The following is a 288,358-nucleotide window of genomic DNA, read 5'->3' as shown; positions in this document are numbered from 1 at the left end:
CATGGCAGCATACAGGCAGATCTGCTGTAGAAGGAGCTGAGAGTTCTATATCTTTCTCTGAAGGCTGATAACAGAATATTGGCTTCCAGGTAGCTAGCACAAGGGTCTTAAAGCCCACACCCACAGTGACACACTTCCTTCAACAAGACTATACCTACTCCAACAAGGTCACACCTTCTAACAGTGCCATTTCTTGGGCCAAGCATATTCAAAACACTACATAAAATAATTTTATGGCTGGGAGTCACCATGAGGAACAACTATATTAAAGGGGGACAACATTTTGTCTTAGGGATTTTTTTTTTTGCTGTGAAGAAACACCATGAGCAAAGTAATTCTTAGTAAGGACATTTAATTAGGGCTGGTTTACAGGTTGGGAGGTTCATTCCAGAGGTGGGAAGCATGGAATTATACAGACTTGGTACTGGAAGAGCCAAGAGTTCTACATATTAATCTGAAGGCAGCCAGGAGGAAGCTCTGATTCCTGGGTAGAGCTTGAGCACTAGGGAGTTTGAGCACCAGGAGACCTTAAAGCCTACCTCCCCCCACCCCCACCGCAGTGATGTAAGTCCTCTAAAAGGCCTCCAATAAGGCCACACCTCCTAATAGTGCTTATTCTCATGAGACAAGCATATTCAATCCACCACATTCCACTCTGGCCCCCAGAGCCTCCCCATGGGAGCCATACCTAGCCATAGCATAATGAAAAATACACTTAGTCTAATTACAAAAGTCACCATAGTCTATCACAGTCTCAACAATGTTTAAAAGTCTAATGTTTAAAGTCTCTTCTAAGATTCATACAATCTCCCAACTGTAATCGCCTATAAAATCAAAATCAAAGGGCAGACCACATAGTTCCAACATAACAGGCTCTACATTACCATTCTAAAATGTTATAGTGAGGAAATACTAGATCAATGCAAGACCAAAATCCAGCTGGGAAAAGACCAAACTGCATCTCAGTGCCTGATGTCCAACTCCTACCAGCTTTGTTGACTGCAACACAATTCTTTTTCCTAGGCTGGTTCCACTCCCTGTTAGCAGCTTTCCTTGACAGGTATCACACCGCTCTGGCATCTCTCAGGGTCTCTAAGGCAACTGCAACCCCATAGCTTCTTCTTCCAGGCTCCCCCAAGGGATTTGGTTGCTTCTCCAGCTCTGCACTCCATAGTACTCTAGGCTCTGGTTGACTCCACTCTACTGCTGCTGCTGTTCTTGGTGATCATCTCATGGTACTGGCATCTCCAATACACTGAGGTCTTCTTCTGCAACTAGGTTTCACCAATAGCCTCTCATAGGCTCCTTTCATCGTGCCAAACCTCAACTCCTATGCATGACCCCTTCAGTCCTGGGTCTTCAACTGCAACTGAGGCTACACTGTCACAAGTGGCCTTCCATGGCCTCTAAGAATGCCAAACCTCATCTGCTCTTCATGACTCCTTCATGCCTTCAAAACTAGTCCCACCTGGATGACTCTTACATATTACCAAGTACAGGCACAGCACAAGCCTTGGCTATCTCTGGAACACAGCCTCTTTGTACTCTCAGAAAACACTTCCCAGGTTTCACCCCAGTGATGCTGGTCTCTTTATCACCACTAGTTTCTTAACTCCAGCTAACCAACATCAATTGTCCCAGTAACCTCTTCTACACTGGGCTTTAAAGCCAGAGCTGCAAGGTAGAAGCTGCTGAGTTCTGCTGCTTGCTGGAACTGGAGCATGACCCCCTTGTTCTATTATCTTAGAGATCTGCATGCCTCTATCTCCTAAGTACTAGAATTAAAGGCATATACCACCACTCCTTAACATGAGCTTTTCTTTAACTGGTATTTCCTTTGTACCAGGCTGGCCAGGAACTCACAGACTCTCTTGTCCCTGTCTGCTGGGATTAAAGGTGTGTGCCATCATTTCTGGACCTAAGCATTTCTTTAATTACTTTTCACAAGATCTTTATAAGCATGGCCACTATGCCTCAAGATCTGGATCACAGGTGTGTCCTCCATTTCTGTATTGTAGTTCATTTGAGAACAGAGAATCCATCCCTTGTCAATTTGTCAAATATCTCTTTATGTCCAAATGAAAACAATAACCAGGTCATAATAATACCTGTTATGATATAACTATCCTGCATAAACAATAAACTTAGTTGGATGGAATCTTACCCAGGTCACTACTCCCTTAGTCTGTTTATCTCCTTGAATATAGGATTTCACTCCATTTTACTTCCTGGTGCCCCTTTAATACTTTTTGTTCTTTCCTCTATTACAACTTTATTTTAAAAAAGAGGGATACATATACAGATTTTAAAAGGTATTTTGGCATAACATTATATGAATATCTTTGTCAGTACTTAATTCTTTGAGAGGTTTGATAGCATGCATTGAAATCCCACTAGTTACCATAAGCATAAAGTACATGTAGGACAGAATGTAACATGGAAACAGTTTTCTTGGTGAGTATAGATTAAGCATAATGATCTTTGAATACCAAAAATTCCCACAAGGCTATATTCTTAGCTCTTGGATTATTAGTGATTTAAGGTCTAGGTGTACCACTCTCTGAGAGGGTATTATACACTTATTTTTTTCCTAAGAAAGACTGAGGCTTTCAGTTTTTTTTTTTTTGGGCCTTTGTTTTTCTTGAGCTTCGTATGGCCTCTGAGTTGTTTCTGGGGTGTTCAAAGCTTTCTGGGGTTAGTATCCAATTATCAGTGACTGCATATTATGTCTGTTCTTTTGTGACTGGGTTATCTCACTCAGAATGATATTCTCTAGATGCATCCATTTTCTTAAGAATTTGGTTAAGTCATTGTTTCTGATAGCTGAGTAGTACTCCATTGTGTAAATGTACCATAATTTTTGTATCCATTCATTTACTAAAGGACATATGGGTTCTTTCCAGCTTCTGGCTATTATAAATAGGGCTGCTATGAACATTGTGGTGCCTGTGTCTTTATTGTATGTTGGAACATCTCTGGGGTATATGCCCAGAAGTCAAATAACTGGGTATTCAGGTAGGACTATGCCCAATTTTCTGAGGAATCGCCAGACTGATTTCCAGAGTGGTTGTACCAGTTTACAACCCTACCAACAGTGGGGGAGTGTTCCTCTTTCTCCCCATCCTCACCAGCATCTGCTGTCATCTGAGTTTTGGATCTTGGCCATTCTGATTGGTGTGAGGTGGAATCTCAGGGTTGTTTCGATTTGCATTTTCCTGATGACTAAGGATGTCGAGCACTTCCTTAGATGCTTATCAGCCATTCTTCAATTGAGAATTTTTTGTTTAGCTCTGTATCTCATTCTTTAATAGGATTGTTTGATTCTCTGGTGTCTAACTTCTTGAGTTCTTTGTATACATTGGATATTAGGCCTCTATTAGATGTGGGGTTGGTAAAGATCTTCTCCCAATCTGTTGGCTGCCATTTTGTTTTCTTGACAGTGTCCTTAGCCTTACAAAAACTTTGCAATCTCATTATGTCCCATTTCTTGATCTTTGACATTAGAGCACAAGCTATTGGTATTCTGTTCAGGAAAATTTCCCCTGTGCCTGTGTGTTCTAAGGTTTTCCCTACTTTCTCTTCTAATAGTTTCAGTGTAACTGGTTTAATGTGGAGATCTTTGATCCACTTGCACTTGAGCTTTGTACAAAGAGATAAGAAAGGGTCTATTTTCATTTTTCTACATGCTGACTGCCAGTTGGACCAACACCATTTGTTGAAGAGGCTGTCATTTTCCACTGAATATTTACAGCTCCTTTGTCAAAGATCAAGTGACCATAGGTGTGAGGTTTCATTTTTGTATCTTCTATTCTGTTCCATTGATCAATGTGCCTATCTCTATACCAGTACCATGCAGTTTTTTAACACAATTGCCTTGTAATATAGCCTGAGGTCAGGGATGGTGATTCCCACAGATGTTTTCTTGTCATTGAGGATGGATTTCGATATTTAATACTTGAACCATACATTTAATATGTTTCTATTCAAATGAACATGGTTAAGTCTATCACAGCAATACCAAGCAACTCTTGGTACCAACTTCTTTCTTATGGTTTTGTTGCAGTGAAGAAACATCATGACCAAGGCAACTCTTATAAGGTTAAACATTTAACTGGGTCTGGCTTACAGTTTCAGAGGTTCAGTCCATTATCATCATGGTGGGCACTGTATAGGTAGACTTGGTGCTGGAGCAGCCAAGAAGAGTTCTACAACTTGATCTGAAGTTAGCCAGAGGGAGACTTGAGTCTTTGATTCCACCTTGGGTCGAGATTGAGCACTAGGAGACCCTAAAGCCCAACTGCAGAGTAACAAGTTTTTTAAAAAGGCTACACTTCCTCCAATAAGGCCATACCTCTTACTAGTATTCTTTCTCATGGGACAAACATATTAAAGACACCATAATTTGAAAGGTTGAGAACCACTGATTTAGACCAAAATTTTTACTTTGGGAAACTAGGGGAATAGCAAAAATATGAGCAAAGGGGGGGGGATGATCTATTTAGATCAAAACAGCACGCTTAGACCCTGTGATAAATATTTTGTAGCTACTCATCCATATATTCTATCATTAATATTTTCTATATCCAGTTCTTCACAAGTACATATGGAAGTCATTAATGGTGGCACTTTTTCAAAAACTGAAAACACTGCTTTTTGTTTCATTTGTTTAAAGGGTTCAGTTAAGATGATATTTCTGTGACCTTTAAATTCTTATTTAAATCTTCTTGAAAGCTGGGTAAAATAGTGGTGGAGTTATGTTCAACTAGATCTTCGGGGATTATTTTTAATTAAATGTTTTAAAATGAATGATGAGCTTTGAATGAATAATGTTACAGTCTCTATTAAAATATCAAGTGTGCATACTTTAATCAATATTCTTATACTTCTCTGCATCTTATTTTAAAGAAATATTTCTTAAATTGTCCTGAAATATGAATGTTAATTTTTGGCATCATAGTTTGCAGTGAAAATTTAATAATTGGAAACATATTAAATGTCCATCAGTATTGAGCTAGTGATTGAAAAAAAGTCTTACAATTAAATCATGAAATGTTCTGTTCCCATTAAAAGTCAAAAGAGGAAATGAATAGAGATGAAAAATTACCCATGATATATTACAAAATAAGAAAATAGTACCCAGTAGAACACTGTTTATGGATGTTTTAAAAAGAGATGTCTACATGTTTATGTATAAAAAGAAACAGGTCTGAAAAGGATATAGACAAAAATAATCTAGCCTTTACTTCTGAGTAGGCTTATCTGGGGGTAAGAAAGACTACATAATATCTGAATTCCAGCCATAAACATTACTTAAAATGATAAAAATGAATATGGATCACTTAGTGTTACATTTTTATAACTTCTGAGATAGAAGTATCACAAGAAGAAATGATAAATTGTTATATTAACACGATGAAACTAAAACCTTCATTGGAACAAATCTACAGCCTTTAAAGAACTCTATCATCCCTCCCCCTTTACAGCTATCCCTACTTATAGAATGAATGATTTAATAAATTGAATGATATTCCTAGATTGTTATCGTAGTACCTTTTTCAGGGCTATTTCTTCCCGAATGTGTTTCTTTCTCCTCTGCAGGCTTTGAAACTAAAGGGAAAAGAGGGCAAGTGCACATTGTAAACTGTTTAACATGTATCTTTTAAAAGTAAAGTACTATTTTGTACTTATATGTGTCATTTGCTTCATTTGTAATAGTCTTACAGGGAGAATTTATGTGTGCATGTGTCTATTTGGGTGCTATATGTAAAGTGAGTATTCAAAAACCTCAAAAAGCATCTATTTAATTCTTACAATTCCATATATAAGGGCACTGAGTACAGGAACAAATGGCTTATAAGATTTATAAGCACTATTTTGTACAAAGATTTATAAGCACTTAAGTGTTTTATACCCACCAAAGCAATTATGTTACCTGACCTCCAAACATTAGAATGTAAAGTATTAGAAACATTCATAGTAAAAGAACACTATATACTAATATTAAAAATATCCTAGAGGACAATGCAGCAATACTTGCTTCTGAGTGATAGTTTCTTTATTTGACTACTTTTGAATTAAGTGGTATTATTCTTATTACTGGGAGGAAGGCTCCTCACATAATGGGAGTCTGAAGAGCAAGTCACAAGTCCTAAGGATGGTAACAACCCATTGTGAAATGCCATGCAAGCCATTTGTTCCTGTACTCAGTGCCCTTATATATGGAATTGTAAGAATTAAATAGATGCTTTTTGAGGTTTTTGAATACTCACTTTACATATAGCACCCAAATAGACACATGCACACATAAATTCTCCCTGTAAGACTATTACAAATGAAGCAAATGACACATATAAGTGTGTATTACTTCCAATTTATGTCAGAAAGCACACTCCTATAGCTTTCAATAAGAGCTATGACTTGTAAATCATCAAAGATCTGATTGGTGTCACTGTCTTTTTATCAAAGCATAAACATGATATGCTAGAGCACTAAGATTTAGTTTATAAAATTAAATACAACATATTATATATACTTTCTTTTAAATTTTTTCATAAGAAATTTCAAAACATAAAACTTGTTAACTACAGTCTGATCAGGCTAGTATTTAGAGGCTTTGCTAACTGTTATTGTGGTATCACAAGGTGAAAGTGCAGTGGCTCCAAGTCAGGAAGATCTTTACCAGTGAGCAGTCACCAAGATGTCCTTAGTCCCACCTGCCTGGGAGACTGAGGCAGAAGGATTATTGGAGCTCAATACAGCAAGATGCAACTCAAAAACAACCCAGATTTTGTTAAAAGATTAAAAAAATATTTACCCTGGAGCTGACTGAAATAAAATAATTCTTCTGTTGAAAGTTCATCGCCCTTTGAAGAAGTCTTAGACATCACTTCAGTATAAGCTGAAAACAAATAATCCAAATCACATTTACTATCAACAATGGGCAGAAAAGTAGTTCTTACTGTTCAGACAAGTTAAAGAGTAGAAATTAGATAACATGTGACACAATATAGCTGTGCTCTTTTGTACACCAAGTAAGCATTTGATCACTTCGAGTTCTCTGGTTTCCTTGTGCTGTCTCTCCTTTTTACTGCTTGAGGATATCATATATCCGCACACTCTATCAGATGAAACCCATCTCTTCACTTCCTCTCCTGCAATATTCCCTCTTTCACTACCACTATTCCTTTCTAACTTTATGGGCTCTTTTATTCCATTTGATGCTGAGGGTCATCATACTGGAGCAGGGGAAGCCTACTTTTTAAAAATTTTTAAGTGAATTTCTGAGAGTCATCACACACTGGAACAAAAAACAGAAATCTGCCATTTAGTTATATCCGAACAAAACCTCCGCATGTTTAAAACTCTCGCACTAAACACGAAGCTGGGTGCCTTACTTTGCCTACCAGCTCCTATTTAACAGAAACATAGTTCTTAGTTTATCTTTTTATTCGATTTAATAGTCCTTTTAATGCCTCTACAAAAATACATGAAATGGAAAAATTAAACCTTCAAATGGTAACCTGAACACAATAACAAAAATTATTCTTATTGTTCAGTTATTGTGTGGTTTATCAATTGTTTTTAACGTTGTATTTGTGATTTAATTGTTTGAAGGGGAAAGATGTTTTTAAGTTTTTTTGGTCTGCTAAATAATGATTCCTTGCTGACCTGAAAGACCTTTAAAATTTTTAAAAAGAATCCAGGAAGAGCATTAGACAAATTATGAGGTGCCATTTGATTTTATAAATTACTCAACCCAAGCTACTTTTTGCAATATTTCTTTTTCAGAGTACGAATATGTTGGAAGTAATTTTCTTAGGTCAGTGGAAAGAATTTTATGCGAACTGAAAGGACACAGCAACTCCGGGGAAGTATAGTAGAACAGAAGAAAGATCTGCGGACTCAGGTGGATCTCATATCACCTATGTGATATTTGCCACATACTTGAATCTTTCCAACCACCAGCTTCCTTTTTGTAGAAATTGGAAGGATAACATAATTTTTCAGAGATTGGGAGGCTAAAATATGTAAGTGCATATATTTTATAACATGTATGGTTATGCATGTGTTCATTCATGTGCCCTTGTATGCATGTCGAGCTAAGGTTGACATTGGGTATGAAGTTAATAAGATGACATAGCATATGCTCAACTCCATAGCTTTTGTTCTGCTTCTTTTGTGAGTATTTACTAGACCTGCCATCTGCTCCTATACTTTGAACAATTTGCACCATCTGCAAGTTTGGTAATCTGCCTACAGTGAATCTCTATCCTAATGACAATGATAGCAGAAATTCAACACTGTCATAATATTTCAGTGATACATTAATTTCTTTTACCATTTAAGACACAGCTAGCATGATGACACATGCCTGTTATTCTTGCACTTCTGAGGCTGAGGTCAGCTTAGGATACATATTGAGATGCTATATCAAAACACATATACTGATATATACATATATACATATATGTGTGTATATATAAGAGCCTAATAGGAAACTGAGGATCCACCTGTTACACACAATCTCTCCCATAGATTTTATTTCATCTATAGCTAGATACACACCAGCAAAAATACTTATGATACTACTTGAGGGTTACAATGAAACAATAACTTTGTGTTAAGTGGGTAATTACTTTTTAAGATAGAGTTATCTGTGCAAGATATCTGTTCCAACGGAATGAGCTCTTACTCTACACCCTTACAGGCACTTAAGTTCTTACCTGGAGGAATATGCAGCTTAAAAAGCAGCTTGAGCTTCTCAGTAAAACTTCCATTGTACATTATATCTGTCCAATAAAATTCAAGTAGAAAAATCATGTTATCTAAACATTCAACTGATTTCAACCAAATGATTAAATATCTCTGGTGTGGAAAAGCAGCCAGGAATTAGGATCCAAGACATTATGTTTCTTAAGATAACAATTAAACAAACTGCTCATTCAGTTAGATTCTTTTCTTTCTAACACATAAACAAAACCAGTCCACCAGGGACAGAACATGCTCACTTCACTAGCTCTGGTCTCCCAACCTCACATTTGCCTTTTTCTTTGAACGAGGCTTTACAAGTCATTTGAGGAAAGAGCTGCTCTTCAAGATGACCAGTGAAAAGAAACCATTGCTAGGAGAATATGTCAACCAAAGCAACAAAACCTCCAATATGTCAGCTCTAGGCACAACTCATTAATTTGCTATTTCTGTATTACTTATCTAGGCTATATGGATAGACGTTTACCCCAGGAGAAACCCTTTCTTTGCATCTATATATCTGGTGTGGGGAAATCCTGGACCTTCTCTTCCTGCCTTTTAAATCATTAAAATAGTCACAATGAACAGCTTGCTTCTTTGAGAGGGTTTGGGCAAAAAGAGACCAATATGTGGGGCTGGAGAGAAGGCTCAGTAGCTAAAGGTTCAATTCTCAGCACCAACATCACAGCTCATAAATGTCTGTAGCTCCAGTTCTTAAGGATCTGACACTGTCATACAGACATATGCAGGCTAAACACCAATGAACATAAAATTAAAAAAAAAAACATAAAAAAGGTTTATGCATAGGTCTAGCAACAAACATATGAAAAAGCACCAAAATTACTAGTGAAACATCTGTCTATACTAGCAGTAATAGGCAGCAGTAGAAAACTGTTTTTGGAGGTAGGGAAGATATTTATGCTTTGATTTAGAAAGTTAAAGGACATTAGCCTACCAATTGCAGAGGAGAATTCTTTGAAGTTTATAAGGCAATCAGAGTTCTCATCCAACAATCTGAATGTCCATAAAGCTAGTGAGTCTCTGTTTGCAGAATGAGCCCAGGGACTCAACAAGTGATACAGCACTCTGAATTGCTGGCAGTCAATCTGATACTGTTCCAAATATGACAGGCTGGGGTCATGATGCTTCAATCCTGGACAACTCAAATACCAATAACAAGATATAAACAGCTCTTTCTATCAAAAACAAATAAAAAAGGAAGATCATTAAATCACAAAAGTAAAAGATTTCTTTTAAACATGTCCATTAAAACATAAAAACATTTAGGAGTAATTGTGATAAAATTCTGCTAAAAGATTGGTTTTCATTACAGAGGAACAACCATACCTTAAAAATGACATAAAGTTCATCCAATTCCTGAAGGCTCATTTTCACATCTTGTGATACAACACGCAGCTTTAAAAAAGATTAACAACAAATTAGACTTTAGCATTTCTCTTTAGAAACTCTCTCCATGAATTCATTCCAAGGTTCCCTCTCCTAGGAGAAAAAAATTTTTTTAAATCTACGCATCAATTTTTACTGCAGCTCTATTCATCATAGCCAAGTTAGCTCTTGATATTTTTAACTGTTGAATTAACATTGTGTTTCTGATATAAATACGATTTTACTTCATTGCAGACATTATATAGTGTTATTTATTATATAGTTTATTTATTATCACCTTGTTAATTAATTGAAAAGGTAAAATACATTTTAGTGTAATAAAAGTAACAAATAAACATCAATGAGAAAAAAGCATAATATATAGACTGGCAAAATGGCTGAGTGGATAGAGACTCATGACCTGTGCTCAACTGCAGGGACCCATGTTGAGAGAACCGGATGTCATAATTCGTACTCTTGCTTCCATATGGATGTTACACCCACAAACAAATAAGTATAATAAAAAAATAAAGAGGACAATATATAAAGATAGATATGGAAGTCACTGCGGTATTCATTATATAGAATGAGATAAATAGAGGCAAAATAGATAACTGTCTTGGGAAATATGTTACCAAAATAAACTCAAATGTGCAAAACAATTGAATAAACAAAACAGAAATGATAGGCAAAGAGCTAACCATCATCAGAAGCCAGCAGACCCAAAAGGATTTCTAGTCTTGTTTTCTCAAATTTTCTATGTAAGGAAAAGTACTCCAGAGCATAGAAAAATATGACTTTACTACAAAATCTATTATGTAACATAAGCAAAACTGATATAAAAATTTACATTCACGAAAAAGAAAATCTTATCTGTGTGTGGCAGCAGACACCAACGTTTGAGAGACAAGAATAGGTAGCTCGTTGTGAGCTTCAGGGCAGTCTGGTCTACATAGTAAGCTCCAGGCTAGCTAGGGCTATATAATGAGATGAAGCCTCTAAAAAAGCAAAAGAAATTCTGAAATCAATGTATTTTAACACAGCTGCAAAGAACCTTGCTAAACTATTTAAATTATCAAAACAGAACATGAATAAATATTTTAGCCAAATAAGATTCATTCGAAAATGCAATGGAATTCTAAAAATTTGTTAACAATATTTATAAATTAATAAAGTGAAAAGCCACACAATCTCAAGACATGAACATCATTCTCTCATAGTTAACATTATAAATTAAAAAAAATAATCGTTCTAAATTCCAAATTGTTCTAATTTTAAATTACAATTTTGTGTGTGCTTAGCAAACACTCTACTATTACCTTTCAATCTAGAAACTTAATAAAATGTCCTTAGTTTAATAAAGGACATCCTCCAAAAATCAATAGTAATAAAATATGAGAGTCATCTCTATTAAATTTAGAAATAAGACTAAAGGGCCTACTTCTGCTATTATTCAATTTATTCAATTTCTTCCTAAAAACAGAAAAAAGAGTACATGTATTAGGAAGGGTCAACACTCCTGGTACTGGAAATTACACACTCTTTGTTTGGGATACCAAAAAAAAAAAAAAAAGCTAAGTGAAAAATAGTACAATGAGTATGTCAGTGCTGTAGCTGCAACAAATGCAAGAGACCCAAATCAAGAGCTTTTGCATTTAAGCCAATAAATAATTAGAAAATGTAAAGAAACAAATCTCATTCATTTAAGACCTATGTGGTACTTAGCTTTATGTCAAATTGGCTCAAGCTAAAGTCATCAGAGAGGAGGAAAGCCCAATTGAGAAAATGTCTCCTTAAATCAGGCTGTAGGCAGCCAAGCCAGTAGGATATTTTCTTAACTAGTGATTGATAGGAGAGGGTTCAGCCCACTGTGGGTGGGGATATCCCTGAGCTGGTGGTCTCAGATTTCAGAAGAAAGCAGGCTGAGCAATCCACAAGCCAATCCAAGCCAGCACACAGTATTCCTCTATGGCCACTGTATCAGCTTCTTCCTGCCCTGACTTTCTTGGATGATAGACTGTGAAAGTGTTAATAGAAATAATCCCTTTCCTCCTCAAACTGCCTTTGTTCATGGTGTTCTGTCTCAGCAACAGAAACCCTCAGGAAGATAATGTACAGGATCAAAGCCATAAATGTTTGCTAAAGGACACGGGAAAAGTCAGATAACTACAGTGAACATTAAAAAGAAAAAACCCAACACTGGAGTGCTCTCACTCCCGCATTGTTGGTGAGTTTGCAGGCTGTACACCCACTCTGGAAATCAGCCTGGCGGTCCCTCAGAAAATTGGACATAGTCCTACCTGAGAACCCAGCTATACCACTTCAGTGCATATACGCAAAAGAAGTTCCAACATATAACAAGGACACCTGCCCCACCATGTTCATAGCAGCCTTATTTATAATAACGAGAAGCTGGAAAGAACCCAGATGTCCTTCAACAGAAGAATGGATACAGAAAATGTGGAAAATTTATACAATGGAATACTACTCAGCTATTGTAATGGCTGGTTTTGTGTCAACTTGACACAAGCTGGAGTTATCATAGAGAAAGGATCCTCAGTTGAGGAAATGCCTCCATGAGATCCAGCTGTAAGGCATTTTTCCCAACTAGTGATCAAGGGGGGAGGGCCCAGCCCATTGTGGGTGGTGCCATCCCTAGGCTGGTAGAACTGGGTTCTGTAAGAAAGCAGGCTGAGCAAGCCAGGGAAGCAAGCCAGTAAGTGACCTCCCTCCATGGCCTCTGCATCAGCTCCTGCTTCCTGACCTGCTTGAGTTCCAGTTCTGACTTCCTTTGGTGATAAACAGCAATGTGGAAGTGTAAACTGAATAAACCCTTTCCTCCCCAACTTGTTTCTCGGTCATGATGTTTTGTGCAGAAATAGAAACCCTGACTAAGACAGCTATTAAAAACTACGACTTCATAAAATTCTTTTGCAAATGGATGGAACTAGAAAATATCCTGAGTGAGGTAACCCAATCACAAAAAGACACGCATTGTATGCACTCACTCATTAGTGGATACTAGCCCAAAAGCTTGGATTACCCAAGATACAATTTACAGACCACATGAAGCTCAAAAAGAAGGAAGACCACAGTGCAGATGCTTCATTCCTTCTTAGAAGGGGAAACAAAAATATTCACAGGAAGAAATACTCAGATAAAGTTGGAAGCTGAGATTGAAGCAAAGGCCATCCAGAGACTGCCCCTCCTGAAGATCCAGCCCATATACAGCCACCAAATCAGACAATATTGCTGATTACAAAAAAAAAAAAGTTCATGCTGACAGGAGCCTGATATAGCTGTCTCCTGAGAGGCTCTGCCAGATCATGACAAATACAGAGACAGATGCTCTCAGCCAACCATTGAACTGAGAACAGGGTTCCCAATGGAGGAGTTAGAGAAAGGACTGAAAGAGCCAAAGGTGTTTGCAACCCCATAAGAACAACAATACCAAGCAACTAGGGACTAAACCACTATCCAAAGAGCATACCTGGAGGAACCATGGGTCCAACTGCATATGTAGCAGAGGATGGCCTTGTTTGTCATCAATGGGAATAGTAGCCCTTGTTCCTGCCAAGGCTGTATACCCCAGTGTAGGGGAATGTCAGGGCAGGGAGGTGGGAGGGGGGCACCCTCACAGAAGTAGGGGGTAGGGATAGGGAGTTTATGGAGGGGAAACCAGGAAAGGGGATAATATTTGAAATGTAAATAAAATATATCCAATAAGAAAAGGAAAAAAAAAAGAAAATAAAGTGAATCATAAAAGGAAAAAAAGAAAAAGAAACCAAAGAGTCAAGCAAAGTGTTTACTTGGGTAGTCCGGTAAGGCTGGGTTTGAACACTGACTTATTCATTGCCACGGACCTGTATCAGCATGTCTGGGTAGGCATTAAGATGGGATTAATAATGAAAGGTTCAGTTCTAGTAGATTTCTCAACTTACTCTTTCTTTTTCATTTGTTTATTTTTTTCTTACTTATGCTTTAACTTTCCATAATAAGCATTCTACTTTTGGGGGGCGGGGTTTTTCTGTGTAGCCTTGGCTGTCCTAGAACTTGCCTGGCCTCAAACTCAGAGATTCACCTGCCTCTGCCTGCTGAGTGCTGAGATTAAAGGTGTGCACCACCACTGCCAGGCTCCTTTTGTTACTTTTGAATCCTAATCTCCTGGGAGGTGAAGAAATGGCTCAGTGGTTAAGACTGCATACTACTCTGGCTAAGAATCCAAGTTTGATTTCAAACACCCATGCTGGGGGATTCACAACTTCCCATAACTCCAGCTCCAGAAAGCAATCCAATAACTCTGACTTTTAAAGTATGTACTCCATACTCACAGGAGCATGAGAACACACACATACACACACAGAATTAAAAAAAACACTTTTTAAGTGTCTGTAAGGCATATACGCATAGAACATATGTGTGCCATACCTATGTGCATACATGCAAACAGACTCATGTGTGTACACAGACATACCAACATACACACAGACTCTAAGCTGCATACTAGACTAGCTTAAGCATTAAATGGAAGACCATCAGAATAGATGAAAAGGTCTTCCTTTAATAATCTTGGGCTGGAACAAGGTCTGAAGAGGTTTTTTGCTTGAATCTGATACATCTATGGGTATACTTTCACACTAGGGGCTTTTCTTTGCTACTTGTTTGTTTGCTGAGACAAAATCTCAGTATGTAGTTGGTCTGGAACTTTCTGTATAGACCAGGATGCCTAGAATTCCCAGAGATCCACCTGCCTCTGCCTCCTGAGTGCTGGGATTAAAGGTGACTACCAAGATGAATTTTGTTTTTAACAGAGTCCTTTGCTTCCCGAGTGCTGGGATTCAGACCTGCTATAGAGCACCTGGCTTCTTAGTGGCTATTGATCATGCCACTCCTTCTGTCTCCATAGCCTCAATATTTTGATATTGGTTAAACCCTTTAGAAACTATGTGAAAATAAAAAAATTGAACATTAAATAAAAGAAAAGACAATTTAATAGTTTTCAGATAATAAATGGTTTTAGTTAAAAAATATTAATACTAGAGGCCAAGCCGGGTCTCCACCATCAGACTCAGGGCCTGCCCACAGAGACCTGAGCACCCAGAAGAGCCTCACAAGCACTCTCCCACCTGAGCCCACAGGTGAGCCTCCCACTCCCCCCCACACTGGGGAGAAACTGCTCAGAACTCTCAGGGTACAGGTAGCATGGTGCTCTCTGGGAGCAGGTATATTCCTGCCCAGAAACAGAGCCAGGTCACCACCATCAGGTTTGCCGACAGACTGCTAAGCAACCAGAAGAGCCACAGAAGCTTCTCCCACCCGAGACCATTAACATAGACCATGGTCACCACAATCAGAACTCACTGCTTTCCCCCAAAGAGCAGAGCAATCTCCCTCCTGAGCCCATGGGCCCTCAGACCCACAGGAGAGACAAACTCCAGTCAGAGACAACAAGATCACCTAACATCACAGACAACAAGATGGCAAGAGGCAAGTGCAAGAACCTAAGCAATGGAAACCAAGACAAATATCAGAACTGAGTTCTCCCATCAGAGCAAGTAGTGGATTTCCCAACACACCAGAAAAACAAGACAAGGACTTAAAATCATACTTCATGACAATGAGGAAGGTCCTCAAGAAGCACATGCATAACTCTCTTAAGTAATTACAGAAGAACACACATAAACAAGTAAAAGCCCTTAAAGAGGAATCACAAAAATCACTTAAAGAGCTACAAGAATACAAAACCAAACAGGAGAAGGAATTGAAAATGGAAATAGAAACAATAAAGAAATCACAAAAAGAGACAACCCTGAAGATAGAAAACCTAGGAAAGAAACCAGGAGTCATAGATGCAAGCATCAAAAACAGACTACAAGAGATGGAAGAGAGGATCTCAGGGGCCGAAGACAACATAGAAAATATTGACACAACATTTCAAAGAAAATTAAAAAATCAAAAAGCTCCTAACCCAAACCATCCACAATATCCAGGACACAATGAGAAGATCAAACCTAAGGATATTAGGTGTAGAATAGACTCCCAAATAAAAGTCCCAGTAAATATCTTCAAAAAAATCATAGAAGAAAACTTCTCTAACCTTATGAACGAGATGACCATGAACATACAAGAAGCCTACAGAACTCCAAATAGATTAGGCAATAAAAAAAATGCAAAAAACATCATCCCGACACATAATAGTCAAAATGCTGAATGCTCAAAAAACAAAAAAAGAGAAAAAATACTAAAAGCAGTAAGGGAAAAAGGACAAGTAACATGTAAAGGTAGACAGATGAGAATTATATCAGACTTCTCAACAGAGACTATGAAAGCTAGAAGATCCTGGACAGACATCTTACAGACCATAAGAGAACACAAGTGTCAACCCAGACAATTATATCCAGCAAAACTCTCAATTACCATAGATGGAGCAACCAAGATATTCCAGGAAAAGAACAAATTTACACAATCTCTGTCCAAAAATCAAGCTCTACAAAGGATAATAGATGGAAAGCTCCAACACAAGGAGGGAAACTACACCCTAGGAAAAGCAAGAAAATAATCTTGCAAGAAAACCAAAAGAAGAAAAGCACACAAACATAATTCTCCCACTAACAACAAAAATAACAGAAACAACATTCCTATTCCTTAATATCTCTTAACATCAATGGACTTAATTCTCCAATAAAAAGACATAGACTATAAGACTGGATATGTAAACAGGATCCAGCATTTTGCTGCATACAGGAAACTCATCTCAGTGAAAAAGACAGACACTACCTCAGAGTAATAGGCTAAGGAAAATCTTCCATGCAAATGGTCCCAAAAAACAAGCTGGAGTAGCTATTCTAATATCAAATAAAATATATTTTCAACCAAAAGTTATCAAAAAGATAAGGAAGGACACTTTTTACTCATTGAAAGAAAAAATCTATCAAGATGACCTCTCAATCCTGAACATCTATGCTCCAAATACAAGAGCAACCACATTCATAAAAGAAACCTTACTAAAGCTTAAATCATATACTGTACCACACACAATAATAGTGGGAGACTTCAACACCCCATTCTCATCAATGGACAGATCATGGAGACAGAAACTGAACAGAGACACAGTCAACCCAGCAGATGTTATGAACCAATAGGATTTAACAGACATATATAGAACATTTCATCCTAAAACAAAAGAATACACCTTCTTCTCAGCACCTCAAGGTACCTTCTCCAAAATTGGCCATATCATTGGTTACAAAACAGGCCTCAACAGATATAAGAAGATTGAGATACTCCCATGCATCCTATCAGATCACCATGGACTAAGGCTGGTCTTTAATAACAACAAAAACAACAAAAATCCCATATATGAACAATGCTCTATTCAATGATAGCATGGTCAAAGAAGAAATAAAGAAAGAAATTAAGGATTTTCTAGAATTTAACAAAAATGAAGACATAACATACACAAACTTATGGGATGCAATGAAAGCAGTACTAAGAGGAAAACTCATAGCTCTGAGCGCCTCCAAAAGGAAACTGGAGAGAGCATACACTAGCAACTTGACAGCACAGCTGAAAGCTCTAGAACAAAAAGAAGCAGATACACCCAAGAGGAGTAAACAGCAGGAAATAATCAAACTCAGAGCAGAAATCAACCAAATAGAAACAAAGAGAACCATATAAAGAATCAACAAAACCAGGAGCTGGTTCTTTGAAAAAAAATCAAGATTGATAAACCCTTAGCCAGACTAACTAGAGGGCACAGAGCGAGTATCCAAATTAACAAAATCAGAAATGAAAGGGGAGACATAACAACTGAAACTGAGAACCTCAAGAAGTCATCAGATCCTACTACAAAAGCCTATACCCAACAAAATTGGAAAATCTACAGGAAATGGGCAATTTTCTAGACAGATACCAGGTACCAAAGTTAAATCAGTCACATAATCCCTAAAAAATAGAAGCAGCCAGCAGGCCCATCAAAAGACTCCCAAGCAAAAACAAACAAACAAACAAACAAACAAACAACCCCCCCCCCACAAAACCAGATGGGTTCAGTGCAGAATTCTATCAGACCTTCATAGAAGATCTACTCCAAACTATTCCACAAAATAGAAACAGAAGGAACACTACCCAACTCATTCTTCAAAGTCACAATCGTTCTCATACCTAAACCATACAAAGATCCTACAACAAAAGAGAACTTCAGACCAATTTCCCTCATGAACATTGATGCAAAATACTCAGTAAACTTGCAAACCGAATCCAAGCACACATCAAAACAATCATTCACCATGATCAAGTAGGCTTCATCCCAGGGATGCAGGGATGATTCAATATATGGAAATCCATCAATGTCATCCACTCAAAGAAACTCAAACTCAAAGAAAAAAAAACACACAATCATCTCACTAGATGCTGAGAAAACATTTGACAAAATCCAACACACCATCATGTTAAAAGCCTTAGAAATATCAGGAATTCAAGGTCCGTACCTAAACATAATAAAAGCAATATACAGCAAACCAATAGCCAACATCAAACTTAATGGTGAGAAACTTGAAGCAATGCCACTAAAATCAGGGGCTAGACAGGGCTGCCCCCTTTCTCCCTACCTATAGTACTAGAAGTCCTGGCCAGAGCAATTAGACAGCAAAAGGAAATCAAAGGGATACAGGTTAGAAAGGAAGAAGTCAAAATATCACTATATGCTGATGATACAATAGCATACATATGTTGAATGAGTTAAAATTTAAGTTGGACCCACTAACCCTGCCTTGAGGACAAGTATGTCTCAAGGCTAAGAATAAAATAACATGTTAAAAGAAATGGCCCAACCCCAGACCATCTGGACTCGATAAGGTCTGGCTCTGCAGTCCTGAGAAAAACAAGTTCAAGGTCAGTGTGCCCCAAAATAGAGTGGCCTAGAGTTGAATTGTGTCCAAATGGACAGAGTGTGCCAATTTGAATGAACCAATGAAATTGTTATGTGCCTGTTGCTAACTGCTTATGTAATTTTCCCTATAAATATTTCTCCCCATTTGAGTTCGGGGTTGACTCCTCTATCTCCTGTGTGAGATGTGGAGTCATCCACAGAGCTCTGATCTCCTGAATAAACCTCTTGCCTGATGGCAGCAATATAGGCTCTTTGTGAGTTCTTGGGTTCGAGTTTCCTGGTACTTGAATGAGGGGCTTCCCCAATTTGGGGGTCTTTCAATGTGACCCCAAAAATTCCACCAGAGAACTACTACAGCTAATAAACAACATCAGCAAACTGGCAGGATAGAAAATTAACTCAAACAAATCAGTAGCCTTCCTCTACTCAAAGGATAAACAGGCTGAAAAAGAAGTTAGAAAATCAACACCCTTCACAATAGTCACAAAGAATATAAAATACCTTGGTGTAACATTAAGCAAGAAAAGGATCTGTATGACAAGAACTTCAAATCTCTGAAGAAGGAAATTAAAGAAGATCTCAGAAGATGAAAAGATCTCCCATGTTCATGGACTGGAAGGATCAACATTGTAAATATGGCCATCTTACCAAAAGCAATCTACATATTCAATGCAATCCCCATCAAAATTCCAACTCAATTTTTCATAGAGTTGGAAAGAGCAATTTTCAAATTCATCTGGAATAACAAAAAATCTGGGATAGCAAAAATATATTCTCAACAATAAAAGAAATTCCAGGGGAATTACCATTCCTGACCTCAAGCTATATTACAGATCAATTGTGATAAAAACCACATGGCATTGGTACAGAGATAGGCACGTAGATCAATGGAAAAGAATTGAAGACCCAGTAATAAACCCACACACCTATGGTCACTTGATCTTTGACAAAGGAGCTGTAAACATTCAATGGAAAAAGGACAGCCTATTTAACAAATGGTGCTGGTCCAACTGGCACTCAGCCTGCAGAAGAATGAAAATAGACCCTTTCTTATCTCCTTGTACAAAGCTCAGGTGCAAGTGGATCAAAGATCTCCACATAAAATCAGGTACACTGCAAATATTAGAAGAGATATGGGGAAGAGTTTAGAACACATAGACACAGGGGAAAATTTATGTTCTAAGATCAAGAATCGACAAATAGGACCTCATGATACTGCAAAGTTTCTGTAAGGCTAAGGACACTGTCAAGAAGACAAAACGGCTGCCCACAAACTGGGAAAGGATCTTTATCAATCCTACATCTGATAGAGGTCTAATATCTAATATATACAAAGAACTCAAGAAGTTAGACCTCAGAAAATCAAATAATTCTATTAAAAAATGGCTTACAGAGCTAAACAAAGAATTCTCAACTGAGGAATACCGAATGGCCGGTCCAGAAGCACCCCCAAAAATGTTCAACATTCCTATTCATCAGGGAAATGCAAATCAAAACAACCCTGAGATTCTATCTCATACCAGTCAGAATGGCCAAGATCAAAAACTCAGGTGACAGCAGATGCTGGACAGGATGTGGAGAAAGAGGAACACTCCTCCACTGTTGGTGGGGTTGTAAACTGATACAACTACTCTGGAAATCTGTCTCGAGGTTCCTCAGAAAACTGGACATAGTACTATCTGAGGACCTAGCTATACAACTCCTGGGCATATACCCAAAAGAAGCTCCAAAATCTAACAAGGACACATGCTCCACCACGTTCATAGCAGCCCTATTTATAATAGCCAGAAGCTAGAAATAACCCAGATGTCCTTCAACAGAGGAATGAATAAAAATTGTGGTACATTTAAACAACGGAATACTACTTATCTATTAAAAACAATGACTTCATGAAATTCCTAGGCAAATGGATGGAGCTTGAAGCTGTCATTCTGAGTGAGGTAACATAGTCATAAGAGAACACTCATGGTATGCACTCACTGATAAGCAGATACTAGCCCAAAAAGCTCGGAATAACCAAGAAACAATTCACAGAAATTATGAAGCTCAAAGAGAAATAAGGCCAGAAGTGGATGCCTCAGTCCTTCTTAGAAGGGAGAACAAAATACTCATGGAAGGAAATAATGGGACAAATAGAGGAGCAGGGCTTGGAGAAAAGATCATCCAGAGACTGCCTCACCTGGGGATCCATTCCATATGCAGCCACTAAACCCAAGCTGATGCCAATTTGTGCTTACTGGCAGAAGTCTGATATGGATGCCTCCTCAGAGGCTCTGCCAGAGCCATACTGATACAGAGGAGGATGCTTGCAGCTAACCATCAAACTGAACACAGGGACCCCAATGGAGGAGCTAGAGAAAAAACTGAAGGAGTTGAAAGGGTTTGCAACCCCATGGGAAGAACAAAATTATCAACTAAGCAAACCTGCACATCTCCCAGGGACTAAAACACGAAATAATGAGTTTGCATGGAGAGGCCCATGGCTCCAGGTACATATATGTAGCAGAGGATAGCATTCTCTGGTATTAATGGGAGGAGTGGTCCAGTGACGGTGCGTTTTCCCAGTGCAGGGGAATGCCAAGGCACTGAGGTGGAGAGGGTGAATGGGATAAGGAGGACCTTCATGGAAACAAGTGGAAGGAGGGTGGGAGGGTATAGGGAAGGGGAAGGGGATAACATTTGAAATATAAATACATAGAATATCCAATAAAATAATTAAACAAACAAAAATATTAATACTATGTATAAAACAACGTCCTCCAGCTATATTAGCCTGTATGTTAAATGTTAAAATATGAAATATTGAAATAGAAACAAACAAAAGTACTTTTATAATTTGGGTAGAGAAAGCTCAAGTTTTACACTACAAACAGGCATTTTGTAAGAAAAAGGAAAGACTTGACTAACATAAAAATCTGTGATTTGTATTCTCTGACAGATATAAAAACATGACAGAAAAATGTTAGGTCATAAATATAGCTTTAAATGAATTCATACTACTAATATTCAATGAAATCTTACACACCAACAATAAAAGATAATGTCATAGAAAATGGGCAAAGGCTACAACTAATCAATTAAGTAATAAGAAACACTAATAAACCTACAAGTGGTAAAATATTAAAAACATTACATCGTCTATACTCCAGAACTTGATACTAAGACCCTATTGTTGAACTCACCTGAGTCACAGAACATGGATAAATCTGGCTCGTGTTGGAGAGTACGATGCGTCTGCAGTCTAATCCAGTTTTGAAAACTTTGTAAGCTATAGAAATGCCTGCCTGGTAAGATGTGCCCATTGGTGCAATAGTGGCTAACTGCTTTTTGGTTAGATTTAGAGCCTTCCACAAGATAGAACCCATAGCTTCCTAATGACTTATTGCTATACCCATAGAACAGTACATCTCTCATGCATCATTAGAGAAGCTGCTTCTTGCAGTAAACAGCAATTGGGATAGAAAGCAGTATCTGGGTAATGGAAAGAGAATAAGAGAGTGTCCAACCCTAAATTGGATGTCTATATCACACCTTGCCTCACAAGGCTCAGAGATCCATGCAAATGGGAACAGAAAGTTTGTTAAGAGTCAAAAAGGTTTCAGATAACTTCATGGAAACAGTTTCCCAGACCCAAGAGGGAAGATGCCCATATTAACTCACAGTGCTTATGATAATACGCATATCATCTCAAACCAGAAAAAAATTCCAGCATGTAGGATGGGAGGCAGTCACAAAATGTTCTTCCCAGCCGAGGCATTTGATGTCTACTGGGAGAGGTAATATTAGTTTTCTAATGTACTGACTGGACCTCAGGACAAACCCTCTTCCCAGGAGAACACAGCCAAGAGAAACTTGACTCAATGAATTTAAAAGGACAGAATGTGAAGTTGAGTGGATAGGGAGGTGAGAAAGAATCCGGGTGGAGTTTGTGGAAGCAGAGAAATGTGATTAAAATATAGTGTATAAAAATGCAAAGGATTAATTAAGCCATGCTCTACTACCTCGTGCACTAAAAAGAATGAATTTGACTTAATTGTACTGATATGCAATGATAATTATATATTTGAGTGACTGATATTACAATAATATGTGGTTTCATTTTTAAAATGTATATGCTCTTCTCCTAACAACATGCATATATTTTTATCATATTACATGGTAAAAAGAAACATAAGGATACTTCCAAATAATTTTAAGACTGTGGGGTAAGAAAAGTTCCTTTAAAAAATATTTCCATAATGATATAATTACTGTAATAAATGTATGTAAGTATATTTGATTTAATATTTAGAAAGAAGCGCTAAGGTCCTCTGTCTTATGTCACAGTAGCATTCCTGAATTATTTAATTGGAACCCAGACCTAACATCTTCAGAAATGGTAAGCCTCCTAGATTGTATTGACTCAGTTTTTAAGTGAGGAGGTTTATAAAACAATAAACCATAATGATAAAAAAATCAAACAGTATATGTCAATATAAACAGCACAGTAAACCTTTTCCCTGTGGAATCAGTGATCTGTTCATCTCACTGACCAGAGGAAAACGATATTAGCAGCCACCTATGGAACCATAGAAATACTTTAAGAATTGATTCTGTTTTATACCCTTTAAAATTTCCATTAGGCATTACAGAGAAGTGATATTTACTAGAAGGACTGACTATTATGAGGGTTAGCTATTATTTTTCATTTTAGGTTTAATGTGTAATTATGTGTATATGTGCCTGTGCAGATTTGTGCATTTGAGTGCAATGCCTGTGGAGGTCAGATGAAGGTGATGGATTCACTGTAGCTGGAGTCAGAGGTGGTTGTGAAGGGCTGGATATGAATTTTTCAAACCAAATGCACCCTCCAAAAGAGCATGTTCTTAACCACCGAGGTCTCCAGCCCAAGCTATCCTTACTGAAGCAGTGTGCCACAAATGTGTGTTAGTAAAGGTTAGTAAATGAATCAAAGCACTCAGTACTGCTTCACAGTAATGTTGAAGGCCAAGTTATACAAAACATGTTGAGGTAAACACAATCATTCATCCAGAAGACAACAATGCTGCTCCTCTAAAAACTTAAAATGAGTCAAGCTAAGGCTAGAACTTAACTCTAAAGTTTAGCACTTTTCATTTTATTCACATGGAATTTAAAACAAAGTAAAAGAAAAGTTACTTCAGTGTTTCCCCCCCCCCCCACAGAGTAGATAGACACTTACCACATTCTGCTTTGTTGTTTCCTCCAGGGTCTGTATCACGTACAACCTATTTCGACAGCGCATGCTGTGTATATCTTCATAGAGAATACTACCATATTTCTGCAAGACATGATTTCAGTGGATGCTCATTCATAATAAATATCCACTTCTCTTACAACTGCATTTCATCAGACTCAGTTCTCTGAGGCCTTGATTCAATTTCTAGCTATTTTCATGATCTGTTCAGTGACTTTGCACCTTTTCATCCCAGTTTGTTTGTGTTTATCTACTATGTGTCTTGACTGAGAATATTAGTAAAACTCTTAATCTCCAAAAGAGACTCGTTTTAACTTTTTATACATTAATACATATTTAAAGATGGTGACCATTTGTGAAAGCAAGTGAATTTAATATCATTTAATGAAAAATAAATTGAGAAAGAGGTAGTTATACAACCTAGGATCAATTCACAGAACTCAATTTCATAGTGAAGTTAGATTTTAAGTTGTTTGTTTGAACAGTTATCTTACTCTTAATATATAAGTATACCATGCAATTATTTATAAATATTTAAATATGCTAAGTCATGATATTTATGATATAAAAACCTTACCTCATTGGACTCTCTAATCAAATCTGTAATATCCACTTTAGTATGATTGCTTTTTTCATCATGGATATTTGAACCCTGCTGAACATTTGAAGGCAATGGACTATCCTTATTAATGACATTGTCAAAGAACCTATTGAAAAGTGACAAGAATAGAAGAGTCAGTGGAAGTCAAACAGTTGTAGCAGAGAAAACCACAGCTAATGTTTCCTGAGTTAGTCAGGGATCAATTTTGGAGCTGAGAACTTTTGGGAAGCAGTATGAAGAAGAAGAATCTGAAGACGGTTGAGAGTTAGGAAAATAAGGGGAAAGAATTAGATGCAAACATTTCTTTGGGAGAAAGAACATGAGAGAAGGAAACAGGTGTAGCAAATGTTTTGAGAATTCTGGTCTCATTAAAAAACACAGAAATATTATAAGAAACTGCTTTTGTTTTAATTCCAGATGTAGAGATGTGGGGCTGCTTCACACTGTCCACAGCAGCTGACTGTGATTTGCTTCGTGCTCTAGCTGAAGTGTAGTTTTGTCAGCTGCAGATAGTTTCTGCAAATTTGTGATGTTTAAAATTCTGGGAGCTTTTCAGATGATATAGAAGTACTAGGTCCCTGAGAGGTGGGTAGTTGGTCATTCAGGGAGGTTGGTTGTGATTTATTAGTGTCTATGGTCAAAGAAGAAACCAAAGAAAAGAAATTAGATTCGGGAATTTTCCTAATAACTCCATCCTTGTTTCTTTCCTATCTAGTGTTAGTGGGTAGAAATATGGGGATCAAGGATGGGAAATAGAACCCACAAATTAGCAAAGACCAGCTACAAAATACGTTCAGACTCATTCAGAATGCAGTGAATATCAGGTCTGCAGAGAAATAAAATGGAAAATCAGTTTTATAAAGGAAAACTGGGGGCTGGAGAGGTGGTTCAGTGGTTAAGAGTACTGACTGCTCTTCCAGAGGTCCTGAGTTCAATTCCCAGCAACCACATGGTGGCTCACAAGCATCTGTAATGGGATCCAATGCCCTCTTCTGGTGTGTCTGAAGACAGCTACAGTGTGCTCACATGCATAACATAAATAATTCATTTTAGAAAAGGAAAACCGAGGCTTTAAGAGTTCTGAAAGCCAATGGGAGGTGTCTATATTATTCTGTACCAAATGGAGTTTAATAAAGCATGGCAACAGTTGTCAATTAATTTTCATTTGCTTAACTCATACAAATGCATGTATATACACAAAATCTCATGTGCTCCAATACAAAATAGCATTCATATAAAATCAAGCAGGAAAATAAAGTTCGACCTACCTGACTGATACCACCTAGAAACTAAGATTATTTTCTCTACTAGATACTGTAATGTTACTAACTAGCTCTTTGCCCCTCAGACTACTTTCTATAGAAACACGTTCTAGCTTAAACTAGAATTTATTGTTATGATTTACTAAATTAATGATATTAGCAGAAATGTTTAAGAACCCTAAGTGTCCATATCAAAGTGATTTACTTTCACTGCATTCTATTTACAAACAAATGGGAGGACTTTGGGCCTGACCTTTTCTTTCAATGAGCTATGTGACTTAAAGAGCATCATTTGAAGTTTCTAAGGCTCGGTTTCCTTACTGGTAAACCAAGCAGACAGAATAAAGTAATTACTTAACTCTCCACTGGATTTAAAGACTTAAACATTTTACTTGTGTGTATGTGTGTCTACATACCAGACATGTTGAGGGGTCTACGGAGGCCAGAAAATGCTATCAGGTCCCCTGGAGCAAGACAGCAGCTTGACACGGGTGCTGAAACTGAACTCATTTGGGATAGCAGCAAACATCCTTCATTGCTAATCCATCTCCCCAGCCCCACCTCCAGATTTAAACACTATAGTTCTTACAGTACCTGTTTAGTGCCGTCACAGCTTCTGCATCATCTTTACATGTCAGAAGTTTGTCTAAATTATAGTCAAGTATTGCCAATCCCAGCTGCAAAATGGCTTTTATTCCATCATAGAAGAAACAGTCCACCACATTCACTGCACTTTCAATAGGTAGCACACTAATGAAAAGTGTGAGGAACCATGAGAGAGAAACTGAGGAAAAGAAAGTCATGTCGGTCATGTGGTCTGTCAGCTGAGGAAGGTGATCCCTGATAAGTTCTTCAAACACTGCCTGATCCACCAAGGCACCTGGAAGACATCAAAGCGAATTCCTTTCAAAAGGCTTCATTTGTGATTCCTCTCCATTTTCACTAGCTTCAGGACACAGCTCATCTTACTGCCTCCAAATAGGAGCCCATTAGTAGCTTTTCTATAATGTGCACATCTCTGCAACTGATAATTCAGTGTCCTGAACCCAAAAACCCCTGAGAAGCTCACTTTTAATTCATTTGAAGAGTCTGTGAGTCCTTCATACAGTCAGAGACATCTAGATACTATAGACAGTACTAGATACCATAACTAATGGTGTGAGCTCTTCTTCAAAGAACTAAATATCTTTTGGGGGTGGTAAGATGTAATCCAGGACTTGTGCACACTAGGCAAATGTGCTATCGCTGAGCTACAGCCTTCCACCTAAAAAACTCCAATGGTGAGTAGAGGTAAAGATAAATGCACACATGACTATATTAAAGGCAATGTAATCAAAACCTAGGCACAATACTGAAAACTTATGAAGGTATTAAGGACATATTATAGGTGTTAAAATGGACTATCTTTATATAGTTGATAAGTAAAAATAATATCAGAAATTAACAAAGAAAACCACCATTACCTTTATATGTAAACTTTAATAAATATGGAGGCTTTAAGTTGGTTAAAATCTTTTTCTTGTCAAGAAACTATTAACAATTTTCCTTAGTAGTTCTAGATGTCTCAAATCATTATTTAAACAAAATAGTGTTGATAAACTTAACTTTCCCTTCCATTATGGAGCAAACCATGTCCTTCATTTTTAAAAAGTCTCATATAAAAACATTTCCCAACTATACATTCAGTATCAGAAGCTCCTTTCTAAAAAGCATCAGCCAACGTAACATTCTGATATTGATTACTGTTTTCTGTCTTTCTCAATTTAATTTATCAACATTTCAATTAGACTTATAATTCATTAGGTAAGAAGCCAGGCATGGTGGCACATATCTGTAATCTCAGCACTTGGAAGGCCGAGGCAGGAAGACTGCTAGTTGAAGCTACATACTCTGAGTTACACAATCAGACCTTGTCTCAACAAACACTCCCGCTCCCCAATTCACAAACAAACCCACTCTTATACCAAATTGACAATAGACATTAAAATTGTTTTGAAAATATTAAGACTTCTGTGGTTGAAAAAAAATTCGTATGTTAAACTAAACCACTCCTTGATTCATATATTAATAGTATTTGGAGTTAGGACCTTTGGAAAATGATTTGGCTTCTGCCTTAATGAAGGAACAAGAATATTAATAAATAGATTGGTTAATTCATGAATTAGTAAGTTATAATGGAAGTGGTATTGTTATTTTTTAAAACAAGCTAATTCTAGAGTACTTGCTCTGTCTGGCCATATGATACCTTATGGCCATATTACTGTGAAGCAGCAAGACCCTGACACCATACTGAAAAGATGCTGGCACCATGCTCTTGGACCTTCCAGCCTCTAGAACCACTAGTTAAAGTAAATGACTATTCTTTATAAATTATTGTCTGTGGTATTTGGTGATAGCAGAAAAATAGATTAAGCTGGAAATCATGTGTAGATATATGCATGTATTTTTTGTATTTGTTTTTTACCAATGATTCGACGATTAAAGTAATCTGGCAACATTCGTTCACATACTGCAACCAGAAGCCAAAAAGCTTCTTCTTCTTTTGCATATAGGAGCAATACTGAAGTCAAAATGTTCATTGCCTGAATTTCATAAGAAAGAAATGAAAAAAAGTGAATATTGCTGAGGTAATATCTGCATTTCTTCCTCAAGTATAGAATTCCTCAACAGCAGTAATGACAAGTGAATAAATACTGGCATCATAAAGACTTAAAGCTAGTTCAAAACAGTAGTGGATAATCAGGTATTTTATAATGCAATATTAAAGGCAAATGAAGCAGGAGCATCATGGACCCAATCTAATTAGGGTGAGATAAATGGGTTAAAAGTCTTAATTATTACGAGCCTTTAAAACAGTACATATAACTGAGAATGATATCCTAATATTGCAGAAAACAAACTTTATAACTATCTAGTGGAGAATTTCCCTTGGACATGAAATCACCCTTCACTATGCACAAACTGAAACATCACTCCCTAGCAAATGCTTTGTCTTCTTAGTTATTTCATTTTCCATCATTGTAGAATCTCATTATCTGGTACATTTAATTTTGAGTCAAATCCTAGAGTTTCTACTAACAAAATAGGTTTTTATAGACATATTTTTTCTTCTCCATTTCCATTCTTACTTAACTTTCTGCCTCTACTGGAGGGAAGAGAAAAGGCATTGGAGCCTGTTCAAAGTACCATTTGAAGAGGACTGTCGATAGTCAATCTGTCTGATAGTCTTCTGAAGACTCCATTTACAAAGCTGACTTTACTTGACCTGATACCGAGTTTATCTAGCACAGAAGTTTTTCTCAGGTGTGTTTGTTGAATAATCAGAGGTATCTATTGAGCTTGTGGCTGCCTGAGGTACTGGGTAGCAGCTGGGCCAAACAAGAAATTAGAAATAAAAAGAAAAACATTTGAAAACAAATCTGGGGCCTTTGAAAAACTTGCACAGCCTTAAGAATCTAGAAGTCTATGTCCATGTATATTCATAGTTTTATTTTTTTTCCTGAGGTGCTTGGTATGAAAGTTATGGCAGCTTTGATGCTTGGCAAGCACTGTATTACTGTGCTATATCCTAGCCTGTATGTATGCTAGGACAGAAAAAGGCCAAGCTCTTGCCATTGGGTAAGGTATGGACTTTTGGCAGGCATAAAGTAGGAGAAAATGGAAAAAGATAAGAAAACTCAACATCATCAGTCTTTCTCAGCTATGAACTACATTAGAGTCAACTTTGAAAGACATCTATCTCTCAGTGCAACAGTGGTACAAATGTTATGTTCATAGCCAACCACTTTCTTATTATCTTTATGTCCACATAATGAAACCCATATATGGACCATTATCAGGTCAAGAAATTATAGCTAGAGAGAATGTCGATCCTAGGAAAGAACCTACTACTGTCATTTTGCTAAATGAGCATAGTATTAAGCCAACTCCTAATGACAGCATCGTAGCCACACATTAAGAAACTGTTCTCAGTAGATGACAAGTGTGGCAACAAGCCACAACTAGCAAAAGGGCAAAGAATAAGAGACTACATAATGATCGAGCTTAACCTGAACTCCTCCTACTCTAGATGCTCAGAGGTCCCTGCAGAAGATCACTGAAAAGAACAAGTTTAAGAGCCAGATGTGGTGAACAGCTACAAGGAAACAGTGCCTTCTGAATACTGAATACTGCGAATTTGAACTCACAGTGGTTCTGACAGCATGTATAATACCTATGCAAGTATAAGCCAGAGCCAATACAGCATGGAAAAGATAGTTGGGTACAAAGTTCCATTCCTAGGTGAGGAGTTATTGGTCTTAGCTGCTTGGAGAGAAAGGGTCCATTTTCTCTATGCATACAGGCCTTGATATGTCTACCATGTAAGAGTGGACAGTGACATATCCAAAAATATTTAGGTAGCACAAATTGGCTTTAATGGGACAGGGAAGGAAAAAGAACATAAAGCTGGTGGAAAGGGGAAGAGGGTAAGTCTGGGAAGAGTTGGAACAGGGAGAGTAAATGTGACTAAAACATGTACAAACTTCTCAAGGGACTAATGAAAATATGTATTTTAAAAGGAATTACAATGAATAAGTCAGGTAGGCTCACCGAAATATTTTAAAACAGTACTCTTAAAAACGACCTATCTTTTTAGGTAATTTAACCAAAAACAATTAAAAGAAAACAAAACAACAACAACAACAAAACAAAATAAAAAAAACACAAGAGGCTGAACTACATTTACCATAGGAAAGCAGTAACATACAAAGAGAATTACAGAAACAATGTGGTGAACAACTACTGTTTGTTACAAATCAGATACAATGGGCAAGTTTCTTAAAAATCCTCATTACCAAAAACAGCTATAGAGGAAAGAAAACTCAGAATTGATGCAATAGGAGACTGAGTTAGTCATAGACAATAAAGAACGGATGGCTTTACTGGCACATTCTGCTAAACATTTAAAGAAGCACTAGTCCTTCATAAACCATGTAAACCCGAAGAGGAAGAAACATAACCCAACTCGTTCTAAGAAATCCTGACACAAAAATTAAACAAAGATATTACAAGATAACTAATAGCAATGTGTTTTATGAATATGAATGGAAAATCCTTAACAAAATAATAAGAAACCAAGCTCAATATCATATAAAAATATCTACTAAAAACAACTGGGATTTATAATGGGAAAGCAAGAACAGTACAAAATATGAAAACCAAATAATAAAACATGTCACTTTAACCAAAAAAGAAAAAACATGATGATCTCAATGGACAAAAAAAAAAAAAAAAAAAATTTAGGAGGCCTCAACCTTACACAGAGAAGAACTACAGGCACCTGAGGAAACTGGGAACAGGAGAGGTGGCCTTCCCCAGGAAAGAGCTCATCAAGTGCTTGTCTAGTGCCAATCGGCCTGCCCTGAGAACATACATACGAGTAGCATTATATGACCAAACAGGTTATATTTAGAAATATATGTATGTATATATACATACATCTAAGCAATAACAAGTAGTGAATACACAGGCCATATATTTAAAGGAGAGTAGAAAGAAGTTTATGTGAGGGGTCCAGAGAGAGAACAGGGAAGGGGGAAATGTTGTGAATAAAAATTAATCTCAGAAAAGGTTAAAAAATTGAATAATGGTTTTTATCATGGTTTGATTTTTAACACAGAGCCCATTATATAGCCCAACCTGGACTTAAACTTGAGATCCCCCTGCCTTAGCCCCTAACTAGGAGTTATACATAACCAAACTAGAAATATAAAGCAAATTCTTCAACCAATGATCTCCACAAAATTAACTCCACAGTTAACTGTATACTTTATCAAAAGACTAGTTGTAAGACAAATAACAAGACTAGAAAATTCATTTTCAATATACCTATCAAGCCAGCTGTGCTGGAATATACTGTAGCCCCAGCTGCCCAAGAGGCAGGTGAGAGAAGATCACTGAAGCCCGGGAGAACTGGAAAAGTCTGAACAATGAGATGGCATCTAAAAACTAAAATAGGGGCTGGAGAGATGCCTCAGTGGTTAAGAGCACTGACTGCTCTTCCAGAGGTCCTGAGTTCAAATCCCAGCAACCACATGATAGCTCACAACCATCTGTAATGGGATCTTATGCCCTCTTCTGGTGTGTCTGAAGACAGTGAAAGTGTACTCACATAAATAAATAAAAACTAAAATAATAATATTAACAATTCTACCTAGCATTATATTGAAGGTTATCCATTTAGGCAAGAAAAAAGGAAGAACAGCATTCAGACTGAAATGGAGCAAAAGCATGTCATTCAGTATTCAGGTCTCGTGACTATTTCTTAGGACCAACAACAAGCTCAGCAAGGGTAAAGAAGACAAAATAGGTATATAAAAATTAATTGTGTTTAATGTACTATCAAAAATAATAAAAAGAAAAAATCCATTTACTATGCTTTCAAAAAGGATTACAACACTTGGAGATAAAAACTATCCAAAGAAATTCTAAGATCTGTACATTGAAATATCTTTTTTCAGAAAAAAGAAACTAGAGTCCTAAATAAAGAGGAAGACACGCTATGTTCATAGTTTGGAAGATTTAATGTTGTCAACATGTACTATTCTCCAAGTTGATCTGCAGAATCTATGCAATGGATATCAAACTCTTAGTTTTTTTTTTTTTTTCCTAAGATGACATTTTAAACCCATACCCGAAGTCCCTTAATAATCAGATGAAGAATACACCTTCTTCTCAGCACCCCATGGCACCTTCTCGAAAATTGAACACATAATTGGACACAGAACGAGCCTCAATTGATATAAGAAGATTGAAATACTCCCATGCATCCTCTCAGATCACCATGGTCTAAGGCTGGTCTTTAACAACAACAAAGATAACAAAAAGCCCACATACACATGGAAACTAAACAACACTCTGTTAAACGATAGCAGGGTCAAAGAAGAAATAAAGAAAGAAATGAAGGATTTTCTAGAATTCAATGAAAACGAAAACACAACATACCCAAACCTATGGGATGCAATGAAAGCAGTACTGAGAGGAAAACTCATAGCTCTGAGCGCTTCCAAGAAGAAACTGGAGAGAGCTCACATCAGCAACTTGACAGCACAGCTAAAAGCCCTAGAACAAAAGGAATCAGATACACCCAAGAGGAGTAAACAGCAGGAAATAATCAAAATTAGGGCAGAAATAGACCAAATACAAACAAAAAGAACCATTGAAAGAATCAACAAAACCAAGAGCTAGTTCTTTGAGAAAATCAACTAGACTGATATACCCCTAGCCAGACTAATTAGAGGGCAAAGAGAGAGTATACAAATTAACAAAATCTGAAAGGAAAGTGGAGACATAACAACTGAAACTGAGGAAATTCAAGAAATCATCAGGTCTTACTACAAAAACCCATACTCCACAAAGTTGGAAAATTTGGAGGAAATGGATGAATTCCTAGACAGAAACAAGATCCCAAAGTTAAACCATGACCAAGTAAACCATCTAAATAATCCCTATAACACCTAAAGAAATAGAAGAAGTCATCAAAAGACTCACAACCAAATAAAGGCCAGGTCCAGATGGGTTGAGTGCAGAATTTTATCAGACATTTATTGCAGACATAACACCAATACTCTCCAAACTATTCCAAAAGATAGAATCAGATGGAATACTACCTAACTCATTTTTTGAGGCTACAATAACCCTCGTACCTAAACCACACAATGATCTTACAAGGAAAGAGAACTTCAGACCAATCTCACTTATGAACATTGATGCAAAAATACTCCACAAAATCCTTGATAACCGAATCCAGGAACACATCAAAACGAATATTCACCATGATCAAGTAGGCTTCATCCCTGGGATGCAGGGATGGTTTAATATAAGGAAATCCATCAGTGTAATCCACCATATAAACAAACTCAAAGAACAAAATCACATGGTCATCTCACTAGATGCTGAGAAAGCATATGACAAAATCCAACACCCCTTCATGTTAAAAGTCCTGGAAAGAACAGGAATCTAAGGTCCATACTTAAACATAATAAAAGCAATATACAGCAAAACAACAGCCAACATCAAACTTAACGGTGGGAAACTTTAAGCAATCCCACTAAAATCAGGGACTCAACAAGGCTGCCCACACTCCCCCTACCTATTCAACATAGTACTGGAAGTCCTGGCTGGAGCTATTAGACAGCAAAAGGAGATCAAGGGGATACAAATCGGAAAGGAAGAGGTAAAAACATCACTCTTTGCAGATGACATGATAGTGTACTTAAGTGACCTCACAAATTCCACCAGAGAACTCCTACAGCTGATAAACAAGTTCAGCAAAGTGGCTGGATACAAAATTAACTCAAACAAATCAGTAGCCTTCCTATACTCAAAGGACAAACATGTGGAGAAAGAAATTAGGGAAAAGGTACCCTTCACAATCGTCACAAAAACTATGAAATACCTTGGTGTAACTCTAACTAAGCAAGTGAAGGACCTGTATGACAAGAACTTCAAACCTCTAAAGAAGGAAATAGAGGAAGATCTCAGAAAATGGAAAGATCTCCCATGCTCATGGATTGGAAGGATCAACATTTTAAAAATGGCCATCCTACCAAAAGCAATCTACAGATTCAATGCAATCCCCATCAAAATTCCAACCCATTTCTTCATTGAGTTGGAAAGATCAATGTGCAATTTCATATGGAATAACAAAAGACCTAGAATAGCGAAATCCATCCTCAACAAAAAGAAAATATCTGCGGGAATCACTATCCCTGACCTCAAGCTATATTACAAGGCAATTGTGCTGAAAACTGCATGGTACTGGTACAGAAATAGGCACGTGAATCAATGGAGGTACTGGTACAGAAATAGGCACGTGGATCAATGGAATAGAATAGAAGATCCAGAAATGAGCCCTCATGTATATGGTCACCTGATTTTTGACAAAGGAGCCATAAACATTCAATGGAAAAAGGACAGCCTATTCAACAAATGGTGCTGGTCCAACTGCCACTCAGCATGCAAAAAAATGAAAATAGACCCTTTATTATCTCCTTGTACAAAGCTCAAGTGTAAGTGGATCAAAGATCTCCACATTAAACCAGATACACTGAAATATTAGATGAGAAAGTAGGGAAAACCTTAGAACACATAGGCACAGGAGAAAATTTTCTGAACAAAACACCAATGGCTCAAGCTGTAAGGTCAAAGATTAACAAATGGGACTTAATGAGATTGCAAAGTGTCTGTAAGGCTAAGGACATTGTCAAGAAAACAAAACGGCAGCCAACAGAATGGGAAAAGATCTTTACCAACTCCACATCAGATAGAGGCCTAATATCCAACGTATACAGAGAACTCAAAAAGCTAGACACCAAAGAATCAAACAACCCTATTAAAAATGGGGTACAGAGCTAAACAAAACGTTCTCAATTGAGGAATATCAAATGGCTGAGAAACATCTAAGGAAGTGCTCAACATCCTTAGCTATCATGAAAATGCAAATCAAAACAACCCTGAGATTCCACCTCACACCAGTCAGATTGCCCAAGATCCAAAACTCAGATGACAGCAGATGCTGGCGAGGTTGCGGAGAAAGAGGACCACTTCTCCACTGTTGGTGGGGTTGTAAACTGATACAACCACTCTGGAAATCAGTCTGGCGATACCTCAGAAAATTGGACATAGTACTACCTGAAGACCCAGCTATTCCACTTCTGGGCATATACCCCAGAGACACTTTAATATACAACAAAGATACATGCACCACAATGTTCATAGCAGCTCTATTTATAATAGCCAGAAGCTGGAAGGAACCCAGATGTCCTTCAGTAGATGAATGGATACAAAAATTGTGGTACATTTACACAATGGAATACTACTCAGCCACCAGAAACAATGACTTAACCAAATTCTTAAGAAAATGGTTGCATCTAGAGAATATCATCCTGAGTGAGATAACCCAGTCGCAGAAGAACAGACATAATATGCAGTCACTGATAGTGGGATGCTAACCCCAGAGGCTCGCACTGCCCCAGAAACAACTCACAGACTGTATGAAGTCCAAGAAATAAAGAAAACAAAACAAAACAAAACAAAAAAAGTCATGCTCAATCCTTACACACCAAGAACACGTTGACAAATTCCGGGTTACACCCTGTTTTACATGTACTTTTTGCTCATTGTAAATAGTAAGACCTTAATGCAGAGTATCAAACCTTAAAAAAAAAGAAGAAAAAAGCCAAAAAAAAAAAGAAAAGAAAAGAATATATTTTAATTAAAATAGAACTGTATCACATCCCTTTTTCCTTTACAGCCCCTCCCGGTTTCTTTCCTATCTCCTCAAATCAATAACCTCTTTTCCTATATTATTGTTACATATATACATATGTGTATGTAGATGTACCCACAAATACTTAATTACAACCTTATAAAAATGTATTCGTATACTTTAATGCAAAAAATGCTTAAAAATCTGTACATTTATCTTTGTTTCTTTAAAACAAAGTTAAAAAAATAATTGGATGAAAGAGAACCGTCTATAAACCTAAATCATTGTTTCTATTTACTCCTTTAATTAAAGACTCTGTACTTCAGTTATGTTTTATTTGTGTCTAGTAGCAGCCAACTCACTAATGAACATAGTGCATCTCTAAAGTATTGTTACCAAGGGTTCCTCCACTCCCTACAAAATACATTTTAAATTCCTTTTTTTTTTTCTGAGACAGGATTTCTCTGTAGCCTTGGCTGACACGGAACTTGCTCTACAGACAAGGCTGTCCTCAAACTCACAGAGACCTGCCTGACTCTGCCTCCTAAGTGCTGGACTTAAAGCTGTGCACCACCACCACAGTGGTGGAACTGTAGTATGTTCTAGTGCGGAACTTGTCGGAATGACCAACTAATGACTGGTCTAACTTGAGGCCCACATCATGAGAGGGAGCCCTGGGAAACCAGGGATTGAATAGCTCAGAGACCTAGGGTAGAATTAAACATAACTGACCAAAAGAGAGGCAATAAATGATAAGATTATTGTCAGCAGAGAGGATCCAAATGGCAACTGATGAGAGCAGATGCAGAGATTTACCTCCAAATATTAGGTGGATCTGGAGACATCCTGCAGAAGTGCAGAAGGAAAGACTGTAGGAGCCAGAGGGGTCAAGGATACAAGAAACCCCACAGAATCAACTAATCTGGGCTCATAGGGGCTTACAGAGACCGAACAGTCAACCAGGGTACCTATATAGGGCTATGCAAGGTTCTCTGCATATATGTTATGGTCATGTAGCTTGGTGCTCTTATAGGGCTCCCAACAATGGGAGTGAGGGCATCTGTGATTCTTGCCTGCTCTTAGAACCTCTTTGCTCCTACTGGGTTGCCTTGTCCAGCCTTGAGATGAGGGTTTGTGTCTATTCTTATCGTAACTTGTAACTTGTTATGCCATGTTTGGTTGATGTTCTTGGGAGGCCTGCTCTTTTCTGAAAAGAAATGGAGACGAGGATCTGGGAGAGAGGAGATGTGGGGGAGAAACAGGGAAGAGTGGAGAGAAAGAAAACTGCAGTAGGGACATCTTGTATTAAGAGAAGAATACATTTAAAATATTAAACTAATCAACTCCAAACTACCCAGTGTTTTCTATAAATACATTGCTGCTTAGTCATTCTTTGCTTTATTAAACACTATATGACTTTATATATATATTCTTTACTTACCTCTATTTTTACCAACCTTTTCACTTAGGTTCTCAAATTCCATTTCTGTATGTTCAAAATTCACACTTGACCTACAAGTGCCTCCTCTTCCAAGAAGCCTTCTCTGATCCTCCCAGATCAACCTCATTTATTACGGATCTTGCACACTTTATAGTCATCTAATATTTTCTCTCCCTTTGTCTTTCAATTCCCCAATAAATATTCATTTAACTACTCATCCATTGTATGCATATGCATATATACAAAATATGGATATGCTCTCCTGTTGCATGTCCATGTAAAGGCCAAGGTTGTTGTTCTGGGTTCTTCCTCATTATTTCATCTCATCATTTCGGAGACACGCTTTTTGTTTTACTGAACCTGAAGCTTGCCATTTCAGCTAGACCAGCTGGAAAGCAGACCCCCAGCCCAGAACCCGCTGGTCCCCACCTCTCTCCAGCTCTAGGGTTACTGATACACAATGCCATAACTGGTTTTGGTACTTTTTAAATCATCAGTGCCAGAGATTCAAACTCAGGTGTTTATGTTTGCACTACAAGCATGTTACCCACTGAACTATACCTTCTTAGACCTGATCTTTATATTTTTAATGACAAGATCTTTATGTATCTTTATATAGCCATAAATATGCAACAGTGTCTTTTACAGAAATATACAAACACACATGCATATTTGTTAAATGAAAAAAAAATGACATGGCTCGGTGATTAAGAGTTCAGAAGTTTTGAGTTCAGTTTTGGGGCAGCTTACAGCCATCTGCAGCTCCAGCTGCAGGAGATATAATGTCCTCTTCCAGCTACCTAGGGTACCTATACAACATGTGGCAAATACCCTCACAGAGGCACACACATACAGGTGACTACAAACAAATGTTTAAAAAAGAAAATAATGAAACATTAATCCTTTAAAATTCTCCCACTATCAACCTCCTTACTTAAATAATATTCACTATCAATCTTAGCCTACCTCTGTTCTCATTATCTTATGTCCCAAAATTCTGGAGTGGAAGTTGATAATAGTATTTGAAATATGCACATAATATTTGGGAATCACAGTGATGCTATACCTGGCAGTATCCTATTTTGGGATTCCTATATGCATAAGCTGTCAGTACCCGCCTCAGAGCAGATATGCCAGTATCACTCTGAAATGCCGGGTGTTCAGGCAGAGAGCGACGTAAATCACGCTCAATTTCTTCAGTTGCCAGGTTGGAGGTCCCTAAGGATTGTTCAACCACTTCAGCATAGTAACCAGGGTTAGTTGCCATGTCATTAACAGCACCTGCAAAGACAATTGCATTGACATACAAATAGAATAATACACTAAAGCTAAGATTTGCATATTTATTACCTTGAAATTAAGCTTCATGCTTAAATAATATCAGAACACAAAAGAGAGATTGGAAGAAAAGGGAAGCATTATAGGAAGAGAGTCTACAGTATCAAGGTAATGTTACTTTCCAGAATAAGTTTTTTTTTTTTGATGCTACAGATGTGGACCGTATACTCACAGTTATGCGTGTTTTGCCTAATAAATTCACCTTGTCAGCTAGTCGATGTGTAGACAATTAGGTAAACACATGGAACTAAAGCTTCTTCTCTTTGAGTAGTCTGAACTCATGTCTCAGCCATCTTTGTGCTTAGAGCCTAACTACTAGTAGGGGAATATTTACTGTCTATGAACGAAATAAATCAAATAAATATTAATACCTGAGAAAAGCATCCAGAGCTCTCCTCTCAAAGTCTCTGGAATCCCTCTTACAACCAGATCTCGAGTCTTTTTTGTCCGGAACATGCTAACACCGCGCCCACATTCTGAAAATAAAATGTTCCATGATTGCTCCTTCATCTTTTCTTTCAACTGGAACAGAAAAAGCAAGACAACTAAACAGTGAAAAATTCATTTCTTTAAAATAACCTGTTCATTCTGTTTACCGTGAAACAGTGCAAGCTGACAAAAACTTACAAAATCAAAAATCATGTTCCCATTCTAAAGCACTGGACCCTTACTATATAAAATCTTAAACCCAGGCAAACAACAGTTTTAATGTTACCATCTTTACTGGCTAAACTCTTCAAAGTTGCCAAAGTATAACACCTAAGAGGTAAAAGCTTCGATCCATCATCCTTCCCTAATCAATTCCACTTTAGCACAGATTATTCGAAATTCATGCAAAGAAAACTTGATATCCAAGTTTCTTGATATGTTCACCATTGGTAATAGTCTGAGTGTTTCGGAACCAAGCAGGGCATGCCTCAAACCTCAAAAGTAACCCATTCTGTTCTGATACCATGTAGTCTAGTGGTTCTCAACCTGTGGGCCACAACTCCTTTTGAGATCAAATAACCCTTTCACAGGGGTCGATTAAGACCATCAGAAATGCAAAACAAAACAACCCTGAGATTCCACTTCACACCAGTCAGAATGGCTAAGATCAAAAACTCAGATGACAGCACATGCTGGGGAGGATGCAGAAAAAGAGGAACACTTCTCCACTGTTGGTGGGGTTGTAAACTGGTACAAACCACTCTCGGAATCAGTCTGGCGGTTCCTCAGAAAATTGGACATAGTACTACCTGAAAACCCAGTTATTTCACTTCTGGGCATGTACCCCAGAGATGCTCCAACATCTAACAAGAACCCATGCTCCACCATGTTCATAGCAGCCCTATTTATAATAGCCAGAAGCTGGAAAGAACCCAGATGTCCTTTAGTAGAAGAATGGATACAGAAATAGTGATACATTTACACAATGGAGTACTACTCAGCTATCAGAAACAATGACTTAACCAAATTCTTAAGAAAATGGATGCATCTAGAGAATATCATCCTGAGTGAGATAACCCAGTCACAAAAGAACAGACATAATATGCAGTAACTGATAATGGGATACTAACCCCAGAAAGCTCTGAACACCCCAGAAACAACTTACAGATCATATGAAGTTCAAGAAAAACAAAGGCCAAAAAGTGGAAACCTCAGTCCTTCTTAGGAAAAAAAATAAGCGTATAGCAGCCTTTCAGAGTGCGGTACACCTGGACCTTAAATCATTGGTAATTCCAGAGCTAAGAATGCAGCATGGTGGCAATCCTTGGTATTTAAAAATCATCACGTTTAATCTTTATACAGCAAGAAAACTTTGACTATTTCCATGTTTTGTTTTGTTTTATATGTACTTTGCATACTATCAAACCTTTAAAAAAAAATCAAGTACTGACTAAAAATATATTCATATAGTTTTGTGTAAATATTTTTTAAAAATATGTACATTTATGTTTTTAAAATAATTTTTTTTAATTAAAAAAGACCATCAGAAAACAGAAAAATTGTCATCATGCTTCATAATAGTGGCAGAATTACAGTTATGAAGGAGCAATGGAAATAACTGTATGGTTGGGGTCAGCACAACATGAGGATCTGTATTAAAGCATTGCAACATTGGGGGTGCTAAGAACCAACTATCTCACTGTTTTCAAATTGTTTTTCACCAACTTCTCTAATCCATAGATTTAATGATTTTGTTTCCTTACCATTTTAGAATCAAGATTTTCCAAATTTTGAGGGTGAAATACTGTCATTAAGGCCTCAGTGTTCACAGTTTTGCTGCATTCCTTTGGAAATGTCAGAGGTTGCTCCTCCAAATTCTCAGACGGGTCTGTAGAGTCAGAATTACTAGCAACCTGAAAAGAAAAATCAGAGTGTGACCGGCAAATGTTGTTCACATGTTTAAAAAAATATGATGAAATGGAGAAGTAGATCTGGAGAAAAGAGGAAATAGAGGGGTGGGACTTAGAGACAGGAAGGAAAGAATTATGGTCAGGAGGTAATATATGAGAGAATAAATTTTAAAAAGATAAAAATGTCTTAATGTCCTATCTGTCATTCTGTCAATATTTAAAAAAACATTGTTTTTTTTTTTTTTTTTTTTGTCAAAACTGAGTTTGTCAACAAGGTGAACTCTAGTAACAGAGCAAAGGGGAGATATGTACACTGTGTTCTTGGTGGTCTGGCTGTCTGCTAATATAACATTTCTCTCAATTTCTACACCTTGACCCAAGTGGAACCCTTGACGTTTAATCTCTCCCTCTTTAAATCCCTTCTTTGGGGATTTAGTGAGATGCCTGTTTGCTCCACTGAAAAAAAGAGATACCAGGCCCTTTTGGCAAGAGTACAAGTTTGTTCGTTTAATTCATTGGTATGTGGAGAATAAACGCAGGATCTCATCCTTGCAGGACAAACACTCTACCACAGGCTACATCACAAGCTCTCAAGGACAAACTTCAGGGGCAATGTAGGCATGGAGTCAAACCTGGTTCTCTAAGTAAGGGAAACTAAGAAAAAAACTATTAAAGACAAATGAGCCATAATATGTAGGTCTTAGAAATGTTTCATTCTCAGCTTCGATAGATGACAGGACAATTCTGAGAACAAGATAAAACTTCTAGGCAAAATAAAAGTCAGAGCCACTATTAGTAAAATAATAAAACCAGAGTTGTTCAGTAAAAACAACTGAAGAGCTGCTTGGTAAGATATCATAAAGATCAAGTTGGTGCTTCCTAGACCCTTTGTCTAAAAATACGCCAACAACCATTTCTGTAAAATATTACAAAAGAGTAACCTTGTTCAGGAGACCAAGAAAACAGAGACTTGGAGTATGATGTTGTTTTAATAGATACAGAATGTTATTTACAAGATTCATAAGAAGTCCACATCATTTTTAAAGGAATTATTTGTGGCTTGAATGGAAGGAACTGAGAGAGCACAAAAGGAAAAAAAAGTAGTAGGTAAAAGATAGGAAGAGACAGCAAATCAAAATGTGTGGCATCATTCGGCATTAGCTAAATACAATTTAAAAAACAATCTATACCCACTAAAATCAAAGCTGACAATACAAAGTTACTGTGAGGAAGTGAAGCAAGAACTCTTACTCATTTCAGGTAAAAAAATGAAGTAGCTACTTTGCAAAAATGGTTTGGCAGTTCTTACAGAGGTTACAGCTCAGTGATCTTCATCAGTATTGCATGGTTAAAGAAGTACAAATTTACACCAGTGTGAAATACCTATTACATGAATAAAAATGCCTAAACTAAAAATAAACATTAAAAAGCTGGATGATATGGCTCAGGTCTCTAACGAACTGCAAGTTCAAGGCCAGCCTGAAGTATACTGTATGCCCAAAGCCAGTCTGGAGTTAAAAGATTATTAAAACCAACAAAAGAAAGCCCATACCATTTGTAGTCATTCCCTATCATCGTCCCCATCCCATTCAGATTCTAGACAACTACCTATATTTGTCACCATAAACTGGCCTATTTCAGACTTTTATATAAATGAAATCTTATGATATATGTTGTGTTGTATTGGACTTATTTCATTTGGCAAAGTATTTTCAAAGTTTACATGTGTTATATAACAGCACATATCACCAGTTCTTTTTTTGTTCCTTCCCTATAATATGCCACTGTATGAATGAATATATTACATTAAATCATCATTTTGTGGACAATGATGTTTTTAAACATTTTCTGGTGATTACAAATAATCTCATTGGGCACATCCATTAAGGGTACTTGTGAGAACATTTTAGTCTTCATCAGTCAATATCTTTGGGTAGAATTACTGGGCACACAGTAAATCTATGTTCAACATTTGGACAAACTACCTAAATATACCCAGTGTACTACAACAGTTTACCTTCCCAGCAGCAATCTATGGGCTTCTCGAGCTCTTTCTTCTTCTTCACCTATTATCAAATTTTTAAATAATAGCTCTGCTAGGGGGTATGAATGAATAGTATTCTATTATGGTTTTGAGTTGAATTTCCCTAGCAACAAACAATAGATAGAGAAAATCTTTTCATGTGGTTGTTTGTCATTTCATTATCCTGTTTAGAGAAATACCTATTTGAATGTGTCCTCAATTTAAACGCATAAAGATTTATTGCTACATTTAGTCTAAGACTTATGAAGTTTCAGGCTTACAGTTTTCTTCTTTGATTTATTTTGACTTAATTTTATAAGTGCTCTAAAGAAAGAATCCAAATACACTCCTTGTATATGGTTATCTATCTCCTAGAACCAGTTGTTGAAAAGACTTCATCCCTTACTGAATTAACTTCATGTCCTTGTTGGAAATCAATGGATTATAAATGTTAAGGTTCCTTTCTATATTCTTTATTCAATTGTATTCATATACGTCCAGGTTAACGCTTTGTTCAGTATGGTGTGTACTATAGCTATATAGTATATTTTAAATGAGGAAGTTTTCGCTTTCTAATACTGTTTATTTGCTTTCTTTACTTTTGTTTTTGAGATAGAGTTTCACAGTTCAAACTGGCCTGGGACTAAAGATCCTCCTGCCCCAGCCTGTTGAGTCTTAGGAATACAAACATGAACCACCATGCCCAATTTTCAGTACTGATTTATCTATCCTAAGTTATTTGTATTTCCATGTGATTTTTATTACCTCTGTTTTTACTTTTATACTTTATACTTTTATACTATTTTACTTTATAACATATCATTTACCTAGCTTCTGAAAATTAACTATCCTGAAGAGCTTAAGTGATTTAAAAGGAAAATCATTTGACCCCTTAAATTTTATCAACTTAAGAAGGAAAAAGACAATGCCCATGACTGAGGAAGATGGAAAGTAACACCTTCTCTTGTAAGCACAGATAAAAAAGTTGATGTTTGCAGGCTGAATCTCGAGTAATGTACAATCATACGACCAAGGCATCAACTATCTATTGATAATATACTCAAACTACCAGAAAAAATATTTTAGAGGGAGGGAAAAAAAGCTCATGACAAAAACCTAAATATAAATTTACAAGAGCAATGGCAGGTATCCCAGTTGTATTTGTAATTACCTCTGAAGTGTTCATAAAATCACATGAGCCTACAGTGACAATTATATTGATTGTATTGATTGAAAGTGAATGATTGAAACAACTGACTGTTTCAATCATTAGAAGAGCACAGTGAAGTAGACTAAGCAACTAAGCTTAATTCTTATCAATCTGTTTCTTCTCCCCTGACTTTTACTTCATGGCTATAGCATTTCTATGTGACACTGATTTTGGTGCTCACAATTATGTAAGGAATAAACTTGACACTCAGACATTTTGTTGCCTGAGCAAAATCCACTCCCATCTAGAAAGCAACATAGGCTCTTTTGTGACAAGTACATTTAAACCTTTCTTATCCTTTTTTTCTTCCTTTTCTGTATCAAGCACTGATTTTAGAAATAGAATGTGTTTTTAACAGTGAAGGAAATATAAAGCAAAGGTTAATATTTCTTTGTGTATAATATTTCTATAAAGGAATAGACTTATAATATCTTACAAACAGCACAATCAATAGTGATTGGAAAATAGATTTGAGCTGTAAAATTTAAAAGAAGACAAAATGTATAAAGAACTACTTCTTTCAAATACAAAAAAGCTTATTGTAAATGGCATTCCATTCATATTCACAACTTAAAATAGGTTGTTAATTTTATTTCTAACAAAATTTCTGGTTCCCTAATAAGTCTGATCCTCTTGACCTAAGATACAATTACAAATAATTGTAGTCACAGAAAACACTCCTTCTTATTCTTTAAAAAATTACATTTATTTAGTGTATGTGTAGTGTGTGTGTGTGTGTGTGTGTAGATCAAAGGATAACTTGTTGGAGTCAGTTCTCCTTTTCCACCAGGGATCAAAATCAGGTTTTCAGGCTAGGTGGCAAATGCTTTTACCTGATAAAGGCTGTCTCTGGTTCATATTTCCTTATACTTAAGGCAAATAAAATCAAACTCTCTCTCTCTCTCTCTCTCTCTCTCTCTCTCTCTCTCTCTCTCACATACACACACACACACACATTTTGAGTCACTCAGTACTAGGAAAAGTGTTTATTTCAGAATGCATGATTTGCAAAATAAACAGCCCAGTGTTTGGGATACTTCCCTAAATTTACTGGTTATGGTCATCCAAGAGGCAACCTAAAAATATAGGCTATGCCCACTGCTCTACACCACATACTTTGGTCATAGGACTAGCAGAGTTAAATTGGCACTGCTCAGGGAACTCCCCCCTGATTGCTACATTTCAAAGTATCTGAAGGTGCCATTCAGGCTGCTGGGGAAGAAATATGTCAATGTTTTATCTAGCTGTGAACCCTGCAAGTGTCCATGGGGGCAGAAATATTACAGCGGTGACCAACTGCTTTCTAATGGGGTTTAAGGCCCACTCCACAAGAAGTAACATATGTCTAGTACTTGAAGTCTGACAAGAACCCACAGCTGGAGAAGCTCACAGGTCCCTACTACTATTACTTTGCTAAATGAATGACATGATATCAAGCTGCCCTCCAAACACATATTCTTGTAAGTCTAGATTAATACAGCTCTCAGTCCACATCAAAGAAGCTTCTTTATGCAGGGGACAGAGATAATATAGAAACTCACAACTGGTAAAAAATGCAGAGAACAAGTGTCTCCGCAGTTACCAGCTATAAATGAGACATAAATATCATATCCCTCCTCCCCATGGCTCAGAAGACATCTTAGAAGAGGGAGAAGAAAGGTTTAAAGAGCCAAAGGTCATGGGAGGATGCAGGTGAAACAGTGTCTTCAAGGCATGATAGAACCACTCAGTGCCATGGTAACTCACAGCACCTGTAGGTACTTGCACAAGGCTTGAGTAACATCAAACCAGTCAACATTCTAGCATGAAATCGGGGAGAGTGTCATGAGACCACCACCTCTAGCCGAGGAGCTATGGAATGTTGATGGTGTCTGAGGGAGGGAGAGTCAGCTTTTTTAAGAATGTGGCCACTAGTATGGATACCATGCACCAGCCAATGACTCCACATCCATGCACATATTAGCATCACAAATTGGATTAGAAAGCATGTTTTAAGAAAAGCAACCCTGAAGTTGGGAGATGATTTGGGAGATGTAAGAAGGCGAAGTAAGAGTAAATATATCAAATTATAGTATATGCATATGTGAAGTCCTCAAGTAATAAAATAGATTAATGATAAAATAAAAACGCAGAGAACTGAGCACCAAGAGTAGACACAGGAGCACTCTTCCTCCTAAGCCCACAGGTGAACTTACACTCTCTCTCCACTGACTATCTGGGAACTCTCGGGGCACAGATATCACGGTACCACTTGGTTCTGTAACCTTTAGGTCTCCATCTGCACATAGAGCTACAGCTGGCCCATCACCATTGGAACTCATGGACTTCCCATAGAGAACTGAACACACAGGAGAGATCTCCCTTTGGAGCCCACGGCCCACAGACTCCCAGGAGAGACAAGCTCCATTCAGAGAAAACAACATGAAGTAACATCAAAGATAAGAAGATGACAAGTGGCAAGCACAAGAATCTAAGCAACAGGAACCAAGACAACATGGCAACATCAGAACCCAGCTCCCCCACCAAAGCAAGTAGTGTAACACATGAGAAAAAACAAGATTTGGACTTAAAATTCTTCCTCATGCTGATGATAGAGGGCCTCGAGAAGCACATGAATAACTCCCATAAAGAAAATACAGGATAACACACACACACACACACACACACAACAACAACAACAACAACAACAACAACAACAACAAGTACAAGCCCTTAGAGAAACACAGGAAAACACAAGCAAATAGATAAAAGAATTGAAGAAAACCATCCAGGGTCTAAAAACAGAAATAGAAACAATAAAGAAAATACAAAGAGAGATAACTATGGCGATGTAAAAAAACAACCTAGAAAAGAGGTCAGGAGTCGTAGACACAAGCATCACCAACAGAATACAAGAGATGGAAGAGAGAATCTCAGGGACAGAAGACAACATAGAAAGCATCGAAACAACAGTCAGAAAAAATGTAAAACTTAAAAATCTCCTAACCCAAAATGTACAGGAGATCCAGTACAAAATGAGAAGATCAAATCTAAGGATAATAGGAATAGAAGAGGGTAAAGAATATCAACTAAGAGGCACAGTAAATATCTTCAACAAAATCATAGAAAAAAACTTACCTACCCTTAAGAATGAGATGACCATGAGCATAAAAGAAGATTAAAGAACACCAAATAGATTGGATCAGAAAAGAAATTCCTCCTGACACATAATAGTCAAAATGCCAAGTGCCCAAAGCAAAGAAAGAATACTAAAAGCAGTAAGGGAAAAAGGTCATGTAACATACAGTGGCAGACCAATCAGAATCATACCCAATTTCTCAACAGAGACTATGAAAGCTAGAAGATCCTGGACAGACATCATGCAGCCCCTAAGAGTACACAAGTGACAGCCCAAGCTGTATACCCAGCAAAACTCTCAATCACAATAGATGGAGAGACCAGGATATTCCAGGATAAAACTAAATTTACACAATATCTGACCACAAACCCAGAACTACAACGAATTATAGGTGGAAAAACCAATACAAGGAGGGAATCTACATCCTAGTAAAAACAAGAAAATATCTAAGCAAGAAAACCAAAAGAAAGACACAGAGGCACAATTATACCTGTAAAAGTAAAAATAGCAGGAAACAGCAACCACTATTCCTTAACATCTGTTAACATAAATGGACTCAATTCCCCAATAAAAAGACATAGGATATCAGACTGGGTACAAAAACAGAATCCAGCATTTTGCTGCATACAGGAAACTCATCTCAAAGACAAAGACAGACACTATCTCAGAGTAAAAGGGTGGGAAAAAACCTTCCAAGCAAATGGCCCCAAGAAGCAAGCTAGAGTGGCCATTCTAATATCCAATAAAGCAGATTTTCAACCAAAAGTTATCAAAAAAGACAAGGAAGGACACTTTTTACTCATTACAGGGAAAATTTGTTAGGAGGCATTCTCAATTAACATATATGCTCCAAACAAAAGAGAACATATACTCATAAAAGAAACCCAAAAATACATTGCACTCCACACAATCATAGTGGGAGACCTCAACACCCCACTTTCATCAATGGACAAATCACGGAAACAGAAACTGAACAAGAACACAGTGAAACTAGCAGAGGTTATGAACCAATTGGAATTGACAGACATCTACAGAACATTTCATCCTAAAACAAAGAATACACCTTCTTCTCAGCACCTCACGGCACCTTCTCCAAAATTGACCATATAATCAGTCACAGAACAAGCCTCAATAGATATAAGAAGATTGAAATGCCCCATGCATACTATCAGATCACATCGTCTAAGGCTGGTCTTTAATAACAACAAAGACAACAAAAAGCCCATATGCACATGGAAACTAAACAATGCTCTATTAAACGATACCATGGTCAAAGAATAAATAAATAAAGAAAGAAAGAAAGAAAGAAAGAAAGAAAGAAAGAAAGAAAGAAAGGATTTTCTAGAATTTAATGAAAATGAAAAGACAACCTACCCAAACCTATGGGATGCAATGAAAGCAGCACTGAGAGGAAAACTCATAGCTCTGGGTGCTTCCAAAAAGAAACTGGAGAGAGCATACACTAGCAACTTGACAGCATAGTTGAAAGCTCTAGAAAAAAAGGAAGCAGATTCACCTAAGAGGAGTAGATGGCAAGAAATACTCAAACTCAAGAACAGAAACTGACTAAAGAGAAACAAAAAGAGGTAAAAGAGATACAAATTGTAAAGGAAGAAGTCAAAATATTACTATTTGCAGATGACATGATAGTATACTTAAGTGACTCCAATATTCCACCAGAGAACTGATAGAGCTGATAAACAACTTCAGCAAAGTAGCTGGGTATAAAATTAAGTCCAGCAAATTAGTAGCCTTCCTCTACTCAAAGGATAAACAGGCTGAGAAAGAAATTAGAGAATCAACACCATTCACCATAGTCACATAGAATATACAATACCTTGGTGTGACCCTAACTAAAGAAGAGAAAGATCTGTATGACAACTTCAAATCTCTGAAGAAGGAAATTGAAGGGGACTCAGAAGAAGGAAAGAACTCCCATGCTCATGGATTGAAAGATCAACATAGTTCAAATGGCCATCTTGCCAAAAGCAATCTACATATTCAATGAATTCCCCATCAAAATTCCAACTCAATTCTTCATAGAGTTAGTAAAAGCAATTTGAAAATTTGGAATAATAAAAAAACCCCAAGGATAGCAAAAACTAGTCTCAAAAATAAAAAATAACTTCCAGGCAATCACCATCCCTGACCTCAAGTTGTATTACAGATCAATTGTGATAAACCTGCATGGTATTGATACAGAGACAGACAGGGACACAATGGAACAGAATTGAAGATCCAGAAATGAACCCACACACCTATGGTCACTTGATCTTTGACAAAGCATCTAAAAACATTCAATGGAAAATGATAGCCTTTTCAACAAATGGTGTTGGTTCAAATGGCAGTCAGCATGCAGAAGAATGCAAATCAATCCTTTCTTTTCTCCTTATACAAAGCTCAAGTACAAGTGGATTAATGATCTCCACATAAAACTAAGTACACTGAAACTAATAGAACTGAAAGTGTGGAAGGGCTTAGAACACATAGGCACAGGGGAAATTTTTCTGAATGAACACCAATGGCTTATACTCTAAGAGCAAGAATCAACAAATGGGACCTTATAAAATTGCAAACCTTCTGTAAGGCAAAAGACACTGTCAAAAGGACAAAACAGCAACCAACAGACTGGGAAAAGATCTTTACACATCCTACATCTGAAGGAGGACTAGTATCCAATATATACAAGTAACTCAAGAAGTTAGACTCTAGAGAATCAAATATTCCTATTACATACAAATGGGGTACAGAGCTAAACAAAGAATTGATTATAGACTATCAAATGGCTGAGAAGAACCCAAAAATGTTCAACATCCCTAGTCATCAGGGAAATGCAAATCAAAACAACCCGGAGATTTCACCTCACACCAGTCAGAATGGTTAAGATAAAAAACTCAGGTGACAGCAGATGCTGGAGAGGATGTGGAGAAAGAGAAACACCCCTCCACTGTTGGTGGCATTGTAAGCTGGTACAACCACTCTGGAAATCAGTCTGGTGGTTACTCAGAAAATTGGACATAGTACTATGTGAGGACTCCGCTAATCCACTTCTGTGCATATACCAAAATAAGCTCCAACATCTAACAAGGACACGTGTTTCACCATGTTCATGTCAGGTTTATTTATAATAGCCAGAAGCTGGGAAGAACCCAGATTCCTTCAACAGAGGAATACATACAGAAAATGTGGTACATATACACAATGGAGTACTACTCAGCTATTAAAAACAATGAGTCCATGAAATTCCTAGGCAAACGGGTGGAACTTGGAGCTATCATCCTAGTGAGCACCCCAGTCATAAAAGAACACTTATGGTATGTACTCACTGATAAGCAGATACTATCCCCAAAAGCTCGGAGTAACCAAGAAATAATTCACAGAAATTATGAAGCTCATAGAGAAGAATGTCCACAAGGTGGATGCCTCAGTCCTTAGAAGGGAGAACCAAACAGTCATGGGAGGAAATAAAGGGACCAATAGAGGAGCAGGGATTGAAGAATAGATCACCTTGAGACTGCCTCACCTGGGGATCCACCCCATATGCGGCCACTAAACAAATGTACTATTGTTGATGCCAAGTAGTACTTACTGGCAGGAACCTGATATAGATGCCTCCTCAGAAGCTCTGCCAGAGCCATACTGATACAGAGGAGGATGCTTGCAGCTAACCATCAGACTGAACATGGGGACCCTATTAAAGGAGCTAGAGAAAGGACTAAAGGAGCTGAAAGGGTTTGCAACCCCATGGAAAGTACAAAATATTCAACTAACCAAACCCACCACAGCTCCCAGGGGCTAGAACACCAACCAAGGGGTTCACTTGGAGACACCCATGGCTCCAGGTACATATGCAGCAGAGGATAGCATTCTCTGGCATCAGTGGGAGGAGAGGCCTTTGGTTCAGCGAAGGCCTATTTTCTCAGTGTAGGGGAACGCCAAGGTGCTGAGGGGGAGAGGGAGCAACTTCATGGAGGCAATGGGAGGGGGAAGGTGGATAGGATTAGGGGAAAGAGGATAACATTTGAAATATAAATACAGAGAATATGCAATAAATAATTTAAAAAGTAATAAAATAAAATAAAATAAAAATGTCCTCGACAGATCGAAACACCCTTTGCTTGTTCGGTTTAAATTTGGATTCAATCCAGGGATATAAGCATACTATATAAAAGCAGCAATATTGAGCCATATCTCCAGCCTGTTTTATTTTTTTGTTTTTAAAATTTTGAACTTTTAAAAAAAATTCCTATTATCTTAATTTAGTAATATTAACACCAACTCTATTAGTTTTGATAGTGTTTTTATCTTTTTTATTTATTTTTACTTTTTTTATATTTAACAAAAAATTTATTCATTTAATAATTTTAAAATGGACCACTTACAAGTAGCACATTTTATCCTTTTTACTTTTACACTAATTCCTTTAACACGTATATTATGTTTAAAGTGACAAGTTACCCCTGGCCCAATCATTTTAACGTGTGTTCTCTATGTGATGTGGAATGATCTGTAGAGCAGAGCAGAGCGCAATGCTTGTGCGGTGGTCTTCACAGAGGTCTGAGCACAGGAAGAAGCACATCAGTTGTAAGTGGCCTTTTCTGTATGCATTAGAGCATCTGTGTCAAGAAAACGATGTGAAAACCACTGCTTATTACGAGCAAAACAAGTGGGACACATTTATATAAAAGTAAATTGTTAATTGTAAAAAGTAAATACTTAATTGTGAAGTATATTTTGTAAAACTACCTGCTACAGCCTACATTTCAGTAGGTTTGACATCATCATGTAAGGAAAAATATTAGCACAAAAGTTTCCGTCTAAAGGATTTTTTTTTTGCAACCTCCATATGCAAAGAGCACAGCTTAATGATCTCCAAAGTTCTCAGGCTTAATCCTTGGTCAGTAGGTTTCCAAGTGCAAGTACAGTCATGCTGCCTCCAGGAACTCTACTATGATTCTAACATTTTCTTCACAGCATTTCTTTCTAGGGGGGAAATTCATGCCTGTGAGGGGGACTGGGAAAAGCTTAGGGAATTATAACAGAGTTCTTTAAAACTAAAATATAGCACAAAGTCAAATAAAATAAACTAATAGCAACCAAGTCAGCTTTTAAAGTAAAATCTATTAAAAATGGCAATATACCTGTGTGAAAAATACAAGAAATGATCACTGTGGTTAGTCACAGACGCAAGAGATTGAAGGATCCAAGGTTTTGTGAGCATAGTAATTAAGAGTAAAGTAATGTGCAAGTTCAAATTGTGTGCACAATTTTGATAAGCTGGCCAAGTACTACTGGAATACATCGTATTTTTGATACCTCTAAAATTTATATTATGCCTTTTCCTTTAACATTTTAGGTACATACTAATGAGAAAAGCAATTTATCTTTATGCATTAACAGGTCAACAGAATTTTTGTGTTCTAGACTACAAAATGTTACTATTTAATAAACTGTAACATTAACTTATAAAAAAGAAAGACAAAGCAACACATTATATAATTATTTTATGGTCTCCCAGTGGATCTGAGACCACAGAAGGCACTTAAGAAAGAATGTTAGGTAAACAGCAAAGATCAACACATGGGACTTATACTGTTTACAAATTTCATTTGCAGGAAAACGAGTTGCCTGGCTTCATTTTAAAGCTAATAACAAAACTTGCTTTTCTTAATGGTTCAGATACCTTGAGAATTCTTCCAAACTCAATAGAACTTCCACCGATTTCCACATCCATTCCAGGCAACAAATGTTGTCAATTGGTCATCAGCACTGAGTCTGCACCTGTGTGTAGTGTAGTTCTTTTTACATTTGCCACAAGTGAACAAGTCAGTCTGGGTCCCATCGGTCTTGGCCATCTGATGTTTCCTGATGGCTTCTTTGGTCGGGTTTTTCTCATCTCTTTGAGATCATCACTAGCCAGCTCCTCTGCTATTATTTTAGCAAATAGGTCAAGAGGAATATTCCTGCATAGGACACTTTTCCTTAAATTTGGATTGTTTGCATCTTTAAGATGTGATATCCTATTTTGTAATCCGTTTTTGTATTTCATGGCTGTATTCCTTATTTCTTGATATATAGCTTCCTCAACCCCAGTTCTTCCTCATCAGCTCCAATAGCAACAAAATCACCTCCTGTCTGGGGAGTGGCAGCAAGCATATCCCTACACTTCAACCACACAGAATCAGAAGTGTTTGGTGGGAGATCTTTCCATCTTCTGAGATCTTTTTCAATTTCTTTCTTCAGAGACCTGAAGTTTTTGTCGTACAGATTCTTTATTTATATTAGGACCCAGCTATTCCACTCCTGGGCATGTACCCAAAAGATGCTCGAACACATAACAAGGACACATGCTCCACCATGTTCATAGCAGGCTTATTTATAATAGCCAGAAGCTAGAAAGAACCCAGATGCCCTTTAACAGAGGAATGGATACAGAAATTGTGGTACATTTACACAATGGTGTACTACTCAGCTATTAGAAACAATGAGTTCATTAAATTCTTAGGCAAATGTATAGAACTAGAAAATATCATCCTGAGTGAGGTAATCCAGTCACATACACACATGGTATGTACTCACTGACAAGTGGATATTAGCCCAAAAGCTCACAATATCCAAGATACAATCCCCAGATTACATGAAGATCAAGAAGTTGTTAGACCAAAGAGTGGATACTTCAGTACTTAAAAGGGGGAACAAAATACTCAGAGGAGGAAATACAGAGATAAAGTGTAGAGCAGAGACTGAAAGAAGGGCCATCCAGAGACTTCCTAACCTGGAGACCCACCACATATCAGACACCAAACCCAAGCACTATTGCTGTTGCCAAGAAGTACTTAGTGGCAGGAGCCAGATATGGATGCCTCCTCAGAAGCTCTGCCAGAATCATACAGATACAGTTGAGGATGCTTGCAGCTAACCATCAGACTGAGCATGGGGACACCAATGAAAAGAGCTAGAGAAAGGACTGAGGGAGTTGAAAGAGTCTGCAGCCCCATGGGAAGAACAATATTATCAACCAACCAAACCTTCAGAACTCCCAGAAACTAAAACACCAATCAATGAGTTTGCAGGGAGAAACCCATGGCTCCAGGTGCTTATGCAGCAAGGGATGGCATTCTCTGGCATCAAAGGGAGGAGAGGCCTTTGGTCCAGGGAAGGTTCGTTTTCCCAGAGTAGGGGAATGTCAAAATGCTGAGGTAGGAGAGGGTGGTTGGGAGAGGGAGCACCTTCATGGAGGCAATGGAAGGGGGAGAAGGGAGGGGAATGGGAGAAAAGGGGATAACATTTTAAATGTAAATACAGAGAATATCCAATAAATACCAAAAAGTAGTGTTTGGTGACTGAGGAAAAGATGAAACATAAGTATCTTGAGCATTTGTCTCATTCTTTCTGCTGCTTACATTGCTGCTGGAACTACTTTCTTCTCTTGCTTCAGGGCTATTCTGTGATGAAATTGCAGGAACTTTTTTCTTTTCTTCAGGGTCTTTATCAGTTGATGTTCCATCTAATAATTATTCTTTCAGGATTTGATGAGAGATTTAGCTAAAGATGTGACTTCTTTATCTGTACTTTGCTTTCAAATAGCATTGACAGACATTCCAGTTCTCATAGACTGTAGTAATTCTAGGGTCATGGGAACATTCTTAAGCTCTTTCAGCAAATCCAACGTGCCAGCTTCATTCTTTTTCTGCACCATTTTGTCCAACTTCTTGGCAATGCGAGCCACCTCATCCTCCATAGGTCCAGAAGGCCTCCTCTAGCCTGGCCACAGAGGATGGGAAGAGAGAGAAGCTGTGCAGATTCTAGACAAGCATGGCTTAGGCCTTCCTCCCAGACCTGGCCTGCTGTGGCTGTGTTTGTTTGTTTGTTTGTTTTTTTATCTTTAATTTTTTTTTACAGACTAGTCATTAGCCCCCTCTGGTTCTGCCCTCCAACAATTCCTCATCCCATTCCTCCTCCCCCACCTCCAAGATACCCAACACGTAGCTGACTGAGATTCAGTTCCGATCAATGAACTGAAGTCAGAGGAACCCCTGTGGTTTAATTAGGGAAAAGCTGGAAGAAACTGAGGAGGAGGGTGACCCCATAGGAAGTATAGGAAGTCCAGCAGCCCTTTTTATTTTTTAATTCTTAAACAGGGTCTCCCTTCGTTACTTAGGCTGTGATTAAACATGTAATCTTTCTGCCTCAGCCTCCCAGGTAGCTGGGATTATAGGCACTGGCTCTATCAGCTTTTATTAGCAATTCTAGCATTAGGCAACATCATTATGTCAAATAGAACACATGTTCCCAGAACTCAGTACTTACAATTAAAAACTTACAAGTTCAGACAAAACCAAGAACTAATTACACATGCTTTGAAAATCTGTAGAAAATATTTGCCTATCTAAACATGTTAAGGCATAAATCCAATTCAGTGTTTCTTGACATTCTATATAAGCAGTGGTTTTCAACCTTCCTAATGCTGTGACCCTTTAATAGTTCCTCACATTGTGGTGACTGCTAACCATAAAATTATTTCCACTGCTACTTCATAACTGTAATGTTGCTACTGTTACGAACTGTAATGTAAACATCTGTGTTTTCCAATGGTCTTAGGAAACTGCTGTGAAAGGGCTATTTAATTCCCAAAAGGTGAAGAATCACTGTCTTATGATTCATTTGCAATGCAATTTAAAATGAAGGGATCTCTGATGGTGCTTTCTAATCTTCAGACCATTTTGCCTCATGCTAAGCTAAAAGAGCCCAGCTTTCCTATACTTAGTAGTTTCAAATTTTATCTAGTAACATTCCTTTATTGTACACATCAAAAACAGTTGGTCAGAATTTATAAAACCTGTCCGGTGCCCATGTTTTAGCGTAGCTTATTAAACTGTAGAACACTGTAATTGATACCTAGTTAAAATTTGGACAGAGCTGGTGCTTATGCATAATCCCAATTACTTCTGGAAGCGTTTGTCCTTTGTAACATGTTTTTATGTCCTCACAGGTCCTATGACATGGGGAAAACTTCCTGAAGTCCTTTCTGTGCTCAGATTTAGACATGTTGATTCAGACTCTAAGATTTAGATTTCAAAGGTTTTATAGTATGAAAGTCACTTGGTTTGTTCAAATTACATAATGCACTTTTCTCACTGTTTAGGTAAGTTGATTACAGCTATAAAAGAATGAAGCAGCAACTTCTGTTACTTAGAATTCAAATGCACTGGCTTTTTTTTTAATGGTAGGTATTTAATGCTGGACATTATCCATGCTGAATAAGTGCTCTACCATTGAGATATATCCCTAGCCCCTACCTCTTGTTTTAGAAAGCTTTCTCTTCACTAATTTATGTTGTCCTACAGATATAGCAAGGTATATACAGATAATACTAAAATGGGTCAAAATTCTTCAACATTGCTAAGATGAAAGCCTTCAATTATGGGTCAGTGAAATAGCTCAGCAGGTAAGGAAACCTGCTGCCAGGCTGAGTTCCATTCACCATATGGTAGAAGCAAAGAACTGACTCCTACAAGTTGTCCTATACTGACATCTACATGAAAATCTCTCTCTCTCTCTCTCTCTCTCTCTCTCTCTCTCTCTCTCTCTCTCTCTCTCTCTCTCTCTCTCTCTCTCACACACACACACACACACACACACACACACACACACACACGCTTTCCTCTTGATCTCTTTCTACTTTCCTCCTCCTACCCCTCTCCCTCCCTCTTGCCCTCTCCCCCACCCTCTTTCACAGACTCTCTCACACACTTAAAATCAGTGAAAATAAAACATGAGAATTCAAAAATATATTTCCATGCAAGCTCTTATACTGATTAGTATATTCATAACATCTCCATTTTAAAGCCTCTGAAATGAGAAAGAACAACTAGAAATCCTTAGCATTTTGATGCATCTAGAAGGTGAACATTTAAAACAAAATCTTTCCTTGACAATGGAGGACACTCATCCACCAGAGACATGTGAGGCTTCCAAGAAAATGTATAGTGGGACAAGAAAGGAAAGTGAAGGATACTAAGAATAAATACTGGATCTAACAAAGACTAAACCTGGGATTTAAAAAAAGGTAGGACAGATTTGATAAAAGCAAAATATGGAACTATTAAGAGAGTAATTATCAAGACTGGTTAAATTTTATTTGTGTTCTTGCATTACGCTAAGGAATGGTCTGGCTAAAAATATTCTAAAAAATATGTGACAGCAAATATGAGCAAGAAAAATTCCCCATGGCCTACATAAAGATTCTGAATCTGGGACTGAGATGACACACATATATTAAAACACTGAGGTTTATTGAATGGAAGACTTAGTTTAACAATACTGCATTGTAAATGAATTAGCATATCATTTAGTATCTGTTCTCCACTGATAAAGGGTCCTGTATGTCAATGTAAATAAAATAATGTAAGGAGCAATGTTGATTATTTACATGTGAATATTTAATTAAAAATAAATGGTTAAGTTTGACACATTTTATAAATATGTAAAAACAGAGAACTCCTGATTCAGAGTTGAAAAGTCATTGGAATTCAATCTGCCAATCTGTTTATATTTTCTTGAAAAATATACTAAAAATAAAAACCAGGTTTCTAACTACTCTTTGTTCAGAGTATTTATTATTTCTAGCATTTTATAACCTTGGTCTTTCAAAATCATTGTGTATACTTAAAGATGATAATTATCGTTGCTATACTTGTATGTATGTGTGCAGGTATGTATGTACAGAAATCACAGGTCAACTCTGTAGACTTATTTTCTTCTTTCACCCTTACTTGGCTCTAGGAATCAAATTTAGGTTGCAGGGCTTGTGTGGCAAGTGCCTTTACTTGCTAAGCCATCTCATCATCCCCTTCCCTAACACTGTCCTAATTAATGCCTTTGTCACTGTTTTACCTCAGAACAAATTATGTCAATAAAGCTGAACAATTAGGTATTAAAATATTTAATATTGTTTGAAACTGCTGTCTCTATAGCAATAAAAATAAGTAGTTTATTCCTTTTCATTTTATTTTGTGTTTAATATATGTGCATCATGTGCATGTAATAGCCACAAGGCTAGAAGTTCCATCAGATCCCCTGGAACTGGGGTTATAGGTGGTTGTGAGCTACCCAATACAGGTGCTGAGATCAAGAGCCACTGTAAGGGCAGACAGTACTTTTAACAACTGAACCTTGTCTCCAGCCCCAATAAGAGAATAATTAAGGTCTTGTTAAATTCTCAAATATCGATTAAAAGTCAAGTTGTATGAACATATAAGGTATGCTTATTGAAAAACAGAAAATAAAGTAGTAAGATTAAATTACAATATTTCTGAAAGTATTCGTTCCTAAGCACATTAAAGTCCTTAATTTTTACTTCTGCATATATGTAAAGTATATAATTTCTTTAGTCTTAGGCTTTTACAATAAGACAGATAGGTATAAACAGGAAAATGACCATAGATTCCCTTTGGAAGACCAGACTATTCTAAAACAAAGCTTTCTTTCAAAACTATGTGATTGCTGTAGAGATTACCTCCGTACTAACATCATCTTGAGTGGAAGCTGCCCGGCACTTGAGCCTGAGTTTTGCCACCAGTTGTTCATAGTCTTTAACCTCATTGAAACGAAAAGCTGTTTTTCCTTTGATGCTAATGATGACCGATCTGTTGGAGTCATCAGTTTTATCTATAGCTAAGACCTGGGGAGTAAAGAGATAAAGAAGTCATTCACATTTTCTCCTAGTGCTGACATTCAGATATGTGCTTGGTTTACTCTGTCCTGGCTGAAAGTTTTGGTCTGTGGTATGACTTACTAAGAGATTTGTGAAAAGGAATTGTGCTAATGATCCCCCACTCCTCAGTTCAAGTTACTTTACTTTTCAAGGAAAAAGATAATTGAACACAGCCTTTAGAGTCAAATAAAACACTCAGTGATGAATACTAATTTTTGACTGACATAAAAGTTACCAATTGCATTCCCGATGTTCAAATGCATGTGACAGTCTAAACTCTGGTAATCATATTTTAAGGGTCAGAATGATCAAGCTATTTTGTGTGACCCTAAATCATCACCTCTTAACCTATGAGTCATGATCCCTTTGAGGGCAAATGACCCTTTCATAGGGGTTGTATATTAGATATCCTGCATATCAGATATTTAAATTATAATTCACAAGAGTAGCAAAATTGTAGTTATGAAGCATCAATGAAATAATGTTATGATTGAAAGTCATAACAAGAGGAACTGTATTAAAGGGTGGGAGCATTAGGAAGGCCGAGAGCCACTGCCCTAAACCTTTATCTGCTTTTTAAAATTGCCCACTTTTTGCAAAGCTTTTCTAAAAGGAATTTTAAAATATCTCATAATCTAGTATTTTTAACTTAAAGAGTAATTTTGTACTTAAATTATTATTTAAATTGTTAAAAGGATACATTTCCTGAGCCTCGTACTAATTCACAGAATTATAGGGTGTTCTATAAATTAAAAGCTTATATGTACCCAAATTTATATTACCTCTCGTAATGGAATGATTACACTACATAGATTCCCATCCTGGCTAGCAAAGCAAATATAGTTTTCTGAAATGCACATTTTTCCATGAGTACTGAAGTGGCTGAATGGAACCCATAGGAAACATTCATGTACTTCTTTCAAAGTCTCTTCTTTGGGTAGCCGAAAAAAGGCTTTGAATTGCTCGCTGTGGGCTCGATATTCCAAACCTCTGTAGAAAAGAAAAAAAGGGGAAGAGAGGTGCTCAAGTGATAAATTCTAAAGTATGAATATACCAAAAGTGTTTAGCCTATATAATCTATAAAGCAGAAAGATTAAACTTTAAGCGGTATGCTCTTCAATGAATTCTTAAATGGAAAAAATAAAATAACACACAGATTCCTGATAAATTTCATTTATTTTTTCTCAATCTTATTTTATTTACAGATTAGGGTACACAAAACTTAGAGATAATATAGGTCTCAAAATGATGTGTCAGGGATGATTTTTCTGGAGGACTAGTATTATAATACATTAATAAGGCCTTATGGCTAAACCCAGTCTTAGAATATAATAATTACATATTTAGTTATTAGAACATCAAACAGCTATACAAATAAAATAAAATTTAATAATAAAAACTGGTGGCATTAAAGTTTAAGGAGGAAGAGCATATTATAAAACAGAACATCAAGATTCAGTTAAACAAAATTTTGCATGATTGCTTAAAAACATCTAAAACTGGAGCAGAACAAAACAACACTGCTTGCACCATGCTGGGCAGAGGGCTGGAGTTGATAAACAGATGAATCTTGTTAACTGACAGATAAATATATAAATACAAAGCTGTTGCTCTAAATAGCATGGTTTTTCTAAGGGCACTAAAATACCTTGTGCTAAGCAGCAACGCCATCTGGGATAGTAAGAAAATTATGCAAGTTATAACTCAAAGCCAAAAAAATTGAAACTAAATTCATCCTTCCTGCACCTACAGTTTGAAAATATAGTACTTCACCATGTCTGGCAATATAATACTGATGTATATATATAATTAGAACCCATGTACATTTTTATACTACTTAAGTTGTAATTTGGTAGGTTATTTCATTATTAAATGGATGGCTAATCGTGTGAACGTATGTTGTGTGAAGCCCTAATTTTGCCAACATTTAACTTTTTCTGGAATAAAACACATGAATGGATATACACTAAATGTCTGCAATAGGGTTTCCAGATTGTTTACATTATAAAGGACATATTTGTAAAGCAAACAGAGGCAATGAAAACACCCATTTAAAAATGTGATCTGAAGTCTTTCCTAAGTTATTCTTAACTTACTAGAAAAAATATTTCAACATATATGACTTTTAATATGCTGTCAAAATTTACTGTATCTCATGTAAATAAAGACCCACTAATGGATAAACATACTGATATATGATCTCTTAGATCCTATTTTAAGGGAAATAAAAATATTTTAATTTTTTAAATTTTGGATTTTTTCCTTTATTTTTTCTACTTTTATGTACATGGGTGCTTTGTACGTGGGTCAGCACATCATGTGCATGTAGTACCTGAAGAGGTCAGAAGAGGATGTTGGATTCCCTAGGACTGGAGTTCCAGATGGTTATGGGCCACTATGCAGGTGCTGGAAATTGAACCCAGGTCTTTTGTAAGAGTAGCCAGTGCCCTTAACCACTGAGCAATCTCTCCAGCCCACAAGTTTTATATTTAATTAAAATAGTATATCACCTCTCCCTCTAATCCCAAACCTTCCCTTCTTCATCACCCTCTCAAATTCATGGCCTCTTTCTCTTTAATTATTATGTATGTGTTTATATGAATGTATGAATACATGTATGGATAAATACATAAATACAACTTGCTGAGTCGGTCTAGTGTCTCTTGTATACACATGATTTTAGTGCTGGCCACTTGGTATTAGGCAACCAATTAGGGACTCAGCCCTGGAGAGGATTAATCCTCCCTTTCTTGGCAGTCATTATTTACTTGTAATTCAAGCAAATGCCAGCAATAATATAAAGTGATTTTTCAATTGCTTTTATTTACATGAATGTGAATGTACCTGTATGAGCTTTTGTGGACCATGTGCATGCAGGTGTTTGAGGAAGCCAGGGCATGTCAGATGCCCTGGAACAGGAGTTATAGGCAGCTGTTAACCACTGTATGGCTGCTAGGAATCTCATCCTGGTCCTCTGCAAGAGCAGACAGTGTTCTTACCTTCTGAGCCATCTCTGCGCTTTAAATTCTTAATGAAATAATCCCATTCATAAATCACACAGACATAATTTTGGTAATAAAGTGTAAAAACTCACTTCATGATTCTAATTTCTAGAAAAGCAGACTCTCAAAGTAATCTTTACACATCTGAATTTTAGGAATAGTTAAGAACCATGTGAGAAACGGTTACCTGATCAGGGCTAGGTAGTATCCCAAAAGCCTCCATATGTCTTGTTCTAGACTCTGGATTAGGTTTCTCTTAAGCTTTCCTAGTCTATATCCTCATCTTCCTTGCCAAAAGCAGCTTGCACTAGCTGTTTCTGGATCCTTTCCTTTCCTCCTCCCTCCTGGCAAGCTCCTTTCAGCCAACCGTTTAAGTGTTGAGCAAAATGAAAACCTCTGTTCAGTTTCAGCAAACTGAATATAATAACGAACTATCATCAGCCAGGCATTGTTTTTTTTTTTTTTTTTTTTTTTTTTGCTTCCCTGAAGGCAAGGTCTCCTTGTGTTGGCCAGGCTGGACTAGAACTAATTAATGATCCTCCAGCCTCAGCTTTCCATGACCCGGAATTATGTACAAATGTCCCCATTCCACCTAGTCAATTACTTCTGATGTTGGCATCAATAATGATTAGTACTTATGTAGTTCTTTTATATTTCACTCCTTCCTAATAAGGGTCCACAGAGGTAGAAACAATAGGAGAGGAAACAGAAGCCCCAAGTAATGATAACTTCAAGAGATTTCTCCAGTCTCAAACTAAGGCCTATGCTCCACTGGCTCTGTTAAACTATCTCTACATAAAAATTTGTTTTTAAAAAACAATGTTTAACTACTCTAGAATTAAAATTATCTAGACTACAAATAGACAAATTTAGAGTTACCTAACCACATTAAACTCTATGCATTTCTGAAACAAACTACTCTGTGTTGGTTACTTTTATGTCAACGTGACACAAGTTGAATCTTCAGAGAAGAGGGGCCCTCAACTGAAAAAATATCTCTTTAACACTGGGCTGTATGAGAGAGAACACATAGACCCATGGCTCCAAGTGCATATGTAACAGAAGATGGCCTTGTTGAGTATCAATGGGAGGGTAGGCCCTTGGTCCTGCCAAGGGTCAATGCCCCAATGTAGGGGAATGTCAGGGTACAGAGGCAGGAGTGGGTGGGTGGGTGGGGGAGCACCCTCACAGAAGAAGAGGGAATTGGGATAGGGGGTTTATGGAGCAGAAACAGGATGGGGATAATATTTGAAATATAAATTTTTAAAATCCAATAAAAAATGACTGGGCTATATGTAAGCAGGTAACGCATTTTCTTAACTGGTGGTTAATGGGAGGGATCCACTCATTGTGGGTGGTACCATACCTCAGCAGGTGGTCCTGGGTGCTGTGGGAAAGCAGGCTGAGCAAGGCTTGGGGAGTAAACCAGTAAGCATCACTCCTTAATGACCTCTACTTCAGCTCCTGTCTACAGGTTCCTGCCCTGTTGCCCTGTTGGAGAATTCTAGTCCTGACTTCCTTTGATAACCACCAGTGCTATGAAGTGTAAGTCAGAAAAACCCTTCTTCCCCAACTTGCTTTGATCATGGTGTGTCATTGCAGCGACAGAAATCCTAAGACATGTTCTAATGAAAATCCTACTTAATTTACAAAATAATTTCCAAACCTAAATTCTATTATCTCTTAGAATAAAATAAAATTTCATGGAGGAGGAACAGGTCTTTAGTATATTCAAATAAACTTACAAATATATACATCAATGACCAATCCCAGAGCAAAGTTACCATATAATAAAGAACAGTTAACTATTAATGTTAATCAGTGTTATATGATTCTTACAGCCCAAAATACTTTAAAATGTGAATACTGGGGTCAGTGAAATGGCTCAGAGGGTAAGGGTGCTTGCTTCGAAGCCTGAGGACCTGAGTTGCCAGAATCTACTTGGTGGAAGAAAAAAGGTGACTTCTGCAATCGATTCTCTGAATTCTGTGCCCATGCCTTGGAATGTATGACTCCCCTAACCCCCCTAAAATAATAAATGAAAAGAGAAGTAAAGATTAATAATTGAATACCTTTTGGTAATCTGTAGAGGATCATCAAGGACTGGGTCATTATCAAATGTTTCCTTATCAAAAAGTCTCTTTATGGCATAGTTTGCTAGTTGTTCCATAAGAAGGTATGTTTCATTAATGTGCAAAAACATTGAAAAATAGTGATTCTCTCCTTGAGAACATACGTGAATACTCTCTGTTAATATAACAGTTGAAGTCTTTTCAAGTTTTGAGATTTCATCCCAGGAGATAATGAGTTTAACTGCAAATAAGTAAGTGTGATTAAATTCTCAATATTGATTTATGTTTGTAATTCAGTTACTTTATCATGAACACTGGCAAAATGCCACAGTATTGTAGAGATCAAAGTTTAGTTAAAAATTTGAAGTGCTGTCATAAATATATAATAGTCAGTGATTCTAAAAATAGATATATGTTCTTGTTTTTTTGTTTTGTTTTTAATGTTATGGGATTGAACCCAAAGCCTTATGTATCCCATACATGTGCTCTTTTACTGAGCTATATATCCAATACTTGGAACAGATATCATTTGAAAGAATTAGAAAATGATTTTGATATGTTTACTTATCTAATACAACCATTGATATAAAAGCTATACATATGCTACAAGTAGTATCATTTGATTCTTTGTGGCTCCAAAATAAGATGTAGTTCATGAGGTACAATGGCTACTAGTTAATGTTGTATGTTTGAGACAAGATTTAAATACACATTAAAGCAAATAGGTAAGTTCTAACAAGATAATATATGCTTATCATTTACAATTTATCTGCTACTGTTAATGTCCAAGGTTTTTATATACACATTTTAATTGTTCCCTGTGTTACATAAAGAGTCTTAAATGGATTGTTTCCTTTAACATTTTAAAAGGCTGAACCCTTTTCGATATGTATATAATTTAATTACTTTTAATATCAATCCATTACTATATAAACAACCTAACACCACTGAGTTGAAAGTACAGTCAGAAAATCAAAATGCATGATAAACAATAAACACTTACTTTCTGATCCTAGCAAGAAAGAATAGAAGCTCAGAAAGTTGGTACTTAGATAGAGCCAACCCTGACAAGGAACCCGTCCTTTCCAATAACTACAGGAATAATAAGTTACTAGTTTTTCCTGCTCTGGTAAACCAAAAGATTTTTCAAATTTCAATAGGGCTTCTCGAAATTTCTCAGGATCATCTTCCTTAGCAAAAGAATGTTTTCCCTCTTCAGCAATTAGTCCCTAGAAGAGAAAAAATATCTTCTGAAAACTTATCATCACCTAGTAACAAAAATCTTTTTCATATTTAGTTTTAAGTATAGTTGATCAAATAGACTTATATGGATACGTAGGTTTTGTGTGTGTGTGTGTGTGTGTGTGTGTGTGTGTGTGTGTGTGTGTGTGTATCATACTTCTTTTAGGATAGAGATGAGCTTATTGTTAGTTTTGTACTAGTATTTTTTCTCTTCACAAGAAACTATCACGAATATAGGCATCAAATATCATCTGAAAGAACAAAAGTTTTGTACATAGTCCAATTTAAGAGAGAGTAAAATGAAAAGACCAACAGGAATATTCTTAAGAGTACCCAAACCAAACCACTGTACAATTTTCTAAAGCACTTATCCTGGCCTTCATGCACATGCTTCTGAAAGTCCTGAAAAAAATGCCATTAAACGAATGACCTTCCATGTCACTTCTGATCTTATATTAAGAGGGCTGAGGATTTTAGTACTCCATTTACAGAACACATCCATACACCTTTTTTGGAGTCATCAACATTTTATTTGGGGCCCTTTAAACTTATACCAACTGTCTAAGCAATGAGGAAACTGAAGGTGAGTTGATTTACATAATTTTTTTTTTCATTTTAGGACTTTAATAACATCCATCAAGGGAATCCATTAGAAACAGAATGAGCAAGGCACACCAAATTTTATCATTATTATGCTCAATCTATACACACCAAGAAAACTGACTTTCCATGTTACATTCTGTCCTACATGTACTTTATGCTCATGGTAACCAGTGGGATCCCAATGCACTCTATCAAACCTCCAAAAGAATCAAGCACTGACAAAAGTATATTCACACAGTGTTATGCCAAAATGCCTTTAAAAATCTGTACATGTATCCATCTTTTTTAAAATTTTTTTTTGTTTTTTTTAAACGACTTTGTTTTACAAAACAAAGATAAATGTACAGATTTTAAACATTTTTTGCTTAAAATTATACATTTTTGTCAGTACTGTTTTTTCAGATATTAAAATAATTATTACATAAAACTATGTGAATATATTTTTTAGTCTGTACTTGATTCTTTCAAGGGCTTGACAGCATGCATTGAAAACCCAATAGCCACCACGAGCGCAAAGTACATGCAAAACAAAACGCAACATGGAAATAGTCAAAGTCTTCTTGTTTTGTAAATATATATATATATATTTGTTTTCTTTATTTTCTTCTTTTTTTATTGTTTAAAAAGATATAATTTTTGGTTGTGAGCCTAGCCTTTAATAGCTAAAGCCATCTTTCCAGCCCCTGTAAAGGGCTGTTTTCCCCACTGTAGGGGAATGCCAGGGTAGTGAGGGAGGAGTGGATGGGTGGGAGGGGGAGCATCCTCATAGAAGCAGGGGAAGGGGAGAGGTAGAAACATGGAAAGGGGATAACATTTAAAATGCAAATACATAAACTATTTGATTAAAAAAAAGATATGAAATAGTATGTTTCATTATTACATTTCCATACATGTATATCACTGCACTTTGCTCATAATTCACCTCTATCACCCTCTCTTGCTCCCCAATACTCTACATAGACCCCCCTTCTTACTCTCAGTTTCAATGTTGTATGTGTGTACAATGTAAATTAATATTTGTGCACGAGGAACATGACAATTTCTCATCCTATAATCTAGATATTAACATACATCTAAATCTGTGCGTGAGAGAAACATGCACTATTTGTCTTTTTTTATTCCAATTTCTTCCTCTGTTCCCATTAGTTCCCTTCTTTCCTCCCTCCATGTAGTCTCATCCTTTAATTTCAGTGTGCATGTGTGTGCCTCTATGTGTGTGTAGAATTTAAATTCTGTAAGTGAAAGAAACATAGGATACTTGACTTTGAATCTAGCTTACTTTGCTTAACAAGGTTATATTCAATTCTATACATCTGCAAATGATATGATTTCTTTATGGAAGAATAAACTGTGAATATATACATCTTTATGTACTCATCCATTCCACTTACTCTTATTTTGCCCTGTACAAAATTAGTAATATCTTCATTTGAATCAAACACAGATAAAGTCTTCATGATATTTTGCTCCAACCAGTCCCAATGTTTTGTTATTTCTTCTCTGTTGGCTCCTGGTTTGTAATATAGAAAAGAAAGATTTAAGAAAAACTCCTTAATGAACTTCTTAATACTTAAATTTAGTTTAAGAAGAAATCTGTCACTTTTACAAATGATGGTTATATAAAAACAAAGATATTACATTAATTCTCTATTACATCTGAGTATATAAGCATGAACAGTAGAGCTATATTTATTATAAATGAAAATATACAATATTTAACGATATGGGAAAATTGAGTATATCTCATGAGAAAATATAAAAAGCTCTGAACAGTAATTAGTGCTTAGAAAGCAATCATTGTGGGTGAGTGGGAGTGGGAGCATCCTCATACAAGCAGGGGGAGGGGGAGAAGAGAGGAGGGAAGAGGGAGGAATCAGGAAAGGGGATAACATTTGAAATGGAAATACATAAAATATCCAATAAAATATATGTGCACATACATATATGCATATAACAGCAAAAACAATAAAAAGAAACATGTAAACACACAGGAGACACACACACACACACACACACACACAGAAACACACTTCACCCCTTGGTCCTCAAATACAACTACTAGCATTGTGTATAAATTCTTTATGGCTGAAAATAGCAAGCACGTGACAGTTCTTCATATTGCTTTACAAATGAGGACTTTTAACTATAGTCACAAAACATAAGAAACCTTTGGTATCAATCACACTATTCATTGAAACACCTAACAAACGCACAGAAATTTCACAATAGAAGTCAGGAACCTTGTGGCAATAGTAAACCATAAGACCTACTGCATCAGTACTAGCTGCCTTACTGAAGGTCACATTAAATATTATTACTTTAGGTTTGATTTCACTTATAGAAAGTTTCACTATCAAGACACACTCCACCCATTACCCAGTATCATTAAGAATCTTCCTAGAGATATGAGTTATACAGATCTCATTGAAACAAATAATTTTAACTGCATAGAATGTTCCCATGATATATATAGAAAGGACCACAGTAAAATTTTATTGACATTGAAAACTTGTTTATTTTCTATAATAGAGTTAGACTTTTATTTATGTTATGAATACAAGCTAAATTTATGTAATCAGCTTCATTTGCAAGAACAGTCAGCTTTAACTCTTTTAGAGTAGAAAGGACATTTCTTTCAAACAATTTTGACCAACCAGCTTTAGAACTAAAATTACAAAATTCTCTTAATCTTACCTGCATTTATTTCTGATGGAATCCAATTTAAAAGACCAAGAGAAAAGACTCAGCAGCAGGATTAAAGGAAATTTAGAGACTATCTTTTAAAGCCATATATCCTAATAATGTAATGGTATGCTCTAGCTGCACAAATATGAACCATCTACAAATTCATGTGCATTTTTTCAAAAACACATACTCTTTGGAAAAGAAGGAATCAGTCATCCAACATTTATAAGGCCTGATAGGGGCTGGAGAGATGACTCAGAGGTTAAGAGCGATAGTTGTCCTTCCAGAGGACTCAGGTTCAATTCCCAGTATACAAATGGAAGCTCACAATTGTCTATAACTCCTGTTCCAGGAGATCTGACGTCCTCAGACATGCATGTAAGCAAAACACCAATGTATACAAAGTAAAATACATACATACATACATACATACATACATACATACATACATACATACATACATATGTAAAGAAATAAAAGTTTTAAAAGACCAGAAATGATGAGATTTTACTTTGTTTAATATTACAAAGATACCAAACTGCCATTGTAAGTTTAAAAAAATAGTCTGATCTGTATTATTAAGAAGACTCATTTCTTTTCCACACTACTAATAGACACTGTGGAAAGATATGGATAATTTGGGCCTGAATGGTTATGTAGCACTACTTGTAAACCATTCCTTTGTATTTTAAGGTTACAATCCTTTTTGTAAAACAGCATGCATGGGAACAAAAATAAATTTCAAATATCCAGGCTTCCACTTTTTCAGGCTTTCCACTTTTTCCACCTTTAAGTTTAGCCTCACCATAAACTCCAAGTACTCCTCACCTCAGTTATTAGAAGAAAAAAATAATGCCAATATTTAATGTGGGAATATCCAATCTTCCCAGTAGTTTGATAAAGAATTAGAGTTGATAAAAGGAGTCAGATAGCAAAAACACCAACTAAAAAATGCTCAGAATCTGCACTGCTGGACCACATAATTCAGGTCTCTTACATCAATGGAGTTTTAATCACTCAACAACTTGTAATCATTCTTAAAGAGAGTTCCTATTATTCTCTCAAAGAATAGTTGCATTTAACTGGCTTCCAAATCTCAAAACAACTGCAAAGTAAAAGTAAGTTTAATATTCAGTTTTCCTATATACAAAGCACTTGCAACAGTGCTTAATGTACAGTGACATTCAATATTTGGTGATTTGGGTCTTATATAAGATACCTTATACATTTAAATATGATTAAAATCTTCATTAGTTAATATGTTTTAGTAAAAGCATTTTCATATTAATTCTGCAATTTGGAATGTGAAGCTTAATTAGTTATGATTATCTTAGTATCTTGATTCAATTTGAACTGTAGGGCTTCTAAAACAACCATACTTACCACATGCAATTGACAAGTACACTTGAGAATCTGGTGTCTGGTGTAGGATGCGAAATGGGGCCACTTTAGCAGTAGAGTCTAAGACAGAATCAAGAGTCCCAACCAAAAGACCTGTTGTAATAGAAAAAAATTTAAATAGTGACTTTACAATTCAGTCAATTTAATGAACTTATTTTTTATAAGTTTATATATAAACATATATACAAATACACACACACGCACACACACACATATATATGGAGGATAGGGAAATAGTTCAATCAGGGACCTGAGTTCAATCCCCAGAACCTAAACTAAAGATGCCAGTAGTGATGTTTTGCACATGTTTTGTAATCCCAGCACTGGAGAGGCAGAGACAAGTTGGGTCCTTGGAGCTCACTGTTTAGCCGGCTTGGTGAGTTCCAGACCAATGGAAGATCAAGATTCAAAAAGAAAAAAAGGTAGATGATGCCTAAGGAACAATGTCTACGGGTGTCCTCTGTACTCCAAGCACATGCACACATGTACGCATGCTCATAGCTACCCAAACATAACACAGACAAAAGGAATGCATATTTGAAATGGAAAAACCCAACATGTATTAATATAAGTGGTGTTTGGAAAAAATAATAAAAATATGTGAGACCCAATTGTCCATATGTCTTACTCGAGGTACTTTGAAAGTTTAATAAGGCTGTGCATTTATTAGACAAGGAAGTAGAACTAGTACCAGAGACGAACTAGATGAGCTGAACTGTGGCTTTGTCACTTATGCCAATTTCAACATGTTAAAGTAGTTTCCACTTCTATGTCCTCCTTTGTAAAAATAAGGGGGACAAAACAGAATCAACTGCAAAGGGAATCATAAAAAAGTGAGTTATTACTTAGAGTAATAATTCTCAACCTTCCTAGTGCTGTGAGCTGTCCATGTTGTGATGACCCCCGGTCATAAAATTATTTCACTGCTACTTCATAACTATAATTACTACTGTTATGAATTATAATACAAATATCTGATAAGCAGGATATCTGGTATGTGACCCTGTGAAAGGGTTGTTCAACTCCTAAAGGACTCGCAACCCACAGGTTGAAAGCTACAGACTTAGAGCAATGCTAAATACACAGAGAAATATTCAATATTAGTTATTTTGTATTGTATAAGAACGTTTTAAATATGTAAATAAGGGTGAAATTGACATTATTGAGAATACTTTGGTAAAATGGTTTTCTTTCAACAATTCTTAATTCTTCAGTTTTGAATTCAAATATCTTGTTCAATTAGTTCCATTGTAATTATCTGATTATATTTCCTACTACTTCCTGGAACAAAATTTTCCGTTCTCTTAAACAGCCAGCTAATTTTTCCCTTAGGGTCTTTGCGGAACAATTACCCTTTTGCTGAGAAACGTTAACAAACATTTTCTAGCCCAGTCCAGCTAATCCAAACTGCTTATTTCCTTTAAGACCCACTTCCCTATAAAATCTTTAGTAGCAATGCCAAGCAATAATATTTTCCCTCTTCTCTGGATACTTGTAATACTTAAGTTTTATACTGCATAACTGAGTATTTACTTAGTAGGTTGGTTATTACAAGTACTTTCTAAGTATTTCTCAGATACACACACACACACACACACACACACACTATTTCCCCATCCTTTTCCTCTTTCCATACCTTCCCATATAGCCCCTCTTTGCTTTTTTTCCAATCCATGGACTGTTTTTCTATATTCCTATATCTAACCTGCTCAGTTTGTATATGTCATATGTATGGATGTTTTCAGGGCCTGCCATTTGGCATCAGGGTGCACTGGTGTCATGTACACGTCCTTTTAAATTTATGTACAATATATTTGATCACAGTTTTTCTCCTCCAACACCTCCCAGATCCTCTTCACCACCCTACCCACCTAAGTCTGTGTGTGCTTCTCCCCCTCCTCCTCTCCCCCCTCTCTCCTCACCCCTCTAACACACACACACACACACACACACACACACACACACACACACACACAGTGTTACCTACCTCTGGGTTTGTATCTTAACTCCAAGCACAATGAGACATAGTGTGTGGCCTTAACTGTGTCTCAGAATGGCTCAACTATATGCATCTATTTTTAAAAGCATTGGTTGGCTGAGTGATGTTTTTGCTCTATGAACATTTCTTTTTAATTTAGCATACATAATTTCAAAAAATTAAAGAGAACTACAAACCAGGCTTTTGGTTCTTTTTCTATTTTTACCCATTTGAAATGAGTTCGGATTTCAAATTAGCTTTAAATGAAAATGTAAGTATGCTGGCATATATGGGATAAGAAATCATCAAAATCATAAGGGGAGGCAAAACAGAGAGTAAAAGATAGAAACATTGACTCAACGGAAAAGATAGGAGTGTGGATAGGGTCAGGAATGTAGTGTGATATTAGTAATATGACCAAGGATTTGGATAGTGCAAAAATCCCTTGATAAAGATTTCTGGGGTCTGGAGAGATGGCTTGGTGGTTAAAAGCACCCACATGGTTCTCAACTACCCATAGACAGGCAGGAAAAACACTCATGCACATAAAATGAAAATAATCTAAAAATCTAAAAATGTCTGTTTTGACCTTTGGGGTGTGTGTGTGTGTGTGTGTGTGTGTGTGTGTGTGTGTATGTAAGTGTTAGAGGGGTGAGGAGAGAGGGGGGAGAGGAGGAGGGGGAGAAGCACACACAGACTTAGGTGGGTAGGGTGGTGAAGAGGATCTGGGAGGTGTTGGAGGAGAAAAACTGTGATCAAATATATTGTACATAAATTTAAAAGGACGTGTACATGACACCAGTGCACCCTGATGCCAAATGGCAGGTCCTGAAAACATCCATGCATATGACATATACAAACTGAGCAGGTTAGATATAGGAATATAGAAAAACAGTCCATGGATTGGAAAAAAAGCAATGAGCGCTGAGGTATGGAAAGAGGAAAAAGAAGAGAAAATGATATAATTACAGTCTCAAAAATAAAGGAAAAATTCTTCAAATAAAGGAAGTAAAAAAAATAAAACAGGACAAAGTTTCACCTGTTGACATGCTTCAAGTTAGGGTATCACCCTGTAGTGGGCTTAAATTAAGCCTATTTAAAATTGTATAGTGGCATGCTTTTCTAGTCCATATGGCAGGTAGCTCATCCCTTACATAAGAAAATGAAGCAAGATTTTTAAAAAAGAGAAGAGCTCTGCAATGGCAGCATGTAGGTCATAAAGAAATAAATTCGATACAGTTAAAAGTTAGGGTGTGGGCTGGGGTATAGTTGATAGCAGAGTGGTTGCTAACCTTCATGAGATCCTGAAGTTTGACCTTCAGTATTGTAATAGAGAAACAAAAGTAAGGTATGAATTGAAGATTTTATCAAAGAATCAAGGATCAGAAAATCTAGACAGATACTATTTAAGAGGAGGTATCGGATAAGAGACAACTGGAATGAGACAGAGGAAGTGACTATACTTCAACTACTAAGGAAAGATCCAGAAGTTCGGTGTACAAAGAAAGACAATGAAACATCAAAATAGTAGCTGTAAGAAGTTGGGCATTTGGTCAAGGATAAAAGAAAGAGGAGCTGAACATATGCAGATAGTCTTCTAAGAGTAATTTGAGTGAAATTACCCAGGAAATGAAGAGATAGGACACATATCTCAAAGGGGAAAAAAATCAAGTTTTTTTTTTTTTTTTTTTTTTTTTTTTTTTTTTTTTAACAACAGGGCCATTTGGCTGCTAGTTTGCCTGATACTTATCTTCCAAAAATTTAATTTTAAACAAGGTTTGAGGAAAATAAAATTGCATAGTTGCAAGGAGAGCTATTTTATCTATGAGATTTTTAATAAAACTAGCTCAATTGTTATTTCTCCTTTTTGCACACATTATAAAAGATAATATCAGAAGAACTGGTGAAAAATAAATGGGTAACGTTTGGCAGAAAGAACACTGGCAGTATTGATGTCAGAGGAGGCAGAGAGGAGAGACAGGAAGAGGACAAAAATCATTTCTAAATGACACAACAGTCCTCTAATAGGATGTTACACTAGGCACAAAGTGGTCAAAATCCTACAAGAAAGGTTATTACTATAAGGGGACAACAGCGGTGTTGACAACATCATGTTTTACATAATATAAAAGGAAATTGCTAAGATTTTATAAGTGCATGAAATTAGGTAGTTAATATAAAACTATGCAATGAGTAATTTGGAGGCTAGCACTCGAATACATTTCTAGTCACTTGGGGGAACTCTTTCAGCTCATTAAGGTGTAATCATCATCAAGTCCCTGCAGGTCATGTAGGAATTAATGTGTGCCAATGTCTGCGTCCTAAAAGTACAAGAAAATAAGCAAGCAACAATGGGTTGCTTTTCCATATTACACAGAGGTTCATCATCTGACTGCCTGAACATTGAATGTCATGAATCAGCCTACTCATGGGAAACCTTATTTAACCCCATAGATTCAAAAGAGACTACACACTATCAGCTGCATAGTAGAATAAGAAATTTGAAAATAGAGATACTCAAATTATCCTTTGAGTGACTATAACTAAGACATCAATCAATGTTCCATAATGTCCATGGATTTTGGTAGCATTCTAGAAAAATAAGTTACACCCACCTACTTAAGGAAATAATAAGAACATTAATTAATGTGAAATATGCTTTTATTAAATGTCACACAGTAAGATCACAAAAATGCCAAGTTACATGATATTATTTTAAAAGGCAGATTTTTATGAACACTAATTACTATCCACAAGCCAATCTTTTTGGCTGGATAATGAACCAGACTTTGGAGATGAAAAATATCCTCACTAGTCATATAATCTAGCCTCTAGACCATTTACCCCCCCCCCCCACAGTATCCCTTGCCCTTACTTCTCTAAGGCTTCCTATTTCCAAAATAAAGAAGAGATTGTATTCCCAAGGTTAAAGTCAGGGCCAGGTATTTGGGTTAATGATCTGTAAACAGAGCTCTGTGAGTAAAATGACTCTGCTTTGTTTAAAGCTGTTGTCAGTACCCTAAAACCCTTAGGATTTCAAGGGTCATTTAGTTTTCATTTTGCATTAAGTTCTACCTACTACAGAGCCTATCCTGGTTATATTGGTAAAAAGTGTCATTCAAACTAGACTACTAAAATAAATATAGTGGTTCCTTTCTATAATCCCAACACTTTGGAGATAGAGCCAGGAAAGTCATAGGTTCAAAGTCATCCTCTGCTACACAACAAGTTTAAGACCAAGTTGGGCTACCTGAGACCCATCTACAAAACAAGTCAAAATAAAACCACCTCAATATCAGATAAGGTCTGAACCATTATATTATGGACTTCATAATTCTTTTTTATTATTTTTTTTCAGTATCCAGGGACTTGTTTTTTGCAGTCAAGAATTCTAACACTAACAAAATTTACAGTTAATCCTTATGGTTCTTTTAAGGTAGTCTAAGATGGCTAGATGTTTTAGATACCAAATCACTATTAAATTATGCTTATGATAAAATATATTGACCCTTTTTATAAATGTAAGTACTGACCTTGGTATTGTTTGTATAGCAGAGATTTTTTTTAAATATATATGTGAACAAAGCATAATGGCACATGCCGTTGATCCTGACATTCAGAAGGTAGAGGCGGGTGGATCTCTTGGAGATTGAGGCCTACATAGTGAATTCCAGGACATCCAGAACTATATAGTGAGACTCTGTCTAAAAATAAAAAAAAATAATCCCTCAAATATATATGTTTACACTTAAACAATTCAATTTTATGTTCAAAAATGAAAGCTTTGTTCTCTTCTTAATGACTTGTTAATTTTGAGACTATACCATTCCTCCTTCCCTTTTCTCCTTCCAACACCTCCCACATATACCCCCTTGCTCTCTTTCAAATTCATGGTCTTTTTTCTTTAGCTGCTGTTACCTTAGTATGTGTTACTAAATACATTGTGTATAATGTCATTTATGGTATGTTTTCATGGCTGACCATTTGGTATTCTATAACCAACTGGTACGGTTTTGTGCAGGAAAGACTGCTTCTCCCACTCTCAGTGGTTTTTAATTGCCCGTAGTTCTCCATGTAGAGTTAAAACTTTGTAAAGAACACAAAGATCCATCTATGCTGGCATGCCTACTGTTGTTCTTGTTCAGGTGAGGCTTAAGTAGTGTTGTTGGTGAGACTTCACAGGCTTCTGACATTTTTAGAAGACACAAATTCCCTGTTCCTCTGGCTCTTACAATCTTTCCACCTCCTCTTCTGCAATGATCTCAAAGGGTTCCACACTTTGCCGTTTTGATTGGTTGTATATCACTGCTTTTATCTAAGCACTCCAAACCATCCAGATCTTTCTGAATCTTGATTTCTTTTCCTTTTTATATTCTTAGATAATGATTCTCAACCCAAACAACAAATTTGAGTCACTTGAACAAGCTTTAAAACTTGAGTTTTGATACCACAGAAGTCCACAGATTATGATCTAATTGATCTGTCCTAAGATATTTTATTCTATTTTTCTTTACTTAAAATATAACAGAGCTGCTATGTATCCACAATATAGTTTCAATAATCATCAGTACTTTTATTTAGTCTTCTCTCCAGAAATACTGTAAGTTAAATCCAAGACACCAGTTTCTCTGTGAACACAGCAATATCATTTTGTAACTTTTAAAAGTTCCTCAGTCAAATGTCAAACAGGCAGCCAGTGTCAAGAACACAGATACATGATGGCTCAGTGGGTTAGTACACTTGCTGCCAAATCTGCCTATCTGAGTTTGGTGCCTAAGACCCATGTGGCGAAGCAGAGAGTTGACTTCCACTTGTTGTCTTGTCTAATGCATACACAGTATCAGAGTAAACACATAAAATCTTAGACAATTGCAAATTTGAAACGAATGCCCTTTTTTCCTGTATTGGAGCAATGCTTGTGATAAGCAAGGGATTATAAAGACTTGAATATTAAAGGAAAGGCCATTGAAACAGCTACAGGTTGAGGATGGTGCTTTTCATGGCTAATGCTGGCTGTCAATTTGACATATCTTGGAAGGAAGAACATCAATTGAAGAACGGCCTCCATCAAACCAGCCTGTAAGAACATCAATGGGGGCATTTTTGGGTTGCTATTTGATATACAAGTACCCAGCTCACTCTGGGTGGTACTATCCTCAGGCAGATGGACCAGCACTATCTAAGAAAGGTAAGAGTCTGGAAGCAAGCCAGTAAGCAGTGTTTCTTCTTAGTTTCTACTTCAAGCACCTGCCTTAGGTTCCTGCTTCGGCCTCCCCAGATAATGAGCTGTAACATATAAGATGAAATAAACCTTTTCCTACCCAAGATGTTTTTTATCAGAGTGTTCTATCAAAGCAACAGAAAAGCAAACTATGGTTTGTTCGTTACCAATATGTTAGTTTAGTACACAAAATTAGGTGTACATTTTGGCAAGGAGCTCTGTTTATAAAGTAGATTGAGGGCACTGTGTAAGACAACACCACTGGGATTCATTTCTAGTCGCTAAAAAAAGTTTGATTATAATTTTTGTTCATAGTAATGATTGTTGTAACCTTATAGCTGATTCTTTAATCATAAGCTGTTAGGCTTACATGGTCTAACCAGTACACCTTTACTGAATTTTTATAATGTCAGCCTCATTATAAATGTTAATGAGAAAACTAATTAGTAAATGGCCAATGCACTTAGTAAGAAACATATTCAAATAAGAAAAAAGTGTTTTCAACAGAGGTTATAGATTTTCCTGATTTTATTATTTTGCTACCAGATCTAAACCCTTCAAACAGAACTGTGAGTGCTTATTTTAGAATAACCCAATGGCCACATGGCATTTTGAAAGCTGCCAATTTTACACTAAGAGCTTTGGAAAACAGTTAATTTAAAAAAATCTTTTTTACATTCTAATTTTCATCCATGAACATTTTGAAAACATTTTGGTTCTTAAAAGAATTTTAATTTAATTTCTTCAAAAATTAAAAAGAAAACAAAGATAATAAAACCCAGAAATTGTTTTTATTTATTGCTTTAAACCTTTACTACTTTACTTTACTATAAGGAAGAGGAAAACCAGACCATATACTTTAAATTAAAATACCATCAAAGACAAATTAAATGTTAATTTTTATGTCTCTTTAAGTCACTATTTCAGTTTTTCCTCTAGTATATATGAAGATATTCTTTTCCAACAACCTTTATATAGTTATTAAAAGCATCATATATTGAGTCTCATGTGTCCAATTCCAAATAAATGCATCTGGAATATATACTCTGTCCCCAACAACTCCTATGCTTTGCTTTATAATACATTCCTCAGTTAGAATATCCTTTTTACTTTCCTCTAGCCAACAGCCTCCCAGATATTGATAGTGCTTATAGACAAATGAGTTCATTAAAAAGGATCCCAATTGGATTTTGGCAAAAAGCTCCACAGATGCCACACTGTAATTCTGCCACAAGTATTGCAGCTATTATTCATCACTGATTTTAGGAAAACACTGTTTCATTTTACAGTACCTCTACTAATCATAAATTATTGATATAATTGATGAGCTAGGTATAGAAAATTGGACGGGAGGTTTCCAATACGTATCGATTCATAAATTAAATAAGCCAACAACCTGAGCTACTGACTATCCTAGCAATACAATGTTTATTTGTTTTTCAACTGCTCTAGAAGACTGCAAACTTTGTAGGAACCATGCCTACTCTATTAACCAAAATCAGTAACAATGACCAGCTACCACCCCATTTCACTGTATCTGATCACAGCAAAATTATCCCAAGAGTTATTATAATTAATTCTGTTACTAGATACGATTGGATTATATGTTCTAAATCTCTCCAGTCTCTGCATAGATCAACTTATCTAAAATCTGAACCCTTTCCTTGTTTATCAGAACATCCTACTTTAGTCTTCATACTGTTTATCACTTCCACTCATCACACAAGATTTGACTATTTACCACTTTCAGTTAGAATGAGACCCCATGAAAAAGAATTTTGTTTTAGTTACTGCCTTATCTTCAGCAATTAAAAACAGTTCTTGGGGGCTGGAGAGATGGCTCAGTGGTTAAGAGCACTGGCTGCTTTTCCAGAGGACTTGGGCCTGATGCCCAGCACCAACACGAAGGATCACAACTGTCTGTAACTCTAGTTCCATGGGACCCAATGCCTTCTTCCGGCCTCGATGAGCACAATATACTCACACATGCATACATGCAGTCAAAACATACATACACATACATTTAAAAACGAGCAAACTAATTATTGATTGTTAGAAGGCATTTAGTAAATACTTGTTCAGCAAATACATCTATTTTGTATTATCTCTGTACTTACATAGCAGTGGCAAAAAAAAAAATGCAAACAGGGTAAATTTCCTAGCAAAAATACAACACAAAGCCCATGTAACCACCATTACAACATTATGGCAAATGTCAAAATGTTTTTATTATTTTCAGCTTACTTTATACCCATAGTCCTTCCTGAACTGTCCACAAGCAGCAAGAGATTTCATCAGCTGAATTGTTATTCCTTCTTCAAGAATTAGGGGAACCAAAATTGTGTGTGTGTGTGTGTGTGTGTGTGTGTGTGTGTGTATTTCAATAACGTTCTCCAGTACAAGTGATTCTTACTTCTGTATAGGTGCTATTTGGGGACTTCTGGGTTTCAAGCAATCATAGATCAAAGAACACTTGGTCATGATAAATGATTCTAATTCTTTTAAATTATTCTGATTACAAACAACAGAATGCATGATCAGCACTATAATATTATCTAGTGTTGATCTGTATTTTGCTCTTGCAATATTATCATTATGTTGGACATATCCAATATTATTCTTTCAAATTTATTTCTATATACAACATGGAGAATAATTATTATTAGGGAAAATTGTTAGGGGATATGGGGAAACGGGAAAGAGGAAGAGAGGGAAAAGACTGATTTCTTTGCTCTTTTGGGACCTAAGATAGAATTTAATACGAAATGTTTGTCACATTTGGGTACTGCCATGTGGGTATTGAGAATTGATTTCAAAACTCATTTGACCCCATTTGGACCAGCAGAGAATCTAAGGCACAGGCCTGGTAAGGTTGGGCCATGAGTACCCAGAGTGCAGAGAGTGCTTGGCGGTGTTTGTAGAAAAGGATCCTTTCCGGCCCACAGTAAGGGCCAGGGCTCTGTCAGAGGATCTGAGCTCTGTCAGAGGGAATCAGGATCTGCCCTGAAAGGCAGTGCTCAAAGATCAGCTCCACAGGTGCTTTTGCACCTGGACCAGAGGTGAGCCTGACACATAGGCCCAGGGAGGGCACACCGGGAGTTCTCAGAGAGCAGAGAAGGCTGTACTCTCTGGAAAAGGGTCTTTTTGGCCTAGAGAAAGAGACAGGTCACAGCCAGTAGTACTCAGGACCTGTGGGCAGAGGGCTGAGCTCCCATAACAACCTCATAAGAGCTCCCACACCTGATCCCACAAAGACAGAGCTGAGTCACTGCCACCAGAACTCACTGCTTGCTCACTAAAAGCCGAACACTCAGAAGCAATTTTATTCAGGAGCCCATGGGCTCTCAAATCCACAGGAGAGACAGGTGCCAGTCACTGACAACAAGACCACATACAATCACAGATAACAAGATGTCAAGAGGAAAGCGAAATAACTTACCCAGTGGAAACCAAGACAACCTGGCAACATCAGAACCCAGCTCTCCCACCAAAGCAAGTAGTGGATTGCCAAACACACCAGAAAAACAAGACTCAGACTTGAAATCATATTTCATGATGATGGTGATCATGGAGAAGCACATGAATAACTCCCTTAAACAATTACAGGATCACACATAAACAAATAGAAGTTCTTAAAGAGGAAACACAAAAATCACTCAAAGAAGTACAGGAAAACACAACCAAACAGGTGAAGGATTGAAAATGGAAATAGAAACAATAGAGAAATCACAAAAAGAGACAACCCTGGAAATAGAAAACCTAAAAAAGAAATCAGGAGTCACAGATGCAAGCATCTCTAACAGACTACAAGAGATGGAAGAGAGAATCTCAGGGGCCGAAGACAACATTGAAAACATAGACAAAACAGTCAGAGAAGATGCAAAAACCAAAATTCTCCTAACCCAAAATGTCCAGGAGATCCAGGACACAATGAGAAGACCAAACCTAGGGATAATAGAATAGAAGAGGGTGATAAATATCAACTAAAAGGCACAGTAAATATCTTCAACAAAATCATAGAAGAAAACTTCCCTACCCCTAAGAATGAGATGACCATGAGCATAAAAGAAGCCTATAGAACTCCAAATAGAGTGGACCAGAAAAGAAATTCTTCCCAACACAAAATAGTTAAAACACCAAGTGTTCAAAACAAAGAAAGAATACTAAAAGCAGTAAGGGAAAAAGGACATATAACATATAAAGTCAGAACAATCAGAATTACACCCGACTTCTCAACAGAGACAATGAAATCTAGAAGATCTTGGACAGACATCATACAGACTCTAAAAGAACACAAATGTCAGCCCAGGTTACTATATCCAGCAAAATTCTCAATTACCATAGATGGAAAGACAAAGAAATTCCAGGACAAAACTAAATTTGCACAATATCTGAACACAAATCCAGCCCTACAAAGAATAATAGATGGAAAACCCAACACAAGGAGAAAAACTACACCCTAGAAAAAGCAAAAAAATAACTAAGGAAGAAAACCAAAAGAAGAAAGGCACACAGACATAATTCAAACTCTGACAGCAAAAATAGCAGGAAACAGCAATCACTATTCCTTAATCTCCGTTAACATAAATGGACTCAACTCCCCAATAAAGAGACATAGACTATCAGACTGGATACATAAACAGAATCCAGCATTTTGCTGCACACAGGAAACTCATCTCAGAGACAAAGACAGACACTATCTAAGAGTAAAAGGCTGGGAAAAAACATTCCAAGCAAATGGCCCCATGATACAAGCTAGAGTAGCCATTCTAATATCAAATAAAGTAGATTTTCAACCAAAAGTTATCAAAAAAGATAAGGAAGGACATGTTTTACTCATTACGGGGAAAATTTGTCAGGATGAATTCACAATCCTAAACATATATGCTCCAAATACAAAAGCAAACATGTTCATAAAAGAAACCCTACTAAAGCTCAAAACATACATTACACTACACACAATAATAGTGGGAGACCTCAACACCCCACTTTCATCAATGGACAGATCATGGAGGCAGAAACTGAACAGAGATGCAGTGAAACTAGCAAAGGTTATGAACCAACTGGAATTAACTACATCTACAGAACATTTCATCCTAAAACAAAAGAATACACCTTTTTCTCAGCACTTCATGACACCTTCTCCAAAATTGACCATATAATCGGTCACAAAACAAGCCTCACTAGATATAAGAAGATTGAAATACTCCCATGCATCCTATCAGATCACCATGGACTAAGGCTGGTCTTTAATAACAACAAAAACAACAAAAAGCCCATATACACATGGAAACTAAACAATGCTCTACTCAACAATAGCATGGTCAAAGAAGAAATAAAGAAAAAAATTAAGGATTTTCTAGAATTTAATGAAAATGAAAACACAACATAACCAAACTTATGGGGTGAAATGAAAGCAGCACTGAGAGGAAGACTCATACACAGCTTTGAGTGCTTCCAAAAAGAAACTGGAGAGAGCATACACTAGCAACTTGACAGCACAGTTGAAAGCTCTAGAACAAAAGGAAGCAGATACACCCAAGAGAAGTAGATGGCAAGAAATAAACTCAGAGCAGAAATTGACCAAGTAGCAACAAAAAGAACTATACAAAGAATCAACAAAACCAGGAGCTGGTTCTTTGAGAAAATTAACAAGATCGATAAACCCTTAGCCAGACTAACTAGAGGAAAAGGAGAGAGTATCCAAATTAACAAAATCAGAAATGAAAGTGGAGACATAACAACAGAAACGGAGAAAATTGAAGAAATCATTAGATACTACTACAAAAGCCTCTACTCAACATAACTGGAAAATCTGGAGGAAATGGATACATTTCTAGACAGACACCAGATACCAAAGTTAAATCAGGACCAGATAAACCATCTGAACAATCTCATAACACCTAAAGAAATAGAAGTCATCAAAAGCCTCCCAAACCAAAAAAAAAAAAAAAAAAAAAAAAAAAAAAAAAAAAAAAACCAAACCAAACCAAACCAAAACAAAACAAAACAAACAAAAAAAAAACCCCAAACAATTAAACTCCAAATGGACCAAAAACATATTAAAGAATCAAAAAAGGTCAAAGAAGAAGCAGGGTAAATGAAAGAAGTGTGATTACTGGATGATGCATTTGCACACTATAAATGCTGTCTTAAATTTGGATTATTGAAGCCAAAATTCATTAGTGAAGAAAAAATTTATGTGTGTGTGCGCGCGCGCGCATACTTGTAAGTCTGATTTCTATATCTATATACATTCCAAAGGTATATACTATTTCTTTAAATGTAAAAGGCCAGGTAAAAGTTTTGAGAAATAAATATGGTCAGTTGAGTCACATTGTTTTCTTGATAAAAGGAAGGATTACTGAGCCTACCTATATGTCTTATGCTGTTTAAGTACTTGTTGATTATGTGTCTCACCATTTTCCTTCCCCTATCTGCTCCTTGGCTCCCTTCCTTTGCAGCACAGACTGGAAAGTTTGCTCCTATGCACCTTAGGGCCATGAACCTGTAGTCCTTAAGAGTTAGAATCATAATGATACAGATTATATGCAAAGGGTTTTGGGGTAGATATAGATTTATAGTGTTAAATAAAAAGTATATACATTTTAGTTTAATTTTAAAAGCTAGAAAAACGGATAACACTGATCATTTTAATTCTCAAAACCTATAAGGCTACTTTTTTTTCCTTGTCCCGAAATCTTTATAAATTTATTTATTTCTATGTTTATTAGTGTTTTTCCTGTGTGTATGTATTTGCATAGTGTGCATGTCTGGTGCCTGCGGAGTCAGAAGAGTTTGTTGGATCTTCTGGAACTAAAATCATAGACAGCTCTGAGCTGCCATGTGGTTACTGAGAATTGAATCTGCTCCTCCAGAGGACTAGTCACTGCTATTATTCATTAAGCCATTTCCCCAACTCTCAAGAGATCTTTAATGATATATTTTATTTGATTTTACAGGGATGAGATACTCCAAGTATTTGTCCTTCTTACTGTTTAAAATGTGGGATTTTACTAGGTTTTTTTTTTGTTGTTTGCTTTTTGTTTGTTTTGTTTTTGAGACAAGGTCTTTCTGTGTAGTCTTGGCTGTCCTGGAACTCACTCTGTAGATGAGGCTGGCCTCAGATATCCACCTGCCTCTGCCTTCTGAGTGTTGGGATTAAAGGTATTCACCACCAACACCTGGCTGGGATTTTATTTTTAATTATCCAATATGATACTTAATTCTGAGCATGAGTTGTATATGTATGGGGAGTAGGACTATCCAGACCTATCATAAAATGGCATGTTTACCCTCCGGGTACCAAACATTTTTCCAATGATTCCTTTGTGATCTTGGAACCAAACAGCATTTTGCTAACACATATGCAATATGAACAAAGTTTCAAAGTTAGACTTTTGAGTTGGGGGTTTATATAAAAGAAAAGCTTTGGGTTTCTGTGATATGGACAATAAAGCATTATAAATTCTCTTTATTACATACATGTTTAGAAGAAATCATTTACAGTCATTCAAAAGTCTATGTAAATGTAAAACGAAAACTTACTTCAAATATTTTAAAATAACATGCTTTTTTTCAAACGTAACCATGTCCTAATTACACAGATACTATAATTTCAAAAGGATAGTACCAAAGTAAAAGAGGTGGTAAGGAACGAGAACTATTTATAATATTTTGTTTTAGTGTTTATTTTCAAGCTTTGTTCTACATGAAATTTTAAAAAGTTCTGCTGATGGTAATTATAAATCCAGTGTCTAAGAACCTTGCTTACCACAATTCAGGTATGAAACATTGAAGAGTAAAAGTCTCTCAACAAACATCTAAGACTTCCTGATTGGCAGGTTTCCCTAAGCCTCCTTCAGGAGGGTACTAATGGGAGGCAGTCTGTGTAGTGACTCTCATCTGCCAAGCAGAGAAAATTGCTGATTTGTGCTTAATAAGCCAAGTATGCATAAATTATTTTAATTATATCAAACAAGAGGCTAAATTTAGCTGCAATAGTGAAGTCTTTAGCTTTATCAACCATGAGAAGTTAAGGGAAAAAGTGAGGCACCTACAAAAATCCAGGTTAAAAGCGTCACTAAATAAACAACAACAACAACAAAAAACAAAGTAACAATAACAACTTTAGGTACAACAAAAATTTTTTACAAAAGTTCCATTGTGCTATAACCTCGGATCACTAAGAAAGACAAAATTTGATAAATGATCAGTAATCTATCAGATGCCCATTAAAACATATCTTGTAATTTTAGAAGAGGAACCTTGTGATTCTAATGTGAAAATTCTCTTGAGAGAATCATCATTGTAAGAGAAAAATTAGTTCATCAAGCTTAGTGTGGTGGTAAATACCTAAGAATCCAGCACTTAGGAGGTTAAGGAAGGAAAACTGTGAGTTTGAAGCTGGCCTAAACTATATAAGTAGACCCCCCCCCAAAAAATGGAACCAAGTAACTTCATCAAATCCATATTCAAGATATAATATTACAGGGGGTTATATTCCCAATCATCACATATCAAAGAAAACATATGTTAAAGTACAATAATTACCATTTCCATAGTCACTATCATTTCTCCATTAAACAAAACATAGAAACTCATTTTATAAATGAGTAGTACATAACACAGCACCTCCAATAAATAAAATAAACAAAGGCAATTATTTTAGGGCTGGCATATACTAATGCTCTAATGAAAGCTCATGTAAATGAGAACAGCACAGCTCTTAGCATCACAAGCTTAAGTAAGAAGGCAGTAGTTAGGCAGCCATGAAAATCAGCATCCGATATGTACTTTTGTTCTGGACCAAAAGAAACCCTGCCCCCCAAAAACCCCTTTAAAACATCTCTTTGCTCTTTTTTGAGTTATTTTGTTGAATTTATATGACTTTGGTGGCAATTTCAGGCATCTTATCATTGTCACAAGTAAAAGAATCATGCAGGTATAAATTGACTATAAGTCACTAGTCACAACATAGGTATGCAAGTGATAGAAATTTTCACTCATTTCTTCAGGCAAATTTCTTTGTGTAGTAATGGGGAACTAATAAGAAGTGGGTGGGATAAAAAGAAAACCCATTTTTAATTGACTCTTTTGATACCACAGAGTAGGAGAATGTGGGGGAGAGGGGAATTGAAGAACTCTGGGAGGAGGGACAGGGAAAGGGATCAACATTTGGGATGTTAAATAAATAAAATAATTAATTTAAAAATTCTATTTACACGAAACTGCTATTTAAATGAAAATTTTTCTTCAAAACATGTAATTTTTAAAGATCAGAAGCATGTAAAATGTTAGGTTTATTATGGGACACGTTTTCTTTCTATACTGCCTAGAGGCCCTTTTTAAGAGGGTGGATAAGATAGATGTTACTTGTAAAGTTATATATCTTATAGGGCATATGAATTCTATTCACATTAGAGGAGGCTTGCCTTAACATAAATATACCTTTATGAGGGTTATCTTCCATTTTACACTCTTAGCTCCATAAAGTAGGTACCATTTTTTTTTTCAGCCAAAGAGAAAAATTAATGTCACTTAAGCCAAGAAGCTTCTTCCTTCAATCCTTAAGTAGTCATTAGATTTTTTTTTGTAGTAAACCAGCTAATCTTCCTAGTCTACTTCCACCCTCCTCCCTTAATCCAGCACTTTAAAGGCATAGAACAAAATTATAATTGTAGCACAGTGGTGCCCTAAGACTGCATCTATGAATTTAACCAATGTCATCCAACAGGAAAGAGATAAGGATAGGATCAAAATTCAGGTTGTCTGAATTTTGTTTCTTCCCCCTACATCCTCCCCAAATTAAGCCTGGTCCACCACTTCAAGGCCCTAATACCAACCCAGGAATTTTCATGAAAAACAGCTCTTGTCTCCCCAAGGTCCAAATTTTTGAAAGCCCCTATACAAGACTAAGGATCTAAAGATAGCCTTCTTTGGAATCTTCAGACATGAACCAGTTTTGAATTTTTGAGATTAACAACTGTGGGAGATTGGGTTAGAAGAGTAGAGTTTACTTCTTTAATTGGTTTGGTTTACACATCTTAGAAAGAAGGGGCAGCGCCAAACTCGCTGGAGAGAAATGTACACTTAAAAGAAACAGATCCCAAGGGCTGAACGTGTGCGTGTGTGTGTGTGTGTGTGTGTGTGTGTGTGTGTGTGTGTGTGTAAAGATGCAAAATTGGGAGGAGGTAATTCTGAGGGCTACTACTCCACCTCCCCAGCATCAAGCCCCGACCCAAATCTCATTTGCAGCCTCTCTCTCAAGGTGTGACTGGGGCACTTCATTCTCCTTAGAATTCCCATGTCCTAGCAAGGTCCCCAACCCACTCACATTCACTCCCCCAGGGTGGCGATTATTTGTATAGGTTTTGGAAAAAGTTAAGTCCACACCCGCGAACCCGCTCTCCTCGCCAGCCTTACTGGACTAGTCTAGCTAGCACACTGCCCATCAGCCACCTCCCCCATGGGAAGTGACCCACCAGGTACTGGATTACCCCCTAGCTTCTCCCATTCTGGTCAGACCCAAAGAGCAACTGGGAGTCCGGTGCAAGACAGTCGGGGACTCCGCGGTAGTAGCAGAAAGGTGTTGGCGGGAGCAGAATCCCCAGTCAGTAGCCCCGGGTTTAAGAGGAGGTGCGACGGACAGCGACGAGTAACTGTTTGCCTCGCCACCTTTTCAGCGACAGCGGACCCAGCCCTAACGCAGGTGTAGCTGGGCACAACAGCTGGCCACCGCTTACCTGTAAGTCCCCCTCCGCCTTCTTCCCCGTAGCCACGACGCCTTTGCAGGACAAAGTACTCGTTGGATCTTTCCATCAGCCACAGCTTCAGCGCATTTTTCAACAGCACTTCCTCGGGCTTCAGCCACATCTCGAAGAACTTTGTGCCGCCTCAGGAGCGGCGACCTATTTGTCTTCCTCACCTCTCACTCCCCTCCCTCTCAGCCTGTCTTAACCCCTCTACTTCTCCTCCCACCAAGTCTTCCGTTGGCGGCGGCGCCTCCGGAGGTTTTCCACACTTCCCCAACCGTGCCTTCTCTCCCACGTAGGCAAAGAGAGTGCCAACTCCCTCCCCCAGAGCTACTGCTAGACTGGGAAATAGTCCCGCTTCACCGCCTCTTGGGAGTCGTAGTTTTCTATCCATTTTCCTGCACTCGTTCTAATGTTGCGTCAGACTACATTTCCCACAATGCACTGGGTTACTAGTTGGGCGGGTTGGGGGCGCCTTTGAGGCGCTCCCGCCACCGGTTAAGTGAGTTTTGCTGGTGAAAGGTTAAAAAGGTTTTTCTCTTGTCTTTTTGCTTCAAATAAGCTAACCCCGCGTGTGACAGCAGTGCTCTTAGTTCTTTTGTAGTGAGAGGACTAGTTTGTTGAAAACAAAGTTTCCGGCATTTTTTGAGTAATGGCCCATCCAGGAAGCAGTAAGTAGCCTGCAGCAACTTCCATTTACTTTGCTCCAACTAGGTACTAGGTGATTTCTCAGGTAATCCTCACAGAAATCTTTAAAAGTGGATTCTCCTCTTTCTTTGCTTGCTAATAAGTGGAAAGCGCTAGCATGATAAGTTATTTACCCATGGTCTCACAGTTGGTAAAAAGATTCATTATTCAAAAGCCTTGCCTAAATTAAACTCTGTCCATTCATAAAAGAATATAAATTACAGAAACACTTCTTCACGCACACACATATTTTTTACTACATTCCACTATGCTGCCTCTGTTTATTTAACTACTTGCATAAATGGCTGAAAAAATCTCTACTCCAACTTTCTGGGTATTTTCTTTTCCTTAAGATGTTTTAAGAAAAACAAAATTCCTTGCAGGGCAGCCTTCCTCTCTTGATACCTTGGCAATTCTGTACAACTGCTTACACACTAAGATTAAAGATGTCAGCTGTGAGAAATTATTTGAGGGCTAGTTGTTGTTGTTAGGATAACTCTGGAAGGGAAAGAATAGAATGGGTGAAAACCAGCTTACAGAAGGAATTCAGATGAAGGGTCCTGACAAGTAGGCAAGGTATCCAAAATACAGTTTTAGGGCCATGTGGCTAAAACTAGGAGTCCCGGAGTCAGTGAACTCTGCCCTGAAGGAGTATCTCAAGGTTAAATCTTTCAAGACTTGGGCGGTTTCTGGCAAAGCAGGTATATGCCACATGGAAGTATTTATTTCTGTGGAAGGAAAAACACTACCACCCCCACCACCAACAAAATAAAATCCCAAGCCAGGATGTTTCCTAGTGCAGAGTCACCCTTTGAAAGTGTGTTAAGGCACACCATTTCTCCTTTTCTTTGAAGTGAAAGGTCAATAAATGCAGCAGATGTAGATACCGTTTGTCTTCCTTGATTTGTACAGTGAGAGCCTCCATTGTTCATCAGTATGCTTATGGTTCTAGTTATGGCAAGGAGCACCAGAGTTGGAAGGTTCCTCTTTCTTCTCTGAACCCAGCCAGGGCTACCCAGGTGCTCTGTCATAAGATCAGGCCCACTTTCAGGTCAAAGCCAGACATTTAGAACACTGTTGCACTTGTAAACAAATACTTCACTGATTGTATAAAGAATATAGTTTTCATATTGAATTATGTCTATTGTGTAAAAATTTGTCTTGATCACAATCTACTTCAAGTCTTTGCAAAACATGGTTTCTCTAAAAACACAATAAAAATACCATGGCATTCTATTCACTGTTCAATTATCCATGTTCCTGTAAAATACTTAGGAATTACAAACAATCTTAAATAGTGCTGCTGATATCGTCCTGGCACTTAATGTATAACATGTCATACTCATTAATGAGTGTCTTAGTTAGGGTTTTCATTGCTGTGAAAGATACCATGACCAAGGCAACTCTTTTTTAAATTACTTTATGTATTTACATTTCAGCCATTGCTCCCCATACTGATCCCCCTCCCGTAGTTCTTCATTCCATTCTTCCTCCCTCTTGCTTCTTAAAGGATGTCCCCCCATCAGGCATCCCCATTTGCTGGGGTCTCAAGTCTCTTAAGGACTAGGCACACCTTCTTCCACTGAGGCCAGACTAATCAGTCCTCTGCTACATATGTGCCAGGGGCCTCGGAGCAGCCCATGTATGCTGCCAGGGCAAATCATATCAAGGACTGAAAATTTAGTTTAATCAGGGCTGGATTACAGGTTCCGAAGTTTAATTAATTATCATTATGGTGGAAAGCATGACGGAATCCAGGCAAACATGGTGCTGAAGGAGCTGAGATTTCTACATCTTGTTCCAAGGGCAAACAGGATAAGACTGGCTTCCAGGCAGCTAGGAGGAGGGTTTCAAAGACCACCTCCACAATGACACACTTCCTCCAAAAAAGTTACATCTGCTCCAACAAAGCCACATCTCCTAATAGTGCCATTCCATGGGCAAAGAATTTTCAAATGACTCTACTCCCTGGCTCCATAGGCTTGTTCAAACATATGAGTCTAAAATTGGATCCATACCTAAACATAGCATAATGCAAAATACATTTCGTCCAACTTCCAAAGTCTCCATAGTGTATAGCAGTCTCAACAATGTTTAAAAGTCCAAAGTTCAAATTCTCTTCTGATGTTTATCCAACCAATTAACTGCAATCCTCTATAAAATCAAAATAAAAAAGCCGATCACATATCTCCCACGTCACAGGATATGCATTATCATTCCAAATGTCATGGTGAGGAAATACAGAATGAATGAAAGACCTAGAGGCAGCTGGGCAAATTCCAAATTCTGTATCTCCATGTCTTATGTCAAAGTGCTCTTCAAATCTCCAACTGTTGACCACAACAAACTTCTTTCTTCTGGTCTGTTTCCATTCCCTGTTAGAAGCTTTCCTCAGTAGGTTTCCCATGGCTCTGGCATCTCTAACATCTTGGGGTCTCTAAGTCAACATCAGCTTCACAGATTCTTGTTTCAGTGTCTGGGATCCACAATCTTCTGAGCTTCTTGAAAGGGCTTCGGTCACTTCTCCATCTCTGCCCCCTGTAGCACTCTAAGTTCTGGTTGACTCTACCCCACTGCTGCTGCTGTTCCTGGTAGCCATCCCATGACACTGGCATCTCTAATATGCTGGGATTTCTCATTTCAACTAGGCTTCACCAATAGACTCTCATAGCCTCCCTTTATAATGCCCCACCTCAACTTCTTTATGTGCCCCATTCAGTCCTAGGTTGTCAACTGCAACCATGGCTACAGTTTCACCAATGGCCTCACACACTGTCAAGCTCCAGCTGCTCTCCACGACTCTTTTGTACCTTTAAAAACCATTACCATCTGGGTGATTCTTACATATTACTAAGGCCAGATGCAACATGAAGTACAATCCTCGATATCTCTGGAACATAACTTTTTTATGTTCTCAGAAAATTCATCCTAGAAGATTTCTCCTCAGTGAAACTAGTCTCTTCTTAATCACCACTAATTTATAAGATACAGCTAACCAGCATCAATTTTCCTAGTAGTTCCTTCTATTCTGGACTCTAAAGCCAGAGCCATGTGGCTAAATCTGCCAAGTTCTGCTACTTGCTGGGACTGGAACATGGCCTCTTGTTCTGTTACACTATCACCAGCTTCCTGCTTTCCAACTCCTTCACCTCCTAAACTTGGCTGTCCTGGAACTTGCTCTGTAGATTAACCTTGAAATCAGAGATCTGCATGGCTCTGTCTCCTGAATGCTAGGATCAAAGGCATGTACCATCATGCCTAGCCTTAAACTTTTCTTCACCTAAAAATTTCTCTGCCCCAGCCTGGCCCTGAACCTAAGTTTTCATGACTGATATTCCTCAAGATCTAGATCAAAAGCGTGTATATTCCATTTCTGGACTTTAATTCATTTCAGATTAAGATTAACTAAATACTAATAACACATAAATACGACTCTCTCTTGTTTAACTGCAAAAGCATAAACAATAAGCTTAGCTGGGTGTGATCTTCCCCTGTAATCACAACTCCCTTAGTCTGTTTATCTCCTTGAATATAGGACTTAACTCCATTCTACTTCCTGGTGCCCCTTTAATACTTGATCCGTACATTTTATAATTTTAATTTTTCCCCTTGCTCCTTTTCATTAAAACACTCTTCATAAAATCCACCTTTAGTAGACAGACAGGGCCTCAAGAGAAGAGATGGTATTACTAACCCACAGTTAAAATTTATGACCCAGAAATATTCTTGTCTAAAAGAACTACAGGGACAAAAATGAAGAAAAGACTGAGGGAAAGGCAGTCCAGTGACCAGCCCAACTAGGGATCCACCTAATGGGGAGACACCAAGGCTTGACACAATTACTAATGCTATGCTGTACTTATAGACAGGAGCTTAGCATGACTGTCCTTTAAGAGGTCCAACCACCAGCTGACTGAGACAGACACAGATACTTACACCCAACCATTGAACTGAAGTCAGGACCCCTATGGTTGAATTAGGGAAATGATTGGCAGAAGAGCAAGGCAACCCCATAGGAGGATCAGCAGTCTCAACTAACCTGGACTCCTAGGAGCTCCCAGACACTGAGCCACCAACTAGGATGCATATGGGAGCTGGCCTGAGGTCCCTAACACATATAATCATAGGACTGTCTGTTCTGGCCTCAGTGGGAGAAGATGTGTCTAATCCTGGGGAGATTTGAGGCCCCAGGGAGAGGGGAGGCCTGGTGCTGGGGGAGCACCCTTTCATGGATGAGGGGATGGTGGGGATGGTGAGGAGGAGGAATGGGATGAGAAACTGTAGGAGGAGGTCTGGGGGGGGGAACGACAGTTAGATTATAAATAAATAAAAATAAAATGTCATGACTTTAAAAAATAAACTCTACCTACTGTAAAATATTTTCTTTATAATACTCATGGGAGGTAGAGGGTTGGAGAGACTTGTGAGGAAGAAAGGAGGGGAATGGGAAAAAAAGGGAGGCAGGATCAGGTATAAGAGGAGATAGGGATGATCTACAGAGGGTCAGGAATTTGAATATAGTGTGTAGCAGTAGGGGATGGGGAACTGGGGGCAGCCACCAGCAAGTCCCAGATGCCAGGAAAGAAAGAGGTTGCCAGGACCCAACATGGATGAAATTAGCTGAAATGCCCAACAAAGGAGAGGGAGAACCAATAGAGACAATAGCCAGAGGCTAGTCAAGGCCCCCAGTTGGGGGATGGGGCCAACCACGTTTTCAAAATTTTAACCCAGAATTTCTCCTGTCTAAAGGAAATACAGGGACAAATAGAGGAGCAGAGGCTGAAGGAAAGGTCATCCAGAGACTGCCCCACCTGGAGATCCATCCCATATGCAGCCACCAAACCCAGTGACTATTGCTGATGCCAAGAAGTATTTGCTGACAGGAACCTGGTATGGGTGTCTCCTGAGAGGCTTTGTCAGAGCCTTACTGATACAGATCAAGATGCTTACAGCCAACCATCAGACTGAGCACGGGGACCCCAACAGAGGAGTTAGAGAAAAGACTGAAGGGATTTGCAGTCCCATAGGAAGAACAAAAATAAAGTTGTAAAAAGAAAAAAAAAGAAAAGAAAAAGAAACCTATCTCAGCCTCCTGTGGTTTAGGGGAACCCCACTTCATATTATTGCTGTCTAATTTAATGGCTTCCTCATCCACATGTTTGCTTTCATTCATACCTTCTGAGCTATATATCAACCCATCCAGGAATGTGCCATGTGAGTATATTATCCTGAGGCCAGTCTTCCGGATGACTATCTTTTCTAAACAGCGGCCTCAAAACCAACCAGCAAGTGTACAGTGAAGAAACCACCCTCCCCCAAAACAATTCCAGAGATTCTGCTATGGAAAGGCACCAGCTGTCATTTAGTTTCTTGGATGATCTAAAGTGATGCTAAAGTTTATGGGGTGTTTTGATTTTTTTTTCTGATCTATAGTAGGTTTGGGTGCAGTATAACTCAAAACGTGTATATTACTGTTAGAAGAATATCATTTAAAGCTTTGTTACTCCAAGTGTAAATCCCAGACCATCATCAACCTGGCAGTGGGACACTCAGACTCTCTTACCTTACAGTAGACCTGCTCAACTAGAATACACATTTTAACAAGATCCCCAGGTAACTGGTAGGAAGATAAAGTCGTAGAGGCACTGATTTAAAGCAAATTGGATATTTGAAAACCAAACTACCACAAATTGCTGGCCATTATACAGGTTTCCATAAAGTCCCTCAGAGGCCTCATTATTGAAAATGTAAGATATGCCATCATAAGGTGGTTATCTTGCTCTTTTTTTTAAAAGATGCCATTAGTACATGTTCATTTACATTTTCTGGTAATTTCTGGTAATGGTAAAAAAAATAAGCCTGTGATGTCACTTGGAGTTATAGCTAAAAGGGAACTTGCTGTTAACCTGCCATAACCACTTCTATACTTTTCTCTTTAAACACCAAGTATAGAATGTATATCTTACTAAACTCATGAAATTGCTTCCATACTAAAAATTAAGGACTAGAGAGATTCCTCAGTGGTTAAGTACTTTCTGCATTAAGCAAGAGGATCCGAATAAAAAGTCTAGAGCAACTATTCACACCTATATTCCCAGGGCAGGGGTGGAGGAACAGAGAAAGGGTTTACTGGGCTTTGCTAGCTGCCACCTAGCTCTGGGTTCAATGACTTTGTCTCAAGGGAATATTAGAGCAAGACACCTGATGTCCTCCTCTAACTTTTGTGCCTTCATGGACATACAGCAGCAGCAGCAGTAACAACAACAACACACACATGCCCCTGAAAGTTGACGTGAGAACTTCTCAAACCTTTCACAGAAGTAGCTTCATTGATAGAGGATATCACCAGAGATCAAAGTGACCAGCACAACCCTTAATGTCTTTTATTCTCATGTAATGTTTTCATTAAATTTTATGTTAGTTACTGTGCTTAAGGTGTAAAAATTAAGTCCAAATAAAAACAGTGAGCAAATTAAATGGCTAAAAATTGTATGGTCTGGGTTAATAATTCTTTAACAAAATATTTTACAAATAAACAATCTCTATATACATGGAAGGGAGAAGACATGTTCCTAGCATTTCTGTTGTGTCTGCTTCTATTACATTTTCTGATCAGGTGTGGGATAAATGTAGATTTTTAATATAAAACCCAAATTCCACTAAATGTGAACCCATACATCCCCATTTCTTATACTTAAAACTTGCCTTACAAATATTATCTGCTGTCTCTATTAAAAGAATCAGCCTATGTTGTGACTATCACATGAGAGCATAATATTAAGTCTGATGCTTAAGCTAAAGTATATCAAATGGTAGTAGCAGGAAGTAATAAAATTCACAAGTGGTATGGAATCCCTCTCCTTGAGTTATACCAGGAGACTCCAAAATATATATCTAGAGAATGATGTATATATTCATATGGTAGTATTATCCATAATGGCCAGAGGGGTGAAATATCCTAAGAATTCAGTAACTAATGAAAGGATAAACAAACGCCAGATATTCGTATGGCAGAATATTACTCAACAATGAATAGGCATGAATTACTAAAATTATATACTATAATTTGAGTAAACCTTGAAAATATTATGTAAGGGGAATCCAGTCACAAAACCTTTATTGAATAATTCTGTTTGTATGATATATCTAAAATAGACAAGCCTACAGAGACAAAAAGACTGGTGAATGCAGGTGTGGGCTGGAAATGAGAACAGGAATTGACTATCAGTTGGCATGAGGGTCTGTTTTGGGTTAATTGAATAAGTTCAAATCCCAGCAACTATGTTAACAAGCTGAGCATCCCATTCACCAAACACCTACCTGTAGCTCCAGCTCCGGGAGGTCTAACAGCCTGTTCTGGCCACTATATAAGCCACCCCTCACTAGACATATGTATATACTCGGACACGTACATAAATATTCCTTTCTCACTGAAGCAACATGCACAGGGCCAACATGGGTCTGCACCATGTTCTCTGTACATATATTATAGCTTTCAGTATAGTACTTTAATGAGACTCCTGAATGTGGCAATTGTGCTTGTTCTTGGGGCTTTTATTTTTCTGTTGGATTGGCTTGTCCAACTTCAGTATGATTTTGTTTTATATTTTATTTTGTCATATATTTTATATTGTTAAGATCCAAATCCTTAGATGCAAAAATATGCCTCTCTAAAAATGAACCCCATAAAACTTAAACTCTTAGAAAAATACAGGGAATATTCACATTGCATGCATGTTATCACATAAAACGTGTTTATACTAAGTTTTTTAAAAAAAAGATTTATTTTATGTATGTGAGTACACTGTAGCTGTCTTCAGACACACCAGAAGAGGGCATCAGATCTCATTACAGATGGTTGTGAGTCACCATGTGGTTGCTGGGAATTGAACTCAGGACCTCCAGAAGAACAGTCCGCACTCTTTAACCACTGACCCATCCCTCCAGCCCATTTATACTGATTTTGATAATCATAGTCCTGAGGTGATCCAAGTATCTGTGTATTCTTTAAAATGTTTAACAAAAGAGAAGATATGTTCTGATTCATTAACAATATCCGACCAATCATACAGTCAAAAGAGAAAACGAGAAGAAAGCTTTAAAACACTGAACCAACACCAACACGTGTCATGAATGGTATAGATACAGGTTGGCATCCAGAACTTTTTTTTTTTTAGTTTTTTTTTATTCACTTTACATCCTGATCGCAGCCTGATTCCCTTCCTCAGACTTGGACTGCCTGGTTAGGCATAAAGAACCTTTAACCATGGATTTTATTACCAATCAGCTTCGTTATTCAAGTTGTTTGACACATATAACTAATTCACAGTCTGTTCAATGAGATTGGAATGGCAGCTCCTCCCTTTCTGGGTAAGGTCATATGTAAAGATCACATTAGAGGCTTAGTCTATACTGATCATATATTATCAATGACCATTTATACCAAATTCTTCTGCCCTCTCAGGAGTAGGTATATTATGTACAAAAGTTACTTAGCACGTGAGACCTAAATTGAACAGTAGATGCAATCTTTCATTGGAATATTTTATTTACATTTTATATTTAAAGAGAATCAGTACAAATTGGGGCATATTTACAGCATTTTCAAATCAGTGTACAAGAATGCAACGGTTTCATCCATTATATATTCAGCAAACAAAAATACACGTCTGTTCTATTTTTGTCTAAATTCTGTGGGAATTTGCACTGGGAAGAAAACTAATGGACAAGCCACACAAAGTAGAAATAAAGTGCATCTTTTCAATAGCTCTATTTAACTTTGGTGGTTGAAGCTTCAAACTTTATATTAAGGCACCTGGAATCCCTCTTCCCTTGATTCTTTTTCAAACACCAACAAAATGCCTTCACAAAATTATAGATATATGGACAGAATTTAAATTTAATGTAATTGAAGACCACAGGGCCAATTTGTAAACTCATTTTTCCAAGTCAATGTTGTTTGAAAACTATTTTCCACAAATCTTACAGAACACTGCCTGTAGATGAATTCTGCACAGTTACCAGTTACCAAGTTTCTACCATTTATTCAGCTACTACTATTTTCAAATCTGAGGGTAGTTTCTATCCTGTGCTTTTAAAAACTTCAAGTTTGAGAAATAGTTCACAATTTTTTATAAGAAACTTTTTATGTCTATAATCTTGTGTGGTGTCACTAATGTACTGATCAACCAATTCACTTCATATTTTTCTCACTAACTTGCTCAACACTCACGTGAAATACATACACAGCTTAATTTTAAAATGAAAAGGTTAAAATGAGTATTTTGCTTTAATCTTGTACTATCAACTTAATGCCTAAGTTTGCATTGCTTTTATACAAATTCCAGATCAATATAAGCACCTGGAGACAAACCCTGACACATAGAGCCCAAGCTAAAGTAGTATTGTTTAATTGTGATACTATCATAAAACAAAGTGATTACAGCTACTCCACAGCTTTAAAGCAACATATTTTTTATAAGAAAGTTGTTGTAAATGAAAAACCTGACTACTTGTAGACAGTTCTGAATGTTTAAAAATGTTGCTATCACTATCACCAAGAGGAAACTTGCCTATGAAAAAACGTTATAGTGAGTTTGTGGAAAACGGTACTGGGTTAAGTATGTTAAGCCATTTAACTATAGTATAACATTAGTCATCTGAGCATGTTCAGTATCATTCTTGTTTTGCATTTACCCAGTTCATTCATAGTAAACTAGGGCCTGATTGGCAGTCCTGTTGTTACTAACGGTTCAAGTTTTCTACTGACACAGATCTTTAGGATTTAATTTCTCGAACAGCTGTCTCTTGATCAGGAGTTTCATCTTCTTCAAAGGTTGGGTTGTCAACATGGGGAACGACATGCACGGCCACAGAATTTGCTTCATGGTTTACCAGCTGTAGGTTTTCATCTGGACAGAGAAGTGAGAATGTTAGGATAGTCCCTTTCTGTCATTTCAAGGCAGGAGTCTGCATTCATTTCCAAGAAGGCTTCATAACCTAATGACTAAGCTGATGATCTGGTCCTTAATACTATAAGACTGTTTTAAAAAGTGTGGGATACCCTCCTGTGTTCATAGCACCAAGAATTCTTGTGCCTTCCAAGCTAGCCTGAACTACACAGTACATTTTAGGCGGGCCTAGGCTATAGCAGTATGAGACCCTATCTCAAAAAAAATCATAATTTTGTTTCCTTTCAGGCACTTTTGGCATTATTGATTTATGATTCCTGGATTTTTATTTATGTGCATGTGCTTACTTTTACCTAAATTATAAACTCCTTAAGGGCAAAGTTACGTCTTTTGTGTGTGTGTGTGTGTGTGTGTTTCCTTTTCTAAATAGAGCAGTTCTTAAACCTGGCTGCACATTACTATCACTTGGGCTATTTGAACATAACTGTATAGTAAATAAAACAATAGTAATCCTATAAGAAAAAAAGGTGGAGGATGAGAAAACACCTAAGGAACTTCAAGGCATGTGACTAAAAGAAAATGGATTGTACAGTAGTTGCTGAAGTAGTTTACATTTCTTCTAGAATTGAAAGTTCAAGTAAATATATTTTGGATTTGAAAAGTCTTTCTCCTTTCACTATCACTAAAAGGAATACGGTCAGGAGGATAGTCTTGAATGAGCCCAGTGGTATGCAGCTGTAATGACATACATCCAGTAGTAGAAACTCCGTGTCTTCCAGACAAGAGGGAGAGGGACAAGGAGGGAGGAGGAGCTTGAGTCAATATACATCTCCTAGCCTTGTTCTTTGAAAGAATTGACTGTAATAACTACCCTGTGACAATAGGTGGGTGTGCACAGTGCCCATATCTTGCTTTTGATATAACAATCTTGAAGCAAAGAACTCTTGAAGAAGTGGCACATTCTGGGACAGAGAGTATATAAGATTAAACTAGATTCTAGCCTAAGTATTGAAAAAGCACATCTCACAGAGCCAAAGCCACAATTGAGAGTGCATTTCACCGAGCATACACGGGATGCTCCATGGCCCAGGCACATATCCAGCACCGGACTGTCTTGTCTGGCCTCACTGGGAGAGGATCGTCAGTGTAGGGCATAACGGGGCGGGGGGGGGGGAGGACCCTCTCAGAGGAGAAGGAGAAAGAGGTGAAGAACTCTGTGAGGGGGAATGGGGGCAGCATTTGGGATGTAAAAAATAAGATAGTTAATTAAAAAGAGTGCTTTTCACATTTTAAAACATGTTTTCAAAACCAAGCAACCCCTCCCTAAAGTGACACACAAACAGAATAAGCAACAGAAACATATGTGGTCTTCAATCCCTAAATATTTACTGCCTGGTCCCTGAGGAGGAGGGAAGCCAGCCTAAGACATACTATGGTAACAGAAAGTAAGGAAGTCAAAAGAAAAAAGAACCCAAGTTGAGCAAGATTCTGAAGCACTGGACAAATCATGAAACTAAAAAGGATTAAAGAAGTTCTGTGATCTCACTTTACTATAAATAACCGAATAAAATAGAAAAGGAATGGCTCCTCCTTACATTTGAAAATTAATAAAAAAAGAAAAAAAAGAAAATTAATAAACGTGGAAAGAATGACAGAATTAGCAAACCACTATTTGGTGAATAATTATATCAGAAAGTATAAATTATGGGGAAAGCTGGTCAGGAAAGGAACCATGAGACACAAGATATGTACACAGTTTCCAAGCATCTAGCAAAAAGATATTCAATAATTACAAATGGAAAATAGTAACTTTAAAAGGAAGAATTTGGCAGACAAAACCCTTAACCAAGTGAACAAAGTTAAAATCATTTGTAATGAGAACACTGTGTGCCTCATAATATGCGCTGCTGACTGGGGCAGAGCATCCGCTTCTCTGGCATTCTTACCAGAAATTGACAGTGATTTCATTATCATGAAGTAGCAGACAAGGCTAAGTAAAGGAACACTTTGTGAAGTAACAGAAAAGTAACATTCAATAGTAACAACATCATGGAAGGCAAATATTAAGAAATTGCCATAGACTGGAGATCAAGGAGATGTAAAAGGAAATGAAGTGTGAGAACTGGAGACAGAAAAGGGACATACATGGGCCAGCTGCTAAAGGTGAACAAGGTCTGTAGGAAATATTTCATCAGGTCATTACTTAGGTTCCATATAAGTATATGGGTATATAAGATATTCACATTTACAGAGGCTAGGAAACGGTAGATCTGTATTCTCTGTACTAGTACTGAAATTTCTCAGTCAACCTGAAGTTATTTAAAAATTAAAATTAAAAACTACATATAATTAATTAGGCAGCATCCATCATGAATTTTGATTTAATTTCTCTAAAGTGCTTTTTATGTGCCATGCTCTTTGCAATTTTAATTTAATTTATCTTTCACTTGTTCACTTTGTGTCCTACTCACTGTCCCCCCCCCTAGTCATGCCCTCCCGCAGTCTTTCCCTCTCTGCCCTCCCCTTCTCTTCCGAGTGGGTAAGCCATTATTTCTTTTAAAAGATTCTCTCCAAGTGATTATGATGGATAGCCAGGTTCACAAACAGGGGTCTTATTGGATGTATTCTCAGTGCGGCCCCATACCAGGAAATCTGTTAGAGATACAAATTTTCAGGCTCCAATCAAAACCCACTGAGTCAAAAAAATCCTCCAGGAAATTAGGTATATAGTTAACTTTGAAGACTAGTATACCAACAGAACTGGTCCCAATGATGTGCTACATAAATGAAGTAAATATGCATTTGCAAAGTTATAAATATCAACTTTCATTGTAATTTTCAGCAACAAATATGCAAGATTGCCAGACCAGCAATATACATAGACCAGACTGAATTATAATCTACGTGGTTATTTTTTTTCAAGACACATTTACATATCTCAGGCAGCAGGGTGTGCTGAGTAGAAAACAGGTTAATATAAGATGCTCTATGGGAACTAAAAGCTGTCTGAAACAATTTAGTTCCCTAAATGCATGAATAGAAATTTGTGGTTGTGGATACTCAAGTGAAATAAAGGCTTTTCCCAGAGGCAGAGGAGAGGCAAGTATTCAAAGGAAGAGCAGGTGTCAGACTGAGAAAGTGTACAATGGAACAGATATGCAGGGAGCTCACACTGCAGCTATGCATGGAAGATTAGAAACCAGGGGAACGGAAATGAAAAAATATACTGAACCAACATGAAAGTGGGAGTGAAGAATCCAGGGAAGGAGAATCCTTAAGGCCTTAAAGTGGGTACCACAGCCATTCATCCATGTAAGGATGCAGGCAGAGCATGGAACAGTATTTCATTGCTATTTAAATGATCTGTAGTCTATTCTGCTTCCCTACCCTAAGAAACCTACAAGAATTGAACACAATCAAGTGGGATGGATTTTTTATATAAAAAACTAGCACAAATTAAATTATCTTTTATCTTCACCGAATTCTATTATCATGCCATTATGGGAACACAAGATCATCAAGACAAAGAAACAATGACTCAGTATTACAGGTAGAACAATCCACAGATAATTAAGATTCCTATGAGTGTGCTCAAGGAAATGTCTGGAGATTAGGTTGCAAGAAATGCAAAGTTGGCTTTGACATAGTTGTGTGCCTCATGGCATCTTCATAAAGGATGTCTATGGCACTGATAAAGCCATAGAGGGCAAAGGTTTATGTCATGGGAAACTGAAATGTTCATAAGCGACTGTAGTAATTCATTTCCTCCACTTTTACACCAGCATTGGGCTACCTGAAAGGGAAGACTGAGGGAAAACTTTCAAACCAAGAAAAACACAGAGCTGCCAGGCAAGAGGATCAGGATCCAAGGCCAGCCTGGGCTACATGAGATCCTGCCTCAAAAAGACAAAAACTGAACACACATTCAAAAAAGCAGATCCACAGCTCCTTGGAATTGTTGAAGGTAGGCTGATCTGATTTTTTTTTTTTTTTTTTTTTTTTTTTTTTTTTTTTTTTGGTAATGGCTTAAAATGAAATATAGTTCAAATCCATAAAATTTATGTAATCTTTAACTGTATAATTCAACTCAACTGGGAGCAAAAAAGAAAGAAAAAGAAAGAAAGAAAGAAACAAACAAACAAAGAGAAAATACATACTTCAAAGGGTTTGTTATAACCACAAAATTTTGCACCTATCCCCACTACCTAATTTTATTTTTTTAAGTTAGAATTATTTAGTTTCTGTATAAGAATGTTTTGCCTGCATGCATGCATATGCACCATGTTACCCTCAGAGGTCAGAAGAACTGGAGTTAGAGATGGTTATGAACCATCATGTATCATGTGGATGCCAAGAAACAGACTCAGAATTAATATAAGAGCAAGGAGTGCTTCTAACCACCGAGCCATCTCGACGGCATCTACCTAATTTTAGAACATTTCTGTCTCTCCCAAAAGAAATCCCTTACCTATTGGCAGTCATTTCTCATCCTTATCCTCGGACTGTAGTAACCACAAATCTGCTACCTGTCTATAATGGTGCACCTATCCTGGATTCTTCATATACAAAAAGAATGTAAACAAGGTACAGTGGTGCAGGTTTGAATCTTAACACTTTGAAGGTGAAGGTTATCCTCAGCTATATATTAAGTTCAAGGGCAGTCTGGTTTCTATGAGACCCTGTCTCAAAAAACAAAAGGAAATAAGCAAAAATGGTATCCTACATCATACAATATTGACCCTTTGTATCTGAAAGCTTAGTAGAGTGTTTCCAAAACTCATGCCTGTGTAGTATTCATCAATTTTTTTTCAAGAAAAAAACTAAATTTATTGATGGTGTATATTTGCACATGCATGTGAGTGTGCACCCGTGTGTGTGTGGGGGGGGGAGGGTAAGTCAAAGAAGAACTGAAGAGAGTCAGTTCTCTCCTTCAACAAAGTAGATCCTGGGATTAAATTTAGGTTGCCAGAGTTGGGGACAAGCATCTTACCCCTTGAGGCATCTTGCTGCTTTTTACTTTATTTGTTGGCAGAGGTCTTCCTATATAAACCGAGCTAGCCTTAAACATGTGGCCTACCTTCTACTTCTGCCTCCTAAGTACTCTGATTAAAAGCAAGAGTTGCCATATTTTGCACACCAATCCTTTTGTTCTTGCTGGTTTTGTATATGTTTTTAGACAGGGGTCTCACTGGGTAGCCCTGGCTGTTCTGAAGCTTACAATGTAAACCAGGCTAGCCTTGAACTCACCAAGAACCGACTTGCTTCTGCCTGAGTGCTGGGATTAAAGCTATGTACCACCATGCCTGGCACCTTCTGTTATACACATACACCAGATTCTGTTCATTTGCTTATAAGTCAATAGACAAGTCCTTTCTGCTTTGGTGCTATAAGGAACAGCACTGTTGGGAATACTTATATACTAGTTTTTTGTGGGCATATGTTTTTACTTCTCTTGGCTAAATACTAAGCAATGAGGAAAGAAAGGAAAAACATTGACAGAGTAAGGTTAGAGAAAGGAAAAATAATTTACATTGAGATTTGATATCTTTAAAAGTAACAAACAACCTTCAAACATCCCAGTTCTTGTACAATTACTAAACTGTAATAATTTCACACCAATTCCAAATAATATGTTCAACTTAGTGTCTAGCAACTGACTCATGTCCTAGAAAAGTCAACAGGTGGCAGCACATACCATTGTTCAACCTAGTTTTCTATCTGCAAAATGAATTTCTAAGAAGATAGACATAAATCTAGCTTTTGTAAGTCAAATTCTTCTATTATATCTGGAGTCATTTCTTCTACATTGTGATTTATCGGTAATAAACAATGACTCCCAACGTTTAAAGTTGCTCTTTTGCCTCAGTAAGGAGTCAACTAGCCAACATTTAAATGGCCCAGAGATTTTCCAAAAAAAAATTCTCCTTTCGTGAATAGTCAGAATTCCTTCTGTATGTCATTTATTTTAGGAATACTTGAATATGTATGTACTCTTTGAATATTCATATACTTTATGGCACGAGTGCATCTTTTATTGTGCCATTTTAAATAGAAAAAAAACCCTTTAAATGGCATAAGGGATAAATAAAACAACTACTAAAAAGCAAGTATCCATGTCCAGATGTGAGGTCCACAGTATTACTTGTGATGAGCCCACTGCCCTTCAGTACGATGCTTACTTGCTGACTGTGCATGTTCCTCCAGAGGTGGCTCATCTGTTCCCTGTACTGAAGCATATCCAGATGAAGCAGTCTCACTGCGATTGTCCTCTTCATGGGGAGAGGCAGTATTGGATGCTTCATTAGAAACAGGAACTTGTAAAGACACTGATCCATCTTCAACATCCACCTTTGGAAAGCATTTGAACAAAATAAGACATTCAGAATGCATGCATTACATTGACATAAGATTATGACATTTTTTGTTGGTGATAACTTGCAGAAATATTTCTTAGCCTCATAAACCTCTAATCCATGTTCATGATTATAAAATCTCTTTCTGTCCCCAGTCACAGAAGCTGGGGTAAGAATCGGCTCTACCAATGGAATATATATCTTGATTTGACTGCTCCCTTCACCTCAAAATATAATGGCTGTACAAAGTAGGAACTCAGTATACATATATATGTTACTCTGTCACCAAACAGAACTGAGAATTGGTCTCATCTGCACATTTCTGTTAAGATTTTATTGAGTTGATATTTATCATATTTTGAAGGTAAAATTTTCATTTACGAAATACAAAATTATAATTCTATTATGCTTTTTCAAACTAACATGGTCATTAATGACAAAGTTGATAATCATACAATAATGACAAAGTTATAACAGCTTCGTAGGTTATATAGCTATCAGCACTACTTATGATCCAAGTAAAAATTACATTTGAGAAGAAAGAAAATAGATATGTCTGAGATGGTAAGAATCTCCCTGTGTCTATGAAAGAAATATACCCAATTTTAGGGATAAGCTGTGATTTGTACATTGCCTACCCAGAGAGAGAGGGATGCTATTTTCATGACTACTCAGGCATATGAACACCACACTGCTAAAGTTTCTTCATAGAAAGACTATAGGAAGGTTTACCTCAATTCCCAGAGCTTTGAGAATGTCACACTTGCACATGGGGCAAGTCCTGTGTTCTAAAAGCCACGGGTCCACACATGTCTTATGGAAAATGTGACTAATGAAGGAAAAAAGAGATAATTTAGTTATAAAATGTGAAACAGCAACAACACTTTCACACACACACACACACACAAACTCAGATCACACTTAGCCTTTGCATGAATATATTTCCCCCCTTTAAACATGCCATTAATAAAGGAGCCATAAGAATAGAGTTTTTGAGATTTCATAATACAGAGCTCTTAAATGCACCCCCATTACTGTAGCCTGACAAAGATAATTTTAGTATTCATAACTTGAAAATACTATCTGACTTAAGTCAAGTCTGTTGGTATTTCAAATGTTACAATATTAAAAGTATTTTGCAGTAAATATAATAAAAATGGCTTTTATCTATATCAGCCTGCGGTCTCACTCCATGGTGCTCAGTCCAACTGCCCCCAAGGTCTCACTCTGTCTGCACGACTCCCTTCCCTGGCAGTTTACTCCGCCTGCCCTACTGCCTCTGTCCTGAGGTATTTCTTTACCCCAACTCCCAACACAAACACAACTCTAAGGCTCAATAGCTTTTCATACAGTTTTATATATTCAATTCTCAATCCACAAACCCTCTACACAAGATTATATCAAATGGCTAAAGATACAAACTGCCCTTCTGTATGAAATAAAAAACCTATAAGATCCTTTAAATGTTTATAGCTACCTAATGCCAATTAAGTCGACATGGATCTAATTCAGCCTTCCCAATATCCATCTTGGAGTTTCTCTCTCAGTTCTCGCCTGTCCTTTGATCTCTGATCCTCCCTCTCCACCTCCCTTCCTTGCCCAATCACCAGCTCTTGCCTTTATTTTAATAATTAAAATGGGAAGGTTCAGATGAAGTCATCTTCATGAGTATGTGACTAGGCAGCCTTTCTTGGGGAGGTGAAATTAACATTAAAATACAAGCTACATGACAATCTACAAAAGCATAATTTCCCGACTCTAAAATGGAATCACCATTCTCAGTAACAGAATGCTCTAGTACTGAGTATAACACAGTACCAATGCTTTAGGCAATGAAATATGCTCCAAGAATACCACTATTAGTTGAGAAGAAACATATTAAGAATAACCTTCCAGAGGAATAATTTTTTAAAAATCTAACAAGTGAAGACTTCAAAATATGGCACCAAGATGATTTTATTTTTTTCTCAATATAAATATTAGAATGTATTTAAAATAATCAAGTACTATACACACACACACACACTCTCTCTCTCTCTCTCTCTCACACACACACACACATACACACACACACACACACATACACACACACACACACACACACACACACACACACACACAGTTTTTTAAACTTTCCTGCAGAGAAAACAAACTGTACTGGATTTTAGTGATATATCAATTTTAAAGCATTCAGAATGTTTTTCCTTCATCATGTTTGTTTGGGAGACATTATTTTTATAGCTATGAAAGAAGATAAAACTTACTTGCAGGTTAGGATGCGCACCAAATCATTTGGCTTATAGAGTTCGATACACACAGCGCAGCTATCTCCATCGGGGCCAATTTCCTACGAATAAAGAGTTAATGTGACTCAAAGAAGAAAAAGCTTCAATGGGGATTTAAATTTGACACTTTGAGGAGGTAAAATAAGAAAGTCGACAAAATAGAGAAAGAAGGAAGTAAATCATATAGTACTAACTTCAACCTTTTTTTTCTGACTCTAGCATTCATAGAAAGCCATTTTAAGTTTTATTGGTATGTTCTCTAAATAAAGGGTATAATTTACATATAATAAAATTCAGTCATTTAGTTGACAGTTCTACGTGTTCTGAAAAACATATGCAGTGATCTAATTCCCACCGCAATCAAGGTATAGTAGCATTATAGCAATAAACTCATCCACATCCCCTTAGTAACTAAGACTTCCTCTCATTCTCAACCTCTGCCCATAACTGATATATTTTCAATTTCTATTGCTTAGGCTTTTTATAATAATGCCATATAAATAGAATCAGGTGCTATATCTAGCTCTTGAGGCTCACTTCCTTTACAAAGCCTTTGATATTCACGTATGTTATTGTAGGTAGCAGTAGGACTCTCTTACCCCTTTATTAATAAATTTTATTCCATGATCTGAATATTCCACAGTTTATCTATGGATTTGGATTCTTTCTAGTTTAGACAATTTCTAATAACTGTGTTTAGAAATTAAATGGGAATATAGGGGTTTCCTTCCTTTACGGTGAATATCTAATATGCTAAGTGCATTTTTAACTTCATAAGGTATTACTTTGTTTTTCAGGGTGGTGATGATTATTTTGTATTGTCACCAGAAGATACATAAGAATTCCAGAGGCTGTACATATTCACCAGGTCTTGGTTTTTCCAGTTATTTTTACCTTTAGCCAGGTTAAGGAATGTGTATTGCTCTCACATGTGGTTCTAATTTTGTATTTCTTTAATGACAAGTGACCTTGAGTATCCTTTTGTATACTTCTAAGCCATATGTGTCTTTGATGAAGTATTTATTTAGCATACTTATTATACTGCTTAATTTTGAAGAAATGTTGCTATTGTTATGAGCGACCAAGTGGGAGCTTGGAATTGAACCTAGGACTTCTTTAAAAGCAGCAAGTGCCCTTAAACTCTGAACTGTCTCCTCAGTCCATGTTTATTCAAAGTAAAGCTCATATAATTTTAGGTTTCATTATGGAATTTTATTCTGTTATTTTTTAACAGAGAAAGATCTTTATTTTAGTTCACATTTCCAAGTTAGTCCATCATAGCAAAAGCATAGCTTTCTAGGTGGCAGTACCTTAGTCAAATCGACAGACAAAACCAGAGAGAAAATAAATACATGCATCCTGTGCTCAGTTAGCTTTCTCTATGCTTGTGCAGTACAGAATTTTCTGTCTAAGGAATTGTGCCACCCAGAGTAGGGAGGTCTTCACACCTCAACTAACTAATCAAGACAATCTCTTCCCCAGACATACCCACAGTTTAATATGATCTAGACAATCTTACATTGAGAGTCTAATTCTAATTCTAGATAATGTCAAGTTGATTAAAACTAATGAGTCACAGTGAGGGACTCTGGTCTGAACCCAAGATCATCCATTTACTTGGGTAACTTGGATGATTTCTTTTAATTGGATATTTTATGTATTTACATTTCGAATGTTATATCCCCTTTCCTGGTTTCCTCTCTGGAACTCCCCTACCCATCCTCCTATCCCTGCTTCTATGAGGGCACTCTCCCCCTCCCACCCACTCCCACCTCTCCACCCTAGAATTCCCCTACACTGGGACATCAAGCCTTCACAGGACAGAGGGCCTCTCCTCCCATTGAAATCAATAAGGCCATCCTCTCTATGTGCTATATGCTATATGCAGCTGGAGCCATGGGTCACTCCAGTGTGTACTCTTTGGTTGGTGCTTCAATCCCTGGGAAAATCTGGATGGTTGATATTGTTGTTCTTCCTATGGGGATACAAACCCCTTCAGCTCCTTCTGTCCTTTTTCTAATTCCTCCTTTGGGGTTCCCATGCTCAGCCCAATGGTTGGCTGCAAGCGTCCTCATCTGTATTTGTCAGGCTATGGCAGAGCCTCTCAGGAGACAGCTATACCAGGCTCCTGTCAGCAAGCACTTCTTGGCATCTGAAATAGTGTCAGGGTTTGGTGACTATGGGATAGATCTCCAGGTAGGGCAGTCTCTGGATGGCCTTTCTTTCAGTCTCTGATCCACACTTTGTCCCTGTATTTCCTTAGACAGGAGACATTCTGCTTTAAAAATGTGTAGGTTAGTAGCTGTCCCCATCTCTCAACCAGGGGCCTGGCCTAACCTCTGGCTATGGTCTCTACAGGTTCGCCATCTCCTTTGTTGGGCATTTCAGTTAATCTCACCCCTGTTGGATTCTGGGAGTCTCTTGCTTTCCTGACATCTGGGACTTGCTGGTGGCTACCCCAACTCTCCCATCTCCTACTGCTACACAACTCTGTTAAAATTCCTGACCCACTTTATATATACCATCCCTGTCTCCTTCTATAACTGATCCTGCTCATTGTCCCCACCCCAATCTCTCCCTCCCAGATTTTTCCCTCCCTCTACCTTCCATGATTATTTTGTTCCCCCTTCTAAGAAGAACTGAAGCATCCACACTTTGGTCTTCCTTTTTCTTAAATTTCATGTGGTCTGTGAATTGTATCTTAAGATATTTGGAGCTTTTGGGCCAGTATCCACTTAACAGTGAGTGCATACCATTTTATGTTCTTTTGTGACTGGGCTACGTCACTCAGGATGATATTTCCTATTTCCATCCATTTGCCTAATGTTTATGAGTGCTGAAGTATGAGTGTATGCCATGTGCATACAGTGCCCAATGAGGGCAGAAGGTGTTAGTTAGATCCTCTGGGACCAGAGTTACAGATGATTGTGAGGGTGATGGGGATTGAATGGGTCCTGAGAAAGAGCAGCCAGTTCTCTTAGCCACTGTCATCTTTACCTCCTCACTGCGAAATTTTAAATTTGTTTGGTTGTTGATATGTCCTCCCATCTCTACCATCTCCCCAACCCCTCTTGTACTGCTCTTCCTCTCCCCCATGACCTCCTTTCTTTTTGCTTTCATACCACAGGTTTGTATCTATATTTTTATTTGGTGACTCCTGTTGTTAAGGGTCAAAAGTTCCTTATATTCTTTCTAATTGTAGTCATTTAATAAATATGTGGTTTGAAAATGTTTTCTCTAAGACTGTACGCTGTGTTTTCCTTCTTTAAGAACCATCTTTCAAATAACAGAAAACACATTATTTTGTATTGTTTTGCTTCTTTGTTTGTTTAGTTGGTTCAGGGACTCACTATGTAGCCCTGGCTGTCTGGGAATTTGCTATGTAGAACTGTCTGGCTTTACATTTAGAGACTCCTATGCCTCCCAAGTTCCGGGGTTAAAGAATGTGCTCTCCTATGTCCACTGAGAAGATAAATTACTTTTATTTTCTTTCACTTTATATGTACGTAAGTTTTAACTTTTTGTATGTCTATATATCGTGTGTATGTCTGCTGGCTGCAGAAGCCAGGAGAGGGCATCAGCCCTCCTGGAACTGGAATTATAGATGGTTGTGAGCCAACCCATAAGTACTAGGAATTAGTATAAGAATTGGGAATGTGGGTCCTCTGAGTATCTTGTACCTTGGAGCCATCTTACAAGTCCCGTTAGACAGTCAAATTCCACATTTTCTCTGTGGATTTGTTTTTGGCGTCATACATAAAACACATCAATATAAAAATATTTGTGTATCCAATATAATGAATTATTTTTCTCCAAAGACATTATCAGCTGTACATTTTAGGCCTATAATCTTTATAATTTTATTTTTACACTGTATAGAAAATGGGAGTATTTTTATAACTGATACTGTGCTGTCTAGTTTTATATCAACTTGACACAAGCATCATTTCAGACGAAGTAATCTCAATTGAGAAAATTAAAACTGGCCAGTAGTGCACTTTCCTGATTGATGGTTTATATAGGGAGGGCATAGCTCTCCGTGGGTGGTGTCACCCTGGGCTGGTAGTCCTGGGTGTTATAAGAAAGCATGTCTAAGCTCCTCCAGGTTTCTGCCTCCAGGTTTCTGCCATGTTTGAGTTCCTGCATTGACTTCCCTCTGTGACGAACTGTGATATAGAACTAGAAAGTGAAATAAACCTTTTCCTCCTTAAAATGCTTCTGGTCATAGTGTTTATAATCTGCATAACATTCTGGTTTCATTATTCTTAAAAAAATAAACCTGCCAGGCATCTGCTGGTCCATTTCTGGACTCTATTCTATTCATTCATTTATTGGTCTAACACTTCCACACTCCCACAGATGCAGCCTTAAAATAATTCTACAAATTGGAAGGGGTGTGAATTACTATTTAAAGTTGTTCCTTTTATGAAAACCCCATCCCATATTTATACAAGGTCTTTCTATGTAGCCTAGGCTGACTTGAACCTGCAATCCTACCTCAGCTTGCTAGGAGCTGGAATTGAAGGCATGCACCACCAGCACTGTCCAGCACAGTCTAGGAATGCAGTCATGTGAGAATTCTTAGTGCTTGTGAGAACATTCCAAGAAAACAAGAGTCTTATAACCTTAGTATCTTCAAAACATAGACTTGTTCTTGGAATGTGGTTTCATGTTCCTCCTGGGTGTAGCTGACAGGACTGACTTTGCTTTGGATTCTCCATTATTCACAGCTTTTCTTATTCAATTAAATGTTCATATGCTTCTATGGAAAACGTGTTTACCATGTGTGGCTTGTCCTTTTAATTGCCTAACACTTAAAATCATGAGAACTTTACTGATCTGGCCATTCAGCACCTATTCAAAATGATTTTGATTACACTAATTCTTGAGCTTCTCCAATATTTTGTCGTGAAAAAATTTTTAGGAGCTGTATCTAACCCATAGGTTAATTTAAGATGACCTGACACTTTAATAATGAACTCTTTGATCCATAAATACAATATGTATCTTCATTTCTTTGGTTTTTTTTTCTTTGATTTTATTTTCCTCCACACTTACAATTAAACTCAAAGCCTCAAGGATGCAAAGCAAGAGCTCCAGCACTGAGCTGGAATGTCTGGCTTCTATCATTTCTTTCATTGGTGCTGTGCCAATTTTAACATGTAAACATTGTATATATTTTGAATATTTCTCGTCAAGCCCCTAGTGTAATGCTTCTGCTGGTGTTAGAAATGGTAGATCTTTATTTCACTAAGACATGCTGATTTTTTTTTTTTTTGCTTTTGTCTTTTCTCTTCAATGTCCAAACTGAACTCTCAAATAAAGTTGTCCTGAAGCACCCTACTAGTTTTCTATCATTATTGCCATCACAAATTATGATCACTTACATGCTTAGAGCAGTAGCATGGCTTAGTACCATTTGTGGAGGTCAAGACGTAACTGAGGTGTTAGAAGGTCTTCTTGAGGGTTTCAGGGACATATCTGTAATTACGTTTCCTAGCTTTGAAAGAATCCTGGCCTTCCCTGTTTCCTGACATTTTCCTTGAATCACTCTGCCTTTTTTATTCCATTACAACGCTGCTGTGTATGGTGGTCAGACCTCCTTCCTCTGGCTTCTATGGATTCTGATTATATTTACGACTTGTCAAAATAATCCTAGATGATCTCATTCTCAAACTTTCCAATGCTGCAATGTCACCTGCCAGATAATAATATTCACAGGTGCCAGTGATTAGTATGTACGGTACAGTTGGGGACCATTGTACAGTCTAATTGCAGTATTGAATAGAATTTTAATACTCAATGAGGTATTTAAATGGCAATGAAAAGACATTTGGACAATTGGTATTTAGCTTAAACAATGATTTGGTACTATTGCCTGAGAAGTAATAAAAGTACCTTGTCTCCTTGCTTCAAGGTGCGCAGCTGAAGCCTTCCAATAGCTTTTTTAGCATCTGCCTTTAACTGCCTCTGTAATTTAAAAAAACAGTCATTAGAAGACATTTTTAAAAGAAGCATGATTTAAAATAGTGAGTTAATTTCTATCCGTAAAAGTTACTATCTAAATCAAAATTTAGAGATTACAATCTGTGGCTGGGGAGATGGCTCAGTTGGAGAGGTGCTTATTATGCAAGCATTGAGGAACTAGGTTGGATGCCCAGCAGTCATGTAAAAGCAAGGCACCATAAGATGTGACTCTAATCCCAGCATTGAGGAGGCAGAGGCAGGAGGAGTCCTGAGCCTTGGCAGCCAGTCAGTCAGTCATGTTGATTCAGTGAAAGACTGTATCAGAGAGTAAGGTGGAGGGCCATTGGGGAATCACATGTCTTTTTACCATTGGCATCCATATGCATGAATGGTTGCATGCAGGCATAGCTTGTATGTGTACACAAATCTTTTTAATTTAAAAGTTTTTATACAATATATTTTGATAATATTCTTTGCTTTCCTCCAATTCTCAGATCCCCCCACCTGCCTACTCATGTTCTCTCTCCCTCCCCACTCAAAAGAAAACAGAACAATGACACAAAATATTCAGAACAATAAAACAATGGTAGTAGGGCAAAAATATCAAAACAAAAAGTACATAAAACAAAACAAAAAACTATGGAGTCTGTTTTATTTTAGCTATGTGTCCTGGATATAAGGGCTGCCCTTATCTACATAAGGTTGATATACCCAGTGACACTCTACTGGAGGAAACTGAATTTCTCTTTCCCAGCAAGTATCAACAAGTAGCTTTTTGACACATACAAGAGTTAGTCAAATATTTATCCCCTTTATCTGATATCAAAAACAAATCTTCCAAATTACCGAAACTTTTTTCTCTTATCCTTTTTTAAAAAATGTATTCACTTTACATTCCGATTACTGCCCCCCAACAGCACCCCCTCCTATCCCACAGTCTGCCTTCCCCTTCTCCTCTGAGAGGGTGTAGGGCTCCTGGGTAACCCCCTACTCTGGCACACCAAGTCTCTGAAGGGCTAGACATTTCTCCCACTGAGGAATGGATTCCTCAAACAGGCAATAGCTTTTGGGATGGGCCTATGCTCCAGCTGTTCAGGACCCACATGAAATCCAAGCTGCACATCTGCTACATATGTATAGGAAACTTTTTCTTATAGTCCACTGAGTCAATTTTATGCTGCCTATATATTCACAGCTGTGTGGAGCCATCCACTAGATCAGTGGTTCTCAACCTTCCTAATACTATGACCTCTGATAACAACAGTTCCTCATGTTGTGGTGACCCCAACCATAAAACTATTTCATTGCTACTTCACAACTGTAATCTTGCTACTATTATGAATCCTAATATAAATAAATATCTGATATGCCACTCCCACAGGGGTTGCTAACCACAGGTTGAGAGCCATTGCACTGGAGTATAGTGTATCTACCAGACGTAAACCCTTAAAGGAAACTGACAGTCCATTCCAAATACATATCAACTGTTAATAGTTCCACTAGGGGTGGGGTTTTCCAGCCCTTCCTCCTCCTTGACCTTTTTTCAGGTAATCAGTTGCTGTGAGCTTCAGTGCAGTAGTCCTACTATGTCCAGATGTTACCGTTTGCCCCAGGCTTCTGCGTCATCTGGCCCTTACAATGTTCCCTCTTCTAAGATATTTCCTGTGCCTTGGGGTTAGGTCCTGTGCTTCAGACATCCTATTTATGTCTGAGTGTACGAGAGACACTTTGTTCTCTATACTTTGACCTGTCAGCAGTAACTCCTGTCCACTGCACAAAGACACTCCTTTGATGAGGACTGAAAATAGCACTGATCAATGGTATAGATTTATGAATTTAGAAGACAATTTGATACTCTTGTCAATTTAGCAAAATATTAGTAATAGCTCCACGCCCTGTGTTCTTGGCCAGATTTATAGTACTAGACATTAGTTTCTCATGTAGAACGGACCTTAGATCCCCAAATTACTGAGACTTACTGTGTTTCTCTACTTTTAAAAACAGCATTCCTGGGACCCTAATGGTAAAAACAGTATGCTTCTCTTCCAAAAGAATTTAGAAGCTATGAATTTTTGAAGGACCTTAAAGTATACCTTCTCCAATTTCTTTTCTGAAATGGGTCTTATTCAAACAAAAGTGTACAGGATTTGAATTCAAATGGACCTGAATTAAAAATCTTATTTTGTCATTGACTAAAGAATAACACTAACAAGTCACTTAAGTATTGAGCTTACTTACTTTTCTAAAAAATGAGAAAAATAACCCTTATATATTTAATATTAGAAAAACCTGCTGCTTATAACCAATTTTGTCTAGGAAGGAGGATAGATTCTGAATTGTTTTACTGAGCACATATCTAAGACAAGTGTGGATATTCAAAGACTGTGTGGAACAAAGACTGAAATATTCTGCATAATTGAGTCAGAAGTCACATTGTGAAGCAGATGACCCTACAAGTTAAGAAAAGATTGCAAAGAATGGAATCATTGGCAGGCTGTCTTAATTTGGTATAATGTTGCAAGTAAATTCTTTTTTTTTTCAGAAACAACATTTTATATAAGAATGTCTCATGTATACTGTGTAAACAGAAGGACTCAAGAGTATTGCAGCAAGACAGATGATACACAATCATATTTTGAGTTCCAATCTTATTTTTAGTTGCAAAATGAATAAACTTAGCAGTAATTCATCAAACAATGGGTGTTGAGAATCAGAATTCATCATGAGAATGAAAGGAGCTTTCCTGCCCCTCCCCCCACGCAGGGTCTGTTCCCCAGCAAGGTTTCCAGCTCAGATAGAATCCAAATAAAACACCCAATATAATGCCTGACATAGCATAGATACCCAATAAAACATTTGGTAAGTGGAAATAAAAACTAGGGCTTGTAAATGAGTACCACTGGATACAGGTAAAATATCTGTGAATATTCCAGACAATAATATTTTGAAAGAAAATAATCCATAGTATGGGGTATTTGACTGAAAACTAACAAAATTACTAGTCAAATTCCTTTTCTTATGTCACAGGAAGAGGACAAACTTCACTCAGATTGCTTCTTGACCAGTAAATAGATTAGCAGAAATAACTAATGCTGCTGCAAATGAAAGCCCAAGTAAAGACTAAGATAATAATAAGAGAGCTCGGTCTTTCTATTCCTAGAGTCTAGTTCAATAAAGCCATCTGTAATTCAGCTGTTTTCTGATAGTTCTCTAGTTTCCTGAGCCCATATGCTGCTAAGCCATGTTCCTTTCACTGGGTGAACAACTAGGATCTACAGGCCTGGCTGTGGCTCAGATTTCTAAGCCTCAGTACTTTCTTATCACATAAATCAGGAGCTACTACAACATTGAGGGGAAAAAATGCAGTATAAAGGGAAACAGAACCAATGACAGGAAGGCATATAGTATAACCAGAAATATATTTTCCATATCTGTCTGTAAAGCATTTCTCATTGAGGTTTAAGCATCAAGCTCTATAGCCAAGTGGAGAACTGTGCTCGTCAGGAAGTATTATTTCCCTAGCATGTTTATTTGATCAAGAGTATATACACACTGAGCTGAAGGAGGGTCATCTGGCTTAACACCTGTCACACTACTACCTATCACCAAGGCTGACTCAGCTAATTTGGCTGGCTAGGTCAGTGTCTCCTTTCAACCTTACCACTCCATGTGCATCTCACCCAAAGCTTCATGCTTCGTTGAAGAGGACAACCTTCCCCTATAGAGGAGGAGAGTTCTTTTATCAAGGGTATACAAGTGGCTGTAGTCCCCTGATAGATCCTCCAAACAAGCTCTCAAGCCTGCACTTTCTGATTTTTCATTCCTGAATATTCAATTCAATATAGTATCAATCCCCAACTCTCCAAAGACATGTTTGGAGTAATTAATGTAATTATATGTTTGCTAGTAATTAATGCCACACATTTTCCGTCATTGCAGATATGAATGTCATACAAATTAATTTGAGGCTTGGGCTCAAAGGTAAATATATCATATGCATTATATATATATGTCAATTTCCAAGGGGAAAAAGCTGGTATTGATACCAAGCTAAAAATAGGTGATGGGGGTAAAACACGCCACACACACACACACACACACACACACACACACACACACACACACGACCTAATTGTGAATGCCAAGTTATTAAATAAGAAACTTGCCTCAGAGTAAGGGGATGCTAGAGGAGTGGGGTGGGAGTGGGTAGGTGGATGGACGGGTGAGTAACCTCATAGAGGCAAAAGGGGAGGGGCTGCTTGGAGGGGGGACAGGGATGGGGGACACCATTTGAAATGTAAATACACAAAATAATTAATTAAAAAGAAGCATGATTATAGAAGATTTCTTAAGACCTACAACATTTAAAGATAGCATATGGGGTCAAATGGCAGTTTGTAATTCATTTCATAAAAAAATAAGTACTTTGTGTAGTTTTCAGACCGCACTAGAGAAGTTTCTTTGTGCAGTGGACAGTGGTGAATGCAGAAACTCACAACTGGTCAGAATACAAAAAAATGAATGTCAGTGGAGTGCTCAGTCACAAATCTATAGCACACCCATCAAAGCTCAGGGACCTCTCTCAGGTAAGGGATGGCAAGCACAAATGTCTTCTGGGCATGAGATAATCACTGATGCTTTGAACTTGTAGCAGCTGTGGCTGACTGACTGCACAAGATCAAACTAGTCAACATTCCTACATAGAGGGAGGCCTGAAAGCCCCTATGCCTAGTTAGCTATTTATAGTTGATGGGGGAGGGAGAGTCCGCTGGTCGTTAAGGCTATGGCTCCTCATAGATGACTCATGCTCTCTTGCAGTGGTTATCAACCTTCCTAATTCTGTGACCCTCTAAAATAGTCCCTCATGTTATGGTAACACCCATCTATAAAATCATTTGCATTGTTATTTCAAAACGGTAATTTTGCTACTGTTATGAATCTTAATGTAAATATCTGTTTTTCAATAGCATTAAGCAATCTCAACCCAGAGATTGAGAATTGTTGCTCTAGTTGCTAGTCCTACATTCATGGTATGCATGTATGTATGTATGTATGTATGAGAGATAGATAGATAGATAGATAGATAGGCAGCACAAACTGGAGTCAGTGGGCTAAAAAAGAGAGGGTAGAGAGATTGGGATGTTGGGATAAAGTTAAGGAAAGGCTTGAAGGGTGAATATCTTTAAAATATGTTGTATGTATTCCCAAAGGATTAATAAAATAGGTTTAAAAGAGAACTCTAGGTCCTATTAAGTGTGTTATTTCCTTATCTTTCTCCTAAACTGCTAGTACCCAGAGGACTGGGGTTTAATTGTTTTTTAAAAATTCCCAAAGTGGTTACTCACTGCTCTGAGAATATTTAATTTAAAAATATAAAACCTTTCATGGTTTTTCAAATAAGCCATTTCTCAAATTTACTTACTAAAAGCCTCTTTTCCAGTACATCTGGGGAAAGTGATTTTTAAAGAGCATTTACCGGGCCCCAACTACATTACCAGGCTCATTCCTGAGCTTTTTACCTGTGTCATCAAGTATAATCATTAACATGTGAATGAAATCTGGATTTTAATATTCAAGTTTTCTAGTCAAGTCAAGTGGGTTCTGAAGCTTGACTAAAATCCAGGCAGGTGGCTAGGTGCAGAGCCGATTCAGTTCCACTGGAGTTTATATCTCTCCAGAGCAGTACGCTGCTTCAGCTGTGTGCTAGTGAAGAAACCTTTAAAAGGCTTTGTATTCCTTATGAAGAAGATTAAAAAAAAAAAAAAAAAAACAAGGGAAGGAACCCTCAAATTCAGCTATTACTCAGTCTTAAAATTTGTTTCTAAATTGGCTATACATGTGATGTGGGAAACATTTTAAATAGATATATTATACTAACAACCTCTCCTCCTCAGTGTTAAATTCTATCTGGCTTAAGAATATTTGACAATCGAGTTAAGAATTGAAGGGAAAGACATGGTGCATCTCTCTCTCTCTCTCTCTCTCTCTCTCTCTCTCTCTCTCTGTATGGGTGTAGGTGTGTGTGTGTGTGTGTGTGTGTGTGTGTGTGTGTGTGTGTGCGCGCGCGCGCGCGCGCATGCATCAGTTTTCTTAACAGAAGTCTAATGCCACCTCTCCAACCAATCAGAAGCTTTGTCAGTGGCAGTAACTGAAGCTCTCACCTATACACTTCTAGTTTGTTGTTGTCATTTTTGATTCTAAGAATTTTAAAATCGTGGTAAACACAAGCTGTTCTGTTTATTTCATCTGTACAGTCATACTACATTACACAAAACACAGGACAGCCTGCTGGCTGATCTACCTGCCTGGGATTTGGCCACAGGGCATTTAACAGTCAGTGTAACTGAACTATACACAAGCAACTTATAGAGTTAGACTAATTACTTAATGGAGCTAGAGTACACAAAAATCAAAAAGAGGGATAACGCAAAGAAACATTTTTCTGTGCTTGAGTCATTGCCTTTTAAAAAACAAACACGTCATTGAAAGCCAAAAATATAAAACATTGTCCAAGAATGAAGAAAAAAATCATAATCTTTGCTTAGACTTTATAAAAATGTTTAAATTTGTTTGAAAACATATAGTAAAGGGATTCTTTTTCCCAAGATGCCTATCTGTGTCTGTGCTGTGTGGCAGTTTTGGGGTGAGAAATGAAAGACACTGAAAACGAAAGTTCACAGCAAACCCATGCATCAATAAAAAGAGTTCCTACAATATGAATAAAAAGTTCCTACAATATGACTTTTCTTTAATTAAAAAAAATTAAGAAGCACCTTTTAAAAAGTGTTCCTTATCAGAAAGGAGAAGCAAGTGATTAAAGGAGTTCCCATATATCTAAAGTCCTGGAGACAGAGATAAAGAAGAATACACATATCATTCCCATAAAGATGGCCACCATTAGCAATCTATGGAACTATACTGCAAGGACGAATTGTGAAGAAAAGAAAATTGGGCAATAGATATGTTATAACTAAGATTATAGCCTTTTCTAACAAATATGATCAGCACCTTTAGAAATCATGGTGTGACTATAAATTTGCACTTCTAAATCAACTCTAGTCTCTAGCTAACGTTTCCCTTTCTCACAACCCTGGAAGCTGTTTTCTTGCTTTCTGCTTCTATGTGATTAACTATTTTTACAAAGAAGGAAATTATGGAATTCTGCTATTCAAAATCATTTACTTGAAATTTGCTAGGAAAGCAGTTCTTAAAATGGATGTTCCTAACCAGACACAGTGTTAACTCTATGTGGTGAAGGATACATTCAATAAATTGGCTATGGTAATCATTTCCCAATGCACAGCACATCAAATCACCATAGTGACCATTTTGGATACAAGTTTATTTGCCAGCCAAGTAGCATAAAGTTGGCTAAAGAATTAGTAATATCATCTGGGTATGGCTATACCCAGATGTAGCCCCAACCAGTCATGAAAGTATTGCTTATATCTAAAGTTCATCACCACCTCAGGTTAATTGTTATGATTTGACACTTAAATGTTTTCAAAGGGTCATATTCTAAGGGTGTTGTTGCCAGCCCATTGTACTACTATAAAATGATAAAACCTTTCAGAAGTGGATCCAAAAAATATTGAGGGTATATTCTTGAAAGAGATGTTGGAAGCTCACCCTTTCCTGTCTCCCTTTGTCTGCATAACTACAACTGGGCTAGTAATTACTCTATGCAGCTACATGGTCTTCCATGTTGCGTTCACCAGCCCAATGTGACTGAGCTAAATGATTTTGGAGCAATATTTCAACTCCACGAACCATAATAAACTTTACCTACTTTAGTTTTTCTCTAGTACTTTGTCACAGTGGCAAAACCAAACCAGACCAAACTAAAACATGCCAGCAACAGTAAAATCTAACATTAAAAAACAATACAATTGTAGATATGTTAAATTCTAAGACTCATAGTTTGAGCCTCCTTTCAGTCTGTGGGAAAGGCAGGAAACTATAAAGATTTAGACAAGTATTTGTTTAACTTACTCTGTATAAGAGGCAAAATTCTCATAGTTTTGTAAAAGGCCCTGAATAATTCTCAAATTTAGGCAAGTACCTACATGTAAACACACACACACACACACACACACACACACACATACTCACAGAGGGGTATGGGAGACAGACTGAGACAAATAATGGTACAAAATATAAGCAGCTAGTGACTTTTTTAGTTAATTTAGCTAATAGACCATAATTGGGAACATTCCAGATGACATTAATAATAGTTTATACCCAGAGACAGGGTCTCACACCATAGCTCAGACTTGTCTTTAACCCACTTGTATAACCAGGCTGGCCTCAGACATTCAGAGACCCACTTGCCTCATCCTCCCAAATGTTGAGATTATTAACATAAGCCGACACACCAGGTCCAAGGATTAATTATAAGATATTAATACAGCTTGGCCCTTCTTCATCTGACAGCACTCTATTACTATGTCTAACAGTAATATGTAGGGAGATATGTGCAATATCTCTATCTAGGAAACTAATTTGAATATCAGAGTTCCAGGCTCAAATGTTAGGAATGGGAAGGGCTGGTAGCTAGGATCATCTTGCGTCCAGCTGTTCATACTGTCTGAAAGGCATGGCCCAGACAATGAAACTAGGTGTATATCATCTAGCTCGATTGTTGTGCAAAGCCATCTTGAAAAACTGGTATAACATGGTTCATTTCTCCAGCCATATCGAACAATACATCAACCACTGATATAAAGGACACTTTGAGGGCCACATTCCCAGAGTTGGCTAATGTCCAATCATGGTTAACTTGGGAACATTCAAGGTATAAGCAACTAGTTCCACTCTGTTACCTCTTGTATTACAGTCTATTCACATTGTCTGTGGCCTTTTTTTTTTTTTTTACAAACCACCATGTGGTACCTTTACAAAAAGTATTTATATAGAAATATGCCATTTGGTTAAGTATTTACTATAGTATTTTCTAAGTATTTACATATGCAGTTATATCAATATTTTATGTTATAAAATGAACATATAATTACATATAAATAATATTTGGTTGATATTTATACTCAATTATACTTATAGTATTTATATTAGCATAGTATAGCATTTCTATATATACAACATACACACCCAAACAGACATGTATGTACACATAGACACACAATACACTCTGTAAGGACAACAAATACACATAATAGGTCCAGAAGCCAACAAGAGGTAGAAATGTGCTCAAAGAAACAATTCAATCATCTATAAGACCCTCACTAATATCTTTTATTGCTGTATTATTCCATTATCCATTTAATAGTCGATCTATGACCACTTGAACTTTGTAATAAGCTTATTCAGAGTGACTTAATACAGTAATAAATTAGGTAACTTAAATTCTTTCTCAGGAAAGTCACTATCTATTGACATTACATCTTGATGAAGTTTAGTTATATCTACCACTATATTTGATTACTATATGCTCCATTTACACATAGGAGTTGACTCTAATCAGCAAAACCTGTATTATACCATATTACAATATGATTTACTGTGTGTGTGTATATACCATAGGTTAATATCATGTATTTTTCTAAATTTCTCTCCACCTCATTTTTGCTTGTTTTTAAGTAATCACGTCATTTTCCAAGTTTCTTTTCCTCCTTCCAATCTCTTCCATGTTCCTACCTCATAACCCCTTAAAGTCATGGTCACTGTCTTTGTTAAAGAAATGTGTGTGTGTGTGTGCGCGCGCGTGTGTGTGTGTGTGTGTGTGTGTGTGTGTGTGTGTATATATATATATATATATATGCCTAAATATATAAATACACTGCTCTGTAATGTTAGTGTTAATTATATTCATATGATTTCAGGGCTGACCACTTGTTGTTGAATAAACAATTAGGGTGCTCATTCCTGAGGATGACAATTTTTCCTGATCTCAGAAATCCTTAGTTCCCTAAAACTCTTTCTAGGGCTTGGAGTCCAAGTCTATTGTTGTTCATCTTATTTTCTTTATTTTTAAACTTTTAAATATGTTTAAATGTATGTGAGTACATTTAAAGTACACTGTAGCTGTTTTCAAACACAGCAGAATAGGGTATCAGATTCCATTACAGATGGGTCATCTCATTTTCTCCCCAGAACCAAAAGTTCATAAATTTGGCTTGATTGTCTGGCCAGTAAATCCTGATCATCCCGTTTCCTCCTCCCCAGCACTGGAAATACAGTCAAGTCGTAGCATACCTGGCTTTTCTATGAGTGCTAGAGACCTAATTCAGGTCTTAAAGTTTGTGGAACAAGTACTTTTCTCAATGGAGACATATCCCCAGCCTTTTAGTGCGTGTGTGTGTGTGTATGTGTATGTGTGCGTGTATGCGTGTGCACGTGTGCCTGCATGTTCTATAAACACATGTTATAGAAGTGCTCTACTACTAATATGCATTCCAATAATTCAAAGTATGGTCATGATATATTTTGGTGCAGTTACCAAATAAATCAGGAGGTATCATAGAACTTTACATTTCCACAATTGGCCTTTCCCATGTATGAAATATTATTATGAAGAAATGTCAGTGCTGGCAATGACTGTCATGTTTAGGTTCCATGTTAGTTAGGATGAAGTGCATCACCTATCTCAACTCACATTGATATGTAGTTAAAGGTTCCCATCAACTCCTTCCATTATGGAAGTACATGGGTATCATTAGTATTTCTATCCTCACACCTAGTCTCATTTTTATTACTACATGTGACTTTTAAATGTTAATGTTTTGTTGTGACCCTTCCATTAATATGTTATCTTCTCAAAAAATAGTTATTTCTAAGCTACTGCTTATTAATTAACGTTGTCCTTTGATAATTTTAATCATGGATATAGCATATGCTGATTACTCTCTCCCTGTATTCCCTTAAATCCTTCCAAATCCATCAATCCATTTCCTGCCTTTCTTGCAAATGATTCCTTCCAATGTATTTTCAGTTCTATATCTTACTCTTCTTAAGAATCACTGTTAATTAAGAGTAAATTTATAAGCATGATACCAATACATGTGCTAATGTTGAAAGTGGAAAGTTCTCAAGGCCTCAACTCTACACAAAGAACTAAGAATGCTGAGACCAGGAGAAATAATCTTCCCCATAGAACACACGAACTGCTTATCCAATACTAAATTGTCAGAGCCCTGAAAACTTCATAAAAGCAACATCTTACAGACTGAGCAAATTGTATTTATATATTTAGGAAAATGCAAACACACACACACATACATACACACACACACACACACACACACACACACACACACACACACACACACACACCAATGAAAGAGGCCAATGAAAGAGGCCAACAATTTGAAGAAGAACAAGAACTAGGGAAACTACACGGGGGTGTTTGGAAGGAGGAAATGACACTAATTATAATAAAATTTATTTTTTCAAAAGTAAATGGAAATCAAGATTTTCTTGCTATACCTAGTCCATCTCCTATTTTACTGAGCACCCTCTTTTCTTTCATTTAACAGTATTTAATCCTGAGTATCAACTGCTTTAGATAATGTCAGAATACATACACTATGCTTCTCTCCAGATGTTGGGTACTCTATTCTATAGTGTTATAGTGGTCATAATCACAAGTAGTCTAGTATTTAGTGTAATTGTGCTATGAGGTTTCTTGTAATATTCTTTTCCTGTTATGGTTGTATCAAGTAGGAACAGCAATCCGATTTGCCATGTTCAGTATGTTATTTTTATTCAGAAACCATTGGTATTTTTTATGATATCTACAAGGTTATTTTTTCTTCACCAGCAAAACCAAGAAGGTGTATTCTTATACATCTTTTATGATTATGTAAAGGTATTATACTTGGGGGCTTATCGGAGTAATTATCAAAACTTAAAAGATACCATCATCAATTTATGTTATATTTGCTACTATGCCTCATAATCTTCAGAAGGAAGGAATCTCTGGGTACAAATCTTCCCTAATATTCTTTTGGTTTGCTTTTAAGTGATAGGGTTTCACTATGTAACCCTGGCTAGCCTAGAACTCATAAAGATTCACCTGCTTCTGCCGGGATTAAAAGCGTGAGTCATCATGCCGAGACTTCCCTAATAGTCTAATAATGGGGAAAGTTTCTGTAAACAGCTTCATCAACATTTATATCAGTACAAGACAAAAATGTGGCTAAATGTTCAGTTAAAGGTGTAAACATGTACACAAACAAATGTGAACTTATGAAAATCAAATATATAAGTAACATAATAGCACTCATATATTTATAAGCAAAAGTGACTACTGCCCATATATTTAATCGTTTTATCCTCAAAGGAAGAAGATAAAATCCAATAAACAGTAAAAATGCGTCTTCCAAAAGCCTTCTGTAATAGAGAAGAAACTTTAATGCTATTATACCAAGGTAAATTTTTATAAAATGTATTATAATCTATGAAAATTGCTTAATTGAAAGATGAGATTAGGCCTAAATGTGCAATGAAGCTTGGGCAACACCAGGCAAAGTTGTTTTTAAACCTTATTATTCCTGCCTCCAGAACTGTGAATAATATATTTCTGTTGTTTAAAATCCAGGAATAAACCTTATTACTTTGTAAAGGACTTTAGAGATTTCTTATAGCACTTAAAATACAGAAACACAGATCTCACTGTGGACATACACCAACCACTTTCATCCTTGTGACTAACCTTTGCCTAGTCAGTCAGCTAGTCATATGGGAGATCATTTTTTTCCAACCTCAGAGATAACAACCCCACATGATATACAAATGTCAAATATTAACACAGTGAATTTACTGAGCAGCCTGGCATTGGAATGCTGAACATCCTTCTGACCTTAGCTGGTAACAGGCTGAACCTGTCACCATTGTGATAAGCTTCTTCCCTGGAGAGGACAGAAGTCAATGCTAAACATTCTCATGTTCAGCATTTATTAATATATGGCAGTACCTAATCCTTATATAGGTTTTATAATAAAATTCAATTAATCTTCTTAATCTACAGAAATTTTGTTGCTATGGTCCTAAACAAAGATTTTTTTTTTTTTTTTTTTTTTTTTTTTTTTTTTTTGCTTTGTGGAAAATCAGTACATGACATCGCCAAAACTCACTGCCTTTGAGGAACTTTTCAGATTATATTAACGCATTCTGTCGCTTCTATCATCTGAAAGTGTTCACTACCAATATCATGGTGAAGTGGCCCAACATTGTGTTGTTAAAACTGACAAAGCTTGAAGAGAAGAGTAACTAATGATGGTGGCATGGGCCAGGGAAGAGGGCATAGAAGTAGTTAAATAATTATGCTCTGGAGGGATACTGCATTTGTCCATGAAGGCTATGTGGGCAATGAGAGAGACAGACAGAGAGAGGAAGGGAAGAGCAGCTCAATAGCTTCTGGCCTAGAGACAATAGAAATCCTGTAGAAAATGTGTGTAGTGCTGATATGTACTTGTGTTGCCTGGAAAAAACTAGAGGAAAGGGAGACATTGCTAAAGGAGAAAAATTGCTGGGATGACAAGCTGGAGTACACCAGAGAAAGCTGGCTGCTACAGAAAACATCGCATCTGTCAAAACAGAAGACAGAGAGGCGAGGAAGGATCTAAACGCACATACAGACAGAAGCAGATACAGACCATAAATTTAAAGTCAGTATAGCTAGAGATATTTTTCTGGCACTTCTGTAAGTCAAGGTGTAGACAGAGTGCGAGTTAAGGTTTAGCCAGGGTTGATTTTGCCAGTGAGTATGTCTACCCCTGCATTTGCATAGGTTCTACATGTATGGATCTAGCAAACACTGGATTGAAAATATTCAGAATAAAAAACTTCATCTCTCCTGGATATGTGTAGACTTTTTTCTCATAATCATTCCCTATGGAACATAGTATAAGACTTATTTACATACCATAAACATTGTATTAGTTATTATAAGCAATCTGGACAGGACGTAAGTGTTTATATATGCATACATTATATGAAAATTCTAATATTTTATATGAGACTTGAGAGCCATGGATGTTGAGTATGCAACAGGAGGTCCTAAAACCAAACCTCTCTGGACACCAAATGGACAACTCTACAACAAAAAGAGTGGTGATTCAAGATAACGTTTGAATGGCCACAGAATCTTAGCTAATTAATTAGAGAATTGAGAATACGGGAAAGGATGAAGGTGGCTTAAATATGACAAGATCAGAAATAGAGAATTATAGGTACTCTTCTGTTCTATCTGCCTTTGGGTATTTTGTGCCTCCATTTTCCGTACTTTGTAATTTTTAAAGCATTAATGTTAAAATATGAGTAAAATTATGAATATGCAATATATGTTTGTAGTTAACATTGTCACCATGAACAACTGAAATTTTAAAACCTTCCTTGTGTTGGCAAAAATGGCTTTGTGGGTAAAGCTCCTCGCAGCCAAGCCTATCATGAGTTCAATTCTTGGAAGCCACAAGGTGAGAGTATGGGGTTTGGCAAATTGTCTTCCGATCTTCATATGCACATGGTGCCATGGACACACCCCTCCCCACACAGGCACACATCAACTGAAAACACAGCCTACCTTTTCATGAAATTCAGCATTTCAACTTTTATAGTTCCACTGCCAAATAAATACAAATTCATTTTCTTTCCTCCTCCCCCTCCTCCTCCCTTCTCCTTTCCCCATCCCCCCCACACACATACACACATACACACACACACACACACACACACACACACACACACACACACACACACACATTTACCTTCAGGCAGTGACAAGTTATATTGCTTTTAAGATTTCTTCATCTGTACTTTCTAATTTCTTATTTTGAGTGTGAAATGCTTTTATAATTTAGGAAAACAGTTCATTTAAAGCAACATATGTATTTGCAGTCATTTATGAATAAATGTTGGCTGTGCATCCTTAGAGGTGTTAAAAAGACTTAATCAAATAGGATTAACTTTGACAAATGACAGAATATAAAACTTGAGATGATGAAAATTGATATGCTTTTTGAATGACTAAATTTCATAAAGCATATTTATAGATCTTTGTCTAGTAAGTATGATAATATCCATGAAACCAAACTGTAACTGAAACAGTAGGAATATTAGAAAAGTGGGGAAAGGGAGCAGTACAAACCTGTTTCCTGCTTTGAGCTCTTGCATTCCGTAATCTTCGAGCAGAATAAAAGATAAAATAGCCCACAGTTGCTGCCGTAATAATGAAAAAGGACACGGAAACGAAGAAAATTGAATAATGATTCACCCAAGGGCCATGTTTTTTTCCTACTTCGATGACCATTGTTACTTGTATGCCTTTCTGAATAGACTGCAGGATTTTTGTTCCTTTCAGATTGCCGATCATGATTGCAACAATGTCTCCTGCACCTGTAAAAGGAAATGAATTCAGTTTTAATTTGAGATTGTTAATACAAAAAGCCAATTTAATGGATGATTTAAAACATTTTAAATGAGACCTAATGACACAACAGGATGTATGTTCATTCAGTCAACATTATTAAGAACATATTCCATATTCAAAAGTCTTAGGGTTATAGCCATGTGTAAGAGTTAGTCGCTGATGTAAGCTCATGGTTTAAAGCAGTGGTTCTCAACCTTCCTAATGTTTTGATCCTTTAGAACAGCTCGTCGTGTTGTATTGACCCCAACCATAAAAATTATTCCGCTGCTACTTCATAACTGTAAGTTTGCTAATATTATGAGTTGTACTGTAAATATCTGATATACAGCACAAAACAGTGGCCATAATGCAACAGCATTCTTTGGGGACTAGTTTGCTTATCTCACTCTACATCCCAGGCAAGCCTGGAACTCAGGTCCTCCTGCCTGATCCTCCTGAGTAGCTAGGAGTACAGGCCTGAGAAATGATCCAAGATGCAAACTGTGTGAAGGCCTTCTAAATGACAAATAGTCCACTACTGGTAGACAATAGAACTTACCTCTTACCCAATAGAAATATATATAAAGATTTACATATCAAGATAGACATTTTTGACAAATAATCTCACCATATGTTTTACAGCCCATACACATGTTCACAATGTGGTATTTTTCTATGTCTTCAAAAACTATCACATTTGGAAAGGGGAAGCAGACTTGTGAAAGGCAAACATGGGACAAGAGAGGGCAATGGGTAGGCTAATATGGTCAAAGCTCATTCCATCCACATATGAAATAAGGCCTGTCCCCCTCCCTTTCTCTCTCTCCCCCCTCTCTCTTTTCCTCTTTCTCTCCTCTCTCCTTCCCTCCCTTCCTCCATCCCTCTCTCTTTCCCTCTCTCTCTCCTCTCTTCCTTCCTCCTTCTCTATGTTGAAGACAAGAATAATCTTCATCCATCTAACATTTATTACAAGCAAGCAAGCAGGCAGTCAGGCAGACATTTTCTTTCAAGAGCTCTAAGGTTTTATATGTAGACCTGTTCATGTTAGCAAAGAAAATAACACAAAGCAGTGATAGACGTATTTGTTTCTATTTAGTGCCAGTTGAGGACAAACCTGAACGTGCACTACTACTGTTAATAAAGGCCTCATGTCTTTAATAACCTCCTTTCTACTTCCAAACATGTTTGGTTAGAAAAGCAAGACAAACATTATCTTTCTCAATGTTCTGAGAATGTCATTGTTCAAGCCATTCCAATGCTTATCAAGGGTTATAATCCTCCTGGTTTTTATGATCCAAGAGGAATGATCCTAAGCAAAAGAAGGTTTCTTTGAATGTTAATGTATTGCCAACCAGAGAAACCCCCTATTGATACTAGGTTAAGCTATTACTCAAAGTTAATGATTAAACTACAGCCTGGAATAAACAACCACCCACAAATAAGACCTTTAGACTAGAATTTAAACACAAAAGTCTATACTAAGATAGTGTTGACATTTTCAATGAGGAAGAGTAAAAATCTTAAATGGTAGAATATATTGTGGATATCTTTTTAACCCAAATAAATAATCCTTGAAATGTACAGTTCTGAGTAGCAAAAGACAAAGGATTAGGCCACATAGATACACCTCACAGTACACAGGCTTGGATCCTTTCCTAATATATACAAAAGTTATCACCAACAATCCTTTTATCAGTTCATTTTATGTATATGAGGGTTTGCGTGAATGTCCTTATGAGCACTACAGTGAGAGGTGGTTGTCAGAGCCTGTGGACCTGCAGTTACAGATACTTAAACCACAATGTGTCTGGGAACCAAACCTGGGTCCTCTAGAAAAGCATTGGGTACTCTTAACCTCTAAATCATCTCTCCAACTCAGTACTTTAGATAGTTAAAGTTCCAAAAATTCTCTATTTTTACAGATGACAGTTAAACTCTTAGGGCTCCTACTGACTGATGTATGACAGACAATTCAGTCTGATAGAAGTTAATGCCTCACTATCCTATTTCCATGGAAGAAAACAGCAGATACAGAAAGTGAAGAGAGTATAAAATGCACACAGCATTTTCTGTATCTTTATTGAAAACAAACATGACTAAATTTCATCTGAAACATATAACCAAAATTTTCCTCATGGGTGAAATAATTTGTAAGTTAGGAGGAGAGAGGTCTTTTGTTGTTTTTAAATTTCTATCCATGAACTCAAAACCTAGAATTATGCTGTCTTTTTCCTATAAGGAAAACATCTGTCTCTAAAGTTTTCTTTAGTCACATGATGTGATATTGTGATGGATATGGTATTTGACAGCACAGCTACTTTTCTCAACTTCAGTAAACATTGCCATTTGAAAAAATTCTTTTTACACCATGGATATGACCTTCTAATAAGTGACTAGCAGAATTCTAGAGCATCTCCCCTTTAGAAGATACAAAGCAGCAGTAGTGGCCACTCAGACTAGCCACTGTATTCAAACTTCAATAAAAAGTCGAGAATGTACATTGTGTACATATCAGGAATTAATACCCACAATCTGTAGCTTCCATCTAGCTTTTCATTTTTTTTTTTTTTGACAACTTAAGCCAGCATACCCACTCCCTCTCTAAACTAAGAATCTTTTTTTTTTTCCTGGAGTAGAAAACATCATTTAATTCATTATAGCCAATGGTTTTCTTTTGGGGATATTTAAGAAGTTAGATATTTCACACAAGTAAAATCTACTGGAAAAATTGCTTTACACAAACAATAAAATTTATGTAAGTAGTTGTTTTTAAATTTTGTGTTATATGTATACACTGTATGTATATGAATAACGTGAACACAAGTATATAATGTTATGACATACTTGTGGGCTTCAGGACAACCTAGGGTATCAGTATTTACTTTCCACTTTGACTGAGACAGGGTTTCTTGTCACCTTTCTCCACTGCATATTCCATGCTAGCTAGTCTTTGAGCTTCTTGAAATTCTCCTGTCTCTTTCACCATTTCCCTCCAGGAGAGTTGGGCTTACAGATGCACATACTGCTCTGTATGGGTTTACCTAGATTCTGGAGATTTGAACTCACGTCTTTATGTTTACATGGCAAGTGCTTTCTGCATTGAGCCATCTTTCCAACTTTGTAGTATCAGATATAATACATTCAACATACTCAAATATATTTAGCTAAGTCCTTATCTTTAAAAAAAAAAAAGTATCACTGCAGAGTTAGGTGTGTGCTGAGGTGGGGAGATACAAGGGGAGGGAGGATTTCATCCTCTCAAAAGAGAAGGGAGGTTGGAGGTAGGGACTATGTGAGGGGTGAACTGGGAGGGGACAGCAATTGGGATATAAGATGAATAAATAAATTAATGGAAAAGTGATGATATGTTATAACAAAAATGTTTCTAGTACATGCAACTATACAATCAGCATTTTTCCATGAATGAACATAACATATATTTCAGCACAATATTAGAATATTACAATCTGTAAGCAGTGTTCTATTTCTGTAAAACCTATATGTTATATACTGATTAAATTTATACCAGTTTGGCAGCAAGATGACTCAGGGGATTAAAAAAACCTTGCCCCTCAAGTCTGACAACCCGAGTCAGTTCCCAGGACCCCTGTCAGTAAAAGAATGAAACCAAATCTACAATGTTATGGTATGTGCATGCTCATTGCTCTTAAAATAACTCAGTGAAAAACAATGCACAAAATATTAGGTTTATTTTATTACAGATTTAACACAGACCTTTTCTGCTCTAGTGGACTATGTGAAAACAATTGATAAAAAAATATCAATCCGTTCTATTCCTTTATTATTAAAAGCATCATCTTTAGTTGCACTTGCTTCTTATTCCACAGACAAAAATGTACACATATGTAATAGTACCCTATTTTCATAAGTAAGATATACTAATTAGGATTTTTTATTGACAGTGGATTAGTTTTATAAGCCATTATTTAATAAAGCAGCAATATTATCTGTCTCCAGACTCTTATAAATTGCACTGAAGTCGTATATTATTGAAGCTGAAATAGACCTCATGGATCAGCCTAATTCATTAAAAAAGTAATCTAACAGTGGACAGTTTTCCAGTAGGGAGGAAGAGTCTTGCTTAACTTGTTGCTAACTGCATCAGCTCTCTTCAGTTTTATGCTTCTCCAGTGGTGTACGCTTGGTTCTACAGGAAGAGAAAATGGGCCTCCAGATGGCACTTGAGGGCTTCAGAGCAAGTACCCCGCAGCATTTATATTTGTTGATCAGAGATACTTTTTTGTTTATCTTCTCAAGTGTACCTCTATTCTGGATAGTGCAAGTTACAAGACAAAAGTTACCTATAAACTATGGTCTTAATCTATGTAATACAAGGCAGGCCTTGCTACTGTTCCGATTACAAGGTCAAACTGACTTTCCAGAAGGGAGAGGAAGAGCAGAACACTTGACAGTGGCTCGGGCGCTCTGTTGTCCACTCTTCCATAGTAGTTCCCTATTTTTAATGACATCCAAAGTGATTTGACTTTAAAAATAAAAATTAAAGGGCATCAAGGGGTGCCCCCCCATATTCTTGCACACATACAAGTAAAGAAAATAAAGTAAAAAAATCAAGTAAAAAAAAAAAATCAAGTCAGTGTATATGCAATCCCCAAAGAAATTTGACTTTTTTCCCCCTATTTGTTACTCTATTGGAAACCACGAAATAAGATGTTGACTCTGATTTCCAAAGAACAGACTCATTTTTTAGTGGAATAACCAGAAAATCAAAGAAACAAAAAAACCCAAACAAACAAACAAAGAAAAAAACCCCGAGCTCTGTATTTCAGGGCTGGGAATTAAATGCAAGGCCTCCTGAATGCCACCATGACTGACAGGCAAGCACTTTACCACTAAGCCACACCCCAAGTTTCTAAAGAAAGCCTTTTATGACTCTCGGGTGTGTGTGTGTGTGTGTGTGTGTGTGTGTGTGAGTGTGTGTGAGTTTGTAACGCTAAAGCAAACCTAACTGAGCTTTACTTTCCTTTAAGCTCTCCTATGGCCTTCCAATATTGCACATGGTCATTATTATGGCTTTGACTGATTCCAAACCCTTCAGATCTTCAGATTAGCTTTAGTGACTTTTAAAATGATACTTTTTTGTGTTGTTGTGCTAAGAACTGAGCTCAGAGACTCAAGTATTAGAGGCAAATGTTCTGTCTCTGAGCTATTATTTCAGTTCAATAAGGGATCGTTCTAAAGGCTCACAAAACATTCATTACACCAACTTAGCCACTTATAATAAGCAGTACATATATGATCACAATTTATTGTAAACTGTTACTATCCCTAAAGTAGATAGTAAATGGGGGATAGAAAAGTGAAAGGAACATTGAAGACACATACATACAAGCTAGAACTCTTTTCTCTCATTTTGGTTTTTATATTCTTTTTGAAATTTTTTGTGCTTGTATTCACATACATGTGTAGGACACATGTGGATGTCATTTGTTTCCTAACATGCAGGGTCTACAGAATGAATTCTGTTGTCATAGCAATCACTTTTACTTGCTGAGATAAGTTTGCAGGCCCTAAGAGTCTCATGTAGCCCAGACTTGCCTCAAACACAGGATAGCCAAGGTTGACCCTAAGATGACCATCCTGTTATCACCTCCCAACTGCTGTGTGACACACCAGGCCAGATAATATTGTCACTTTTAACAAGATTTGGAAAGTATAATAGATATGATTTTTCAGGGGGGTGTGTAAAATACTACCCTTTGCCTATTAGGGATCCAGAAACACTCAAAGCAATTCTTCAAAGCTCATGAAATGGATCTTCTCTAAGGACTAGCACTCAAAGCCTCAGGAAGACAAATTCAGGAACAACCCTGTTTTGTTGAATCTGTGTCCCTAATGTGTCATCTTTCTCATTTGTTTTGCCTTGTTCTCTTATGCTACATATATTACAACATATCTGATGCAAACAGACTGGGCATATAAAATTATCCTTAATAATTGATATTGATATCAATGCACTAATTTATATAGTCTTTTAAGTTGTGGAGTTATCTAGTTTTCCTAGTTTTCTTTTTCTTTCCCTTTGTTTGTTTGTTTTGGCTGGTTTTGTTTTGTTTTCAGACAAGGTTTCTCTGGCTGTCCTAGAACTAGCTCTGTAAACCAGTCTGGCCTTAATCTTACAGAAATTTGCTTGCTGGGTTTCAAGACACAAGCCACCAGAGCCCAGATTGCTACCTAGTTATCTATCAAAAGTTCCACTGTATTAATTCTCGATTTTAGAAGCAGCAGAATGTGATATGAATAGTTCAGGTGATCAAATTAGTACCAATGAGTAAAACTATATATCACTTCCTTATGGGTAAGTTATACAAAATACAGACAGTTCTTCCAATTTTATTCTATTCTTTTTCCAGTATCTACACACAGTTCAGGCACTGTGTTAGGCTATGGGGCTACAGTAAATACTGAAAACACAGCCCCTGTCTTGGGAATAGTGATAATAAGACTGAATGTAGCAACTCTTTTATTAACTATTTATGTGTGTGGTGGTAGTGGTGAGTGCCTACAGAGGCCAAGAGAGAGTGTGTTAGATTCCCCAGGGGAAGACTGAGCTAAAAGGTGGTGGGAACCACCCAACATGCATGCTGGAAACCAAACTTAGGTCCTCCAGAAGAGCTAGTGCTCAAAATCACTGAGCCATCTCTCTAGCCTCTGTAACAATACTTATCACCATTACTGAATTTCATTCAACTGATAGATTAAATCACAATGGTCTCTAGCTTAAGCACTAATGAGGCATTTATTTTATTTTTTTTAGTATTCAAACTGCTGAACACAAATTAAATGCAGGTACATGTTGATAGCTGACCTCTTAACTTTATTTTTAAAAAAATGTAATGATATTATTATTTTAGTTTCATCTTATTTACTTATAAACACAAGCTCATTAAATGAGTATTTCTAGAGTATAAAGACACAGCAAGTTCTGCGTTTCTGGACCTTTTTAATTCACCTTTGATATTAATATGTCAAGATATGAAATAAGTTATAATAAGATTTTCATAGCATATAGAGTATTTTAAGAATAATGATAGCATATTTACAGGACCTGGACATTCTAACACAAAACCTAAAGAGATGAGTAAAAATGACATTCTTAATTTAATGTTAGGAAAGCAAAAGTATTCACTAAGATTGAATCACAAATAACAAGGCCACTGACATCCAGTGTGGTTGCTGTAAACAGAAGCTTACATTCAACACTGCCCAGGCATCTTGACACTGCAAGGGAGTCGGCACTTAGGAATTCACTGCTATCTAAAATGGACAAAGTCTATGCGTGAGGGGTTCAGGCACAGTAATAAACAACCCTCTAATTAAGAAAACCTGAAACCAATCCCCTGCACTTGGGGAAATTAACTTTTTCCATAGTGGTTTTTAAAGACTTGGGTTTTTTGTTTGTTTTTGTTTTTTGTTTTCCTTTATAGCACAAACTCTTTGGACAGTTAGGGAAGATAACTATTTCAGTCAGGAATACCAGAGCTCTTAGAAAGGAAGTCTAAGAAGTACTTCTGTAAGACAAAACACACTTAAGTGTGTATAGTATACAAAGTTTCTCTATTGGTTTGGATTCTCAAGTATTTCAGCTGTAGGTTTGGAGGGCACTGCTACACAAGAAAAATGGAAAAATGGATCACTTTGATAAAATACAAAACAATCTCTAATAGATGGAATCTTCAGAAAGCAGTGCATTAAAGATAGTAGTTAAATAGATGCAACTCTGTAGAAAAGGTCACAGATGAATAATTTGTGCAGGGCCTATCACATTTACAAGTAAACACTTCTCATAACTGTTTTAAAAGCATCTGGTCCTGTCTTAACTATTTTGTTTTCCACCAGTTGTTGTGTTTAGCATATCCTGAAGAACCCAAGAATTAGAATCACAGTTTTCCAATTTTCCAGTCTCAGGACATTTTTACATGTTTTAAAAGTTACTGATGACTTCAAAGAAACTTTGTTTATGTAGGTTATTTCTAGTGACATTTACCAGATTAAAAGTTAATACCAAGGAATTTAGAAAATGTTAATTCATTCATTTAAGGTCATCAAATATACATAACATTATTTTATTAAAATAACTATTATTTCTTCAAAATATAACAAGGAAGAGTGGTGTTATTTATATTTGAGTGGAGGCCCATGAAGTCAATTTTTACTCACAGAAATGATGCAACTGGAGAAGTGTTGCTTTAGTAGTATTTCAGATAATTGTATACACTGAGCTTTGATACTGAATCCAAATTGAATTTTTAGTTAGTTAAAAGGTATAGTTTGAAACCATGTCAATGGACCCTTCCTACTTGGTTAGATGGAAATCCAGTGGTTTGCCTTACATATTGAATGAATATTTTATTTATCCACACCTCCTCCTGGCTGTGTGTGTGTGTGTGTGTGTGTGTGTGTGTGTGTGTGTGTGTGTGTTTCTGCGGAGAGCTCCTACATAGGTATGTGGGTACATATCCATGTTTACAAGTCCATGGAGTCCAGAGGTCAAACTGAGATGTCATTCCCTAGAAGCCATCTACCCTGGTTTTTCAGACCATGTCTTTCATTGGTCTAGATCTTACTAAGAAGCTAGAATAGCTAGAAAGCAAGCCCCAGAGTTCCACATGTCTCAGCCTCCTAGGTACCTGTATTCTAAACATGCAGAATTATATCCGGCTTTGTCCACATGGGTTCTGGGACTTGAACTCAGATCCTAATGCTTGCAAGGTAAGGACTCAATCAACTGGGCTGTATCCTCTGCTTCTGTTTATCTACTTTAATATCACTGATCAACTATAAAATATTGGTTCATTGAATTATACAGACCTAAATAATAACTCGTTTCAAGACTATACAATATAAAAGAGTAAATTAGTTGTTAATATCAACATGGATGTTATCAGAAAAGCTCAAGAATCAGGAAGTTATCAAGTTTATATAGTGGGTTTATTTTATTTTTTTCAAATTCCAACTTTGCCTGAGAACTTAAAAACTCTATCATTGGCAGAAAATACTGTCGGTGTGTTTCCTTGAGATGACAGGCTCAGTTTTCATTTTTGAGAAAAGGTCTTCCAAATATTTAGCTCTGAAGAGCTCTTGTTTGTCAGTAGGTTGTCAAGTGAAAAGAAGTATTTGAAAAGAATAGCTAGCTCAGCCGACAGCTCTATCCCACACGTGCTTTTTCCTCAAACACACACTTGACTGTGTTGCAAGCTGCTTTATGCCTACGTCATCTACCCATCATACAGGACACTGATGTCAAAGTGGCATAGAGAAGAGACTATAACATAAATGTATTTATTCAGCTGGGTATTTTTTTGTGACCTTCAGTTTTATTTCTAATTTTAAAGTAGTGTCTTTATTAGTTGCCTGAGACCTCATCCAGTGCACATTGATCATATCCACTCCAACTCCAGCCAACTCCACCCTCATTTCCTTACCTACCCAACTTTTTTTTAATTGAACAACTTTATTTAAAAAAAAACAAAGATAAATGTACAAATTTTAAGCATTTTGCATAACAGTATATGAATACATTTTTATAAGTACTTGATTTTTTTAAAGGTTAGATAGTATGCATTAAAATCTTACTAGTTACAATGAGTCATACCCAACATTTTAAAAAACCTATCAAGTTTACTGGGCACTGGTGGTACATGCCTTTAATCCCAGTACCCAGGAAGAAGAGGCAGGTATATCTCAGAAACCAGCCTGGTTTATAGAGTAAGCTCTAACACAGCTAAGGGCTATACAGAGACATCCTGTCTTGAAAAAATAAAACAACAGCTACAACAAACCCAAACCATCAAGTTCAATTAGTGTTACTACTGGGTATGAGGCCTGCAATGGAGCAAAGTCCTACAGATGCCATGCCCTTAAAAAGAATGATCACATTCTTCAGCTAGGCATGGGACTTCATGCCCATCTCCCATTCCATGTTGCAAATTTGTTGGTTTTAGCCTATACAGGTCTTACACATTATGCCATAACTACTATGAGTTCACATGTGCAACTGACTGACCTATTAGGTAGGAAAAACAACATTTCCCTTTAAACATCACCTCTCTGGCTTACAATCTTCCTGCCTCCTCTGCCACAATCATCCCTGAGCCTTGAAGAAAGAGATGTACTATAGATGCCCTATTTAGAGATGAGCACTCCATGGTAGTTAGGAACATTCTCTGTGAAGTTGGCATTTTCCTTTTCTTATAAGTGCACAGCAGTAGATAATAACAGTAAATACCATTTAGTGCTTTCAGTCTTAATTTGTTTTAAGATGCTAGGCTCCTTGTCAGGCAGTGGTGGCACACACCTTTAATCCCACAACTCAGAAGGGACAGGCAGGTGAATCTGTGTGACTTGGAGGCCATCCTGGACATCCTGGAGTTCCAGGACAGCTAGGGCTACAAATAGAAACCCTGTTTCAAAAAAAAAAATCAAAGCAACAATGAGAAAAATGATGCTAGCAGTATTGTCACTGCTTTTATATTGTTTGTATAAATATGAGCAGAATGAACAATGTCTAAGTGTTATTATGAAATTAGTCTTGACTTCTTGAACCACTGAGCGATTACAGGGAGCAACAATTGTCCTCTGATAACATTTTAAGATGTTTTGGAGTAAATCAATGATCCTCAAACTGATATTATCTAATTCACCAATTACAATTTTCCCTCTGGAGTCTTCTTTTGCATCCCTTTCAGTAATAGTTTGGAACCAGAAGATTTGATTGGAAATTGTGTTATTATTAGAGTTGGGAAGAATACCGTTGAAAGGTAAAGTTTTTATTTTGACCTGGTCAAATAACACAAAGGTATGTTTACAAAAGTATAATTAATATTTCTTTAGGTACAGAAGTTAAAGGAGATTCTGTAATGCTTCTGAATAACTTCAACTATGCTATTAGTACCCAAAAGTCATAAACTAGAATACCTGAGAATATTGTTTTTTTAAATAAAGTATCACATGGCTAGCTTCTATATTCCCCAAAATAATTTTTAAAAACACACAAGCTGATCTCACTCGTTTTTATACTTTCATAATAAATTGTTTCTAAGAGTCAATAAAGAGATAAACCTTGTCTTTAGATGTCTACATTGAACTTTCATCTGTATGATCTAAAAGCTGTAAACCATAAACATAAATATTTGTCACATTTGAATCATGTTGTTCTTGCCATAATGAATTGAGGTAATTCTACCGGTTTAGTCACTTCTGTAAATTAACCAGACTTTGATATAGTTAAAGTTATGAAGCCAAAATTAAAAAAAAAAAAATAATGGGACAACGGAGAAATTATAAAGTGCCTACTAATCAGAATTTCCAAATTAAATTTTAGATGTTTAGTATTTTGGAGATATAAAGAAAGACTATAAATAAGTTCAGAAACAATACATTAAATGAAATTGGACTGAGTTTTCCTTGAATAGAGGCTCTAAGAAATGATACAGTGATGTACACTGCAGTCTCCAAGACTGGGCTAGAGATTAGGCGAAAAAGAAATTAAGCTTTCCTTTTAATGTATTAAAACCTGCACTCAATTCTTTATCCATATTTATCCATCATAATAAACCTATAATGTAGACATAATTATTATTTTCCATTCTACATGGGTAGAAAACAAGTTTTAAAGAGATTAATTTGGCAAAGCACACAAATATATTACAGGAGATAAATGAGCTGCGACTCATATTAAAATCCATCAGATTCCTAAATCCTTTCTTTTTACTTCTATGCTAGAAAAGGGGCCATAAACATTTTCATTGATGGAGTTTAATCTTTTAATCCTAAGGTCTTGTCCTTACTTTAAAATGGAAGACATAACAGTTGTTCCTGTAGCCCATTTATTTTTGTTTGGTAGGGTCTCCTTTTTGCTAATTTTTTGCCTTGCTTTGTTTTCTTATGGTGCTGGAGATGAGACCCAGAGACTTCCATATGATAGGCAAGTATTCTACCTCTGAGTTATATCCATGGTTGTCATTGCTTTTTCTGAAACAGGGTAGCCCAGGCTTGTCTCAAACTCCTAAGTACCAGGACATAGGCATTTGCCACCATGCCTAGTCCCATTTCTTTATTATGCAATTTCCTATCATTTTTCAGAAACTACCCAGATGGGCATCATTGCTCTTTTCTTCTTTTGAATATAAAACTATTACATATTTCAAAGTATGATACTGAAAAACTACAACAACCAAAGGAAGAGCACTGTCTCAAACTAATAAAACTGTTAGCAAAAAGTTCAAGGGAACTAACATTCTCCAGTTGTCCAGTATGTGTTATAGCATCATGGAAAATAAGTATTACTGGGTCTCTTTCATGAATAAAATAACTGAGGTTCAGGTTGCCAAAATGCCCAATATTTATTCATGAACAGAACAGGAATTCATGCCAAACAATCAGCCTCAAGGACACCTGTTCTTACATTGTAATATGTTATCTTTAATTTTCAAACCTTCACCCTTGGTACCACATATTGAAATAAAGAAATAAAGCAATCAAGTAGCTTTCCTTACTATCAAATGTTATCTGTTGCCTTTCATTACATTACATAAGGTTAAATAAATTCCCTTACCTTGTCAGCAAATTTAAGTACAGTCAAATAAGAAATGAAAATGCAGTGTTTTGAGGGTGTTGTTGAAATAGTCCATCCAGCTGGAAAACTTGTTATGATTCAAGGAGCAATTTACACTCAAAAGGCTCAGGAAATGAACAACTCACAAGTCTCAGAAAATTCCTGAATCTTAATAAGATTCAAAAGCCCTACTTACCCAAGAAAAAATTCTAGAAATCTTTTTTCTATAGTGAGGTAATATAAACACAATGTATTATATAAACAAAGTTTTAACTTACACCACGGGGAGGATCTGGGAGGAGAGAAAAGAGGAGGAACTGTGATCAGAGAATATACTATATAAAAATTATTCTTAATCAAAAAAGTTTTTAAAATGACATTAAAAAGTTCCCACCACCCTCTAAGATTATATAAGCACTAATTACTGTTGGAGAGAAGTCTCCTGCTGGCTGAGCTGTCTGCAAGTCTTTCAGGGCACTCCAAACATACAACTTTGATGATGGGTTATCACCCATCTAAGTGATGCTGCTTTAAGCCATCCATACTCCTTTGAGTAACCACAGTAAACTCACAAGTTCACTTAGCTATACTCAGGTGGAATAGTTTCTTTAGTCAATGCCCTATTGGGGGTGAGTAGATGCTTGTTCCTGTCTTTCCAGGAAAAGACACACAACAGAGGACTACAGAAAGGAGGTGAGAGATAATGTTTACATTGGCCAGTTCTGCTATCTCTCACCTCTTGCTTGCTTGCAAAAATGAAATAGACTGGGTGGAAACCAAGAATTTAATGTAAAAACTTTAAGAAGAGCACCAAACTCTGTTATAGATGGGAACAGTGTTATAGATGGTTTGCTCATGGCTTTCTGTATGAATGACAATCTTCATTCTCATCTTCATCTAAATGACTACTTAAATCCTCTAAGAAGAGAAAAGATGCATCTGAAAATCTGTTGGGTAACTAAAGGACAAGTCAAATTTAAGATATATTTTTAAAAATTAGAAGAGGGATGGAGAGATGATTCAGCAATTAAGAACACTAGCTGGTCTTCTAGGACTCTGGTTCTGTTCCTAGCACTCAAATGGTAGTTTACAACCATCGGTAACTCCAGTTCCAGGAGAGCCAACGCCCTTACCTGGCCTATAAAGGCTCTGCAGGCCTGTGGTACACAGCCATACATGTAGACGAACACTCATACATTTAAAATCCAAATAAATAAAAATACTTCAAAGTTAAGAACATTATAATTATTATTAGAATAAATAAGTAATGTTTACTTATCATCCAAAAGTAGAAAAATAAAATTTCCTCATGGTAAACCACAGGGAAAAGTGAAGGAGAACCATTATCAATGTGCCAAAGAAATTCAATACAATAAAGTCCAAAGCAGCGCAATTGGAAAGAATGAAATAAGCTGAAGAGTGGCAGGGGCATCATCATAAGCAACATGAAAACACTACTGGGCAATATCTAAACTTTATCTTTATGCTAATTATTTGAAACTACAGAAAACACCTTTTTCCACTCACAGTAATGTTGCTAAAGAGATTGGAGTTTCAAAGGAGCACCCATAGGTTTGCATGTTGAAAAGCTTTGAGGACTAAAATATAAGAAAATAAAAATAATATTACTTAACCCCAAATTTATGAAAACTTTCCCAAAAGTCCTATCACTATAATCCTTAAGGCAAAACAAACAAGAACCTTTCAGATTTATCCCAAATACCAGAACATGAGAAGGTAAATTTAATCAGGAGGATCACATAGCTAACTGGAGGTTTTGTGGTTGTTATGGGAGTGAGTGTGACTGCATACTTAAGGTCGATTATATATCAAGAGCACTGATACATATACCATATACGTGTATCAGTGTGTGTGTGTGTGTGTGTGTGTGTGTAACTTCAAAAGAAGCAAGGAAGCAGCAGTTTTAAAAAGGAAGAAGGCAAGGGAGGTCAGAAACTGAGGAAAGAGAGATGGAGAATGTAGGGGAATGGGGAGAGCCAAAAGGAAGTGGAACAAAAAGAATGTGAACATGCCTCTCTGTGCAAAGTGTAAGAATTAACTAAGGTAGAATTAACCAGAGCAGAGAAGGTAGAGTATACAGTAGAAACTGGGGTTGATTTCTTAAGAGGAAAAGAAATGGCATCACAGCATCCTATGTATTCAAGGGTTTCTTCTATGAATCAGAAACTAGTAGAGTTTCACATAAGAAAAAGTAGTTTTCATAGAAATTTTTAAAAATCCAATTTTAATAAGCCAAAATGTTTTATCCATCATTAATACAGTGTAAAACAAGCCCCCCACGGTTCTCACTCTAGTAAAAATGTATCCCCCTCTCAAGGGTGACAAAAACTATATGAGAGCACTGGATGCTGCTGGGTGCAAATGACCAACATATATACTCTTTCTAGTAAGGCATTCGATAAGGACAAGTCTTAGAAGTAGCCTATAAAATGGATGCTAATGAGATTCAGCCAGCCTCTTCTGGAAAAGCAAGAAAAATAGAAAGAAAGATGAAGTATGTATGTTTCAATGTGCACAAAGGGAAGATAAAACATTTTTAAATGTAAAAATAAAGAGAAACAGTTCATAACAAACTAAGAAATCAGTTAGGGTTTTGAAGGATGGAACCTAATAACCACACAACTATACCCAAAGGGCCAAAGCAATTCCTAATTCTCAGTCTGTATCCCATTTCTACAATCATATGAGTTTGCTGATTTTGTTATACTATGGAATTAATTCTTTCTTTAAGTTTTATCAAAGTATTGGCACATCGAGGGTTAAAAAACATTTCTTCTAATTACGAAAGTAAAATATATTCATACTAAGAAATCAGAGAATACAGAAAAACAAGGAAGAGAAAAATAACGTGTAATTTTCACCAACAACGTTAATAATATGGTGTTATTTTCTTTTTAAATGCCAAGATATCGTTAATTGCAGGCAGCATTTGTCTAAGCCACTTCCAGAGAGATCATAAAGGCACAACAAATTTCAGTACCATCGTCTTTCAGAAAAGGTCAAAATGAATAGTGTTAACTCAAAGTCACAGATTGGTACCTGATTGTTCCAGTGTTAAAACCAAGTAATTCACAATTAGATTCTAAACCAAATAGCCTCCAATTACATCTGGTTTCCCACTGCTCAGCATGAATCACCAGACTTTGTTTAGCTAAGAAATCAATATTGTAGTTAGTCTATTGGCAAATGCAAGCAGTACCACATACCACGATGCATAGACAGCCATATACAGCTGAAAAAGAAGCCATGGAATAAAAAAAACAAAGGCCTCTCATGCAGAGCTCCAAAGTGGGTTAAGTAGGGGAAAGTATAGTGACTCTGAGCTGTTTTAATATTCTTGCGAAACCTACCAACAACAAACCCAGGAACAAACACACACAAAAATACCCATACCCATATATTTGGTAATAACACCCAACAATATATATGGGAGGGTAATCACCATACTTTTTCTGTGGCCAACTGGACACAACTGGTAACTGTGGTACAAAGGTTTTTCACAGTGGGTTATTTGCCTGTCTTCTGGGATTCAATATTATCTCATTTATCAAATTAGGTGCAGGTTACACAAGTGTGTTCATATGTGAAAATTCACTGATCTCCAAGCTAATGATTTATATCCCTTTTCAGTTTGTATACTGTACTTCACTAAAATATACATATGTGCATATATTATGTATGTACATATACTACATATTACATATTATATTTTATATGTGCATATACTATATATGCATATATAAATTATCATACTCTCTTCCAATGCTGAATCTCCAACTCAGTGCCAATCCTCTCGGAACATACATGGCACTCTATGAAAGTTTGGTGAAACTCCAGGACCATTTTACTGTTGGGTAGACAGAATCCTATTTTTTTTTTTCAAAGCTACTTTAACTGATGATGCACAACTGGGAGAAAGTCTCCACTGTAAAACAAATAAACAAACAAAAGATATCACCTACAGGAATGTTGAGAGGAAATGAACTTCAGCACAAATGCTGATCAAATCCATCAAAGGGGGTGAAGGATATAGCTCAGTTGGTAGAATGCTTGCCTAGCAAATTCATCCTCTGTATCATAGAAACTGAGCTGAGCTGGTTACACACACACACACACACACACACACACACAGACATACACACACACACACACACACACACACACAGTACTCTGGTGGGTAGAAGCTTGAGGATCAGTACTTTAAGGTTATCGTGGGCTACATAGCATGTTGGAGGCTAGACTGGAATACACCATACCCTGACTAAGAAAAAAAAATCTTTCAAAAGGACAAAGCTACAATAGACAATGCATATGGGGTAGAGAAGCCTACTTAAGAACCATTGAGTATATTTTTATGTAAACATCTAAAGAGAGCATATTTTTGTTTTAACTGATGAAAATCACACTGCGCCTCATCCAACTGTTGCACTTCTTTTCTGCTAGCTACCTAATGGAAGAAGACAGGTTCAATTCCAGTCCTTAGTCAAGTGACATGACCTTCAACTATGAGAGCATCCTTTCTTTCTTTTTGCACAAAGGAAAACATTTCATTGAGGCTGGCTTACAGTTTTCATCACGGTGAGAGGCATGGTGGCATGAGAAGTAGCAGAGAGACCCAGAACTCTTATAATTAAAAGTATTGCATTTTGATGTACAGCTGTGGTGTACACAGTATATATGTTACAATTTCAAAACAATTCCGCAAGAAGACCAACAGAGTCAACTAACCTGGGCCCTCGAGGGCTCCAAGAAATGGAACCACTGATCAAAGAGCATACATGGGCTGTGCCTAGGCCTCCCTGTACATATGTAACAGATGTACACCTTGATCCTCATGTGTGTCCTGAACAACTGGAGTGGGGACTACCCCAAAAGATATTGCCTGCCTATGGAACCTGTTCCCCTAACTGGGCTACCCCTTCTTAGTGAATAAGGATGTGCATAGTTCTGCAGTAATGAGATGTGCCAGGGTCAGATGATACTTGGGGGAGGGTCCTCATCAAAGGAGAAGAGGAGGGAGATGGGAGGAGGAGCTGGATGTGGGGATTGACATTAGGTGGGCTACAATTGGGACATAAATAAGTAAACTGATAGAAAAAATAGATATGCAAACCAACAATAATAGTAGTAGTACATATTTAGAAAAACACTATGAAAAATGGTTCAAATTTATATGCCTTAATTTCTTTCTGAATATTACTACCATGACATTAATTATGAAAATTAACTACTATGGTAAAAAGAAAATATAATGTTATACTTACACAGGGAAAAACAGACAAGAAAGATTATTAATGGTGTTTACTTCTGTGCTTTGGAATGAGTAACATTTTTTTAATATCTTACTGAGACTCAGCTATGTAATCAGAAAATAACAAAGAAAATGTATGTCTGTACTGTGCACAGTACATTCATATACTGAAGCTCAATGCTTTTAATTACATTTTTATAATTTTAGATGTGGGAATAAAAGGAGTAAGAAGATCAAGAGCACAGAGGTTAAATATTATAATCCATATTTTCTAGAGCTAGAGAAGGAAGAAAACTTTATATGCATAGAAAACCATGTATTGATCTAGCTGTATTTTTTCTTTCTTTACAGGCGGACTCATTTTATGCTGGGAAATTCAAAGTTGAACATGTTCAATGGAAGCATTTTAATTGGAGACACAAATTGAAGGCTGGCATAGTTTTTTAAGCATCCAAAAATAGCACAAGGAAAGCACAATGTAAAAATTCTAAAATTCATTTGTCATTATTTCCTTGTTATCCAGGACATTTTGCTTAAAAAAAAAAAAAAAAAAAAAAAAAAACCATAGAATTTAGCCATTATTTGGTCCCTACAGAAATTGAGGAACCTATAATTTGAAATATTTCTACCCTTTTACCATATATTCTTTCTCTTATGAAATCCTAAATCCGTCCCAGAATATGGCATTTATTCTAATTTTATATGCTTAGACAACACACACACATACAACCAGAGAACCAGAGAGAGAGAGAGAGAGAGAGAGAGAGAGAGAGAGAGAGATAGGGAGGGGGGAGAGAGGGAGAGAGAGAGGCAGAGGGGAGAGAGAGAGAGAGAGAGAGAGAGAGAGAGAGAGAGAGAGAGAGAGAAAGAGAAAGAGAGAGAGAGGAGAGGGGGGGAGGGGAGAGAGAGAGGAAGAGAGGGGGAGGGGAGAGAGAGGGGGAGAGGGGGGGGAGGGGAGAGAGAGAGAGGAAGAGAGGGGGGAGGGGAGAGAGGGGGAGGGGAGAGAGAAAAAGGAAGAGAGGGGGGAGGGGAGAGAGAGGGGGGAGAGGAGGGAGGGGAGAGAGAGAGACAGAGAGACAGAGAGACAGAGAGAGAGAGAGTTAATAATGCTCAATAAAATGCAGCCCTGTCTCTAGGCCTGAGATACCTTTCTAGTAGATCTCATGACTCTCTGGCATTTGACTTCTTAGATGCTGAGGGCAATTTGGAAACCATTTCTAATGCACACCCAGAACAAAGGTTCCTATGAGGAATCTAAAAATTAAAACATGAAAATGATTAACATCTAGCCTGAAGGAAAACTATATCAACAAATAACCAGCAAAAGGCAGAAAGTGGGAAGAGATGAAGCCTGTGCAAAGTAAAAGATATTTTGTTTCAGGTGTGGATGGTAGGGGAGGTGAGGGGTAGGGGGGCTGTATAGAAACACCACAATTAAATAACATAAATGCATGTAATTAATGTGCAATAATTAAAACTGAAACTGGCATGTACAGACTGGCCCATATTTGAATTCCCAAGAGTTAAGACTCAAGAGGCAGAAAAGCAAGGGGATCACAGTGAGTTCGAAGCCAACCTACCTAGCCTATATATCTAGTTTCAGGCCAGTCAGGCCTACACAGTAAGTCCAGGTTTCAAATAAATAAACAGACCTAAACATTTTCTAAAGAAAACAAAGTATCTGAAAGAATAAGGAAGAATCTATGCTGAACTTTGTAGGATGAATGGGTTTCTGACCAGCAGATTTAGGAAGAATGCACAGGCAACAGCACGTTAAAGAGCTTGCTGCAGAGCTGGGCCGTGGTGGCTCAGGGCTTTAATCTCAGCACTCAGAAGGCAGAGGCAGGTAGATCTCTGGGAGTTTAAGGCCAGCCTAGAATACAGAGTGAGTTCCAGGACAGCCAAGAGGTACACAGAGAAACCCTATCTAGAAAAATCAACAAAGAGCTTTCTGTACAAACCTGATAACTGGAGTTGGATCCCCAGACCCTGGGATGAAGGAGAGACTTGACTCCTGAAGGTCATCATCTGAGTTCCACATGTATGCTATCGCATGCACACTGCGTGCTCACAATTTAAAAATTACTAAAAATGCACATTTAAACAAATGACCCTAGGAAAGGACAGAGAGGAGTGGAGAGGGATATGAAGTTTTCCAATGACGTGGTGACCAATTCAGTTAAGTCTGTTATGCTGAGCAAGGTATTTTTAAATGTATAGGCAATACAGCATTTATATGATCAGAGCTGTGCTCCGGCAGCAACATGGAAGAACTGTGTGCAGGAAGAAAATGAATGGGGACAAGGAGACGAATCAGGAAACGAGCTGCTGTTCTCCAAGAGAAGACACAGGAACTGAAAGCAGGGTATTAATTATCACAAGAGAGAAGGGGACCGTGCGAAAGTATTTAAAGTGATATCATCAACTGCATGCTGCAACTGTTATAATAGAGGAGGGAGCTGTGGGGCACAGGGTGCAATGGAAAAGAGCTATGAGGAACATTCTGGAAGTAGATTTGGCAATGGTATTTCACATTAGGTAAATCATCACCAACCAATGCTTTAATTAACTTATTCTAACCCATTCAAAAAGAACAAAAAAGCCAAGGGGCCATTGGAATGGTGATAAGTCAGTCTAAAAGCGTATTTCAGGGCCAGGCTTGGTGACTCAGGCCTTTAACTCTAGCACTGGGGAGGCAGAGTTGGGCAGATCTCAATGGGGTCAGCCTGGTCTACATAGTGAGACAGCTCAATCCAACAATATTTGAAGGTTCTTTTCGAATAGAAAAGGAAAAGATTGGTAGTGTGACTGAAACGAAGCTATTAAAGAAGAGAATGTCAAAGCTAGGAAGATCAAAAAGGGCTTTCCTTGTTTTTAAAAAAAAAAAAATCTATCTGGTCTACTCTATGCCTAGAGGGTTTAAATTAAGATTTTTGAGTTACACAGACTTTGAAGTACTGTAAGCTGCTCATTTTCAAATTTTGTTCTTTAAACATAGGACTCAATTTTCATTTCATAAAATTCATTTAGCTAGCTTACTGGGATTAATAAGAACATTTTGTCAACACTATCTCATTTAATGCTACAACCTCATGAGGCTTAAAAAAAAAAAAAACAAACTTATGTCTATCTTGCATAGGAGAGAATTCAGAGAAGTAAGTGCCCACAGATTAGTAAGTTCCAGGTCCCATTCAATTAACTAATGCACTATATAATCATTCAATAAAGTATACGAGCAATTTTTCTATACCAACTGTGTTTGAGGAAAGGGCAGCTGATCATTATTAACTTATACTATTTAGCTGATCATTAACTTACACTATTTAGATCATTCACTTAAAAAAAAAATAAAGCCCCCAGAAACATTGCTTCTCCTATCACCTTTCTGCATGTGTTTCAAGGACTCGTAAATGTGTCATAGACGACGAACACTGGAGCTCTGCATGGGTCCTTCAGTAAATTCATGCCTGCCCCTATTGCTGAAAGGAAAATTGTACCAGCAAGTACCCAGATCACTTCAACCCGTAGGCTTGCTCAATTAGACAGCAGGCATGGCTTAGGCCCATCTGCTTGATCTGAGAAAGAACAGTTTAAGTTGTGTAATAGAAAAAGAAGCATGCTTAACATACTTCATTGTAAAAATCGACATTTTAGATGCCTGCAGTGCTTACTCTAAATTTTGGCTGCTTCTCATCTGATTTTCATATTTGAAGTGACTCTGAATCACTTTGGTTTCTCTCTCTCTCTCTCTCTCTCTCTCTCTCTCTCTCTCTCTCTCTCTCTCTCTCTCTCTCTCTCTCGCTCTCTCTGTATGGGTGTAGCTGGGTTTTCTGAATAGTTTGCAATCAAAATAAAATACAGACATAATTTGCACAAGTTGATAGTAGATTACATTTTTTGTGTTTGTGTGAATTTTTAAATTTTTTGAGACAGAATTTCTCTGTGTAGCTCTGGCTGGCCCTGAACTCAGAGATAACAGATCCACCTGCCTCTTTTGGGGACTAAAGGCATATACCACCATGCCCAGAGAATAGAACCCCTTTTCATCCACAAAAATGTAGCTTCATTTCTCCAAATGATTGCTAAATATTGTAAAATTTTTCATAAACAAAAAGAAAGAAAGAAAGAAAGAATGAATGAATGAATGAATGTTCTGCTAGGCATGGCAACAGCCTGTACTCTCAGCCCTTGCATAGCTGAAACAGTAGGGTTATGAATTTCCAAGGACAGCCTGCAGTCATTGGATTACAGAGTGAGTTGGAAGCCTCTCTGGGCTATCCAGGAAGATCTTGCCTCCAAAACAAGTAAACAAAAACCAAAAGCAATGGTTTAAAATACTTCCTTCAATCACTCACGAAAATGGGTATTAAAGATTTTACTGTTATGGTAGGGGAGAGCATAGGCATTCTGTTCAAATGATTCAAGTGTAGTTCCTGTGAGAGTCTGTGAAGACTGTAAACAAAGAAGACAGCAATGGCTTTTCACATTTGGTGGCCCCATGTAATCCATAATGAATTAAAACTTAAACCTCTGTCCCACTTACCTACCAGTATGATCCAAGACATTTTATTCAACCAGATGCTTGAATTTTTCTTCAAATTTTGATGTTTTCTTCTCAGGAGAGGGAAAAAAATCAAATAGCACAACACTTTCCAAATACTCAATGGCAAATGGGAATAAAGTGGTTTCTCCCTATGCTGAAAAAGTGGTTTCTCTAGGAGTTCTACAGAGAATTGTCATTTTATACCCCAAAAGTAACCTGTTAGCTTTTTGGGTAGTTCACATAGCAGCAATATTATTCGTGCCATCAATTTGGGTAATAAAAAGCTTCTAAGGTATCCAAATATCTTTCAGTGCACTTGTGACTTTCTTTATTCCTATATGAGATCATGAAATGCAACAGACTTAATTAGACTTTCATGTCTTCAAATTGGTAAGTGGAAAATCATACATTTCTACATTCACTTTTCACTTTCTCTTATCATTAATCTATTATGAAATTGGCATTTATGGATGTTTATCATCAGTTACCTGGCTTATAGATTATTCTTAGTAATCATCACAACATCAATATTGTCTTCATTTACAAATAGGGAAACCAAGACTCAATAAGGTTAAATAACCTGCCCAAGGTCACAAAGCTATTGTGTGTTAAACCCAGAATTTGATTGTCAATTCTGACTTCAATATCTGTTTTTCCTACTACACCATAGTGCCTGTTAATAAAGAATAATGGGTATATTGAAAGCCTAGGACATAGTAGGAGATCACCAGATGTTAATTTTGCCTCCTAATACTGCCAGATAAATAACCTTAACACAAGTCCAGTAGTTTAAGCTGGCAATCTCTAAATAAAACATATTATCCAACTGGGAATCATTCATGCAAATGAATCTCATTTGGAGAAGACTAAGTCAAATCCTTGTAAAATCAGATAGCCAAATAAAGACTTAAAATTTTCCTAAGCTATTCCTTGAATAGCCTTTAAAATGTAATTGCATTCTAATCAATGTATTATCATCTAGAAAAGATAGTTTGCTCCCTTAATCAATATACTAAATCTAAGAACTGCAGCATTTTAGAGCTGATCCTGACCATAGTGTTCTCTTATCTCCGCTCTATCTGTGCCGGCTCTGCCAACTCGGTGCCCACCCCTCGATTCCTACACTATCATTTGACATGGAACTTGTATGAGGTCCTCGCAAAGCTGAGCAAAGTGAGGGGGGCTTAGTGGAACTCCAATCTCTAGGGTTCTGGTTTAGTGCTCTTTCCATTATGCCACACAACCCCTCACTCAAGGCAAGGGCTCTGTAGGGAGGGCCAGTGGTACTAATGCAAGCAAAACACACATTCTCATGCAGTTAAATAACTAAATTCCTTCCTTCAGGGACTACTGAAGGAGTCTCTGTATCTGCTAACCTTTAGTTACACTGCCCTAGACTCTTGAAGGTTTGATTTCATTTTACCCTAGAGGCAAACCTGTGGATAATGGGTTTCTTATTATCCCAACTCTTTTGACTGATGAGAGTACCAAGACTCAGAGTTCAGATAAGTTGCCCAAGGTCACAGGACTAGTAAGCACCAGAGTAGAAATTTGAATCAAGGTCTGACTTTAGGCCCAGCTCTTAACAGCCATGAACCATTGTTATTCGTCTCTTCCCTTCTCTCCCAGTCCCCCCCCCCCCCACTTTGTCCTTCAGGCCCTAAAATCACAAACCACAAAAAGGAAGTTTCTGGAAGGGCAGATAAAGGGAGTAAATCACCCCACCACGTCCACACATTTCTGAAGCACCTGGACGACTTTTTTACGAAGTCTGGGCCTTGATTTCTTCATTTTTATTCGTATTTTTTTTCAGTAACATTAATCACCTGCTTTGGAACTCAAGAAGCTAAATCAGGTTTGTCAAGAAGCAAACAAAAGCACTAACAACAACAACTACTTGGCATCCAAGACCACTGGGCAGAGAACTCCTAAGCTAAAGTTTCCACAAAAATTACAATGAGGTTAACTGAGTACTGTAACATAATCTTGTACTTGATTCATAGGAAATGTGAAGAGAAACCCAGAGAGAGGAGAAAAATCTGTTTTTATACTGCAAAGCGATTCCCAGGCAGTGTTCTCCCTCATAGTTTAAAAGCTAATGTCCACCCTCCCACACCCTTAATCCTAGGAACGCACCCTTGTGAAACACCAGGAAGAGAAGCAAAAGCCCCCTCTGTGACCTCTCCCCCAATCCCCTGGTTTGTCATACCCTTTTACACCAGAAGCAAATTAAATTCTGAAGAATTCTTTTACACCCAACCCCCACACCTGGCGTCTCTCAGGAGGACCCAGCTCTACTTAGTGGGGGCAAAAAGGGGCACCCGTTTTCTTCCCAAGCCAAGGGACAGGGAAAGGCAAGCAGGAAGGGAAACCGGGGGAGCTGGTCACTGTAGAGGTTTGAAGAGCTGCAAATTAAGTAACTGCACTCACCCGGGTGAGACATGGGAATGACCTCATTGCGGGTCCCGGGGAAGTTAAAGATGACGGCTCCAGAAGCCCCTCTCTCATAAGCCAGATGGATCTTGTCCGCGAAGGTGCAGCCTCCGCCGCGTTGGATGAGGGCCAACCAAGATACTTGCACTGTGCTCCCCCAAACCGTGGGCACCGTGAAATTGGTGTGCGGGTTACAGGCGTTGAGCGCCCCGGGCCCGTCGGGCGGTACCAGGACCCCGGAGACGGGCTCCAGAGGCGAATCCTGGCCATACACGCCCTCCTCGCTCAGCTCCCACACCGTGCGGTTCACTCCGGTGTGCGGAACCCGCCAGGACACGTTGAGGTACGCGGTCCACACCGCTTCGGCTCCCCGGGAACCGGGCGCGTGGGGACTCAGAGCCAGAAGGAAGCACCAAGCCAGCAGCCGGGCAGCTCCGCAGCCGCCTCGGCAGGAGACCCTGTTCCCGGGTGGCGGCCCCATAGCGCGCACTCGGCGGGAGACCCGGGCCGGGACTAGGTGCGAACCAGGTAGGGAGCTGGCGGCGAGCAGCGGGCGCGGGGCCAGCGAGGTCGCGGGCTGCCCTGCCGGCGGGCACGCAGCGTCAATGGCCAGGCTACTGCGGACGCAGCTCCCGCAAGCAAGCGCTGGGGATGCTCGCTCGCGACTGCTGCGGCCTCGTCGAGCTCTGGGACGCTCGCGCGAAGCTCCGCCCAGCCGGCTGGGGGTAGAGGTGGCTGGGAGTGCGAGCCAGCCAGAGAGGAAAGGACACTGCGGGATCCGCCTTTTAAAAGGGTCACCGGATGGGAAAACGTTCTGGGAGAGACTCTCGAGGTTGGCCAGCCAGGTGTGTCTTGTCCTTTTTAGGAAGAATGATCGGCCAGAGGGGCTGGAGAATGCGTCAGTTTCTGAGCTGAGAGTTCAGAGTTGGATTGGAGTAGGTTTTGCAAGTCACAAATTCCCTCCCCTTTGCCTGAGGGGGAGTTTGAGCTTTGTGGTAGGAGACTGGGAAAGAACTTCTGGAAAGCCTAAGGTCCAAAGGGTATGAGTTCTGAGTAGGTGCCTAGTGCTGGGGTTAGAGGCTCCCTGTTCCCTCCCTCCCCCAGAAAAGGACAAGCAAAACACGTCTTCATTGCTCCCTTTATTTAATTACTTTCTTAGTGGTCCCAAACAGCACGTTTCTCTTTCCCTGATCTCAGGAAGTGCTGTACGTGACAGAGTGTCTTTCCTACATTACCCTAGGCTAACACACTGCGCCAGACGCCTCTCACAAGCAATCTTTATAACCACAGCAGAATTACCATCTCCACACACCTCAAAGCCAAGCCCTTTTTTTAATTTCACCTTCCACAAATTAGGTTTGACCTAAGTGATATTCCAGCAAGGTTAATGATCTTAACTACGCTACCTTTCTTCTCTTGAGATCAACTAGAATGAGGCCGGCCAACCTGAACAGTTCACCCATGTCACTGTTGGCTTGTGAGTTAGTTATAGTTCAGCGTATATTTCTGTCGATACTATCAATAATACATTTACTGGATTTTCAAGAAGTGCGCATGGAACTAGGCTGAATGAATATACCAGGTGACAGCCAGTTCAGAATTTATTTATGGTTTTGATTTTTAGACAGGGTCTCCCTATGTAGCCCTGACCATCCTGGAGCCAAGTTTGTAAATTAGTACCATGTGCATCCCTTAGGGCAATCCTCTTGCTTAGCTGAGATTACACTTAAAGACATGTGCTACCAGGTCCAGCTCCTAAGCACTTTTTAACCTTTAGAATTTACTCCTCTGTGCCATGATTTGTTTATAAATTGTAAACTGGGAATGATAACGTTGAGAGCATGGAGTTGATCAGATGGTTAAACGTCTTCCTATACACTACTCAGGATCCTGCTTAGCTGAGTATGAAAATTATGTTAAATATTGTTAGTACACAAGTTCAGGGGCACAGGAGTTGTACAATATCAATATTGTTACCTTGCAGTAATAACCAGGAACAATGCTGTTTATGAATTCAGTCTTAGCTACTTTTTTGGTTCAATCTAATTTCCAGCACAACAAATCCAATCACTCTTTTCTCTAAATCCTTGGCCCAGCATTTACTTAATAGTATTTCCCAAGATTAAGCATAGGTTTATTCTATTCTTGATAATCTTAGGATGCCAGAAAAATCTAGAGGAAAATTAGCACCATGTATCAAAACACCAGCTCAAATACAAGTGGATATTCTGTGGAATGTGAACCTTGAGTGTGTTAAAAGCAACTTTGGGAGTCATTTGGCGGTAGGTATGGGACCAGTGGAAAAATATCTGACCCCCAATATCAATGACATTAATCTTTGAGATTTAAAATTCTACCCCATAAAAGATAGAGTAGTATCAGCCATGTATTAGATTAGTAAAATACCAGAAATCATCTGAGTTTGTCCATGGAGAACAACCAAAACACAATTTAACAATATTAGTTGAATGAAAAAATCAACTATATTGTTCTTTGAAGAGAATGTGATCAAAAGAAATGAGGTATTTTATAAGATATCTACCAAATAAATATAGAAAGATGTTTATTCATTTCCTCCATTTATTATTTCTTATATATTTCCTCATATGTATTATATGCTATGAACTAAATGTAAGTCAAAGAAAATATCAACTATGCTTTCTAAAAGCTCATGAGGATAAGAAGTAATCATTGCATTACTGACTAGTGTTTGCATATGGTACTGTCTCTCCAAAGGTGGATATACAGAACAGGCCAATAGTGGACAACAGAGAAGAGGTCCCTGTGCTGAGCTCAAGAGGATTAGTCTTTCTAGGCAAAGAGCAACTCAAGAGAAGGCATGGGGACTTGACATAGAAGTGCTGGAAACCAGCAGGCCTTCTAAGTGCAAATTGGTTGAAACCTAGAGTATGAAAGGAAGGTAATACAGAGAAAATTAGGGGTCTGAGAATGAAGTGCAGTGGTAGAAAATTTGACACTAACACACGTGAGGTTCTGGGTCCATCCCCAACAACAAAATGTAAGTAATAAAAATAAAAGATAAATTCAAGTGTGATATCAGTGGCCAGACCTTCAGAGTTTCTAGGAGTAAAGGTAGTTAGTATCTGGACTTTATCCAAAACAGTAATATAATCAGGATTTAAACAGAAAGTAATACCAGATCCGCAATTGAGAAATCACTATGGCTTTTCTGTGGGTAATAGATTGGAAGAAACAAGAGTAGTACCAAGGAGCTGAGGTACATTTTTGGCGATACTCCAAATGGGAAATGAAGGTAACCTGGACTAGATAGGCAGCAGATGTGGGCAAAATGGGGATTCATGTTGAAGGCCAGATGAACAGCACTTATTCTAAGGGATGCTATAGAGGGAGGGATGGAGTTGAGTCTAAAGAGGATGCATTGAGGCAGGAAGTCCAGGAAGGGGCCTTAAAATGTGTTCAGTTGATAAGCAAGAAAGCGATAAGTTCAATTTAGACATGTTGATTTGATCTGTGTGTAATGAAACCAGGTAGAACTGTGAAGTCAGTAATTGTCGTTTCTTATTATTGGATACTTATTAATGTAAGGTACTGAAGTGGCAGAGGCATAAAACGAACATTCCTGTTCTCAATGAAGTCAAGGTTTAGCAGGAGAGTCAGAGAGAGATGGGCAGATAATAAGCACATAAAATAATGAGCAGTATGATTTAGTAAAGCATAAGCATTATGTAAGCAAAGAGGATAAAGATGATATTCAGGCAAGAGTAATGGCATATGGGGATAGCAGAAAACTAACGTTCAGGAGTTAGGTATGGCTGGGATACACACTACTAAGAGTGAGGTAATGAAAATGAAACTAGTCAAGTAGGTGGAATGTAAAGGGTTTAAAACATGCAGAATCATGCACATATCACATATGAGTACACACATAAAGCAAATCTGACCACATGATTAACAATTGATACATCTAGATGGTGGGCATAGAGATATTAAATTGATTTTTTTAACTTTTCTGTATATTTTATACTTTTGTAATTACTGGGTTTAAACTGTGAATTTTAAAATGTTAAATTGTCTTTCATATGTATGTGTGCTTTGCCTGCATGTATGTGTGTGTACCATGTGAGTGTACTTATGAAGGTCAGAAGATGGCTTTGCATCCTCTGAAACCAGGGTCACAGGCAGTTGTAAGCTGCCACAGGAGTGTTGGGGATTGAACCCATCTCCTTTGGAAGAGCTCTTAACCACTGAACCATTTTTCTGTTTTCTAAGTCGTGGATTTATATTGAAGCTAGTGGAACAGATAAATAATACAACAAATCTTGGTTTTAAAAAAAATCCAGATTTTTTTGAAAGCAAGACTGGTGATAGAGAGATTAGTGAGAAAGCTAATCATCAGATCTCTTTTGGCAGTCTATCCCAATTAGGAAATGGAGACATTAGGCCCCTATAACTTGATGACATGAACCATTAAGCATCCCCTTGCTCTGAGTCTATCCTCACCAAGCACCTTCTTATTATCATTTAGCTTCTCATGTAAATATGCCTACAGGGAGATAATGTACTCGTCATCAAACAGTAGTATCAGGTCAATTTGGAGGTTATACTTCTCATTATAAATTAATCAATTGGCATTCTCGCTTACATGTTGGTCTCCTGTGAATTTGGTTAACTCTGAGTCAGTCCCCAAGAGGCCAGCCTCTAGTTATACTACCAGTTAAATTTCAAAGCTTTCAAAGCTGAGAACTAGATTGTCTGTCCCGATTGCATCAACTGTCTTTCCATGATGAGTAGCTTGCTGGCTGTCCCTACCTTATCTCCATATCTTACTGCAGAATATTTTCACACTACAATAGCTGCCCACTACTAAGAGTTAAGTCTGCTGCTGATCAGGCACATCACCATTGCCAGGGAGTTGACTAGAAATGCTAGCACCCACTTCTGCTTGAGAACTTGCAGTACCAGATCTCACTCCTTCACAAAGCCTCATCACACTCTGAGTAAGACTATACTTTTCCTGTTGGAAAGTTCTTTCTTTCCCACTTCCCCACTCTTCTTCTGTGTCTGGGTCTTCATTGTCTCCTTGGCCATATCCCTGTTCTACTAGGGCCTTTGCTCTCAGGAATGACCCTAAACCAGATCTCACCTGATTCCTGACAACTGAGTTGATGAATCCTAAGACTATTCTCTCATAGTGCTACCCTCCGTGAGGTTGATAACAGTACTCAACTACTGTTCTTTAAACACTTACTGGATGTTTTACATGCATATCTCTAATTTAATCCCTGTTTCTTTAACAAAACAGGAAACAGGCTCAAAATTATCAGCCAGCCTAAAGTCATAGTTAAACAGAAGCAGAATTCCAATGTAGTTCTGACTATAAGTATTAATAGCTGGTAATGACTCACACCATTCTTCTGTAGAGTGGCATGCACAGAGATTCTTTATGCTAAAGAAAGTGTAAGGAATGTTTCGAATATGCATTTCAGGCACTGTCACCATTGAGGAAGGGAATAATATCTGAGCCAAGAGCCTATTTGTATTTTTCAAATCCTACCAAAAAGATGAACCCTGCCAAATGCTTCTGTCAACAGCAGGAAATGAAACAGCCCTGAGCAGGCTCTATCTAGTGATGAACTGATAAACAGAGCCACATCCTTCAGGAACAACAGTGTGGCACCACTGCGAGAGATTACATTTCTTATCACCCAGAATATCTACAGAGGCATAGAGATGGACAATAGTGTGCAGCCTAAAATATGTCTGCAAAAAAAATGAGACATCACATCACATCTGACCTCTTACCATTAAAGAAATGACAAAACATAGCTTGAAATAACTAATGTCTTCCATGTCAGTGATGGTGTAAGTATACAGCTGGATAACATATTTGTGCAGGCTCTTTAGAGAGAGTATGACAGCTGCTATTTAGGTAGGAAGATAAAAATGGTTGGGGTATAGAGAGAAAGAACACCTGAACAAAGGGATACAAATTGCCAATATGTATGGCTACTTCATGTTTGCAGATAACATATCATCACTTGCAAATGCAGATATGATTCAAATTAGCCTGCACTGGTCTACAGCCGTTGTTATAAATGCAAAGAAAATACAGAACATCAGGGAAGGGCTTAGCAATATTCAGTATGTTTCACCAGAAATGAAAAGCAGTCTCCTTCTCTCCATCATAAATAAACGAGAACCTGCTATATGGTCCAGGTAGCTTTTACCTACGGGGATTATATATTGTATCTTAACAGAAGAAGAAACAGAACCAGGTCTAGGAGCTTGGTGATGTCATCCATGGTTTTACCAAATAATCAATTTGGACAGAACCTGATCCCATGTCCAAGTATAAAAAAGACATTCTTCTCAGTTTCTCACTACATTGAAAAATAAAAGCAGAAAAAAAGGCTTTCTATTCATGGAGAACCTACTACGTACCAAACACAAGGATCATTTATATCTCCAGTTTCTCACAAATCATAATATTATTAACATTCCCGTTATAATTCAGATGAGGAACATGAGTTGTAAAATGATGAAGCAGCTTGATGAAAGTTATACAGTAAGTATAGGGAAGCATTAGAATTCTCATGGGAATTTTCCTTTTCCCCCTGGTGTACTACCACTCTGCATACATAGAGACGACACCATTACAATGTGAAGAAAACAGATCCTTCTTGACCATATCCAGTAAGAGCATAAGATGATAACAACACAGTCACCAATGGCCTTTGGTGTCTTGCTGAGCAGCCCTAGAAATCCTAGATAATAGCGACTGTGAGGATGTGTCTAATTATCTCCAATGCTTCATAATCATTATCAATGTCTACGTGTTCAGTTGTCCAAGCTCACTCACATGCATGGATAGACATGAGTATTTTGACACATGCTTAGAATGGGTTTACTCAATGAGGAGAACTATACAAGTATACTTTGTTGTAAGGATATCACTGAGAACAGTGATTTGAATTGCATCCCTTGACTTCCCCTACAGGATCAAATCACATATAGTGAATTTAGAGAGGTAGTTAAAGGGATCCCAGATTATTGAAGAGTTTCTTTGCTCCCCTAATGTGGAGAAGAGCTCAAGGCAAGTAGGAGTGGCTGAAAGGGATAGTTGGCCAGAGAGGATGCTGAAAGGAGCAGTGGAGATGTGGAGTTTTTCTCCTTCACTGTGCTGGTGGATGAGTCTACTAGGGAAGCCCATATTGTCTCATCTAGTCTACATTTCCTTTTCGAGTTTTTAGAGGATTGAAGATTCCAAAGGGATTATATCTGTAACTACAAGAAGGTGCACGTGTGCGTGTGCGTGTTCGTGTGTGTGTGTGTGTGTGTGTGTGTGTGTGTGTGTGTGTGTCTGTGTGTGTGTGTGTGTGTTATTGGTAAAAGGAAAAAAGAAACTTGGGTTAAATTGTACCCTACAAAAATGACAATATAGTTGAAGTCTATCTTCATTTGAGTCATTCAATCCTAATATGCCACTCCATAGTCTAGATCCATAGAAACTCATTTCAATCTCTATCCCTTATTTTTAATGTTGAAGTTGACTGGTTGCATAACACCAGAAATTCTAGTTCTTCCTTCTCAACCAAAAAAGTGGGTATATTAATGATAAATTGAATAGATTTTTTTGAGCCACTCACTATGTCATTAGATTATAGTATAACAATTCTGATAGTACAGTTAAATTCAGATTCACTGAGAAGTGCATAATTAGGAATTTCATCATTTTGTGGACATCACATCATATACTTCCATAAACCTCTATCGTGTAACCCATTACACATGTACAGTACATGATACATCCGACTGTCCTAGACTATAAACCTGAATAGACTCAGCATACTGTTGTACTGAGCATGGAGGGCAGTTATAAATAGTCAGAAATATTTGTACATGTAAAAACACCAAGGAATAAAAGAATAAAAGAAAAATATGTTATAAACTATTTTTAAATGGTACGGCTGTATACAACAATTATCATGAATGGAGTTTTCCAGTCTCTTACCAGAATTTATAAACACTGTATACTTAGGCAACACTAAGTTAATAAAAATATTTTTCTTCCTTCAATAGTGAATTAGCCTTGTACTACATTGACACCAGTGTTGTACCCCCATCCCCATTATTTCTCCCAAAGAGCCTTCTATTCTGAGAAATTAAAGAACTCTGAGAGCAGATCACAAATTCAGGACAGAAAAACCCCAGTATGCATTCAGAGACTGTATTGTTGGTATCTAGACGTTGGACACTTTTTGCTCATGAGCGTTTGGAGATTATTCATATAAAAGACTACTTGTTCTGAGGAAAATATTCACCAGCAAAGAGGCCTTTAAGAGGACAGAAAAATTTTGTTTTCTATTTTTTCTCAGTAACACACACACACACACATACACACACACACATAAAACAACATATAAAACAACTTGGACTATTTGTCTAATAAATAAGTTGTTCTTAGTTTGTTTCATCTTTTTTAGTTTATACATGTTTATATTTAACTTTTTGTAATAATTTTTAAAATACAAATCTTATAACATCCTTCCCTATGTCCCTTTCTTCCTTCCTTTTCTCTTTCTCTTTGTTTTCCTTCCTTCTTTCCTTTCTTCCTTCCTTTTCTTTCCTTCTTCTTTTGGAAAGGAGCTCTTGTTATGAGTTTCTGGCCTGGACTCATGTTGTACCCCATGCTGCTCTCCAATGTGCATCAGTTCCCCTGCCTCAGTCTCCCAAGTACCAAGATGACATGCATGTACTACTCATATGCATGTTGTTCTTTCTACATATCTTTATTTTTATGCCTTTTACACTTATTTATTATTATATTATTTTTACCTTTAAATTTTTTTATTAGTAATAGAGACACAAATGCTCACACTGTCCAAAGCCTATACAAGGCCAGGATCGTCAAAATCGCTACCTCCCTCCCATTTCCCTGTACAATTTTCAGGGAAGTAACAGGAACAGGACTGTCATCCACTGTGATAACAAGGTATTCTGGCATTTGTCTTAAAGAAACTGCCTTAGGATCTTCTTGAGTGTGCTACTCTTTATCCCAGATATATGTCCAAGCTGTCTTTTGTTCATTTTAAACCACAGAATTGCCTTAAAAGAGGATACGACTTTGTGAAAATTTATATTTTTAAAATTCATTTGTTTTACTTTTTGAGATATAATTATTTCTTCCTTCCCTTTCCACCCTACAAACCCTTCCATAAACCCGTTCTTGCTCTCCTTCAAATTCATGGCTTCTTTTTGTATCGATTGTTTTTACATACATTACATACACATATGTATATGTAGATTCACATACATTTCTAAATAATAAATACAGCCTGTTAGTTATTTGAGTTTCTATATTTTCAAATGCTTTAAGGAGCTACAGGATACTTGCAACACTTTCTGATAAACATTTTACCAATTTGTTTTTTGGAAGTCTCTTTTTTTCCTCTTATACTTTCTTTTCCTCTTACATCTTCAGCTATGCATTCATTAGATGACAGGGAGTTTTCAGTTTCATTTTAAACTTATGGTACCGCCATCATCTATCACTGCCCAAAATGTTGTTATGTGGCATATGACTATATATTGAAAGACCTCTGAATTGGGGAAGCCCTTCCTTCACTCTAGTACTGGGAGAACGCGAACCCAAGCACTCACAGAGATCCAATCTTGCTGCAATCAGGCAAGAGGTTTGTTGGGGGTGGGGAGGCCACAGCTCTGGGGATGACACATATTTCATGCAGGAAATAGAGGAGTCGACCCCAAACTCAATTAGGGGAACATATTTATAGGGAAAATTACATAGGTAGTGAGCAAGAAGCGCAGAGCAATTTAATTGGTTTATTCAAATTGGCACACTCTGTCTGCTTTTGGACATGGTTCAACTTCAGATCACCCTGTTTTGGGGCACACTGACCTTCATACCAGTTTTTCTCAGGACTGCAGAGTCAGACCTTATTAAGACCAGGTAGTCTGCGGTTTTTGTTCTCAGCCTTGAGACATACTTGTCCTCAAGGCAGGGTTAGTGGGGCTTGCTTAAAACTTTAACTCTTTCAGTATCTAAATAGATATTTATGATTTTCTTAATGTGTAAGGCACATAATAGAAGAGACATTTGGTGAATGATAATAGACCTGGTATTAACTCAGTAAATAAGGCACAAGTTAAGTAATTTAAAACGCACCTGGGTGGGCTGGAGAGGTGGTTCAGGGGTTAAGAGCACCGACTGTTCTTCCAGAGGTCCTGAGTTTAAGTCTCAGCAACCACATGGTGGCTCACAACCATCTGTAATGGGATCTGATGCCCTCTTCTGGTGTGTCTGAAGACAGAGACTGTGCACTCACATATATAAAATAGATAAATAAATCTTAAAATATAAAATAAATAAGACACACCTGGACAATACTACACACAAACAGAATTGGATTTCTTTTCAGTTGTAATAGCATTTGATATTTCTTTAAAAAACTGGTGATTTTGAAAAAGCATTTTAAGTATCACTATCTAGGTTTAGGAGTATAGCTCCTGGGTTTTCTCACTGGGAGTACAGAAACATTCTTTTTTTTTTTAAGTGGGGTTATTAGAAACAATACTCAGTATAAAGCAAGCCCTCAGCTACCTTCCCACTGAGTGTTGAAAAGTTGGAAGCTTATCCTCTAAGATCAGCAATAAGACAAGGGTGCTCATCCTCATTAATTCTGATTAACATAGTACCAAAAGTCCTGACAACTTATGTTACATAAAGAAGAAAAACAAGAGCCATTCAAATGGTAACGTAAGAAAAAGCAAGCATAATAACATGATAAGAAGTTCTACAATAATTGACCTTTTCCCCTTTGATTCAAGAAAATTATTGCATTATAAAAACTCATATATGCTTGAGATCTTACAGGGATCAAGAAAATTAGAAAAAGTAATCAGATATTATTGAAAGGAAATGAATCCTTGTTAATATTTTGGTAGCGGTGACCTCCACAGACCATGGGAGAGCTATGGACTAGTTTGAACTTCTGTCCTGGCCTCTTTTGGACAACCTTTTTTACACAGAATGACATAAAACCTCTTGGAAACAAGCTTTGGGACTGATAAACACATTCTATAAGGTTTCTAGCACAGAAAGTCAACAGAAAACAATCAGATTAATAAGACACTCCCTTAAAAAGATATTGAGAAAGACATTGAACTTACAATAACCTCAAAATGACATAGAATAGGAAGAATTTTAACCAAAGAGGTAGAAGATCTCTCTACAGCAAATGCTATAAAGCAGGGATGGGAGAAATAGAAGATAGCACACATAAATGGAAAGACACTGAGTTGATGAATAGAAAGAATTAATAGTTAAAATAGCTGTAATACCCAAAGTGGTCTGCAAATTCAGTGCTTCCTCTATAAAAATTCCAATGTCGTTATTCACAGAACTAGAAAGAAAAAGTCCTAACATTTGTATGGAAGTACAAAGGCTCTGAAATAATCAAAGCAGCTTTTAGCAAAGTGGAAGGGCCAAAGATGAAGCTCAGTTTGGAGAGCACTTGTCTAGCACACACAAGGCCAGCAATATACAAAACTGAGAGGGTGGTACACACTTGGAAGCTGAGCATTTTGGAGGTTGTGAAAAGAAGTTCAAGAGTTCAAGATTATCTTTGGGCACATAGTGAGTTTGAGGCCAGCCTGGGATATTTGAGACCTGTTCTCAAAAACGGGGAGATGGGCTGTGGAGAAAGCTTGTTTGGTATAAAGAGTGGAATAAAATATTTGAAGATCAAAACTCAGGTCAGGAGCTAATATTAAAAATATGGAAAGAATTCAACTATAAAATAAATTACCCTCTTAAAACTGGTAGTAGCCATGAACAGAGAGTTCTGAAAAGGAGAAGAAATTACCAACAGAGATTATCAAAATCTATAGTCATTAGTGAAATGCAAATGAAAACTCTGAGGAACTCCATTTTATACCTGTTAGATTGACTAGTATGAAAACTGTAGAAGACAAATAGAATGTAGACAAGGTTGCTGAGAAAAGGGAACCTGTGAACCTATGTACACTGTTGGTAGGAATGTAAATTAGTGCTGCAGTATGCAAAACAAAATGGAAGTGCCTCAAAAGACTAAAAATAAAACTACAGTAAAATCTAGAAATCTTACTACTGGGCATCTACCCAAAGGACATGAAATAGGTGTTGAAATGATGGCTACATTCCCATGCCTGTTGCAGCGCTCCCCACAATAACTAAAATACGGAAACAACTGTAGTGACTATCAGTGGGTGGTTGGATAAAGAAAATGTGGCACCCGTACACCATGGAATACTATCCATCCTTTAAAATAAAACCACACAGATAAGCCTAGAAGTCATTATAGTAAGTAAAGACAGAATAAAAAAGCCATTATCTGACTAACACATAAAATCTGAAAAACCAAAGCCATGGAAGCAGAGAGGAGGATGATAGCTGCTGGAAGCTGGCATTAGGGTGCTGTGGACAAGGAAAAGGGGGTGTTTGTCAATGGCACAAAATTTTAGTTAGGATGAATAGTTTCTAGTGATATACTACACACCTTGTAAATTGTGAATATAGCTAATAATAATGTGTATGGCACGTTTTAAAATAGGCAAAATTATAGAGTTTAAAGCCTCATAATGAAGTTAAGCATTTGACATAATGTGTATGTTAACTAGCATTTTTTAAATTTTATTAGATATTCTCTGTATTTACATTTCAAATGTTATCCCCTTTCCCCCACTCCCCTTCCCTCCCCCTCCTTCCATGAAGGTGCTCCCTCTCCCAATCACTCTCTCCCACCTCAGTGCCTTGGCACTCCCCTACACTGGGAAAATGAGCCTTCACTGGACCAAAGGCCTCTTCTCCCTTTGATGCCAGACAGCACGATCCTCTGCTACATATGCAACTGGAGCCATGGGTCTCTCCATGTGTGCTCATTGGTTGGTGTTTTAGTCCATGGGAGTTCTGGAGTGTTTGGTTGGCTGATACTGTTGTTCTTCCCATGAGGTTGCAAACACTTTCAGTTCCTTCAGTCCTTTTTCTAGCTCCTCCATTGGGGTCCCCATGCTCAGTCTGATGGTTAACTGCAAACATCCTCCTCTGTATCAGTAATGTTCTGGCAGAGCCTCTGAGGAGGCATCTATATCAGATTCCTGCCAGTAAGCTCTTCTTGGCATCAGCAATATTTCATGGGTTTGGTGGTAGCATATGGGGTGGATCCCCAGGTGAGGCAGTCTCTGGATGATCTTTTCTTCAATCCCTGCCCCCCTTCTTAGAAGTACTGAGGCATCTACACTCTGGCCTTCCTTCTTTTTGAGCTTCATAATGTCTGTGAATTGTTTCTTGGTTATTTAGAACTTTGGGAGGCTAGTGTCTGCTTATCAGTGAGTTAACTAGAATTTTATTATTCTACAATGTATAGGCATTGAACAAACATCTCATTGTGCTACATAAATTTATGTAGTTATTATTTACCAAAAATAAAATAGCTTCCCCAAGTCTCAGTAATCATCACAAAAGAGAGAGTGGAGAATTTTCAGAGCCAAAGAGGGTAGATGTCTATAGTAAAACAGTATTTGTTGAATGACAGTGAAGCAACACACATGAACTCAAAGTATCTGGGACTGTATACATAAGACTTGCACAAGTTCAAATCAGTGAAAACCCCAGCATGGTTGGGGTATGGACTAATAAATTTCCACCCTTACTACAGGATCTATTGATCCCTCTCCATTTCCAATTTTCACCTTAGTTAGTGACTTCCTCTTCTATTATTGTTGGCGTTATACATAAATAGAATCTGCTGGTTCCATTTAGTGTTGCTTATATGTATATACATTTGAGGATAACAACTTGGGACTAGATAGCCTATAAGGAGGCTTGCCCTTGGATAGGACTGATTCTCTGTCTCTCAGTAGCCATTAATTTATTGTCTGTATATCTTTATCTAGATATGGGCCCTGTGAGATTTCCTTTATCTACATTGGTATGTCAACTGCTATTGTCATTGTATAGGCCTTGTTTAGGTGACCATATTGTTAGGATTTTATGAGTGCAGCTCCCTATATTATATAGAAGACACTATGTTGCAGTAGAAAGGTAGGTAAGACCTTCAAGTTCTAGTACAAGATAGTAGGACTACAGTTCCTTGCTAAAGACCCACATATTTCAGACACAGGACTTGGAGGAATCAAGCTGGAACTGACTAGGAAACCTTTTCCCCTAGGACTAGAACTCTTAGTATCTGAAATTTCTATACAAGTTGCCAAGGGAAAGAAGTAATTGAAAGTCCTACCTAGCTGTAAAGCCTATGAACCACATTGCTAACCATTGTGGGTTCAATATTTCCAAAGCTTCAATAGTGGTGTGTACATCTTGGGGGTGACCAACAACCATCTAATTGCACTTAAAGATCAACTCAGTGAGGGCATTCATCCACATTATTTTAAACCTACCAAAATACATGTGTCTACTGAGGCCATGAACCATAGTAGAGAATCTACTATTGCCACTTTCCTAAATCAGTCTAATTCCCAGTTGCTTTATAAACACTTATTCTTATACTCACAGATAAGTGTAGATCTCACCCTTCATTGAGGAAGTTTCTTTTTCAGCAGATAGAGGCTATCAGACAACTTCACATACCAGTCAAGACACAGAGAGCAACTGACTGTGGGATGTCTCTCTCCAGTTGATACATCTACAACACTTCTACATCTAACGCTAAGGCAACATCAGAGAGGATGGGGTGGGAGTATTGTAAGAGTAATTTCTCATTAGGAAAGCATGCAGCACTAGATGGTCCCACACCCATACATACACAAGCAGCACTGAATGGAATCAGTGGTTGTTAAGAGGGGGGAGGGGGAGAAAGAGAGAGCACATAATGTTGGGAAGGGGAAGGGTGAAGTTATAGGGGAAGAATCAAAAGGTGGATAAGTGTTTAGAATATAATTCAGAGTTATACTGTTCTCAAGACTTTATAGGTGTGTATGAATAATTGAAAAAATATAAAAGTAAACTAAAACCTTAAATAAAATCATTTGGGGGGGATAGAAACTTCAAAATCTAACATTTATATGTGTGTTTACACAGTGTGCGATCACAATCACCTACCAAAGCCAAGACTTGCCCTTTAGACACTAAAGTTCCCATGGATGTGGGCAAAGGTGAATTTGTATTTGCAAGGGGCAAAGTCACAACTTCACAGCTGCCAACTATATGCATTAGGATTAGCTACAGCTGCCCGGGGCTCAAAATTGATCAATAACCTGGAGTAAACAAGTATCTGGCAATAAGTGACCAAGTGCTAGTCCATAGATGCGACAACAGCAATTGGCAAGTGTGTTGCTCCTGGATCACACAATAATTAAATTCTGTGAACCCCCCAAATGAAACAGATGCTATGGTTCTTTTGGTAAGAGGAAACCATCAAGGGGCAAGCGAACTTTCAACAAGAGCCGTATAACTGTTTTAGGTTTGATTCATCACACAAATTATGCAGTGTACAATATAGTAACTTTCCTGGGGGGAAATTACTAACAGAAACATCACAAGGAAATTATACCCAGACATGCTGAACCACACCGTTCATCCTGGCATCCATAAAATCCCTTTGCCCTAAGCTGACAATCTTCCAATTATTAGGGCAGTATACTTTTGAAGCGTTATCTCTCTGTGCACCTTTGAGTTCTGATGGGATCACAGTATTTTAGGATCTTTACAGCAAACACAGACACAGGAATCGGACACTGCTGAATATTCTGCATTCTGTCAACTCTGGAGCCACAGAAAGCCTTTTTACCAGAGGCAGCCAAGTGGCTCGGCAGTGTTTGCTTTACATGGCGGAGAGGGTGGCACAGAAATTGAAAGCTTGGAGCTCTTTTCGTTTGAAGAAGTGTCTCTTTAAGTTTACCTTCAATGCGCCCATCAGTTCATTAAACATCTTATTCTCTTAGATGACAACCGAGGTATTTAGAGAGCTGCCAAGAGCACATGTTTGGGCCCTTCACAGTGTTTAGGACACAACTCTGCTCCTTTCTTTTCAGGCCTTTTACTGGGTTGAATTGAAGACAGATTAAAAACTTTTCAACACACACATTCCAGGAAGCAGGCAAATTTATAATCAGTGCTTTCAATAGGCCATACCCATGGCATGTAACAAAAAGAAAAAAAAAACAAATCATGTTTAAAGACAGAAGCAATAGCTACTGGCTTCAGAGTAGTATCCTAGAGAGTGGAATTATATTACTTTTGGTCATTCAGCTTTCTCTTCAACAGTCTTCTCACTATAAGCCCTGTGAGGTAGCATGGAACAACCAAAGAATAAGCAGGCTTTACAGAAATAAACACTGCTAGCCTAATTCTACTGCATCTTTGCAGTCACCATAAACATTTAGGCATAAAACTTTTCCTTTTTTTGAAAAAAATATGGTATATTCTCATCATGGTTTCTCCTCCCTAAACTCCTCCCAGATCCTTACCACCCACTCAAACTCCCTGTTCTTTCTCTCTTTAGAAAATAGAACAAGAAGTAATTTTTAAGAACAAGGGGTGTATTAGTTAGGTTTTTACTTCTGTGAACAGACACCTTGACTAAGGCAAGTCTTTTTTTTTTTAATTGAACAACTTTATTTTAAACAAACAAAGATAAATGTACAGATTTTAAGCATTTTTGCATAAAAGTATACGAATACATTTTTGTCAGTACTTGGCTTTTTAAGGCAAGTCTTATAAGGATAACATTTAATTGGAGCTGGCTTACAGGTTCAGAGTTCAGTCCATTATCATCAAGGCATGTGTAGGCAGTATCCAGGTTGGCATGATGCAGGACTTTTTAAAAACTAATTTCCACTGTCTGGTGTACTCTGACATATGAAATCACAGAATGATTTTACCTGCGGGTGTACAGGATATACAATGTTCTATTTTGGTGTTTCAGTGACCTAAAAGAAATTTGGGGCTGGGGATGTCACTCAGTTGATATAGTTCTTGTCTACCTTGCAGGAAGCTCTGTCTGGGTTGGGTCCCCAAGACTATGTACAACAACTAACTGGGTGTGGTGGTGCACATCTGCATTGCCAGTATTTGAGGGTTACCCTCTGCTACATAGCACACTTGAGATAAGAATAGGGCACTCGAGACCCTGTCTGAGAGAGACAGACATAGAGGCAGAGAGGCAGAGAGGCAGAGACACAGTGGGGGAAAACCCCATCTATTCTCTAATAATTATAATAGTAAACAATTGGGGGCTGGAAAGATGGCTCAGAGTTTAAGAAGGCATGGTGGCGGTGGCTCACAACTGACCTTAACTCCCATTCTAAGCAACGCTCACTCCCTTCTGGCTGTCACGGGCTCCTGCATGAGTGTGGTACACAAACATATGCCCAGGCATACATAAAATAAAAGAAATATTTTGAGAGAATAATACATATTTTTGGAACTCCCCCTATCTTTTTTCCAGGATGATGAAAAAATGAAGATAACAAAGTCTCTCCGCTAAATATCTCGGTCCAACAGAGGTAAATTGTTATTTAAACATGTTGAGATCTCTGTTTGTTTCAGCCTATATGCAACTGGATGATCAGCGGTTCCTGCTTTCACTGAACTTGACATTTAATGTCAGTTGCTTATGTCTTGAAAAGTAATACTTTTATTTGGACTTATTTTAAATAATCTATCTCTTTTGAGTAACTCCACCATTCTAAAATCATTCCTTACACTCTAGCCAGATCTTCTTTCTTAGACAGTTCTAATTTCACTAGATCTTATTGTATGATAAATAAAATAGCAATCTATTGACTTGAATTCCAGGTGTTCAGCTACTCAGGCTGAGCTGATCACAGTATCCTCTACAATTTCACTGTATCGTGTTTTGCAGGACTGTGGATGGAGTCCACACCTTCTTGCATTGTGGACAAGTGTTTTTCTACTGCATCTGTAACATGCACTGTGCCTCTTACATTAGGCTATATTTATTTACTTACATATCATTCTCTTCATCAGGGATAGTTCTTTGAGAAGGAGGCCATGTATCCTCAGGAATTATCCAGTGTATCAGAGTGTATTTGAAGGACAAAGAAATTGATAGCAGCAACTAAAGACTACTTTATCTAGAGCCTTCCACTGTTTCAGTTAAAGTATAGTTTGCATAAAATAAAACATCCTCTCTTAAATATACAGTTCTATAACTTTTGATCAACGTACTTAATGGCAACCACAATGAAGATCAAAAACAATTTCTCCATTCCTCCAATTCCCTTATGGTATGCTTTTAGAGTCTAATCCTCCTCCTTATCCATAACCATGGGCAGCCACTATTCTATTTTTTTTATAATTTTTCCAGAATGCTATATAAATGGAACCATTCAGTCTTTTGTGTGCCTGACTTTTCACTTAGCAAAATGCAGTTGAGAGTTGTCTGTCAGTTGCTTTTTTTTTTTTTTTTTTTTTTTTTGCACTGGGATAGCATTTAAACAAAAGAATGGTCAGAGAGATGAGTGCTGTGAGTAGAAAATACTACGTGAATATCGGTGCAGTAATTTAGAAAGGTTTCGTGGAGAAAGTAGCATTAGAAGACTAATGCTGAGAGATAGACTATTTTCAGAGGCTGGAAGGACAAGAAAAAAGAAAGGATTTCAGGAACAAAAGCTCACAGTCAGGGTCTGAGCTTGGATAGAGCACACGTGAAGGGTAGGTGGGAAGAGAGACGGAAAGGGGATGTTAGGGCCTCCATTGACCTGGAATAACATATTTAGGAGTTGGTCTTAATTCCTTCGGAAGTAGAAAGCCATTACGGAGGTTTGATACATGCTCTTCTTTGAAGTTAAATTTTCCCTGTAAGCAATTCAACTACCCTGCCTGCCTGAGCTGAAGGAGTTCACTCTCTATGCTGGTAAAAGTATGGCGGGGAGGTTAAAACAAGGTGACAAACTACATCTATTGATAGCCATAGCATAATCTCCCATTTTGTTTATACTCCCAATACATGTTGACGTATTCCAGTTTCATTACAGCCTCACTATTATTTTAATAGAAAAGTTCACACTTTAAAGCTTTCAATATCTGCCAAGTCCTATGATAGTTTCTGGGGATGAGATGCAGACGAATGTAATGAAGTCTCTCTAACATCACACTGTCCTACAGGTACATGATAGAAAATGTATCTGTACAAGTTATAGACAGCTCCCAACTGTCTATACTCCAGTTCCAAGGCATCTAACACCCTTTGCTGACCTTCAACAGGGTTCCTGTGCACACACGGTTCTCATAATACACTCACGAACACACTCATACACATAAAATAAATAGACTTAAAAAAAATCTGTGTAACTGTTGCCCCAAGTTAGTTTGATGCATTCTCTTGTGTTCTCAGTTATCTTTGCCATCATGGTATCAGAACACCAAGCTTGTTCTAGGAGTTTACTTTCCTAGTCCTCCACAGGAACATTTTCACTGGGGCAAGAGTCAACATTCGAGTATCTGTCTTTGCAGACAACTCACTCTAGAAACCCCAGTTGAGCAGCATTCCTTTCTTTGGTAAAAACATGTTATCCACAGACATAACTCAAATCCCTTATCTACAAAGAATTCATTCCTGTTTTGAATGCCTTTTCGGATTACTCTTAAACAGGTATTTCATCAAGAAGGTTATACTGATGTTCAATAAGCACATGGAAAACTGTCTAATATCTTGACTCATTAAGAAAACAGCAATTAAAAAAGCCACCGTGTGAGGGCTGCAGAGATGGCTCAGTGGTTAATAGCACTTGCTGCTTCTTCAGGGAACTAGGATTTGGTTCTCAGTACCTACATGATAGCTCATGACTACCTATAACTTCAGTTCCAAGGCATCCAACACCATTTTCTGAGCCCCAACAGGGCCCCTGTGCACATGTAGTGCTCATAACACACACACACACACACACACACACACACACACACTATATATATATATATATATATATATATATATAAAAATTCATGTAACTATATACATAGTAAAATGACCAAAATGAATAACAATGACAGCAAAAATAGGTATCAACAAATAATGGCGAGGACGCCATGACACTGGAACACAGCAACATTTTTGTATGGGACTGTAAAGTAGCAATCTGGTATGCCAGTCATCTGAATTTCTTAAAAAACTCTTCATGAAATGGACATGTGACTTATCAGTTGGACCTTTGTCTCAGACAAATGAGTCATATTAGTAAACACATCCATAAAATTTTATTTTTTGTTTTATTAACAGTTTGTTAATTTACAAAGCTGTATTTTCATATGTGTGCAACACTATACTTTGTACATATGGCATCTTTGCACTCTTGTGTTTTCTTCCTATGTTTCACAGTTTCATAGGCGCAGATACCAAATTCAGATATAACTTTGTTATATTGCAGTAAGTAAATGATAAAGGAAATTACGGTACTGCGGAATATCACTTAGCAATGAAAAGGGAAAGGTCTGTTAATGTATGCTGTTGTATGTGAATACAGCAATCAGGATGGATCTCCAGATATTTGTTCTAAGTACAAAAAGACAATTCAAATACTATGATTCTTTTTTTATACAACTTCATTTCTTTGAGGCAGGATGGTGTTTAACAAGTGATCCTTCTCCCTCAGCCTTTATAGTGTTGACATGAGAGATGTGTGCCACTGTGCCCATTTTCTATAACACCTTTAAAACTACAAGGACAAACTAATGAAGAACAAATACACGTAGTTGGAAATCCTGAACGTGTTTCTCCTATTATTAAGGAGGTGTTGTCAGGTAGAAGAGTAGGCAGCTAGGAAAAGTATTACACAAGAAAGCCTTGTGATAATGACATTCTTCTGTATCTGGACTGTGCTGCTAATCACATGAACCTCCATATCTGATAACACATCCCAGTACATACAAATAAATTCATGTAAAGCTATCGAAATCAAAGTAAGGTGCATGGATTATATCATTGCCAATTTCCTGCTTAGGGTACTGTATTAGAGTTATGCAAGGCAGAAACTAGGCGAAGAGTACATAGGACCTCTCTAGTTGTGAGAAGTGCACACACTAAATCTGCAGTTCCTCAAAATAAAAAGGAAAAGGAAAAAAGAAAGCAGTGGGGTACATGCTGCTTACAAATCATATTATCTGAACTTTATGTCAAGTATTTTTACTAGTATTAGTTTTGAGTGAAGAAAACTTGAATATTTTCTTTTTGCATGAAGAATGAAAAACAATGCAAACCCCTGTGCTTCTAGTTTTAACTTTGTTACTGGACCTATCCCTCCCTGCTTGGTCTTCATGTGGGTACTGAACAACTTCAACAGGGGCTGTCCCAAACGCTGTAGCCAGACTGTGGAATCCATTCCCCAACAGAGTTGTCTTGTCTGGACTCAGTGGGAAAGGATTAACCTAATTAAGGCCAGAAAGAGGGGGGTGTGGGGGGATAGCCAGTGGAGGCCTCACCCCTCAGAGGATGGGGAAGGGAGAGGGACTGTGTGAGGGAGAAACTTTGTACTGACTGGTTTTGTGTCAACTTGACACAAGCTGGAGTTATCACAGAGAAAGGAGCCTCAGTTGGGGAGATTCCTCCATGAGATCCAGCTGTAAGGCATTTTCTCAACTAGTGATCAAGGGAGGAGGTCACAGTCCATTGTGGTAGACCTGGGTTCTATAAGAAAGCAGGCTGAGCAAGCAAGCCATGGGAAACAAACCAGTAAGTAACATCCCTCCATGACCTCTGCATCAGCTCCTGCTTCCTGACCTGCTTGAGTTCCTGTTCTCACTTCCTCTGATGATGAACAGCGATATGGAAGTGTAAGCTGAGTAAACCTCTTCCTCCCTAACTTGCTTCTTGGTCATGATGTTTGTGCAGAAATAGAAACCTTGACTAAGACAGACCTAGAGGGGGAACAGCATTTGGGATGTACATAAATAAATTTATAAAACAAACAAACAAAAGTAATTTTAATTCTATATGACTGAAGATCACTTGATGGTTTCAAGCATAGAAAATATCTTTGGAGGGAAGCCTAAATATGGAACAGATATTAGAAAATGCTCAAAAATAAGGCTTATCTACATAGCACTGCAACACGGGTTAGCATGAAACACTCAGTTACTTTGTTCAACTAGTATGTTCTACTTACTTTTATATCTGGTAAGCATGTATAATATTAATGATGGAATGGGGTTACTAAAATAAAACAGGAGGACAAGCAAGACTGTAAAGGCTTTGATAAAGAAATAAGTAGTTGAGTTGAGTACATTTAGAAACTGACACCTAACAACATGGAAGAAATGTGAGCAAAACTGATTCACTGTACTATATCAGGGGTCAAGAATATAAGGTATTCATGTTTAAAGGAATGGTCACTTTTAAAGTTTCTGATGGTTTTCATTGAATAGAACCATACTCTTAAGTTTATAAACAACCTTACCTTCCTTGATTATTTTTTTACCTTCAGCTTTGAAATCAGCCTTATGTGATTTTAATTTAGTTTCCTATGTGAAATAAGGTGTGGTTTCCTTAGAGTCCCTGTTTTTCTTCCCTTTCAAATAGTGAGCAGGGGACCAGTGAGATAGCTTAGCAGATAAAGACAGCTGCCATCAAGTCTCATGACCTAAGCCTGATCCCTGGGACTGACTCATACAGTGGAAGGAGACAAACAACTCCTGAAAGCTGTCCTCTGATCAGCACTACATTTCTGCTGTGACTCCAGCATGAGCACATATGAGTATGTACGTGTCTGTACATGCATACAGATACACTCGCATACGTACACACACACACACACACACACACACACACACACACACACACACACACGTAAAGAACCCATACCCAAACACATACACTCACAGGCAGCACACTAAAATAAATGAATAAATGGTTGAATCAAATTTCAATTATAAATACCATTATATAGGAAGCAGTGATAATAGAGAATATAAAAAACTACATAATTAAAAATACACCTGGATTTGGCACTTAATTTTTTTTTTCACTATAATCTCATCTTCTATGCTGCACCAGCATTTCCATTAATCCTGTGAGAAGCAACTCTAAGGTATTATGCGTGACTAAAGTTGGCCAGCAATGTAACATTGCTTGAGGACTGGCCATATACAAAATAATGGTCTCAATGAGTACTTTTATGTTTTATATACCACCTTAATCTCATGGGCATGTATCCATAAAAGAGTTTCTATTCGCTCTCTGCTCTTATTCTGGAAAATTATTCAAATCTCTCAATGCTTGGCTTTAAAACAATCAATTACATGGATTTTTGTTATATTCAAATCTGATTGGCTAACCTTGTCTAATTGAGTATCTTGGTGTTCTTTCTCATCCCTTTTTTCTTTCTTTTTTTCCCCTTGGTGTCCCTTAATTGAAAGAGTTGCCATAAGGTGTCAGAAGACACTGTAAATTTCACTTAATTTGCCATTGTAACAAGTTACCATTTAAATATGCTTGGGATGAAGATCAGAGTGTTCACACTGACCAAAGAAAATGTTCAACATGCTCTCTGTTGGGCCTTCCTTTCTAAGATTGGGACAAAACAAAGTATAAAACCATTTGAGGTGTCATCTAATTGTACAGTGGCTTGAGGAAGTGAATGTCACTGGAACTTCAACATATGATGAATAAACCCAAGCATGAACTCATATTTTGAAGGTGAGGGTAAATCTGGTTTACATAGCTGGTTTCAAAGGGGAAATTTAAGGTATTTATAATGCAATGCTACACCAAAGGCTAGGAGATCACTGAAGGGAGGGTGGAAAATTTTTAAGAGTTAGAGAATGAGAACATTTGCTGAAGAGAATGTCTTCTTTAAAAAATGGAACTGGACAACAGAGGGGAACTGGGAGGAGTTGTCAGGATGAGTGGTCCCAGACCATGATGGGCAAAATATGCGGTATGACCATCTCAGAGTGTTAAAAATATTATGTTATTTAAAAACATACTGAGTTCCTTAGAGTGAAGTTCAGAAAGAGAATTTGCCTTTTCTAAAGCCACACCCCTCCTTCTCAAGTGGGAGGGAATGCAAGGCCTACTTCTATAAATAAGCACACATTACCGTAAAATAAGCGGGCATTTAAAAGTCTCATTTAATTATGTGTTGGTGGGGTATACCTCTCTCTCTCTCTCTCTCTCTCTCTCTCTCTCTCTCTCTCTCTCTCTCTCTCTCTCTCTCTCTCTCTCTCTCTCTGTCTGTCTGTCTCTGTCTCTTTCTGTGTGTGTGTGTGTGTGTGTGTGTGAGAGAGAGAGAGAGAGAGAGAGAGAGAGAGAGAGAGAGAGAGAGAGAGAGAGAGAGAGAAATAAGAGACAAAGAGAGAATGAGAGACAGCACATATGGATGTTTCAGAACAATTTATGGGAGTTGGACCTCGTCTTTGACTAAGTTATATGTGAGTCACAGGTAATGAACTCAGGCTATGAGGATTGGCCTCAATTGCCTTTTCCCAAATAAGCCAACTCAGGCCCATAAGTGAGAATGATTTATTTCCGAGGACAGTAGGAAATTAAGCTGAGGATTTTAATTACAGAAATAATTTACATATGTGTGGCCAATGTCCAGCTTCAGTTTAGAGAGGAGTTCTGATTTAAAGTCAAATTGTAGGTCTAAGCTGACAACATAGGTTTCGGTCAAGACAGAGAAAGCTGTCTTTCTCTAAGTTCTGCTTTCTCAGGAGATGTTCAGACAGATCTCTCTCTACTTTATGGTTGTAACAGTTCCCCAAGCAGTTCTCTCTCACTATTCTAAAACTTTCTCTGCATAGCTCATCTTCTACAGATCATAAACCCAGTCTTTTATTTTACATACTAATCCAGTCATTTACTCCAGGTTCCCTTTTGATTATGCTATGATTCAGCATCCCGTGACCCCAGGGAGACAACAAGAGCACATTTTTTAACATTGCAAAAGAATCCAGAGATCTGCCTGCCTCTGTTAAGCACAGAAATTAGCATTTCTACCATGCCTTTCTACCTAACCTTGCTCTGCCCCAGGCCCACCCTGAACTCAGGAATCTGCGGGCCCTTGTAATCATGAACAAAAGAACTCAGTTGTGTGGGATCTCCTGTGATCACCACTCCCTAAATCTCTCTATCTCCCTCGGTATCTTCCTGACAACTTGACTCACAGCATAGTTGTTTCTGTCCTTTTAGGTCTGTGAAGCTCTTTAAACAGTTCATATTTTGCATAGTTGAGAAATGATAACATTTTTGAACCCGTCTTTAGAGTTCTAACAGTTCATATTTTGCATAGTTGAGAAATGATAAAATTTTTGAACCCGTCTTTAGAGTTCTTTCCTACAGCCTTAAGGGCTCTCCTGAAGGTCCCAGCATTTACCATTTTTTTTTTTTTGAGACATTAGCCATACCTTTACCTCCCTGACTCATACTGTCTCTGATTATCATGGAGTCACTAATGTTAACAGAAAGGACATTCCCTGAAAGAGGAACATACAAATATGTACATTGTTATACAAATAACACTTATGCCCACAGCAGCCATTGACACCCGTGGAGGCCCATGCTTGCTGGCCTTGTCCCAGGGCAGGAACCATGTCATTTTGTCCCTACCAAGGCCATGCTGGATCTAGCATAAGACCACATGGTACTCTTTCAGATTACTAGAATGTGGGTCCCAGAACATACCTTGGGCAAAGCTCCAGGAGATCCAATGCCCTCTGCTGGCCTCCACAGCTACCTGCATTCACATTCACAATTCTGCCCACAGGGACACACCCAAAGACTCAGAGCCATACAACCAAACGAATCTTTATAAGCTATAGGTCTTTGTGTTTCTATGTTAAAGGTATATATTTCTAGAAAAAAATTTTCATAAACTGTACTAATATGGCTAAAATGGGTCAATGTTTAAACCATGTTTTTTCCTTTCATAGAGTCAGAAGCAGGCTTTCTGTCTTTTAAAAATAACTTGAGATCTTGTGTGTGATGGTGGGCAACAAAACAGGCCCTTGCAATACTAGGCATAGGCCGACCACTGATCCACAGTCACAGCCCATGAGTACTTTCACTTTTTGTGTAGAGGGGACAAATTTGGGGGCCCATCATGTGAATAATTATGATTGGCCACGGGAGATGGACAGAAATCTGTCTATCCAATAAGATTCCCCTCTCTACTAATAATGCCATTTAAATTTCACCCCTAAGTTAACACCGCAGCAGGGATTGATTCACTGAAAGAAATCTGATCACTCCTCTCAGTCAGTCTACCACTTAGCTCACTGACAGACTCAGAGTATGATCTCACTGAAGTGTGAATAACCAAGAGTGAGTAAATTAGACTATGAGGATGAGTAAATGAAGGGCAGATGGTATTCCGTGATAAGAGTACTTACCTAGCATTGTTCCCAGTGCCACAAAGAATAAATGAGGCAGAAAGTGAAATATCTCCTTTCCTGCCAAAAAAGAAGCTAAATATTACCTCCCTCGTGATTCTATCTATAGCTATGTGAAGGTGATAAAAACCCAACATTTTTTAGGCTCCTCAGCTTAATGATGCTCTACAGGCTACTAACAGTGTTCCTTTTGATCTCTGGCTGCTCTCCTGCAACTATTTGGTGCTTCCTCTTTAGCTGGCAGACAGGGACATGACTTCTTTGTGAGGCTGCTTCTATATAAAGCTCTGGCGGTGAGAGGAACCGCCTAGATTACCACCAGCGATCTACATAGCGGCCTGGAGTGCTGCGCCCACACAGGGTCAGAGTGAGGGAAGCAGATTGCAGTGCCTATCCAGTTTCACTGCACTTCCTACAGACCTCTTACTCTTCCACAAAAAGCTATGGTCAGTGGACTGACCTGCCCCATGTGATGGGCAATTGGGTAGAGCATTCAGAACTTCGTTCATTCGTACTACTGTTCACATTTCAAGCACATAAATGAACAAGAAAGAAGTAGTGAGGAGAAGACAAAGAACCTTCAGAGACTGGAAGTTTTTGTAAGCAATAGATATAGTGACTGTTTCCTGAAAACTGTCGTCTATCCATTAAAGTGGCTCAAGCAATACTTCTCCTTGGATTTATTTTAGTGGCAAGTCATTTGCCTTATTGTATTGATTGGAAATAGTAAGGCTGCATGTGCGTTTCCTTGAATGTTTAAGGAGGACGGAGAGATGGATCAGCAGTTAAGAGGATTTGCTATTCTTCCCAGGACCCATACCAGGCAGTTCACAACAGCCTACAATTCCAATTGAAGGTGTTTCACAGCACTCTTGTAGCCTCCCCAGGTACATTTACAAACCTACACATAGACAACAGACAGAATGGTATATAGATATTCACCAACATAAAGCCATCAAAGCTAAGAAAATACAGGCATCTGAAAAAGCCATGTAAATCATTTGAATTACATGTACAGTTTCTCTTTTGAACATGAATGTGTTTCCTGAACAAAATTACTGCTTTTAGTTTGTCACTCAGATATAATATAATTATTTTAAGATTTATTTATTTTATATAAGTACACTGTGGCTGTTATCAGACACACCAGAAGAGGACATCAGATCCCATTACAGATGGTTGTGAGCCATCATGTGGTTGCTGGGAATTGAACTCAGGACTTCTGGAAGAACAGTTGGTGCTCTTAAACTCTGAGCCATCTCTCCAGCCATGTATATATTAATCATGGAATGAATACTATCCCTTCCATAACGGTGGAATATTACATTCTAAAATCCCTTGTTTAAAATTATCCAAGTAATTGTTTTCATAAAATTTGACTACATTTAAAAATTTCATAATAAAAAGAGTTGTAATTTTTCATTCTTGTAATCTCAGACAGTGGTAAAAGTTAAATTACAAGAACATCTCGATTGTTCACTTGTAACAATACATATAAGCTGGGTAGCCTACAATGCATCTCTGAAGATGTAAGATAAACACAGGTCATTACTCCTTACTTGGAATTCTCACACATAAACCCAGTGAATGGAACATGGGAAATGGGGGTAATCTAGTAGGCCAGAGAATTCAAGACAATGCGTTTTGGGTTCAGTGAGATATCCTGTTTCACTGTGGAAGGTACAGGATGATTAAAAAGACAGTATCTACCTTCTCAGGCTTCAACAAGCACAAACTCATGCACTCATAGTCATGTGACCATGCATAAACATATACCACGTGAAATACATGTATGGAACCAAGCACCAATAAAGGAAACAAAACATAATGATTTCACTGTGTTTTGTTTTATATTCATTTGAGTCATTCTCTTCTCTTTCTTCTTTTACTTTTCTTTCTTTTTTGTGAGAGCTTTGTATTTTCATAGAGGAAGTGCTAAGGGAACTTTTTGAAACTTGTCCTTCCAGGCTATATATCCCATATTACTTTTTCATCACTGCAACAAACAGCTGAGATCATCGACTAATACAGAGAAACAGCAGGATTGGACCAGTGGTTTCAGAGCTTTTGGTTCACAGTACTTTGGTCCCATTGCTTATGGGCCTGGGTCAGAACAACACATTACTGTAGTAAGCAACTGAGCAAACCTGTTATATCATAACCAAAATATACCAGGAAGGAAGAGGAAAAAATGGACATAAAGATGTTATACTAAGCCTCTCCTTTTAAAGGTTCTGCTACTTCTCAATAGTGCCAAACCTGAGGAGCAAGCCTATATAACACATGATGCTCTGAAAGAAATTGAATGTCTATATTTCAATGGACAATACTTGTTCTTGAGATAAATGGTCATTTAGATTCAAAGATCATTGGAGCCTCTTGCTTTTGTCCACATATGATGGTAAGACCAAACAAATAGCACTCACAAATTGACTTTTACATTCATTTAATGATTAAGACATTATATTGTGGTTCTAAAGACCAAAAAAAGTAAATTATCATATGCTACTGTGAGGTAAGTCATTAAATAATCCTAGTTCCTTCAGTATGAATATATCTCCTACGCTTCTGGTAATCTGACTCTAGAGTTGACATAGTATGGCCATTAATAACCAAAGGAAAGACAATAAATACAAAGCAAATAGCAAGTTTCTGCATATCTAAGAACTAAATATACATCCACATTTATTCTTTGTTAAAATGGCATAAGCATTGGAGAATGCTGTTCTGTGAGATGCAGGGAACTTCGGTGTAATTGAGGAAATTGACTTAAGGGAGTACAGAAAATATGTCTGTGAGATAAAAATGAAAAGCCTCCAACTCTCGGGGATAGGAAAACCCAATCTGAGTGCCTTGGGGAGACGTTCATAAAGGGAATACCAATTGCACTCTCAAGCAGCTGTGTTTTCCAAGTGCCAGTGGATACTTTAGAGTAGAGAAATAATAGCTTATGGAAGTTTAGTCTGGTTTTTTTTATTTGCCATGTTAGTACAGTTTATGAAGATTTTTTTCTAGAAATATATACCTTTAACATAGAAACACAAAGACCTATAGCTTATAAAGATTCGTTTGGTTGTATGGCTCTGAGTCTTTGGGTGTGTCCCTGTGGGCAGAATTGTGAATGTGAATGCAGGTAGCTGTGGAGGCCAGCAGAGGGCATTGGATCTCCTGGAGCTTTGCCCAAGGTATGTTCTGGGACCCACATTCTAGTAATCTGAAAGAGTACCATGTGGTCTTATGCTAGATCCAGCATGGCCTTGGTAGGGACAAAATGACATGGTTCCTGCCCTGGGACAAGGCCAGCAAGCATGGGCCTCCACGGGTGTCAATGGCTGCTGTGGGCATAAGTGTTATTTGTATAACAATGTACATATTTGTATGTTCCTCTTTCAGGGAATGTCCTTTCTGTTAACATTAGTGACTCCATGATAATCAGAGACAGTATGAGTCAGGGAGGTAAAGGTGTGGCTAATGTCTCAAAAAAAAAAAAATGGTAAATGCTGGGACCTTCAGGAGAGCCCTTAAAGCTGTAGGAAAGAACTCTAAAAGACGGGTTCAAAAATGTTATCATTTCTCAACTATGCAAAATATGAACTGTTTAAAGAGCTTCACAGACCTAAAAGGACAGAGACAACTATGCTGTGAGTCAAGTTGTCAGGAAGATACCGAGGGAGATAGAGAGATTTAGGGAGTGGTGATCACAGGAGATCCCACACAACTGAGTTCTTTTGTTCATGATTACAAGGGCCCGCAGATTCCTGAGTTCAGGGTGGGCCTGGGGCAGAGCAAGGTTAGGTAGAAAGGCATGGTAGAAATGCTAATTTCTGTGCTTAACAGAGGCAGGCAGATCTCTGGATTCTTTTGCAATGTTAAAAAATGTGTTCTTGTTGTCTCCCTGGGGTCACGGGATGCTGAATCATAGCATAATCAAAAGGGAACCTGAAGTAAATGACTGGATTAGTATGTAAAATAAAAGACTGGGTTTATGATCTGTAGAAGATGAGCTATGCAGAGAAAGTTTTAGAATAGTGAGAGAGAACTGCTTGGGGAACTGTTACAACCATAAAGTAGAGAGAGATCTGTCTGGACATCTCCTGAGAAAGCAGAATATAGCCCACGAATTTGGACCCATGATTTGACTTCAAGTCTTTTGGTTGCCCTGCTCCCAGACTTCTTCCTTAGAACCCCTCTCCTAGGTGAGGCTAGTCTTTGTCAATCTTAGTCACTTAATTGCCTCTCTATTCCCAAATCTATAGCTTTAAAAATCCAAAGAAATGCTATTTTCAGAATGTATGACCTCTGAGGCTGTAAAAATTGCTCAGCAATTAAGAGCACTGGGTACTCTTTCAAAGAACCAGGATTCTATTCCTACCACCCACATGTTGGCCCCGAACTGCCTCAACCCCAGTTTCAGAGGATCCTCTGCTCTTTTCTGGACTATATAGGTACTACATGCATGTGGCACCCAGACACATGTAACTAAAAATTATATACATAATAATTAAAAAATATTGCTGAAGAATTGATGAAATTTAAACAGCACTATCACTAGAGAGAGCCATATTGTTGTATAGAATGATTCCTTCCACTTCCACCAAATCTGTCTCTGATAGGCAAAAAGTGAAAGTACTCATGGGCTGTGACTGTGGATCAGTGGTCGGCCTTTGTCTGTATTGCAAGGCCCTTTGTTTGTTCCCCACCATCACACACAAAAGTTTAAGACATTCTTTCAAAGGCAGAAGGTCTGCTTCCTACTCTATCAATAGAAAAAAAATGCTCTAAACAATGAAATTGCAGTTTTGCTACTGATTTTAAAAGAGCCATGTCAATTCTATTGATTGGGAACTGACTGGATGCTAAAGTAAATAGTAAACCTCTTCAAGTTGTGAAGTATCTTAAGTCCTACTTTGCCCAGGGAAACATAGCAAAGGAATCCATTTGAAAGTGAGAGGGAGAATCTTTGTGAAACAACTTTGGAAAAACTTGAACCATGTGGGAAAGAGGCTGCCCAGGAAGCAAATGAAGCAGGAACGAAATAGCTACAAGTCAGGGATGTCACGGGAAGGCATTCCTGAATTAGGTTAAAAAGACTTGTATTTTTTGTTTGGCATATGGGCCTATGATTTTGTCAATCCAAGAACATTACACATGTGAGAATACATAAAAATTGGCCTACAAAGATGACTCCGTGGTTAACAAAAATTCAGTGAAGTTAAGTGACTTGTCTGAGATCACACAGCATGGTCAACAAAGAACAACAACCCCCCCCAAAACAAAACAAAACAAAACAACAAAAACCCATAGCAGGTTTGAGATTCAAATTTATGTCTGTTTTACTACAGAGATCTGGTCCTGGTCGGAGTAACTACTGTGTTCTCTATCTGGTGGAAAGCTTGCTGTACATTTGAGACTCAGAGCCAGCACTGTGTAATGAAAAACTTAAAGAGACCAGTGTCTGACAAATTGTTGGCTCTCAGAAATATCTGTTCACTAAAGAAGTAAACCATTGCTTTTGTTTAAAAATATAAGTGCTTTTTATTTTATTATTAATATTTTAAATAACTTAACTTTTATCTGTTGGTTGTGTGTGTTCGTGTGTATGTGTGTGTGTGTATGTGTGTGTCTGTGTGTGTATGAGACAGAGACAGAGAGCCGTCAGTTCTGGGATTGAACCCAGGTCCTCTGGAAAAGCAGCCAGTGCTCCTAACCACTGAGCCATCTCTCCAGCTCCTGTTTGTTTATTTTGGAAAAGGTCTCATATAGCCAAGGCTGTGTAGCCATGGGTGTCCGGGAACTCCATATTCTCCTGAGTGGTAGGGTTACTGGGCTGTATTATTATTACAGTGAGCACAGCATTTTAGCTTTTAAAAAATGATAAATATTTTTGTCTTTTCATAAAACCCATGTCAAAACCCCTATTGTCAGCCAGAACATGCCCTCCCCATGAGAGATTTTCTCCTAGCAGCTTGCTGCAGTACCAGCAAGCTTTGCCACATCTATAGATAAGTAAACAAGAATATGCTTCCCCAGGGCCTTTACCCTAGGGCTTCTCTTCACCTGCTAGCCTCCCAGGAGGCAGAGGTATCTGTGGTAATATGCACTGGGTTGGGGCCTAGGATTTCTCTTTAGGTTTTCTCTATATAGCTGTTATGGGGACACCTTTCTAGGGAGCATGCCTGAAATGGTACAACTATATAAATCTTCCTTCAGCCAAAATGCCAATTGCCTGGGCTCACCTGCCAAAAGCTCTTACATGTCACAAATTTTTCATTTCCCTCCCCACCCTTGCCCCTTCATGAGTCCCCTTTCTAGTATTTTGGCCTCTGCACACTCCCCTATAAATACATGTGATATTAAAGTAGAAGAAAGGGATGCAAGGGTTCAAGATGGGATGGAGAGGAGCAACAAGGAAGAGCAGACGGAGGACCATAAGAACTAAGTATGTGTGAGAATGCCATAAGGAAACTTGCTGCTTGGTAAGCCAAAATCATAAACAGTGAATAAATAAGACAGGCAGTTCTTAGAGAACATTTCAGTAAATGTGACCTCTTTTCATAGTCCTGGGTTCTCAGACAAGATACATTTTCTAAGAATATTTTCCTGCCTGTATGCATCACTGTGCCCTCCCGCTGCAGTGGGTGCTTCTGTCCATAGTTTTACTGAGCATTATGCACTGGCTATCAACACCAGTTAAAAAGCCATTTCAAAAAAAAATAGTTAATTGAGTGCACCAACATTTTTAGGGTTAATATAATGTCAAACATCTTCCTTGATTCTATACTCCTCCTCCAGCTGAACCCACTGCTTTAAGGAAAGAACTCAATTTACATTTCCATTTAACAGCTAAAAATACACACAAGTAAATGTAGATTGGGTTGAGCACAATCGTGGAATGCAGGCATTTAATGACAGCAATTTTGACATCTGAAGGTCGTAACTAAATTTCTCCTTTTCCTACAAATCCTAATCTTCTCCACGTGAAGGTAGATAATTAGCACTAGTCACAACAACTACTATTTCTCAGAATGCCAAGCTTATTAAAGATTCCAGGGAGCTCTGTTATCAGCTCAGTCTTTTCCAACGATTTGCAACTGCAATGCAGCATGCCCTGGATACCCAGGTAGCACCCCAGTCAAGGACTAACTTGCACCTGGATCACAACTTAGAGAGCTCCATTTAAAACCTCCAGTGGGTTTCTTTCCTATTCAGGGTATTCCACACCACCTGTTACCTCCCACTGTGTCACCATCCATACCCACCCCTGTCTGTGCCATCAACATGCTTCTTTCACATCCTTGTGACATACAACAGCCGCATTCCAGGTCTAGGCACAAAGCCTTCTGGATGATGTGGGTCTATTAATCTTCAAGATAATCAGCTCTTCCCCTTCTCAGCACTTTCAAGAGTGCCTTGCGGTCTCTCATCTTTGTTTTTAAAAATTAGATCTCTCTCTCACACACACACACACACACTCTCTCTCTCTCTCTCTCTCTCTCTCTCTCTCTCTCTCTCTCTCTCTCTCTCTCTCTCTCTGTGTGTGTGTGTGTGTGTGTGTGTGTGTGTGTGTGTTTATATGTATGCCACAGTGCTCCCACGGAGGTCAGAGGACCAGTTCTCTCCTTCATTCATTTAGGTCTAAAGGATCAAATTCAGGTTGGGAGCATGGGCCTTTCCCCACAGAACCATCTCATTGACCCAACTTCATGTAAATAATTCTATCTTATTCCACATACCCTGGTGGCCATTAAGCCCAGTAAACCAAGTTCCAGTCTAGTGTGAAACAGCTTTCCTTCAGAATCCTATTTGAAATATTAACCCCAGAGCTACACTACTGACCATTGAATTCACAATTGCCATCATCATCATTGTTATTGTCATCATCACCATCATCATGCATTCATGTATAATATACAGGAGTGAGTGTGGGTACACATGTGCCACAGTACCCAAGGGGAGGTCAGACAACAGTTTGTAGGAGTTCATTTCTTCCTTCCATCCTGGGGTCGAGGAATCAAACTCATTGACAGCCTTGCATAGCTGAGCCATCTCAGCAGTTCATGTTCCCATCATTTATAACTTGGATGCCCATGTTTAGACCCTTTCAACACCTACTCTCACCTCACAATCTCTCAGGGTCTTCAACTCATACTTCATATGCCGTGTTTTACTTTCTGGAAGTCTGTATAACTATCAGTTCTTCTTGCTACATCTCACTGTTTGAAAGCCATAATGTTTCTATACTAGTTTTCAGTGCTTTACTGGCACATCCTGTGTAATAATTAAACATATAGGATGGGAAGTCAGGATATCAGGTTTTCAGACTTTATATTTGAAGCCTACTATTTCTGTTTCCATGGGAGGAGCTTATCGGCTTGCCTGTCTCTCAGTTGTGTTCTGTATAAAATAGACACCATGATACTAGGACTTCAAATTGTTCTTGAGATTATCACACTTAGAATACTTGGCACACAACTAACAGAGTACCTATTAGTAATAATCGTCCTCACAAAGTGGAAAAACACGCAGGTAGTTTTCTTTTCCTATTGTTTGTACTGTTGGAGATTATATCTTACAGTGAACTCTCGACAGTGGGCTATCTCTCTATTCCTTCGATACTCTGTTTTCAAAGGTGAAAGAACTTAAAAGGTTCAAGTATTCTGAGTGATGATCATGACAAGTGGATAAAATGAGAATTAGAATGGACAGGAAACAAATTTTAAAGAGAGGTTTCATTTTTCCATGTCTTGTATTTTTTCCTGACATGTCAATATATTAGTTAGTTAGTTGGGCTTAAATTATATTATTATTGCATGTGAAGTACTTATATAGGTCATGAAGATCTAATATTAAATATTTAGATTAAAATATAATATAAATATAAAATAATTCACTGGCCTCACTTTACTATTGAACATTTATGTATTGAAAGCAGGCCTCAGGCATAGGTGAACTGCCTTATTGCTCACACACTATGAAAAAGGATGCTCTGAAGTGTCATTCTCCCATTGCACTTGTACACAGTTATTTCAAAAGCCCTGGTATTCTCACCTGTTACATTTTGTTTCCTTTTAAGGTGTTTTTGAGGTGCCACAATTAAAATGCCCCCTTATAGGAAAATGAACATCATTCCCAACTATTAAACAAATTAACCCAAGATTCAGAAAAATCAAAAATTGCATAGTCTTTCCTCATACACAGGTCTTAGGTTATAATATTTATATGTATGCACAGTGCGAGTAGGTATAATATGGGCTTAAAACTGGGAGGGAGATTACGAGTGGGGTTGCTGAGGAAGACAGGAAGGCAATAGGGCATATGGGAGGTAAATGATGAAAGAAGGTTTATGGGGAGTGGAAGGGGACAAGGTGGGGTCCAGGGATGAAGGACTACAGGGAGAAGAATCAATAAAAACTGTTTGAAAATGTCCCTGCAAGAGAACACATCCCACTAAATCCACAGAGGCTGGAAAGTCAATAACAGAGCCTGCAAAGGTCATGACTGTTAGCTTGGGGTTTTTGTGGAACTCCCAACAGTGGTAGTGAGAGTTGGTCTCTGACTCCTTTGCCTGCTCTTAGGAGTCTTTTCCTCCTGTTGGGTTGCCTTGTGCAGCCTTAACATTAGAGCTTTTGCCTTGTCTTACTGTACCTTGTTTTGTTGTGTTGGTTTGTTGTCTCTTGAATGCCTTCTCTTTTTGGATGAGAGATGGATGGAAAGTGGATCCAGGAAAGAGGGGAGGAGGGAGGAGCTGGGAGGAGTGCAAGGAGGGGAAACTGTGTATTGCATCAGAGAACAATCTATTTTCATTAAAAAAAATGTCCATGTGTGCTGATTTAAAGTTGATAAATAAAATACCCCAGGCTGCTTTATTGAAATAACATGCATATATTAATATTTCCCTTGCAAATATAGATAGATACTGATGCAATACAGAGCCCTTTCTGTCTAGGATAGGAATATTTAAATGGTCAAGGAAGGGTGGGGTGAGTGACAGGATAGAGGAAGAAAGGGCTACCAAAAAGTTAAGGGCACTGGAGTGGCCTTAACCTACTTAGTACTGTCATCCTTAGGCAGTTATTCTATGTGCACACATATACACACAGTTTCCTAATTATTACCAGCAAGTATGAGGAAAACAGGCTAACAGATGAGACTATTATAAAACATGAATATTACTTTAGCCAGAAGATGCCAAAAAGTTAAGCAAAGGCTACGTTAAGGAATTAAAAAAAAAAAAAAAAAACCTATCTTTAGGTCCTGACAAAATATTCTCCATTCCTCAATTTTAAAAAAGAAACTGTATGCTTTGGAGAACTCACAGTGAATTCATTCATTTTAATCTGCCTGAAAATCAGGGTCCATATGCATTATATCTTATGTTGTTATAAATGAATAATTGTTTATGTAGCTCTGTTTCTAGGTACCTGGATCCCACGGGAGACAGGGAGCACTTAGACCTGACTAAAAGAATACGGAAGGCACTAAGACTTTGTTATGTACAGCCAGGTTATACACAAGCTTTTACTGTTTATACAGATTCATAAATTACACAGATGACTTACTTCCTAGCCCAAACATGTCATGTCCTTGCCAGGACAGCTCATGTTCCTGTCGGTCTTCAAAACATTATTTAAAAAGATTATTACACAAATTTACATGCGTGTGTGCATTTATGTGGACATCCATGTGGCACAGAACACATGTATGTAAAAAAAAAAAAAAACAGAGGAAAAGTCTGAATAGTTCCATACTGAATCAATAACAATCACAGTTGTTATTCAAAGGAGGAACCTAATCAGATACTGTTTTTTTAGGCAGATAAATTATTCAACTTATACCTGTAAAAGTAAAAATTATTTCAAGCACAGTAGTTTGTTAAATTTACCTAATCAACTTCACATATCCTTTCTTTTCCAATCTCTTAAACCAGTGATTTTTAACTTCTCTAATGCTGTGACCCTTTATTAGGATTCCCAATGTTGTAGTGACCCCAATCATAAAATTATTTCATAGCTACTTCACAACTGTAATCTGTTTTCCCACTGTCTTAGTTGATTCCTGATAAAGGGCCATTTGACCCTTTAAAAGGTCATGACCCTTGAAGTCATGACAGGTTGAGAACCATTTTTGTAAACGTTTTTCCTTCAGGGAGTAAAGATGATGTTAAATCCTCTGCCCAAAGAAATGAAAAAGCATCTGTGGTGTATATTCTCCTAGAACTCACTGTCTGAGGGAGTAGATAGGCAGTCATCAAATGACAAAGGATCATACATTTTAAGAGATTAAAAATAATTGGGAAATAATGTGGACACTGTTAAGGGGAATCTCTTAGAAGAGATATTTAAACTATGATTCAGAGACAGAAAGAGAAGCAAGGCTTCCTGAGTTAGAGAAATGGTTAGGTGGTCATTTTGGTTGATGCATGCTTTGTGACGGAGGGCTGGATTGCTTAGTTCGGAGAGTTGCCAAGGTAAATAATGCAAATCCTTTCAAGTGTAGTAGAATTTAGATTTTATCTGAAGAATAAAGAAAAATAAAACACTACATAATTTGGAGAAGATGAATGGTGTGGCTGACCCATACATGTAGACAATCATGGTGGCTATAAGTGAAGAGAATATCTGCAGTGCATGTCAAGAATAGAAATAAGGAACCTAGTTTGGAAGCTCTTGTAATTTTGGGGGATGATAGTAATTAACATGCACTAGACTGGTAATAATAGACATTTTGGAATCATCACTATGGTACAAGAAAAGGAGGAAGAGGAGGAGGAAGTGGCTCAGAGGGAAAAGGGAAAAACATATGTGTGGGTTTTTTTCTGAATTTAGAAACATAAGGAAGAACTGAGGGATGTCTCAGTGTGGGCAGTGCTTGCTGCACAATCATGAGGGCCTGAGATTGGGTTCCTAGCACCCACGTAATAAGTCATGTGTTATAAAATATGTCTATAACCTCAGCACCTTGAGGATCTGAAACAGGCAGACCCTAGAATCAGCCAATGGAGTGGAGTGGCTAAGGTCTAGATTCAGTGAGTCCTTGTCTCAAAAAGAAAGAAGGAAGAAGCAGAGGAAAGACAAGGATAAGCCAAGCAACATAAATAACCTCTCCCCCAAACAAACCCATAAAACCAAAAGAAACAACCAACCAAGGTGGAGAGAAACATGAGAAGCTACCCAAGGTCAACCTCTGGCTTCCACATGTGCCTGCATAGGAGCGTACACCTGCCAGCAAACATGCACAGAAGCCCTCCCACACACCCCATAGCAGAAAAATCGTAAAGAAGAGCAGAGTGCCTGAAGCTTGGCAATGAAAGACTTTAACCTGTGCACAGAGAAACTCTGGACTTTAATAAAGTTGGGCTTGAATATACAAAGTCACTATCCCAGACACTGTGGATGGTAAGAGTCACATCGACAGCAGTTGGAAGGCCAGAAGTGACTCAAGTGAGAGCTGATATCCTGGACTTGGCTAAAAGCAGGAGAAGTAGGCAAAGAAAAGAAGTATAAAAAAGGAGATTGGCGGTAGAATGAGTGAAGGTTTCATGTCCACTGGCGTGTAAGAGAGAAGATGGTAAAGAAAGGTATTTTCATCAGGGTTTCTATTCCTGCACAAACATCATGGCCAAGAAGCAAGTTGTGGAGGAAAAGGTTTATTCAGCTTACACTTCCACATTGCTGTTCATCACCAAAGGCAGTCAGGACTGGGACTCAAGCAGGTCAGGAAACAGGAGCTGATGAAGAGGCCATGGAGGGATGTCACTTACTGGCTTGCTTCCCCTGGTCTGCTTGGTTTACTTTATTATAGAACCCAGGTCTACCAGCCCAGGGATGGCACCACCCACAATGGGCTGGGCCTTCCTCCCTTGATCACTAGTTGAGAAAATGCCTTACAGCTGGACCTCATGGAGGCATTTCCTCAACTGAGGCTCCTTCTCTGTGATAACTCCAGCTTGTGTCAAGTTGACACAAAACCAGCCAGTACAGAAGGTCAAAGTTTACTTTCCAGCTCTAAGGCAGGAAAGATTTTTGTGGACTTGGGGAAGTGAAAGCAACTGATTGTGGCTATCCCTCAGAAATCAGGACATGGCGCACTGTAAGGAGGTGAAGTCAGAGTAGCAGGCTCAGTCTGGAGGTACCTGGATATAGAATGACAAGGAAAGATGTTTCCCTCACAGCAGGGTGGTAGACAGCTGACACTTCCCTTTCCTGAAAAGCTATTTTGGGATCTGAGGATGTGGCTCAGGTGGTTGTGTACTTGTCTACCATGCACAAAGCCCTAGGGTCAGTCCCTAGCATGGCAGAAGCTGTAGTAGTGGCACACAGGAAGCTCGGCACTTAAGCAGCAGAAGCAGAAGCATTGGATATCAAAGTCCTCCTCAGCTGCCAAAAGTTCTGAAACTAGCAATGAGCTACATGAAACCCCACCCCCGCTGCACAAAGCAACTTTAGTTGCAAGATAGGTTTGGAGTGCAATGGGGAGATGAGTTGAGAATGTACTGTGTGGCCGGGGAATGACGATGTCATGAGAATGAATACAGCTGGTCAGATCTAACATTCACGTAAGACAGAACTGGACAGTTCATTTGGATTACCCTCTTGTTTACCTACATAGGAAAGTCCAGATCTTATTGGGGAGTTCATTGTCCTCTCACATCATCTGGAGAATATGGCTGTATTTCCCCTTCCATTTCTACAAAAAGCATTTTGATACAGCTGGTGAGTTTGCCACTTTGACTAAATCCTTCCTTCCCACACACTTAGTTGCTCTAAAATTTGTGAGTGTTGGGGAGTTGAAACACTGTGAACCTCACCCTGTGATTCACTTTATTAGACACAGTCAAAATGATAAAAAGGACTAGTTTGTCCTTCCGGGATTATTGATTTTGCTGACATAAACTACATTCAAATATAAGCATTTCTTAAGGCGATTCATCCATAAATAGCTTATTTAACTTAAAAAAACCTGTCTGTTCAGCAAGTGAGTACTTACATGTCTTAAATTTTTGTTTCCATAGCCCAGGAGTCCTGACTTTTCCTGTATATCTGGGAAAGAATTTGGTGTCTCTCTCTGGGGTGTTTGGAAAGAATTATTACAAGTTGTGGACTGGGAAGATGGCTCAGTGGGTAAAGGTACCTGCTGTCAAACAAAATAACCTGAGTTTAATCCCAGGAAACTACATGGAGGAAGGAGGAAACCATCTCCTACAAGTGTCCTTTAACTTCTTCACACATGTACAATCAGGAGTTCAAAGTAAACCATGGTTACATAGTGAGTTCAAGGCTATCCTGGTTTATATGTAACTTTCTCAAAAAGGGGGGTTAGGTTGAGATGTGACTTGGTAGACTACATTAGACATTTATCTCTAAGAATGAGAAAGTATAATAATAATAATAATAATAATATAGTAGTATGTAAGTTGATGTCTATATGCAGGTGAGGGCTGGCACTAGTTAGGTCAAGGCGATACATGATTGGACAGTAGAGAGTGGGGCAGGGACAAAGTTTTAGCAAGGTGGGAAAGAAGGAGAAGGGGGAAGAATCAAGATGAAGCCAGAGGAAGAGGTTCTAGATCCATGTGGTCTTAGTTGGCAATAGGTAGATATTCTTTCTAAGGGTTTCTATGGGTCAATTTGTTTTATCTAGGTGGGCGGTTTACATCTTTGTCAAATGGTTGTAAGCTTATTGTGTGGATGTATTATAGATTGAGAATTTAACATATAAATCTAATTGCTAAATTACAAGTTTCTGGAACCTTGTTTTTACTGGACTGTGGAGGACAGTGTGTGAAAGCAATGGCTGAGGGGCAGCTGGAGCGTGTGGATCCAGCTCTGTTGCCTGCATGTAATAAGAATGCACGGGGCCCGAGGAACGACATGTGTGTGTCCCACGAGTGGTAATTACTGGCTTGGGGGACCACATGGAGAGGGCTGCTAAAAGAGAGACAGCCGGGAGAGCAGTTTGTGGGTTGTGTGGTAGAGAGAGAGACCAAGAGCACACGGCTTCCTGCTGGCACTCAGGTGTATCTGCATGGGGTGAGAATGCACGGGAACCAATAGCCACATATTATATTTTATTTTTACCGCAACAGTAGTAGTAGTAGCTCTCTCCTCTTGCTGTAACTTAACTAGCACTTACAGGAAAATTCCAGATGAAGGACATAAATAGCCAGGGCAAAGAAGTAAGGCTATTTGGTTCATATATCACAAAACTATGATAAGCAAGGAGTGAAGTAAAATCCTGTAGGTTTATTGCATCCTTGGAGGCAGCCTCTATTGATCATGGAGGCCCAGAAATGTACAAGAATGTTGGGGACATAGGGAATATTTGCACAATTGTATAGATATAATTGATTGTCATTGGGAAAGAAATAAGTGTCCCCTATTGTCCACAACTTTGATGGTAGGAGCATTTTGGCCTTGCTTTTTCTTGTTGAAGATAAATTATTTTATAGAGTATTAGCAACAGAGAAGGTCATTCCAGGTCCATGATGCATCAAGGCAGAAGCAATCCATTGTGACCATGTATGAATACAGACAAAATGTGAACCGTGTCAATGCCACAAAAATGACCAAGTAGTCCCCTATCTAGCTAATATGAATAGCTATTGCTTTTACATGAACGATGGCTTTAGCCTCTGACTGCTCTTTGCCATTTATAAAAGAAGAGTTTACTTAGAAACCATCAAAGGCTTTTCCTGGTTTTTTTGATAGCATACAAATCCAAAATAAACCCAGCTAGCAGAATCAATATTTCTAGGTTTGCCCAGGAGCTTCCTGGTTTTAGCACTGAAAACCCAACATTCTTGGAATTGACATAATTTCAGACCAGATTAGATGGTTGGTCAATGTCCTACTTCCTTAAGTTACCTAAAGCATGTCTAGTCTTACTGAGACATCCTGTGGTTTGTAACTGTGGGAGTTTGTTTTTGGCTGTACCAATTGATAAACCCAGCATTGTTAATTACAGGCCTTTTAAACTTTAATTTTGAGATTATAATATAATTACACAATTTCTCCCTTTATTGCTTTCCCTCTAGACTCTCCCATATAGCATTTAAGAGGAAGGACGGGGCAGGCCTAGTGAGAAACTAGGGCTGAAGAAAAGGAAAGAGGAAACAGTGGAATGAGCAGTCAAGGTTCACAGGTCACAAAGGCTAGACTGACTTTATAAAATGGTAACTTCCAACTTGGACAAAGCACGGGGTGGCAGGAAGTAAACCCATATACTTTTGTGAGAAGGTAAATTGTTCCTTCATCCTTTATGGCAAAGAAAATAGAACAAATTACTAAGGAAAAGGCAGTAAGCACTGACTCATTTTTCCTTATGCAGCAAAATAACCACTCTGTTATATTTATCAAGTGCATTGCAATTAGTTTCTATGTGAGGGCCATTTCCAGTAAGGAAGGATTCCAGTGCTAGACAAGTTAGTTGTGACAATGCTAATAAGGGCAAAACTGAAGCTACAGGTTTAATCATTTACAGCTGACATCATTCATTGTTAACGTATATTGTTGAAAGAAATCAAGGTGCATTGTTATGTGCCAATAAATGTTAACTATTACAGTCATGATTTTTCTATCTTTGCTATTGAAGTTGATATAAAAGCACAAAATGTGGACATATTAATATGGTGATTTATGATATATGGGTAAATCCCTAACTCCTCAAACATTGAGCATTTCCTTATGGTGAAACCTTTAAAATGCCCCCTTTTGCTTTTCATACAGTTTACAGTGTAATCTAAAGTCCCACTGTACAATAAACCGAAATCCAGAACTTCCAATTCATATCTAACTGTAGCATTTTTCTCTACCTGCCTCACTTAATTCATTGATTGTTTTCTAGTTAACCTTCTCTATCTCTCTTTCCTTCTCCCCGTCTTTCTCTCCCTATCTTCTCTCCTCTTTCCTGCCCTTCATCTTGGAGACAGGATCTTACTTTGTTCGTTTCAGACTGGCTTTGAACTTATGATCCTTCTGCATCAGCCTTCCACTTGCTGGAATTATAACCATGTATCAGTGCACCTGACTTCTACACTAACTTTTTGTCAGTGTGCTTATTTTATTTAGTATACATTTGAGGTAGGCATCTCATTATATTTCCTATATTATCTGCAAATTCTCTGTTCTTCAGCCTCCCAAGCAGTTCTGATATTAGGTGTGTATAATGCTTGTTACTTGGACCATTGCTTAATTTCAAAACAGGGCTAATGATGGACCTTTAAGAAAATGTTGCTGGTCATATAATTGCTTCCTGTTAAAACATCTGTTCAGAGCCTTGTGTTTACACAGTGGTTCACATGCCTTTTGAAGAGATTTACTGTGAGTGGACCTCAGTAAATATTTTAAATTCATTAATGGGGAGTTCATATTTCATGCAATGTTCATCTCTATTGGACACTTGCAAAGAAAAGTTTAAGAACAGGACTGCTATGTAATTAGACACTATATTTTAAAAATACAGTAGCATCAATAAGCAGACTATGGCTGTGTATAGCTAAACAAACCCAGAGCACCCAGAATCTCTAAGCTTCAATGAAAAGGAAAACATGTTTGGTTTGTTTCTGTTTTGTTTTTCAGACTAATTTTAATTTCCAATCATTTTCAGAAAAATTGTATCAATTGATTTCTACAAAAAAAATCAAAGGAATGGTCAAAATTCAGAATAGTCACAGGAGGCTAATGAAATTGTTTTATCTTGAAAAAGAAATGTGCTCCCCTGAAGCCCTAGCAATGCCCAGGACATATTTTCAAAAGCAGCAAAGTGTTGCTGTGTTTTAGATAATTTGGTACTGCTGAAAGACCTCTGCATCCTATTTCTCCATAACCAGAGAAAGTAGCAGCTTGACTTCCAAACAGTGTCCATAAACTACCATGGTTCAGGTGTGTATATAGCTCTTCTATGGTTAGCCCAGGCTTTATTGTTTTCTTTTTACAGCTTCTGAAGTTTGATTGAAATTGGTTTGCATGACAAACACCAAAATACTGGATGAATTTGCTTACAGCTCTTCATTTAGTTTTAGAGTGGCATTCTGTTTTATTTTTCAAAATAAAAACAAGATGTCTCAGAACTAACTTCCCTTGCAGTTAGTAAGGTAGATAGATGATTTAGTTTACCGAAGGACTCATTAGGAAACCTTTCCAAGGGAAATCTTTTGGTTTTGATATGAAATATTCTCCTGTGGGGTTTTGAACAGGCAACATTTCCCATAGTCATACACATGTCTTCTTCCCTTAGATAGACCCAAATCGTCATGAATATGGCACAGACTCCCCTTCCTGTATGTCTCACTAGCTTACGATTTGCCGTTGTCTGTTGTCTAAGAGCGTTAATGGATCAGTCTCACAGTTTCATGAAACCATTTATGACTAATTTTCAGCAGACAGTGAATCAAACTGAGAAATTTTAACACCAAAATGAAAATGCTATTTTGATATGGATGGAGGGAAAGGCACAGTATACTTAAAAAGCTGCTATGTAATGAAGAAACTAATAATACTATGCAAACCTGAAAGCAAGGATCACTTCATTAGTTGTTCCTGTCCTTGGGACAAATTAAAAATACTGCCTAGGAATAAAATAATCACAAATAGTGCCAGGCAGGGCAACTTAATATAAAATTATAAGGCTTAAATTCTTTGCCGGATCATACAGTAATTCTAGATGGGACTACCATTTTAGGTCAAACAAAACATTAATTCTCTTAGGGAATCAACCATTACTTACCAAAATTTGCCATCTGTATCGTCTGGTTGCCCGTCTCTGGAGAATTGTAAATCACAACAGCATCGGCATTACTTTTACCTGCTATTTGAATTTTTTCAGAAAATGTGCAATTGCCTCTTTCTATCAGTGCAATCCAAGGCTTATCGGTGTTGGTAAACTCAGTGTTGGAGTCACAAGCTTGGTAGTGGCCATTCTTTGGGATGCCCACCACTCCCATAGCATTAGCCACTGGTGAGGCTAATCCATAGACACCACACTCACACGTTTCTGTCTTGGTGTAGTTGCTGCTGTCGTTGAAGTAAGTCACAGTCACATAGGCGTTCATTGAAAACGATGCTGTACTTTCCAGTAAGAAGGTAAAAATTACCAGGAGCTGAAGAAAACTGTCCTTAGTCTTCTGATTCATTGCTTGTTATTTGTTCATAAAACTTAAGATGTCTGAAGATATATCCAACTACCAGTCACCATTGTCCACTCATGTCCCGTCTAAACAGAAGTTTGAAATTTCAGTTGCAGGCAGGTAACTGATCTCACCTCTAGCAACATAAGCTCTGAATACATCGGCTCCTTTTCACTTTATCTACGTTCCCTTCTGCTGGTCCCTCCTCCAACGGTACACAAACAGACACACACACACCTTAGCCAGACTCTATTAGTAATAAAAAGCAACACTATCATCTTTATTCTACATATCAGTTTATCAGGATTGGATGACTTCCTGCAGTGAATTTTTTTTTATTCTGTTCCAGCTAATGCACTTTCATAAACACGGAGTGGATTGGAATAAGGAACAGGACTCCTGGGAATCCCACGTGACAAGGCTGAAAGTCACCTCTCTGGGAATATTTAAAACACAAAACTGGTTTTCCAAGCTCTGCTGAAATATGCTATCAACCAGTTGAGCTGGGAATAAGTTAAAATCCTTACATTTAATTGGTATGCCCCTAGTAAAAAAGGATTTTACTACCCTATCCTCTCCAATTTTCTTTGTGAATTATTTTCAAAAGAGGTTCCCCAAGGATTGGCTTCTGTTACCTCATTTATTCATTGCAAGTAAACATACTTCAGTAGTTCACGATCTCTTTTTGTTCCTGGCCCACAGTAGACAGCCAAATATTTGTTCGTCGTTATGTATAGGCTGCTGGGTTCTGTTATTTCTCTTCAGGTTTAATACTCTGGAAAGATTGATTCAAACTTTGAGTTTAAACACGGGAGGCTTTTACATTTTCTCCCCAAAGGTATAGCAACTTTATTCCCCTGCTTTCTTTGTTTCACATTTTTAAATTGGGATTACAGTAGCTACTAGCAGCCGTTACTAAAGGTCAAAGGGTCTGTGCAACTTGCTGGGATGGGGGAGATTCAAGTGTGTGTGGAGGGTGCAGAAGGAATAGATGAGCAGCCAACAAGACAAACAAATACCAGGAGTATCACGGGCCCAAAAGTTAGCAGTCTATACAAACAGGTGCGAGGCTGTTCCAGGAAGCAGAAAGCTATCAGGTCAAGGGAAACCAGTCACACTGGCAGTCCAAAGTCCTAGGCAAGGAATCCAGGGAACAGCCCAACAGTAAGGAGGAAATACTGTTAGTGGACAGGAATAATGAAAGTGCTTTCATCTTACTTTTTGGTCTTTTCTTTAAAATTACTAATACTTTTCTGAAATAGTAAAATTATTAATAGATACAATCTAACTAAAAAAATGTCAAGGTTTCATGTCTCATGTTCTATGTAAACGAAAACTGTCCATAGTTTTTCTTGGAATACTACCATTTTGGTGTAAAGACAGAGGAAATGATAAGACTGAAAAATTGTTAGTGTTATTGTCCCAAACTAATTTTCTGATGGCCAATTATTAATGATAAATTTAACATCAGCATTCAACCTGCAGCATAATGACCTCCCAGAAAGTTATTCTGAACTTTCAACTAGGAAGACTCATAAAATCATTTAAACATTGACTTGTGACAAACTATCAAAATACAGAAGGCCAATTTTGATGACCTTAAAATACTACTTTCAGCCCACATTTTGCCTCTGGACAAGTCACACTATTATGTGCCTTCAAACCTACAGCTTTCCCATAGCATCTTGTGGCAGTGCTGTTTTACTGAGGACAATGTCACTAAACTCTGGAGAAAGACTGAGGTTGCCAACACTTCATCAAGAGGGAAGAACATGAGGTTTTACCTCCACTGTGGTTGCTGGGAACTGAAAAGAAGCTCATGCTCCACTAAATGTCCTCCATCCATGCTCACTTGAGCAATCTGAATGCAGTATGTCATACCCAAAATAAGGCATGAAAGTTGAAGGGGGACTTCTCAGAAAGAAGAAAAAGTAGTAGAAAGTAGCTCCAAAAGTAGTAGAAAGGGTAAGCATTAATCTTGGGGGTGGAAATTACTAAAAATTACAATTTTTACCAAAACTATACATGCATGTATATATGTGCATACTATTGCAGTAAAAACAAGTAGTATTAAAAGATTTTAATGCTTATTTATCATCATAGTGCATTATTCTACCTGGTATTTTAATAAAGAACATAATATGTTCTTAACAAAAAACCATGTTTTCAGAAATACGTGGATATAACTCAATGACATTTTCTTTTTTTTTTCTTGTTTTTTTAATGCAGGTCATGAACTTGGAGTATTACTGAAAGCTATGAACACTTTTATTTTTAATTGGATATTCTCTGTATTTACATTTCAAATGTTATCCACTTCCCTCCCACTTCCATCCCCCTCCCCCTCTACTTGCTTCCATGAAGGTGCTCCCTCTCCCAACCACCCTTTAACACCTCAACACCTTGGCATTTCCCCTACACTGGGAAAACAAGCCCTTAATGGACCAAAGTTCTCTCCTCCCATTGATGCCAGACAATGCTATCCTCTGCTACATATGCTACTGGAATCAACAAAACCAGGAGCTGGTTCTTTGAGAAAATCAACAATGTTGATAAACCCTTAGCACAGAGCAAGTATCCAAATTAGCAAAATTAGGAATGAAAGGGGAGACATAACAACAGAAACTAAGGAAATTTAAGAAATCATCAGATCTCACTACAAAAGCCTATACTCAACAAAACTGGAAAATCTAGAGGAAATGGACAAATTCCTAAACAGATACCAGGTACCAAAGTTGAATCAGGATCAGATAAACTATCTAAACAGTCTAATAACCTATAAAGAAATAGAAGCAGTTATCAAAAGCCTCTCAAACAAAAAAAGCCCAGGACTAGATGGGTTTAGTGCAGAATTCTATCAGACTTTCATAGAAGACCTAATACCAATACTCTCCAAACTATTCCACAAAATAGAAACAGAAGGAGCACTACCAAACTCATTCTTCAAAGCCACAATTACGCTCATATCTAAACCACACAGAGAACATACAAAGAACTTTAGACCAATTTCCCTCATGAACATTGATGCAAAAATACTCAATGACATTTTCAGTGCTTTAATAATCATATTAACAAACCAAAGGACTAATAGAGATTGATGGGCTTCATTAGTATGCAGATGTTACAAATAAGGAAACCAAGGTCAACTTGTATTAACCCAAGACATTAAAGCTGCTTTTATATATATATATATATATATAGAGAGAGAGAGAGAGAGAGAGAGAGAAACAGACAGGGACAAGAACAGAGAGACAGAGAAGAGACACAGAAAGAGACAGAAAGACAAGGGCAGAGAGACAGACTATAAAGGCAAATAGAAAGTTCAGGCTAGAGGTATTCAATATGATAATATAAGAATGAATGACATAGATTTTTCTATCTTAGTAGTTTGTTTTCTCTCTTTGTGTAGATTCACAAACTCAAATATAATCTTAAATGATTAAAAACATAACACAAACCCCAAGTGTAATTTTACCCACTTTCAAACATTTTCCCTAAATGTGCTTTACTAAAACCAGCTCATCATTGAAAGAAGAAAGTCTAGTAAATAAGCATGTCACTTCTCATCAGTTCATCTACATAATATTTGGTACTCATGCTTATGAGAGGAAGAAGAAACAGTCAATGCACCTGAAGAGACAACCAGTAAAACAGTGAACTACAAATCACAAAACGGCTTCAGAAAAACAAATGCGAACCTAAGGATGGAAGAATGCCCCTGCTAACTACACGTTAACAGAGCATCAATATTTAAGAGAAACAAAGATCTGCTGATAAAACACCAAAAAGCCAAATCAAACAACCGATGCAATGATCTGGATAGATAGTTTTCGAAATAAGAAACATCGATGCTCAAAAGTTTTTGAACGACCTTAGCCATCAAGAAAATGTAAATGAAAACTATGGGAAGATTCCAGCTCTCCCAGCCATAATGGCCATGATCAAGAGGCCAAATGACGATGGATACTGGCAAGGATGTTCAATAAGTGCAAGTACTTACTACTAGTAAGAATGTAAAATTTGTGTGGCCAGTATGGAAATAAGTATGGAGCCTTCTCAAAACAATAAAAATAGAATGATTGTGACCCAGATATACTCCTCTAGGGTATACACTCAAGGTATTTTAAGTCCTCATACCAAAAGATACTTGCACAGCTAGGCTGACTGCTGCACTATTCATAGAACCCAGGAAATGCAACCTAGGTATCTCTTCATGAATAATGAAAATTTGGTACATACATACAACAAATTTTATATAAGCATGGAGAAAATGAGATTATGACACTTTCAGGAAAATGAATGCAACTGGAAATTATCATTAAACAAAATATACTAAATGCAGAAAAATATCACAATTATTGCATACATAAAATATATTTAAAATGTGTGCATGTGTGTGTGTGTGTGTGTGTGTGTGTGTGTGTAAGTCACAAAACTGAAAGGAAATCATGAGGTGCTAGGATGAGATCTTAAGAGAGGTAAGGAACTGAAGAATAATGAAGGACATAGCAAAAAAGAGGGGCAGTGCTAAGGGCTGAGTAGGAAGGTAACAGGAAGTGTGTGGATTCCAAGGCCTTGCCCTCAGAGCAGGGGCCTGGGCACTTACGTGGCCTGTTTCCAGATCCCTGTCTCATTTCTGAGTGTAAAGAGGTTTTTGTTGTTGTTGTTTTGTTTTGTTTTTAGAAGCAGTTTGTAATATTTTAAAGAATAAATCACGTTTTGATTATGCCGTAGGTTGCTTTTCTGCTGATCCAAATTGGAATGGCTATTGGGTGTTTAAGTTGTGACTTTATTTTTCTCAGCATGCTATATAAACTTGAATTTCCTATGTATTTTTATTGTGGTATTTTAAATGTGGGGGAAGGGATTGAATCTTTTTTAGGGGAAAAAATAATGCACACTGTAGTAGTCACAAAGGAGCCTCTGATTTAGCTTGCAGGCCAGGTTTTGTAAAGAGCAAAAATATTTTCAGATCCCTTGCTAAAGGAACAGGTCAGCATTATCCTGCCAGACCTCTGGGTCAGAAACTTGGGAGACAGCATCTGTTGCCCTCCACTCCCGCAGGTGGGCAGGTGGAAGGACCCTCAACCTCCTAGAACTGACCCCCTCATGGCCCTAGGCTGTGGGGTTGAAAAATCTTAGCAGCCAGGTTGTTTACCCATCCCTCCAGCCTCTGCACCACACTCTCTGACCCACCCAAAGTAATCAGTTCTCGCTTTCCTCCTTCCTTCTCCCTCCTCCTCTCCTCTCCTTCCCCAACGTTTCCTGTGGTGCTCAGGGTCAGACTATTCGTTCTCCTGCATGAATGTGCCTTTTAATTAGAGGTCTGGAAAGTTTACCTGAACCCATCCCCGTTCTTCCTGAGAATCCTGGTGCCTATAAAGCCCTCATCACCACTCAGGGTTTTAGCAGGTGCTCCCACTGCTCAGGCTAACCCCATGAGGTGCCATTCACAAGCCTGGGGTGTGCCATGCCTGTGATGATAAGGCCACAGGCACTCAGACCCTCAGGCTGAGAGGACTTCAAAGAGGAAGCCTGGGTTGGGACTGTAAGGTTCAGCTATCTAATCCCAGAGCGAAGTCCTTTCTGCTGTGGCAGCCTGGACTCCAGCCCTGCGTATGGAGGCAGTGTGCAGGCCGGCCCCGATCCTGCCTGTGCCTTTATTGCTTTGAGCACCACAGTCTCTAACTTGCTGCCTTCTCCAGAAGCCTTTTTATGTGTGGGTTAGAAACTCTTTTCCCCAGCCAAAGCAGCCAGGCCGTGCAAAATCTGTGCTCTCTTTGGTTCCCGTGCCTCTAGACGGCCTTTAAAACCAAGACTGGATGCACTGAGAGAAGTTTTTTTTTGTTTTTTTCAGTCCCTAGATCCTGACTTTTCCAAAGTGCCTTAAAAGAAGGGAGACCACAGACACATTGAGTGTGTTACGTCTTTTCTCTCCTAAAGCAAACCTCTGCCTTCTCTATGCTGTTCCTGTTGGGTTTTGTTCATGTCAAATGTGTGGTCCATTCTCAGAACCAAGGGAAGTTGTCTTCCATTTCCTCCTTTCCAGCATCTTTTGGGGCACCTTGGGCCCAAGGCGCACCCAAGGCACTGTTAGGCCTGGGCATTTGCCTAGCCCAGGGAATGCTATTGTTAGCAACTACATTGGGGACAGGAGGATTGAGAGGATAGGGAACGTTTCCTTCACCTGGGAATTCTCACCCTGGTGTCACATGCTGTGCCTTTCTGTCTATATTTTTGTTGGTGACCTGTGTAGTGTGGCCTTTGGGAAAGATCAGAGGCACAGGAAGGCAAAAGAAAAGCCCTGCCCTTTAGCCTGGCAGGGTCTCCACTGCCCACTGGGCCACTCTAGACCTGTGATGCTGTGTATGTATTTTGTATTTACCATTGGGGCTGGGGGTGGTCTCTGACCTTGATGTTGAGAACAGACAGCTGTATTTTTGCCTTTGAAATGCAGTAATATAACATGAATAAATGACCCTATCTTTGTAAAAAAAAAAAAAAAAAAGGAAGGTAACAGGAGGTACAAGGAAGAGCAGTGGGGGAGGGGAACAAATGAGAACAAATGAGAAGATGCCACAGGGAAACCCATGACTTTGTATGCTAAACTAAAAATTAATTTAAAAGGAAAGATAAGAATTGGTTATACTTGTTAGTCAATGACTAATAATCCTACTGGTCATCATCACCAAATACGAATTTCAAAGTTCTTTAAAATCCTTTTCTAAATATGAGCAAAGTGAATTAGGAGCAGTCTGAGAAAAAAATTAGAAAATATATTTGGAAGAGGGCTAGAGAGAGATCTTGATATAAAGAGTGAGCACTAATCTTACAGAGGGCGTCAGCATGTTTCCCAGCATGCACAGCTCACTCTGTGACTCCAGTCTAGAAAATCTGATGTTCTCTTCTGGACTCTACACATGCAGGTTCTTTTGTTAACATGTGTCCCTACCTCCTACACCCCCCATATAATTAAAAAATGAAAATAAAGTATAAATATGTATTTGGCAGATAGCATGTTTTCCATGCCATTTTATATGTATTAGTGTTTGTCCACATTATATGTCTGTGTATCACATGCATACCTAGTACTTACAGAAATTAGAAGATGGGGGTAAATACTCTGAAACTAGATTTACAGAGGGTTGTTAATATGTGAGTACTGGGACCTGAACCCGGGTCTTCTGCAAGAGTCATAAGTGTTCTCAGTTACAGAGCCACTTCTCCAGCTCTAGCCCTTGGTATATAAATATTTAAGAGAAGTTGTTTAATAGGGTTGGGGGCACCTGCTCAGAAGAGAGGGGGTTTGGAGGATGTAGGATAGGGAAAGGGTTGTGAGGGGGGTGACTGGGAGAGGAGCACCGAGTGGGATGTATAGTGAATAATTAAAAAGAAAATTAAAAATAAAAAAATCTTTAAAAATTAAAAAAGTTATTCTCCATTCAATATAAGAACAGAAATCATACTTGTACACAGTTTTTATATCTTTGCCTTTGGCTTTCAGTTAATATTTTCCCATTATGGATGTAGCTCTAACATCAAATTACCTTTTAAAAATTGTAATAAGTTAACCCAAACCCCCAAATTCTATTTTAAAACAACAGTATTCAAGCCTGCATGTGAAAATCATCTTGGATCACCTTCAAACACATATATAGCCCTTCAATATAGAGAAACACGTGAACTATGTTAAAAATAAGACAGGAGACCACAAAAGTTATGGCATTTTAACATATTTAATAGCACTCTGAAACTAGTAGCACAAAAAATCACAGTTTTAATTAATCATTCAATACAGTTATGAAGAAAACTGAATACCTTCATAAACAAAATACAGTACACCTTTAAGTTCTTAGGCTGCCCACCACATTAAAACCACATAGCACATGACATCACAAAATTATAGGGCTATAAGGAAATCTAGTTTCCTGATCTGTATTTCCTTATACCTCAACTACAATCAGATTTGTCTTGTTAGTTGTTCTGGTTCATTTAGTTAGTGGCACGAGTGTCAGACCTGTCTACAAATGAAGAGTGACCATTTACCTTTGAGACACAGTATAGTCGAGAACCAGACTGAAACAAATTCCCTAGTTACTTTGCTTTACCTTTGACACAAGCATTTCAGAAATATTTGTGTGAGATAAAATTTCACAGTTTAAAATCACATTGCATATACTGAAATTACCAACGAACACAGTAAGAATGTAGATATACCATAGCCTCTGAATTTAACATGACACGCTGGTCAAAACACTTCAAACTTCAAGGCATTGGAAATCACAGTAAAAGGCTGAAAATTTTTATGACCATTCAGCATATTCACTTAATAGCAAATGCAGAGACTGGGGACAAGTGGATTATTACAAACCATGTGTGTGAACATGACAGGAACTACCCTGCTTACAAGAAATGGAGATGGTCACTTTAGGGGAATGATAACTTAGTCTTTAAATTTGCAATGCAAGATTTATCACTGTATGTGAATAAAATCAGAAAGCTGTTAAATTGTATAAGCCAAGATACCTTGTACTGAGACATTGAAATAAAAATACACTTTGCAGAAGGAACTGTAAAGCATAAATTGTTACAAGTTAAGATAATAGTCACATAACAAGTGAAGTCATTTTTGACACATAAAATTGACTCGATGACTTTTTTTCAATAATGAATCTAATATGAAGTGAGAGCTCCAAGATGAACTGAAGACCACTTAACGTTCAAGGTCATGTGATATTCTGATGAAAATACCAAGAAAATAATAAATTATCTCTAAAGCAGCATATTATATATAACCTGTAATTATTTCATCTACCAATCTTTAAGAAGCCTATTCTGGAGTATAAATTTTCTGCAAACAGACTTCTGCTTTGTTGTTGCCCAGATTACAGATATCCAAGATACCGACGACATGGACTCTATCCAGGTCAGCCGCTGCCTTTACAATGTCACCTAAAAGTGCAAAACCAGATGGTGAGTACTGTAAAGTGGTTAAATATTTACTTGGGTTTAAAATCACACAAACGGATGATTTTTTTTCCTTACAATATTAACAGCATACTTAATCTTTCTAATTCATTAATACATGTACCAAATTTCTCCAGACAGAGAACACGCATATATATATATATATATAGTCACTAATGTTGTTACACACATCTCTCAGAATATTTGGTTTTCTTTTTTTTATGTGTGACATAAAGCAAATCTACAAACATCTTAGATTTTAAAAAGCACAAAAGATGACTTATTTTATCTTTATAGTCATTCAGTTATTATTTTGAAAAAATCTACAAGGATAAAAGCAAACTATTAATGCATCTTGAATATTTTGATTTCATTTATATTCATGTTTATAGGTAAATATTCATGTTGGTAGGCATTTTTCCAAAGTGTATTTTTTAGAACTAGCATAGCTTTGTATGTTCTCATGAAACTTTATGAAAAAATGGTGTCACTGAAAAATGTCACAGGACATTCCAGATCTCTGTCTTTCTAAGCATGCATAGTATAACTTGGCAAAATTCTTAGAGTCAATATATGCCAAATTGCAGAACTTAAACAAATATTTAGAACAATCAGAATAAATATTGACGAAGAAAGAAATTGTTGTCTAGTGCTCTGAGCATGCTTGGGAATCCTAAACTGCCTGTTCATTACCATTCACACTCCAGATGACTGGCAGAGCAGTTCTTATCCATGGTTGATTTGCTAGACTAAAGGGACCAGTGCAGAATTTATTCTCACTGTACTGGCTGGTTTTGTGTCAACTTGACACAAGCTGGAGTTATCACAGAGAAAGGAGCCTCAGTTGAGGAAATGCCTCCATGAGATCCAGTTGTAAGGCATTTTCTCAACTAGTGATCAAGGGGGGAGGGCCCAGTTCATTGTGGATGATGCCATTCCTGGGCTGGTAGACCTGGGTTCTATAATAAAGTAATCTGAGGAGACCAGGGGAAGCAAGCCAGTTAGTGACATCCCATCCCTCCATTGCCTCTGCATCAGCTCCTGCTTCCTGACCTGCTTGAGTTCCAGTCCTGACTTCTTCTGGTGATGAACATCAATGTGGAAGTGTAAGCTGAATAAACCCTTTCCTCCTCAACTTGCTTCTTGGTCATGATGTTTGTGTAGGAATAGAAACCCTGACTAAGACACTCACAGATGCCTTTGTGTTTTGCTGTATCTGACTGCTACCTCAACAATGGAAATAGAGCTTGCTTTTATTCTACCCAGTTTTGTCTGATCTCATAGCTGTGGCAACCTCCCAAAAGAGGTTTTTCCTAAAAGTATGTAATATTAAGTATTAGTGATACAAATGCAGTTAGAACAAGCAATAGACTATAAATCCAGGATTGCAAGAAGTTGAGAAATTATATATATAGGAACAAGTTCCTTTAAATGATCTTATGTAAGATAACCATTCGCACACCCAGGGGTTTGCCACATGGCCTGAGAAGGCCTCAGAAGACTACGATTATCCATTTGTGGCAGACAGACTTCAAGAAGAAGTGAAGTCCAAGGCAGCATTAAAAATGGCCAGGTTACATGATGAAGTCTGTGGCACAGAGCCAATTAAAAAATTTGGGGGAAATAGTTTGGTTTGCTTTCTTCCATGTTTTGCCTCTCATATTTTCAGGAAGCTATCAAATCACTAGACAAGTATCATTAAGCTAAGTGAATAACAAAGTTCAGTGACAATAGTTTTAAACACAAAATAATAAAAGCATTGGGAAGTAATAGTGAAATTTCCATGTTTTAATCCACACATATGGCACCATATGCTTTCCACTTCTTATGCCATAGATACTGTACTAAAATCCAGGCACTTCATTTGTTTTTGTTTTTGTTTTTTGTTTAATGAAAGCACACAACATGCCTAAGAGAATCAAATGAGCCTTAGATGGGATATATAAAAGTTCAAGTTTCAATATCTCAACAGAAGATCTTCCTCTGCTAGACACACACACACACACACACACACACACACACATCTCTAATTAATGAGTCGAATTTGTGCAAAAAAATAACAAATATGCCAAATAATTGCTAATACTATATAATTATCTTCTTTACATGTGAAGGACCATTAATCCAGATACTTTGAAAAGGTTCTAAGATCTTTTATATTTGATGCTAACTGAAACAAACCAAATCTATGATATAGTGACTTTTATACCTGATTTACATACCATCTATAACAGAACTGAGGAGTTCTCTCTGGCTGATTTAGTCAGTTACCTTATACTTTGAATAGATGACAAGTTACCCTCAAATTTGCATATCTAGTATGTGTATCATAGACTGTCTTGCATATGAAATACACATAAAGCTCGGAGAATGGTGGCTAACATACAGAAAACACTAATATATCAGCATTAAGTTTTATTTAACTAAAGGAAACCCTTCTAATGTAAAACCTAAGATATTATATCAAAGAAGTCCTTTGAAGAAAGACTATAGGATTTTACTTATATAAAATGAACTTTTGTAAATTTGCATGAAGTTGTTAGAATCATGTATTTCAGGAAAATGAATGTATGAAGTAGATGTGATAAAGGAAGCCCCACATGTTCCCAGTGCTTCTTATTCTTGGTCACAGCGGAAGAGAAAGTGTCCTGGTCTCTGTAGTTTACTGGTATCATGTTAACAGTTCTGGCAAATGGGAATATGAGTTGGGCTGATACATTATTTCCTGTACAAAGTAAATAAAAGTGAATTTGGCCTCCATTTCTTTCGTTGCCTTCACAACTCTAGAATCTATTTGCTCCTGTTGCATTAGCTACAAGAAGGAAGCAAGCTGGGTTCATAAGAAGGGAGTTGCTGACTGATTGCATAACACTTGAGCAAGAAAGAAGCTGTAATTGTGCTCAGTCACTGTGACTTTCAAGCTGCTTTGTAACTGCAGCACAGTTCAATCTACAATGCCATACAGTGTAGAAATTCTTGTCTTTGAAATCAATACAGGAAACCCTGACTACCCAGAGAATAAAGTCTTTTATCAAAGTGTGAAAATTCTGTGTTACACTATAGATATGTTCAATAGACACATTAACATAATATTTTCATATATATATATATCCAACTTCAAGATCAAAATAATACCAAGATTTCATATTAGCTAGATTTGTTAAATGATGTGTGATAAATGGTTAATCATTTGTAAAATATATGCAAAATCATTATTTTACCCTCCACATGAATTCTAAATCGATTAAAAATTTTAAATGTAAGAACGAAGTCATATTAATGATAAGTTATTCCACTAAAATTTAAGAGATGAGCAAAGTACTTGAATAGAAAGTTCTCCAGAGACATACATGAGCCCCATTTGTACATGAAAAGATGCTGAAATCATTAGTCATAGGGGAAGATGCAGAACTAAACTTACAAGGATACCACTTCCTACATATTCATACAGCTCTAAACAAAACAGAACACAAAGGATTAGGGTACATGAGGAAAGTCTGATCACTTGAGTTTGATCCCTGGAATCCAGAAAGTAGAAGAAAACTACCTCATGAAAGTCATCCTCTGACCCCCACATATACACCATGACACGGATGCATGTGACATGGTGAGTGTGCATGTGCTCATGCAGACAATATTTTAAAATGAACATGTAATTAATTAAAAATTAAACAAAACAATAAGAAGTGAAAAATGTTGGTAAGGCTGTGGAGAAACTAAAACCTTCATATATGGCTCATTGGATATGTGAAATAGAATACTGGCAATGAAAAACAGCTTGGCTGCTCCTCAAAAATGTATGCATAAGAATATCATTTACAATCTGCAACTGACATGGGTGGGGAGATAGGAGGCATCTCCAGGAAGAGACCTGGAATAGGAAGGTACCCAAGAATAAATGGGTATGTCCTTAGCTGTGACCCCATAGAACTAGGGTTATAGAACCTGAAGAGGCCACCTCCTGTAGCCAAGGAGGAGCCCCCCTGGAGCAATAGGGACTCCAACCTACCCACAAAACTTTCAGCCCAAACTTTATCCCGTCGACAAGAAATACAGGGACAGAAAATGGAGCAGGGAAAGGACAATCAATAATTTGAGACCCATCCCATGAGCAAGCATGGATCTGTGACACTATTAATAATACTCAGTTATGCTTACAGACAGGAGTTTAGAATGACTGCCCTCTGAGAGTCTCCACCCAGCAGCTGACTCAGACTGATATAGACACCCACACCCAACAGTAGATAGGAGTTTAAGTATTCTTATGGAAGAATAGGAGGAAGGATTGTGGGCACCTCAGAGAATAGGAACACCACAAGAAAACCAATAGCCAACTAATCTGGACCCTTGGGGCTCTCAGAGACTAAACGACCAACCAAAGAACACACACAGGCTGGACCTAGGTCTCCCACACATATGTAGCAGATGTGCAGCTTGGTCTTCAGGTGGGTATGAACAACTGGAGCAGGGCTATCCCAAATTCTGTTGCCTGCACAAGCAATATGTTTTTCTAGCTGGGCTGCTTTGTCTGGCCTCAGTGACAGAGGATGCACCTAGCCTCATAGAGACCTGAAGTGCCAGGGTTGAAAATACTGAGGAGGCACCCCCACGTGCCCAGAAAAGAAGAAAAGGAGAAATAGGGGAAGAATGGGAGGAAGAGGAAGTGAGGGAGATTTAACGTAAAGAAACTTAAAAGAATACCATATAATTCAGTAATTCTATTTCTAGGTATTTATATGCACTGGAAATACTAAAAACATGGATTCAAAGACACGCCCCCCTCTCTCTCCACATATATATCTTCATAGTAGAATCACAATATTAAAGTTTGGAGATAAGCTAAATTACTAGAAATTTAACAGATGAATGGATAAATAAAATGTGATATATAATACAATGAGAAATCATTCAGCCATAAAATGAAATACTGATACATATTCTAACATGAATAAAGCCTGACAATATTATGCTAAGTCAAACAAGTCAGATATAATAGGGCAAATATTGTATAATTTTTATTTGAATGAAATATCTATAATAGGCAAATGCGTAGAGAGAGTGGGACAGTTATGGGTGTTGGAGAGAAGAGACAATGAGAATTACTGCTTACATTTCTGGCATTTGATCATAATTAAAAATATATGTGTGATAAAAGAAGACTATAAAATACATCTAAAACAATGAATTGGTATATGTATGTACATGTGCATATGTGTGCATTTGTCTGTAGAGGCCAGAGGTCAACTGTAGGTGTCCTTCCTCTAGAGACAAAATACCTGTGAGGTTCTCTCACTGGGGCCTGGTACTTGCTAATTAGGTTAGACTCTCCAGCCGCTAAGCACCCAGTGACCTGTCTGGTTCCACCTCTGTTACCAAGCCTAGATTTTACATGGATACAGATCTAGTGATCTGAACTCAAGTTCTCATGCTTGTAGAGCAAGTACTTTATGGATGAGCCATCCCGCCGGGCCAATAGTGCAGATTTATACTTTGAATAGGACATAAAATGAAGAACCACAAATCATGATATAGTTGATTACTTAAGAGGAAAATTACTTACATATCAAGGCAGGTCTCCCTTTGAAAAAATGTCAAACTGGTTAAAAAGTATTTTTAATATACAATGAAGGATATTTTCTCAATGTGGAAAGACAACCCCATGTTAATAAGATGAATAACGTTCATAGGAAAAAAAAACATTTTAACATTTAAAATGCTAGCCAGTGAAGTTTCCAGAAAAGACAAAAGTAAACAGTTGGCTAACAAGAAATTTGAAGTTTTAAGATAAGAAAGACATAGTGTGCTAGTGAGATGGTTCAGTGGGCAAAGTGCTTGCTTTCAAGTGTGCTCACTTGGGTTTTATCCTGGAACTAAAAGGTGGAAGGAGAGACCTGGCTCCTGCAAGTTGTCTTTTGGCTTCTATGTGCCATGAAATGAGTCCCCTACAAGTAAATTCATGTGTCAACAATAATTAAGAAAAATAAAATAAGATAATATGTTACTTTTCTCCCAAGGGTTGGCAAAACATCAGCAAGCCCAGTAATTCCTAGGGTTCACAAGGGTGTTAGTGAAATATCACCCTTGCTTTGCTGCCAATTAAATTAATATAGCCATCTGGAGAACAGTTTTACAATAATTTACTACAGTTTTCAATGGATTTACCTTTTGAGTTACCGACTTCTTGGAATTGATATTACAGTTAGAGTTGTATAATTATACAAAGATTTCATGTCTACACACATATATGCATACACATGTATACCTGCATACTTGGTGCAATATTATTTGGCAACAGAAAAATCATTTGAAAACAAACCATCAAGACAAGATCTCTAGAGCTGTCTGGCCTAAAATTTGCTATGTACACAGGCTATCCTCAAACTCACAGAGATCCTTGGACCTTAGCATGCTGAGTTTTGGGGGTAAAAGGTATTAGCCAACATGACTTGACTGGTTGGTACAAGTCTTAAACATCCTTCCTTTTTTTGTCTTTTTTTAGTGGATAGTTTATGTATTTGCATTCCAAATGTTATCTCCTTTCCTGGTTCCCTCCTCTCCCATCCACCTCCTCCAGCTTCTGTAAGGATGCTCTCACTCCCACCCACCCACTCCCACTTAAACACCCTGGTATTCCCCTACACTGGGGAAAAGAGCCTTCAAAGGACCCAGGGTTTCTCCTCCTATTGATGCCAGACAATGAGATCCTCTGCTACGTATGCACCTGGAGTCATGGGCCCCTCCATGTGTACTCTTTGGTTGGTGGTTTAGTCTCTGGAAGCTCTGGAGGGTCTGGTTGGTTGGTATTGTTGTTCTTCCTATGGGGTTACAAACCCCTTCAGCTCCTTTAGTCCTTTCTCTAACTCTCCCACTGGAGTCCCTGTGCTCAGTCTGATGGTTAGCAGCAAGCATCTTAACCTGTATCAGTAAGGCTCAGGAGATATCCTCAATAGGGAGCCCTTAAAGCAAATTTTGGTACAGTCACATATTTTGTTCTTTCTGAAAAGAATGAAATAGTTCTTGCTATACAAGTATGAAAAATGTCCAATATGTGTTATAGGGAGAAAAGCTAATTATAAAACTATATTCCATAGAATATAATTTATATGCATTTATTTGATAGGAAATTATAATTAGTATATGCTGTTGTATGAAAACATGTTATAAATAAGTAAGAAAGGCTGGATGTGGGAAGACCTGAAAGGAAACTTTCACTTTTACCCAGAATTTTTCTGTAATTGTTAAAAAAATTTAAATCATGTGCATAGCCTCTGTGCTTCAAAAGAAAATAGCTGATAGTGTTTAAAAGATAAAAACCATGGTTATCCCATTAACCACCATTTTATATCACTAAGCCTATTTTGATCTCTCATGCTAGAAATGTGAAAGTAATGGGAAAGTTTGGAATCAGGCAAACTTTCAGATTCGAATTATAGCTGTTATTCATGCTGGTGAGACATTGATTTTCAATGTGCTTTACCTGTAAATAGGGGAAAGCAGAGTTCACATTGACAGGGGTCTCTATGAGGATGAGTTGAAAGGCCAGGCACAGTGATCAGCACAGACTTAGCACTGTCATATTATTACTGCCGTATTATAGAAATGTGCCATTCCACTGACAATGAATCACTTTGCCTTTAGTTACTACCTCATTTTTCTCCTCTAGTGATGTGTGTCCTTCATGTTCAAATATTAACTACTTGGCAGACTGGTACCAGGTATTTTTCTTGTGACCATGCTAATGGTGCCTGGAAGAATACTCACACTAGCAATGAGCAGATAAGTGGGAACTCTGACCTATAATTGTATAATAATTACATATGCATATATCAGAAAGCATGTGACAGGGTAGATAAGACATGAAAAAAAAAGAATATGAGTACAGAAATATTTCAACTAGTTAAGAAATTTAGGACCACTGAGAGCTTAAGGAGTTGTGATATAGGATATGATATTGCAAGCTAATGAACAAATCCTCTCTAAATGAAAGAGTTATGAATCTCATAAAATTATATTCTCAAACTGAGTTTTCCCAACAAGGAATGTCAAGTTCTATCATCAAGTAGCGTCCATAAGATATGCTCAAAAATCAACAGAGATTCTAGAGCTTCATCAGCTTGAAGGGGCCCACTAGAAACTTGGAATAAATGGCTTTCTCAGATACTTCTTTAAATGCATTATCTTGTTGAGCTCAATGAAAACAACTAGAACAACTTGGACAAGGACTAGAAACAACAAGAGAATGGACAGGACACCTATAACTGCAGACTTAAGTTTAGAGGTATAGCATGAAAAAGTTGGTGTTTCATGAAGCAACATAATTGGCTAAAGAGTTTCACTGTTGGGGTGACATATACTCTTAGCAGGCCTGAAGGAATGGAGTGAATAGCATTTGAATAACTGAACATTTATGAGAAAAATTAATACTGTAGTACATTATTAAGGTTTTTATAATTTGAGGCAATTATACAGGAAAAGATAAAGGGCAAAAGGGAAGGTTTACACTACTCCATGCACATACTCTGTCAGTCTGATGAAGTAATTACAATCACAAAATATTCTCTGTGTCTCACTGGAATGGAAACAAGATATTTAGTTTATATAGAAGTGACATTCAAGTTTATGTTATACAGGGGACACATGTCAAACAAGTTAAGGCAAAATAAAAACTCTACCATTAGGAAAAGGGTAAGAGCTGGAAAATCTGGAGGAAATGGATGAATTCCTAGACAGATACCAGATCCTAAAGTTAAACCAGGACCAGGTAAACCATCTAAATAATCCCATAACACCTAATGAAAGAGAAGCAGTCATCAAAAGCCTCCCAACCAAAAAAAAAAAAAAGCCCAGGTCCAGATGGGTTCAATGCAGAATTCTACCAGACATTTATTGATGACCTAATACCAATACTCTCCAAACTATTCCCCAAAATAGGGTCAGATGGAACACTACCTAACTCATTTTTCGAGACCACAATAACCCTTGTTCCTAAACCACACATAGACCCTAAAAGGAAATAAAACTTCAGACCAATCTCACTTATGAACATTGATGCAAAAATACTCAACAAAATCCTTGCAAAACAAATCCAAGAACACATCAAAATGATCACTCACCATGATCAAGTAGGCTTCAACCCTGGGATGCAGGGATGGTTTAATATAAGGAAATCCATCAATGTAATCCACCATATAAACAAACTCAAAGAAAAAAACACTTGGTCATCTCACTAGATGCTGAGAAAGCATTTGACAAAATCCAACACCCCTTCATGTTAAAAGTCCTGGAAAGAACAGGAATTCAAGGCCCATACCTAAACATAATAAAAGCAATATACAGCAAACCAATAGCCAACATCAAACTTAACGGTGAGAAACTTGAAGCAATCCCAATAAAATCAGGGACTAGACAAGGCTGCCCACTCTCCCCCTACCTATTAAACATAGTACTGGAAGTCATGGCCAGAGCAATTAGACAGCAAAAGGAAATCAAAGGGATACAAATTGGAAAGGAAGAAGTAAAAACATTACTGTCTGCAGATGACATGATAGTGTACTTAAGTGACCCCAAAAATTCCACCAGAGAACTCCTACAGCTGATAAACAAGTTTAGCAAAGAGGCTGGATGTAAAATTAACTCAAAAAAATCAGTAGCCTTCCTCTACTCAAAGGACAAACATGTGGAGAAAGAAATTAGGGAAAAGATACCCTTCACAATAGTCACAAACAATATGAAATACCTTGGTGTGACTCTAACTAAGCAAGTGAAGGACCTGTATGACAAGAACTTCAAACCTCTAAAGAAGGAAATTGAGGAAGATCTCAGAAAATGGAAAGATCTCCTATGCTCATGGATTGGAAGGATCAACATTATAAAAATGGCCATCTTACCAAAAGCAATCTACATATAAAATGCAATCCTCATCAAAATTCCAACCCATTGTTCATAGAGTTGGAAAGATCAATGTGCAATTTCATCTGGAATAACAAAAGACCTAGAATAGCAAAATTCATCCTCAACAACAAGAAAACATCTGCAGGAATCACCATCCCTGACCTTAAGCTACATTACAAGGCAGTTGTGTTAAAAACTGCATGGTACTGGTACAGAGATAGGCACGTGGATAAGTGGAATAGAATAGAAGATCCAGAAATGAGCCCTCACATATATGGTCACTTGATTTTTTTCAAAGGAGCTGTAAACATTCAATGGAAAAAGGACAGCCTCTTCAACAAATGCTGTTGGTCCAACTGGCACTCAGCATGCAGATGAATGAAAATAGACCCTTTCTTATCTCCTTGTACAAAGCTCAAGTGCAAGTGGATCAAAGATCTCCACATTAAACCAGGTACACTGAATCTATTAGAAGAGAAACTAGGGAAAACATTAGAACGCATAGGCACAGGAGAAAATTTCCTGAACAGAACACCAATGGCTCATGCTCTTAGGTCAAATATTGACAAATGGGACTTAATGAGATTGCAAAGTTTCTGTAAGGCCAAGGACACTGTCAAGAAATCAAAACGGCAGCCAACAGATTGGGAAAAGATCTTTACCAACCCCACATCTGATAGAGGCCTAGTATCCAAGGAATACAAAGAACTCAAGAAGTTAGACACCGGAGAATCAAATAATCCTATTAAAAATGGGGTACAGAGCTAAACAAAATGTTATCAATTGAGGAATATCGAATGGCTGAGAAGCATCTAAGGAAATGCTGGACATCCTTATTCCTCAAGGAAATGCAAATCAAAACAACCCTGAGATTCCACCTCACAGCAGTCAGAATGGCTAAGATCGAAAATTCAGATGACAGCAGATGCTGGCAAGAATTCAGAGAAAGAGGAATACTTCTCCACTGTTGGTGGGGTTGTAAACTGGTACAACCACTCTGGAAATCAGTCTGGCGATTCCTCAGAAAATTGAACTACCTGAAGACCCAGTTATTCCACTTCTGGGCATATACCCCAGAGATACTCCAAAATACAACAAAGACCCATGCACCACAATGTTCATAGATGCCCTATGTATAATTGCCAGAATCTGGAAAGAACCCAGATGTCCTTCAGTAGATGAATGGATTCATAAATTGTGGTATATTTACACAATGGAATACTACTCAGCCACCAGAAACAATGACTTAACCAAATTCTTAAGAAAATGGCTGCATCTAGAGAATATCATCCTGAGTGAGATAACCCAGTCACAAAAGAATAGACATAATATGCAGTCACTGATAACTGGATACTAATCCCAGAAAGCTCTGAACACCCCAGAAACAACTCACAGACTATATGAAGTTCAAGAAAAACAAAGGCCAAAAAAAAAAAAAATAAAAAAAGAAAAATCATTATGCTTAATCTTTACACACCAAGAAAACTTTGACTAATTCCAGGTTACATCTTGTTTTACAAGTACTTTATGCTCATTGTAACTAGTAAGATTTTAATGCATACTAACAAACCTTTAAAAAAATCAAGTACTGACAAAAATGTATTCATAAACTTTTATGCAAAAAAGCTTTTAAATTCTGTACATTTATCTCTCATTTTAAAAATAAACTTGTTCAATTAAAAAAAAGAAAATGTTAGGGTCATTTATAGTATAATTTTTTAACCAAATAAAAAGAACATAGTCACCTGCAACTGCCTTTGGATCTGGCAACCTTCCACTGACAGGTGCTGCTGGTGGATACACACAGCTGTAATTCATGCAGGTCAAAAACGTGTCTATTTGAGATGTTTGGACATCTTCTGGAGAATACATAGGTAGAAATGCAACATCGATTGCAATCTCCTGGTTCAAACCTGTGAGAGAAATACCATGCATTATTAAATGTTCAGCAGCTTAATATATTTTGCTACTTTGAGTTTCCTGGTTTGATCCTACCTAACGTGTGCCAAATAGTTTGAAACCTGTAAAAACCTGTGGACATACTGGGAACTGAACTCAACTGCATGATGACCTAAATACATAAATAAAAAATGTATCTTAGTTCTATATATTTTATCTCTGTGTTATGTCAAACCATTAAAGAGCAGAATTTATGGCTTAAAATATCACATGTTGAAATATACTCAGTTGTGGATTTATTTAGCCATGCTTCATTGTTACAAGTGATTATATATAAGGTCAAGGTAGGAATCAACTATCTCTGATGTATTTTCATATATTTAGAAAATAAATCTAGTTAAAGATTAAAAACCCATTTGTAACCATGTTAATTATATGATAACATTACATGGTATGTTTAGACTTGAATAGTGTTTGAATTAAAAAACCTTACTAGTCTTATATTCAAAGTTTGTTTCCCCTGAAACAAAAGTGGTTGAGAGAATCAGGAATTTTGAGTTTTAATTATGGCCTTCTCTGTACTCAGCCTGAATGTGAGATTTGAAGGCACGCATGTTTTCTTTAGCTCTAAAATTAAACATGCAGCCAAATAAATAAAAGAATGCCCTTTTTCATACCAGGAAACTCAAAGCAAATTACTGCCAAAAGGTGGAAAATTGGTTATCTCTATGGATCTAGTGATACCTACATTTATCCTTTTTTAAAAATCCACAAAAGGCTTATCTTTTGCCTCTAAACCATCTTTGAAAACAGTTAAGATAGCATTTATATAAAAATAGCCCACTTCTCACATAGATTCAATCTGGTGAGCACCGTGACAAATATGTGTTCCCTATTCTTGCTTTTAGCTGACTCATAGCCAAAGCTAATAAAAAGTGACAACTACATATGAGTCAGCTGAGACATACAGTCAGTCTGTTTCAATCAATCTGTAGCGCTAAAGGAAGAAAAACAGTCAGTCCTGTGTTTCTCTATGACTCTTTGTTTCTATGGTTACTTTATGTGACGTATGGAAAATCTTGGCTTGGCTTTTGTTTCCTAGATATAAAACTAAGTTTGATAAAGTACCTGAAGAGATCACACACCACAGTCTAGTGAAAACTATCTGAAAATTAAGTCTCTCATTGTCAGTGGATATTTGTATGTTTTACAGCATGCATATTTACACGTGAGAGAACAGGAAAGAAGGGGCAGAGGGATAATGGTAAAAAGTCGTTGCTAGAAAAAAGTTAGGGCCATTAGCATTGACACTATTAGAAACAAAGATCAATAGACAGTAGGCAGATCAGTCATGGGTAATGGAAAGCTCTGTTACTTCCCACACACATATTCCCCCAATTTTCCAAGGACTTGTCATTGTTGAAAAGCCCATAATCTGAGCTTTATTTTATATCAGAATTACTGCTCCCTTCATTTAGTTTGAACCAAACAGAAATCCGCCCCCAGCTTAGACTTGTACATGGAAGAGGTTGCTTATTTATATTTTAAAAGGCTAACTTCTAACTATATTTAAATATGAAAATACATGAAATTAATAGTATTCATGAAGGAGAGAAGTTCACCTACCTAGGATGGTTACTTCAAAATGTCCAAGGCTTCGGGCACTCTGAAATTCATCGAGTTTGGGGGGCTTTCTTTCTGGGGGTACGTATTTTGCAGGCTGAGAATTAAACTGCTGGGTGAGAAATTTTTCATGCTCCAAAATAAATTTCCGTGGAATACTTTCAGGATCGACGTGACCATAATGTAGGTGGTCTCTCAAGCTAAACTTCCTGTCTCGCCACAGCTGACTCTCCCATTTATCATTTGTGATTCTTCTGGACTTCCCTGGGGCATTAGCAGTTGAATTTTCTCGACCTGTTCAAAATACAAGATAGTCACAGTTGGCCCATACACTAGCTGAATCAAGGTACTCACTACATTAAAGAGGATAGATTAATAAGGAAGAGTTAACCAGGTTTAAGAATCACTGACAAAATGAAAGTTGAGTAGCTAGAAGATGATGTTCTTGTAGAGGATCTGGGTTGAGCACTTGCATGATGACTCACAACTGTCCATAACTCCAGGTTCAGGGGATAAAATGCCCTTTTCTGACCTAGGCATGTACCAACCACACATGGGGTGCAATCATACATGCAGGCAAAATAACTATCTACATAAAATAAATAAATCTTAAAAATGTGTGAAGTTTTTTTTTTAATTCAGAGAGAATTAAATTAGCTTTCTAAATATTTTTTCTCCAAAATAATGGGTGATGTACTTTCCCATTTATTGGAACTATGGAGATTCATAATTATCTTTTTAAAAAGTATTTATACATTTTCCAAATGCTCTTAAATAAACATGTTTATTTTGCTTTATGTAATACAACCAAGTGAAATCAAATTCATGACAATGGTAATTTCTTGACAATTTATTTATTGTTTGTGCCACTTAGCTTCAATTGTCAACTTGCCATGGGTCAGCATTCTGAGGGCATCTCCATCTCAAGAAGATTGTCCAGACTGAACAGCTCTGCAGCCATGTCTGTGAGAAATTACCATGACTAATAATTGGAGGGGGATGGCTCAGGCACTGTAGGCAGTGCTGTTCCTGGGCTGTAGGATAACTTGGCAAGCCAGAGGAAGCAAGCCAATAAGCAACATTCCTCTCTGGTTTCTGCTTCAGTTCCTTCCTTCTGCTTCCTGCCTTTGGCTTCTCTCCATGATGGATGGATTCTCACATGTAAGCCAAACAAATCCTTTCCTTCCTCAAGTTGCTTTTGGTTAGTGTTTCATCACAGAAACAGAGAAGCACTCTAAAATAGCTTGCATTTCAAAGCCTTTTATAGTCCAAGATGGACTATTAACTCATTATTAAACTGGGGCTGGCCTTGAACTTCTGATCATTCTGCCTTTGGGCTCCTGAGGGCTGGGGTTACAGGTAACTACAGAAATCACTCATTAATGGTAGAATTCAAACCTAAAATAAAACTGTTAATTTCTGCTAAACATGATCTGAACAAATACAGTCTTTTTCTCTAATATCATTTCTCCTACAAAAATATTACATTTAGTATGTCTAATAATCCTTTCAGATACAAATAGCATATGGTAAAGAAAGAGGCAAATAAATTGAGGTAAAACATCACTGTGGGTAAGGGTGGATGCTGTGCAGCCCGACAATCTGAGCTCAATCCCAAGGACAAAACATGGTGGAAAGGACAATCCACTCTCATGAATTGTCCACTGAACTCTACATGTGTGCACATATGTGTGCGCACATGCAATCAAATGTTTTAAAGAGGTATCTATTCGTATTCTTTATTTTTTATTTGAAGTTGTGCATGTGTGCATGCAGATACATGTATCAGAGGGTAATGTTGACTGATTTCGTCAACATTTCATATTGCTTTCCACCCTATTTTTTGAAATGGCATCTTTAACTGAACATGAAACCTTCTGATCATCTAGACGGGCTGGCCAGCAACCTCCAGGTTATGTGTTTATGTGTTCATGGCAGTGGAATTACAGGTATGTGCTCCTCTGCTTCTCTTTTTAAGTGGGTGTTAGGAATCTGAGCTCAGCCTGTCAGACTCACAGCACAAGTGCTTGGCTGGGGGAGCCATTTCACAAGAAACGTATTTGCTGTTAAGGGGCCAATGTATTGTCTATGTACAACCAGTATGTTTAGTTTCTAAAGCAGAGTATAAGTTACAACATTCGTTCAACAATTAATGTACCTATTAAACATCAGACATGGTGCTAAAGGATTAGGCACAAATATTTTGATTGAATTAACACACCATTTGTGCTAAAATAAGAACAAAACACAGATTTAAAAATAGGATACTCGTGTTGTCATTTCTACAGGCTAAAGCAAGCTACTTAATGAGCAATGGCAATTTTAAGTTAACTAAGTTTGCCAAGTTGCTTCTTTGCAGTCGCTTATGTCTGGTGTTGATTTCTGTCCTAGCACAAGAACCCTTGATGAGACAGAGATGCAACAAGGCTTTAGCACTACTACCTTCAATGTTTACCCTGTATCCACAAGCCAACCACCGCGCTTGGTTTTTAAGGAGGAGCTGGAGATATACTGAAAATATTATTATATGTTGAAAGATAGTGTTATAAGGGAAGCTGTAGAAACTGAACACATACTTCTAGTCGACAGGAAACCAGAACACTGCAGTGCCACAAGAGAGGTATTTTAAATTCAAAATCAAGCTGATGGATATTCCCATGACAATGATTTATAATAAAATAGATCAACAAATAAATCACACATGAAAAGTAAGGAATATCTCAAATCCAAAAAAAAAAATGAGAGTAAATAGAAAATTTGGGAAATGATCTTAATAGGTTTTATGAAATTTCCTATAAAGTAGCCAGGGCAGCAGAAAGTTGATGAGTGCAGTGTCACAAGCCTATAGTCTCAGCACTGAAAGGCGGAGGCATGCTCGTGACTTTGAGACCCAGGTGTGCTGTTAGACATGCCTAAGAGAACAAGGTGAACAGTAGCAAGTAACAGTGACCCAAACTGTACTGGGCATTCCCACAGCAGGAACAAGTCATATGGTATTTTAATCTTTTAAAAATAAATATTTATCTTACATTATAGAAATATTATATTATTGAACTTGTCAGGAATAAGTCTCACACATACATACACAAACACACATTCGCACACACATATAGACACACGTGCACACACAGACAATGTATTATTAAAGGCTAACAGGGTATATCAGGGTTTACATGTTTTATAAAATTTTCCCCAAAAACCTTGCTCTATATTTTTTATTTTAGTAACTTCAGATTATAATTTCCTACTGGAAATTATCATTTCAATATAATACATTCCTAACAAGTAAACATGAAATAAGTACAGGCAACATTGGCAGTTACAAGTTGTGAATAACTACATGTCCAAGAAAATTGGGGAAAAATCTATTCAGAATTTAGGTTTTTCTAAAAATGAGATGAAGAATCATAAACTAGAATTGTGTGTGCTTAGCTTTAACACCACTAGAATTACTATACAAAAGTATATTTGTTTATCTTGTGAAAAACAAAAAGATGTGCCACTACACAAATTAAAATGTTATCCATGTGGGCTGTTGAGATGGCTCAGTAGCTAACTAAGAGCATGGGCTACTCTCGAAGAGGATCCAGGTTTGGTTCCCAGAACCCACAGCATCTCAGTTTCAGTTCGAGGGGATCTGACACAGACAGAACAAAACCTCATCCATTTAAAATAGAAATAATTAAAACCAGTTATCCACAGTGAGAGTGATGGAATAGAAGATAGGGAACATGTATGAAAACTAAAGTGCTTTAAATATATATTCTTTGGTATGGTAAATTTTGGAACTATGCCAATAATCAGACAACTTATAAATTAAGCACTATTTAAATGTATTTAAAGACATCAATCCCTAAGCATTAAAATACAAGAAGTAAACTTAAATATCCACCTAGTTTACAACAGAATCATGAAGAAAGAAATGTTACAAATTATCAAGCTGTAATAGTAGGTATACATTGAAATAAAGAAAGAACAGCCAAGAAACCTTTAAAAAATTATTCGGAGCCTCTTAAATTTGTGGTAGTTATTATGCTTTTCCCATGTCTCCAAAGACTAAGATTTAACATCTAGTGGTTCCATTCATTGACAGGTGAGTTACTAATGAGGACTTATGTCTAACCAGTGGATCTATCCCTTGGTGGCTTTTCATTATAAAGAAAATTAAGCAAAAATTGTCAGGTCTGGGCAAGAAATCTGAACAACTAGAGTTCAGAGCATGTGAACTCTTAGTCCAGATACAGACAACTTCAGAGCAGCAAGCAAGCTTTATGGACTTTTAGTTGCCTTTGCTCTGGCCCTCCGTAGGTGGATCAGGATTCAAAGGTACAGAAGGAAGCCAGGGTTTACTGTGTGGGATCCTGGTCCCTGACACCTTGTTCATTATTATGTAGCTTTCTTCTTTCTCTGTTCTTTAGGTTATGGCAGGGGGATGGGATGTGTTAGCCCATGAATGAATGGAGGTCAAAGGTCAACATCAGCTATCTTCCTCTTTGCACTTCACCATGTTTTTATTAAGGTTTTCTCAAGCAAGATATTTTGATAATATTCTTCCCCTCTTACAGTTCCTCCCAGGTCATCTTTGCCTTCCAATTTTTCTCTCTCTTTTCATGACATTTTTAATAGCATCATATTTTATATTATCACTGTTGTCACAAACAGCAAAATATAAAAATAACAGCAATTAGCGAAATTAAACCAGAGAAACAGCACTTGGACCAGTCAAAATATCAAAGAGGAAGTACTACAATAATAAAAATCAACCAAATAAACTCACTGGGCTGGGGCGGGGGGGGGGGGTGGGGTGGGGGGGAGGGCAGGGAAGGGCGACAATTACAGAAAAAGAGAATTTAGCCAAGGACTTTAATGGTATTTTTGAGAAGGCAAAAAGAGAGTCAGCAAAATGGGAGGTCCATTAAGGAACACAAAGGGAACTGAGATCAGTAAACCTGGGCCTAGGGAACAGGTGTGGCAACATTAGGCTGACCAGAGCTGATGTTATCAGTTATAAAGGAAGGGAAGGCAAGAGTGCTTGAGGAAAGAATGGCCCCAGGTTTCACAATGAGATCCATTATAACAAAATGGGTGAAAGGCATGACAAAAGAAAGAAACACAAAAGCAAGTCTGAACCAGCTTGGCCAGCACAAAAATGTGCTTTACAGCAGAATTCTCATAAAAAAAACCCACAGAGCCAACATAGTGAATAAGTAAAAAAAAAAAAAAATTAAATTAAATTAAAAAAAAAGAAAATAAACAGCAAATGTTTATGAAAATGGGGGTTAAGAACCCTTCTTTGGTGGGGCTAACAGTCATTGTGGAACTCACTGAGGATGTTCATAATGTTATGATTCAGCTACAACAATTCTAGGCACAGAATCAAGATGGTAAGAAGACCATCCCCGAGCCAAGGGAAGAGGACTCAGAAGAAACCTAACCCACCTGAATAACTTTTAGTTCCAGAATGTGTCTAAAAAAGTGTCTGCTGTTCTAAGCCCTGACTATGGTATTTAATTAGTTCGACCCTTGCAAATGGACATGGCTGCTAAGCTTTGATGAAGTTCTCATCTCTTCAGTTGAGACAAAGTGTGAGAACCTGATAAGGCATCAGCACTGACCTATTTCCTACTTTTGGTTCCCATCAACATCTAGATCAGTTACATTTTCGAAGTTATGGCTCATTTCCTTTCTTGTTCTTCATTTTTATAACCACAACTATATATCCCTGGCCTTCATCATCACATCCTGGAATCTTTGCCCATAGGGTTGGCTTCTACCTGTTCTCCAAAGAGCCAGCAGAGTAAAATTCAAAATGAAAAGAGAGCCCATGCAATTCTTTCTGTTTATTATCTTCAAAAGTATTTGCTTTGATTTCAAAATTACATGATTCTTCCTATAGTATGGTAGCCTTCATTGATTTAGTCCTTTGATATGTCATTAGTCATTAGACTACTTTCTGCCTCTTGCTCTTGATGTAGCACACCAAAACTATAACAAGCCCCCAGACATTAGCACAACTCACTCCATGATGGAAGTGCCCCCCCCAGGCTTAAAACCCAGCACATAGACAGTACTAGCAGCCAAAACTAAAACAAAGACCTAATCGATTCATCAAAGTTCATAGTTATGGGAAAGTCTCTAAATGTACTAACATTGTCTTTTGGCTTCTGTAGTTCTGCTTCTGGCTAACTGTTCTTGTTAACTGAACTATGTCGACCCAGGACATAGTTTTTTTTTTTTTTTTTTGGTGTGTGTGTGTGTGTGTGTGTGTGTGTGTGTGTGCTTAAAAGCTCACCCAGAGAAAGACTAGGTGTTACATTGGGATCCTGAATACCCAGTGTAGTCACCTTCTGGCTAATAAAGACTTTGTATTGGCTTAAGCCCATGTCCAACTACTATTTTTGATGCATACCCTACAACTAAAAAAACAAACAAACAAACAAAAACAAAACACTTGTTGTATTTTGACATATGAATTTTCTTTCTTTTGAATGTGTGCAAAAACCAGGTAGACGATCCCTTGGTTTTAAGACAATGACTTGAGGTGCAAAGTGGAGGGGATGCTGGGAGGAGAAGGGGACTACGAGCAGGATGTAAAGCGAATAAATAAATTAATTAATGGGGAAAAGGCTCCATTTAAACCAATTAATTCTAATGACATCTGATCAGTACTAAGTTACACATTTTTTAGCACAATGAATGATATTATACAAATGTATGTGGTAAAAGTGTCTCTGTGAACATGTTTCTTCGTTCTTTCAGGAGTTGCTGTGCTTTGAAATGTCCATTCTGGGATTAAAACGTACTAAATATTTAGAAATAAACATTTCTTTTAGTTGGAAGAGCAGTTCACTGTTAGCAGCAGATGGGATCATGAGAACATAGCACATGGCCACAGTCATGAGACTCTCTGATGAGATTGTGATCAGTTCCCTTGCACGGACATCTGTCCTTCCTGGAGGCATCAACCTTAACCTTCATTTCTGTGTGCAGATGTTTTCTGCTTTGTATCTGGGGGCTAATCTATTCCAATTAGCCAACAGCATCTCTATGTTGAGGGGGAATCTCTTTAAACCACATTTTACCTTTTCAATACTTGATAACTGTTCAGATAAGTTAATTACAAAAACTGAGTTAAATACACAATTATACACATTTATTGTGTGTAACAAACTGCTTGCATGTGTGTGTAGAATGTATACTGATGAAAGCAGAGTACTGGAAGATCTATTACCTCGTAAACTTAGCGTTTGTGTTTGGATCCATATTTCTACTCTCTTCTAGGTATGTGCAATCAAATGTCAACTCTACTTGCCCTAATGTGTTATAGAGTACTAGAAGTAAGTCCTGTTAATTGTACCCTTATACCTTGTAAGCATCCTGTCTCCATGTTTATGTTCCTATTCCTAGGCTCTGGCAGCCACTATTGTAGTTGCATGCACTTTTCAATATTTTTAATGATGACTTAAACCAATATGAGAAGCTTTATCTGTTGCTGATAGGAGCCATAACACGACGCTCGAGAATGAAATCAAATACTAATGTGTATGCAACAGAGTTCCATCAACTTTTGTAAGAAATAATAACTAAAACAGCAATACACGATGGAATGAACGTACTTGGTATGTTAGGTTTGTTTCCTTTCATTTGTGCAGAAGATTGTGGCTGAGGAACAGGAACCCTGCAAATGATAAGAAAATAAGATAACCACAAATTATAAAAAAGAGACAGACTGAGATGGGAAAAAAACCCAATTGAGTCTATATAGGATTTATTTTAATTTAATAATTTAACTGAATAAATTACTTAAAATAATACATTAAATATACCCATAATTATCAAAAAATCCATACAAAATGTAGTTTAAAACCATCAAATGGAGTTAAATTTTATTTTAAAAAGGAACGTTTAACTTCATTATATACCAACTAAAGATGCAAACATTTTCACCATCATATGAAAATCTTTTCATATTAAAATAAGTGGAATGTTCTTTTCCTCCCGTTTTCTTTCACAGTTCTATATAACAACCACCTCTCCTACCCTACAACTTTACTTTGTAGATAGTTCCATACTATTTCAAATCTGCATTTATTTTTTTTTCAAGAAAGGGACAATTTCATGCCTCTTCTGCTAGATTAATTCTCTTTCATCCTTCAAACTTTAACTCAGTTATTTCCAATAGAATCCTACTGGGATTTTTATTCAGGAATAACTGCTCCCTTTCCATACCGAGGTAGGACCAGAATAAACAGTGTTGTCTGTTGCTGTCCTCTGTGCTTGGGATGGCCACTGCCTTCTTGAACTATCAGCAGCTGGGATTACTAAAGATAGCACAAGAAGATTGGACTCGTTGATGTTCCTCCATGAAAGGAGGGGGGCTGAAAATTTTTCTACCCTTCCCCAAATTGAATTCTATAAGCATTTAACAGTGGCTAGAATGGAGAAGTGGTATAGCTGCTCCTAAATTCCCTAGGTTCTAGTAAATGACTCCTTACCCATGACTCTGTTAATAATCCCAATTAAACTCACTGGTGTAAGAAGCTAAACTTGAGAAGAATTGTTTGAAATAGAGTTTTTCCATCTTACCAGAAGAAGACCACTCAACACATAACCCTAGTTCATGACACAACAGAACTAAAAAGGAATGTTGGACAAGTAGTATTGTGTCTGTTGTGAGCTATGAAACATGCCACTGAAGCTAAGGTGTCTGAAGGTAGAACATCTATCTATGCATGGAAGCCAGGTATGGTTGTCCTTCCTGTCGTGGTATAGAATGATGTGCCTTCTTGCTTCAGTAGTCCTTGCATTGTCCCTGACATAGCCAAACAAGGCTACTGTGTTGAAGGTGGGCTATTCCTGGAGAATTTCATATTGACTGTCTTCCTCTATGTGTTATGAAATGGCAAGATGCCTTGATGTATGGATAGCATCTATCATGTAAATATGGAGATGCCCCCCAAATGTTTGAAGATGAATATAATTTACGGAAATAATATTTATGGAACAGAATCTTAAGCAAGCTGTGGTGTCACTTGTGTGGTCCTTGGGCAATAAGACAAGTAACTAAGTTCCAGTTTTTTTCCTAGAATGATTCTGCCTATGTAATGGAGGAAACAGACAAGAAAAAAAAGAAAGAAAGAAACACGTGGATGCTATGCTCTGCACTAGCTACTAAATTAGCATGAAAAGTAGAAGATAGAAGGGGAAAGGGGAGAGAGAAGAGGATAGAGGTATTGGCTTGCATTTTCTTATGGGAACATAAAGAAAGAGTAAAAATTATCTGCCTTAAATAGCCTCTTGTGATACCCAAACTTGAATTCCATGGAAAGAACTGGGCAATGAAGAGGGACAAAGTGAAGCAGAAGTGAGAGAAAATACCTCTCAACTCTGGCCTTTAATACAGAGTGAGGTGGTTTGTATATGCTTGGTCCATGGAGTGGTACTATTAGGAGGTGTAGCCTAGTTGGAGTAGGTGTAGTCTTGTTAGAACTGTGTCATTGTGTCATTGTGAGTGTGGGCTTTGAGACCCTCCTTCTAGCTGCCTAGAAAACAGTTCCTGGCTTTTTTTTTTTTTTTTTTTTTTTTTGATGAAGATGTAGAACTCTCAGCTTCTCCTGTACCATGCCTATCTGGATTCTGCCAGGATCCTGCCTTGATGATAACTGACTAGACTTCTGAACCTGTAAGCCAGCCTCAATTAAATGTTGTCCTTTATGAGAGTTGCCTTGGACATGATATCTTTTCATAGTAATGGAAGCCATAACTAAGACACAGAGGAAGGGAAAACATGCAGAATACAAAAGGAGCCTTAATAATGTCCTGAATAATAATGTGAACTACTATAATCTGGAATAGTCTGATTTAGAACTATACAGCTTTCTAAAAGACAAAGGCTACATAATTGAGGGAAATCGTTCCCTGATTGACTGATTTATAAGAGCCCTTAGAGACAGTTGGTTATCATTGGCTGAGGTCCCCATGAACAACAGGGACTTGAAGGCAATAGAATTACAAGCATTAGTGAAGGAAATAAGTATGCACAGGCAGTCGTTGATGTTCAGGTCATTGGGCTAGATAGGACTGTGTTCACACAAAGACCAAGGAAGGGGTTGGTTGATGCAGCAGGGACCTAGGGACTGGTATGGAGCTTTAGTGGCTTTGCTTAACTCCATGGGGGCACACAATCCTTGAGGTAGGAGAAACTGAAAGACTTAGATTGGCATGCACATCTGGTTTGTAAAGTGCTAAAGCAATTAAAAGGACTTAAGAAAAGGCAAGTACAGACTAAAGTGCTTGTCTTGGTCACTGAAAAAGCAAATGTGGCGAGCAGTGTGTGAAGCCAGAGTTTCTAAAGAACAAGACAGAAAGCCAAATTCAATTCTTGTGAGCCTTGAGAAAATGTTTAAGTCTGAATAGAAGTTAATGAAGGTATAGTGAGAGAGCAGTGAGGGGTAGTAAGACCAAGATTGTCTCCAGAGTGTACTTCACCCCCAGAATTAGCTATACACATCTTTCTTCTATAAGAAAGGATACTGGGAATGGGAATTTCTTAATCCTGCTCAAGGCTGTCTGAGGAGCAGATATGGTTAATGGAAAAGGCATTAGCCAGGTGGAGCTTAGCCCTAGAGATTGCCTAGAGGAGCCTGTAGGGAACAGCAGGTGAGAGCACAGTCTTTACTCAGGGGCAGACAGAGCAAGGAGACCAGGCTCACACTTGGCAAGACAGATTTCTAGATGGTGTAATGCTAACCAGGGAGACCTTTGTAGATTTAGGACAGCATCTGAGAGACACGAAAGCACGCCTGAAGGAGGAAGAATAGAAGACCAGTTCACACCAGGCACAGGCACTGTACAAACCTTTAAAGCTCACGAGATCTTTGTGGTATGGAAAGGAACAGATGACACACACACAAAAACGAATGAGAAAAATTCTGTCCATCTGTTAGACTTTTGACTGAAGACGCCATGGATTTTGGTTGTAGCGCATGAAGAAACTAAGCATGTACCAAGATGGAAGCTTCCTACCTGTTGGCCAGTTTTCATAGCGTTAGGAGGTACTATACAGCCTGTTGGGGAGGGAAGGCCATCAACATTCTTACATGGTTGTGGACTCTGCATGTTATATCACCAACTTGCCAGGCAAGGTGCCCACTTGTGTAACAGTGATGTGACTTTTTCGATTCGGTTTGGCTCACTCCAAACAAGAGAATTTGAATCTGATATTATATACTTAGTCAAAAGCCCATGGCTAAGGAGATAATAGGCCCTAATAGGGAAGCTACAGTTATTGTTTTTTCTCAGTAGCTATACTGTATATCTTAAGTTGCCTTCGAAACATTTAATATACTGCTTGGCCAGGGAAGCTTCTTATTTTTGAAGCTGTTAGCGCTTATTACAGAGATTCAGATTGGTAACAGTGCTGAGAAGTGATTGCTGAATGTTCGGCCCTAAATAGAACTTCTATGATGAAACTCTTAGGTTTTGACAACAGTGAAGGGGTTAAAGAAATGAGAGATAGATAAGATAGCCCTAGGACCCTCTTTGTTTGCCAGAAACTTTTCCTGGATAAGCTATGTATTCTTTTTCCTTGCCCACTCCCTAACCCAATGCCATCTGTAAACTTGCAAGTCTATTTCCAGACCTGAAGCCATGAATTAAACTTCTTCATTTGTAAACCACCTTTGCCCAGTAGGTCACCATCCCTTCCCCACACCTGCCACTATCAACAAACATTAAAGCCTAGTTCCAGACTATAGCCCATGAACCCTCTTTGTTCCTGATATACCTTTGCTGGGTAAACAGCTTCCTTTAAAAAATAAAAAATCTCCTGCCACTTCCCCTCCCATTGTCTCCGCTGGTAGCCATCTCTACACGCACAGGCCTTGCTCCAGGTAAGTGGACTTTGAACCTGTTATCTTTCAAGAGCTACCTTTGACTGTTGAAATGCTCCTGTAGCAAATAGAGGCCATCACAGAAAACTACAACTGGACACAAGGCAAAAATCGACAGACTGTGGGGAGCCTAGTACCAGTAGATACATGATTATCACAGCTCCTGCACTTATGGTTTAAGGAACATTTTGGAAGAGGGGACGAAAAATGAAAACTAGAATATCAGAAAGTCTGTTGTGAAGTAGTCCTTCCTCAAAATGTCTGTACAGACAAGATCAGCACAATGGCAGTATCAAAGGACATGTTCATGTGGAAGGGAAAAATTTATATGCTCCATAGAAAAACTATAGGCAACAAATGATTACTGAGAGGAATAATTTTAGTCTCTCTTAGGGATGACCTCTCATAGTACAAGGCTTGCCAGCCGTGAAAGCACAGACCCACAAACAACAAATCAGCAAGTTTTGTTTATATATCTGTGCATTCATATGCATACATACATGTAACAATAGTGATCAAAGAAAAAGGGCTATCACTTTGAGAGTATGGGAAGGATTGGAGGAGAGGCTGGAGAAAGGAAAGTGTGTGTGGGGAGAAAGTGCTGTAATTCTATTTGAATAGAAAATATATTGAAAAGGAATGTAAGCTACACGGGAATGGGTGGAGTACTGGGGAATGCTGTCTTTCGGGTATGACTGACCATTGCTCTCTTGAACTCTCAGTGTGTAATTCTTTTTATGTTCAGTCCTGGACAGGGTGAGGTTGAAAGTGTGGTGTTTATAAGGCCACACAACTCCGCGGAAGTATAGGAAGTTATAAAGTTGCCTGGGAGGAGAGGAGTGTAGTTAGAATTTCGGTTTCTTTGAAAAATACAAACATATTATGAGAATATGTTTTTGTTTTAATCCCAGGTGTGGGATATGGAGCTGCCTCAGATTATCTGGAGCAGGTGACTATGGTTTGCCTCATGCTCTAGCAGAGACATATTTTCGCCAGCTGCAGATTTAGTTTCTGCAACTGTGTGACATTTAGAATTCTGTGGACTTTTCAGAGGGTATAAAAATGCTAAGGCCCCAAAATGCATATGGGGTGTTTGTTGGATGCTGTTGGTTGTGGTTTGTTAAGTAGTCCTGTGCAAAGAAGAAATAACAAACAAGAAGAAATTAGATATCCTGACACCAAAGATCAAACTTGTTTCAAGGAACTAGATGCCCCTCATGCTCTTTCCTGTAAGAAATTCAAATTAAATTCATTGGCTCACCAAGAAAAGACCTAATTGAAAATTTGTTTGATCTACTTTCGGTGGCTTATCTGGGGCCTAGACCTGACCTGAAAGCTTCCTTCCTGAGGACTAGCTTTCATAGTACTAGAAGGCCCCATGCAAGCTTCCAAAGGAGAGAGGCAACCAACAGTGATACCCAGCTCTAATGCTTATGAACCACAACAATGTCCACCATGGCAGGCTGACTTTAAAGGTATAGTAGTGGCTTGAATACCTTGGCAGTAATCTACAGTTCTCTAATTGGATGTAACACCTCCTTGACTAGAAGGAGATCATTCATGCCTTGTACTGAAAACTTAACCAGTTACTGATGGCCACTGAAGTCATGGGTCCTGGAGGAACACCTACAAGCACCATTTTACTAAACCAACATAATTCCCGACTGCATTCTAAATATCTGTGCTAGTCCCCACATATCTGTGTAGTCCTTACCCCTCATCAAGGAAACTTCCTTTTGGATCAGATGGAGACCATCATAGAAAACCACAACCAATAAAAATATAGAGTCTTATAGACCAGTCCCAATGACCATATATACAAAACACCTCTATACCTAAGGCTTAGGGATCATTTCAGAAGAGGGGCTAAAAAGACTGTAAGATCCAGAGGATCAAGGAATTTGCTGTGAGATTATGTCTCTTAGCAATTTCAGAAGCTACACATATAAAGTCTCACTATCCTGACTATTTAGATGTGAGAACAAGGACAACAACAATAAACATACTATAGAGGACAAGTGAAAGGCCATGGGACTATAACCCTATAAAAAGAACTACTGGCTGTGGGGGAAACCCTGTATTTAAAGTCACAGTCTATTAGGTTCAGATAGCTCTTCTGAGCTCAGCTCAAAATGTAGGACTCCCTTTTCCAGCAGGGTTTCCTCTTCTCTGCCTGGCTTATCTGGGGAGCCCACCCTCCACACACTGTACCTGAGGAAGGTCACATAGTCCTTGGCAAACCTACAGGTTAAAGTTCCATTTTCCAGATAAGAACCTGCTCAGCAAGTACCTGAGGTTCCTGGAATTCCTCTCCATGCAAATAAAGCATTCCCGGGACTTTAAACCCTAGCCAATGATTTACATTCACCCTGAAAACTCTTTCCCACTCTCCAGGGATCATATATAGCCCTTGTCCACGTTGCATACTGTGTATGCATACACACTGTTTCACTGATTACCACCTATAACAGCTGGTACACCCTGTCCCCCTGCACTTCCAGATAGACCAGGATCTTGCAGACCCCACCTGTTCTCAGCTCTGCTTCATTCTTTCATCCTGGAGGAAGCATACACAAGGGATAGCACAGGCAACCAAGGAATGCTGAGAATAGGAGAAATATATCCTCTCACCCAAGGAAAAGTATACCAATTGATTATCTAAGACCAAATAGTCAGCCCTGAAAACAAGCATACAAGTAACTTTATACAGACTGAACATGTTTTATTTATGTGTTTATGAATATATATGTATATACATATATTCATATAATGACAATTAATTAAAAGAAGAGGCCTGAATTTGAGAGAGAGCAAAAAAGTGGTATATGAGAGTATTTAAAGAAAAGGGAAAATGATGTCATTATAAATCATAAAATGGTACATTATATTGTTTACTTTATTTCATCAATATACTTCCTTAATCTCATCATGTCCTTAATTCTTACAGCTAGTTATTATCGAACTATAAATGATCATCATGAACAATGGACATAATATTTGACTATAAAATTTTAGTAAGATATTTTACATGGTGTTAAACTTGAATTAGTGAAGTATATTATTTCTACAAATGATTATGAAAAAGCTCCAAGAGAAACCTAAATAACTAAAATAGTTAAAATACATCTACATTGAAATCCTTCAGCAGCATCTATTGTATACACTTATAAAAATATTGACTAAAACTGGTTTTACAATCCTGTACAATAAAAGAACTTCAACATCCGTGAATTCAAGCTCTACTACAGAGCTATGGTAATAAAAACTACATGGTATTTACATAAAACAGGTTGATTAATGGAATCTAGTTGAAGACCCAGATGTAAAGCCATGCCTCTATGAACATCTGATTTTTGATAAAGGAGCCAGAAATATACAGTGGAAAGTGGAAAGTATCTTTAACAATGTTTCTGATCTAACTGGATGTAGAAGGATGCAAGTAGATCCATAGCTATCACCCTGCACAAAACTCAAGTCCAAGTGGATCAAAGACCTCAACATAAAACCAGAGACACTAAATTTCATAGAAAAGAAAGTGGGAAATACCCTTGAAGGCACTGGTACAGGAGACAATGTCTTGAACAGAATACCAATGGCTCACAAGCTCTTAGATCAACAATTGATAAATGGGACCTCATGAAACTGAAAACCTTCTGTAAAGACGAAAGACACTATCAATAGGACAAAATGGCAGCCTACAGATTGGGGAAAGATTTTCACCAACCCTAAACATATAAAGATTTCAAGAAATTAGACATCGACAAAACAAATTAAAAATGGGTACAAATCTAAAGAGAGAATTTTCAACATAGGAATATCAAATGGCTGAGAAACAGATTAATGTTCAACATCCTTATTCGTCAGAGAAATACAAATCAAAATGACCCTGAGGTTCCATTTTACATCTATCAAAATGCCTAAGATCTAAACTCAAGAGACAGCACATGCTGGTGAGGATGTGGCAAGGGGAACACTTATCCAGTGCTGGTAGGAGTGCAAGCTGGTACAATCACTCTGGAAATCAGCCTGGCAGTTCTTCAGAAAATTGGGATTAGTTCTACCTGAAGACCCAGCTATAGCATTCCTGGGCATATACCAAAAGGATGTTCCATTGTACCTTAAGGACACTTGCTCAAACATGTACACAACAGCTTTTATTTATAATAGCCAGAAACTGAATACAATCTAGATGACCCTCATTGAAAGAATGGATAAAGACAATGTGGTGCATTTATACAATGGAGTATTACTCAGCTATCAAAAATGACATCATGAAATTTACTGGTAAATGGATGGAACTGGAAAAAAAATAAAAAATAAAAATAAAAGCATTCCGGGTGAGGTAACCCAGAAACAGAAAGACAAACATGGTATGTACTCACTTATAGGTGAATATTAGCTTTTAAATAAAGGATAATCATGCTACAATCTACAGACCCAGAAAGGTGAAGTAACTAGTAAGGCTCAAACAGAGGAATACATGATTCTCCCTAGGAAGGGGAAATAGAACAGATATTGTAGGTGACTAGAGGTAGGTGGGGGACAGGAGCAGGATCAGGTTGGGGAAAGATTGAGGAAGAGAGTACTTGGAGTGGCAACTGGTATTTGTGGGCATTTTGGGATGAGATGGAAACCACTGCAGTGGAAACTCGCAGGATTCTATGAGAGTGACCTAGCTAAGACTACTAATACTGGGGGATATGGAACCTGAATCATATATCTCCTGGCAAGGCAAGACTTTCCGTAGAGGGGTTTGGATACCAACCCACCCACAAAAGCTTTGGCCTACAAATTGGCCTACTTGCAAGGTGTGCAGGAGTAAAGGTGGTGCAGAACTCATGAGTGTGGTCAATCAATGGCTGGTCTAACTCGAGACTCATGCTATGAGAGGAGACTCATGTCCAACGCTACTTGAAGGGCCAAGTACCAGAGGTTAGATAGCCCAGGGACCTAGGACAGAATTATATTTGTAGACCAGAGCCTTGAATGACTGTCATCAGAAAGGCTTCATCCAACAATTGATGGGAACAGATGTAGATACCCACAGCCAAACAATAGGTGGAGCTTGGGGAATCCAGCAAAAGAAGAGGAGTAAGGATTGTAGGACCCAGAGAGGTCAAGGTCACCATAAGAAAAGCCAGAGAGTCAACTCACCTGAGCTCCTTAGGGCTCACAAAGACTAAGCCAACAACCAGAGAGTCTCCACGGGACTGACCTAGGTCCTCTGCATATTTGTTACAGTTGGGTAGCTTAGTGTGTTTGTGGAACTCCTAAGAGTGAAAGTGGGGGCTGTCTCTGGCTCTTTTGCCTGCTTTTGGAACCCTTTTGCTCCTAGTGGGTTTCACTTCCAGCCTTAATATGAGGGACATGTCTAGTCTTATTGCAACTTGATATGCCATGTTTGGTTAATATCCTTGGGAGGCCTACCATTTTGTGAAGGGAAATGAGAAGGAATAAAGTAGGGGAGAGGGGAGGTGGGCAGAGATGGTTTGGGGGAAGAGGTGGGAAGGGAAACTTCAATTTCAATGAAATATATGAGAAAATAACAAATAAGAAGGTTTTATTTGTGTCATTTAATTCAGCCAATAAGAGCATATAATATACATGTATTGGTATTGGGATATAGGATATTCTTATGACACACAGCTACCAGCTACTAAAGAAAAAAGGTCAAGGATAAAGGAGAAAATGATGTAATTATAATATAAAAATTAAAAATGTAGAAATGTCTTTGAAATTATATACTAAGTTGAATTTCACTTTTGAAACACGCAATTAAAAAGTCTAGAATTTCATGAAGATAATGTTTGTTGAAATCTAAATTTTAAAGAAAAATCTCACAAGATCTCAGGATGGGAAGAGAGCTTTAGAAAATTCTTATTATTTTAAAAAACACGACGTTATGAAGCAGACATGGCTAGAAATAGGAACCTGGCAAGCATGTCTGCTAAAGTTTCAGACAGAAATCAAAAATGTGTTATTGAGAAAGTGTTTCTTTTATGCACTCTCAAGTGGATTGGTCACATTATATTCTGTTCATAGAGAGTAGAACTTATAAATCGTAAACCTAGATATTTAGCTGAGGATTATTCTAATTAAATATGGACCACTTAGATTCTCTTTCCTATTCACAGTAAAATGTATGAAGAATGATGTTACCAGAGAGGCAATTGTCAAGCAAAAAGGACCCTAAAATGCAAATATTTGGAAAACTGTCAACCTCCAAATATAAAATATTGGAAAGTTTGATCTGGACAAAAGTGTGGCTGGAGAAACATTTGCTCAAAATTTGACTCATATAAAGAGTGTTTTTGTGGTTCACCTTTGTTAGTAAAATGCTTTCCATACAAGCATGTGGATCTGATTTGTATCCCAGAATCCACATAAAAAGCTTGGTTCAGCATTATGCACAGTTTTGGGAAGGCAGAGACAAGTAGTTCTCTTGGATTGACTGGAGAGCCCACCTAACCTACTTGGCAAGCTCCAGGCCAATAAAGAAACCAGGTCCAAGAAGTAAGGTAGATAGCTCCTGAAGAATAATACCCAAGGCTGCCTTTAGGCCTCCACATGGATCTATAGAAGAACACACACATACACACACATATACATACACATGATTGAAGTTATGACTTGGAGATTACCATGATCAGCAAAATAATCCCGACAAAGAATGTGTGTGTGTGTGTGTGTGTGTGTGTGTGTGTGTATGTATTTGGGAAATAGGAATATATTAAGAAAAGTAGAGAGATGTAAATGAAAGAAGACAATGGGGAAAGAAAGATAAATAACATGTAATAAATATTTACACACACACACACACACACACACACACACACAACATGAAAGCAGAATGTAGACTATCTGATGAAGAGAGAGACCTGTGAAGAGGACAAGATAGAGTCGGGAGTTGGAGGATAAATATGAGTGAAGCATACTTATATACATGAATAAAAACATCATAATAAAGTCCATTATTTTGTCCACTAATTAAAATTAATATGTGGCTGGAGAGATGGCTCTGAGTAGCAGAATTTTAGCTGAACTGTTGAGTCTGGTTTTTGAAGTAGCCTTTTTTGTCAGTGACTGTTATCTGTTAGTCTTTGCATAACTTGCAAGGCCTGCTGGCAAACCAGGAAGTCTTTTATGACCCGAGAACTGCTTAGGTGATAGGTCTTTCCAGACAGCCCTTAGATCAGATTACAAGTTTTGGTATGTGGAACTGACTTGTTAAAGGTGCCTTTTGTGTAACAAAGAGAAAGGCTTCTTAGGAAGCTGCCAGTTTAGGGACACTAAACTCTTCCTGCAGTGTCCCCCTTTTCTGGGCTTGATCACTCTGCATTATACAGAACACCCACAGCTCAGCACATAAACATGGTTGTCTGATGAACTGAGTTAAGACAGATGAACTGAGTTAAATCCCTAAGGCCCACAACGCTTGAAGGTTCTCTTCTGACCTCCGTTTGTACTCCATGGAATGTGTACACAGACATATGGGTATAGACATACATAAGCACACATTATAAATAAATGTAATAAAATAAAAAATTGTAACAGATTAGGCTTGTGGCCAGAGATCCAATTACCATAAAAACAGAAGGGTTGCTGGCCTAGAATAAACACGACAGGATATACAGACAGGATTAAATGGAGAAAATATGTCAGTTTTCTAGGATTCTGCAGGCGGGAAACGAGTGTAAGAGATTAAGAACTTTTGCAATGACCAAAATTAACCTGTAAGCCCCACCTGCCCGGAACCAGGTAACTTCCTGGAATGCTGGGAATTGTAGTTCTGGGAAATAACAAAGCCTCATGGAAAAGTATGGTGGCCTATAGGTTTGTCTTTATAAACCTCAGCAACATGTAGCTCGAGCCTATTCTCAAGTAAGGAATTGTCCATAACCAATGTCCATCCTGTTTTACATGTACTTTATGCTCATTGTAACAAGTAAGATCTTAATGCACACTATCAAACCTTTTAAAAAAAAAACAAGCACTGACAAAAATGTATTCGTATACTTTTATGCAAAAATGCTTAAAATTTGTACATTTATCTTTGTTTTTTTAAAATAAAGTGGTTAAAATAAAAAAAAAAAGAAACTTGCTTCAAATTTGGCCCAAAATGGTGGAAGTGGTCTTTCTGTTGAATCTCAGGATTAATACTTTCTACAACGGACTCCAGAAGCACATGAATTAACTCAAAGGATTGACAAATGGAAATACATGAGATTAAAAATATTCTGCACAACAAAGGAAATCACCAATACAGTGAAGAGACAGCCTACAGAATAGCAGAAAAAAATCTTTGTCTTATATAGTTCATACAGAGACTCATGAAAATAATGGGAATAACAAACCAGTTTCTTTTTGGTGTTGGTGTTGGTGTTTTGAGACGTGGACCACTCTTTCTAGCCTTGGCTGGCCCAGAATGTGTGATGTTGACTAGGCTAGCCTTCAATTCAGAAGTCTGTCTGCCTCTGCCTCCTGATTAAATATGCACACTCCTAGACCCAGATTCCAACCAACTTTTGATAGATTTAAGCCTGGCTCCACAAAATGATACCCATTATCTGGTTAAGAAACTATGGCTAGACAGGCATAGGCCCTAGGAAAATCAACTGTTACACTGCTAAATGCTGATGGTATTAAACTGACTCCCAATGATATGCTGATATATCCAATAGATCAGTTCATCTCTCCATCCTTATCTAAGAAGATTCTCTTTGCAGTAGATGGTGACTGACACAAGAGTTACAAAACTGGTCATATTTCTGAGAATAAGAGACTATGGAATGCTCAGCCATAAATAGAATATATATAACACAGCATTTTTGCAGAAAGAGACAATAGATGGCTACAAGAAAGCAATATTTTCTGGTCATAGCAAGGCACCTGAACATATGAACTCATACTGGCTGCAACAGCATGTGTGAAATATGTGCGATCCCAAAATGAGACCAGATCCCAGTATTGAGAGGGCAGTTAAGCACATGATCACATTCCTAGCTGTAGAGATATTGGCAATTGCTAGGCCCTAGGGGAAAAAGAGAAATTCTTTAATAAGTGTAGTCTATGGTATTTTGACTAGTTTCTTATAGCAAACCACACACCCAAGAGTATCTGGGCAGTAGAAATTTGAAAGAGTATTTTTTTATAGGACACAAAATTTGGTAGGTAGGGAAGGAGAAGCATATGTGAGAAGATTTGGGGAAGGGGTATCAACATAATCAAGGTAGTATCAAACTGAAGAACTAATTTTAAATACAGCAAAGTATATATAAATATCATGGTGAAATCCATTACTTCATTATTTTAATTATCATTAAAAACAATAAAATAAATAAGTGGATTCATGAAAAAAGAAGTACTTCTACATCTAGACCAGCAAGCAACAAGAGTGAGCCACATTGGGTAAAACTTGAGCATTTGAAACCTCAAAGCCCACCCCGGATGACACACTTCCTCCAAAAAAGCTACACCCACTTCAACAAAGCTACAACTCCTGATATTATCATGACCTATGAGCCTATACGGGTCATTTTCCTTCTAGCCACTACAAGAAGAAAAGACCAGAAAGATCCTGATGGGGAGGGGGTCACCTATTTGGTCCCAGAGTGTAGAGCAGGATCAGTGAGTGAAGCTACATTAGGAGACTTGGAAAACACAGCATTTAGACAGACAATACCATTCAGAATACCTTGAAAATTAAGGGAAATTTCCTATACTATGTTTTGAACTTGTCTTTATCACATAACTACCATTTTCATTCTAATTTTGTTTTTTTTTTTTTAAAACAATGGGCATGTTTATGCTAATCCTGCCCCATTACTAGAGTCTGGACATCTAAAATGTCTGGTTTTCTTCTTGTTGTTGTTGTTTGTATCTAACCAGCTAATAGTTAAATAACTGTCACCAGGATGGCTCACCTAGGTTTTCTTTACCTGAAGAGTGTGGACTAGAGTTGAGGAAGGTGAAGGTTAAGACTGTTAAGGCTTATTGTGATAGAATATTTTTATGTGTGAAGGATGTGGATTTACATGGAGATTGACAGCAGGCAAATGTGAGTTATGAACTGTTAATCTTCTCTATTCCTATGATTAAAGCTGTAACTCTGAGTACATCAAAAGAAGACATAATGTGGAAATAGAGTAATTACAAATGGGATTAGTTATGGTGAGTTCATAGTTTGGCAGAGTAATTCATGGCTGCAGTTCCAGCACATAGGAGGCTAAACGAAGCAAGAGGTGATAGGCCAGCCTATCCTACATAATAAGATTTTACCTAAAGAGAAGATGAATTTGTACTGGACGAGAGTGGTTCCCCAATCCAGTATGAGTGGCATATTTTTAAAGAAGGAAAATTGGGGGGAGGGGTGCTGGAGACATGGCTCAGTGGTTTAGAACACTTGTTCTTGTCAAGGACCTGGGTTGATTCTCAGTTCTATAAGGTGCCTCACAATCATCTGTAATTCCAGTTTCAGGGGACCTGGCCTCCATGAGTACCAAGTATGCACATCATACAAATATATACATAAACATTAAATACATGTAAAAGAAAGTAGATCTAACTTTTAAAAAGTGAACAACTGGACAGTCAGACACAGTGGACAACTATATGTGCAAGTGATTAATGCAAACAACTTACGGATTAGCATTAGGGCCTTGAAGAATTTTTCTTTTTGCACAGAGATTCAAAACCATAGGCATAGATTGAAAATGATGAGAACCCACTGGCCTGTCATCTTGAGATCTTTTACTACCTCTTTCATGATAATAACCTTCTTTTGCAGCTGCTTGAGATGTTGAGGGTTGGCTGGCATTCTAAAACCAATAAGTAGACAAGATATTTTAAACAAATTCACAAAATTATTTCTCCTCTGAAAAAGTATACAATTGTTTCATACTTTGAAGAATTGTGTAGAATACTGCAATCATACTGCTTTTATAAGAATGATTAAATTTATATCTATCTTGTGTTTAGGGTAAAAAAGATAAAAGTCCTCTTCTGTTACTAGAATTGACCAAATGGATTAAATGACTATTTCTACATATATAGTAATAATACTTCTGGGCACAGCTTTGACAAAGGTGAAGCAACAAGAAAAATGAACTCTTGAAAATATAGACATTTCATTATTGGTATTCTAGTAGACCACTTCTCCTTTGAGAGCTCTTGCTATGTTTACAGAACATGGGTAAAGCTGCCATTACAGATAGAGAGGTGAAACATCCCTCCTGAAGTTGTCCTGTCACTTTACCCTAAAAAAAGTTAGCGCAGCAATTAGTCATATACTCCACCAAGGCATTAAAATCATATGTAATGGACCTGAATTATTTAGAAAACAAAGACAGGGTCTGATGCCTTAAGAAATGCAGAGATTTGCTCCTCTACCGAAAATGACACAACAAGGAAAGGAAGCAGGAACAAAAACTAAAATAATTTTCTTCTCTCAGATTATAATTAAGAGTCAATACACAGCCTCAGTGATAGTGTCAGGCCTTGGGGTCTCTCCTTGAGCTGGATCCCTTTTGAGCCTGTCCCTGGACCTTCTTTCCCTCAGGCTCTTCTCCATTTCCATCCCTGCAGTTCTTTCAGACAGGAACAATTATGGGTCAGAGTTTTGACTATGGGATGGCAACCCCATCCCTCACTTGATGCCCTGTCTTTCTGCTGGAGATGGGCTCTGCAACTTCTCTCTCCCCACTGTAGGGTACTTCACTATTACTGAGGCTATAGAGAGCTCATTAAAAGGAACCTATCATGACTGCCCTCAGAAAGACCCAACAAGCATCTGAAAGAGTCAGATGCAGATATTTGCACCCAACCAATGAACAGAAGGTTCTGACCCCTGTGGCTGAATTAAGGAAAAGCTGGAAGAAACTGAGGAGGAGGGCGACTCTGTAGTAGGACTAGCAGTCTCAATTAACCTGGAACCCCCAGATCTCTCAGAGACTGGATCATTAACCAGGCAGTTGATATGAGGACCCCAACACATATACAGCAGAGGACTACAGGGTCTGGGTTTAGTCAGAAAAGATGCATCTAACCCTCAAGAGAGTGTAGGCCACAGGGAATTTAGAGGTCTGCTGGGGTAGGTAGAGTGGGGATATCATGTTGGAGACAAGGGTGGGGTGGGGAAGGTTATGGGATGTGGAAGAGTCGTAAGGTGGACAGGGGGCGGGAGGATAAAGTCTAGAGTGTAAAAAAAAGAAAGAAAGAAAGAAAGAAAGAAAAGAAAAAGAAATAAATAATAATAAAAAGGAAAAAAAAAAGACTCAACATTTAAGGTACCAATGGTCATTATGATCATACTGCTGCCAGAGATGTACTAGGAGTCTTCTGGCACCATACCTGAAGTGTTTCTGATGCTGGGGCACTTTCCACTGAGTGGTTGTGGGGGATGTACTTTATAGCAGTGATGATCCCCTGAATTGCAATGCGTTTTTGTTCCCTATATTGCAAGTCTTCAATCACCTTTCTCACTTCACTTATTGTTGTCAAGAGTGACTCAGCTGCAAAAGAACAAGTCCCAAGAAATTTTAAGTTTGAAAGAAGAGACATAATTAAAAGTAAAAATTAGATTCCCAACATAGTTTTATAATATGACCCTGCTACGTTAACTTAATTTTTGGAGACTATGTGTTTATGTTTGGTATCCTCTTTAGTATTTGTCATCAAAATATCAGTAAAATACATGTATCAGTCAAATTGTGATACAGGCTTCTTGTCTGAAGTCTGTGTAACAGTAATTGTGCATATTGATTATAACTTATAGATCATATTTCAAACTACAAATCGTTGGTTAATCACTGCCCAGAAAAACATATGTTCATTATTTAAATCATATAGAAAATATTGTATATGTTGCAATCATATACAATACCCAGGAAGATAGCAACATTTAGATGATGATAGCTCAGGTTTTCTATGTTTATTTTTCCAAACATGAAATCATCTCAAGCTTTAACCAAGAACATACTTATTTTTAACTTTGAATATCCTATATTAATTATACTTAAAAGGAAATTAATGCCAATCCTCTCACTACTAACTCAATTCCAATTTCAGCATCCTATTTACTCTAGCATTCCTTTTTATTTAAAAACATGGAATCATATTCTATACAAGAGAAACATCACCATCTGATATGAGATCATGTAGTACCTCATTTAGATATCACTGACATTTCTATGTAATGTCATACAAGTCGAGATTTCTAACTTGAGAGCTGCTTAAGACATTTAATCAAAACTTTATTTACAAGCTATTCTTCCTTCTTCTGTAGACTGTCCTGAAGCTGTTTGTATTTTAATGTTAATTCCACTTCCCCAAGAAGGGCTGGCTAGTCCTGTGACTCCAACTGAACCGTCCCATTTTAATTAGTAAAATAAAGGAAAGCCAGTGACTGGGCAGGGTGAGGGAGGTAGAGAGGGCTGAGAGGTTGGATGAGGTCAGAGGACAGGATTAGAGGTCATTGTGGAGAGCGGGTGTAGCGGCAGTCCAAAAATGGCGCTTGGGACTCCGGCCTAGCCTTTGACTAGCACCTGACTTCCTCCTGCCCCCTCCCCAGATTAGCCACTCCCACTGTGCGAGCTGCACAGGCGCACCCATGAAGTGAGATCAGGCCAGATGAAACGGACCTATGAACTGCAGCCACACAACATGGACTGAGGAGGTGGGGTTGAGAGAGGATAAAAGGACTGCGCTTGGGGGCGGAGGGAGGAGAAAGAGAAACAGAGAGACAGAAAGGAGACAGAAAGATTTTCACTGGCATGCTGTAAGGTTCCTGAATAAACCACTTTGAGAAGAACGCTGTGTCATAGCTCCTTTTCTGCTGGTTGGAGACGGTGGCGACAGGTCATGGCAACATGGAGCTTTCCAAGGACCAGCTTGACCCAGGTGGGGTTTATTGGTGTTAAAAAGCTATGAACATTAAGGATTTTACAGCTCTAATATCTCATATAGAAGGGAAGTTTGTATCTTTGTCTATTTGATGCAATCTTGTGTAGAGGATTTGTGGATTGAGAGTTGAATATATAAACCTGTATAAAAAGCTAGCTATCGGGCTGTGGATTTGTGTTTGTGGGATTTTGGGGTAGAGAAACACCCTGGGACAGTGGCAGAGAGTAGGTGGTAGGAAACCGCCAGGGAAGGGAGTTGTGTGGACCAGTTGAGCCTTGGTGACTGCTCAGACCAGGCGCCAGAGGAGTGTGCGGCTCCAAACTAAAATCGGGCCTGAGGAGTGAGACCTCAGGGCCGACAGAGAGACAAACGTTTGTTATTTTTTAATATTTACTGCAACATTCTTCTACACTCTCTTTATTTTTTCTCAGTCTAATAAAGTAAAATCATTAACGTTTAGGAAACATAACACATGTATTTTCTATCTATATTTGGCATATATATGTATATGTATATTGTACAAAAATAACATATGCTAAACTTGTAGCATTAAATAGCAGAACTAGAAATTATACCAATACCTTTAATAAAGCGACTATACTTGGTAAATGTCTCTGGAACTGGTGGATAGGGATAATATCCACCAATAACAGTGTTCTTTGCTTCCAAATTAGTCTTCGTTTTAATCCACTGAATAATTTTCTTTGCCTTTGAATCATATGTATATGGCTGACCTCGATGACCTCCTTGCCAGAAGGGAGAAATGCAAATACACCAAACAAACAACAAAAAAGTCACTGAAGTACATTTGTGTAGACTTTCAAACATTAAAACAATGTCCGTTTTATAAAAGAGAAAGCAAGTTTACATATTATGTAGTATATTTTACTTATCTACTATGTAGCATAAAATTATCCAAAGACAGTAAACATATCCTAAGAAAATAACAGTTCATGTGGATTTAAACAGAAACTGTTTATATGATAAGAACCATAGGAGGAAATATATATATGTGTACAGACATGTGTGTATGTGATATGATCTGGCTGAATTTAAGGATGTGCAACCCACATATATAGAGAAATAATTTATTTATAGACAAATGATGATACTTAGTAATATAAATTATTTTTTCTTCTTTTTCTCTTAGTCATATAAATTAAATGTGAGGTCTGGGTGCTAAAATTTGAACCACATTTTTATTTGGTATATTATAAAAATAATGTTAACTGAACACTTCTATAACTTTTGGCTAAGATCAAGTATGAAGATCATGTTGACTCTACACTGTGATACCAAACCTAGCAGTCTTTGATGCAGCAAACAATTTTTTTCTATTTTCTATATCAAGTAGTAATCAAAGTAAACCAAATAACATAAATAAAATTTTCCAATGAGCCATGAAAACATTTCCTACCAGCAGTAATACAGGAGTAATCTATTTTGCAGGCCAAATATTGTTTATTAAAATATTCTATGGTCATAATGATGTCAAAGCTATCCTGAAATTGAATGTTATAAGTCACAAATTAATATGTATCAAACGGTTCTAATGTAAAGACAGTATATTCCATTCCCTATAAAGAAGAGATAAAGAAGTTACTCACCAGTAATAAGCACTCTGCTTTCATTTGTCGTGGTGAGATAAAGCAGCTTAGGTACTTGACTGTTATTTCTAACAACTTTCAACTGGGTACACACAAAATATGTCACTATAGAAAATGAAAAACACAGTGAAATTGCTTTTGCATTTTAAAGAGTAGGATCTAATGGAAATTCTCCCTAAGCCTAACAAATGTAGAATTCAGAAAGAACTTTGCTTAAGATGCCAATTCATGTTTACTATGTGTCAAGTCCACCTGAGATGTTGCATTTCTAACATGTTACTAAGGATTCTCTTGCAGCCTTTGACAACTTAGAAGAGATTGACACAGTTATCAAAGAAAATTCAAAACATAAAAAAACCCCTAACTCCAAACTTCCAGGAAATTCAGGACACACTGAAAAGACCAAATCTAAGAATGATTGGAATAGAGGAGAATGAAGATTCCCAGCTCTAAGGACCTGAAAACATCTTCAACAAAATCATAGAAGAAAACTTCCCCAACCTAAAGAAAGAGGTGGCAATAATGGTATAAGAAGCCTATAGAACACAAAACAAATGGGACCAGGAAAAAAGTCCTCTTGTCACATATTATCAAACCACTAAACCCACAGGACAAAGAAGGAATATTAAAAAGCTGCAAGGGAAAAGGGCCAAGTAACATAGAAAGGTAGACCTATTAGAATTACACCAGACTTCTCACCAGTGACTATGAAAGCCAGAAGAACCTGGACAGATGTCATGCAGACTTTAAGAGAGAATAAATGCCAGCCCAGGCTACTATATCCAGCAAAATTCTCAATCAGCATAGATAAAGAAACCAAGATATTCTAGGACAAAACCAAATTCAAACAGTATTTATCTACCAATCCAGCCCTACAGAGGATCCTAGAAGGAAAACACCAACACAAGAAAGGTGCCTATATCAAAGAAAAGACAAGATATTAAGCATCACATCACATAGCCAAAAGGAGAACTGGAAGCACATAAGGCCACCCACAAAAATTAACATAACAGGAGCCAACAGTCATCTGTCTTTACTGTCTCTCAATATTCATGGACTCAAATCGTCTATAAAAAGATATAAGCTAACAGACTGGATATGCAAACAGGAACCAGCATTTTGCTGCATACAAAAAACATACATCAATAATAAAGACAGACATTATCTCAGAATAAAACAATGGAAAAAAGTATTCCAAGCAAATGGTCCCAAGAAACAAGCTGAAGTTGCTACCCAAATAGACAATAAAATAGACTTAAAACTAAAAGTTATCAAGCATGATGAGGAAGGACTCTTCATATTCATGAAAGGGAAAATCCACCAAGAGAAAATCCTAGTTGTGAATATCTATGCCCCAAATTCAAGGGCACCTACATTTATTTTAAAAAAGTTTATTAAAGCTCAAAACTCACATTGAACCCCACACAATAATAGTGAGACACATCAGCACCCCACTCTCATCAATGCACAAGATATTGAAACAGAAATTAAAGAGACACGGTGAAACTAATAGAAGTTATGAACCAAATGGATTTAACAGACATTTACATAACATTTCACCCTAAAACAAAAGAATATACCTTCTTCTCAGCACCTCATGGTACCTTCTCAAAAAATGACCATATAATTGGTCACAATGTAGGCCTCAACAGATACAAGAAGATTGAAATAATCCCATGCTTCTTATCAGATCACCATGGACTAAGGCTGGTCTTTAATAATAACAAAAACAACAGAGCGCCCACATTTGCATGGAAGTTGAACAATCATAAATTGGTCAAGGAAGAAATAAAGAAATAAATTAAACACTTTTTAGAATTTAACAAAAACAAAGGCACAACATACCCAAACTTATGGGATGCAATGAAAGCAGTAATAAGAGGAAAACTCATAGCTCTGAGTGTCTCCAGAAAGAAACTGGAGAGAGCATACACTAGCAGCTTGACAGCACATCTAAAATCTCTAGAACAAAAAGAAGCAAATGCACCCAAGAGGAGTAGACAGAGGAAATAATCAAACTCAGGGCTGAAATCAAACAAATAGAAACAAAAAGAACTTTACAAAGAATCATCAAAACCAGGAGCTGGTTCTTTGAGAAAATCAACAAGATCAATAAACCCCTAACCAGACTAACTAGAGGGCACAGAGAGAGTATCCAAATTAGCAAAATCAGAAATGAAAGGGGAGACATAACAGCAGAAACTGAGGAAATTCAAGAAATCATCAGATCCTACTACAAAAGCCTATACTCAACAAATCTGGAAAATCTGGAGGAAATGGACAAATTGTTAGACAGATACCAGGTACCGAAGTTAAATCGGGATCAGATAAACCATCTAAACAGTTCCATAAGCCCTAAAAAATAGAAGCAGTCATCAAAGGCCTCCCAACAAAAAAAAATCCCAGGACCAGATGGGTTTAGTTCAGAATTCTATCAGACTTTTATAGAAGGCCTAATACCAATACTCTCCAAACTATTCCACAAAATAGAAACAGAAGGAACACTGCACAGTTCCTTATATGGAGCCACAATTATGCTGATACAATACAAATCACACAAAGATCCACGAGAGAAAGAAAACTTCCGACTGATTTTTCTTATAAATATTGATGCAAAAATACTCAATAAAATTCTGACAAACTGAATTCAATAACACACCAAAACAATCACCCATGATGATCAAGTAGTCTTCATCCAATGGATGCAGGGATTGTTCAATATATGGAAATCCACCAATGCAATCTACTATATAAACAAATTCAAAGAAAAAATACACATGATCATCTCATTAGATGCTGAGAAAGCATTTGACAAAATTCAGCACCCCTTCATGTTTAAAGTCTTGGAAAGAACAGGAATTCAAGGCTCATCATATCGAAACATAGTAAGAGCAGTATACAACAAACCAGTAGCCAAAATCAAACTAAATGGAGAAAAACTTGAAGCAATCACAGTAAATACAGGGACTAGACAAGGTAAGGCAAAGGACATAGTCAATGAGACAAATCGGCAATCTACAGACTGGGAAAAAAAATCTTCAATAAACCCACATTCTATAGAAGGCTAACACTCAAATATATAAATAACTCAAGAAGCTAACCAACAAAACAAAACAAAATTAAAAACCAAAAAAAAAAAAAAACCAAAAAACAACCCAACAAACAAACAAAAAACCAACAACAACCAAAAAACCACAACCCAATAAAAAATGGGTATAGAACTAAACTGAGAATTTACAATAGAGGAATCTTGAATGGCTGAGAAGCACCAAAAGGAATGTTCAGAAAGTCTTTAGTGATCAGAGAACTACAAATCAATATGACCCTGAGATCCTACCTTATACCAATCAAAATGGCTAACTTCAGTTGACAACACATGCTGATGAGGATGTGGAGAAAGAGGAATACTCCTCCACTGTTAGTGGGATTGCAAACTGGTACAGCCACTCTGGATATCAATTTGAGGTTCCTCAGAAAATTGGAAATAGATCTACCTAAAGACCCAGCAATACCATTCTTGGGAATAAATCCAAAATCTGTTCCACCATGCCACAGGGGCACATGCTCCACCATGTTTATAGCAGACTTATTTATAATAGCCAGAAGCTGGAAAGAGCCCAGATGTTCATCAACAGAGGAATGCATACAGAAAGTGTGGTACATTTACACAATGGAGTACTACTCAGCTATTAGAAACAATGACATCATGAAATTCATAGGCAAATGGATGGAAATAGAGAACATCATGCTGAGTGAGGTCACAAAAAGAACACACATGGTATGCACTCACTGATAAGTGCATACTAGCCCCAGAAAGCTTTGGATACCCAAGAAACAATTCACAGACCCTATGAAGCTCAAAAAGATGGAAGGCCAAAATGTGGAAGCCTAAGTCTTTCTTAGAAGGGAGAACAAAGCACTTACAGGAGGAAATGCAAGGTCAAATAGAGGAACAGGGATTGAAGAAAAGATCACTCAGAAGCTGCCTCACCTGGGGATCCACCACATGTGTAGCCACCAAATCCAAGCACTATTGCTGATGCCAAGAAGTACTTACTGGCAGGAACCAGATAGAGATGCCTCCTCGGGGACTATGCTAGAGTCATTTTGATACTGCCAAGGATGCTTGCAGCTAACCAACTGACTGAACTCTGCAACCCCAATGAGGGAGCTAAAGAATGGACTGAAGGAGCTGAAAGGGTTTGCAACCTCATGGGAAGATAACATTATCAACCAACCAAACCCTCCAAAACTCTCATGGACTAAAACACCAACCACTGAGCACACACTGAGAGACCTATGGCTCCAGTTGTATATATAGCTGAAGATAGCAGTGTCTGGCATCAATGTGAGAAGAGGCTTTTGGCCCAGGGAGGGCATGTTTTCCCAATGTAGGGGAATGCCAAGGCAATGGGGTGGAGAGGGTGATTAGGAGGGAGTGCAGAGTTGTGAAGGCAAATGGAGGGGGAGGGGGATGGGAATGGGATGGGGGAAAGAGATAACATCTCAAATGTAAATACAGAGTATCTAATAAGAAATGAGAGTGAGTGAGATAACCCAGTCACAAAAGAATAGACATAATATGCAGTCACTGATAATGGGATGCTAACCCCAGAGGCTCGCACTGCCCCAGAAACAACTCACAGACTGTGTGAAGTCCAAGAAAAAAAAGAAAACAAAACAAGACAAAACAAAAAAAAAATCTTTATACAACAAGAAAACTTTGACTATTTCCATGTTACATTTTGTTTTACATGTACTTTATGCCCATTGTAACTATTAAGTTTTCAATGCATACTATCAAACCTTTAAAAAAATCAAGTACTGACTAACAAATATATTCATACAGTTTTATGTAAAAATTATTTTAAAATCTGAAAAAAAAGTACTGACAAAAATGTATTGTATAATTTTATGCAAAAATGCTTAAAATCTGTACATTTATCTTTGTTTTGTAAAATAAAGTTGTTAAAAAAAAAGAAAGGCCAAAAGGAATTTGCTTGCTATTAAAAGACATCTGAGCAAAGCTGCCAAGCTGCTCTAGGCACTGTCTTTGGCTGCTCCCAGGTTGTTACCCTTCTTAAGGGAACGTGCAGGTATTTGTTCTTTTAGAATGAAACAGACATTGTTCTGGCACTTGTGAGTTCATTAAAACATCGACTCTTTTATATAAAAAAAACAAAACAAAATATGAAATGTTATTCATTATTATTTTTTAATGATGGAGAAGTTGAATAACATTAAAATGTTTCAAAAATAAAAAAAAAAAACAAAAAAAAAGAAATGAGAACAAACAATTCAAGCGAACTTACATCTTCACACAGATATGCATGCAGGCTAAACTATGACAATTAGTCTGCCTTTGAATGGAAAAAATTATACAAGAAATGGGAGTTTCTTAAAGGTTAATTATGAAGCTGTAAGACAAGGGAAAAACAGGATCGGTTAGAGTACTGTGGGAGTACAGAAGTTAAGTAATAAGATCATTCCTCCTCTGTCGAGACAAAGACCTCACAATATGAGTGAAATCATTACCCTTTCCCGCTGGACCAGTTCATAAGAGTCATTAGAGACATATGGTTATAACTGGCTAAGGTGCCTATGAATATGTATGACATACAGGAGAGATACAGAATAGGGGAGAGTTGAGCATATGAGGGGCAGTGTTCTGATGCTCAGTTTCCCAGGCCGGATAGGATTCTGCTTACAGCAGAGTTAAGAAGAAAGTTACTCCATCAGGGAACTTAGAGAAGCAAAATCCTATAGTGGTTTACTGAACTCCATGGTATGAGGTGATCTGGTGAACCTGAATGATTTAGACCACCATGCAACAGGGGTTATAAAATGTGACAGCAGTCAAGATGAAATGAGGGAAAGAAGCAACAGACAATAGGGCCTGTCTGAATCACTCAACACCCTTTAAAAATCAATTCAGAATGGATCAAAGCCCTTAATGTGTCCCGAAACTCAGAAAGCACTAAAGCAAAACACTTTTAAGATGTAGGTACATGCAATTACTTTCTGAATGGGAGTCCAACAGCTTCAGAAATAACAGCCAGAATTGGCAAAGGAGATTGAATCTAACTTAAAAGCTTCTGCACAGCTAAGGAAACATCAGAATGAGGAGAGAATTTAAAAATCAAAGAAAATCTTTGCCAGCCATTTTTCTGAAACAGAATTAGTATCCAGATATATGAAAAGCCAAAAACCTACAGGTCAAAGGAACAAGTTTTCTGATCAATAATTGGGGAAATGATTTTAAAATATAATTCACAAAAAGATGTACAGACGGGGACTTGGGATGGAACATAGTAGAATGCTTGTCCAGTGTGCAGGAAGGCCTTGGTTTGATCTCTAACCCACAAACTGGGATACACAAGATTCTTTTTTTTAAGTAAAAAAAAAAAAAACCTATTGGTTTATAAATGTACAAGAAAGTACTCAACATTCTTAGCCAGCAGGAAAAGGCCATTAAAAAAACTACACTGAGACTCCATCTCAGCCCAGTCAGAGTGTCTACAATCAAGAAATCAAAACACATCAAACTCTGGAAAGGGTGTGAAGCAAAAGCAAACTGTCAACACTGCTGGTCAGAATGTAATTAGTACAGAAACTATAAAAATCAATATTAAGGTCTCCAGACTCCCGAAACAGAGCTGCCTATGGTTCAGTATTACCACTCCTGAAGGAGTCAGAGGCAACATACAAGAGATGCTTGAATGAAGCTTGAATACTTATGCTTACTTTAGCATCATTCACAACACCAAGGTATATAAAAGTAGCCTAGGTACCTTCAGTGGGTTAAATAGAAGAATACATATATGTGTGTGTGTGTGTGTGTGTGCGTGTGTGCGCACACACATAATTTATTCAGTCATAAAGAATAAAATCATGTTATTTTCAGGAAAATGGATTGATGTATTTAGAGATTACCATGTTAAGTAAAATAATCCAGAGTCAGAAAGGCATTAATTGCATTTTCTGTCACTGGTAGAAGCTAGATGTTTAAAAGACAAGAAAGGAAGAAGATCACTATTTGGGAAATATAAGAGGATCAGTAGGAGGTGTTATGGAAATAAGGAGTAACACTCTGTGCTTTAAATCATAAGCTAACTCCTGAATAAACAAGAAGGTGATTAATATAGACTATTAAAAACATATATTTTCTTTTAGGTGTATGAGAGTTTGCCTGCATGTATTTATGTGTATGATGTGCTTGCCTAATACCCACAGGAGTCAGAAGACAGCATCCAATAACCTGGAACTGGAACAATAGATGATTGGGAGATACCATGGACCAAACCTAGGTCCTCTACAAGAATAGCAAGTGATTTCAAACCCTGAGCCAATCACTCCAGCCCCCATCTTATTATCTCTAAGTTCCCATTGCTGCTTTGAAAAATGAAAAGAGCAAAGTATGGAGTACTTGGGTAAATATTTTCAAAGACTTCTGGCTGCGATGTAGAAAACAGCTGTACTATGAATGGTTGCTCTGAAGTCCCGTCAGTGATGTGAATCCAGCGGTATGACCAAAAGTCTTCACTGTTCTCTATATGGATAGAGCAGGGAGATACATGAAGGCCATTGTGTGCACATGAACACAATACTCTTCACATTTAACCACTGACAGTTTCAAATTTAAAAGCTTACCTTTCTTTTTTGACCGTTGCACTCTCCCCACAAACGATAACACACCAATTACATCCCAGATGCTATTTTCTGGCATATCGTCTAGTTCTGATCTGAAAAATAAAATGTTCAATAGATGATTTATATCTTTAAAAGGACAAGACATTCTTCAGGAATAACTATGAAAAGACCTGTTTGAATAATTGAAACAGCTTCTTCTGGGTAGATTTTGAATAAGTTATAATCCATTATTTTTTGGTTAACTTACATTTAAAGATTACTACTTAAGAGACATTACAAGGAACTATTTTACCTTGTAATAAATCGGTTAATTAGTTTTGGCAATTTCCACTCTGATTTCAACTGCTTTTCTGGAATGATAATTATGTTAGTTGGAGGATCTCGAAGATTCAGGCAGATTTCTGGAAAAAAAAATGTACATTACTTTAGTACATTCGTTTCCATAAATTACAAAGTAACACAATCAACTGAACTCCCTTTCCTTAATTTTTGTTCCAGACAGTGTCTCAACTGTGTCTAACTGACTCCTCTGAAACTCTCCATGGACACCAGGTTGGCTTTGAACTCACAGAGATGTGCCTGTCTCTGCCTCCCAACTGCTGGGATTAAAGATGTGAGCCATCACGTCTAGTTTAGACTCAAAAGCATTTATTATTTGGTATGTAATGAAAAGAGGGCATAAAAGAGAATGATCATATATAAAGCCATCTATTACCATTAGGAAATATAGCCTTAGTTTTATAAGGAAAGTTTCATCATTTATAAGTAAATCATTTATAGATTTACTTGGTCTTTTAAAATGATTATATATAGTACTTTTCTCTAACCTCTGCTTATAACCTCTCCTTTTGCTTATCACATTTTAGTTATAGGCATTATGATTTTGTTTAACTGTATTTTGTTATCATACCTATCTGTTATCCATTAGGCTGATATTTAAGGGTAAGCTTACTAATATATTAATTACAGTTATGTCTCCAATCTGTAGCACCCTGGCATAACTGCCCCCCTTTCCCTTCATTAACTAACTTAAGATATGTTCTCTGAAAGATGAGAGGTATATATTTCTCAACTCCAAGTTGAGAACCTCTTAGAATCAACTAAGAGGTATGAAAGATACAAAGATGCCTTTGTGTCCTCGGAATAATTAAAATAATATCTCTATTGTTGGGAACAATTCCAGTGGTTCTTAAATCTCCCCAGCTGACTCTAATGTACAGCCAGAACTGAGATATATTGAGTAGATAGTCTAGGTACAATGTAATTGGCAGTTGGCTGATCATTTTTATAAATTAAAGTTTTCCAGGAACACAGCCATTATCATTCATTTACACATCAACCACTGTGGCCTCCTCTTTCCACAATATAGAGTGGTTACAGTGTCAACTCTAGTGTTAGCCGAGACTGAAATATTTCTTCTCTGGAATTTTACATCAAGAATTTATTGATCTCTGATAGAGAATGAAGAATAAAAACTCTACTAGTAATCACAATTATATGGGAAACAGAGACAGCTACTATACTAATAAGAAGGAAAGCTGTTTTTAAAGAACAAAGGGCATATTTTAAATATATTATCACCAGGTTCACTGTCACTTTGAAATAATTATGTATTTGCATTTACATATTTGAAGGCAGGAATATCTTTATATTTTCAAGAACAGTTTTCTATCATAAAATGTGAAATTATAGTTTTATTCTAATTTTATATTATGGCTGCTTATTTATTGACTGTGCTCTGTCTACTGTCCTAATCTTCATGTGAGTTTAAGACTCAGAAGCAACAACTAGAATCAGACAGACTTATAGACATATCTACAGAAATGTAAGAAGTATAATTTAAATTAAGACTTAGGTCTAGGTTACCTCACTCAGTATAACCAAATAGTAGTATGCATGGAGGGACCCATGGCTCCAGCCGCATATGTAGCAGAGGATGGCATAGTCTGGCATCAATAGGAGAGGCCCTCGGTCCTGTCCAGGCTAGATGCCCCAGTGTAGGGAAATGCCAGGGTGGGGAGATGGGAGGGAGTGGGTGGTTTTGGGAGCACCCTCATAAAAGCAGGGGGAGGAGATGGGATAGGGGGTTTCCAGAAGGGAAACTGGGAAAGGGAATAACAGTTGAAATGTAAATAAAAAATATATCCAATTAAATAAAAACAACTGTAAAAAACAATTTTAAAAGACTCGGCACAAATGCTCATATCAAGGCTGGATGAGGAAGAGTCACAAGAATAGGCCAAAAGAGAAACATCCCCACTCTCAGGGCTAAGAGTCCCACAAAAACATCAAGCTAACAACCAAACAACCATAACATGAATGTAGTGGACTTAGTGCAGACCCGTAAAGGCACCCTGGTTACAGCTTCTGTCTCTGTGAGCCCATATGAGCCCTGATTACTTTATTCTGTGGGCCGTGTTCAGTATATCTTCAACTGCTCAGGATCACTTACTTGTGGATCATAGCTCTGGATCTTTAGATTTGAGTGTATAACCAGAAGTTTCCAGAGAAGCCGGAAAATTAAAAAGAGAATGTGGTCTGAGCATAGATAAGAAAGAGCTCTAGAGACAAGGATGGCAAGACACAGGGTACTCCAAGGGGGGAAGAGGGAAAAGAGGAAAGGGACTTAAACTGTTAATCAAGAGGAGAGAGGGAGGGTAATATTGAGCGTGAGGGAGGAAGGAGAGAATAACTCTAAACATGGTGAAAATTCATAGGGAAACAATTTAATAAGCTTACTCAGAAGATGCATACTATACTAATGTGTGTGTGTGTGCGTGCACACACACACACACACACACACACACACAGAGAGAGAGAGAGAGAGAGAGAGAGAGAGAGAGAGAGAGAAAACACAGTTTAAATAGAGCCAAATGGGGTGATAATACTTTCCTCAATAGCTATCATCATACAGATGTATAAAAAGATACACAGATGCACATACCACCAGCACCACACCAAAAAAATAAACAAAATCAGAATTGTGCCAAGCACAGAAAACCTCCATTTATGTTTTTCCCCCTAGAACATCCAATATAATTTCTAATTGTATTCTAAAAGCTTATCCTTATACCTAAAAATAATTGCAGCATTAGCCCTTCTTTTTGGAACAGATAGAGACTATTACAGATATCCACAACTGGTCAAAATAATAAGTAACACAGGTGCTCAGCTCCGGGAGATTATGTCCACAACACAACTCACAACGCTAAGGCTCAGGAACAGTTGAGGAAGATACATGGTAAGAACAAGAGATCCAGGAAGCCTGCTGCTCCTGTAGGTTCTAGAGATGACAGAGACACTACAAATATGAAATATCAACAATATGGTTGCCTAAATAAGACCTGCTTAACAATACTAGTTGGCATGCTGACATAGATGGGGTAAATTTCATAAAACCCCACCCTGATTACAGAGTTAAAGGCAATAAATTAGTGCAGAGAGAGGGAGAATAAGTTCCCTCCAGGGACAAGCTCTCTGATAGATTATCCCATCTCAACTAGTCATCCCTAAAGACATATCCATTAGGCAACACTAAGCAAAATACTGTAATAGTTAAATATGTACATATATATATATACATATACCTATTATATATGTATATACATGTAATACCTGCATAAGGTTCATGAATTTGAGTGGAGCAGTTGGAGGAATAAGAGGAAGAGCAATAAGTCAAGTATGAAATTCTCAAAATTAAATTAAATTTAAAAACAAATCATCTATAAAAACCGAAATTTAGTGCAAGGAATACTGGACCAGGTATCAAGAGAATATGGTAATTTAGATTTGTCATGAATAAAGTCATTTTTATCATATCTTCTATTGACTTGGAATATCCCAATCCCTACTAAAGTAATTTTGTCTTTTGGATATGTCAGCTGATGGAAATTAATTTATAATTCCCATTGGTAAGAGTGTATGTTGTCAATTATTAACAGCTTCTTCTGGCAAACTTTTGTGGTATTTGTACAAGTAATCCTCAAAGTATCTATTGACTTATTTTCATCTTTTCCATGATGAATATTTAATGATATAAAGGACCACATGTGCAAACTATTTAGATAATAATTTCTTCCTAGCAAGAGTTAAACAATCTTTGCAGAATAGTTAAGGATTTAATAAAGAATCAAGGGGTTTCCCAAATAGACTCATATTTAATAAAGCAAATATCATCTGCTGTTTTCATGTGAGCAAATAAGCTTAGCAAATTAGCTGAAGAATTAAGAATAAATACACAAGAAATACAAGTCAGAAAATTAATTATGAGCCAGCAACAATACTTAAAATCTCACATGAGTTTGTGAAAAACTCTGAAAATACTAAATTTAAAAAAATACACGCATATCTAGCAACTATTTGTGATGATTTGCACATGCTTGGCCTAGGAAGTGGCACTATTTGGAGGTGTGGCCCTGTTGGAGTAGGTGTGTCACTGTGGGTGTGGACTTTAAGACCCTCATCCTAGCTGCCTGGAAGCCAGTATTCTGCGAGCAGCCTTCAGATGAAGATGTCAAATTCTCAGTTCCTCCTGCACCATGCCTACCTAGATGCTGCCAGGCTCCCACCTTGATGAAAATGGACTGAATCTCTGAACTTGTAAGCCAGTCCCAATTAAATGTTGTCCTTCATAAGAGTTGCCATGGTCATGGTGTCTGTTCACAGCAGTAAAACCCTAAGACACTATTAAAGTTTAATATTTTAAAACATTTGAAGAAGTTGGTTTTCAAAATCTTGATTATAATACTAATTATAAAAATAATCTGTGCTAGGAATGGTGGCACACACATGTAATCCCAGTGAGGCAGAAGGATTGCTGTAAATTTCATGTGATGATGGCCTACAAAGTAATTTCCATGAGTGCTTGGGTTTCAGACTAGCTAAAACAATAACAAAAGTCCTTTCAAGATTATATCAACTGTCAAAAACAAAAGGTTACTTAATAATAGTGTGTTGAAAGTTTCCTGATTTTTATAACTGTATTGTGATTGTGCAGTGGAATCTTTTTTCTTTTTTTCTGTTGTCCTTTCTTTTGTCTTTCTTTCTTTCCTTTATTTCTTTTGAAATAAAGTCTTACCACAGAGCAAGGATGGCCTTGAACTTGTATTCCTGCCTTATTCTGCCAAGTGACAGGATTACAAGTGTGCACGAGTACAGATATCTAGAATATTCTTGATCTTTATAAATACATATTATTACTGATTAGGAATTCGAAACTATGCAATGATGTATGATGGCTATTACTTTCTCCCAAATGGTAAAGAGTGTGTGTGGGGGGGGGGGGTGTGGGTGTGTGTTCAGAGAAAAAAATTAAAAAGCAAAAAATGAAAATTAATACCTAATGAGTTAAGGTAATATGGGAGTCCTTTATAACATTCATTCAACTGTAATATGAGTTTTAAAATTATTTTAAAATGCAAACTTAATCTCATATGTGAAAAAACTATGTTTTTTCTCCTTCATTCAGTTTTGTTTCAAGTAGTACTGTCATAAAAATATACCTTAAGGACTATAAACTTTATCCTAATCTATTTGTCTTTCCCATGCCTCCTTGGGTTAAATCATGCCTCAGTGTTTGTCATTCACTTGAAAACCTTCTTCTTCTTACATATGTTCTGTATCTATAAAGATAAAGACTGTGTGCTTGTGTTTCTATTTTGGTACATTGTGTAATATTTTATAACATCTTCTACTTTATGGAGTTATTCAACAGTATCATTCATACTTTCTTGATTATAATGTTGCCCATTAAAAAAAAAAACTAAAGGCATTACATTATAAAGTTAACACGCATCAGCAAGATGGTTCAGTGGTTAAAAGCACTTGACATGTAAACCTGATCATTTGAGTTTGATCCTTAGATCACAAGGTGGATTGAAAGAACAGATTCCCAATGTTGTCCTCTGACTTCTAAAAGCACATGCGAACACACACACACACACACACACACACACTCACACACTCAAACATTTATACACACAGAGAGACAAAGAGACAGAGAAACAGAGAGAGGAGGGTTGGGGAACCCTTAAGGACAGAAGGGGAGAAGGAGGTGGGAGAAGAGGCAGGCTCACAGTACACATCATACACATATACACAGTAATGAAATATTTTTAATTTAATATAAATCCTTTTAGTATAGTACTAAATGATAACTATAAAATGTGCTCAAGTGATTAACCTAATATTACACACCAAATATGAACAAAAACAAATTTAAGTATATCCCAAATGGAGCTTATTCTTATTCTTTGGCCAACAATAAACATCTCAGAGATAACTGTTCTTAATAAATGGACTAATAAGTTAACCTGTTTATTAATTTAGTAACTGCTTAAAATTTTTATAAAGGAATTTAAGTTTTCCAGTTTCTAACAGCTTCAGTAATTTTTACAGACTTTTGCCTGATATGACAGTTTGAAAAATAATATAAACAAAATAGCTATAAGAGAACAATTAATTGAATACTTAACCCATTGTAGAAATTAGTTTCATCTGTGGATCCACAGGGTCAGGCTGGATTCTTAATGGATAGCTCTTCTTCACAGAATAATCTTGAAGCAGAAGAATCAAGCCCACTCTCAAACTTTTATACCACTCTGGACACAAAGCATTCCACATAATCACTGACACCATGCCTGAACTGTCAGCAACCTCCAAATAGGTCTAGAGAAAGAGAGTATATCTATTTTGCTATTTTGATCTATATGGTGACACACAAGGTTTTATCTGTGAAATTTTGTAGTGACAGAAAAATGACACTTAAAATTAATTTTTTATTAGTAATGACTCAGTTAACTCTGTTAAGATTGCTAAGCTAAATGAGAGACTGCTACAAGATACTCTAAGAGACACAACTAACTTCCTGTGTGATTGTAAACTTCAAAGGCACAGAGCACATGTTAGTTATGTTTACTTTTCCCATAACGCTTATCACACTACCATACACAGAGCAACCACACAACATAGTCATCAGAAGAATTAGGTAAGCCTCATATTGTAAATGTTTTCATAGCATTTTTGATCATTTGCGAGGACCTTGTTAGTAGTCACTGATCCTATAGCACTTTAGATCAGCAATGACTACACATAATCCTATCAGTGCTCTGATGACATTAAGTTTACTTATACTAGCATCTCAGAATTTCTTATAAATGGCATGGTAATCATTTCTGTTATAGTATTTCGCAGGAAGAAATACTAATGTCAATGTTATCATTGCTCAGTTTGGGTGTGGTTAAATAAGTATTTTGAAACAAAAACGTGTGTTCTCTGTTTTAAAACATAAAAATGAACAAAACTGGCTATATCTAAAGAACAGCATTTCAAGTTTTCTCTAGCTCTTATAATTTCTTTTCTAATGATGTTATTATAGTCTAAGATCTCCTTTCTTATCAATGACAATAGATTTTAATTCATTCAGTCAGTCATCAAACACATTTCGAGTCCACGTTTCCCTCCAGATACTGTTAGACACGGAATAGGATGGCTAGCCGAATCAGATACTATCCCTAACAATAGCTAAAATGGAGGACTTGGCATGTACCTGAAGCACAGTTAAACTATTTATCCATATTAAGAAATTGTATCGTCACATCAGCTCTGTAACATATTTATAATTAGCACTTACATTTTGCTGATTAGAAAAATCGAGGCTTGAAGGAGACAAATAGCTAATGCCATAAAGGCATGATACAGCTGAGATTTGAAACTAGTTCATGTGAATAAGAAGCTATATGACATACATACCTAGTGACATGCCCCCCTCTTATACACACACACACACACACTCTCACACACATGCATATTTATGTAATACATGATAGATATATGTATATGAAATTTAAATATAAAATTTTATGCATGACTTACACAGTAACCAGAGAGAGGATACTATTAACCATGTTAATACTAGATATTCTTAGTGCTGGAATCTTTGTTTATATTTTTCTCTTAATATACCCTATATTTTCTCTTAATTTGCTTCCATAAGCATACACAACTTGCACAATCTGAACTTAATAAACCACCTAAGCTAACTCTGAATACATGAAAAAGTGTGGTGTAATATTAAGTTAAAAAAGTAGAGCATAAATGTATATGCATATATATGCATGTATACACACACACACACACACACACACACACACACATATATATATATATATATATATATATATATATATATATATATATATATATATATATATATATATATATATCAGATCTCATAGCACTATATAGCAAAGAGTCAAGTTAATAGAAAAGTGTGGCACCGCTGTAAGAGGAGTGTGTCCATGCAACAGAGCACTCATATTTTCTTAGACTTTCCCCCATGTGAGCCAGTGGCAGAAGCTGATGTCAACTCTGGAGGAGGGTCTTCTCTTAGTTAATCTTTCCTGGAAATGCCCTCACAAGCCCACCCAGAAACCCATCTTTTAGTTGATTTGGGGACCAATCAAGTTAACAGTTAAGACTAACTGCCAACAAGACAGTGTCTTATTCTTTCTTTGGTTTAAGTCTCATGTCTCCTAATAAAGCTAAAGAAAAAAAAAGAAAAAAAGTGTGGGGGTGGAGTGACAATTAGGAAATTACTAGTGAATTAGGAGCTGAAGAAAAGATCAAGTAATTGCATTGAGAAGTAAATAAAAGACAAAAGGAAAGGCAAAAATGGTCCAGGGATGTATTTTCCTATTAAAAAGTCTGACTAGAGCCTGATTACATGCTGGTACAAAAAGCACAGAGAAGAAAAGATTAAAGACAAAGAAAAGAAGTGTGAAAGACCAGCTAGATCAGGAATCCAAAAGGCATGGCTACTTCTGTCTTGTATACAGATATAGTTTTTTTTTTTTCCTTTAAAATACAGTTTGTGGTGCTAGGACCTGAAACAAACCAATGGCCTCGAACATGCTAGGCCAGTTCTCTAACACTGAGCTAATATTTCAAACTCCAAAGAATTTTTAAGATAAAAATCACTCTGAAAATTACTTTGAAGTATAAAGAAAAATTCTATATGCATTCAGAATTATTAAAGTGTGTCTGTGGAATGTTATTTAAACAAACAATTTTTGTCAATAGATTTACATGTGTGCATATTATAATCTATACATTTAAATGAACATATATTATTTTTGTGTTACTTGTACCTGATATGGCTCAATCATCTTTTTATTAGGTTTTCCATAGTATCGAAGTTTTGACTTATGCAGGATCCTTACAAGCAAGGCAGGAAAATTCTTTCTGTTACTCCAGGTCATTTCAAGATGAGAGAGAGAGATTATTTTGGTGTCTAAAATACAAAAGAATAAAAAATTATATTTATCATGCCATCATAGTTTCAAAGATCTATTCTAATGTTAAAAATGGTAGCCAGACCATATCTAATGCAAACTCATTCTTACCAGCCAAGTTTTAAAAATTAAAACCTATGTATAGAATTCTTTATAGTTCTCTACATATACTTACAATATATACACATATATGCATATATAACATACTAACAACTAAAATATGTATAGTACTTACCATGCAGAATGCGATAAACACTTACATACATAAAGTAAAACATTTTCTCTAAGTTTCCTTCCACCACATCAAACCATTTCAGGAATTTATTAGATTTAAATCCATCTCTCAATCTTTTCTTCCAATCTGTGTTTCCTTTAATCAATACATTCATTTATTTAAGTTACAAAAATAATAAAAGTTGGGGCTCTGGGAATGTAATGGTCCCATTGGTAAAATGCATGCCTTGCAAGCTCAAGGAATTGAGTTCAATCATGAAAACCAATGTAAAAATGCCAGGTATGCATTTGTAACCCCAGCACAGGAAACGTGAAGGAAAGAGACTTCCTGAGGCTCATTGGCCAGCCAAACTTGCATAATTAGTGAGCTGGAGACCAACCAGAGGCACTGTCTCAAAAGAGAGGGATGGATAGTCTTCCTGTGAATGACAATGCAGAAGGCAAAGACTCCATACATGTAAACTGACAAGCCTACATTTGCATAAAAAGCATGTGCATGCACGGAGGACACAAACACACATACACACACACACACACACACATACATACAAGTATTTCTTCACTCTGTCTGGGTTGATCTGATACTCACTCATACTACTCCTCTCTCACAAAAACATGATAAAATTACAGGCATGCACCACTCATAGCAGTATAGAGAATGGTATCTGACACATTTCTTTGTATTGTCCTCGAGTCCCTTCTATCTAGATAGGCTCCATCTTCTGCAAACATACTGCATATGGCTCAATTTTCGCACTTGCTACTCTGCTTTGGGAATGTCTTCCTCTTAGATAACTAAGTGACTTCCTTTTTCCTCTCTCCCAATTTTGCTCGAAGGGCACTGTCTCAATGATATCACTAACTCCTCTACTGAAACCAAACCCTTACTTATTCCCTGCCCACACAGTTTTCCTCTACGACACTTGTTATTTTCACACACACCACATAATTTATCTTGAAATATTTTAATCTCCAGGTCTAAGTGAGAACAAAAACTGTTTAAAGGCTGTTTTTTATATTTAAGATTTAAAATTTAAATCTTGTTTAATCTTTTTTTTTCAACTGTTTTATTGGATATTCTCTGCATTTACATTTAAGATGTTATCCCTTTCCCACAGTCCCATCCCCCTCCCCCTCCCATTGCCTCCATGAAGATACTCTGTCTCCCAACCTCCCTCTCCCACCTCAGCACCTTGGCATTCCCCTACACTGGGAAAACGAGCCTTAGCTGGACCAAAGGCCTCTCCTTCCATTGATGTCAGAAAATGCTATTCTCTGCATGGGTCTCTCCAGGTGTGCTCAGTGGTTGGTGTTTTAGTCCTGGGAGCTCTGGAGGGTTTGATTGGTTGATAATGTTTTTCCCATGTTGTTGCAGATCCTTTCAGCTCCTTCAGTCCTTTCTCTAACTCCTCCATTGGAGTCTCTGTGCTCAGTCAGATAGTTAGCTGCAAGAATCTGCATCTATATTGGTCATTTCTGGCAGAGCCTCTAAGGGGACAACTATACCAGGTTCTTGTCAGTAAGTGCTTCTTGGCATCAGCAATATTGTCTGGTTTTAGTGGTTGCATTTGGGATGGATCCTCAGGCGGGGTAGTCTCTTGATAGCCTTTCTGGGGATCCATCCAAAGACATATATGAATCTTAACAGTATCCTTCTTAGAAAAGACAAATATAAAACAAAACTGAAAATAAAAACTGGAAAAAAGATACATTCGTCCAATGATGTTGAAAATGTAGTTTCTGTTGGATCTGTATCACTACCAGGGCACTTGATCTACCCCAACCCTTATTGTGTGACTCAGAAACTTGAATTTTAAAACACAACCGAGGAACTGGAAAGAGCTCACACAGGAAATTGCTTGTCTTACAAACATGACTCCCAGAACCACCCCCATAAGAAAAGCTAGGTATAGCAATAAACTTGTGTTTTTAGCATGGTAGAGATATAAGTAGAGAAATCCCTCAGTCTGGTGAGACAGTTAGTCTAGTTTATAGCTGCCAGTGAAAGATACTGTCTCCAAACGAAAATGGTGGATTGCACTTAAAGAATGAAGTCCCAGGTTATCCTCTGCCCCCCCCACATGTGTATATGCACAACTGTATCAACACAAGTGTACACATGTATATACACACAAAAGGAAGCACTTTTGAGGTCTGAGTAGACCATTCACATTCATCAGTATTAACCTATATACCACTAAGATGATAAATATTATTATTAGAAAGAATAGAATGAGGCAAAGAAGAAATATAGAGGAAAATTATCATACTGGTGAGGTAACTTTCACCAATAAGGTATTAACCAGTTAAGAAATTAATTAATTGTATGGACACACGTTCATTAAAGAAGGTGGAATACATTATTAGAATAGTACATTGTGGGTCTGGTTCTAACACTCTGACTTATTCCTTTTACATTGGGTCTATCATATCTGTCTCTACCATTACAGTACTAACCCATGACAAGCCTTTTATTTCATATGGATTCTGGGATCTAAAGTCAGGTCTCCAGCTTAAAAATTAAGCTCTCCTGCACCTACACCCTAAACCAACTCTCCAGCCACAAATTTCTTCTTATTTTATTTTATTCACTTTACATCCCAATCACAGCTGCCTCCCTCCTTTCTTCCCAGTCCCACCCTTACAAATCCTTCCTACCACTTCTCTTCATAGAAGAAGAATCCCCCCTTGGCTACCACCCCATCCTGGGACATCTAGTCCACTATGTCTAGGCACATCCTCTCCAACTGAGACCCAACCAGGCATTCCAAGTACAGGAGAATGGGCTCCAATGACAGAGAACAGAGACTGAGACAGCCCCCATTCACTTTTTATGAGAACCACATTGAAAACCAAGCTGCACAAATGTGTAGGGGGAGGGTCTAGGTCCAGCTCCTGCATGCTCTCTGGTTGGTGACCCAGGCTCTGTGAGTGCCATGGTAACAGGTTAGGTCTGTTGGTCTCTTTGTGGTATTCTTAACTTACTCACTTGTATCCCCTACTCTTCCATAAGACTCCTGGGCTCTGCTTGATGTTTGGCTGTGGGTCTCTGCATCTGCCTCCATCCACTGCTATATGAAGCCCTCAGGAGACAGTTATGCTAGGTTTCTGTCTGCAAGCATAGCGGAACATCATTAATGTCAGGGGTTGGCTCTCTCCCATGGGATGAATCTCAAGATGGAACAGTTATTGGTTGGTTGTTCACCCAGTCTCTGCTCTATCTTTATCTCTGGCATATTTTGTAGGCAAGACAAATTTAATAATGAGTTGTGCTGTAAAAATTAACAGTAAAAGCAGGGCTGGTGATGCAGACTTATAATCTCAGTTACTTATGGGTCTAAGGCAGGAAGGTGGTCTCCTTGGGTTACAGAGTGAGCTGAAAGGCAATCTAGGCAATTAAGCCAGCCCCGTGTCATAATAAAAAATAAAATTAGGGTGAAAGATATATCTCAGTAGTAAAGTGCTTGCACAGCATGGGCAAGCTTCAAGTTCTTTATCTAGCAAAACACACACACACACACACACACACAGTTCCAGATTTGATGGTATATACTCTTAATCCTAGGAAACCGGAGGCTGGAGAAAGAATAGGTGTTCCATGTCAGCATGTTGTGTAGGCTACATCAAAAGTCAAAGATAAAATGAAATAAATCCCTATTTTGCATAAAGTCTGTGGTAATACAACTAGACCAGATAATTGACATTGTCTAGGACAGCTTTTACTCTACAGTGGCAAAACCAAATAGTTTCTGCAGGGTCTGAAAGATAGCTCAGCAGATAAAAGTATTTGGTATTCTTGAAGACCTAGGTTTGATTTCTCAGGAGTTGGAGAGAGGGCTCAGGGTTTAAGAGCACTTGTTGCCTTTTTTTTTTTTTTTTCCAGTTTTGTTTAATTCTGTCGTAGATCTCTGGATAGATCCAGTCTCTGGGTCCTGGCCCTACAAGCAGTGTCTGGGGTAGGTTACCTCTCCTGGTATGGGTCTCAAAGGGGACCAGTCACTGGTTGGGTCTCAAAGGGGACCAACTGGTTGGCCACTCCCACAAGTTTTGTGCCAACTTTACCACAGACTGTCTTGTAAGCAGGACAAATTGTAGTTGTAGGTTTTTCAGCTGGGTTGGTGTCCCAATCCTTCCACTGTAAGTCTTGCCTGGTTACAAGATATGGCCTGTTCAGGCTTTGAATCCTCTGTTGTTAGGAGTCTTAACTAGGGTCACACTCATAGATTCTTAGGAGTTTCTATTGCACTAGGTTTCTAGCTCATCCTAGAGATCCCCATCCCCCTGCCAATTCCAGTTGTCTCTCCTAGTACTCTCTCCCTGTATCCTCCTCCACTTTTCCATCCTTCCTGTTTCTGGCCCCACCACCCCATCTAGGCCATCACCACCACCCCCATTCCACCTGCAATATTTATTTCCCATTATGCCAAGATTAATGAATCCTTGTTTGAGCCCTCCTTGTACAAAAAAAAAATTTTTTTTGGTAACATGATTCCTAATGATAGTTTGCTGTACTCATAGACTAGTTCCTAGCCCTACTGCCACCAGACAGATTTCATCCAGCAGCTGATAAAAACAGATGCAGAGACCACAGTCAAATGTTAGGTTTGAGGAGCTTGGGGAATCCTGCAAAATAAGGGGAGGAAGGATTGTAGGAATCAGAGAGGTCACAAGAAAACCACAAGAAAACCCTCAGAATCAGCTCACTTGGGTGCACATGTGCTCAAAGAGATTAAACTGACAACCAGGGAGCCTGCATGGGACTGCCCTAGGGCCTCCATACATGTGTAACAGTTGTGTAGGATAGTCTTCTGTGGAACTCCTTACAGTGGGAGCAAGGGCTGTCTCTGACTTTGCTGCTTACTTTGGAGAGCCTCTCCTCCTACTGGCTTGCCTTGTTCCAGCCTTAATAGGAGAGGAGGTGTCTAGTCTTAGTGTGACCTGATATGCCCAAGGCTGTTTGATATAATTTTGTTTTGTTTTGTTTTGTTTTGGAGAAAGGGGGGAGGAATGAAATTGGGTGGAAGATAGGCGGGCAGAGAAACTGGAGTTATTCCAGATGTAAAAATAACAATAAATAAATAAATAATATGCAAATCTAAAAAAACAAAAGAGTAGTCGTTCTTGCATAAGACATGTATTCAGTTTTTCAGCAATCACATGGTTCCCAATCATCTGAAACTCCAGTTTCAGGGCATCCAACACCTCTCTTCTGGTCTCCTTGCACACCATTGATGCTCAATACACACACACACACACACACACACACACACACGCACACACACATATGCTCAATGCAGGCAAAACACCCATACACAGAAAATAAAAATAAGTAAATAATAACCAATTAAACAAACAAACAAAAAGCTGGGCATAATGACACACATGCTTGTGGTCTCCTGAGACTGGAGGACTGTGCATCCCAGGCCAGCCTCGGCTGGAAGGGAAGAGAAAAGGTAAGCAAGCAAGCTGACTCAGTGTGTAAAAAAGCTTACTACCCTGGACCCAGGTGACACAAGGAGAGAACCTACACCCAAAAGTTGTCCCATAACCTTCATCCACTCACAGTGAAATCAAGGTACGTAGGTGTTCTCTGCTGTGCCCTCCAAACCCACAACTAAATAAAAAGTGTAAAAATTAAAATTAGGAAAATAAATTAAGCAACCAATCTATGGTTTTCACATTGTAGTCCCAGCACTTGGAAGCTAGAAGCAGGGAATCAGAAGTTCAAGGACAGCCTGGGATTTTTTGAATATCATAGTTTTTTTTTTTTTAAGAAATAGAAAATATAAAAAGGGGTTTGTAAGGTTACAGTGTGGTGTGCCACTTTTCAAGCAGGATATAAACAAGGAATGAACAAGACTGAATCTTTTTTGGGTGCCTGAAAATTTCTAGATCATGATGGAAGCTATATAGGAGTCCAATGGATCAGGTTGGATAAACCTTTTTCATGTTACTGTGTAAAGCTAAACCTTAACAAAAAGATTCAAAGGCACAGAACATAAGCAAAGTTAACAGAGAAGTGACAGGATACCACAAAAACTATATGCAGTATACAGCAATCACAAACTTAATATCTATTAGCAAAGAATTCCAGTAAATGAATGAGAAGACAAGCTTGGACTGTGGCTCTGCTATAAAGCCCCGCCATTTAGGGTACAAAGGAGACCCTATGCTCAGTTCCTAACTCCAGAAAGGAAGATATAATAAGATAAAGACAAAACATATTATTTTAGAATCGCAAGATACAGGGAAATGGACGTTCATGCATATGTTGTTAAATTTAAATTAGTGCTAATTTTCAGAAAATAATTTATCAATACCCACTAAATTAAAAAAAACTCAAATATTCTTTAATTCAGTAATTATACTTCTGGGAATCTACCCTCTCAACAGCAATATTCAAATACAATCAATACTCACACATTTTACTTTTTTGGCACTGTTTGCAATACCGAGAAAGTCTGAAACAATAAAGTACCCTACATGGGTACAATTATAGAAGTTATCACATTTCTACACTGTGGAATATTGTATTTATAGAAATACGGAAGAGATGCCCAAAATATTTTATGTGCAAATATCATATAATTTGTTTTATTTTCTCAAAAATGTGCAGCAAACTCTTATGCTTGGGATTTTAATAGGGATGTTTAAGGATACAAAGGTTAAATATGCATTTCACTAAGTTCCACATTTTATCATTTACAACTTCAAACCCACAGCAAACCTGAAGTTCTAATTTCAGTCACTTCCTAGATTTTACCACCATGCTTTTAATGCAATCAGACCTGATGATTTTAACACAATATACTTTTAAAAACACAGTTTGAGTTTTTTAGCACATGGACATTGCTTTATGTAATAAAATATCACTTTATCTTGAGCATATATATATATATATATATAATTTTGCTTTTGTATCTCAGCTATCGAAGCAATCATTGACTACAAATGTGATTTTTTTTCCCTTCATTTTGAGTGGATATGATTACAAATACATAATTTTGAACCAGATATCTTTACATTTTTCAGTCCATGATGCTTGCTTGTCATAGAAAGATGTCTTATGATTTAGAATTGTGATAACAATGTAAAGAGAAAAGGGGGTGTGGCCAGGCCAGTGATTCCACTGGCACAGTGCTTGCTTAGCATGCAGGAAATCCAGGTTTGGATCATCAGGTATAGTCAAGTACTCCTGCAGTTCCAACATCTGGGAGACAGAGGTAGGAGGATCAAAAGATGTATCAGGCTAGGCTGAGATATATGAGAGCCTGCCTCCAAAACCAAAAAGATCTAAAACCAGTAAATGTTGATTATAGTCTTTTTACTTTTTCTGTTTTTTTTCATTTTTTCTTCCCATTTCTTATGTGTTCAGACTGTAGTGTTATTTATTATCTGCCTTAATTACATGTCTTATACTAAAAAGAGCATTTATTGATGACAAACTTCCATTTTCTGACTGACTTCCTACTTCTGATACAGGAAATATGAACTTCCTGTATCAAGAAAAATGATCACTTGCAGTCTTTCTACAATCACCACACCTTCAAAAAGTACTCCTTGCATGAGTTTTATATTCAGTGACAAATATGTTTTAACTGAAATAAGTTGTCACATCACTGAACCCCTTGAACAAATGTTAAAACTATAAAACAAACAATGCTGGAAATATTTTGCATTTAGGTAAAATTTAAAACAATACACTCTTCAACCTACATATTTTCATAACTGAAATAGGACTGGAGGTAACATTATCTAAAACTGTGTATAGGCACGCACGCGCACATCACAGGAGTCCTTTGAACCGCATCCTCATATCTTTCTGCTAAACTAAATTTAAACCACAGTCAGGTATTTCAAGGCTGGTGCTTTGCAATCAGACCAAGAGGACACTCGAAGTAAAGACTATTTCACTACTCTGCATTTCCCCTGGACCGCTCCCCCTACCCCCACCCCTGCTTGTAATGAACAAAACAGAAGCATTTTGTTTTCTGTTATCATGAGCCTCCAAACTCTCTGTTTCTGGTGCTGCTGTTGTTGCTGCTAGACAAGATGTCTTTCTGGCCTCAGAGTGCCCTCAGTTCTCCTGCCCCAGCCCCTCTAGATGCTGGCTCTTCCTGGTGTGTGCACCTTGCCAGGCTCCGAACACTCTTTAAAACTCGCCTCCAATTCCCTCCAATTACTTACTGTTAAAATTGAATTCCTCAGGTTGCTTGTTGGTCTTCCATATGTCTCCATACGGATCTTCGTTATTCCACAGAGCCAGGTAGTGACTCTTGCCCCCTCTTAGAGGCCTCTCTGGCTTTTCCTCATGTGCTCTGTTTCTAAATGGAGCTTCTACAGAAATGACATCCAGGGGCTCCCCACAGTGGACCTTATCTATGCACAGGATTCCCTGTCCCAGTCTTTTCTCGTTGTAAAGGCACGAGACTCTGGAAATTCTCATTTCTATGCCAACTTTAAGAATATTCTGATAAACAAGAAAGTTTAAGCTGGGGTCTAAGTAGCACTTCTCCTGGTACACCCCGTCTGAGATTGTCACATCATAGCAGTAAAGGGGAGGCTTGGGCACCGTGTCCCGTGGCTCATCCTCTAAAAGGTATCTTTGGACGGCCAGTACAGTGACAGGCACCACTTCCGAGAGGGTGACACACTGTCCAGGGGAGCCAGTTATTTGCTCAATAACAGTTTGGATCCAAGACCTACGCCTCTGACCACCAGCTCTTCGGATCACTCCTCCTGGGACCCCAGCCTGATCTTTTTCGCGGTGCTCCAAGTAGAGACCAGCATGCGAGGGTCCCGGCTGAGGCTGACCAGACTCACCCGACATTGTGAGATAACCGCAAACTCCTAGCACTCCAAAAAGCTTATTTGCCCTGCTCAAAGACCCGGAGAAAAAAAGCTCCAGACAGAAGCGCAATGCTGTAGCTGTCCGCACGGACTGGTCTGGTTCCGCCCAGGAGCAGGCTCAAAAGATTCCACGCGTGCGCATCTGCTTTCCCGCCTGTGATTTGAGCCCCTATTTTGAGACTTTGAGACAATGTTTCTAGTGAGATGCACGAGAGAGAAGTACTAGGCATCAATTGGTCCTTGGGTTCCCTAGCCCACTGAGATCCACCTGGGGTGGGGGGCGGGAGGGGAGGCAAGAGCAAGGGAGGAGAGAAGCAGGAGGTTGTCAGGGTTTCCAAAATACAGCAGCTGCCAGAAGGAGGAGCAAGGAGCGCTGCCGACCAACCCCGCGCCCCTCCTCCCAAAGGAGAGCATGGAGAGGTGGCAGAAAATAGGAAGTGACAAAAGAGAGGCTCTAGTAGTCCTGGCAAAAGAAAATATTTTAGCGTTATCACATCTATGTGTATTTACTAAGTTCGTGCTTTGTAGTTAAGAAACATGAATGTGGTAACTCGGCTCTCAAGTATAAACAAATTCAGATAATGCATGCACAGCCTGCAGGAAAGGAACTAGCAAAAAGTTCTCAGTGAAACACTGGCTGCTGTTGTTATTAGTGTAAGCATAATTATCTGAGGTAGCTCCTGGAGTGCAAGGTGGGTGAATTAGTAAGTGCACATGAAACTAGAAAATTGTAGAATCGGGTTACTGAAGATCTTCCTTCAGATCAGACATCTTAAATGCATCTTTTATACAATACTTAGCGCAGCACACTGAAAGAATGCACAGCTTCAGAAATTGTATTTCTTAAATACAAAGCATATTTCAAAGAAAACTACAAAGTGAATCCACTGGGCAGAAGAGTTAGAATTAAACATACAACATTTATTAAATGCTACCCAGTCGGTGATCGCACACGAGATGTATTAACGTTTTAAAGAACGATTCTTCTTAACGATGGTTATGACCTGCTTTCCTTTCTACCAATTCTTTTGAACGCTGTCATTCTTTGTACATTATTCATGAAGTCCCTACTCCAAAGCAGGCAATACTGTAGGCCACTGGGGAGGACTACAGTTACTCTTCCTTCAAGCTCCTCTTTGACTGGGCTGAACAACTCTGCCTTTGTCAAATGTTGACTAACAGTAATTCTACATTTATTTTCCTTCTTCCCATAATTTATGTTTTTATTCATAGTACATCCCAATCACAGCCCTTCCCTCTTCTCCTCCCAGACCTGCCTTACAAATCCCTCTCCCATTATCCCTTTCCCTTCTCTGGAAAGCCGCCTTTGGTACCACCACACCCTGGGGCATCTGGTCCCAGCAGGACTAGGCACCTCCTCTCTCACTAGGGCCCAATCAGTCCAGTTAGGGGAAGGAGATCCAATAGCAGCCAACAGAGTTAGAGACAGACACCCCTCAAATTATTAGGGGACCCACATGAAGACAATGCTGCACATCTACTACAAAGGTGTAGGGAGCCCAGGCCCAGCACTTGAGTGCTCTTTCCTTGGTGGCTCAGTCTCCATGAGCTCCCTTGTCTTTTCCTTTTAAAGTCGGAGTTCCGTGTATTTCAGACCAGCTGGGGATTTGCTTGTACCTGAGGATGAACTTGGGATTCTACTGCCCTTACCTTTCCCCTCTTTCTGTCATTACTGGTGTGTACCACTAGCTTTATTTTTGTCTGCATCTGGGGATAGAATGAAGGACTTCTTTTTTTTTTGCTGGGCAAGTGCCAATTGATCCCCATCCACCCACGTGTTTCTTGTGTGTTGGCAAGGTACAGTCTTGCTATGCTCTTCTGGGACCTCTGCATCAGCTCCTGCTTCCAGGTTCCTGCCCCGTTAGAGTACTTGTCTTGACTTCCTTTGAAGATGTACAGCTATATGGAAGTGTAAGCCCTGTCCTCCCCAACTTGTCTTTTGTTCATGGTGCTTTGTCATAGCAATAGAAACCGCAACAAAGACAGGGGGCTCGAACCTCAGATAGCAGCAATAGTAGATTCCATGAGACAGAACCTGCTTATTCTCTAATAATTTCAAGAAAATGCAAAAACAAGTGGGGAGTACTAGAAGCGGGGGAGGAAGAGTGGTAGGCAACAAGGTCAAAGTGGTGTAGTGTCTGAGGGGTGAATTTTAAGAAGAGTGATAAGATACTTTCACTTGAGCATTGTGATGGTTTATATATGCTTGGCCCGGGGAGTGGCACTATCAGAAGGCGTTGCCTTGCTGGAGTAGGTGTAGACTTGTTGGAGTAGGTGTGTCACTGTGGGTGTGGTCTTTAAGACCCTCATCCCAGCTGCCTGGAAGCCAGTATTCTGCTATCAGCCTTCAGATGAAGCTGTAAAACACTCAGCTCCTCCTACAACATGCCTGCCTGGATGATGCCATGTTCCCACCTTGATGATGATGGACTGAACCTCTGAACCTGTAGGTCAGCCCCAATTAAATGTTGTCCTTATAAGAGTTGTCTTGATTATGGTCTTTTCACAGGAGTAAAACCCAAACTAAGACAAACATCCTTCTTTCATGGTATCTTCTAAGCTAATCTTTTATCATACCACTCATTATTTATATCACTAATGTAATATTTATTGCCTAATAATTTTCTTTTTTAACTTTATTTTTTAAAAAAACAAAGATAAAAGAACAAAGTTTAAGCATTTTGCATAAATGTATACAAATACAATTGTGTCAGTGCTTGGCTTTTTTTTCCCCCTTTTTTTTAAGGTTTGATACTCTGCATTAAGGTTTTACTAGTTACAATGAGCAAAAAGTACATGTAAAACAGGATGTAACCCAGAATTAGTCATAGTATTCTTGGTGTGTAAGGATTGAGTATAATTTTTTTTTTGTTTTGTTTTTTCTTGAACTTGACACAGTCTGTGAGTTGTTTCTGGGGTAGGCCCAGCTTTCTGAGGTTAGTATCTCATTATCAGTGACTGCATATTATGTCTGTTCTTTTGTGACTGGGTTATCTCTCTCAGGATGATATTCTCCAGATGCAACCATTTTCTTAAGAATTTGGTTAAGTCATTGTTTCTGATAGCTGAGTAGTACTCCATTGTGTAAATGTACCACAATTTTTGTATCCATTCATCTACTGAAGGACATCTGGGTTCTTTTCAGCTTCTGGCTATTATAAATAGAGCTGCTATGAACATTGTGGTGCATGCGTCTTTGTTGTATATTGGAGTGTCTCTGGGGTAAATGCCCAGAAGTGGAATAACTGGATCTTCAGGTAGTACTATGTCCATTTTTCTGAGGAACTGCCAGACTGATTTCCAGAGTGGTTGTACCAGCTTACAACCCCACCAGCAGTGGAGAAGTGTTCCTCTTTCTCCACAGCCTCGCCAACATCTGCTGTCATCTGATTTTTGGATCTTGGCCAATCTGACTGGTGTGAGGTGGAATCTCAGGGTTGTTTTGATTTGCATTTTTCTGATAGCTAAGGATGTCGAGCACTTCCTTAGATGTTTCTCAGCCATTTGATATTCCTCAATTGAGAACATTTTATTAAGCTCTGTAAAAATTAAAACATTTATCAGTCTGAACACTCTTGGTATTTGGAACTAGAAATATTAGTTTTTGAGAGGCATTGTTATATATATATATATATATATATATATAGCATGGACTCTCCTACCACCTACATGGCAGCAACCAAAATCATCTCCAGACATTGCTGACTATGCTCTGGGATGTAAAAGAACTGACTAGGAGGTTAAGTAACTTGTGAGCCCTTTGAGAGCAGAAAGTGATTTGTTCTTAGTTTCCCTCGTGCTTCCTTCACTTTTGCAATACATAAAAGGGGCTCAATAAAGGAAGACCTCAGTTCTTACTGTCTCTCTTCAAAGGGAGTATACAAGTGTACAAAACTCCAAAATTCAGTACAGAAAAGTATTCTCTGGGAGCTGAAGGGGTGGCTCAGTTAAGAAACTGATATACTTGTTTGATCCCCAGAAAACAAAAACATAAAGTAGAGGCATAGGGGGTAAGACAGATCTGGAAGGAGTTAAAGGGAGAGTTCAGGTAAATGAATAGGAACAAATTATATTGTGTGAAATTCTCAAAGAATTAACAAAAATAAAATTTAAGCTGGGTTGCTGGGGAAGTACCAATAGGTACATCTCTGTGGCTCCCTGCCCAGCTAGGATAACCTACTTGTTAAGATCCAGACCAATGAGGCACCCTTTTTCAAAAACAATAAAAGGTGGACAGTGTTTGAGAAATGATAGTCAAGAATGTACTCTAGTCTTCAGGGATCTAAACACATTCACACACACACACACACACACACACACACACACACACACACACACACACGGGCGGGGCGAGAGGAATAGAGAGAAGGAGAGTTTCCCAAGTGTAGATGCTTTGTCAAACTCATTGCTGAGTCTCAATTGGTAAAGTCACTGTGTAGCATGGCACTCCATGTCAGTCCTCAATAGTAACACATAAAACAAATTATTGATTATTACTTGATTTACTTTTGGTGCCACTGAGCCTCAACCTTCTCTATTATTTATTTAGAAGAACATAATTGAGCCTGATGTGTTGGTGCACACATTCAATTCCAGCATTCAAGAGGCAGAGGCAAATCTCTGAATTTGCCTGGTCTACAGAGCAAGTTTCAGGCGAGCCAGGGCTACACAGTAAGACCTTGTTTCAAAATAAAATAACTTAATTGAAATATTTCAAATCTGCTTCATCCATAGTCTAAACTATACATACAATTCAATTTGTGTTTAAGGTCATTGCATCTCGCTCTTCCTGTAAGCGGCCAGAGGTGACCTGTAAAGATGGTTCGCTACTCCCTTGACCCAGAAAACCACACAAAACCATGCAAATCCAGAGGTTCAAACCTTCGTTTTCACTTTAAGAACACCTGGGAAACCCCCCGGGCCATCAAGGGTATGCATATCCGTAAAGCCACCAAGTATCTGAAGGATGTCACTTTAAAGAAGCAATGTGTGCCATTCTGGCGTTACAATGGTGGCGTTGGTAGGTGAGCTCACGCCAAACAGTGGGGCTGAACACAGGGACAGTGGCCAAAAAAAGAGTGCTGAGCTTTTGCTGCACATGCTTAAGAATGCAGAGAGCAACGCTGAACTTAAGGGTTTAGATGTAGATTCTCTAGTCATTGAACACATCCAGGTGAACAAGGCACCTAAGATGCGCCGGCGAACCTACAGAGCTCATGGCAGGATTAACCTGTACATGAGCTCCCCTGCCACATTGAGATGATCCTCACTGAGAAGGAACAGATCGTTCCAAAGCCAGAGAGGGGTTTGCACAGAAGAAAAAGATATCCCAGAAGAAACTGAAGAGGCAAAAACTCATGGCACGGGAATACATTCAGCATAAAATAAATGCAGATAAAGTAAAAAAAAAAATTCATTGCATCTCAAATTCTACATCCATCCAGTGAATTCATGAAAGATGGCTTTTTAACAGTGTTTCTTGGTAGGTGGATATTGCTTCAATAGGATGTATATTTGCTTTTACACTATTCATAATAAAGATGAACATGACTAAGGATGTATGTATAAAACCGCAGCCAAAAGTGTGCATCACACTGTGTTAACAGCACCATGTGTGCAATATTGCAAGTATGAATGTTGTCTGGCGTGCTGTTAGTAAGCACATGTCTGAGGATCAGCTACAGTACACAGTAACAGAATACTAAAGAGTCTGTAATGGATATCCCCTCTCAGCTTGAATAATTATTATAATGCCTCTGTAGGTTACAAAGGTAAAATCAGGGAAGAAAGTGCATTTTTGTTTGTTTTCTTGTTTGCTTTTTTATCTGCAAAGGACTTGTCTATTTTAGTTATATGTGTATATCTATCTTGCCTGCATATATGTCTGTGTACCACTTGTATGCAGTGTCCACAGAAGCCAGAAGAGAGAGTGGGGTTCCTTGGAACTAGAAATCCACCAACTGTGGATATTGGGGACTGAACCCCAATTCTCAGGAAGAGCAGACAGTGCTCTTAATCACTGAGCCATTGCTCCAGTCCCGAGACAATGTTTTATGAAATGGGCATGTTGCAAAAGATCTAAAACACTTTAATCTAGTGGGAAATGGCTTTGCTAGTCCACTGAATTTAGTACCCATACCAGGTGTAGTGGTTTTCTTCATAATTAAAATTGTACTAATAAAAAGAGGTTGAAATTTTAAGTTAGTTCAGATGACTGAAGTGCTTAAAATACTGTTTGGCACTGTGGAAAAGTTTTTTTTTTTTTTTTAATGATACTCACGGTTACTGCTTTTCTTTCTCTCTAAAAGATTAAGCCACAGCGTAAAACATCAGGGTTCTAGAACTATAGGAAGCCATTAGATACCTTCCGAAGAACCTGGTTTTAATTCCCGGCACCAACATGGTGGCACACAACCATCTGTAACTCCAGTTCGAGGGGATATGATACTCTCCCTTGGCCCCTGAGGACACTGTATACATGTGGTGCACAGACAAACATGCAGATAAAACACCCAGGCACATCAACTACAAATACATCCTTAGAATTTTGCCTAGGAGTTGCTGACATGTGTATGAGTGTAGTTTTCTGTAAGACGATTCTCTTGCTATAGGTTGTATCCAGAAACATTTAAAACAGTCTGTTGTGCTTCAATCCCTTTTGGTTACAGTTGAATAAATTGGGCACAGAAAGGGCTAATGTGAACAAGATCATACAGCGGATACAGGCAGAGCACTGAACTTGTAGCCAGGCTTCCAGATGTGAAAACTACATAAACAATTTCCCACACCACCTGGACAGCCCTTGGATTATTTCCACCCCCCCACACCAAAAAAAAAAAAAAAAAAAAACAACCCTTTGGTTTCATCTCGATTTTTCATGTTGCTAAAAATATGTTTTATTTCTGAGACAAATTGTGTTTGTTTATCTTGTAGGCCAAATTGGTCCAGCTTTTTTATGTAGCCCAGGCTGGAGCTCCTGATCCTCCTTCCTTGATTATAGGTGATTGCCCTGCCTTTGGTTGATTTTCTTTTTAACTGCTTGTTTAGACTATAATATAATTACATCATTTCCTCCTTCCCTTTCCTCTCTGCAGCCCTCCCCCACACCCAACCCCCTGCCCTCTTTCAAATTCATGAGTTCTTTATTCTTTCATTGTTGCTACATACATGTATCAGTATGTATTCCTATATATATATAAATACATCCTACTCAGTGTGTATAACATTTGTACGTATGTTTTCAGAGCTTGTCATTTGGTACTTGAACAAATTGGTAAGATCTGCCCTGGGAACTACCACTTCACCCAATCTCAGCACTCCTTAGTTGCCTGCAGTTCTTTGTCTAGGGTTGAGGCCTCATTCTATGCCCCATCTATGTTAACATGTATATTGATGTCTTCCTTGTTCAGTTCACAGTTAGACAGTCACGGTGAGACTTTATGGGTGTGACTTCTGACATGCCTAAGATATACAATCACAGAGCAAACTCATTTACTCTGGTTCTTCCAATCATTCTGCCCCATCTTCTGTAAGGACACCTGAGTCTTAAGCACGGGAGTTGTATTATAGACATATCAGTTGGGATTGCACTCCTCAACTTTGCATTTTGATCAGTTGCAGTTCAAGTCTAACTACAGTCATGTCAGTTATTACTAGAGTATGCACATGGTTACTGAACCCTTAAGAATATTGTGCCATGCTGGTTGTTGTGGTGGTGCACAGGTATCATAGTTAGATAGGACCACTGGTTGATTTTTTTCCCCCTTTGGAAGCTTGCATAATATCTTCTGATACCATGATAATCATTATAGAGGAGGCTTTCAGGTAAGATTCAGCTTTGATGCTGTGGTGGTTTTAATATGCTTGGTCCAGGGAGTAGCACTACTTGGAGGTGTGGCCTTGTTGGAGGAAGTGTGACACTGTGGACTTGGGCCTTAAGACCTTCATTCTCTCTTCCTGAAAGCCAGTCTTATCCTAACTGCCTTCATAACAAGATGTAGAGCTCTCAGCTCCTCCTGCACCATGCCTGCCTGGATGCTGCCATATTCATGCCTTGATGATAATGGACTGAACCTCTGAACCTGTAAGCCAGCCCCAATTAAATGTTGTCCTTATAAGACTTGCCTTGGTCATGGTGTCTGTTCACAAAAACTGAAACCCAAACTAAGACAGACACTCTGGGTCTTGTGTTCAGAATACATGGTATCCTCAGAAACAGAAATACCTCCAACCTCTGGGAAGCAACCAAAGGCAACAGCAATAGTCCACAATGTTTTGGAAGTCTACTGGGCAACAACACCTTCCAACAACACAGAGGGAGGCTTCTCAGGCTGGTGTTGAGGTTTTTATTTTGGTTTTGTTCCATTTTATTCTGTTTTGCTTTGTTCTCTAGATGGTATATGATTCTTTAGGGGAATATTATCATTCCAGATTTGAAAATTTCATTTAAACTATATATGTATATTCATACACTGGCTTATGTGTGTCATAGGTATTTTGTGTAGATAGTTAATAGTTTATGTTTTTTCTGATATTCCTACTGTTATTTTACCTTCTCATTATTTCTGCATTTACTTGAATGACTTTATTTTGTGCTATCCTGTATCCATTAATTCATTTCCTTGAATAGGAAAAAGAGGACAAATTCCTAACATTGGGCATTGTAGATATTCTTTTTTTTTGTTTACATCCCACTTACTGCCCCTCTCCCAGTCACCCCTCCCACAATCCTTCTCTTCTCTCCCCTCCCCTTGGTTTGTCAAATCTGTGAGGTTTTGAAAGTGTAGGTGGAATTGTCAGAGAGAAGTGAAAAGAAATGGTGTTAAAAGGAAGTGGAGAGCTGTCTCAAAGAGTGGTTAGGTAGCTCTCCAAATATCACTATGGTAACAAGAGAGGGCCTGAGGGGGGTCTGCCTGGAAGTGAGCTCACTGAAACTTTCAGCTCAGTTCTGCCCTTTTTCAAGATTTTTCCCTTTTATGTCTGCCTTTGATGCTAAAATTAACTAAACTGCTTTCATAAAGGATAGATTTGTAATGCTTATAATGTTCATTATTTCATTAGAATCAAGGATGTTCCTACCAGATTATATTTATCAAATATGCAATATGATTTATTTATAGAAATTTATAGTATGAATGTGTTAGTGTTTTTATTGCTGGGAAGAGACAACACAGCCAAGGCAACTTTTATAAGGACAACATTTAATTGGGGCTGGCTTACAGGTTCAGATGTTCAGTTCATTATCATCAAGGCAGGAGCATGGCAGCATCCAGGCGGGCATGGTGCAGGAAGAGCTGAGTGTTCTACATCTTCATCTGAAGGCAAATAGAAAAACATGACAACCTGAGTTTAATACCCAGGATTAACACATGAGGAAAAGAGAGAATCAACTCCTGCAAGCTGTCTTCTGACCACTACACTAATACTGTGACATGTACACACACACACACACACACACACACACACACACACACACACACACTGAATATAATGTAAAAATTGAAAACTATGTGGATATCTCCTGAGAAACAACAGCCAAGATTGATATCTAGCCTCCACGTACATGTCATGAACATGGGCACATACCTAAACGTGAACACACATACAAAATATAGATTTACTTATTTTCAACTTGTTAGATCATTTATTACTAGAGAAAAGAAAAAATAAACTCACAGGGTTAGATAAACAAAGTTGAACTCCATCTGTTACTTATTTCTTATTTATTATTATTTATTTATTATTGATTTCTTGGGTATATGTGTGAGTATAAGCAGTTGCATGCCAGGATGCCCACATCCATGTCAGAGGATGTTTTCATTCATTGCTATTTCTGCCACTGTGTCAGTGTACTTCATGCTAGCTGACCCATCTTCCAGAAGTATGCTAATGAATATGATGCAGATTAGTTTGAATGATGCATACACCCTAAATATTTATTACAGTTAAAACCTCTTGGGAGAGATCTTGGTTGGCTATCATTTTTCTGACTCTATTTTTTCTTAATTTTACTCATTGATCCTTTATCACCTTCAACTTAGGATTTTGAACCGTATCACCAGAGGTACCAACCATCACCTTGTATAGCTTATTTTGACAAGTTTTATACAGATCTTGGGACTCATCTACAGTAGAAATAGCTTTAGTAACATCACTAACTAATCACTCTCACTGGGATGGTCAAGTAACCAAAGTGTATACCTTCTAGACTGATAAAATGACATGAGTTCGAAAACTGCTGGTGGGAATAGAAATTATTTTAACTAGTTGTAAAGTTGGATGTGTGCTGTAGTAATGAATTTTTCTCATCTTTTTCACAAAAGCATATGCTTTGGCTCACTGGTTAAAGGGTACAGTCTATCACAGTAAGGAAAGCATATTTGTTAGAGCAGTTTGGTTCATGATGGTGTAAAATTACAGTTGAGGTTCATTTTGTTATGGATGACAGGAATCAGGGAATGTAGATTGGAAGTGGGGTCAGGCTGTATCCATCCAAGATTACATTTAGTGGTTTAGGTCAGTAAGTTTGACCTTTTGTCTCGAGGATTCCACAATTTCCCAAAACAATATCACGAGTTGGGAAACATGTTAAATTTATGATCCCCAAGGGGAAATTTTACACTCTGCCTATAACATGCACATACCTTATTACAAGCAAATCTTAATTCTTCATGTATATTCAAGATTTATTTTCATGTAAATTAATTATGGCATTAATTTCTCCTGTACAAATGAGTTTTCCTTCTATTAGAAAGCACCATGCATTATATTATTTTTAAGATCTTTGGTCCTAACACTCTGAATGCCGGTTACACCTATTAGTATAATAACCAACCCTCTGCAAGTAAGTGATACCTACGTAAAGGTGATAAAATGGCTGGATTAGTAGATGTGTGAAATAATGTTCCTGATAACATTACTCATAATCATTCTTAGTTAGAAATGGCACAGATATTCACAGTAGTAAAATGAAGGAACTGGGGGATAATCAGTTTGAATGCTCTGAAGACCACATAACACCAGTCTCTACCTTGTATACAGTCCATTGTTTTAGTATACAAGTAAATGATATTTCTAGCTTGAATAGCTATTTAAGAAAACACAAGTCTGAAAAATTATTTTGATTTGTAAATGAGATCTGTCCTCTCAAAATGAGCTTTAATGAGAATACTTCCCCCCTCTGCCTTAACTAACATGTTGTTTGGTAAGATGATAGGAAATATGTATGGCTTACATACAATTTATGACATTACTTTAAATTGAGACACTGATATTATCTTTTAAATTAAAGTGGTATGTGTGTATGCATGTGTGCATGTGTGGTGTGCATGTGGTCAGTGTGTGTGTGTGTGTGTGTGTGTGGTGTGTGTGTGTGGTGTGTACTTTGTGTGCGTGTGTGGTGTGTGTGGTGTGTGTGTGTATGGTGTGTATGATATGTGTGGTATGTGTGTGGTGTGTGTGGTATGTGTGTATGGTGTGTGTGTTATGTGGTGTGTGTGTGTGTATGTGGTATGTGTGGTATGTATGTGTGGTATTTGTGTGGTATGGTGTGTGTATGTGTGTGTGCATGGGGTGTATATTATGTGTGTGTGGTGTGTGTGGTATGTGTGGTGTTTGTGGTATGTTTGGTATGTGTGGTGTGTGTGTGGCATGTGTGATATATGTGGTGTGTGTGTGGTATGTGTGTGGTGTGTGTGGTATGTATGTGGTGTGTGTGTGGTGTGTGGTATGTGTGTGGTGTGTGTGGTGTGTGTGTGGTATGTGTGTGTGGTGTGTGTGTCCTGTGTGGTGTGCTGTGTGTGTGGTGTGTGTGTGTGTGTGTGTGTATGTGTGTGTGTGTGTGTGGTATGTGTGTGTGGTGTGTGTGTGTGTGGTATGTGTGTGTGGTGTGTTGTGTGTGTGTGTGTGTGTGTGTATGTGTGAGTGTGAAACTAGAGACTGGTATTGTGTATCATCCTCTATTATGCTATTATTATAATGTCTTTTTTTCTTTTTTTTTTCTTTATTGAGATAGAGCCTCTCATTGAACCAGAGTTCACCAATTCACTAGACTGACTTTCTAGCAAGGCCCACGATTTACCTGTCTTTTCTTGCCCTGATCCTTGATCCCAGCACTGAGATTGTAGAGGGAGGCTGCCACATGCAGCTTTTTACTTTTGTGCTGGGAACTTGAAGTCAGGTTCTGATGTTCTATGCTTACACAGAAACATTTCACTCATTAAGCCATATTCCTAGTCCCGTTGTTAGATATCCGGTGCATCATTTATGTTAGGCAACTAAATTCCCAAGCGATACAACCTTTTACTGTCTGGCCATCCTGGATGTTGCTTACACTGTGGATGTTTGGCAATTTTCAAATACTTGTATAGCAAAGACCTCAAATGCTTTCTGGGTTTTAGGACTCCCAGTGGATTTTAGATGAAACTCTCAGTGGTTCTATATTTTCAATAGTTTAGAAATAGTTCTTTTTAGCCTGTGCTAGTGCCTAAAAATATGCTATTCCTTCTCCAACATGCCAGGTTTCTGGAAGGTTTCTTTTCTTTTGGGAACCTTTCAGACCCTGAAATAATTTTATCTATCTTTATTCTTAAGTAGTGCATTGCATGCTCCTAAGATTAAGAAATTATTCTCACCACGTCTCTTAATTGAAGATCATTTCCCTTTCTTCCAGACTGTGGAAGACTGGCATGGGTAGCATCAGATAAGTGCATTTCACCTACAGTTCTAATCTAGCTTCACTACCGTAAATGTAAAGCAAGCCTTTAGTTACAGCAATAAAAAAAAAAAAATTGAAAACTTCAGATTTCTTATCTTTTCACTTACAGTTGCTTGACCTTGATTAAGTTGCTTACCCTTTCCAAAACTTATTTCTTCTCTACCACACAAAGTTGTTGGAATATTTATGTCATAATGTACCTACTAGGTCTGGGAACTGACCTGTTTAAATGTTAACACTACACAAGATGTATATAGAAAATCAGTTCAAAAAGTATCTGCATTCATGTCTCTCTCTCTCTCTCTCTCTCTCTCTCTCTCTCTCTCTCTCTCTCTCTCTCTCTCTCTCTCTGTGTGTGTGTGTGTGTGTGTATGTGTGTGTGTGTGTGTAAATTCTGCATAAAATTTCCTCTTGAAGCATAAGTTAACTTTTAAGCCAGGTTTATTTAGA

The 288,358-nt window shown here is 37.8% G+C and overlaps 3 protein-coding genes and 1 pseudogene across 6 annotated transcripts in view; all 4 read right to left on the bottom strand.

Annotated features, from left to right (window-relative positions):
• TBC1D8B (TBC1 domain family member 8B) overlaps positions 1 to 88,615 on the bottom strand; it is a gene marked incomplete at its 5' end in the record, with an annotated part of 91,120 nt that extends 2,505 nt beyond the window's left edge. Inside the window, 19 exons of the mRNA XM_080909602.1 lie at positions 5,551 to 5,607; positions 6,815 to 6,898; positions 8,724 to 8,789; positions 9,704 to 9,944; positions 10,096 to 10,164; positions 24,225 to 24,323; positions 24,817 to 24,946; positions 26,697 to 26,982; positions 28,567 to 28,684; positions 38,859 to 39,073; positions 39,502 to 39,652; positions 41,323 to 41,472; positions 59,339 to 59,503; positions 60,319 to 60,526; positions 64,611 to 64,851; positions 65,614 to 65,839; positions 67,847 to 67,965; positions 70,524 to 70,634; positions 88,486 to 88,615. Of these exons, the coding sequence (XP_080765728.1) occupies positions 5,551 to 5,607; positions 6,815 to 6,898; positions 8,724 to 8,789; positions 9,704 to 9,944; positions 10,096 to 10,164; positions 24,225 to 24,323; positions 24,817 to 24,946; positions 26,697 to 26,982; positions 28,567 to 28,684; positions 38,859 to 39,073; positions 39,502 to 39,652; positions 41,323 to 41,472; positions 59,339 to 59,503; positions 60,319 to 60,526; positions 64,611 to 64,851; positions 65,614 to 65,839; positions 67,847 to 67,965; positions 70,524 to 70,634; positions 88,486 to 88,615 (2,866 nt within the window). The remainder of the gene's footprint in view (positions 1 to 5,550; positions 5,608 to 6,814; positions 6,899 to 8,723; positions 8,790 to 9,703; positions 9,945 to 10,095; positions 10,165 to 24,224; positions 24,324 to 24,816; positions 24,947 to 26,696; positions 26,983 to 28,566; positions 28,685 to 38,858; positions 39,074 to 39,501; positions 39,653 to 41,322; positions 41,473 to 59,338; positions 59,504 to 60,318; positions 60,527 to 64,610; positions 64,852 to 65,613; positions 65,840 to 67,846; positions 67,966 to 70,523; positions 70,635 to 88,485) is intronic.
• LOC308415799 (transcription elongation factor A protein 1-like) lies at positions 53,523 to 55,561 on the bottom strand (annotated as a pseudogene). The gene is made up of 2 exons: positions 55,165 to 55,561; positions 53,523 to 54,034 (listed from the first exon to the last, which is right to left on the bottom strand). The product of its transcript is annotated as a transcription elongation factor A protein 1-like (transcript).
• Positions 88,616 to 98,756: 10,141 nt separating the features above from the next.
• Positions 98,757 to 199,377, bottom strand: RNF128 (ring finger protein 128; the record flags this gene model as incomplete). Of its 2 annotated transcripts, none has more annotated exons than XM_080910024.1 (7): positions 98,757 to 99,092; positions 105,272 to 105,440; positions 106,178 to 106,274; positions 107,710 to 107,792; positions 113,629 to 113,700; positions 128,801 to 129,048; positions 198,972 to 199,377. In XM_080910024.1, the coding sequence occupies 7 exons, from the start codon at positions 199,375 to 199,377 to the stop codon at positions 98,959 to 98,961; spliced, it is 1,209 nt and encodes a 402-aa protein (XP_080766150.1). In that variant the 3' UTR covers positions 98,757 to 98,958. The 2 variants fall into 2 exon arrangements, with proteins under 2 accessions (XP_080766150.1, XP_080766149.1); XM_080910023.1 differs by lacking the exon at positions 198,972 to 199,377 and adding an exon at positions 153,902 to 154,398.
• Positions 199,378 to 208,201: 8,824 nt separating this feature from the next.
• On the bottom strand, positions 208,202 to 275,152 carry RADX (RPA1 related single stranded DNA binding protein, X-linked; the record flags this gene model as incomplete). 2 transcript variants are annotated; one of them, XM_080909723.1, is made up of 14 exons in its annotated part: positions 208,202 to 208,323; positions 219,975 to 220,142; positions 221,755 to 222,045; positions 229,368 to 229,429; positions 244,284 to 244,459; positions 245,991 to 246,151; positions 248,123 to 248,287; positions 249,149 to 249,253; positions 256,575 to 256,697; positions 256,799 to 256,890; positions 257,091 to 257,199; positions 263,272 to 263,464; positions 265,945 to 266,087; positions 274,510 to 275,152. In XM_080909723.1, the coding sequence occupies 14 exons, from the start codon at positions 275,150 to 275,152 to the stop codon at positions 208,202 to 208,204; spliced, it is 2,553 nt and encodes an 850-aa protein (XP_080765849.1). The 2 variants fall into 2 exon arrangements, with proteins under 2 accessions (XP_080765849.1, XP_080765850.1); XM_080909724.1 differs by having other exon boundaries at positions 248,123 to 248,284.
• Positions 275,153 to 288,358: the final 13,206 nt, after the last annotated feature.

Source organism: Micromys minutus (assembly GCF_963924665.1).
Source record: "Micromys minutus genome assembly, chromosome: X".
Classification (NCBI taxonomy): domain Eukaryota; kingdom Metazoa; phylum Chordata; class Mammalia; order Rodentia; family Muridae; genus Micromys; species Micromys minutus.
The sequence above is the reverse complement of the archived record's forward strand: the minus strand, read 5'-3'. Positions and strand labels throughout refer to the sequence as shown.